Raw genomic sequence first — 270,804 nt, 5'->3', positions numbered from 1 at the left:
GCCATGATGTAGAATTACGTCGTGGAGGAGAAAGTAAGCGACGTCTATGGAACAGCTTCTTGGGGATACCCGGGTCATTGCGAAGCGCGTGGCGGAATCTATCGTGACCGGAACCCATGTATTCCCCCAGATGGACGTAGGGAAAGGGCCTAGAAGGTAAAGGCCTATGCGGAAGAATGGCTACGCTCGGACATCGATCGGTTGTACCTGGTCTGCAGGCAGCGCTGAAGGACGCTTGCGGCGTTGGCAGCGCTAACAAGCGGCGACTTAGCGGCGCACAGAAAGGTACATGCCAGGCCAGAATAACCGACGCCAGATGCGGGCGTCTGTGCTCGAGACATCTAGGTGACTGGCAGTTTGTACGTCGGGAGGCTGTTGAAGAACGCTGTAGCGTAGATGACGAGGTAGGACAAGCAGAAGCGTTGGGCCATGTGAGCTGAGATTACGGCGATACAGAACGTTGTCGTGTAGCTCAAACAGGCGAACAGAATGATCAGGTGACGAAGCAGTTAGACGGGCGATGATGAGCCGTAAAGGCGTCTCATCGCTCTTCGGTGGGGATATCATCCAAAGCAAGGATGGACAGTACGCAGTCGTCGTAGTCAGGCTCAGTGAGTTCGTGAGCATCGACAGGGTGGCGGGACAAGCTATCTGCGTCTTGGTGCAATCATCCAGATTTGTGGTGCGCAGCAAACGAGTATTCTTGGAGCTGTAGTGCCCAGCGGTCGAGACCTCCAGACGGATCCTTGATCCACGAGAGCCAGCAGAGGGCATCATTATCTGTAAGCACAGAAAAACTTCGGCCAGACAAGTACGGTCTAAATTTGGTGACAGCCCACACTAAAGCCAGGCGCTCGCGTTGAGTGATGAAAAACTTCCATTCAGACGATGAAAGAAAGTGACTGTCGTAGGCAATGGCACGTTCCTTGCCCTGCTGTTATTGGCCAAGGAGAGCCCCAATTCCATGACGACTGGCATTGCTGCGAAGTTCTGTAGGCGATGAGGGGTCGAAATAGGCCAGTATTTGTGGTGCAGTGAGCAGACGGCTGAGGGCAGAAAACGAAGCTGCATGTGAAGGTCCCCACACGAAAGGGACGTCCTTCTTCAAGAATTGTTCTTGTTTGTTGGCTGCCTAAACGTGAGTAGTTTTCGTTGGACGACAAGAAATATTTTGAGCAGGAGTTAAAGCCTGCTAAATACCTTCGCAACGGGTGCGTCTGTGTATCACCCGCGACAGACACCAACAAAACTCTTCAAAATAGTCACCGCTTGTGTCTGTCTTTCTCCATGTGGGCTGTGCAAGAATGTTATGTCTTATAATGGAACAGAAACAAATATTTCGATTATCTTCCCAAATTTCGAACGTTCGCGCAACCGTATAGTTAACACACATCGAAGTGTCTTCTGCACAAACCCCACGTACAGACGTCGCGCACTGCTAATACAGGCGCAAGAAGGTCGCCCTTGATCCGTGATAGAAAGCAATACCCATCAATGGCCGGTTACTTGTCGCTTTCGCGTCGCAGCTAGCGTTGCCAATCGGACAAGCGGCAGGAAACTGCGCTGTTTGCCACCCGGCCTCTCCGAGTTTCTCGTTTTTATTTATTGATCATTCTCTTTTATGTCTTCATGAAGGAAAGCAAAAAAAAAAAATGTTCTTTACGAAAGACGGAACGCCTGCTTCTGGGATATAAGAAAAGTTTTTGATAGCAGAAAGCCTTTCGACTTTTGCCACTAACTCGGCCTGCCTTTCATCCTTAGCTCCTAAATTTCTCGAGGAAACACATACCTTAAATATAGGAAAGGTGACGAGGCCGGTTTGAGCTAGTCGGCCCCGGTCTGCTACTCTGTACAGGGGATGTTGGAAAGTGCACAAAGTGCTCAAGAAAGTGTTATAAAGAGAAAGATATAAGAGGGGATGGAGGGATACGTATATACAGTTACTACGTCATACAGTGGTTTCCTGAATTTCTTTATTTGATTCGATTCTTTCCATATAGACCGCACCAGCCACTTTCGTAAATACTCATGGCAGTCGCCAAACACATATTACAGAGCCTCAGGCACTTGGTGGTATTCACCGTTCGCGATGTCTGTTCGACCGATGAGATTCACTTATAGCCTTGAGTGACTGAGGCGGGGTCCAGGTGAATTCGATGCGGCATGCTTGCTTATATTTTCTTGGCTTTAATTCGGTGGCAGATCTAGCGATGATCTGGTTGAGCCCAGTGAACTACTGATCGCTACTACATTGCCTGTGCACATGTCATTATGGGTTAGATGAGCGGAGAATACGATAGCATACATAGCGTGTGTCTGTTAATGGCGCATATGAAATGGAGACTATATAGTTTGCTAAGAAACTATGGGACGACAGCAAACCAATTTGCTTGGATTCGTGTTTGTAGATTACGTTGCGAGCTCTGCTTACATAAGTGCTTGCTGAAACATTAAATAGACCAAATGACTACGCGCGCATCTGTCCATGTGCTTGCGCGTGTACTCGTGCGTACGTGCGTGCGTGGTTGTACCACCATTCTTTGCTGCACTTTCTGAAGCAATTTTGTGTGTTTAAAAAGGCCTTTTTCGCACTATACAGGTCCATCTATTTCTAACTGACTTGAGGGTGAAACCTCAACGTCCTGGCAAACTTTACGGGCAATCCTGATGCCAGTGCTCAACCCAAGGTAACGTTTCAGGTTGAAACAACCGACCTTTCCTTTTCAATTAACCTAGCGCTTACATTAGCTGAGCAAAGTCATTAGGTTGTGGGTGAACTCCAGCTTGCTCAACTCTCTTTGAGAGGTGAGAGGCCTGTGCACGGCCTCCTTGCAGGTGGAGGCTCTACTGAATTAGGTTGTACTGGATATTGAGGTTAGACTGTGCTGTAGGAAGAAGCAAAACAACAGCAACTAGTATATACGGTGAACACATTAAAATTGTGTTTATGCTAAGTTTTCTACATAAAGGAGCAGGCATCGTTGCAGTATATTACAACTGAGCCACAGACACGGCATCCTCTAGGTGCATGTGCCTCTAAAATAAGCCAAACGTAGAGTAAATTGTCATAGATGTAACTTTGAATTTGCCTAATCCGTTGCCTTCTTTAGAATTCCAGTTGTCTCCTAACAATGGTTCTCTAATATTTGTCACTCGAAGCATATTCTAAGCGATCGCATTATGACAGCTGCTGTTCCTTAGGCTCTGCACCCAAGCAGTGATGCAGCTAACTGTTCTCTATCCCAAACTAGTTAAGCAACGCCGCAGCTATCAGGGAGGCGCCGCACAACCCCGCGCTCCGAAAATACGTTCGTCCAGCCGCGAGGCGGCGCGCCCTTTGAAAGGCGTGCTTAATGTCCTCGGCCAGCATTTAATCATAGTAATTAACCGCAAGTGTCGAGGCGGTAGAATGCCCTTGAAGGAGTCCGCTCTCGCCTCATCGGGCAGCGCGACCAAGGCCACGGAATGTGACGCTTCCACCAAACGTTTGTGCGCTCCAAACTGATCGAGTACTGCGAAAACTAGCTCGAACCAAGCAGCAATTGCGAAAATACTAACTGATAAAATAGGGAAAACATCTGCGAGAAGTGCTTAGCTTCTTGCATGAGCAGATCGCTTCACTGCATCGCAAACAAACGGTGTAGTGAAAAAGCGGCGACACTGAATCACTGTCGTTCGCAGAAGGAGTCAGCGAAGCTATGCTCGAGCCGGAAATTACTCAAGCAACTTGGCGGCACGTGGGCGCCGCCGTAGTTAAAAGTGTTTCGCGGCTCTGCTCGGCCTGTTTGCGTCTTCGTGTGATGTACTATACGCGGAGATCTGGATAATTGAGGTTCCGAAAGTAGAAGCGCGAACCTAAATAACCGCATTGAGGGAGCCTCTGCGGAAGTGCGCTACATACCGGCTAGCCGACACGTCGTCGTCCACGAGAGAAAACAAAATTTGGTTGACTGGTGGGGTCGGTCTAAGCGTCGTGCGCTTCTAATTTTGTAAAAGGGGTTACTCAGTGCCTAGCGCCGGTACTTTGCGTTAGGTAGAGCTCAATTTTTCTCTTGTAAGTGGCGTCCGTATGGAGGGGCGAAACGTGTTGAAAGAATATGCAATTTAAATTTGCGACAAACTTCATATTCTTATCATTGAGAAGCGATATCAACGTGGAACAAAACAAAACAATGGCCGCTGGTTCGAGCCGAACCCGTAGGGTCCTCGTGGCGTGGCCTTATAGTTAAACGGCTCACATAGATAATCGTGCATTTGGAATGCGCTAAAAGCCGGAGCCATCTCCCGGACAACTTCAACAACCTCTTTTCTCCGTCCGCCAAAGCCCACCTGTCCTTCTCTGTAATTGTTTTTTCTCACTCTTTGTAGGACACTGCTGCGTTCAGTTTTGCATCTTCACAGAGCCGTGATTACTTATTTTACACATTAACGATGCCACCCCACCTAGTGCTTACATTTGTTGCAAGCTACAATGCAACCAAGGACACTTCGATATCTACTTCAAGCGTACTGTTGCATTCCCATACATTTTCGTATAACGCTGGGATTATTCTTCTGTTTCCATGTTAATCTCCATGTTGCTATACCACATGCAGAGGCTAGGTTCTTCCTTTGATACCTTTTAGTAAGCTGCGGTTCATGGCTTTGGGTTTTTGCCAAATATGGCCAAGCTTATTTTTATCATTTATCTATTTCTATCATGAATATGGGCGTATTATTTCACTCGTACTCTCTTTTCTAAGGGTGTAAGGGGGGCGAGCTATAGACTTCCCCCTCCCCCACCGAAAAATATAAATAGCTTTGAGGGTATATGTTCTTAGCGTGCTAAGGCATAACAACAATGATTACACCGTTAGTCAACTTTACCATGCGTATTCGAAGAAGTATTCACTGTACCTGTTGAATTATAGCTCCGCGTTTCCAAAAAAAACTAATGTTTATATCCACGGCTCCTGAAGTAAATGCTGGGCCTATATCTCACGCTCCGCTCCTAATTTCCTCGAACTCCAGACCACCGCAGTCCATCATCATCCAACAAGTTATCACGAAGGTTTAGCTGATCAGTGTTTCCATAAGTAGACCAGGAGGTTGTCCACGAACGTTTCGGTTCGTTAATTCGGCTTTTCGCGGAATTTCCTCTATGTCGCGAGCAGCTTCGCATACTGTGGGCATCGTGAATGACGAAATTTGAAATATCACCTTTACTTTTGTGATTAAATTACAGGCTTAGCGCACATTATTTTTTTCGGGCTTGCCCTACAGGAGCATTTAACTGAACTGGCGAAAGGCAGCTTGAAGACAGGAAAAATCGAACGCACTCCTATATCACCGTATCGCTGCACCAGTGTATATTGTCATGAGCGTCCAGCGAAAACTGGAATAATCATGACATAATATGTACAGCTGGTCCAGTTGGCTCGGGATAACAAGGTTGCAAGAAAGCGTGGCAAAGAGAGGCAAAAATGTACTGCCGCGTGCAAAAATTACAGAGTATCTCCCATTAATGATTGTTCATGGTGAAGTCCTATGACTTAAGTACTCCCCCAATTAAACACAACAACGGCATTCATAGCTGATGCAAAACATGTAGATCAAAACCGAACTTTTGCATGCGATAATACATAGAGCGCTGAATGCTCCCCCCTCAGCGAAAGTACACTAATCAGGATTCCTCGATCAAGGCGTTTTTCATCAGCACCTGCGAATGTAAATTGAAAATAAGGCCTGCAGTCCAAAACTTGGCATGGAGAGCTTTTCAGTGCACGCATCCATTTCAGTTCGTGCCTCTGAATCATGCCGACAGTATGTTCTTTTTTTTTTTTTTTCAACGACCCTATGGTCCCGATTTTCTCGCTTTTGGGTGTTTGTCTGTGTTTCTGTATTGTCTTGGCGCACCGAAAGTACGTGGAATTATGTACCCGACATCTCCTCGTCACCTCCCTGCCGTTCTCCTCGGTTTCGGACCCGCCTTTGCGTCGCGCCACAACTTCCCCGTCTCATAACGAGGGTGCAGGAAGATGCCCCCTGCCTCGCCCTTCTTCCCTGTTTACAAGACGAGTACGAGCCGTCTGCCGGAGTGTATAGCTCGCGCGCTGCGATGCGCGACGCATCCAGAAGCGTCTCGACCCAGCTTGGCCGTCGTGCCGACGGCCGCCAGTGTAAACACGAAACTGCCGAGGATCGAGGGAGGAGAGTCCACGGAAGACGTCTTAAGATGCTCCCCCCCCCCCCCCCCCCCCATAAGGGCACAAAGCAAAGCGTGTAATACTACATGGCAGTGCGGGGACTGTCTGAGCTGGGCAAGGCACGCGTAACATCTCTCGCCGCGGCGCATTCGAGCGTTCTTCCTTCCGGCGCCGCGAGAGGAAAATGGCCCCGTCTGTGGCGCGCATATGTGGGCGTGCTTACAGGCGCCTGCTCTGCGTGCGAGAAGAACCAGCGGCCAGATGAGGCCACGCGTTGGCGCGTCCCTCCGGCGTACATCTTGCTACTCTTTGCTTTGTCGGCGCTTTCCTGCGGCGCGCGTCTCTTTTGAGCCCTCCACTCCATGCGGCGTTCGTACCGTTCGCGTCCTCCTCCTTTCCGTGCTGCCTTCGCTGTCTACTCCCCTCCGTTGTTCACGCTGGAGCTCCACCCTCCGTTTACGTGACCGCTTCCGAGCATCCTTCAACACCATTCCGCCTTTGTTCATCTGCACCTTTGCTCTTCGAAGCCAAGCCGCTACTCGTCTCGAGAAGAGCTCGTCCTTTTTTTTTTCTGATTCGCGTCTGTGGTGAAAGTGTGGCCCCATAGTAAAAGTCTTTCCGCAGCTCAGCGCAGCGGGGCTGTCCCTTCAATGGCGTCGAGTTCCCAGTGCACATAAGCGCTTTTCTTACGTCCCATCAGATAACACTTTGGAGCGAAAATTTAAGTGAGTAGAAGATGCCACAATGATCGACAAGAGCTCGATATTGCTGTGCACGAAGGAACATGCGAATGATTCACCCACAACGTGGAGTTTTTTTTTTTTTTTTTTTTTTTTTGTAAGCATAAACTTTTTCAGCTCCCGTTGTCGGTGACATTCAAGTGGCCTTGAGCCAAAAGCCAGAGCCGTTATCCGGGCAAGTGGCGTGGTTTAGAAAAAGTTTTCAGCAAGAGACGATACGAGCACCGAGCCATAATCACGGCACAACAAAGCGAGATCGTCCCAGCAACCAGTCAAAACTTAAGAAAATATGGTCTCTGGCCCCCAACCCTTTGTAAAGGACTGCGTTACATACGCTAGTTACTGACCAAGCAAGTTACAAAAAAAGACCGCTTCCGAGTTCTTCCTAAAGTTTATTCACAATATCACTCAAGCTGTAAATTCTAGTACGCTGAACATTTATTTGTCACTTCCAACAGCGACGTTCAAAACGCATATGCACGGCACCTTACGGGAAGGTATGCCGGCTTCACTGTAATCTTTTGGGGCTGAGACAGGGTTGTCTGTACGGTCCGTGAGCTCTGCAGCGCGGGTTGCGCGTCGCCCCGAGAGGTGGCACCACGCTGTGTGGCGCCTCATTCAGCAGCTTGTCTGCCTCTGTGCGTTCTGCCTTCCTGGCGACTTTCGCTGCATGTCGTGCCTCTTTCAGCCGGTTTTCTTCTTCTAGCTGGGCGGCATCCATGTAGACAAGTGCACAGTATAGCGTGGTGCGGTGTTGTGCGGTGTGGTGGGTTGCACCATTGCGAACATGCACTACATCCTTTTTAAAACTGTGGCTAATATCATCTCAAAGCAATCAGCTTTCAGAATGCTACAAACAGACACATACCCCACTCAAAACAGATTACACCATTACATGCCTGAGCTCCACGACAAGTCTTATTGCACCAATTGCAATACATCCCTTAACGTTTATCATTTACTCTGGCCGTGCTCGCAAGCTCACGTAAACTACGAACAGGACAAGCGCAAGTTTGAAGAGGCAATCCGGAGCGAAGAACTCGCTCCCCAACTCTGGGCCGTCCAGCAGGTCCGCGACGCCGCCAGGAAACTCAACCTCCCGGTTCCGTCGTGGGAGACGCCCACTCCATGAGAGCCCAAAGCTCTCGTGGCCTGCAGGACCTGAATAAAGTTGATTTCCTTCCTTCCTTCCCGGCTGCCATTTAATGCTTACATCTACTCTCAATTACGGGAGCGCCAGCAATTTTTTTGTGTGTGTTTTGCAACATCTCCTCGTTTTTCCGTGTCTCTTATTTTGCGTCGATGCTCTATTGGATAGTTACAAAGCTATTTTCATACGCCGGCGACTTACTATGGTCACTGTAGACTGAGCACAGGTCTTATCACTGCTATAAGGGGACATTGCGAAGAGAACGGCATAGTAAGTGTACTTTAGGAGCGGACAGTTTAGAGAAGTATAAACTTTTGCACAGCGAAGCGTTTGAATGTGTTTTGCGAAATCTATCGCGCAGGTATATAGGGCCATGGTCCAGTACTTGCAATAGAGCAGTTTGTCGCTTGCAACTGCAAACACTGGCGCGTCATCATTTACCTGCACGTCTTTGTTCGCACAAAAAGACAGTATCTTGTATTCAGGTAGTGCGCCCTTGAAGACTCATGATCCAAAATCGTATCCGAGTTTGGTGATCAACTGGGCTGAATATGCGATGCCTTCCATGAGGTGACTTCTTCACAGGCCGTTTCTTCGACCCCTGCCACTCAATACTTCACACTAGGGATATTAAACAAAATACCAATTTTGATGTGCATAATAAAAGGTTTTAGAATTTCGTAATCGATGTTCATGACTTCTCAATTCTTACTCACTTACGGTGTACATATTAAAATTATTACCAATTTCTCGATATCTTTAGTCAAGGTCGCGTCGAAGTGTATCTGCCTCCATACATGCTCCGTTGAAAAATGAAGCTTGAATTGGGAAATGTTGCGGTTGAACGGCGCTCTTATGACGCCGAAGGACACCGTTGTGTTCCCGTCAAGCTAATATCCTAGACACCTTTCATGGTTGTTGCACAGTTGACAACAGTTGAGGAAGGGAGGGAGGGGCACCCATTTTTATACAAGTCATGGCCGCAACCGGAGGCAGTTCGCTTGGTACGTGCTTTTAACGTTATCTCTAAATTATTATTTACTATTGAGAATAGCTGTTGAGAATTTACTCTCCTGAACAAGTCACATTTTACGCGGACCGCATCGCCCCGAATGCTTGAGCACAGGGGCCTGGCTAGGCCACTAAACGAGTCTCAAGTCCCGTCGCCAGTTATGCTGTTTTTGCAGTTGACCTGCCCGGATTTCCGGCCTCAATCTTGCCTTGGAGAACTGGCCGCATTTAATTGGCCATACAGAAACTTACACTGGGTACGCTACATCGTTTACCGAGACGCTACGACTAGTTTTCGACGTCACCGTTGTTTATTAACAACGCGATGCATCTAGTTAGTTATGTTCAATGTTAACAGACTTCTACACGATTATTGGCCGCTATGTTCGTCGATTCACTAAAAGCAGCGTAGGGCAATGTGTTTGGTAATGTGCACGATAACACCGTACTTGAGGCGCTTCAAATGGCTGGCCTTGGTGGTCGAGTGCAACGTGAGACTCGCAAGTACTTAGGTCGGCGATCTTCGCGAACACAGACGATGCCACATTGATTCAACAATACGCGCTTGGTGGTACACACTCTTCAGTCTTGTACTTATCAGTGTCGCAGAATGCTTACTAAGTGCAACAAAGTTGTCAATACACGACTGTGATATCTATGTCTCCGTTTGTACAGCTTGAGCAAGACCTCAATGTAATTCTACCTAAGCAAACAAGCAATCAAAACCTTGCCGGGAAAATGCGCACCCCGTGGTCACAATTGAGAGTACATTTCCTGATGGACAAACAACTCATGTCTGAATGCAGAGATTTCTAGGCGTAATCATTAATCGTGACATTTGTTGCAGTGCTTTATGGTACACATGAAATAAAAGATGCAAGACCCGATGATGCATTTCTACAGCATGATTTTTCTAGGGTATCTATGCAGAGCTTGCCTTTAATGAACAATACCTGCAGAACTAACATCCGTTCCATCGAACGCCCTCCAGCCCCAATATTAAGGGTTTTTCTTGGCTTGCCAAGGTGTGCGATCACCAGGAGAAACCATTGCAATTGCGCCCATGACCAGCTATTCAGGATTCACATAGTTACGTAAGGGCGCGCTCAGAGACACACAGGCACCTTTCCCGCGCCATTTCTCACCATCTCGCCTCCAGGCCAAAAGACCATGTGCCTCACTTCGTTAGCTGATATTGCTTTATTGCTACGACCTTCAAACAGACTACGCAGCTACAGCGAGAGTTCCGGTTCTCCCTTGATGATTGGCTCATCCACAAATCCGACTGACAGTACACCAGATATTTGGAAGAAAGCACAACACTCATTACCATCTCTCGAGCAGCTCTCTCTCCTCTTGCTGTAAGAGGTAGACAACGGCCGGGCACATTAACCTGTACACTGTCATCGCAATCATCGGGGGCGAGCCCACAAAATCAGTTCCTTTTGTTTTCTTGCAAAAGCCACCCCTTTAACTTTCAGGCCTCTCCACCGAACAACATCGGCAGCTGCGGCCGATAAAGGGTTCAGGGCACCAATGAACTTCAGACATGTTGGCGTTTTGAGCCAACATGAGGGGTTGTAGACAAACTGTGAACCAATCACAGCTGACAAGACGGTGAATTCGACAATACGGCGCTGTTTTGCAGCGTCTGGAACTAGTAGCCCCCATGGCGTAATACGGGTTCGCGCATTCAGTCGCAACGATGTCGCGACTAATTAGGCAATTCCGTCCCAACTCTGTTACGGGGAGCACTACTTTGTACGGCCGCAGTACAAACCGCGGTTTATTCTTTTTTTTAATTTTTACTGGTTGCGTTTGTACCTTGCATTACCTTCGGTATTGACACACGAAAGCGCCTAGATAGGCGCCAGAAAACTGGGTTGACTCCAAAAAAAATATTTCGCATTAAAATAGATGGTTAGCTTGGATACGAATGAGATTGACAATTTTACGAGCTAGAGTGAGCTGGGAATAATAAAGTATTGAACATTTTTGATGTCCCCGGACTGTCGTACTCTTTAACGAAGATTGCACGCCCGGTAATCCGCATTTTGTTAAGAGGAGAAGACGACTAGCCAAGGCTCGCATGTATGCGCTTAGCTGCTGCTGACTACGCATGCACTCAAGATTGTAAACATATCTTGATATATGTTGTGGCAAGCACACATGTTAAAAAAGGTGTAGCTTCGCTGAATATGTCGTTCTCAGTACGTAAAGCATAACAAAATATTCTTAACAAGCTTCAGATTTGTTGAAGTGAAAAGCACGTAGGCGCATCGGGCGCGAAATTTTAATTTTGTCTATTCTTTGTGGACCGAATTCCAAATTTAGTGACCAATAAACTAATAAAATAATAGCGTTGGAAAGTGGGCATAGATGTATATACCGCTCTGACTGTTCTCGCTGCTTATGCATCCCCGGGGACTGTCAGCCTCGAAAAACGGATGGTCACGAGAGGCAACAGAGGAATTTCGATGGCACCGAAACAATATTATCCACAGATTGCTCGCGCGCAAACACTGTCGCGATGGGTTACATAGTACTGAGGCGAGATAGAGCTATCTGCCGGTTATGAGAAAAAAAAAGAAGAAAGAGAAATACTCGCCGTCGTGTAGCGCTTCCACTGAGGACGCTCACGTGGCGAATTGGAGTCCATGTTAGCATCCCGCCATCAGGCTAAAATAAGGACGCGTGTAAATTATCCCCAGCATTACCGTTCTGTGTATGCTTGCGGTTGTAAGCATTACATCCCTGTCAAATAACAGTTCACCCGTAAGGTGTCCAATGAGCTTTTTCTGCATTTATTCAGCACGTCACCCGCCAAAGGAAGGGGAAGCCAGGGCCGCTAACTTGTAGCGATGCCTTATGCCTTATTCTATGCTATTCTTATCATCCACCACACACGGTCGCCTGATCCCATTGATAATGTGGGCAGACCGTCATTCTGACCACTGGCCAAGCGCGAAAAGCCTGAAAACGCATAGAATCGGAAAAGGCATCGCTACAAAATACCGGCCCAGAAGGCGCTCAACGGCGGCGTGGTCACGAGTTCAAAGATGGCAGCGCCGGACTTTAAAGCGGGCCTGCCTGCTCTCTATTAATAAACTTAGTTGCGAGTGGTGCTCCTTTCTGTCCTCTTATTGCATCCTGTTCTTTTGCGTCCTATTGCACCAATAATAAGTGTCGACCAGCTAACCCAGCTACACGTACTGAAATGTTCACACATTGGTTGATTGATTGGTTGATTGATTGATTGATTGATTGATTGATTGATTTGTCTCTTCATAGTACAGCGTAAAAGGTGGAGGAGGGAAAAACCGATCAAACGACGGCTTCAGGTATCCTTCGCTCTCTTTGTCAACACTGACAGAAGCTGAAAGACAGCACAATATCACAGCAACGTTCTTTAAACTGACACATTGTTTTAAAAAGATCAAGCCATAAAAGGAAACTGAAAAGACAGCTTATAGATAGCTTAAACAACAAAGAAATTAATTTTTCTGCATTGTTAAATACATTGTTTCTCGTATCCGAAAACTTGACTTAACCGGATTCGTCTAACGGGAGTCTACTCTAGACCAGCCGCCTTCGACATGGCGCTGCATGCAATAAAAGGGCACATTGAGTGTGAAGAAAGTGTGCTACGCTCTTTTCAGCCAAGTTCCTGGCGGTGACTGACGGAAGAATACAATAGGCGCAATGAAAAGTTCCTTGCGGCAGCAGGCTAATGCAATATTCGATAACACAAAGTGGGAATAATACGAATAAACTGCCATTTAAGCGATCAGTCACCTGCACATAGCTCCTGGTGATTATCGCGCTCTCCTTTGTGATCTTTGGCCCCTTCATTTACGTGCCACAGATCTTCGGAGGTGAAACTACCATGTAATTCTGCAACGATTTACTTTACCGGCTTTTTTAAATCTGCAGTCACGTGAGTCTGAGAAAAAATAGTTCCCCGGCCAGCTTTCTTTTCTTGCTCACGCCTCTCTCCGAATGTGAATACATTGTTGACGGGCGGTCCGGATCCACGCGCGTGACACAGGCTTTTGACGGATTTTGGGAAACCGTACGGGCGACCAAAATACCCTCGCAGTTGTCCCTACACGAATGCACTAATGGCCCCGGCGCTGTACCAGCCCCACCCCTCGCAACCCCCCTACCCGCTGTGAACCACACAACGCGCACACTGGCACACGCAAAACACCCCCGCAGCGGCGAGGAGCCCCCCTCCTCTACCCCGTCGCGGTTCCCTCCTTCTCGGCGGCCAGCTGTAGCAAAAAAAAGCATAGAGAGGGATGACACCGCAGGCCTCGAGACCTGCGCGGGGACCCCCCCGCCTAAGTACCCCCTCCAGTTACGCCCTCTCTCCAGCCAGTCCCCACAAACGAATAGGCGAGAATGAGGAGGAGGTGAAGGAGGAGGGCGATCGACGTCTTCCAGGCGACGACAATCCCGCGACCACACACCCGCCGACTTGGCCGCGAGGCGCAGACGTCGAGAAGCCGGAGCCAGGAAACGCACACAAGCGGTAGCGCCGACCGGGCCACAGCGAAAGCAGGATGACACGCGTATCGAGTTGGCTCGGGCCGGCCCTCGGCTTCTGGCTGCTGCTGCTTTGCGTCCAGGCTGTGCGGGCTGCCCCGGAGCGCAGGCACCACGGCGACGGCTCGTGCCGGGCGGCGGGCCTGTGCTGTCCCGGACGCGACGCGTCGTGCGTGGTGCGCAAGATGATGTCGCACTCGTCCATCGGCGCCACCGGCGGACCCAACGCCCTGGTCGAGGAGCGAGACGAGCAGTCCTGCTACTGCGACCACGCCTGCATGCAGCTCGGAGACTGCTGCCACGACTTCAAGGAGTCCTGCGGAGGTGAGAGCACCTCCTCTGCAACCACGCATAAAATTCCATCACTGCTCGGTTTGGCGCCCCGACGCTTATATTAACCGTCGCAGAGCACCGAACGACATCGTTTTAGGAGGGTTACGATTTCTTAGCTCTCGTTAGTGCGTATAAAACACGCGAGTTGCCATGTCGCTTGGCTACCGGAGGTAGCCTTCTTCATTGGAACCAAAGGCTTTAATATTGCTCAATAAAATAAATGTAGAAACAGTGGTGCACTGCAAGGAAACAGACATACTTCTAAGAAGAGCGAAGCTATAATATGGATGTCAGATGTGCCGCCGTTGGTATACGCAGTGATTCAGTCATTTTTCATGTGTACCATTCTTCCACCAATATTCTTTCTCCACTTGAAATACACCCTTTGAGGCACGCACTTTCTTATTGCAGTACACGCCTTCAGGCAAAAAGCACAATCCGCTCTCTAGGGCGAAAATATGGAAATAATTAGAATGGCAACACCCCGAAGAAATAGTCTAGATGTACAACTGCGACTGTCTTTTCCTTTATAACGCACTTTCAGGGCATTCTCTGTCACGCTGAAAATGGGCAAGCAGGTTCGGTGCCCCGAAATGTGCAGCGCAGTTCTTGCTTGCGCGCTAGTGTGCGAGCGTTTTTAGAGCCCCCGTCACATTTCGGTACCGAAATATGTTTCGGTGCTGGCTACTCGTCAGTGAAATTATCAATTTATTTATGAAGGGAACGAGTGCCCGTCAATGCAAAATAAGGGAAGAAGGTCAATTAAATAAAGGTGCCACTGTAAAGCACGCTTGTTTGCGTTAGTGCAAGTAATACATTTCGAGAAACGCATGCTGTGGCTTCTATAATTCTAGCGTAAGTGTTTTATCCTGAATACGGGCCTAGTCCCGCATGGGAACTACAATGCACCGCCACAGTTGAGTCTGGCGGTGCGCCGGTGAGGGCAACATAAAAGCAATGTTCGGGACTGCGATTTATTCACTTCCGCCGTCCTTCTTGCTCCTTCGTCAGTTTGTAGCCCCCTGCAAGTTGTTCGTTTCCAGCTCGCCACCTAATTGAAGGTACGAGAATGAGAGCTCGGAGGTGTGTGACAATGCAAGGGTTGAAGTGAGTGAAGGAGCACTATTTAATTGCCCTAACAGATGGTTTTCTTTAGTATAGCTAACTTATTCTGTAAGATTTTTAAAAGGCAGAAAGGGGAGATGACAGTAGGGAACCGTCCTTCTGAGCCACGAATTGCGACGAATGTTGATAAAGAGTTATGAAGCTACGCAATTCCATGGTTACACGGTGGAGGCTGTGTATAAAAAGAATATTTAAACACATACAACGAACGTTTAGGAAATTTCTCTTACGTACTTAAATTAAGAAACAGCATGTTTTTGGACCTATGTACTACCAGATATCCCCCTTTCTACTGGAGACAAACCAAATCTTCATTAAATGTAAGCATGATGTAGTTGATCAGCACTGGGCTCTCTCGCAACCCAAAGCAACCCATTATAACAACATTCATCACGAGCAAGACGTCGAACGAGCAGCCAAACATCGTACGGTCTCGCTATAGACATGATAGCACAATCTATCTTTTGTGCACACTGACATCGCGTACCTAATTTCACAAATTTTCTCACTTACGCTAGGACACAGGTGCATCTGTAATTTCCGCTATGTCCCACTTTCTTATTTCGCACCCATTAATTAAGAAACAAAAACAAGCTGCGTGTCTATATGCGTGCATAATGACTTAATGGAAAGCAAAGTAAAGAATTCCGGGCCCGTGTTCACACACACACAACACACACACACACACACACACACACACACACACACACACACACACACACACACACACACACACACACACACACGCACGCACGCACGCACGCACGCACACCGCAAAACTCTATTGTTATAATTATTCGAAAGGAAAAATTTCAGTCCATCCTGATGCTGACCATATGAGCGAACGCGACAGGCCAACGGCAAGGGGCGCCACGAAAGAAAAGTTTGGTAATTCAGCACCTGTATGGTCACCTTGCCCAGGCACTGCATCAGTGCTGATCGCCTCTGTCAACCGAAGACGGCTACGCGCACCGACGCCAATCGTCGCCCACCTGCAGCTGCCAGCCTCGCTGGCATCCATGCAGCGAATTTTACTTTCAAGTTGAACCAAGCAGGCGGTATTACCATTGTCTTACGCAAATAATGGTATATTTTCCTTTCCTCTGTCGCCCGACTCGGTGACTGAGCGCCTATGTAATTCTTCTGCCGTGAACGAGGTCCGAGGTTCAAATCCCCGCTCCGGCGGCCTCATTTTCACGGGGCGAAATGCTACAAGCCTCGCGTATGCTTACACTGTGCCGCACTTCAGGGAAACTCTGGCGACTAAACTTATTCCCGAGCCGCCGCCTGCAACACCCATTCTATACCTCTATGCAATTGCGAGAAGTTAAAGCACACAAACTCATTCCTTTCTTTACCAAAACCACAATTATAATTAAAAAAAACAGTCACGTAATTCAAGCGTACACTCGCGCACTCGCTAATACACTTAACATATAAGCTTAGGGTCTTTAAAGAGCTGTTTTGTGCCGTGCAATATAAGTGAAGTGACAGTGGCTGTTAGGTAAGGAAATATAGCGTTGGGTGCTATACTCTGACGTTCGTCATTATGACAAACTGAAGTTATTAGTCAAGTGGCGTCCAAGTTTCGGCATCGAAATGCATAAAACTAACGAGACGCGGTGAAACCAGGCAAAGAGGCAACCAGGCAAACTCATTGTTCCAACTTCTTTTTCAGTGCCCGCCTGCCCTGTTTATTCGTCTTTGTCTACAACATATATATATATATATATATATAAAACGTATCACTTAATGTCAGTTTACAGTGCTTCCCATGTGCCAAGACTGTCAAAAAAGACTAAGTATTCGTGAGCATGAAGCCAGCTAACAATGTTTCGCCTAGACTAATTATCTACCATATATGCTATATACGCCGTCGCTGGAACTACACATGATTTTGTTAAGCCTGTAATGTTCAAGCATGGGTACATATCAAGCAAGATTATCACAACTTGTTGATATTTGCGTCTGACCACGAAGAGTAGGTAGATTTGGTGAAAAAACCTAAATGAGCCAAAGCTTAATTATTATAACAATTAAGGACTTACGAATTGACACGCTGAACAATTCACTGCGTAGCCACGAGTTAGCTCTTCCCAGCGTAAATAAGAATTTTGAGCTACCGAACCGAGCGCGATAACCTACGCTTCAGAATGAAACGATACGGTGGGCATTGCAGGGTTAAAGCCCTCTGCTCGATGCACCGGGCCTTTCAACTTTCGTGCGCGCTTCGCAGAATTCAGTGCACAACACCGAACACGTGGGCACGTTTTTAATAACGGGATGTTGACAGCGAAGGCAAAGACCTGCTTTAATTTCTGTCCGAGCAGCTTCGTTCGCAACCTGCCGTTTACGTAAGACAAGGTCTTTCGGTCTCAAGGGCACAGCCGGAGAGAGATCGCGAAGGAAGCTCGCCCTCGCAGAGAGTGAGCCCCGCTCAGCCGAGCTCACATGCCCCGGGAGCACAAAGAACTTGCAGCACGCCGTCATTAGAAGAGCCGCGGTGGGGCTGAAGTCTTCGGCGCGACGCGGGGCAGAGTTCACTGACTGGCGACGCGAGCTCGCTTCAAGGCCAGATGCTTCGGCGCGCACAGGGCGGAGGCATTTCTCTTCGGCACCACGGTTCGTTCGCATAACGGGCGCCATTTGTGGGGGGTGCGGCGACCCAGTACACTCCCGCTTGCGTCGGATCGCGAGATATTCGCGTGTCGCGTGTCTGGCATGGCTCCAACTTAGTGTACTATGCACGACGGAGAAAGAGGGGAGCGCGGGGTGCCAGAAGGGTTCAACGACTGATGACCCCGGATGGTCTGTAGCCGCAGCGTCAGCAGAAGCAGGGAGAGACTGTGACGGCAGGGGTGTCAGGGAGCACGTGCTCAATCGCGGTGGGCGAGGGCAGTCTTCGGCTTCCCTAGCACGAAGATCGGCAGAGTCGCTTCTGGCTTCGTGAAGTTGGGGTCAACGTACAAGGCGCAGTAGTAGAAATAGCAGTAGTAGCAGCAGTAGTAGTAGCAGCAGTAGTAATTGGTTGGTCGTCTTATAAGTGAATCAGTAAATAAATAATAAACAAATGGGCCTCACACATTCGTGCACAGTTCTTGTTCGACATCTGCTGTTCAGCATCAGTTTATGCAGACCGGATAGTAACAAGAAATATCTCATTATTATTGTTAGCTAGCTTGCGTTCAACATTTGAGCAGGGGAAGAATGAGTGTTGGTTTAGGTAAACAAAAGGTGAGGGAAAACCGATCGCTTCACGCTCGTTAAAATTCAACATTGAAGCTTGTGCTGGAGTAAATACATAGGGTCCCGCAAGCAACAACGTCTGCGTTAATGCTTCTGGTAACTACACACCGAAAAATTCTGCATGGTAACTATTATACAATGGGTAGGTGTTAACGAAAGAAGAGACAGACCACGCACTCAGCGCTATCATGTGCCTGACCGTACCAATTAAAACACGGCGCTATATCTTAACTGGCACCAAGGTAAAGCACAGTCTAAGCTGTGTCTCACTGGCAGATAAGCGCAATACGATAGTCACGTGGTGTAGCAATGATTTGGTCATTCAGTTTGAATAGGAAACAGCCTGTTTGATCCGGTGCATAATCGGGCACGTTCCTGTGAACGCAGCGGTGTTTCTAACAGTGCAATCAGTGAACACAACTTCAATTCTCATAAAATGGGAAAATTCAGCAAGTGTAACGTAATGTGCTCACTATTCTAGTGCTTAACTTCGTGTGATAGAATCCAAGTGGCTGCCGTTCGGCCAATAAATTTCGAAGCAGCCCGTCACAACTCGGAGACGAAAAACGCTTGGTTGGAGCGAGCTAAGCCTTTGGGCAAAAAACGCCCGCACAGCACAACATAAAAAATGAACGACGGCACTGGTCAGAGCGCTGTCAGCACTTCCCGGCCATATGCAATGCCTCCAGAACAAGCAGACACCACGCTGCTTTCGCTGGGACCCTCGCGTTCTTTCTTCCTTGCAGTGTAAGCCACCTTGCGATCAGGATCAGTACGACGTAAGAGTGAAGGACACGCACAAAGTAGCAGGGCAGCACCAGAAAAACAGAACCAGAATATGTTTTCAAAGTATGCTCCAATTCGTTCCCTCACCATTCCAAATGAGGTTGTGCTAATTTATTTCCGAACCAGACCGGAGAAAGTGTTCCTGTCTCGTTTGGATAGCCCTCCGGCTGACGCTTGCTCTGGCGGTGCTACTTGGACCATTGAACTACTCAGCGTTAATGCTGCGTTTTATCACGACGCATCCAAGGCGGAGTCTTTAGAAACGCCACTAAATAATGTTACTGCGGTGCGGCTTAGAAAAAAGAAATCGAGACTTCATGTTTTTTTGTAATCCGCATGTGATGATAGCCAATCGCCAGGAAGTGCTTAGGAGTCAAGAAAGATGTACAAAATCTCTTTGGTGCGTTCGTGCGTTACGTGAACGAGCGCTTTAAATCGTTTCGAGAATCAACCTTCCGCGAGTAGGCGCAACCTGAAAGAGTCAGAATTCCTCATGCGTTCTATGTCGGCGTAATTAAACGTTTCGGTACAAAGCACTGAGGCTTCGGCTAGTTAGTACATGCATACAGCGCGTAGAACGAGGAATATGTTTCACAAACACACTCTACGTGTCTTGAGAGGCCAGTCACGCGGGAATTCTGCGTGCATTTGAGGGCTTCTTTCCCGCTCTGAAAAACACTTTTTGTAGCACGCATTTAGCAACAGAAAGCTCTTGCCGAGGTTTTTCATGTCGCTGCACAATTTTATCCTTGTACACTCTTCATCTACTTATAATATTAAGAAGTTGATTAATTAATTGAGGCTAATTAACGAAATAGGACGAATGAAAAGAATAGTTTGAGTATCTCCAAGCCAAGGCAAATTAAATTACCACCGTTCTGTCCAGCTACGTGGCATCTGCACATTTTAAAACTCTGGCTTAAGTTAGCTTGGACACCCTGTATAGTCATGCTTCGAGCGGCATCACGAGCTCTGATTGCAAGTGTATCGCGTTCAGATGCCACGAGCGATCAGCTGGCCCATAGGAGATCTATTTGCCTATAGTGGCATGCTTGGTGAAGTTGCACACAAATTTTAATTGAAGATAGCAAAGAGACGAACGAATCTTATTTAGCTCCTAGAATTCAAGACAATTTTTTCACTTTACAGAATGGGGACCAATTCCGGTTAAACAAAAAAAATATGCGTTTAACTACAAAAAAAAAAAATTCTTTAAATGAAATAATGTTCCTTTAACAGAAAGTAAATATTTGTAGTAAACATGTAAGTTTTCCGGTGTATCTTTGTTTTTTCTTTACATTAATTTTTTTATAGTGGGCGACAGCGGTACACCCGACTTGAAGCATGTGTTCTGCTTTCCCACAACCTTAAAACGAGTCCGATACAATTACAGCGCAGAACAGCCGGATTCTTGGACGTACAGTTCCGCCAAGGAGGACCTTACTGCTCTCGAGCTTCTCGTCAGGATGGCGAACATAGTTTTCTTCCTTGAATTCATGCCAGCCCCCTCCTCTTAGCCAAGAAAAGAAATAGCAGAACCAACCCTACGCAGGCCACGAGCCACCGCTCTCTTTAATAAAGGTTCATTCAATAATTTCGCCATATCGCGTCTACTGAAATGAAGCGTTTTGACGCGTTCGTGCATGTCAACGAGTGCTTCGACCGTTTCAAGGTGCCAATATTTTTCAAAATTCTGATCTTCAAGCTTTCCAAAAAGGCATTTTTGAACTCTCCGATCACCTAGTCACATAATTACACTTCGATGCTAGCGGCCTTTTGTGCCTGATGTAGTAGGTGTCTATGTATCCTCTGTATCTCCCTCTTCGTCTACCGGAAACCTTCAGGTCCACCCAATGACGAAGGTCGTAGTATGCTACCTGAAATCGCACTAACCCAGAGTCAAAGCCACGGTGGGCTGCCAGTGCGCCTTCGTGAGCTGAACGCCACAAGGAAAACTAAATGGGGCTCATGGAAAATTTTCCACAAGTAGGACTTGAACCCATGGATTCCCAATCGGGACGTGCGATGCTCTACGGCCGAGGCTACCCTTTCGCGCATTTTCCTGGGCATTTGCATAAGTCCGCTTATACTCGCCCTGGCTGTGTTAGCCAGTGCCGCTAACGACGATCGCTGCGGATGTGGCGTCTCCTACCAATTGTGTGTTCCGCTTTTTTTCTCATAGTGGCGGACTGCCGGATGTCCGAGTGGGGCCCGTGGTCCGAGTGTGACACCGAGTGCGGATCCGGAGGCATGGGTCGCGAGCGCACCGTGCTGGAGCAGCCGCGGAATGGGGGCCAGTCCTGCGGCGAGCTTCGCCAAAGGCGCGGTTGCTACGGCCACCGATGCAACAGCAAGCCACAGGACAAGATCCACAGAGGTAGGTTACGTTGCAAGCGGCTGGCCAGGAGCAGCCGTTATAGCTAAACTCTTTCTCGAGACACACATTAGATCTGCTTAGAGATGCTGGGCCATTGAAATGCAAGAAACTGACTACTGGGGTTTCTGCCGCATTGCCAACGCGCTCTTAGAAACTTCTCGCGACGCACATGCGCGTAAGGGAACTTACAAAACGTACACTTACAAACTTGCACGTATACAACGGGCCATTTTTGCAAGCGTTTCTTTTTTTTTTTTTGGTAGGAACGATGGATTTAATATCCCGGAAGTGAAATGTTAGGAAAACTCGTGTGATAATAGTGGCAGAGTCTGTACTTGTATTCGTTAGTCGTTAGCGTATGTGGCATCTCGTGGAGCGACAGGCCGTACCTATAACCGTTCCTTACGCGACTCATCCCGTCGCTCCTCGGATATGACACAGGCGTATTTATTTATAGACTGCGTTCAGCAGCGCGCCTCTTCCGGCCCTAATAACGAAGTACGGGAGAAAGCTTTTGCGTGCCTCCCGTTGCAAGGCCCGACGCGATGCCCGTCAGCGCGGTTGCTTCCCTCACGCTCGATCACGCGCACGCGGAAGGGAGCGAGGGCGTACTGCCGCGATGTGACGCCGCGGCGCGCAATGTGTGGCGTTCTGTATGACGCAGCTGCCCTGTCAGGGCGCGCAAGTGCTCGGGCGTTGCCGGAGGCGCAAGAGCGTCGTCCTCTTGGAAGCGGGCGTCTCGACATAGGTGCCTGGTTCGCGTCTCGCGGGAACAGCGGTTTGCGGCGCCTGACAGCATCGGGGGGTCACACGAGTAGTATGGCCAATGGTGTCTGGGGAGAGCAACGCCCTCCGCCCCTGCCTCCTTAGGGCAAATATTGTCGCTCGATATTACGCATGCGCGCGGACGCACGTGCAGTCGATCCGCGAATTCACAAGGAAGCGCCATTTCTGACCTTATTTCTTTCCCCCCCTTTTTTTTTTTGCGGCAACCGTGCTACTTTTGCAGACGTAGCGCGAGGTGCATTCCATAAGGCTAATGTGCGCGCAGTCTGGTCGAGTATTGCGACCCCATCACATAGAAGTAGGCAAAGACGTCCGCAGAAGTCAGTCAACTTCCGTTAATGCTAACGGCGCATAAATAGAGGCAAGGCCGGGATAACTTAAAACTATTCCAGTATGTTTTTATTCCAAATCTGGAACCACAGGTGGTCAAAATTTCCGGAGTCCCCCTCAACGGTGTGCCTCACATTCAGCTCGTCGTTTTGTCACGTAAAACCCCATAATTATTTTTTTATACTGCCATCAGCCCTCCGAGATAGGTAAAATTGCTCGGGTCCAGCCCATATGGACGGGCGTCGGGCTGATATGGGTGGAGCCTGAGCCATTTAGGTTGAACTTGAAAAACGCTAAAACAATATATGTACAGCCATCCTCAGTGCTATGTGAGGACGTCTAAGTTCCAAAGTAGTATGTTCGTGAAGCAGCAAGTCATCTCTAGCTGGGTTAGCCAAAGCCATACCAAGTGCAGGACAATACTACAGCTATAATATGCCAGTTTGATATGTGAAACTAACGGCATGCATGCCTCCTGTACCGTCAACATCAAAATGAAATTCTATCATATTACGTGACAAAACCACCATATAATTATGAGGCATCATGACGCATTGTCAGCTCTACAAGTTATTAAGATGCGCAGCACGTTCTCCCATTACCAGTGGCTTGATAGCAAGAGAAGCTAGATTATACGTTTCGATTATAATTTCACGATGCGTTATACTGCTTTGGCGTTCACTTGATGTTACACGTGCATTTCGTTTCCTCACTGGGCGCGGCCTCTGGAAACAGGGATTTCCTTGAAGGATACGCCTGCGCGTGTTGTAGCCTAACTGCCGTTCTTTTCTATCTTTCTGTTTCAGAAACGGCACTGCTGCTTCCAGTGACGTTCTCTCCATTGCGTTCTATGAACGACTCGTACGACATCCGACAGAACCTAAAGTACTTGCCCAAGAGTGAGCTGAGCAAGGAGAACAACACCACCGCGAAACCGTAAGCGATCGCCTGAACCCGTGTACTGGGCCCGTATTCATAAACACGTCTTGTGCTAGAATTGCTCGTAAGAGAAATTTTCAGCTGATTCTGATGCTGTGCATATTATTAGCCAAAGCGACCGCCCAATGCCAAACATCACTTAAGAACGAAGCGGTTTGTGAATCGGCATGGTTTCTATTTTTTTTTTATGTCTAGCAACAACTACGGCAGTTTATATATATGTTAAGCGCGAGTGATTCTTATACGCTCGTGATTCGAAGGTTGGCACGAAGACTGAATATGAAAATGGCTATGAAAAAAAAAATTGTTCCCCAACAGGTGCGTCGACTTCTGAGAATCCGAGAAGCATCCTTGTTACTATATGTATAGACCGAAAAAGCTGGGAACAGGAATCACAAGAACAGAAAGGAACCGGAAGGACCGCTTCTATGCGATATGGCCCAAAAGAGAAGCCTTCTACAGTTTTGAAAAATCTGTTTACCTCAAGAATTGTGCGCGCTTAACAATTTCAGCGCATCCTCTTGACAAATGTTTGTGATCATGAGTTTCATTGATTCGGTGACACCGGCATGGTAGTGTGTCGCCGTACTAATGATTGCAACGTAATTGCTCGCATATAGTGGTCAGCGTCTCTGTTCTGGTAAGAACTTTCAGTTTCATTGCTTTAGCGGCAGTGAAGCTGATTGCTCGCGGCACGCTGCCCGCGTGGTGAAGCTGAACTATGTTTTGAAAAGTTCTCCCGACATGAAACTGTCCTAAATTGTGCGCTGCTTTAGGTTTGTTCGCTACAGCTGTTGTTTGAATCAAAATGCTTGTGTTTATCCCCGCTACACATAACTCTGTCGAATGAGAATTGCGAGCTTTGCTCCGCTGACTCGCAAATAAAATTTTGTGGTATGACCTCTCTGCGCGACGAGCAACACGAAGCATGTATAAGTAGATAATTTCGCATATCGGTCGCTTTTTATACAGACGAACCATTGGCAGCGATACTCGCATTACTACACCTCTTAGATGCTGGTGGCTATAGCAGCTGCTATCGCGCAGTGAGGTTACCAGACGCTAACATCATCATTCTCGCACAACATGAGTATCTTCTCGCCGCGATCATGCAGCATTTCATCTTTCCTTATGGCAGACATCATGTTTACAATGGTTCACGTGGCTCAATAAACTCTAGCATGCATGCTGGCTGAAAAACGCAGAGCGTAGTGCAGTGTTTCAATCGGCAACACACCCGCTGACTGCGCGGGCGGTCTCCTAGAAACTAGCCGCTAAGTTCTTTGACACAAAATGAAGGACGCTACATGACGTCAGCGCTTCTTTTTGCATTCACCTTGTCTAATTTCTGAAGAGCCTTTTCTGCCTTGCCCAATTAGCCACGCCTCATTGTCGAGACCCGATCTTCTCTATTTCTGTACTGGCTGGTAACTCCGAAGAAGCCGACCTCATTTACAGCTAAGATTTCTTTGCCTCTTCCTTCGACTTTCCTACTGCTGCTGCAGCTGCTGCCGCTGCTGTCTGGCACAGTGCGTCGGGGGGTGTTTCAAAGGGTGTGTATATGACACAGAGTTTGGGTACGGGCTAGTTGGTAATCCATTGCAAAGATGACTTACAGCGCATGCATACACAGAGGGACAACAAGAACGACGATGACAAGCGCTACCTGACGAAGTCAGCACTTCGTCGTTCTTGTTGTCCCTCTGTGTATTCACGCGCTGTCAGTCATGTTTGTATATGACAGGAGTGAGACAGAGAGTAAAGGCGAAAGGAGAAACTTGTTAGACCCTACCGCGTCGAATGTGCACAGTGCCCTCTGGAGCTCCCCAGACGTCGCCAATTAGCCTCTTGACAGCTGCAATTATCTGTGAACCCCTCAGAATCATTGCAGAAACTGCAGCGCTTCCCTTTCTACTAACGTGCGAGTCCAGAGGGGACGTAGATAAAAGTGTAGAGAGGAGGGAGTGAAAGAGGTACTTCCCATACAAGAGGTGGGGGGGGGGGGAGGTGACGTGAGAAGCCAAGGAAACGCTGCTGCTATACGACAGTGGTTGCGCAGAAACTGGATACGCTGAAGTTCAAGGGTACAGTACAGTACATTCCTGCTAATTCTGAAAAATAAACACCATGCAAATATGTCAAGCGGACAAATTACACAGGGCGTGCAGAAGCAGAACCACATTAACTTAAAGTGCACCGCAGGGTCAAGGCGACATTACGGAAGTGGTCGACCGTCAAATCAACACCTCTGTGCACCCCGCGGTAGCTTTGTAGCGATGGGATTGATAGAGGTCGCGGATTTGATCCCGAACGCGGCAGCCGTATTTCAGCGGTGGTGAAATAGAAAACGCAAGTGCACCTAGAATTTGGGACACGTTAAAGAGCATCACGGTGTCAAATTTAATCCGGAGACCTCCACTACGGCGTGCCTCATAATCCGATTATGGCTTTTACACGTACAGCCCTATAATCCAATTCAAGTTCAAGACTGCTGCCACGACGCGATGTGCTGAGTGAGACAATGACAACGCTCAACCCTCTCAGAGGTTATGAAATATGGCGCAGCACAACGCCTCAAGCAAACATCTATCCCTGTATGTTCTGTATACGACGCAGAAAAACAGCAGTGGTACACGCAAGGTAACGTTTAACATCAGCTCACAACTCTCGTGTTAGACTAAACGTTGAAAAAAATCAAACTTATGCCGTCAACATTACCGCTAATTATCTCCGATCAAAGCAACCAGCGCAGAAAGCTTCGACTGCACATATTACCGCAGTTCGCGGAATCTGCATAATTTTTTAATGGAAATAACATGCCACAGGTCGAGATTGAGAGTTATGGCGCAGTTGCAATGATTACATGTATAACATTAAGGTTTTGCGAATATTTGGTGCTGTAATTATTGTTCTGCGTTGTAGAGGTTTTGATGGCAGTGGGAGAAACTTGGCAGAATAGCTGCAAGACTATGTTCAAGACGTATTTGATCACGCCACCTGCGCCAAATTGGAGGATATTGTGGCAAAATTTACTGCGTGACAGAAACATGATGCTATGCTGAAGACGCGGCTGTCTATTTGAGGTCACTGCTGGACATTGAAGTTCCTCGTGACAGCGCCTGGCAAATAGTAGCCGAATAGCTCTGGATTGATATTACAACCTGTTCCCTGTAATATATATATAAATATATATATATATATGAAAAAAGGAGGGGGCGGATGGTTTCCCAGCGCTTTGATTATCAGCGGCCACCCGTTGTTGGCATCACTGTACATCTCTTCAAACCACAATAGAGGCTTTGTCGGCTTCAAGTAGCTAGACCAGCAAAGTATGCGTAATCTCGATGCCTTTAGGAACATTCGCTTTTTTTTCAGTTCCTGTGTAAAGAGAACAAGTCAGAAAAATTTGTCTTTAGGCTGTTCTTCTTGTAATGTTGTTTGCTAATTGATAGAATCCTGGCCGAATATGGCCAGCTGTACAACTCGTCAAAAATGAACTCCAGCCGCTCAGAAATTTAAAATAAAGAGAAAGGTAGGAATAAAAAAAATAGCGAAGGAAAAACCCGCAGAACAGTCACCAATACCATACAACGCAAGGCAATTTCCCTCTCATCAACATGCTACACAATACGCGCAGTCAGAGCCTGACGTTATCGGCAACACGTGAACGTCCACTCACAGCTCACGTTACCAGGATATATAGTTGCTATCAGTACAGTCAACTAACAAAAAACGCTTGCATCTTCTTGAGAAACGAAGGGTCGAGAGACGGCGTGAGTGCGTTACAAGAGTCTCTTTTTCCCATCACCCACGCAGATACGTGGTGCTGTTCGAGGTGACCAAGTCCCGGAAGGCCTGCGAGACCCTGGAATCGTTCAGCGCGCTGCGCGAAGGCCAGCGCTTGTGCGTATCCTGCGAGGTGACAGCCATGCGTAAGCACCTGGGCCACCGCTGCACGGGACACGGCCTGGATGACCGCACGTCGCGGTTCGCGGCCCTCGGCCACTTGCACTGCCACGGCCGCTGGCAGCGCATCGAGCGCACCGACCGCTGTGCGGTAGGACGGCAGCCGGACTTCATCTTCGTCTAGTCAGCTCCCCCCGCTTTCTCACTCCGAGGCAGAGCGGCACACAAAAGGCCGGCACATGGGTAGCCTTTGAGCAACGCAGTGTTTTAGTGTTGTGTATGTCTTTATTGTGACATTGCGCCGCCGCCAACAAGATTTGACTCGTTGCCCAGTTGAAAAAGATGACAGAGTGCGTCGCAAAAGCCATCAGAAAAGTGCCCTTTCCCGAAGTTCATTAATGCCAAGAACATGGCGAATAGCGTCCGTTAAAAGAGCAATTACTTGTCCGAAGTTTGGTCCGTTGCTTTTGCTTTGCGCAATTAGCTATGATGGGAAAGAATATACGTACAGATACAAGAAACCAAAATGTACTACCAGCCCATCATCCAGGATTTCGGCAGCGCGTGGGGCGGAATAAGTTGGACAATGTGAAATGCGGGAAAGCCTGCTTGGCATTCTTATAAAGTTTCGGTTTCTTTCCCACCTCGATCGTCTTTTGAGGACGACCAAATTCTTTGTCACGTTATGCCTCTTCGCAACAAAACTACAGTGTTCGACAGGGTGTACACTGTGGCGATGACAGGAAGAGACCACACTGCATAAATTTCTCTATTAAGAACAGTTGCACGTCGAAAATTATGGCAGAATCTTTTTTCAGTATAGAAAAAAAAATGTGGACGGCATTTCTAGCAGACGAGGAGAAATGAAGTCTCGGTGTGCGATAGAGGCGTCGCTAACTTGAAAGTCTCCGAATGCGAATTGCTGCCTGAAAGCAATGCGCTTTGCGTTGTTCTCACATCATTTATGCAAGTGATTTGTTCGCTCGTTACAAACAGATTCAAGGACATGCTATTGCTGACGCTGCTTTCGTGCGGTCGTGTATTTGCTCCGGTGGCCAGTAGTGACAGACGACGACGGAGTGGCAACCTACGGAATTTGTAGTCCTTCGGTATTACGTATGTGCTTGCAAAGTCTAAAGAGTGGGGTAGCGCATTTCTTTTTTAGTCGGCTTTTTTGTGAGGGTTAAAAGTTGTGGGGCTACTGCCGACGTGCACTAATACAGCGGGCTCACGAAGGTTGCCTATAAGACTAAATTTTAATGATACACGCAGATCCGCTGTGCTCTATAATGGTTTTCAGCCTATTTATGCACCTGTCCTCAATAGGCTGAGTTCTGCGTCTGTGTATGCGTTATTACAATGAGTAGGATTGCACGACGAATATCATGGCACGAAGGATGACCGCGATGTTATGATGGCACAACATAACTGTTGAAAAAGATGTTAGGATGAAAATCGGTAATGCCAGCTTTTTACAGGATGCCGCGATTTGGCGTAATTTATCGGGATACATTAGGAACAATGTGAAGATTTCTAACTTGCACAAGGTGCCAATGCCACCGCGAACGACATAGTTCTAACTCTAACAACATTACCTCGCACTACCATTACAACGCCCACGTTTTTGGATATGGGAGAAGCACATAAATGTCTTTTTTTTTCTTTTAGGATAAGTCGTGTTTTCTCTTTGTACTGTTTGCAACTGTTTGTGCACACGCTAGTGCTTCTTTGGCAACACTTTAAGGAACACACCGTCATGGATTTTTATTGCCACAGAGCATCTGCATGAGCGCAGCATTTCATTTGACCGCCCTCGTTAATCACTAGACGACTGCCACTGATTCGCATTTATGCGTACTTCATTTTGTTTCTTCTTATATGACATCGCATTTTGGGCAAATTTAGCTGACTCTTTTGGTGTAAGCGGGCAGCTGCTGTATGCCGTTCGCAACATAAGATCGTGTCGACGTCGTATTCTACAACGAATATTTTTCAACGTTCACCAAGCGTGCACCACGAGCTATCAAGCCTACATCAGAAAAACCAAAGCTGCATTTATGTGAGAGTATTCATCATACGTTTTCCGCGTAGAGGCATGTTTCTGGAAAATAATACTTTGCTGCCACATGATATAAAGCATTCGCTAATGCGCATCGCATCTCCAAGTACTCAGACTCAAGCGTTCGTCTTAAGACAGTGCGGTTAGCTGCTTTGTTCCACACTTACGTAGGCGGCTGCGCAGGACAATGCCAGGCATTTCTCACCGCAGCATTCATATCTTCCATTTCTACTCACAATGCAATCTCGAAGGAAGTGTAAATTCCTTCCATCTATTTTTTTTCACCTAAGCATCTACGTAAAGGGTCATTGAAACGATCTGACTGCACCAGCATCACACATTTATTATGGATAAATTATGCTTGGCTAATAACTTTTGCAACCTAAGGTGTTTCGGAAGATATGTAGAAACGTATTATTCAATCTCTGATCTCGATTTGTGTAGTCCGCGTGAAACTAGTTATGGTGACGTTACTAAAGAAGAAATCTACTGCCATTGACGTTTCTCAGAAATGCTTTCTAGTGCAACATGAGCAGAACTTTGCTGCTTAGCGGTATAATTAGATGCGTTAAACATAATCGACGACAATTTCAGCTTCTAGTTTGCCTGGACCGGAAAGTGATGGCACTGTCTGTCAGAATCTTGAATCTGCGATAGTTTTACACAACATGTTCTCATGTTCCATTCAACATGCCACTTATAGCATCTTTTTACATTTGTTGATAGAAGGTAGGTCCTTAGGCTAGCGAGTGCGAATAAATATTTTTTACCATTTCGGTGAGTTGACTTTCTCGTGTGCGCTTTCTTATGTGAAAGAAGCGACTCCTTCCTCCAGGAAGTAAAGGTAAGTGCTGCCATAAGTATTTAATAGGTCCTGAGATTCCCTGCGGCCGTTAACGCGGGAGGAAAATACACAAATTTTTTAGACGTTGTGTAAATCAAAAGCATAGCACTTGACAAGAGCCAGAAAAATAACAGAAAGAAAAGCCAAGCCTTTTCATCCACATCATCATACACACAGCCCAAATACATGAAGTCGTAGTAAAAGGAACATCACAAAGTTCAAGAACAGGCGAATAACATGAATCACTGAGTCGAGCTTATCAACGATAATTCATCAAACACAACTAGTAGAAACACTACTGCGACGTTTCCAGCAAAACAATGTAGAAAAGGCTGCGAAGCGAGCGCTCTACCACTGAGCTACGCCCTCGGGATGATAAACGGAGTCATGTGTGGACGATTTATTGTTCTGCATAGCCAGCAGCCACTAGAAAGTGAAAAAAGCTTCCTTTCGATCAGGCTTGTTGCAACACACCTGATGTGCCTGGGGTCATCCTAGCGTTGTCGTTAAAGAAACGGCGCTTGTGGCGACGTGGAGTTGTGGAAACCAGCGCGAGAAATGCGAGTATTACTTGTTTATGTGGAATTGACGTAGTATCGTTTTTTCGAAATAATTGAATTGGTTACTATGTGTTGCGAAATAAAGTGATAAAAAATTAATTATACACCCCACTGGAGGTGCCGGGGTTTGAACCCGGGACTTCTCACATGCGAAGCGAGCGCTCTACCACTGAGCTACACCCTTTTTTTTTCTTTATTACCGGTTTTGCAACGACAATACACTTACAACACATGAAAAGGCAAGACGGGGTTACAATACAATTTGTCAACACATTGAGCGAAAAGCCATCAGTCGTCTTCTGACTGACGTTGTCACTTAAAACCACTGAGCTACACCCCCGGAATATTTTTTTTCCTTATTTCCTGTTTTGAGAAATGTACATATACTGTTATGCAAGGTACGAATTCAATCTCTGAATTCAACAAATGCTGTCATGTCAAAAAAAGAAACCGCTGAACATTCAAATGTAGAGCTTGGTTAAAAATGCTTGATCGTTGCTAGCTGATCAAGGATAGGCAGCCAGTGTGGTCGCTCTGTTTAGGTTTTTATCACTTCGCGCACATAAATAATATTTTCAATGAAATTGTCCCTGGCTGGTCTTGAATTCACCTCCTCATTTCTTGCAGCCATCCTAGTCTTCCACACGCTGTGCATACAGAGGAGCATCACCATATCACACGGCGCGCCCTCTAGGTCAGTCGACGGCAAGGACTTAATACCAAAAGTGGTGAACGGTAAATTCTTCTTAATTGTTCGCTGGAGAATGTCCCACAGAAATACTGAATCCCAGCAGTCTAGGCATATGTGCTCTATGGTTGCAGGCTTTTGGCAAATGTTGCAGTTAACGCCCCAAAGGAAGGAAGAATCGTTCCTCTTGGAGATGCGGCTTGACAGGGAGCGTACCTGTGTGCAAACAAAAAAAAAATTATTTAGTGGTCGCCTTCACAGGCACCTTTTTCACCCGGTTCAATACGTCCTTCTCGCGTCCTAACTTATACAGAGCTCGGTACACAGGCACTGGGCACATAATATCTAATAAGTCTTTATACAATCGTTTTCATTTTGCAGCATACAAGTAATCTGCGGGAAAATGTGCACTGAGAAGACGATAAGCATTCACCACCTCCGACCAGAAGCCTTTAATCGCTTCCTTGGGTCCAGCATGTGACGTCACAATGTAATCGGGCCACGCATCACACTATCGCCATTGAATTACGGACCACGAAAAACCATCTCTTTGGTCTCGTAAAAAAAACAAATCTTGAAACTACCTGCTTTAGGAATAAATGAGATAGGCCCAAGCCTCCTTTGCGCAAGGGAAGGAACAAATATAAACGAGTTCTGCGCTCCCATGACGATTCCCATATATAAACAGCAAAAATTCGGTGCAACTTCTGCACGCTGTTACGTTTCGCCTACGACGCGCGGTATAGCCGGCGCGGATGCAACGGACGCCGGGGCATCATTCAAAGCGGCGGACATTTTGGCCCGTTCAGCGCTGCCGTAACGCTTCCTGCCAAGCGCGTTCAGGCATGTTTCAATGCCACGTGTCTTCGTGTGTGTGTGTGAGTGTGTGTGCATGTTGGTGATAGTTGGTGGTCAAAGCGCGGCAGCCGGGGAGAGGAGCTCCCCAACTGTGAAGCGAGGAGGTCTGACCGGCACCGGCCCGGCGGATGCGTCACTTCTTGTCTCAACGTGTCTCTCAGCGTGTCCGTGCCCCGCCGTCACGGGCGCCTCTCGCAAGCCATTCCTTCTTGCCCTCGACTCCGAGAGTATAAAAGCAGCTGCCCCGGACGCCGAGGGAGGCTCCGATTTCTTCCGTCGAGTAACGTGCTCTCCCGTCTCTCCACTTCGGTCGACCTGACCGGCCGCTCTTTTGCAATGCTAGAATAAACAAGTTGTTCTGTTAGCAGTCGACTCATCCTTTGCCAGCACCTTCGGATGCTTCCAGTTGTGCCCCAGGCCGCCAGGCCAACGCTACCCATGGGGCTTGCGACCCATTTGCAACAACTGGTGGCAGCGGTGGGATCGCGACAACGGAGGCCAGCAGCGAAGATATGCGGTCGACTGTATGCTGAGCAGCACAACGACCATCCGGGAGCAGTGCAACGAGCCCTGTGTGATGACTGGTTGCCTGCAGCGGAACGACTGCGCTGAATTCTAGGCTGCGAGGTTTGGTGAGTGCGGGACTTTCTTCTTCTGAGTTTTGCCAGGCTTTTGTTAGTGTCAGAAACAGGACTGGTAATTGTGGTTGTCGTTGCTACCGGGTTAGTTTGCGGCAAGACAATAGTAGGCAGTAGAGAAAGCAGCATTCAGAGCAGCCATGGATTGGAAGTCGTTGCGCAAACCGAAATTGCTGGAGCTTGCAAGAGAGTTGGGTCTGGATGTCTCAGACAAACTCAGAAAACCAGAACTGCTAAGGGCTATTCTTGAGTTAGAAGCTGAGGATGACGAGCTGTTGGAATGCCTTGAGACCATTGAGGAGAGGGAGACGGCAAAAAGACAGGAGCGCGAACGAAAAGAGCAAAAAAAGAAAGAAAAAGAAGAGCGCGACCGTCAACACGCTTTGGAAATGAAGCGTCTCGAGGTAGAGATGGAACGCGCTCATAATGGAAGTCAGGCACACGGTGCAGGAGAACGAGTATCGTTCAATATGACTGACCTGATGCGGCCGTTTAAGCTTGGAGTTCCTGGTTGTTCCTGGTTTGTTCCTGGTTAACTTTGAGCGAACGTGCGAGAAGCAGGGGTTCTCTCGGGAAACGTGGCCACAGCGCTTGCTCACTTTGTTACCCGGCGAGGCGGCCGACGTAGTCGCTCGCTTGAATAGAGAGGAGGCAGAGGATTTCGACAAAGTGAAATCGAGTCTGCTAAAAAAGTACAGGCTGTCAGCGGAGGCGTTCCGTCGGAAGATTCGGGAAAATGAGAAAGGCAGAAGTGAGTCATATACAGAGCTTGCCTACAGGCTTATGTCAAACATGCAGGAGTGGCTCAAAGAAGAGAAAGCGTTTGGTGACCACGAGAAAGTTCTGCAGTGTTTCGAACTGGAACAGTTTTATAGTCGGTTACCTGAAAACGTGCGGTACTGGGTCTTGGATAGGCCAGACGTTAGTACAGTGGCTAAAGCCGCCAAGCTAGCCGACGAGTTTGTGACGCGTCGGGCTTGCGGAGCTAAGGACGGTCAAAAGGGTGAATTTGGCTCGAAGTTTGAGAGGCCGAAGTTCACACCCATGAGAGCAAGAGGGGACACACGTAGTGCGGATGCGAGTGAAAGCAGTCGGACCGAACCTAAGGAGACGGCGGCAGCCGAAGCCGAACGCAGAAAGCGGTTCGAGACGAGGCAAGCGCGCGTGTGTTATACGTGTCAGAAGCCTGGTCACTTTTCGGCGCAGTGTCCAGAAACAAAAACAAAAGTCGTGTTTTTGTCATTATGCAGCACTGACGAGAACATGAAGCTTCTCGAGCCTTACATGCGAGACCTCCTCGTGAACGGGAAAGAGTGCCGAGTGCTTCGCGATTCCGCAGCTACAATGAATGTAGTTCACCCCTCTTACGTAGAACCCGATATGTTCACGGGCGAGTGCGCATGGATCAAGCAAGCCGTGGAAACTCATAGCGTGTGTCTGCCCGTAGCAAAAGTGCTTATTGAAGGACCTTTCGGAGCACTTGAGACGGAGGCCGCAGTGTCATCTATGCTGCCCCCCCCAGTACCCGTACCTATTTTCGAACAGGTCCGACCACCTCCTGCGCGAGAAGGGGCTTTTGTTTGGTGAGGCTAGCGTTCAGGCCTTAACCAGATCGAGAGTTCGGGAGCTCGCTGCAAAGGCGGTAGTTGCGGGGCCGACGTTGTAGAACAATGAGAAAGGGTCGGAGGCGCAGCAAGCTGATATTCAGAGCACGTCCGAACTGAATAAAATTGAGCCTGTAGCGTTGAAGGCACCAGATACTGGAGAGGACATGCCCGACACGAGAAAGTTAGAAGAGCTATCTGCAGATTTGCTCATCGCGCCTACGTCAGATGGACTCAATAGGTTGCTAAAAGTCAGCCGGTCGGCTTTGATAGCCGAGCAAAAAAAAGGATGGCAGCCTAGAAAACATGCGCTGCAATATCAAAGAAAGTATCGCCAAGAAAAATGCTCGTTTTGTAAAAAGAGGTGGGGTCCTGTACCGGAGGTATCTAGACCGCAGGGGAGTGGAGTTCGATCAGCTGATCGTGCCTCAGTGCTACCGTCAGGATCTGTTCCGCTTGTCGCATGGAGGTTCGTGGTCCGGACACCTAGGAGTTAAGAAGACTAAGGACCGTCTCTCGCAAGAGTACTATTGGCCAGGGTGTTTCCGTGACGCAGAACACTTTGTGAGGACATGTGACACCTGTCAGCGGGTGGGCAAACCAGGGGACAAATCGAGGGTGCCGTTGAAGTTGGTACCTATCATTACGGAGCCCTTCAGACGGCTCGTTATTGATACAGTGGGACCTCTGCCGGTAACAGCCACGGGGTACAGACACATTTTGACTGTGATCTGCCCAGCGACAAAGTTCCCTGAAGCAGTGCCGCTTAAAGAACTCAGCTCAGTTGAGATAGTCAATGCACTACTGTCCATATTTGCGCGAGTTGGTTTTCCTGCGGAAATCCAGTCAGATCAGGGCACAGTGTTTACTAGCGCTTTGACGACAGCCTTTCTCGAAAGGTGTGGGGTAAAGCTGTTACACAGCTCAGTGTACCACCCACAGTCGAATTCCGTTGAGAAGCTCCACTCCGTCATGAAGCGCGTGTTGAGAGCGTTGTGGTTTGAACAACAAACTGACTGGGAGCTGTGTCTGCCCGGGGTGATGTTTGCATTGAGGACCGCGCCGCATGCGGCTACGCGGTTTTCGCCAGCTGAGCTAGTGTACGGTCGCTCGCTGCGGTCTCCGCTTCGCATGCTTCGAGACGGATCACTGCCCTCTCCAATGGCTGCAGACCATCTCTTCCAAAAATGGCCGCCTCCTGCGCTGCAGCCTCGCTTTGCAACAATATTCCTTTGAGGTGCGTTACCAAAAGGGGAGTCTAAACGGTAACGCCGATGGCTTAAGTCGAGGCCCCTAACGTAGGAATCAGCCTCAAAGTTATTTGTTACTGATGTTTTTCTTCCTGAGGCAGGATATTTAACATTTTGCTTTTGTTTAGTGTTTCAAAGTCATGACGTGCTTTCTAGTGCAATTTTCCAATTTGTGGACGCGTTCTGAGTGCTGCTAGACTACTGTAAGGAACTAGGCATTAGTATAGAAGGGGTACGAGCCTGGCAGGGCTTAGTGAGGGTTGTGTCGTGCTTGCTGACTGAGCGGTTGAGTTTCGGCGTAGTTCTAACGCTTGCTGGGAACGAGAACAAAAATGGCAACTCTCTCGAAGTCACTTTGCAGTGTCCTGTGTGAACCTGAACGTGAGAACGAGGCCTTCTCTATGCGCTGCGCTCAAGAAACGCCGAAGGACGACCGACTTCGGTTATGAGCATCATCGAGCGACATCCCTCCGGACAGCGGATGCAGTCCCCTGACCATCGGGATCTCCTTCTCCCGGCGGGGCGGTCTGTTAAGTTTCGCCTAGGACGCGCGGTATAGCCGGCGCGGATGCAACGAACGCCGGGGCTGCATTCAAAGCGGCGGACATTTTGGCCCGTTCAGCGCTGCCGTAATGCTTCCTGCCAAGCGCGTCCAGGCATGCTTCAATGCCACGTGTCTTCGTGTGTGTGTGTGAGTGTGTGTGCATGTTGGTGCCCACGCTTGTCGAAGCGCGGCAGCCGGGGAGAGGAGCTCCCCAACTGTGAAGCGAGGAGGTCTGACCGGCGCCGGCCCGGCGGATGCGTCACTTCTTGTCTCAACGTGTCTCTCAGCGTGTCCGTGCCCCGCCGTCACGGGCGCCTCTCGCAAGCCGTTCCTACTTGCCCTCGACTCCGAGAGTATAAAAGCAGCTGCCCCGGACGCCGAGGGAGGCTCCGATTTCTTCCGTCGAGTAACGGGCTCTCCCGCCTCTCCACTTCGGTCGACCTGACCGGCCGCTCTTTTGCAATGCTAGAATAAACAAGTTTTTCTGTTAGCAGTCGACTCATCCTTTGCCAGCACCTTCGGATGCTTCCAGTTGTGCCTCAGGCCGCCAGGCCAACGCTACCCTTAGGGCTTGCGACCCATTTGCAACAACGCATACTCTGGACATACATAAAACTTGCAGTAGGTAGAGCACCTTTGCTACCAGAAACAAATAACATACTGTTGCATGTCCGAACATAGGTTGTGACCACCCCACTTCACCTTCTGTGCTTTAAGCCGTTCTATTTCACCTACCCAATGCGTTTTTGCATCGCGGTAGTGTTCCAATGGGACTCCTATATAGATATCGAGAGGGCTTCTGGATAAATTTGATGTATTCTACATAAGCAGGCGCACTTTCCCATTCTCTGTGCCAAAAACCGATGCTTTTCTGCCAGCTTATGGCACTACCAGTAAGATTAGAAAATATTTTTGCATCTTTCACTGCCTCAACAATGCTGTCTTGATCGCCACAAAAAATTTCTATGTCATCAGCATATGACAGGATTTTAACTTCGTGCACATGCAGTCGGAACAGTGGCGTAGCTAGTGCGTCTGGCACCCGGGGCCCTTTGCTCTTCTGTCACCCCCCCCCCCCCCGTGTGTAGTCGAGGAAGGCGAGGATATCGACAATTTTCGGGTGTCTTCAGACCTTTATGACACCCCCCCCCCCTACTGGCCCCGTGCACCCGGGGCCCACGGCCCCCCGGCCCCCCCTGTTGCTACGCCACTGAGTCGGAATCCATTGATCTTCTCGTTGCGCAACACCTTTAAACAGAATGGCTCTAGAAATATGGGGAAAAGCAAGGGCGAGGCCGGGCATCCCTGACGCACACTCGACCGAACCGGTATGCTAGCACTCAGCTTGTTGTTAATTATGAGCCTTGCACTGCAGTCTGCGTATACCTTCTTGAATAACTTTTCCGATGTTGATGTGTTCGAGCAGAGCGAACAATATACTGTGGGCAACCTTATCGAAGGCTTTCTCGAGGTCTAACTGTACCATTGCCACGTGGCCGAGGGTTACGTCACAGTACTCGAGAACGCTTCTCGCTGTGTGGATGTTGGTTAATATCGTTCTCCCCTTAACACCACATGTCTGATGTGGGCCAACCGCTGAAGTAATAACTGACTGATGCCTTTTGGCGAGAGCCTTCATGTACCCCTTATAATCAACGTTCGTGAGACTAATTGGTCGATATGCTTCCACCGACTGCAACTTGGCAGGCTCATCAGTCTTTGGTATCAGGACGCTATGGCTGGAACTGAAAGATCTAGGCAGGCGTTTAACTTCGTACGCTTCAGTTATGATGGTGTAGAGTATTTCCACCATTTCACGCTCGAAAAAATTGTAGAAGCTAGGCCCTAATCCGTCGGGCCCCGGAGCCTTTGTCTTATCAAGCTGATCGATTGCTCGTTCTAACTCTTCAATACTTATAGGTCTCTCGAGTTCCGTCTATACTTCGTCTTGCAGTACTGGCACGAGTGGAAAAAGACGTGTCTTAAACTCCTCAGTTATTTCTACTTCACTGTTAAAAAAATTAGAATATCTTTCTTCGAAAGCGCTTTGAACGGTTTCTTGATCACGTGAAAGAACGCCGCGATAGCAAATTTCTTTAATTTCTTTCTTTGTCGCATACCTCTTTTCGTCTCCAAGTGCCCGTTTCGTCGGGGCTTCATCTAACCAGATGCGCTCAGCGCGTGGTCTTATCACCGCTGCCTCGTATCTTTCAGTCTGAATGGCTTCCAGCTGCACTTTTGTTTGTTTGATTTCAGTTGTAAAATGCCCAGGGACTGCGCTTTCAACATCTACAAGATACTTCAGCGTACTGTTTAGTTCTTTTTCTCGCTGTTTAGCCTGACAGCTTAATACACATGCCCTTTGAATTGCTAAATTTTTAACCTCGCTTTTAAATTGATCCCACGCATAGAACTAATGTTTAGGTTCTTTCGCGCGCAAGTCTTTAATTTTTTCCGTTACTTTGTCCACGAATCTTTCGTCCCGTAACAACTTTTCATTGAGCTTCCACAGCTGACAATTAAAGCGGTACTCCTTCACTATTGAACCGATTTTGAACATCACTAAACTGTGGTCACTAAAGCTGACATGTTTAACCGTGTATTGATTACAAGTCGGTACCAGTTCCGCGGACACATACGCCCTATCAAGCCTTGCATGACTCCGCCCTTGAAAATGAGTGAACATTACTTGGTTTTCACGTAGTACATCACCAACATCAACAAGGTCATACTCTTCAACGGTGGATCGGAGCATTTCTGCACGCTTGTCGTTCATGAACACATCTTTAGAGGTGTCCTCAGGCAAATACTCACAATTAAAATCACCTAATAAAAGAATTCTTCTATCACAATTTATGAAGGTGGCCATATATTCAATATACACTTTTCGCTCGCTTGCTTTGTTCGGGGCGTAAATACAGATAATTCTCCAGTCTACTTCATTGCAAGATAGGTCACACATAACTAATCGGCCATTATCAAGCGCTGCTACAGACTCCTCAATAATAACGACAGTGTTACGCAGAAAGATAACACACCCACCAGACTTCCCATTTGCACGACCAACACAAACATTGTAATTTGATTTAAACATTTGAACCATACTGTCCGTCTGTTCCTCACCTTCAATTTGCGCTTCCTGAACTGCAAGAATATCAATGTCATGGTCAATTAAAAGCCTTTTAACCTGAGCCTGTCGCTTTCTCGTTGCCAGGCCACGCACATTGAGCGTCCCTATTTTGAAGCCATGTTTAGAAAGCTGGGGGACAGACGGACTACTTGGCGCCTGATGCAAGTTTACTGCTAACGGACTTACAGCCCTGGACTGGACGACATCGTTAAATCGCTCCGCCACACTGGTCGAAGCTCTCGCGTCTTCCTTGTCGGCACACATCATGGAAACTACAACCTACACGTCCACCCTCAGTTCATTCGTTCTTTACTACCAACCAGCGGGCCCCGTAACGGAGGGGCACTGCTGGCGGTGTCCTCTTGTCCGGTGGCACGTTCGGTTTGGGCTTCAGCGAAAGCCGCCGAGATGTGGTAGTCTTGGCAGGCGGTCCTTCAGCTGCACTCCGGTCTTCTCCTCTTCCAGCATTTCCAACGCTTTCTTCTCGTGGTCTTTTTGAGACAGCGGTTGAGTGGCCGCTATTCACCGCCTCTGCGCTGCCCCCGACGATTCCAGGGCTGTCGTCCATGTTCTCCTCGGTGGTTCCGGGCACAGCTTCGCCTTCTTTGCAGCTTTCTGTCGCCTGCTTCTGTGCCATCTTGTCTTCTTTGCTGGCTTCCTCCTGCTGCTCTTTGTCATGGCTCGTAGCGGCTGGCGCCTCGTCAGAGTTAGGCTGGACCCCGCCCTCCACAGCTTTGTCCTCTGCGTCGGCTTGGTCCATTAGGTGTTCGTTCATCACGTCGCTCTTGCCAAACCCTGTCACATTCGCGTAACTTCGCACGCACTGGGTATCTTCGTGGCCGAAGCGACGACAGATTCCGCAACGTGGAACGCAGCACTCTCGCCGTATATGACCGGTGCCGTGACACCGGAGGCAGAGCGGTGCTCTGCCAAGCACCAACACGAGTGCGTGGTCCTCGCCGACACGTAGCTGATGCGGAAGGTCTTCTGTGGTGAGGCCAGGTTTCAAACATAAAGACACGAGTCTTGTGTGCGACCCTTTGTCACTGCATCCGGCTACACGCCACTTTTCCTTTGACATCTCGGTCACTGTTCCGAACGGTGCCAGCGCCGCTCGCACGTCCTCATCTGGTGTGGTGCGCCGCAGCCAGTAGAGCTTCATGCATACGTCTTGGTTGCGTGGGTCAATCACCAAACATAGCTCCCCCTTCACACCTAACGCTTCCGTAGACAGCAACTTCTGCTTTCCTATTTCATCTTTGAAGGTGATAGCCCATACTTGATTCATTTGATAGGCTCCTAAAGCCAACACTTCCGGCATCAGCTGCAGACGAGCTAGCGCGTCTCGAAACTATTCTTCGCGATAGGGTCTCGCCTTGACATCCCCGTGCAAAAAGACGGTATTAGAGACGGTCGTACCTTTCGGCAATTGCGGCAAAATAGTCTGGTAATCCTGTGTAGCAGCATCCATAAACCTGATACCGCGGCCCTTTTGGGCCGCAAAAACCGCCCTTGCGGGAGCCGACATTCCGCGTCCACACGATGTGGTGGCCGGAAGTGGAATGGAGCTACACCCCTTTTTCTTTTCTTTATTGCCTGACTTTGACAAAGAAAGAACAACAATAGAAATACACAAAAGACAATATACAGGGTATAATGATCACGTTGTATTGATATAATCAGCCTGGTAGGGGGCTGGCTTTGCCACATTAAAATTCATTTGGAGCCATCAGTGGCTCCACCCTTGACAGCCGCTCGGGAATATCGCCACCGGAATTCAAAATCTCAACAAACCGATGCAAAATTTCACGGAAATAAATTCGCGTAGGTCGTGCGTCGGGATCGCAGTAGTATCCTGCCATTCGAGAGCGCCAAATACTGTGGAGGCCAATTAACATTATTAAATCAAGCGGAAACCCTTCCTCGTTAGTAATGGGTAGATACCGTATTCCATAAGGGTCGAGGGGAAATTATTTCTTTAACGTTCTTTGTAGTACGTCGCCCCCCCAAATACCCCCTCCCCCCCAAAATACCCCTCCCCAACAACGAAGAAAAACGTGATCTATCGTTTCTGGTTGTTTGCAGATAAGGCAGTGAGATCCCCATGGAAGAAATAAGCCCTTTTCCTGTAAAAACATTTTTACTGGCAAGGTTCCAGTGTGCAATTTAAAAAAAAAGGGTTAGTCCAGCAAACCCGTGAGGCGGCGTTGAGGCAAGGCCTTGACGTTCCCCCGTGGGAGATCAGAGCCCGGGTCGCGTTAAACCTTGCCGGACGTACAATAAAGTTGTATCCATCCATCCATCCATCCATCCATCCATCCATCCATCCATCCATCCATCCATCCATCCATCCATCCATCCATCCATTAACCCCTGCCGCAACTTGCATTTTCTTTACTCTCTCTAACACGTCCCTACCAGGGCCTGCACTGTACAAGGCGCTGTACATGGACTCCGGCAGAACAACGTCACACCAATCATTGTACAATCTTTTCTTTTTGACAGATTCCTTGCAACGAAGTTTTCAAATGAATATTTATCTATGGACTAAGCTACACCCCCGGAATGATAAACGCAGTCATGTGTGGACGATTTATTGTTCTTCATAGCCAGCAGCCACAAGAAAGTGGAAAAGGCTTCCTTTCGATCAGGCTTTTTGCGACACACCTGATGTGCCTGCAGTCATCCTAAGCATTGTCGTTAAAGAAACGGCGCTTTTGGCGAGGTGGACGCGTGGAAGCCAGCGCGAGTAATGCCAGTATTGCTTGCTTATATGGAATTGACGTGGTATTGCATTTTCTAAATAATTGAATTGTTTACTATGTGATGCAAAAAGTAATGATTAAAAAAATTTAATATACAGAACACTGGAGGTACCGGGGTTCGAACCCGCGACTTCTCACATGCGAAGCAAGCGCTCTACCACTGAGCTACTGAGTTACTTTTTTTCTTTATTGCCATTCTTTGACAACTGAAACAGACATACAGATGGCGTAAGGATGATATGTACAGTGCTCTGGTGATATAACCGCCTGCCGTCATTTGGCAGGCGTGCATTGTTAGAACCGCTTTAGACAGACGAGTTCATCTAACAAGGTAGCCCATTCAGGCTTATCTAGTCGTGCATTGCAAGCCTCGCGCAAGAACAAAATACTTTCAGTAAAGTGCTCTCTAGCTGGGCGAATAACCAGTCTTTCATGCCTGACGTCCATGCGTGTTTTCCACAGGCTGTGTAGAATCAGCGCCATAAGCATATCATAAGGAACACCATCTTCACTGGCAATTGGAAGGAAACGGATGTCGTACGGTGTGATAGGCAACTCCTTTTTTAGTGTACGTTGCAGAATGTCCCACAAGAAAAGTGCGTCCGAGCAATCCAAAAATATGTGTTCGATCATCTCTGGTTTTCTACACCTGCTGCAGTTGACCGACCATGCGACAAAGAGGCCTTTTTCTTGTAGCCAAGGTTTGACACGAAGAGTTCCAGTATGCAATTGGAAGAAAAACGTTTTAACCCCAGATCGCACTGGCATCCGTTTCACTCCCTTCAATACATCTGCTCCTGTGCTCGGTGAATACATAGATCGGTACAAAGGAACAGGCATACAACCGTCAACTAGGCCCTTATACAATTTTTTTCTTGCAACAATAGCAAGATAATCAAATGAAAAGCGGGCATGCAAGAATTCTACGGACCAAGCTACCTCCCGTAAAAATCCGCGGAGACTTGCGTCATTTGCCGTTCTTGAGGTTACGATAAATTGAGGTAACGCATTTCGTAAACGTAGTTGGCACACTGTTCGCAAGAAGGGATCTTTCTGATCTCGCAAAAAAAGAAATCTTGACACAACTTTGGCTTGCCGGACGCCAAAGTTGTGTCAAGATTTCTTTTTTTGCGAGATCAGAAAGATGCCGCTCGAGTCCAAGAACTTCGAGCCGTCACCTGAGGCCACCACATCAAGAACTGCCGGACTATTCTTTACTAAAGTTTCTTCTTCTTCTTCTTCTTCTTGACACAACTTGCCTCAAAAACAAATGCGCCAAACCAAGGCCTCCCGACTTCACCGTCCGAAATAAATTAGTGCGGCTCGTTCTCTCCCATGTGAATCCCCATATAAAAACAGCGCATGCTCTGTGTATCTTTTGGATGGTCATTCTTGACATGCACAGTGCTTGCAGTACATACCAGATTTTTGCAAAAAGGAAAACATTGCATACGGTTGATCGCGCGACAATCGATAAATTTCTACCTCCGAACATTGTTGTTTTAACTTTAACTTGCTCTAGTTCTTCTTGCCAATAGTCTTTTGTATCATGATAATATTGCAGAGGTACCCCAAGGTACCGCGCAGGGGTCGTGGTCCACTGCATATTTTCAAAAAATTCTGTTTTATCATTCCAATTACCATGCCAGATGCCCAATGACTTACTCCAGTTTATCGCACTTCCGGTGACCTTGCAGAATCTGTTCGCCACTTCTACTGCATTAGAGATGCTTTGCTTGTCTCGACAGAATATGGCGATATCGTCTGCGTACGCTAAGATTTTAACTTCTCTGGAGTCCATTGCAAATCCCCTTATGTTATTACTACTAATAACCTTTAAGCAAAATGGTTCAACGTACAATGCAAAAAGTAGAGATGATAAGGCGCATCCTTGGCGGAGTGCTGACTTAACTTCTATCATAGCTGTAGGCTGTTTGTTAACTATTAGTTTCGTAGATATGCCAGCGCAGCACATTTTAACACCTTGCAAAAGAACAGAACTTATCTTGGCATGTTTTAAAACAAGAAAAAGGATTTCATGTGACACTCTGTCAAACGCTTTTTCAAGATCAAGTTGCAACAGTGCTACCTTTTCTGAGAAGGCGTCACAACTTTCCAATATTGTTCTCGCTACATGTATATTGGTGACAATGGATCGTCCTTTTATGCCACATGTCTGGTGTGACCCTACTAATTGTTGTATCACATTTTGGAGTCTCCGTGCAAGAACCTTCGTGTATATTTTATAATCTGTGTTTGTGAGACTTATCGGGCGGTACGCCCCTGTCGACAGTAGTACATGAGGGTCTTCGGACTTCGGTATCAACACCGTGTGACTCTGACGAAAAGAAGGGGGCAGCACGCAGTTCTCATACGCTTCCGCAATTACTTTATGAAGGGCAGTGGCTATGTCTTGCTTAAAAGCTTGGTAGAAAGCGGCGCTGAGACCGTCTGGCCCTGGCGTTTTTCCGGAACTTAGTGAGTCGATCGCACATTTTATTTCTTCTAGAGTAATCGGTTCTTCGAGCCTTTCCGTTACTTCCCTTTCAAGGCTTGGCAATAGCGGCAGGAATTCAGTATCGAATCCTTCATCGCGAATGCGTTCTTGCCCTAGTAGTTCGCAGTAATGCTCATAAAAAGCCTGTCTTATTGTTTCTTTATCTCGTACAACCTAACTGCCGTATGTTACGGCTGTTATCTCGTTCCGCGAGGAATAAGCTCGTTCGTCCCCGATTGAACGCTTCGTCGACTGTTCACCGCACCATAACTTTTCAGCGCGTGCGCGTACGACGGCCCCTTTGTATCTTTCAGCTTCGACTAGTTCGAACTGGGATTTAATTTCTTTTATTTCCTTCGTATACTTTCCGGGACTGGACATTCTCAACACTTAAATAAAAATTTAAATTATTTTGCATTTCTAATTCTTTTTTCTTTTCCTCTCGGCGCAAGGCACCAGACCTCTCTATGGCTAACATTTTAACGTCTTGTTTGAAATTCTCCCACGCTTCTGCATAACTTTTGCGTTCTGTCTCGAACCATCCGTGAAGGCTATCATTTATCATCATCATCATCATCAGCCTAGTTACGCCCACTGCAGGGCAAAGGCCTCTCCCATACTTCTCCAACTACCCCGGTCATGTACTAATTGTGGCCATGTTGTCGCTGCAAACGTCTTAATGTCATCCGCCCACCTAACTTTCTGCCGCCCCCTACTACGCTTCACTTCCCTTGGAATCCAGTCCGTTAACACCCATCAAAAATAATTCATCTTCTAAGAGCTTAAAGTTAAATTTCCACAACTCCCAATTAAAACTGGTCGGCTTTTTCGGACCAACTACAAAGTTGACTAAGCTGTGATCGGTAAAGGAAACATGATTTACTTCATATAGAAAACACAATGGTATTATATCCGCTGAAACGTAGGCGCGATCCAACCTGGCATGACTATTTCGCTGATAGTGGGTGAATGGTGGCGTCTCTGCATTGGACAACACATCCCCAACATCCTCTAAATTGTATTTTTCTATCGCTACGTTCAAAGACTGCACACTTGCATCATGAATAGGTGGGCTTCCCACTCTGTCTTTTACATTACAGACGCAATTGAAATCACCCATCATCACAACAATTCGATCACACTGCAAATGGTTTTCAACACTTTCAAAGAAATTCTTTCGGTCGTTCACCTTGTTAGGCGCATACAAGCAAATGACGCGCCACTTAATATCACAGAGACATAAATTGCAAACAATAAGCCGGCCACTATCGTCTGTGAACACAGTTTCTACTGAGAAGCCTATAGCGCTTCTCAGAAAAAGCGCACAACCACCTGAAGTACCGCATGCGTGCGAAACACACACGTAAAAACGTGACCTAAATGAATGCAACATTTGATCTGTCCCTTCTTCACTATCGACTTTTGTTTCTTGTACACCGATTACGTCAAGATTCTTTTTCATGAGCAGGCGACAAAGCTGGTATTGCTTGCGCCTTCCTGCAAGGCCTCGGACATTAATTGTACCAAATCCTAAGGCTGTGTCTAGACGTATTTTCATTGTAATGTGAGGAGGCGCGTGAGACTAAAGTCCTCCTTAAACAGACTACTGACACCCACTCTGTTCGAATGCGACGTCAGTCTTTACATCCTCCCCTCCCCCACCTCAGTACTCACACATACTGCGAACACTTGCTGGGGGCTCACGTCGGTCCCGACGCTGGCCCTTTCCTGCCAGGTGAGATATTAGGCGTCGGCTTGAAGCTCGACCGACGGCCACTCGGTGTTTTCGCAAGCGGTTCCTCGTGGCTTGATCCACTTGATCCTCCGTCCTTTTTCTCGTTAGCTTCGAGTGGACGTTTTACCGGGCCCGCTCCTTTAAGGGGCTCCGTCGTGTCCATTGGACTCGGAGAGTGTCCGAGCGATTCCGCAGGCTCGTTGCTTGTCTCGTTCTTGTCATTATTTTCCGCGTGCTGCTCTTTTTCTTTAGCTCGAGCGGGCTTCTCCTCTAATTCTTTGGTGTCCGCTTTCTTCGCTGGTTCACGGGTGCCTTCCTTTGGATCAGGATGTTGCACCACGCCACCTTTTCCAGCCGTCTCTTCAGCATCGAATGCGTCCATTGTGTGCTCCTGGATGACTTCATCACTTTTGGATGGTCCGGCCACATTCGCGTACGTTCGCACGTACGAGCTTTCGTCGTGCCCGAAGCGTCGACACAAAGCACAGCGCGGTACGCGACACTCTCGCCTAATATGACCTGTGCGATTACACCTCAGGCAGAGCGGGGCACGCCCAGGCGCAACCAGCAGTGTCATGATGCCGGCGACCCGAAGTTGATGCGGGAGGTCGTCTATGGTAACTCCGGGTTTCAGCTTCATCGATACGATGCGGGTTGACGAACCTTTATCGGTGATGCCTTGCACACGCCAGCGTTCCTTGAAGACCTCCGTAACCTTCCCAAAAGGCGTGAGCGCGGCGCGGACGTCCTCATCTAGCACGTTGTGAAGGAGCCGGTAGAGCTAGCCGCACATCCTGGCTGGCTGGGTTAACCACCAGGCAGCGACGCTCCTTAACCGTAATGTCTCCAAGGGCCAGCATTTTCTTCATAGCATCTGGGCTTCTGAAAGTAACCGCCCACACGTGGTTCATCTGGAAAGCCCCCAAGGCGTCAACCCCGGGAAGCAGACCCAGACGAACCAGCGTGTCTCGAAAATCTTCGACTCGGTAGGGCCTTGCCTTTACGTCTCCGTGAAGAAAGAGCGTGTTGGCCACGCATGGTCCTGTAGGCAGAGGTGGCAAAATAACTTGGTAGTCCTGGCTATTCATAGCAGCATTCCTGTTACCGCGGCTCGTCTGAGCCGCAAACACCGCCCCAACACAATCTCTCCAATCACGACGAAGAAGACGACGAGCGATAGGCTCGCTTCCGAACGCCCGTCTGTAATTTTAAGTCTTTTTTAGCAAGTGTAGAGCGCCTTTTTACTCTTTGTGCCTCTCTTTCACCGAACGCCGGCCTGGGGGTCACCGTCCTGCGAGAGAAGCACGGCAAGCGGCTCCCGAAGCGCACCGGACCGAAGCAGCGCGGCGAGCCTCCGCCGTCGGCCGCCCTTCGTGATGCTCTGATGGCATCCGTGGCAAGCAATCAGCAATCAGGTCAGCACGTTGCTTCTGTAGACCACAGAGAAGATGAGCAAGCAAGGAAAAGGCTACGTGAAGATGACATCGACACAAGGGAATCTGCAGGAGACAACGAAGAGATGGACCAGACAGCCTTCACTGTTGTCTCTTACAAAAAGAAAAGAGCCGCAGGTGTTCCTGTTATATTCAAGCCAACTCAGCCTGACAGCAGCTTATGGAAAGTAAAACCAAATCTTCTGGCTTCTGCGGTCGTGCCAACAGCCCAAGAAAAGATACTCAGCCACCGTCTCAACAAGGATGGCAGCCTCATGGTGACAGTGTCTACACTTCCTGCAGCCAATCGTCTCCTCACAGTGACAGATCTATCGGGTATTCCTGTAGAAGCTCGAGTTCCATACTCCTACTATGCCACGTACGGGAGGATACAGGACGTTCCTGTTGAGTACTCAGATGCCGACCTCAATGAGTATTTGAGCGAACAAGGAGTCATATCTGCTAAAAGGCAAGTTTTCAAAGTCCCTAACGAAGATGGCGTAGTAACGGAAACCCGAAGACGCTCGGTCATCCTAGAATTCTCTAAGGACGCCCCTTTACCAACCGAGTGTCGCTTGGATTCTGCAGTTATCCTGTGACGGAATACATGGGGTCTGCTACTCAATGTTTCAGATGTCAAAGACATGGACATATAGCGAAATATTGTAAAGGCCCCATCCGCTGCAAGATATGCGCTGGTCCACATACGCATAAGGAGTGTACGTCACGTTCCCAGCCTCGGTGTGCAAACTGTGGAGCTGAGCATGCTGCGTCATACGGAGGGTGTCCTAAGAAGAAATCAGCCACTCTTGCACGGACGATGGAGCAAATCCAAGGAAAAGTGCGGAAACGACGAGAACCACCACCAAATCCGGATGTGATGTATACATCTACAAACCAAAAGCAACACGACACGGTGCAGCGCAGCGACACGGCTTTGAAAAAGTCCTACGCCTCAGTCGTGAAAGAAAACCAGCAAAGGCCTTCAACTGCAACGAATCCATCAAAGCCCTCAAGTGATATAACCTCAAGCCCAGGACAGCAACAAGTGTCCTCAAGGTCGCAGCAGAAGAACAGGAAGAACCAAGAAAAGTTGTTAGATGGTAGCGCTGCAAATGAGATATCAAGTATGCTGATTCCCATGATGTTCGCCGCAATCAAGGCTATTCTCCGTGCCAGCCCATCGTTTAAGAGCATCCCTGAAATAGAGGCCGTCCTGTCTTTGGAACCGCTAGTGTCGTCTTCTTTCACGGCGCAAAGCCGTGATTCTTCGCAGTAGCAACGATGGCTTCGCCAACAATTGTCTCACAAGCGGTGTCCACCAACAAACACTTCCGCACATGTACTATATTCCAGTGGAACGCTCGCGGCTTGCGCTCGAAGTTAGCAGACTTTAAGCATCTTACGCGAGTGTACCGATTCCCTTTTTTAGTCATTTCCGAGTCTCGCGTCGACGAGCACTTTAGGATAAAGGGGTATTATTTTCATCATTCAAGGCGACAAAATGGAATTAGCCGACTGCTCGTTGGATTTCGCAACGACATACCTGCCTCTGCGATTGACGTAGCACCACATGACAAGAGCGAATATATTTGCGCAGCCACAGTGATTGCATCCAAAGTGTTTACCCTGATCGGCGTCTACTTGGACCAGGATCACCTTTCGACGTGACAAGATTGGAAAACTTGTTGACAAACACTCAGTCTCCCCATATTATTTGTGGCGATTTCAACGCACATAACGAGATCTGGGGCAGTTCACATACATGTGCTCGGGGTGCCAAGCTGGCGAAGCTTTTCGCAAAATACAATATAGAGCCCTTGAACGATGGCAGCATAACATACCTGAAAAATCCGACGACTGTTAGCTGCATTGACGTCACATTCGTATCAAGTCAAGTGGCCCCTATGTTCGGATGGTGTACAGATTTAGAGACTCGAGGTAGTGATCGCTACACGATCCTAATCTCTGCCCTTCATTTTCGGACGTCGCCCAGAAAAGTGAAACTGAAGTCGGTAGACTGGGAAGCTTACACAGCAGCCGTAGACAAAGGAATCACAGCCTCGACTACGAATACAGAAATAATACCGTCACTAGCTCATTGCCTCAAACAAAGTACCCGCTCTGCCACTAAGCATTGTAATGTACCAACAAACGACGAGGAATTTGAAAGGTTATGTGCCATTCGAAGGCGTGCCGAAAGGAAGGCTCTACGTACGAAGAATATCGAAGACCTCAGAACTTGTCGACGGGAACAAAGACATATACGACGTTACCTCACCAAACTGGACTGAAAAAGGTGGAGGGACTTTTGTGGGACACTGGACATACGACAACCGCTGAGCAAAATCTGGCGAGTCGTCAGAGGCATTCGCAAACAGCCGCAACAGCTGTATCCTTTTATCGCCCTCTCATTACATGAGCGCGCATCCCTGAAAGAGGTGGCAGAGCAGTACTGCAGGCTCCTTTCCTACGGGGCACAACCTTTGCGGCAAATTGCAAGTCGTCAGCCTAGTCCACCTCGAGCTACCCTTCCTGACTTAGAATTACCATTCACCATCGAAGAGCTCACGGCAGCAATCGGCGACGTAAACAAGGGATCATCACCTGGCCATGACGGCGTGAGTTATGAAGCGCTCACAAATCTATGCCACACATCTCGCCTACGCCTTCTGGAGTACTACAACGCCTCATGGATAACTGGGGAGGTTCCTACGGAATGGAAGCTTGCGAAAGTCATTCCTATATTGAAACCAGCGAAGCAGCCAACAAATTACGCCTCCTTCAGACCCATATCTCTGCTTAGCTGCGTAGGGAAGCTACTCGAAAAAATGATCTACAAACGACTAAATTGGTTCCTGGAAACTGCAAAAGTTTACCCGGAGGAAATGAATGGCTTCCGGCAAAATAGATCCGCAATTGATAATGTCATTGCCTTGGTCTCATCAATTGAAGATGAATTGGTCTCTGGAAACATACCTACTGCATTATTTTTAGACATTAAGGCAGCATATGATTCAGTCTATCATAAAGCAATACTTGACGCTTTGGCGCTTTGGAAACCCTTGGTCTTGGAGGACGGCTCTACGCATGGATTGAAGACTATCTTCAAGGACGCCAACTTTTCATGTGTACCCCGGTTGGCCCCACGGCGCTTTATGCCGTCGAGAAGGGAGTGCCACAAGGAGCTGTGTTAAGCCCGGTATTATTTAATTTAGTCCTCATCCATCTGAAAAGAAGCCTGCCCCCTGGCGTCAAAATCACACTGTATGCGGACGACATCTGCATTTGGAGTGCGGCGCGTTCCCGCAGCACCACCCAACAACGCCTCCAGAGAGCGCTAGCAAATATATCGGCCTACCTAAATCCAAGGGGTCTGAAATTGTCCCCCGACAAAAGCGTTGTCATGGCTTTCACGCGAAGGTGTATGGAAAAATACCCACTAGTGTTGGGTGGTCGTGCCCTTCCATACGTCAAGACGCAAAGGTTTCTTGGAGTGACGATCGATAGGAACCTCACATGGTCGCCCCAAGTGACAAAACTGAGTGAGAAGATTTCCTCGGCGTCGCACGTATTCCGATTTTTAGCCGGATCACAGTGGGGCAGCAACTGTAGATCAACGGTGCTCCTCCATAAGGCCTATGTCGACGGAACACTACGATATTACCTCCCGATCCTGCACGAAATATCTCCCACAAGCAAGAGAAAACTCGAGGCAGCACGAAACAACTGCCTTCGCGTATGTCTTGGCCTTCCGAAGGGGTCGTCCCGCTCAGGGACTGTAGCAGAAGCTGGATGCCTGCCTCTGGAAGTACTATGTTCGCAGGAGACACTTCGGATACACCTCCGCCACGTCATTCATACGAAGACTCACTTTTTAAAGGATATTTCCAGAACCCGTGCTACATCTAGCTTTGGGCAGGCCGTCGGAAGCATATCTATTTCGATTCCTGCTCAGGCGTCACAAATTATGCCGCGAAACATTTCACCACGGACACTGTCCCCCCTGGAAATCGTGCCATATGTACCTGGAATCAGTGCGAAAAAGAAAATGCCTCAAGCAGCGACTTATCAGATAGGTTTAGAATATATGCACAAAGAATACGCAGCCGCAACGCACATTTTCACAGATGGCTCTACATGTCCACATCGTTCATCATGCGGACTTTTTGTAACCTCTACAGGGCAACGATTCTCGTTTCGTCTTGAGCGAGCGACATCATCTACTTCAGCGGAGCTATATGGCATTAAGGAGGCCCTTGTGTATGTACTTCGAGAGCAGCCGCCAAAGACATGGGTGATTTTCACAGACTCAAAAGCAGCCCTACAAAATATCTGGAACAGGCACAAGCGTTGCAATAATCAACCAGCAGCATTTGACATTGCTTATCTTCACCACAGGGCTAAGATTGCTGGGCATTGCATAAAGTTCCAGTGGATACCTGGCCATGCCGGCATTTCGGGAAATGAAAGAGCGGACGAAGCCGCCAGAAATGGACTCCAATACTGCAAGTTCAAAAGAACATATTTTACAAAAGCCGACGCTTCAAACATGGCAAAAAAATATGCCTATCAAGAAAAAGACCGCATCTTGAATCTGCCGCTTCACCAAGATAACTTCCTACGTTACATTGACCCAGAAATGAGACCGAAAATTCCACGACCACTTCCTCGACACTTAGAGACATTGTACCATCGTCTTCGACTGAACGTGGCATACACGAACACGAGCATACACGATCTGTACCGCATAGGGCTTACCAATAACCCATACTGTGATAACTGTCGCAACTTAGAGACAATTGAGCACATATTACTAGAATGCCCCGCGTACCGCGACGAGAGACAATTTTTTGAGCACCAAATGGACATGATTTGCCACGAACCGTTAACGTTACCGAGCATCTTAGGTCCAATGCCCGGCCCTTCAAAACAGCGACGGGTTTTGGATTTATTGTTCAAGTACCTGACAGAAATTGGTCAAATAGGAAAGCTTTAAAAATTGCATCCTTCCTATACAAAAGCTTAAATTTACCCGCCATGTCACCTGTAAATATTAGTATCAGGTCCACTCGGACATTTCATATTTACTTTTATCCTTTTTTTTCTCCAACTCTTTTCTGGAATTTTTCAACCCCATTCCCCATCCCTATACAGAGTAGCATGGCAGCGGTTATATGCGCGCCGGCAAAATTCTCGGTTTTTCTAATAAAGAGCCCTCTCTCTCTCTCTCTCCCAGCGGAGCAAGGCATTCTGCGTCCGCACCGAACGGTAGCCGGAAGTAGAATTGAGCTACTGAGTTATTCTCTCTTCAGTGCGCTCGTGCAAACACACCATCAGTGCCTCAGAAAGAAGGAACTGGGGTTCCAGACCCTTAGCTTGTCCTCGCCCACTTTAGCATTGTAGCGTCGGAACCAGGAGGCAGACCCGGGCTTCACTGAACCAGGGGTCTACGTGTCCCTCGGAATATGGCGGTCCAGTGGTACGTTCGGCTTTGGCTTGAAGCTCGTGCGGTGCCCTTGGGCCGCCTTAGGGGGTGGCTTGCCGGCAGTGGGCTCGTTTGACGCCGCGTTCGCTGCTGCTGTTTCCTCGCGTGTTCTCTTCCCTGCAACGGTCTTCGAATCCTTCATGTCGACATCTTCGGATTTCTCCAGAGGCGTTGACTGACTCTTGATGGGTTTTTCTCCTGAACTGTTGGACGCACTGATATTCGTCGCAGGAGGCAGCGCAGGTTGTACAACTTGCTCACCGTTATCCTCTGTCTCTTTGTTTACGTTGGGCGAATGCGACGAAGGGGGCGTTTCCTCTTGTTCGGGTTCTCTGATCTTGCTGGTAGACACATCCTCAGCTTCCGATTCATGCATTTGTAGCTCTGCGTTGTCGTCCCGCGCAGATCCGCCTGTAACCTTCGCATAAGTCTTCATGCACTCTTCCTCAGCGTGGCCAAAACGTCTGCACAGCGCGCACCGAGGAACAGGACATTCGCGTCGTATGTGGCCAGTCCCTTTACGCCGTAGGCAGAGTGTAGCTCTTCCAGCCACTACGACTAATGTCAGATCACCTTCGTGTAGCCTGTCTTGAGCTGAAGACTGATAATGCGCGTAGTAGAGCCTTTGTCCGATAACCCTTCCGTTCGCCATCACTCTCTTGCGACCTCGGTGACTTTTCCGTAGGGTGCAAACACGGTCCCTATGTCTTCGTCGTACACATAATGAAGGACCCAACGCAGCTTTAATCGAACATCTTGGTTGTTTGGATCTACGACGAGACAACGGCGCTCCTTCACGGTCATTTCAGTTGCAGAAAGTAACCTATTCTTAGCCTCCGTAGTCTTCAGCGTGACCGCCCACACATGGTTCATTTGGTATGCCCCTAACGCTTCAACGTTAGGGAGCATTGCCAAAGCATCTAGTGCATCACGAATATCTTCGACACGGTAGGGCCTTCCACGAACATCCGCATCAAAAAATACAGTGTTTAAAACAATATGACCGGTTGGTAGAGCAGGCAAAATAATCTCATAATCCTGGTTGGCACTGGCTGCATTCCGGTTTCCACGGCCAGACATAGCCGCTGACACCGCCCCAGAGAAGCGAAACATTCCTGGACCGTTCATGGCGGTGACCGGAAGTGGAATCTAAAGCTACACCCCCGCAATAATAAAGGGAGCCATGTGTGGACGATTTATTGTTCTTCAAAGCCAGCAGCCGCTAGAAAGCGGAAAAAGCTTCCTTTCGATCAATCTTGTTGCTGCACACTTGATGTGCCCGCAGTCATCTTAGCATTGTCGTTAAAGAAACGGCGCTTGTGAGGACGTGGAGTTGTGAAAGCCAGCGTGAGAAATGCGAGTATTACTTATTTATATGGAAGTGACGTAGCATCGTTTCTTTTTAAATAATTGGATTGCTTACTTTGTGTTGCGAAATAAAGTGATAAAAAGCTTCATCTTACACCACACTGGAGGTGCCGGGGTTTGAACCCGGGACTTCTCACATGCGAAGCGAGCGCTCTACCACTGAGCTACACCCCCTTTTTTTTATTACCTTTCTCAGGATTGAAACAAAGCGATACAATCACAAATTCACACTACATAAAGTAATTAAAAACGCTTGCCCGATTTGGGCAAGCGTGGGTATTTAAAACCGCTTCAGGTTGACAAGAGCATCTAATACAGGCATCCATGCTGCTGGATCAATCTGTGCTTTATATATCTCACGAATAAACGCGATACTTTCTTTGAAGTACTCTCTGGCTGGCTGGGCGTTCATATCTGCATGATACACTGCCATTCTTGTTTTCCAGATGCTGTGAAGACATAAAGCCATAAACATGTCATACGGCACCCCTTCGTCATTATCGGTTGGGAGGAAGCGGATGCCATATGGGGTAATCGGTAACTCTTTCTTTAAAGTACGTTGCAGTATGTCCCATAAGAAGGTGGCATCTACGCAATCAAGAAAAATATGGTCGATAGTTTCTGGTTGCTTGCACAATAAGCAGTTTATCGTCCAAGGCACGAAGATACCCTTCTGCTCTAACCACGGTTTAACGGGCAGAGTTCCGGTGTGCAAGTAAAAGAAGAACGTTTTCACCGTGGACCGTACTGGCATCCGCTTCACCCTTTTCAGTACGTCTTTGCCTGCTCCTGTTGACAACATGGTGCGATACAGTGGTTCTGGCATACATACATCAACAACATCTTTGTGCAGTTTCTTTCGTGTGACATTGCTTAGATACTGTAATGAGAACCGTGCTGCGAGGAACTCGTAAGACCAGACGACTTCTCGCAGGAAACCTCGTACTTTCGGCCCATCAACCCGATCAGACGACACAATAAACGCTGGCATAACGTCACACAATCGCATTTGAAACACAGTACGTAGGAAAGCATTGCTTTGCTCTCGCATAAAGAGAAATCTGGACACTACCTGTTTTAGAAACAAATGCGCCAAGCCCAGTCCGCCACTTTTCACTGACCGGAATAAATTTGTACGGCTTGTACGTTCCCAAGTTGATCCCCATATATACACTGCTAGCACCCTGTGGAGTCTTTGAATGCTTGCTCTCGTCGCACACAGTACTTGCAGAACGTACCAAACCTTGGCTACAAGAAAAAGGTTACATACTGTTGACCTTGCAAATATAGATGTCTCTCCCTCCAAATTTTGTCGATTTTTCTTTTATTTGTTCCGCTTCATTTCTCCAATAATCACTAGTGTCTTTGTAGTGATTTAAAGGCACCCCGAGGTATTTCGTTAGCGAAACCGTCCACTGCATGCTTTCAAAGACGTCCGGGGTGTCGTCCCAATCCCCATGCCAAAAGCCCAAAGATTTGCTCCAGTTGATAACGCTTCCGGTCGCTTTACAAAAACTCTTCGCCACACTGATGGCATTCCTGACACTTTCTTGGTCAGAACAGAAAACTGCAATATCGTCAGCGTACGTAAGTAGCTTAACCTCGCTTGTGCTCAACCTAAAACCTTTTATTGCACTCGATGACATGATTTTCAAACAGAAAGGTTCCAGGTACAGCGCGAACAGTAAACGAGACAAAGGGCATCCCTGCCTAACAGAGGACTTTATCTGGAAACTGGCAGTTAATGATTTATTAATTTTAATCCTGCTAGAAATGTCTGCGTAACACATTTCTATACCTTCTGATAGGACCTTCCCGACATTGATGTGTTCTAGAATGTTGAAAAGGACTTTATGCACAACTCTGTGGAATGCCTTCTCTAAATCCAGTTGTACCATGGCGACCTTACCACAGTACGCATCACAGCACTCCAGGACGGTTCTAGCCACGTGTATGTTTGTTACAATGGACCTTCCTTTTATGCCGGAAGTCTGATGCGGCCCCACAAGCCTGGTTATAACACTTTGCAGTCTCCTACCCAAAACTTTAGCGAAGATCTTGTAGTCCGTGTTCGATAGAGTTATCGGTCGATACGCTCGTACAGAGAGCAAGGCAGCTGGATCCTCTGTTTTTGGAAAAAGTACAACATGGCTCTGCCTGAAAGAAGGAGGCAACTTCTTTGTTCTGTATGCCTCCTTTATTACGTTATGCAGGACAACTGCTATCTCAGTTTTAAAAGCCTTGTAGAATTCTGAGCCAAAACCATCAGGGCCTGGCGATTTCCCTGCACTCAATTCATCAATTGCCCCCTCAATTTCTGCAACGCTGATTGGTGCTTCGAGATTCGTTTTAACTTCTGCTTCAAGTTTTGGCATGTGTCTCAAGAAATCGCTTTGAAAACCTTCCACAATCTGTGGTTCGTGGCCAACTAAATCCCGATAATAATCAACAAATGCGCGACGTATCAGTTCCTCGTCTTGCACAACTTCATCTCTGTACGTTATCGCTTTTATTTCGTTGCGCGACGCATAGCTTTTTTCATCTGATAGAGCGCGTTTGGTCGGGGTTTCACCCATATACATTTTTTCCGCACGCGCTCGTACAACTGCGCCCCTGTACTTTTCTGTATTAATAATTTCTACTTTGCTTTTAATTTCTTTTATTTCTCTGGCAAAGTTACCCGGGGCTCTAGCTTCTGCATTCAAATAAAAATCAAGCTGGCTTTGGAGCTCAGTTTCTTCTTTGTTTTGCTTCCTCCGCAATGCCCCGGCTCTTTCGATGGCTGAGATTTTTGCGTTTTCCTTAAAATGTTCCCATGCCTCCGCATAACACTCCGGTTCATTTGCCAGTAGCTCTCCAATTTTTTCTTTTGTTTCCTTCATATATACCTCATCATTGAGGAGTTTAACATTGCATTTCCACAGCTGCCAGTTAAATTTCGCCGGTTTCCTCGGACCTAGTGCGCACACAACCAAACTATGGTCGCTAAAGAAAACGTTTTTAATGTCATACTTATTGCAGACGGGTGCCAAATCTGCCGAAACATAAATACGATCTAATCTAGCGTGGCTGTCCCCCTGGTAGTGGGTAAACCGAGGCAATGTGCCATTTGACAGGAAGCACCCTACATCTTCTAACAGGTGACCTTCAGTCAGCGCATTTAGTACCGACACACTCGCATCTCGTATCGGTGCATCTCTTGTCCTGTCTTCTACTCTGGATACGCAATTAAAGTCCCCCATCATTATAATTGCCCTGTCACAATTCAGATAATGTTCAACACTTTCAAAAAACAATCTGCGCTCACTTGGTGCATTTGGGGCACGTAAACAAACTATTCGGAACTTCTGGGCTTGCAACGTTATGTCACCTACAATAAGTCGTCCAGTGTCACACGCGTACACACTATCAACAGATATACCTGTGGAGTGCTTCAAGAACAGCGCACAACCACCGGCTGTACCTACTGCATGCGCAACGCATACATTGTTGTACGCCGTAAAAGGTTCAACCATGCGGTTTGTTCCTTCCTGACTTTCGATCTTCGTTTCCTGTATGGCAATTACGTCCAATTCATTTTCCATAAAAAGTCGACTCAGCTGGTATTGTTTTCTCCGTGTCGACAGGCCCCGCACGTTAAGAGTGCCTACATAAAGAGGCGTTTGGAGAGTAACAGCCATTTTTTTTTATAAGCACAAACCGCATAGTATCCCTTGCTTATCACAAGACGGCAAAACACTCACATTTTTATAGAAAATCCCAGTCGTTCCAGCCCTTTTGATTAGAATTTAGACTTCGCCGTGACGACGTCAACGCACTGTCTTTCCGGTCCCTTCCGCTGATAGTGTCCGGTTGGAAAAAAAGAAGGCTCCACACCTTGTCACGTCGCCGGCGGGGCCGGCGGTTTCCGCTCGGGCCGTGGCTCGAGCGGTATTTTCGGTGCGGGTTTAAATGTAGTCCTTCGATGGGGTGTCGTTTTCACAGGCGGCTCATCCGTTGCATTCTGGTCGGTCCTGTGCCCTTCTTTGCCGTCCTCATGGAGTCGTTTTGGTGCAGGGCTGCTGGTACTTGCCATAATGACGTCTGTAGTCTCAGGGCTTTGCTCGACACTCGCGCCAGGTGCAATGTGTTGGCTCGTTGGAGCGCCCATCGCCTGTGTCTCTACAGCCTCTGTTGAAGCGATGGCTGTGTCTTCCGCAATAATGACTGCAGCCTTTTGCTTCACATGTGACACGTTTGCTGCACCAATAGTTCGCGAGCTGTCTGCCTCGGGGGTAGTTTCGGCCGCGTCTGCCTCGTCCATTAGATGTTCTGTCGACAGTTCATCACTTGCTTTGACTCCGGCCACGTTTGCGTAGGTTCGCACGCAGACGCTTTCATCGTGGCCATATCGCCGACATTTGGCACAACGCGGTACCCGGCAGTCGCGCCTGATATGGCCTGTGGCATGGCACCTCAAGCATAGCGGTGGGCGTCCCGGCGCCACGAGTAGAGCCATGATTCCTGCAACGCGCAACTGATGGGGTAAATCTTCTAGAGTTACACCAGGCTTGAGCTTCAGACCAACCGTGCGCGTAGACGAGCCTTTGTCAGCTATTCCGTGCACTCGCCAGCGCTCCTTGTAGATATCGCTTGCTTTCCCGTACGGTGCTAGAGCAGAGCGCACTTCTTCGTCCGGAACATTATGTAGCACCCAGTAAAGCTTGATGCGCACTTCTTGATTTTCGGGGTCAACCACAAGGCACCGTTTCTCCTTGACCAGAACTTCCCCAATTTCTACCATCTTCTTCGTAGCTTCTGCACTTTTAAAAGTGACGGCCCAAACATGGTTCATCTGGAACGCCCCCAAAGCTATCACTTCAGGAAGCACTCCGAGATGAACCAACGTGTCCCGAAAGTCTTCTACACGGTAAGGCCTGGCTTTCAAATCCCCGTGAAGAAAAACAGTATTCGCTACAGACGCACCTGTTGGCAGCGACGGCAGAATAACTTGATAGTCCAGGGCTTCATCAGCAAAAAACCTGTTTCCGCGGCCCGATTGGGCCGCTGATACCGCTCCGGCGGAGCACATTCCACACGCGTCCGTTTGCTATCACGGCCGGAAGTAGAATCCCACTGAGCTGCACCCCCGGAATGATAAAGGGTGTCATGTGTGGACGATTTATTGCTCTTCAAAGCCAGCAGCCGCTAGAAAGTGGAAAAACCTTGCTTTCGATTAATCTTGTTGCTGCACACCTGTTGTGCCTGCAGTCATCCTAGCGTTATCGTTAAAAAAACGGCGCTTGTGAGGACGCGGAGTTGTGAAAGCCAGCGTGAGAAATGCGAGTATTACTTATTTATATGGAAGTGACGTAGCATCGTTTCCTTTTAAATAATTGGATTGCTTACTTTGTGTTGCGAAATAAGGTGATAAAAAGCGTAATATTACACCACACTGGAGGTTTCAGGGTTTGAACCCGCGACTTCTCACACGCGAAGCGAGTGCTCTACCACTGAGCTACACCCCCGGAATAATAAGGGGTGTCATGTGTGGACGATTTATTGCTCTTCAAAGCCAGCAGCCGCTAGAAAGTGGAAAAACCTTCCTTTCGATTAATCTTGTTGCTGCACACCTGTTGTGCCTGCAGTCATCCTAGCGTTGTCGTTAAAGAAACGGCGCTTGTGGGGACGTGGAGTTGTGAAAGCCAGCGTGAGAAATGCGAGTATTACTTATTTATAAGGAAGTGATGTAGCATCGTTTCTTTCTAAATAATTGGATTGCTTACTTCGTGTTGCGAAATAAAGTGATAAAATGTTTCATATTACACCACACTGGAGGTGCCGGGGTTTGAACCCGGGACTCCTCACATGCGAAGCGAGCTACACCCACCCTTTTCTTCTTTTTTTTTCTTTATTGCCAGTCCTCGACATATCACAACACAAATTCCTAAATGATATAAACAAAGACCAAAGAAGCAAAAAGGGATGAATACACAAACGGAACAAAGAACAGTAATGCTTACATTCGCTGCCGTCGGCTGCTGTGGCACGACGTTGTCGGATTAAAATTCCTTTAGTGCTGTAAGGGGTTCACCCCTCGACAGCCACTCAGGAACAGGCTGTTGCAACTTGATCACTTCCACATACCGTTGCATGGATTCACAAAAGTACAGACGCGCCGGTCGGGCATCCGGGTCACACTGGTAACCCGCTATTCTTGCGCGCCATAAACAGTGGAGGCCCGTAAGCATGATCAGGTCGTACGGGAAACCTTCGTCGTCATATACTGGCAGAAACCTGATTCCGTGGGGATCTATAGGTAGCTCCTTTTTTAGAGTCCTTTGTAACACGTCCCAGAAAAAGACCCCTTCCCAACAGTGGATGAAGACGTGATCTATGCTTTCTGTTTTTTTTACATATAAGGCAGTGGGTTCCCCATGGCATGTAGAACCCACGTTGTTCAAGGAAGATTTTAACAGGTAGAGTACCGGTGTGTAATTTAAAAAAGAACGATTTAGCGGCTGGTTGAACTGGCATCTTCACCCTTTTCAATACATCTAGGCCTGGGCCTCCGCTGTACGGGGCTCTGTACATAGGTACCAGCAAAACGCAGTCACATAAATCACGATATAAATTTTTCCGTTTTACACTCCACAAATATGCACTTGAAAAACGAACACGCAAAAAAGAAACACTCTGAACTATTTCCCGAAAGAAACCACGGACTGGTCCTGGCATTATTTCCGTACCTACAACGAATTCGGGAAGTGATCTTGACAGCCTCATTTGGATCACCGTGCGCAGAAATGGGTCGTTTGAATCTCGAAAGAAGGAGAATCTATTCAGCAGTTGACGCAAGAAAAGGTGCGCCAACCCCAGACCACCATCCTTCACACGTCGGAAGAGATTATCTCGGCTGCATCGCTCCCAGCTCGATGCCCACACGAATACAGCGAACACGCGGTGCAGTTTCTGCACAATAATACGAGAGCACTGTAGGACCTGCATTACGTACCAGATCTTTGACACGAGAAACATGTTGCACGCTGTAGCTCTCGCGAACATTGACAAGTGACAGGCGTTCCATCGGTCGGCTTTTTCTTTTAGTTCTTTTGTCCGCTCCTTCCAGTACTCGCTACTGTCCTTGTAGGCATCAAGGGGTGCTCCAAGGTACTTAACTGGCGTTGTGACCCAGTTTACGTTCGAAAAGTGGTCTGGTGTAGACGCCCATCTTCCATGCCAAAACCCCAAACATTTCTGCCAGTTAACGTAGCTGTTAGTGACGTTACCAAACTTTTTGACGATATTAACAGTATTCAATACACTTTGTTTGTCTTTACAGCACACAGCCACATCGTCAGCGTATGCCAGTAGCTTCACTTCTGCTGATTGAAGACTAAACCCCTTAATACATTCATTTTCGATGATGGCCAGACATAGCGTTTCTATGTAGACACAAAACAGGAGTGGACTGAGTGGACAACCCTGGCGAACGGAGTGCTTCACGTTAATGGGGGCCCCCAACATCTGATTAATTATAAGTCTGGTATAGCAGCTCCAGTACGCCATGGTCACCCCTTCAGCGATTATGCGGCCAAAATTAACGTGTTCAAGGATGGTAAGCAATATGTCGTGAGAAACACAATCAAACGCCTTCTCCAAGTCTAGCTGGAGGATGGCTACTGCATCGCACATGGCGTCACAACACTCCAGCACACACTTCATCTTATGGATGTTAGTGAAAATGGTTCTTCCACGAATACCACACGTCTGGTGTGGGCCGACTACTTCCTGAATAACTGACTGGACCCGTCGTGCCAACACCTTCATCAATATTTTGTAGTCGCAGTTAGTAAGCGCTATGGGTCTGTAGGAGGAAAGTTGCTTGAGCTTTTCGGTCTCTTCTGTTTTCGGTATTAGTACTGTATGGGACTGGCCAAAGGATGGTGGAAGTATTTTCACTTCATATGCTTCATTGAAAACTGCTGTTAAGATAGGAGCTAGGTGGCTTTTGAACGATTTGTACCAAGCGGCACAAAGACCGTCTGGACCTGGCGACTTCCCAGGATTCAGGTCTTCGATGGCTTTCATCACTTCATGTTCTGTTAATGGTCGTTCTAAGGTTTCTTTAATCTCACTCGACAGCTGTGGGATTCGTTGCAAAAATAATTTCTTGAAATCGTGCATGTTGACAGGCCTAAATGCAAAACGTTCTTTGTAATGCTCAAAGAAAGCACGCCCTATATTATTGTTATCCGTTAATACCACCCCTTCATATTCGATAGCCTCAATCTGCTTACGTCTCGAGTGCTTTTTTTCTAGCCCCAGTGCTCTTTTCGTTGGCGTTTCCCCGCATGATAGCCTTTCTGCTCTGGCGCGCACTAGCGCACCTCGGAAGCGATCTTCGTCGAATACCTCGAGCTTCTTCTTAACGGCGCGCATATCTTGTTGATAGGCGCCAGGTTGCATGCATTCAAGCTTCGCAAATTTTTCTAGCAATGTTGTTAAATCCTTTTCTCTGGCCTTTTGTTCATATCGCAGTACGCTACTCCTTTCGATTGCCTTCAATTTAATGCTTTGCTTCAGCAACTCCCATTCCTCACCAAATTTCATAGAACTGTCTGCTCCAAAAGAATTCAGAGCAGCCACTACATTTTCGTTAAAAGTTTCATCCCGTAACAGCTTTGCATTCAATTTCCACAGTTCCCAGACGAACTTGTTTCATTCTTTCTTGCTGCCCACCGTGCTTTTTACCAGGCAGTGGTCAGAATATGATATGGCCGTAACTGTGTAGCACTGGCATTTTTCAACTAAATCATATGAAAGATAGATACGGTCTAAGCGTGCGTGACTTGTGCCCTGAAAGTGAGTGTAGCTTACGTCTCCGTGACCGCGAAAACATTCTGCGATATCTTCTAATTCGAATTCGTGTGTAATCTGCGCCAGGATATGACTACTTTTGTCACAAACCACGCGACGCGTAGACCTATCCTCAGCTTTCAATACGCAGTTGAAGTCGCCTACACAGGCTATCATTTTTTGCACATGTAAATGATGCTTTAAACTCAAAAAGAAATTTGCCCTCTCTTGCACAGTATTAGGCGCATAAATGCAAAACACGCGCCATTGGACATTACAATAGCTGAAGTCACAAAAGACAAGTCGACCAGAAGTACAGGAGAAGTAACCATCTATAACAAGACCAGGGAGCTTCCTCACGAATAGCACACACCCTGCCGAAGTCCCTAAGGCGTGGCTCACTACCGTATAGTAGTTATACGTGAACCTTTGCACCATGCTCCCTGTCTCCTCCTCGCCGTCTACCTTGGCTTCTTGCACGGCTAAAACGTCGAGGTCATGGTCCACTAGTAGTCTGTAAACCTGACTCTGTTTCCTTTTGGCGGCCAGACCTCGAACGTTTAGCGTGCCGAGGCTAAGCGACGGGTTGGTAGCCATTATTCGTGAAAACCGGAGGGGAGAAGGCCCGGAGCATGGTGCTCACCTTAACGTCTAGCTGACCGCTAGACGCCTCCGTGGCCATCCGGTGGCGGTCGCCCGGGTTCCTCTTTGGTCGGCTTCGGGGTAAGCCTACGGTAAGTCTCCAGGTTCGGCTTAGGCTTGAGGGTGGAGCGCCTTCCAGGTAGCGTCTTAGCGGGTGGTGCCTCGGACTCACCGCCGGCCTTTCCGTCGACTTTCTCCTCGTGCTGCAGGGATCTCTTGACCGGTGCCGAGACGGATTCGACGCGGGCGCTAGCAGGGGTCGCGTTGTCGTCCGCCTCTGCCTGCGTTGCATCCGTAGCTGGCAGGTGGCTCTCATTTTCTTGCGGGGCCGTCTTCACGCTCTCGACTGTAGCTGCTGGTTCTTTGGGGGGAAAGATATTCTTTCCTCCTTCGGCTTGCTTGGTCGTCGCGCCGGTTTCTGCCGCCACTTTGCCGTTTCCAGCTCCCGTGGCCGCTTCCTCCGCCTCGGTCACGTCCATTACATGGTCTAACGTCGACGGCTCGCTCTCCGCCGAACCCGCGGCTACTGCGTATGAACGCACACAGTCCGCGTCGTTGTGTCCAAAAAGCCTGCACCGCGAGCAACGGGGAACCGTGCATTCACGACGAACGTGGCCAGAGCCCCGGCAGCGCAGTCACTGCATGGGACGTCCTGGGGCTACCACCAGCGCAAGCTCGCCGGCGACGCGGATCTGGTGGGGCAGGTCGTCGACTTTCATTCCTGCCTTCAGCTGCAGCAGCACTGCTCGGATCGTCGAGTCCTTGTCGGAAACGCCATCCACTCGCCAGCGCTCCCGAGTCACTTCGGTTACTTTGCCAAAAGGGGCCAGCGCGGTCTTTACATCTTCGTCATCCACCCCATGCAAAAGCCAGTGGATACGAAGCCACCCCTGTTGTTCCTTGGGGTCAATGAGCAGGCAGCGACGCCCCTTCACCTGCAGCTCCTTCAGGGCCGCCAGCTTTTCGGCAGCCTCGGCTGTCTTCATCGTCACCGCCCATACATGGTTGATTTGGTATGCTCCAAGGGCGACGACGCCAGAGAGCATACCAACAGCTTGAAGCGCGTCTCGAAAATCTTCTACGCGAAACGGGCGAAGACGAGCGTCGCCGTGCAAAAAAACTGTGTTTAAAACAATACGTCCTGTAGGTAGCCGAGGCAAATTTATCTGGTAATCCTTATCTTCTTCCGTCGAAAGCCTGTTGCCGCGGCTAACAGCCGCATATGCCGCTCCATTGGCGCCCATGATCCCGCGATCCGTTCAGCTCGGGAGCCGGAAGCAGAAACTGAGCTACACCCCCGGAATGATAAAGGGTGTCATGAGTGGACGATTTATTGTTCTTCAAAGCCAGTAGCCGCTAGAAAGTGGAAAAAGCTTCCTTTCGATTAATCTTGTTGCTGCACACCTGATGCGCCTGCAGTCATCCTAGCCTTGTCGTTAAAGAAACGGCGCTTGTGAGGACGTGGAGTTGTGAAAGCCAGCGTGAGAAATGCGAGTATTACTTATTTATATGGAAGTGACGTAGCATCGTTTCTTTTTAAATAATTGGATTGCTTTCTTTGTGTTGCGAAATAAAGTGATAAAAAGTTTAATATTACACCACACTGGAGGTGCCGGGGTTTGAACCCGGGACTTCTCACATGCGAAGCGAGCGCTCTACCACTGAGCTACACCCCCGGAATGATAAAGGGTGTCATGTGTGGACGATTTATTGTTCTTCAAAGCCAGTAGCCGCTAGAAAGTAGAAAAAGCTTCCTTTCGATTAATCTTGTTGCTGCACACCTGATGTGCCTGCAGTCATCCTAGCGTTGTCGTTAATGAAACAGCGCTTGTGAGGACGTGGAGTTGTGAAAGCCAGCGCGAGAAATGCGAGTATTACTTATTTATATGGAAGTGACGTAGCATCGCTTTTTTAAATAATTGGATTGCTTACTTTGTGTTGCGAAATAAAGTGATAAAAAGTTTAATTTTGCACCACACTGGAGGTGCTGGGGTTTGAACCCGGGACTTCTCACATCCGAAGCGAGCACTCTACCACTGAGCTACACCCCCGGAATGATAAAGGGTGTCATGTGTGGACAATTTATTGTTCTTCAAAGCCAGTAGCCGCTAGAAAGTGGAAAAAGCTTCCTTTCGATTAACCTTGTTGCTGCACACCTGTTGTGCCTGCAGTCATCCTAGCGTTGTCGTTAAAGAAACGGCGCTTGTGGGGACGTGGAGTTGTCAAAGCCAGCGAGAGAAATGCGAGTATTACTTATTTAAATGGAAGTGACGTAGCATCGCTTTTTTAACTAATTGGATTGCTTACTTTGTGTTGCGAAATAAAGTGATAAAAAGTTTAATTTTGCACCACACTGGAGGTGCCGGGGTTTGAACCCGGGACTTCTCACATGCGAAGCGAGCACTCTACCACTGAGCTACACCCCCGGAATATTAAAGGGTGTCATGTGTGGACGATTTATTGTTCTTCAAAGCCAGTAGCCGCTAGAAAGTGGAAAAAGCTTCCTTTCGATTAATCTTGTTACTGCACACCTGATGCGCCTGCAGTCATCCTAGCGTTGTCGTTAAAGAAACAGCGCTTGTGAGGACGTGGAGTTGTGAAAGCCAGCGCGAGAAATGCGAGTATTACTTATTTATATGGAAGTGACGTAGCATCGCTTTTTTAAATAATTGGATTGCTTACTTTGTGTTGCGAAATAAAGTGATAAAAAGTTTAATTTTGCACCACACTGGAGGTGCCGGGGTTTGAACCCGGGACTTCTCACATGCGAAGCGAGCGCTCTACCACTGAGCTACACCCCGGAATGATAAAGGGTGTCATGTGTGGACAATTTATTGTTCTTCAAAGCCAGTAGCCGCTAGAGAGTGGAAAAAGCTTCGTTTCGATTAATCTTGTTGCTGCACACCTGATGCGCCTGCAGTCATCCTAGCCTTGTCGTTAAAGAAACGGCGCTTGTGAGGACGTGGAGTTGTGAAAGCCAGCGTGAGAAATGCGAGTATTACTTATTTATATGGAAGTGACGTAGCATCGCTTTTTTAAATAATTGGATTGCTTACTTTGTGTTGCGAAATAAAGTGATAAAAAGTTTAATTTTGCACCACACTGGAGGTGCTGGGGTTTGAACCCGGGACTTCTCACATGCGAAGCGAGCGCTCTACCACTGAGCTACACCCCCGGAATGATAAAGGGTGTCATGTGTGGACGATTTATTGTTCTTCAAAGCCAGTAGCCGCTAGAAAGTGGAAAAAGCTTCCTTTCGATTAATCTTGTTGCTGCACACCTGATGTGCCTGCAGTCATCCTAGCGTTGTCGTTAATGAAACAGCGCTTCTGGGGACGTGGAGTTGTGAAAGCCAGCGAGAGAAATGCGAGTATTACTTATTTATATGGAAGTGACGTAGCATCGCTTTTTTAAATAATTGGATTGCTTACTTTGTGTTGCGAAATAAAGTGATAAAAAGTTTAATTTTGCACCACACTGGAGGTGCCGGGGTTTGAACCCGGGACTTCTCACATGCGAAGCGAGCGCTCTACCACTGAGCTACACCCCCGGAATGATAAAGGGTGTCATGTGTGGACAATTTATTGTTCTTCAAAGCCACTGGCCGCTAGAAAGTGGAAAAAGCTTCCTTTCGATTAATCTTGTTGCTGCACACCTGATGCGCCTGCAGTCATCCTAGCCTTGTCGTTAAAGAAACGGCGCTTGTGGGGACGTGGAGTTGTGAAAGCCAGCGAGAGAAATGCGAGTATTACTTATTTATATGGAAGTGACGTAGCATCGCTTTTTTAAATAATTGGATTGCTTACTTTGTGTTGCGAAATAAAGTGATAAAAAGTTTAATTTTGCACCACACTGGAGGTGCCGGGGTTTGAACCCGGGACTTCTCACATGCGAAGCGAGCGCTCTACCACTGATCTACACCCCCGGAATGATAAAGGGTGTCATGTGTGGACAATTTATTGTTCTTCAAAGCCAGTAGCCGCTAGAAAGTGGAAAAAGCTTCCTTTCAATCAATCTTGTTGCTGGGATTCTGCTTCCGGCCACCGAGCGTGACGGACGCATGATGACGGGCTCCGTTGGAGCGGCTTCAGCGGCCTTTTCTGGCCGCGGAAACAGGACGATGGAACAGGAGGGCACCTACCAAGTTGTTCTGCCAGGTCTGCCAACAGGTCGTTATGTTTTAAATACAGTTTTTTTGCACGCTGATATCACGGCGCGACCGTACCGGATTGAAGATTTCCGTGACGCATTGGCACCGCATTCGCTTCTTCCGGATGTTATCGCCCTGGGGGCGTATCGCATGAGCCATGTCTGGGCTATCACTTTCAAGGACGCGGACGCGGTGAAGAAGATCTCGAGCATCGGGGAGCTGCGTGTAAAAAACCGGCGCTGCCTGGTGATTGACCCGGCGAACCAGGACGTTCGACTGAAGCTCCACTGGCTTCTACACAATGTGCCTGATGAGGACGTGCGTGTCGCCTTTGCGCCGTATGGAAAAGTTACCGAAGTAGCCCGGGAGCGCTGGCGTGTACAAGGTATGACAGAGAAGGGATCAACCACCCGGCTTGTCACCCTCAAGTTGAAAGCGGGCGTGAAGTTGGATGACTTGCCACACCAGCTGAGCGTTGGCGGTGAGTTGGCGCTTGTCGTGGTACCAGGCAGACCCCCGCTGTGCCTTCGGTGTCGCGGTACGGGCCACATCCGCAAGGAATGTCGAGTCCCGCGTTGCGGAATCTGCCGACGCTTCGGGCACGAAGAAGACCAGTGTACTCGCACTTACGCGAGCATTACAGGCCCGGGAACCAGCGAGGACGCGTCCGAGATGCTGATGGACGAGACGGATGCTGAGGAAGCAGCCCGTGTGGGTGGACAACCACAGCGCCATACTCAGCCATCGTTCACGACTCTGGTGAAGCAGAAGGCGGGGCCCTCCGGCGCAACAGATGGTAGTGTACAGGCGCAGCATAAGCCTGAACAGGACGACGATGACAAGGCAAAGGAGGCGGCGAAAGCCGCGGACGCTAAAGAAAGCAGCGTGGAGACCCCCGGCATTGATACCATGGAGACGAACCAGGAAGCGGCGAGCACCATTGCTGGAAAACGTCCGCATGAAGAAAGCGGGGACGTCAAGCTGCAGCCAGGCGGTAGCGGCGATGAGCTTCCGCTGAAGGCAGGGGGAGTGAGACGCTCGTCTTTAAAACCGCGGCCGAACCTTCCGGCCGACCCGCGGAAGGCGGGGAAACAGCCTCCGTAGTAACACAGTGTCCTGGTCGGTGTCAGCGCCGGTTGTGTTGGTCGACCGGTGTCAAGAGGTCCTGGCAGTCGTGAGGAAGGCTACGTCAACCATGAAGGTAGGCACCATGCGGATAGAGGCGTTTCTTCTTCTAAGACATGGCTTTTAATCTTATTGCTCCACTTCGAGTTGCGACTTTGAACGTCAGAGGTCTGGGAGCAAGAAGGCGACAATACCAGCTTAATCGCCTTCTTCTGGATAACGATATTGACATAATTGCTTTACAAGAGTCGAAAATAGAGAGCCAAGAGCACACTGACCGCATGGTGTCTTCCTTTCAAGCAAACTTTCATGTGTGCGTTTGTCATTCTGTTGGGACGTCGGGTGGGTGCCTTGTATTCATACGTAAGACGTTAAGAGTGAACGTAGAGTCTGTATTTGCATGCCCAAGTGGTCGCCTTTTCATTGCTGATTTCACATTTTCGAATTTTTGGTGGCGAATTGTTTGTGTATATGCTCCTAATGTAGAAAGCGAGCGTAAAATTTTCTTTGAATCACTTGAGCCATGGTTGAATGGCGACAAGCTTTTGCTTGTACTAGGAGACTTCAACTGTGTGTGCGCCGCAGCTGACAGAGTGAAGTTTAGGCCACTGAGAGACAAGAGCTCTGAAGTTTTGAATACTTTTGTGCATGAGTATGGTCTCGAGGATGTTGGCAATGTGTTTTCCACTGGGACCCACCCACAATACACGCACTTTCAGCGGGAGAGCCATGCGAGACTAGACAGAATGTATGTATCTGTCGATCTTATGCCGCTATGCTCAAGTTATGACGTTAAACCTGTGCCTTTCAGTGATCATTGCCTCGTGAGCATGACTTTAGGAATGAAGGGCAGGAAATTGCGCTTTAACTGGCACTTATGGAAATTGAACACAAAGCTTTTGGAGGATGAAGGGTTCATTATACAAATAAAGACCAAGCTAGACAAACTGCTAGACGCGCAGCCAGCTAGTTTTGCAACTGAATGGGAGGGGTTCAAAGAGTGGGTAAAAATGAAAGCAATAGAAAAGAGCAGCGTGGCTCGCTATAAAGAGAAAGAAAAAGAAAAAGAAATGAACGGGCAACTTGAATGGATGCTGAGCATGGAAAATAGCGCGCCGGGAACTTTCACGAAAGAAATACGGGAAGTGAAATGCCAGCTCGAAAGAATCGACGCGGACAGGTATAGGGCCGCCGTCATACGTGCAAGGTCTGAAAAATTGTGGGCTGGCGAAACGCCGACAAAACGAGCGCTATCAGACGAGAAAAGATACGCTTGCCAGAAAGAAATTAGGAGCATCCGATTTGACGGCCGGACTTCGGAAGATGCGAGAGACATTCAGTGTGCTATAGCCGAACATTTCACAGAACTTCTTAGCAATAAGCTCGAGACCATAGAAGGCTTCCATGTAGACTTCTTGAGGCTGGTGCCAAGACTAGATGATGAAATTAAGGAACGTCTTGAACTGCCTATAACTTTACAGGAGATAGAAAAAGCAATAGACGACCTACCATCTGGGAAAGCTCCTGGACCAGATGGGCTAAGTGCGGCCTTTTATAAAACCTTTAAGCTTCCTGTTGCACAGTGCATGCTCCATGTGATAACTGAGGCTTATGAACGCAAACAGGTTCCATTGTCTTTCAACACGTCTCACATCGTTCTCATTCCCAAGACTGATGATCCGGAAGAACGACTGTTGGTGGGCTCATATCGACCGATTAGTCTCACCAACGTCGACTACAAAGTATTTATGAAGGTTCTAGCAAAAAGACTGCAGTCTGTGATCACGAAATTGGTAGGGTCTCACCAGACGTGTGGAATTAAAGGCCGTAGCATCGCTACAAATATACATGTCGCACGCAACGTATTAGAGTGTGTCGATGCAGTTGGCGGTCAGATAGCAATGATGCAGCTCGATTTGGCGAAAGCCTTTGACCGCGTCTCCCACGAAATCCTTTTTTCCATCCTGCAACACTCCAAACTAGGCGACATTATAGTAGAGGGCGTAAAAATGGCCTACAAGAACTGTACGACCCGCATTATAGTTAATGGCGATCTCACTGACAGACTTGCTGTACGTTCTTCAGTAAGACAGGGATGCCCGCTTTCCCCCTTGCTTTTTGCAGTGTATTTAGAGCCGCTATGCCTGGCAATTATCAACTCTGACCGAATTTCAGGTTGCAGACTGCAGTCATCACACGTGAAAGTACTCGCGTATGCTGACGATATAGCGGTTTTTTGCGCTGATAGACAGAGCATCTGTGAAGCGACAATTGTGATTGAAAAATTCTGCGCTCAGACTGGAAGTCAGATCAATTGGGGAAAAAGTTCCGGTTTTTGGCATGGCGAATGGGACGTAACACCGGGTTGTTTTTCTCGGCTTCGATGGTCCACCTTGCCAACGCGGTATCTAGGAGTACCTCTGGATTGTTATCGGGATCCCAGCTCGTACTGGAAAGAAGAAACTTCGAGAATGAAAGAGAAAGCGGTCGCGTGGCAAGGAAGACAGCTATCAATGTTTTCCCGTGCCTCTATCTGTAATGTCTTTTTGATTTCGAAGCTCTGGTATGTCATGAATGTGCTGTGTGCGACCCGAACAGCTATTCAAAAAATGCATCGTGTTTTTGCTGTTTTTATTTGGGCGTCCACCTGGGAAAGAACTAGCCGAACTAACCTGTTTGTTTCCGTTAAAAGCGGAGGCCTTGGCCTGGCGCATCTTTTTTTGCGTCAAGTGGTCTCGCGATTTATGTTTTTGCGTGATCAAAGTGATCCCTTTCTAAGATCTGTTATGCAAGTGCGCCTACAGAGACTGCTCCCTGGAAGGGTAGTCTCCTGTGATAACATGTGTGGTGCTGTGACAGGATACTTGCGCGAGGTTGTTCTTTCGTGCAAGATGTTGGAAGTACGTTTCAGCCCTGAATACCTATGTAATGTCAATAAGAAAAAGCTGTACAAAGCGTTGGTTGACGTGATGTTGCCGGTACCCATTTATCGGACACCACACTTTGGAGGCCCAGGGCAAGATATTTTAAAAAGAGTTAAGAACATGCCCGTTAGACCTGTGGTCAAAACCTGTTTTTTTAAGCTGCATTCCGGTACGCTGCCTGTTAAAACCTGGCTGCATGATAAAGGTTTTTTCGTGCCATGGACAACAAACTGCTTGTTATGCAGGAAGCCCGAGACAGTGGAACATGTTTTCCTAGAATGTTGGGATCCAATATTTTATTGGGATGTCCTTCAGAGGACGATTAAAAAGGAACTCCCTTTAAGTCCTTACGGCATCCGGTACTTATCAGTTGAAAGTGAAGAAGTGCCCTACGATTTAATTATGCTTCTTGGCCTCCACAGTTTGTGGAAAACGCGAATGCAGGGGCGACATGCAGACATAAATACAAGATCCACACGTGAAAACTTCATCGAAAGTGTAGTTTATCTTCGCGAATGTTTCAGGGCTCAGACTGATCCACCAGAGTGGATATCACTGTTTGATGATTTGTCACAAATGAAAAGTTTTTAGCACCACTCGCCTCAGCCCAAGTGTGGCTGAAGTGTTTTACCATATGTTACTTTGTATTACACGTCCAAGACGGCAATAAAGAAAAAAAAAAAATCAATCTTGTTGCTGCACACCTGATGCGCCTGCAGTCATCCTAGCGTTGTCGTTAAAGAAACAGCGCTTGTGAGGACGTGGAGTTGTGAAAGCCAGCGCGAGAAATGCGAGTATTACTTATTTATATGGAAGTGACGTAGCATCGTTTCTTTTTAAATAATTGGATTGCTTTCTTTGTGTTGCGAAATAAAGTGATAAAAAGTTTAATATTACACCACACTGGAGGTGCCGGGGTTTGAACCCGGGACTTCTCACATGCGAAGCGAGCGCTCTACCACTGAGCTACACCCCGGAATGATAAAGGGTGTCATGTGTGGACGATTTATTGTTCTTCAAAGCCAGTAGCCGCTAGAAAGTGGAAAAAGCTTCCTTTCGATTAATCTTGTTGCTGCACACCTGATGCGCCTGCAGTCATCCTAGCCTTGTCGTTAAAGAAACGGCGCTTGTGAGGACGTGGAGTTGTGAAAGCCAGCGTGAGAAATGCGAGTATTACTTATCTATATGGAAGTGACGTAGCATCGCTTTTTTAAATAATTGGATTGCTTACTTTGTGTTGCGAAATAAAGTGATAAAAAGTTTAATTTTGCACCACACTGGAGGTGCTGGGGTTTGAACCCGGGACTTCTCACATGCGAAGCGAGCGCTCTACCACTGAGCTACACCCCTGGAATGATAAAGGGTGTCATGTGTGGACGATTTATTGTTCTTCAAAGCCAGTAGCCGCTAGAAAGTGGAAAAAGCTTCCTTTCGATTAATCTTGTTGCTGCACACCTGATGTGCCTGCAGTCATCCTAGCGTTGTCGTTAATGAAACAGCGCTTGTGGGGACGTGGAGTTGTGAAAGCCAGCGAGAGAAATGCGAGTATTACTTATTTATATGGAAGTGACGTAGCATCGCTTTTTTAAATAATTGGATTGCTTACTTTGTGTTGCGAAATAAAGTGATAAAAAGTTTAATTTTGCACCACACTGGAGGTGCCGGGGTTTGAACCCGGGACTTCTCACATGCGAAGCGAGCGCTCTACCACTGAGCTACACCCCGGAATGATAAAGGGTGTCATGTGTGGACGATTTATTGTTCTTCAAAGCCAGTAGCCGCTAGAAAGTGGAAAAAGCTTCCTTTCGATTAATCTTGTTGCTGCACACCTGATGCGCCTGCAGTCATCCTAGCCTTGTCGTTAAAGAAACGGCGCTTGTGGGGACGTGGAGTTGTGAAAGCCAGCGAGAGAAATGCGAGTATTACTTATTTATATGGAAGTGACGTAGCATCGCTTTTTTAAATAATTGGATTGCTTACTTTGTGTTGCGAAATAAAGTGATAAAAAGTTTAATTTTGCACCACACTGGAGGTGCCGGGGTTTGAACCCGGTACTTCTCACATGCGAAGCGAGCGCTCTACCACTGAGCTACACCCCCGGAATGATAAAGGGTGTCATGTGTGGACAATTTATTGTTCTTCAAAGCCAGTAGCCGCTAGAAAGTGGAAAAAGCTTCCTTTCAATCAATCTTGTTGCTGGGATTCTGCTTCCGGCCACCGAGCGTGACGGACGCATGATGACGGGCTCCGTTGGAGCGGCTTCAGCGGCCTTTTCTGGACGCGGAAACAGGACGATGGAACAGGAGGGCACCTACCAAGTTGTTCTGCCAGGTCTGCCAACAGGTCGTTATGTTTTAAATACAGTTTTTTTGCACGCTGATATCACGGCGCGACCGTACCGGATTGAAGATTTCCGTGACGCATTGGCACCGCATTCGCATCTTCCGGATGTTATCGCCCTGGGGGCGTATCGCATGAGCCATGTCTGGGCTATCACTTTCAAGGACGCGGACGCGGTGAAGAAGATCTCGAGCATCGGGGAGCTGCGTGTAAAAAACCGGCGCTGCCTGGTGATTGACCCGGCGAACCAGGACGTTCGACTGAAGCTCCACTGGCTTCTGCACAATGTGCCTGATGAGGACGTGCGTGTCGCATTTGCGCCGTATGGAAAAGTTACCGAAGTAGCCCGGGAGCGCTGGCGTGTACAAGGTATGACAGAGAAGGGATCAACCACCCGGCTTGTCACCCTCAAGTTGAAAGCGGGCGTGAAGTTGGATGACTTGCCACACCAGCTGAGCGTTGGCGGTGAGTTGGCGCTTGTCGTGGTACCAGGCAGACCCCCGCTGTGCCTTCGGTGTCGCGGTACGGGCCACATCCGCAAGGAATGTCGAGTCCCGCGTTGCGGAATCTGCCGACGCTTCGGGCACGAAGAAGACCAGTGTACTCGCACTTACGCGAGCATTACAGGCCCGGGAACCAGCGAGGACGCGTCCGAGATGCTGATGGACGAGACGGATGCTGAGGAAGCAGCCCGTGTGGGTGGACAACCACAGCGCCATACTCAGCCATCGTTCACGACTCTGGTGAAGCAGAAGGCGGGGCCCTCCGGCGCAACAGATGGTAGTGTACAGGCGCAGCATAAGCCTGAACAGGACGACGATGACAAGGCAAAGGAGGCGGCGAAAGCCGCGGACGCTAAAGAAAGCAGCGTGGAGACCCCCGGCATTGATACCATGGAGACGAACCAGGAAGCGGCGAGCACCATTGCTGGAAAACGTCCGCATGAAGAAAGCGGGGACGTCAAGCTGCAGCCAGGCGGTAGCGGCGATGAGCCTCCGCCGAAGGCAGGGGGAGTGAGACGCTCGTCTTTAAAACCGCGGCCGAACCTTCCGGCCGACCCGCGGAAGGCGGGGAAACAGCCTCCGTAGTAACACAGTGTCCTGGTCGGTGTCAGCGCCGGTTGTGTTGGTCGACCGGTGTCAAGAGGTCCTGGCAGTCGTGAGGAAGGCTACGTCAACCATGAAGGTAGGCACCATGCGGATAGAGGCGTTTCTTCTTCTAAGACATGGCTTTTAATCTTATTGCTCCACTTCGAGTTGCGACTTTGAACGTCAGAGGTCTGGGAGCAAGAAGGCGACAATACCAGCTTAATCGCCTTCTTCTGGATAACGATATTGACATAATTGCTTTACAAGAGTCGAAAATAGAGAGCCAAGAGCACACTGACCGCATGGTGTCTTCCTTTCAAGCAAACTTTCATGTGTGCGTTTGTCATTCTGTTGGGACGTCGGGTGGGTGCCTTGTATTCATACGTAAGACGTTAAGAGTGAACGTAGAGTCTGTATTTGCATGCCCAAGTGGTCGCCTTTTCATTGCTGATTTCACATTTTCGAATTTTTGGTGGCGAATTGTTTGTGTATATGCTCCTAATGTAGAAAGCGAGCGTAAAATTTTCTTTGAATCACTTGAGCCATGGTTGAATGGCGACAAGCTTTTGCTTGTACTAGGAGACTTCAACTGTGTGTGCGCCGCAGCTGACAGAGTGAAGTTTAGGCCACTGAGAGACAAGAGCTCTGAAGTTTTGAATACTTTTGTGCATGAGTATGGTCTCGAGGATGTTGGCAATGTGTTTTCCACTGGGACCCACCCACAATACACGCACTTTCAGCGGGAGAGCCATGCGAGACTAGACAGAATGTATGTATCTGTCGATCTTATGCCGCTATGCTCAAGTTATGACGTTAAACCTGTGCCTTTCAGTGATCATTGCCTCGTGAGCATGACTTTAGGAATGAAGGGCAGGAAATTGCGCTTTAACTGGCACTTATGAAAATTGAACACAAAGCTTTTGGAGGATGAAGGGTTCATTATACAAATAAAGACCAAGCTAGACAAACTGCTAGACGCGCAGCCAGCTAGTTTTGCAACTGAATGGGAGGGGTTCAAAGAGTGGGTAAAAATGAAAGCAATAGAAAAGAGCAGCGTGGCTCGCTATAAAGAGAAAGAAAAAGAAAAAGAAATGAACGGGCAACTTGAATGGATGCTGAGCATGGAAAATAGCGCGCCGGGAACTTTCACGAAAGAAATACGGGAAGTGAAATGCCAGCTCGAAAGAATCGACGCGGACAGGTATAGGGCCGCCGTCATACGTGCAAGGTCTGAAAAATTGTGGGCTGGCGAAACGCCGACAAAACGAGCGCTATCAGACGAGAAAAGATACGCTTGCCAGAAAGAAATTAGGAGCATCCGATTTGACGGCCGGACTTCGGAAGATGCGAGAGACATTCAGTGTGCTATAGCCGAACATTTCACAGAACTTCTTAGCAATAAGCTCGAGACCATAGAAGGCTTCCATGTAGACTTCTTGAGGCTGGTGCCAAGACTAGATGATGAAATTAAGGAACGTCTTGAACTGCCTATAACTTTACAGGAGATAGAAAAAGCAATAGACGACCTACCATCTGGGAAAGCTCCTGGACCAGATGGGCTAAGTGCGGCCTTTTATAAAACCTTTAAGCTTCCTGTTGCACAGTGCATGCTCCATGTGATAACTGAGGCTTATGAACGCAAACAGGTTCCATTGTCTTTCAACACGTCTCACATCGTTCTCATTCCCAAGACTGATGATCCGGAAGAACGACTGTTGGTGGGGTCATATCGACCGATTAGTCTCACCAACGTCGACTACAAAGTATTTATGAAGGTTCTAGCAAAAAGACTGCAGTCTGTGATCACGAAATTGGTAGGGTCTCACCAGACGTGTGGAATTAAAGGCCGTAGCATCGCTACAAATATACATGTCGCACGCAACGTATTAGAGTGTGTCGATGCAGTTGGCGGTCAGATAGCAATGATGCAGCTCGACTTGGCGAAAGCCTTTGACCGCGTCTCCCACGAAATCCTTTTTTCCATCCTGCAACACTCCAAACTAGGCGACATTATAGTAGAGGGCGTAAAAATGGCCTACAAGAACTGTACGACCCGCATTATAGTTAATGGCGATCTCACTGACAGACTTGCTGTACGTTCTTCAGTAAGACAGGGATGCCCGCTTTCCCCCTTGCTTTTTGCAGTGTATTTAGAGCCGCTATGCCTGGCAATTATCAACTCTGACCGAATTTCAGGTTACAGACTGCAGTCATCACACGTGAAAGTACTCGCGTATGCTGACGATATAGCGGTTTTTTGCGCTGATAGACAGAGCATCTGTGAAGCGACAATTGTGATTGAAAAATTCTGCGCTCAGACTGGAAGTCAGATCAATTGGGGAAAAAGTTCCGGTTTTTGGCATGGCGAATGGGACGTAACACCGGGTTGTTTTTCTCGGCTTCGATGGTCCACCTTGCCAACGCGGTATCTAGGAGTACCTCTGGATTGTTATCGGGATCCCAGCTCGTACTGGAAAGAAGAAACTTCGAGAATGAAAGAGAAAGCGGTCGCGTGGCAAGGAAGACAGCTATCAATGTTTTCCCGTGCCTCTATCTGTAATGTCTTTTTGATTTCGAAGCTCTGGTATGTCATGAATGTGCTGTGTGCGACCCGAACAGCTATTCAAAAAATGCATCGTGTTTTTGCTGTTTTTATTTGGGCGTCCACCTGGGAAAGAACTAGCCGAACTAACCTGTTTGTTTCCGTTAAAAGCGGAGGCCTTGGCCTGGCGCATCTTTTTTTGCGTCAAGTGGTCTCGCGATTTATGTTTTTGCGTGATCAAAGTGATCCCTTTCTAAGATCTGTTATGCAAGTGCGCCTACAGAGACTGCTCCCTGGAAGGGTAGTCTCCTGTGATAACATGTGTGGTGCTGTGACAGGATACTTGCGCGAGGTTGTTCTTTCGTGCAAGATGCTGGAAGTACGTTTCAGCCCTGAATACCTATGTAATGTCAATAAGAAAAAGCTGTACAAAGCGTTGGTTGACATGATGTTGCCGGTACCCATTTATCGGACACCACACTTTGGAGGCCCAGGGCAAGATATTTTAAAAAGAGTTAAGAACATGCCCGTTAGACCTGTGGTCAAAACCTGTTTTTTTAAGCTGCATTCCGGTACGCTGCCTGTTAAAACCTGGCTGCATGATAAAGGTTTTTTCGTGCCATGGACAACAAACTGCTTGTTATGCAGGAAGCCCGAGACAGTGGAACATGTTTTCCTAGAATGTTGGGATCCAATATTTTATTGGGATGTCCTTCAGAGGACGATTAAAAAGGAACTCCCTTTAAGTCCTTACGGCATCCGGTACTTATCAGTTGAAAGTGAAGAAGTGCCCTACGATTTAATTATGCTTCTTGGCCTCCACAGTTTGTGGAAAACGCGAATGCAGGTGCGACATGCAGACATAAATACAAGATCCACACGTGAAAACTTCATCGAAAGTGTAGTTTATCTTCGCGAATGTTTCAGGGCTCAGACTGATCCACCAGAGTGGATATCACTGTTTGATGATTTGTCACAAATGAAAAGTTTTTAGCACCACTCGCCTCAGCCCAAGTGTGGCTGAAGTGTTTTACCATATGTTACTTTGTATTACACGTCCAAGACGGCAATAAAGAAAAAAAAAATCAATCTTGTTGCTGCACACCTGATGCGCCTGCAGTCATCCTAGCGTTGTCGTTAAAGAAACAGCGCTTGTGAGGACGTGGAGTTGTGAAAGCCAGCGCGAGAAATGCGAGTATTACTTATTTATATGGAAGTGACGTAGCATCGTTTCTTTTTAAATAATTGGATTGCTTTCTTTGTGTTGCGAAAAAAAGTGATAAAAAGTTTAATATTACACCACACTGGAGGTGCCGGGGTTTGAACCCGGGACTTCTCACATGCGAAGCGAGCGCTCTACCACTGAGCTACACCCCCGGAATGATAAAGGGTGTCATGTGTGGACGATTTATTGTTCTTCAAAGCCAGTAGCCGCTAGAAAGTGGAAAAAGCTTCCTTTCAATCAATCTTGTTGCTGCACACCTGATGCGCCTGCAGTCATCCTAGCGTTGTCGTTAAAGAAACAGCGCTTGTGAGGACGTGGAGTTGTGAAAGCCAGCGCGAGAAATGCGAGTATTACTTATTTATATGGAAGTGACGTAGCATCGTTTCTTTTTAAATAATTAGATTGCTTTCTTTGTGTTGCGAAATAAAGTGATAAAAAGTTTAATATTACACCACACTGGAGGTGCCGGGGTTTGAACCCGGGACTTCTCACATGCGAAGCGAGCGCTCTACCACTGAGCTACACCCCCGGAATGATAAAGGGTGTCATGTGTGGACGATTTATTGTTCTTCAAAGCCAGTAGCCGCTAGAAAGTGGAAAAAGCTTCCTTTCGATTAATCTTGTTGCTGCACACCTGATGCGCCTGCAGTCATCCTAGCCTTGTCGTTAAAGAAACGGCGCTTGTGAGGACGTGGAGTTGTGAAAGCCAGCGTGAGAAATGTGAGTATTACTTATTTATATGGAAGTGACGTAGCATCGTTTCTTTTTAAATAATTGGATTGCTTTCTTTGTGTTGCGAAATAAAGTGATAAAAAGTTTAATATTACACCACACTGGAGGTGCCGGGGTTTGAACCCGGGACTTCTCACATGCGAAGCGAGCGCTTTACCACTGACCTACACCCCCGGAATGATAAAGGGTGTCATGTGTGGACAATTTATTGTTCTTCAAAGCCAGTAGCCGCTAGAAAGTGGAAAAAGCTTCCTTTCAATCAATCTTGTTGCTGCACACCTGATGCGCCTGCAGTCATCCTAGCGTTGTCGTTAATGAAACAGCGCTTGTGAGGACGTGGAGTTGTGAAAGCCAGCGCGAGAAATGCGAGTATTACTTATTTATATGGAAGTGACGTAGCATCGCTTTTTTAAATAATTGGATTGCTTACTATGTGTTGCGAAATAAAGTGATAAAAAGTTTAATTTTGCACCACACTGGAGGTGCCGGGGTTTGAACCCGGGACTTCTCACATGCGAAGCGAGCGCTCTACCACTGAGCTACACCCCCGGAATGATAAAGGGTGTCATGTGTGGACAATTTATTGTTCTTCAAAGCCAGTAGCCGCTAGAAAGTGGAAAAAGCTTCCTTTCAATCAATCTTGTTGCTGCACACCTGATGCGCCTGCAGTCATCCTAGCGTTGTCGTTAAAGAAACGGCGCTTGTGAGGACGTGGAGTTGTGAAAGCCAGCGCGAGAAATGCGAGTATTACTTATTTATATGGAAGTGACGTCGCATCGCTTTTTTAAATAATTGGATTGCTTACTTTGTGTTGCGAAATAAAGTGATAAAAAGTTTAATTTTGCACCACACTGGAGGTGGCGGGGTTTGAACCCGGGACTTCTCACATGCGAAGCGAGCACTCTACCACTGAGCTACACCCCCGGAATGATAAAGGGTGTCATGTGTGGACAATTTATTGTTCTTCAAAGCCAGTAGCCGCTAAAAAGTGGAAAAAGCTTCCTGTCAATCAATCTTGTTGCTGCACACCTGATGCGCCTGCAGTCATCCTAGCGTTGTCGTTAAAGAAACAGCGCTTGTGAGGACGTGGAGTTGTGAAAGCCAGCGCGAGAAATGCGAGTATTACTTATTTATATGGAAGTGACGTAGCATCGCTTTTTTAAATAATTGGATTGCTTACTTTGTGTTGCGGAATAAAGTGATAAAAAGTTTAATTTTGCACCACACTGGAGGTGCTGGGGTTTGAACCCGGGACTTCTCACATGCGAAGCGAGCGCTCTACCACTGAGCTACACCCCGGAATGATAAAGGGTGTCATGTGTGGACAATTTATTGTTCTTCAAAGCCAGTAGCCGCTAGAAAGTGGAAAAAGCTTCGTTTCGATTAATCTTGTTGCTGCACACCTGATGCGCCTGCAGTCATCCTAGCCTTGTCGTTAAAGAAACGGCGCTTGTGAGGACGTGGAGTTGTGAAAGCCAGCGTGAGAAATGCGAGTATTACTTATTTATATGGAAGTGACGTAGCATCGCTTTTTTAAATAATTGGATTGCTTACTTTGTGTTGCGAAATAAAGTGATAAAAAGTTTAATATTGCACCACACTGGAGGTGCTGGGGTTTGAACCCGGGACTTCTCACATGCGAAGCGAGCGCTCTACCACTGAGCTACACCCCGGAATGATAAAGGGTGTCATGTGTGGACAATTTATTGTTCTTCAAAGCCAGTAGCCGCTAGAAAGTGCAAAAAGCTTCCTTTCGATTAATCTTGTTGCTGCACACCTGATGCGCCTGCAGTCATCATAGCCTTGTCGTTAAAGAAACGGCGCTTGTGAGGACGTGGAGTTGTGAAAGCCAGCGTGAGAAATGCGAGTATTACTTATTTATATGGAAGTGACGTAGCATCGCTTTTTTAAATAATTGGATTGCTTACTTTGTGTTGCGAAATAAAGTGATAAAAAGTTTAATTTTGCACCACACTGGAGGTGCCGGGGTTTGAACCCGGGACTTCTCACATGCGAAGCGAGCGCTCTACCACTGAGCTACACCCCGGAATGTTGAAGGGTGTCATGTGTGGACAATTTATTGTTCTTCAAAGCCAGTAGCCGCTAGAAAGTGCAAAAAGCTTCCTTTCAATCAATCTTGTTGCTGGGATTCTGCTTCCGGCCACCGAGCGTGACGGACGCATGATGACGGGCTCCGTTGGAGCGGCTACAGCGGCCTATTCTGGCCGCGGAAACAGGACGATGGAACAGGAGGGCACCTACCAAGTTGTTCTGCCAGGTCTGCCAACAGGTCGTTATGTTTTAAATACAGTTTTTTTGCACGCTGATATCACGGCGCGACCGTACCGGATTGAAGATTTCCGTGACGCATTGGCACCGCATTCGCTTCTTCCGGATGTTATCGCCCTGGGGGCGTATCGCATGAGCCATGTCTGGGCTATCACCTTCAAGGACGCGGACGCGGTGAAGAAGATCTCGAGCATCGGGGAGCTGCGTGTAAAAAACCGGCGCTGTCTGGTGATTGACCCGGCGAACCAGGACGTTCGACTGAAGCTCCAATGGCTTCTACACAATGTGCCTGATGAGGACGTGCGTGTCGCCTTTGCGCCCTATGGAAAAGTTACCGAAGTAGCCCGAGAGCGCTGGCGTGTGCAAGGTATGACAGAGAAGGGATCAACCACCCGGCTTGTCACCCTCAAGTTGAAAGCGGGCGTGAAGTTGGATGACTTGCCACACCAGCTGAGCGTTGGCGGTGAGTTGGCGCTTGTCGTGGTACCAGGCAGACCCCCGCTGTGCCTTCGGTGTCGCGGTACGGGCCACATCCGCAAGGACTGTCGAGTCCCGCGTTGCGGAATCTGCCGACGCTTCGGGCACGAAGAAGACCAGTGTACTCGCACTTACGCGAGCATTACAGGCCCGGGAACCAGCGAGGACTCGTCCGAGATGCTGATGGACGAGACGGATGCTGAGGAAGCAGCCCGTGTGGGTGGACAACCACAGCGGCATACTCAGCCATCGTTCACGACTCTGGTGAAGCAGAAGGCGGGGCCCTCCGGCGCAACAGATGGTAGTGTACAGGCGCAGCATAAGCCTGAACAGGACGACGATGACAAGGCAAAGGAGGCGGCGAAAGCCGCGGACGCTAAAGAAAGCAGCGTGGAGACCCCCGGCATTGATACCATGGAGACGAACCAGGAAGCGGCGAGCACCATTGCTGGAAAACGTCCGCATGAAGAAAGCGGAGACGTCAAGCTGCAGCCAGGCGGTAGCGGCGATGAGCCTCCGCCGAAGGCAGGGGGAGTGAGACGCTCGTCTTTAAAACCGCGGCCGAACCTTCCGGCCGACCCGCGGAAGGCGGGGAAACAGCCTCCGTAGTAACACAGTGTCCTGGTCGGTGTCAGCGCCGGTTGTGTTGGTCGACCGGTGTCAAGAGGTCCTGGCAGTCGTGAGGAAGGCTACGTCAACCATGAAGGTAGGCACCATGCGGATAGAGGCGTTTCTTCTTCTAAGACATGGCTTTTAATCTTATTGCTCCACTTCGAGTTGCGACTTTGAACGTCAGAGGTCTGGGAGCAAGAAGGCGACAATACCAGCTTAATCGCCTTCTTCTGGATAACGATATTGACATAATTGCTTTACAAGAGTCGAAAATAGAGAGCCAAGAGCACACTGACCGCATGGTGTCTTCCTTTCAAGCAAACTTTCATGTGTGCGTTTGTCATTCTGTTGGGACGTCGGGTGGGTGCCTTGTATTCATACGTAAGACGTTAAGAGTGAACGTAGAGTCTGTATTTGCATGCCCAAGTGGTCGCCTTTTGATTGCTGATTTCACATTTTCGAATTTTTGGTGGCGAATTGTTTGTGTATATGCTCCTAATGTAGAAAGCGAGCGTAAAATTTTCTTTGAATCACTTGAGCCATGGTTGAATGGCGACAAGTTTTTACTTGTACTGGGAGACTTCAACTGTGTGTGCGCCGCAGCTGACAGAGTGAAGTTTAGGCCACTGAGAGACAAGAGCTCTGAAGTTTTGAATACTTTTGTGCATGAGTATGGTCTCGAGGATGTTGGCAATGTGTTTTCCACTGGGACCCACCCAGAATACACGCACTTTCAGCGGGAGAGCCATGCGAGACTAGACAGAATGTATGTATCTGTCGATCTTATGCCGCTATGCTCAAGTTATGACGTTAAACCTGTGCCTTTCAGTGATCATTGCCTCGTGAGCATGACTTTAGGAATGAAGGGCAGGAAATTGCGCTTTAACTGGCACTTATGGAAATTGAACATAAAGCTTTTGGAAGATGAAGGGTTCATTATGCAAGTAAAGACCAAGCTAGACAAACTGCTAGACGCGCAGCCAGCTAGTTTTGCAACTGAATGGGAGGGGTTCAAAGAGTGGGTAAAAATGAAAGCAATAGAAAAGAGCAGCGTGGCTCGCTATAAAGAGAAAGAAAAAGAAAAAGAAATGAACGGGCAACTTGAATGGATGCTGAGCATGGAAAATAGCGCGCCGGGAACTTTCACGAAAGAAATACGGGAAGTGAAATGCCAGCTCGAAAGAATCGACGCCGACAGGTATAGTGCCGCCGTCATACGCGCAAGGTCTGAAAAATTGTGGGCTGGCGAAACGCCGACAAAACGAGCGCTATCATACGACTGAGCTACACCCCCGGATTTTTTTTTTTCTTTATTGCCTGTTTTATAACAAATACACGATTCACAGCTATTCTCCGCTGCGATTACAAAACAAAAAAAAAGACAGTTCAATGTGCGGGTGTACCTTGTCGTTTAATTTTGTGAGCTACACCCCCGGAATGATAAAGGGTGTCATGTGTGGACAATTTATTGCTCTTCAAAGCCAGCAGCCGCTAGAAAGTGGAAAAACCTTCCTTTCGATTAATCTTGTTGCTGCACACCTGATGTGCCTGCAGTCATCCTAGCGTTGTCGTTAAAGAAATGGCGCTTGTGGGGACGTGGAGTTGTGAAAGCCAGCGTGAGAAATGCGAGTATTACTTATTTATATGGAAGTGACGTAGCATCGTTTCTTTTTAAATAATTGGATTGCTTTCTTTGTGTTGCGAAATAAAGTGATAAAAAGTTTAATATTACACCACACTGGAGGTGCCGGGGTTTGAACCCGGGACTTCTCACATGCGAAGCGAGCGCTCTACCACTGAGCTACACCCCCGGAATGATAAAGGGTGTCATGTGTGGACGATTTATTGCTCTTCAAAGCCAGCAGCCGCTAGAAAGTGGAAAAACCTTCCTTTCGATTAATCTTGTTGCTGCACACCTGATGTGCCTGCAGTCATCCTAGCGCTGTCGTTAAAGAAACGGCGCTTGTGGGGAAATGGAGTTGTGAAAGCCAGCGTGAGAAATGCGAGTATTACTTATTTATATGGAAGTGACGTAGCATCGTTTCTTTTTAAATAATTGGATTGCTTTCTTTGTGTTGCGAAATAAAGTGATAAAAAGTTTAATATTACACCACACTGGAGGTGCCGGGGTTTGAACCCGGGACTTCTCACATGCGAAGCGAGCGCTCTACCACTGAGCTACACCCCCGGAATGATAAAGGGTGTCATGTGTGGACGATTTATTGTTCTTCAAAGCCAGTAGCCGCTAGAAAGTGGAAAAAGCTTCCTTTCGATTAATCTTGTTGCTGCACACCTGATGTGCCTGCAGTCATCCTAGCGTTGTCGTTAAAGAAACGGCGCTTCTGGGGACGTGGAGTTGTGAAAGCCAGCGTGAGAAATGCGAGTATTACTTATTTATATGGAAGTGACGTAGCATCGTTTCTTTTTAAATAATTGGATTGCTTTCTTTGTGTTGCGAAATAAAGTGATAAAAAGTTTAATATTACACCACACTGGAGGTGCCGGGGTTTGATCCCGGGACTTCTCACATGCGAAGCGAGCGCTCTACCACTGAGCTACACCCCCGGAATGATAAAGGGTGTCATGTGTGGACAATTTATTGTTCTTCAAAGCCAGTAGCCGCTAGAAAGTGGAAAAAGCTTCCTTTCAATTAATCTTGTTGCTGCACACCTGATGTGCCTGCAGTCATCCTAGCGTTGTCGTTAAAGAAACGGCGCTTCTGAGGACGTGGAGTTGTGAAAGCCAGCGCTAGAAATGCGAGTATTACTTATTTATATGGAAGTGACGTAGCATCGTTTCTTTTTAAATAATTGGATTGCTTTCTTTGTGTTGCGAAATAAAGTGATAAAAAGTTTAATATTACACCACACTGGAGGTGCCGGGGTTTGAACCCGGGACTTCTCACATGCGAAGCGAGCGCTCTACCACTGAGCTACACTTTCTTTTTTTTTTTTTTTTTTTTATTTATTGCCGTTTTGGACGCATAACACAAAGTAACATGATAAAACACTTCAGCCACACTTCGGCTGACGCGAGTGGTGCTAAAATCTTTTCAATTGGACTAATTCATCAAGTAGTGGTATCCACTCTGGTGGATCAGTCCGTGCCCTGAAACATTCTCGAAGATAAAGAACACTTTCGATGAAGTTTTCACGTGTGGTACTGGTATTTATGTCTGCATGTCGCACCTGCATTCGCGTTTTCCACAGACTGTGGAGGCCAAGGAGCATAATTAAATCGTAGGGCACTTCTTCACTTTCAACTGATAAGTACCGGATGCCGTAAGGACTTAAAGGGAGTTCCTTTTTAATCGTCCTCTGAAGGACATCCCAATAAAAAATTGGATCCCAACATTCTAGGAAAACATGTTCCACTGTCTCGGGCTTCCTGCATAACAAGCAGTTTGTTGTCCATGGCACGAAAAAACCTTTATCATGCAGCCAGGTTTTAACAGGCAGCGTACCGGAATGCAGCTTAAAAAAACAGGTTTTGACCACAGGTCTAACGGGCATGTTCTTAACTCTATTTAAAATATCTTGCCCTGGGCCTCCAAAGTGTGGTGTCCGATAAATGGGTACCGGCAACATCACGTCAACCAACGCTTTGTACAGCTTTTTCTTATTGACATTACATAGGTATTCAGGGCTGAAACGTACTTCCAACATCTTGCACGAAAGAACAACCTCGCGCAAGTATCCTGTCACAGCACCACACATGTTATCACAGGAGACTATCCTTCCAGGGAGCAGTCTCTGTAGGCGCACTTGCATAACAGATCTTAGAAAGGGATCACTTTGATCACGCAAAAACATAAATCGCGAGACCACTTGACGCAAAAAAAGATGCGCCAGGCCAAGGCCTCCGCTTTTAACGGAAACAAAGAGGTTAGTTCGGCTGGTTCTTTCCCAGGTGGACGCCCAAATAAAAACAGCAAAAACACGATGCATTTTTTGAATAGCTGTTCGGGTCGCACACAGCACATTCATGACATACCAGAGCTTCGAAATCAAAAAGACATTACAGATAGAGGCACGGGAAAACATTGATAGCTGTCTTCCTTGCCACGCGACCGCTTTCTCTTTCATTCTCGAAGTTTCTTCTTTCCAGTACGAGCTGGGATCCCGATAACAATCCAGAGGTACTCCTAGATACCGCGTTGGCAAGGTGGACCATCGAAGCCGAGAAAAACAACCCGGTGTTACGTCCCATTCACCATGCCAAAAACCGGAACTTTTTCCCCAATTGATCTGACTTCCAGTCTGAGCGCAGAATTTTTCAATCACAATTGTCGCTTCACAGATGCTCTGTCTATCAGCGCAAAACACCGCTATATCGTCAGCATACGCGAGTACTTTCACGTGTGATGACTGCAGTCTGTAACCTGAAATTCGGTCAGAGTTGATAATTGCCAGGCATAGTGGCTCTAAATACACTGCGAAAACCAAGGGGGAAAGCGGGCATCCCTGTCTTACTGAAGAACGTACAGCAAGTTTGTCAGTGAGATCGCCATTAACTATAATGCGGGTCGTACAGTTCTTGTAGGCCATTTTTACGCCCTCCACTATAATGTCACCTAGTTTAGAGTGTTCCAGGATGGAAAAAAGGATTTCGTGGGAGACGCGGTCAAAGGCTTTCGCCAAATCGAGCTGCATCATTGCTATCTGACCGCCAACTGCATCGACACACTCTAATACGTTGCGTGCGACATGTATATTTGTAGCGATGCTACGGCCTTTAATTCCACACGTCTGGTGAGACCCTACCGATTTCGTGATCACAGACTGCAGTCTTTTTGCTAGAACCTTCATAAATACTTTGTAGTCGACATTGGTGAGACTAATCGGTCGATATGACCCCACCAACAGTCGTTCTTCCGGATCATCAGTCTTGGGAATTAGAACGATGTGGGACGTATTGAAAGACAATGGATCCTGTTTGCGTTCATAAGCCTCAGTTATCACATGGAGCATGCACTTTGCAACAGGAAGCTCAAAGGTTTTATAAAAGGCCGCACTTAGCCCATCTGGTCCAGGAGCTTTCCCAGATGGTAGGTCGTCTATTGCTTTTTCTATCTCCTGTAAAGTTAGAGGCAGTTCAAGACGTTCCTTAATTTCATCATCTAGTCTTGGCACCAGCCTCAAGAAGTCTACATGGAAGCCTTCTATGGTCTCGAGCTTATTGCTAAGAAGTTCTGTGAAATGTTCGGCTATAGCACACTGAATGTCTCTCGCATCTTCCGAAGTCCGGCCGTCAAATCGGATGCTCCTAATTTCTTTCTGGCAAGCGTATCTTTTCTCGTCTGATAGCCCTCGTTTTGTCGGCGTTTCGCCAGCCCACAATTTTTCAGACCTTGCGCGTATGACGGCGGCCCTATACCTGTCGGCGTCGATTCTTTCGAGCTGGCATTTCACTTCCCGTATTTCTTTCGTGAAAGTTCCCGGCGCGCTATTTTCCATGCTCAGCATCCATTCAAGTTGCCCGTTCATTTCTTTTTCTTTTTCTTTCTCTTTATAGCGAGCCACGCTGCTCTTTTCTATTGCTTTCATTTTTACCCACTCTTTGAACCCCTCCCATTCAGTTGCAAAACTAGCTGGCTGCGCGTCTAGCAGTTTGTCTAGCTTGGTCTTTACTTGCATACTGAACCCCTCATCCTCCAAAAGCTTTGTGTTCAATTTCCATAAGTGCCAGTTAAAGCGCAATTTCCTGCCCTTCATTCCTAAAGTCATGCTCACGAGGCAATGATCACTGAAAGGCACAGGTTTAACGTCATAACTTGAGCATAGCGGCATAAGATCGACAGATACATACATTCTGTCTAGTCTCGCATGGCTCTCCCGCTGAAAGTGCGTGTATTCTGGGTCGGTCCCAGTGGAAAACACATTGCCAACATCCTGGAGACCATACTCATGCACAAAAGTATTCAAAACTTCAGAGCTCTTGTCTCTCAGTGGCCTAAACTTCACTCTGTCAGCTGCGGCGCACACACAGTTGAAGTCTCCCAGTACAAGCAAAAACTTGTCGCCATTCAACCATGGCTCAAGGGATTCAAAGAAAATTTTACGCTCGCTTTCTACATTAGGAGCATATACACAAACAATTCGCCACCAAAAATTCGAAAATGCGAAATCAGCAATCAAAAGGCGACCACTTGGGCATGCAAATACAGACTCTACGTTCACTCTTAACGTCTTACGTATGAATACAAGGCACCCACCCGACGTCCCAACAGAATGACAAACGCACACATGAAAGTTTGCCTGAAAGGAAGACACCATGCGGTCAATGTGGTCTTGGCTCTCTATTTTCGACTCTTGTAAAGCAATTATATCAATATCGTTATCCAGAAGAAGGCGATTAAGCTGGTATTGTCGCCTTCTTGCTCCCAGACCTCTGACGTTCAAGGTCGCAACTCGAAGTGGCGCAATAAGATTAAAAGCCATGTCTTAGAAGAAGAAACGCCTCTATCCGCATGGTGCCTACCTTCATGGTTGACGTAGCCTTCCTCACGACTGCCAGGACCTCTTGACACCGGTCGACCAACACAACCGGTGCTGACACCGACCAGGACACTGTGTTACTACGGAGGCAGTTTCCCCGCCTTCCGCGTGTCGGCCGGAAGGTTCGGCCGCGGTTTTAAAGACGAGCGTCTCACTCCCCCTGCCTTCGGCGGAGGCTCATCGCCGCTACCGCCAGGCTGCAGCTTGACGTCTCCGCTTTCTTCATGCGGACGTTTTCCAGCAATGGTGCTCGCCGCTTCCTGGTTCGTCTCCATGGTATCAATGCCGGAGGTCTCCACGCTGCTTTCTTTAGCGTCCGCGGCTTTCGCCGCCTCCTTTGCCTTGTCATCGTCGTCCTGTTCAGGCTTATGCTGCGCCTGTACACTACCATCTGTTGCGCCGGAGGGCCCCGCCTTCTGCTTCACCAGAGTCGTGAACGATGGCTGAGTATGGCGCTGTGGTTGTCCACCCACACGGGCTGCTTCCTCAGCATCCGTCTCGTCCATCAGCATCTCGGACGAGTCCTCGCTGGTTCCCGGGCCTGTAATGCTCGCGTAAGTGCGAGTACACTGGTCTTCTTCGTGCCCGAAGCGTCGGCAGATTCCGCAACGCGGGACTCGACATTCCTTGCGGATGTGGCCCGTACCGCGACACCGAAGGCACAGCGGGGGTCTGCCTGGTACCACGACAAGCGCCAACTCACCGTCAACGCTCAGCTGGTGTGGCAAGTCATCCAACTTCACGCCCGCTTTCAACTTGAGGGTGACAAGCCGGGTGGTTGATCCCTTCTCTGTCATACCTTGCACACGCCAGCGCTCCCGGCCTACTTCGGTAACTTTTCCATAGGGCGCAAAGGCGACACGCACGTCCTCATCAGGCACATTGTGTAGAAGCCAGTGGAGCTTCAGTCGAACGTCCTGGTTCGCCGGGTCAATCACCAGGCAGTGCCGGTTTTTTACACGCAGCTCCCCGATGCTCGAGATCTTCTTCACCGCGTCCGCGTCCTTGAAAGTGATAGCCCAGACATGGCTCATGTGATACGCCCCCAGGGCGATAACATCCGGAAGAAGCGAATGCGGTGCCAATGCGTCACGGAAATCTTCAATCCGGTACGGTCTCGCCGTAATATCAGCGTGCAAAAAAACTGTATTTAAAACATAACGACCTGTTGGCAGACCTGGCAGAACAACTTGGTAGGTGCCCTCCTGTTCCATCGCCCTGTTTCCGCGGCCAGAAAAGGCCGCTGAAGCCGCTCCAACGGAGCCCGTCATCATGCGTCCGTCACGCTCGGTGGCCGGAAGCAGAATCCACTGATCTACACCCCCGGAATGATAAAGGGTGTCATGTGTGGACGATTTATTGTTCTTCAAAGCCAGCAGCCGCTAGAAAGCGGAAAAAGCTTCCTTTCGATCAATTGTTGCTGCACACTTGATGTGCCCGCAGTCATCCTAACATTGTCGTTAAAGAAACGGCGCTTGTGAGGACGTGGAGTTGTGAAAGCCAGCGTGAGAAATGCGAGTATTACTTATTTATATGGAAGTGACGTAGTATCGTTTCTTCTTAAATAATTGGATTGGTTACTTTGTGTTGCGAAATAAAGTGATAAAAAGTTTAATATTACACCACATTGGAGGTGCCGGGGTTTGAACCCGTGACTTCTCACATGCGAAGCGAGCGCTCTACCACTGAGCTACACCCCCGGAATGATAAAGGGTGTCATGTGTGGACGATTTATTGTTCTTCAAAGCCAGTAGCCGCTAGAAAGTGGAAAAAGCTTCCTTTCGATTAATCTTGTTGCTGCACACCTGATGTGCCTGCAGTCATCCTAGCGTTGTCGTTAAAGAAACGGCGCTTGTGGGGACGTGGAGTTGTGAAAGCCAGCGCGAGAAATGCGAGTATTACTTATTTATATGGAAGTGACGTAGCATCGCTTTTTTAAATAATTGGATTGCTTACTTTATGTTGCGAAATAAAGTGATAAAAAGTTTAATTTTACACCACACTGGAGGTGCCGGGGTTTGAACCCGGGACTTCTCACATGCGAAGCGAGCGCTCTACCACTAAGCTACACCCCCTTTTTTTTTTTTCTTTATTGCCGGTAATCAGCAGTACATCGGAAGGACAACATAAGGAACATATATACACAGACAGATGAACTTCTCATCCGTTAACAAAAATTAATAAGTAAGAGCCGCCTGTTATATGTGAGCTGGCGTTGTTTAAAATTCTTTAAGATTGGCCAGGGGTTCTATCCTGGCCATCCAAGGCGGTGGGCACTCATGTGTAGCAAGCACATCAAGAAAACGTGTTATTTGTTCTCGAAAGAAAACACGGGCTGGTCTCGCATCGGGATCGCAATAGAAGCCAGCCATGCGGGCTCGCCATATACAGTAGAGGCCAGTTAACATTATCTGATCGAAAGGTGTTCCGTCCTCGTCATCTATCGGTAGATACCTTATGCCATGTGGATCAAGAGGAAATTCTTTCTTTATTGTTCGCTGTAGAACATCCCAAAAGAAAACCCCCGCCCAACAGTGTAAAAAAACATGGTCTATTGTTTCTGGTTGTTTGCATATGAAGCAATCTGAGCCCCATGGCATGTAAAAGCCCCTTTCTTCTAAAAACGTTGCAACTGATAGTGTTCCTGTGTGTAGCTTGAAAAAGAAAGTTTTCATACCAGGCGGTACCTGCATTTTTTTAACACGTTTGAAAACATTCTGGCCTGGGCCTCGACTGTACATAGTTCGGTACCGAGGTGGGGGAAAAAGGCTGTCCAATAGATCATTGCGCAGCCTTTTTCTTGTGACCGTAAACAAATATTCTTTGGAAAACCGTACAGCAAGGAAACGAACACTCAGCACAATTTCCTTATAGAATCCGAACACTGCCACCGGTACACTTTCAGAGCTTATAATAAACTCGGGTAACAAATGCGCAAGTCTAACTTTGCAAACCGATTGAAGAAATGAATTATCATTGTTCCTGAAGAAAAAGAACCGTCCGACTAATTGCCTCACAAACAGGTGGGCCAGCCCTAGCCCTCCATCTTTCACCCGTCTGAAAAGATTGTTGCGGCTGCATCTCTCCCATCCAGAACCCCACACAAACACGGCAAAAACTCTGTGCAATTTCTGTACATTGGCTCTGTTACAAAAAATGAATTGCATAACGTACCATAGCTTAGCTACGAAAAACAAGTTGCACACTGTAGCCCTGGCAAATACTGAAAGGTGTTTGGGTCTCCACGCCTCAGCCTTCTCTTTAACCCTTTTAAGCTCGCACTGCCAGTATTCGTCGCTCTGTTTATAAGCTTCAAGTGGTACACCCAGGTATTTTACTGGCGTTGTCGACCACGTGACATTCGCAAAGATAGCGGGGGTCTTAGGCCACTCCCCATGCCAAATACCGTGGCACTTGCTCCAGTTTACTCTACTTCCAGTGATTTCGCCAAATTTTTTAACAACATTTATCGTTTGCAAAACGCTCTCCTTGTCATTGCAACACACGGCTACGTCATCAGCATAGGCCAGAAGTTTAACTTCTGATGCTTGCATTGTAAACCCATGAATACATTTGTTCTCAATCACTACCAAACACAGAGTCTCTAGATAAATACAGAACAGGAGTGGGCTGGCTGGGCAGCCCTGACGCACGGAACGTTGAATGCTGATGGGGGCCCCCAGTGACTTGTTAATTATAAGCTTAGTACTTCCGTTCCGGTACGCCATGGCCACCCCGTCAGTAATTATGGACCCGACATTTGTATGTTTTAGAATGGCAATTAAATAACATGAGCAACACAGTCAAAAGCTTTCTCCAAATCAAGTTGGAGAATAGCAACTCGCGACCTTAAGGCGTCACAACATTCCAGAATTGATCTCATTATGTGTATGTTTGTGCTAATAGTACGTCCCTTGATGCCGCATGTTTGGTGACTACCTACTATGTTTTCCATTACTGATTGTAACCTGCAAGCGATGATCTTCATGAATACTTTGTAATCATTGTTGGTAAGTGATATTGGTCTGTACGACGTTACATATTTTAGTTTCGTAGGCTCGTCGGTCTTAGGGATGAGCACGGTGTGTGCTTCCCCGAAAGAATATGGCAATGCGTTTACTTCATACGCTTCGTTAAAGACGTCAGCGAGAACAGGCGCCAAGTCTGATTTAAACTTTATAAAAAGCGGCGCAAAGGCCATCCGGACCCGGCGATTTTCCAGTTTTTAAATCATCAATTGCCTTTTCCACTTCACGTGCTGATATCGGTGCCTCTAGTCTGTTCTTTGTGTCGTCGTTGAGTTGCGACATGCGTCCCAAAAACGTGGCTCTAAAGGCATCTACGTCAACAGGACTCGATGCAAAAAGCTGTTGAAAGTGCTGGAAAAACACTTGCGCTATGTCCTCACAGTCGGTTATTTCGTAATCATCTACTTCAAGTACATCTACGTGGTTACGCCGTGCGTGCCTCTTTTCAAGACCGAGCGCACGTTTAGTTGGAGCCTCATCTGCTGTCAAAGCCTCTGCCCTTGCTCATATAATCGCTCCCCGATATCGCTCTTCATCGCATATCTCCAATTTCGATTTGATGCTACGCAAATCGTCCTTGTATGCGCCCGGTTGGCTGCATTCTTAGGCCGTTAACTTTTCCAACACCACCCTTAGTTCTTTCTCTTTAACTCTTTCTTCGTACTTTATTTTGCAGGAGCGATCGATGGCGGCTAGTTTAATTCGTTGTTTAAAATTTTCCCACTTTTCGGTGACTCGCAACACGTTATTTCCCGCTTCTTTCAAATATTCCTGTACTTTGCTTAGAAAAAGCTCGTCAGTTAACAATTTGGAATTCATTTTCCACAACTCCCACGTGAAAGTGTGGTGTTTTGCTTTGCGTCCAACATACATCTTGACCAAACAGTGATCAGTGAATGAAAGAGGCGTGACACCGTAGCTGTTACACAGGGGTATTACGTCTAGTGACACGTACATTCTGTCTAGACGCGCGTGACTATTGCCCTGGAAGTGTGTGTAATGAACCTCGCGTGTTCCAACCAGACAGTCAGCCACGTCGTCTAGGTCGAAATCGGTTAATAATTCAGCGAGGACATGGCAGCTTTTGTCATTTGTTCTTCGGCCTGTTCTGTCCCGATCTCGGAGTACACAATTAAAATCTCCCAGAATTATCACTTTTTTGTTCATGCAAATGTGCGTCCTTAAGGATGAAAAAAACAGAGTGCGCTCTTCACAAACATTGGGTGCATAAACACACACAACACGCCACGAATCATTACCAACATTAAAGTCAACGTACACTAACCTGCCTGAAGGGCATGAAAAATAATTTTCGATAGATAAGCCGGGAAGTTTCCTAATAAATAAAATAACACCCGCCGACGCACCTTTAGCATGGCTCACATCCGCGTAGTACAAAGACGTAAACCTTAGCACCATGCCCCGGGTCTCCTCCTCCCCTTCAACCTTTGTCTCTTGCACGGCCAGAACGTCGAGGTCTTGGTCCACCATCATCCGGTACACTTGGCTTTGTTTACGCTTGGCGGCCAGACCTCTTACGTTTAGCGTGCCTAAGCTAAGCGTTGGGTTGGTTGCCATTGCTAATACGAGAAAGTTAGAGAGGCCCGGAGCACTGTGCTCACCACAACGTCTAGCCAGCGGCTAGACGCCTCCGGGACCGTCCGGTGGTCTGTTGTGGTCCGCGGACGGCTGTGGCTTGTCGCCGGCTTTCCTATCCCGATGAATGTTTGGAGAGGGCTTGAAGCTGCTCCTTCTCGTCAAAGTTGTCTTTGCAGGTGGCCCGTCGGCATGGTTCTTTGCAGCTGTTTTCCCATCGGTAGCGTCTAGCGGCCTCTTAAAGGTAGCGTTGCCGCTCGTATCCATAGGGTCGCTGGTTGGGGGCGGATCCCCACCTTCTGTCTCGCATGCGGCTTCATCAACTACAAGGCAGTTTTCCTTGCTTTTTGCCCGCTCTTCTGCAGGACCCGTTGTCGTCCCATCTTTCTTTTCGAGGGTAACAAATACATCTGTATCTTTCGCTGCCTTCGATGTCGCCTCTGCATTGCTGGCGCTCTCCTTGTCACCAGCCCCCTTGGCAGCGTCCTCGGCTTCAGCAGCATCCATCCTCATCTGCGCGACGACCTCGTTCGCTGGTGGCCCCACAGCTGCAGCGTACGTGCGCACACACTGATCTTCAGAGTGTCCAAAGCTGCGACACCGAGCGCAACGCGGTACCTTGCACTCGCGACGGACGTGTCCGACACCCTTGCATCGTAGGCACTGCATCGGACGTCCAGGCGCTACGACAAGGGCCAGTTCACCGGCAACTCGGATTTGGTGCGGGAGGTCATCGACTTTCATCCCGCTCTTCAACTTCAACAGAACGGTCCACGACATTGAGTCCTTCTCGCCTACGCCTATGACACGCCATCGTTCTCTCGTCACTTCCACGACCTTGCCAAAGGCCGCTAGCGCTGCCTTTATATCTTCGTCCGCCACCCAATAAAGCAGCCAATGAAGGCGGAGGCGTACCTGTTGGTCTTGAGGGTCGACGATAACACAACGACGCCCCTTCACGTTGAGCTCTTTCAACGCCAGCATCCTTTTCGTTGCCTCGTCACTCGAGAAGGTGACTGCCCATACGTGTTTGATCTGGTAGGCTCCAAGGGCCATGACCTCCTGCAGCAATCCAGTCGGGATGAGTGCATCTCGGAAGTCTTCGACCCTATAGGGCCTCGCTCGCACGTCGCCATGCAAAAACACGGTGTTTTTCACGACAGGTCCCTTGGCCAGTGGTGGCAAAATAAACTGGTAGCTCGCTTCCTCGTCATCGTCCATAAGCCTGTTACCGCGGCCGGTGGCCGCAAAAGCCGCTCCTTCGGAGCCCATGATCCACACGTCCGTACAGCTCGGCTGCCGGAAGTAGAATCCACTGAGCTACACCCCCGGAATAATAAAGGGTGTCATGTATGGACGATTTGTTGCTCTTCAAAGCCAGCAGCCGCTAGAAAGTAGAAAAAGCTTCCTTTCGATTAATCTTGTTGCTGCACACCTGATGTGCCTGCAGTCATCCTAGCGTTGTCGTTAAAGAAACGGCGCTTGTGAGGACATGCAGTTGTGAAAGCCAGCGCGAGAAAGGCGTGTATTACTTACTTATATGGAAGTGACGTAGCATCGCTTTTTTTTAATAATTGCATTGCTTACTTTGTGTTGCGAAATAAAGTGATAAAAAGTTTAATTTTACACCACACTGGAGGTGCCGGGGTTTGAACCCGGGACTTCTCACATGCGAAGCGAGCGCTCTACCACTGAGCTACACCCCCGGAATGATAAAGGGTGTCATGTGTGGACGATTTATTGCTCTTCAAAGCCAGTAGCCGCTAGAAAGTGGAAAAAGCTTCGTTTCGATTAATCTTGTTGCTGCACACCTGATGCGCCTGCAGTCATCCTAGCCTTGTCGTTAAAGAAACGGCGCTTGTGAGGACGTGGAGTTGTGAAAGCCAGCGTGAGAAATGCGAGTATTACTTATTTATATGGAAGTGACGTAGCATCGCTTTTTTAAATAATTGGATTGCTTACTTTGTGTTGCGAAATAAAGTGATAAAAAGTTTAATTTTGCACCACACTGGAGGTGCTGGGGTTTGAACCCGGGACTTCTCACATGCGAAGCGAGCGCTCTACCACTGAGCTACACCCCGGAATGATAAAGGGTGTCATGTGTGGACAATTTATTGTTCTTCAAAGCCAGTAGCCGCTAGAAAGTGCAAAAAGCTTCCTTTCGATTAATCTTGTTGCTGCACACCTGATGCGCCTGCAGTCATCCTAGCCTTGTCGTTAAAGAAACGGCGCTTGTGAGGACGTGGAGTTGTGAAAGCCAGCGTGAGAAATGCGAGTATTACTTATTTATATGGAAGTGACGTAGCATCGCTTTTTTAAATAATTGGATTGCTTACTTTGTGTTGCGAAATAAAGTGATAAAAAGTTTAATTTTGCACCACACTGGAGGTGCCGGGGTTTGAACCCGGGACTTCTCACATGCGAAGCGAGCGCTCTACCACTGAGCTACACCCCGGATGATAAAGGGTGTCATGTGTGGACAATTTATTGTTCTTCAAAGCCAGTAGCCGCTAGAAAGTGGAAAAAGCTTCCTTTCGATTAATCTTGTTGCTGCACACCTGATGCGCCTGCAGTCATCCTAGCCTTGTCGTTAAAGAAACGGCGCTTGTGAGGACGTGGAGTTGTGAAAGCCAGCGTGAGAAATGCGAGTATTACTTATTTATATGGAAGTGACGTAGCATCGTTTCTTTTTAAATAATTGGATTGCTTTCTTTGTGTTGCGAAATAAAGTGATAAAAAGTTTAATATTACACCACACTGGAGGTGCCGGGGTTTGAACCCGGGACTTCTCACATGCGAAGCGAGCGCTCTACCACTGAGCGACACCCCCGGAATGATAAAGGGTGTCATGTGTGGACGATTTATTGTTCTTCAAAGCCAGTAGCCGCTAGAAAGTGGAAAAAGCTTCCTTTCGATTAATCTTGTTGCTGCACACCTGATGCGCCTGCAGTCATCCTAGCCTTGTCGTTAAAGAAACTGCGCTTGTGAGGACGTGGAGTTGTGAAAGCCAGCGTGAGAAATGAGAGTATTACTTATTTATATGGAAGTGACGTAGCATCGTTTCTTTTTAAATAATTGGATTGCTTTCTTTGTGTTGCGGAATAAAGTGATAAAAAGTTTAATATTACACCACACTGGAGGTGCCGGGGTTTGAACCCGGGACTTCTCACATGCGAAGCGAGCACTCTACCACTGAGCTACACCCCCGGAATGATAAAGGGTGTCATGTGTGGACAATTTATTGTTCTTCAAAGCCAGTAGCCGCTAGAAAGTGGAAAAAGCTTCCTTTCGATTAATCTTGTTGCTGCACACCTGTTGTGCCTGCAGTCATCCTAGCGTTGTCGTTAAAGAAACGGCGCTTGTGAGGACGTGGAGTTGTGAAAGCCAGCGTGAGAAATGCGAGTATTACTTATTTATATGGAAGTGACGTAGCATCGTTTCTTTTTAAATAATTGGATTGCTTTCTTTGTGTTGCGAAATAAAGTGATAAAAAGTTTAATATTACACCACACTGGAGGTGCCGGGGTTTGAACCCGGGACTTCTCACATGCGAAGCGAGCGCTGTACGACTGAGCTACACCCCCGGATTTTTTTTTTTCTTTATTTCCTGTTTTATAACAAATACACGATTCACAGCTATTCTCCGCTGCGATTACAAAACAAAAAAAAGACAGTTCAATGTGCGGGTGTACCTTGTCGTTTAATTTTGTGAGCTACACCCCCGGAATGATAAAGGGTGTCATGTGTGGACAATTTATTGCTCTTCAAAGCCAGCAGCCGCTAGAAAGTGGAAAAACCTTCCTTTCGATTAATCTTGTTGCTGCACACCTGATGTGCCTGCAGTCATCCTAGCGTTGTCGTTAAAGAAACGGCGCTTGTGGGGACGTGGAGTTGTGAATGCCAGCGTGAGAAATGCGAGTATTACTTATTTATATGGAAGTGACGTAGCATCGTTTCTTTTTAAATAATTGGATTGCTTTCTTTGTGTTGCGAAATAAAGTGATAAAAAGTTTAATATTACACCACACTGGAGGTGCCGGGGTTTGAACCCGGGACTTCTCACATGCGAAGCGAGCGCTCTACCACTGAGCTACACCCCCGGAATGATAAAGGGTGTCATGTGTGGACGATTTATTGCTCTTCAAAGCCAGCAGCCGCTAGAAAGTGGAAAAACCTTCCTTTCGATTAATCTTGTTGCTGCACACCTGATGTGCCTGCAGTCATCCTAGCGCTGTCGTTAAAGAAACGGCGCTTGTGGGGACGTGGAGTTGTGAAAGCCAGCGTGAGAAATGCGAGTATTACTTATTTATATGGAAGTGACGTAGCATCGTTTCTTTTTAAATAATTGGATTGCTTTCTTTGTGTTGCGAAATAAAGTGATAAAAAGTTTAATATTACACCACACTGGAGGTGCCGGGGTTTGATCCCGGGACTTCTCACATGCGAAGCGAGCGCTCTACCACTGAGCTACACCCCCGGAATGATAAAGGGTGTCATGTGTGGACAATTTATTGTTCTTCAAAGCCAGTAGCCGCTAGAAAGTGGAAAAAGCTTCCTTTCAATTAATCTTGTTGCTGCACACCTGATGTGCCTGCAGTCATCCTAGCGTTGTCGTTAAAGAAACGGCGCTTCTGAGGACGTGGAGTTGTGAAAGCCAGCGCTAGAAATGCGAGTATTACTTATTTATATGGAAGTGACGTAGCATCGTTTCTTTTTAAATAATTGGATTGCTTTGTTTGTGTTGCGAAATAAAGTGATAAAAAGTTTAATATTACACCACACTGGAGGTGCCGGGGTTTGAACCCGGGACTTCTCACATGCGAAGCGAGCGCTCTACCACTGAGCTACACTTTCTTTTTTTTTTTTTTTTTTTTTATTTATTGCCGTTTTGGACGCATAACACAAAGTAACATGATAAAACACTTCAGCCACACTTCGGCTGACGCGAGTGGTGCTAAAATCTTTTCAATTGGACTAATTCATCAAGTAGTGGTATCCACTCTGGTGGATCAGTCCGTGCCCTGAAACATTCTCGAAGATAAAGAACACTTTCGATGAAGTTTTCACGTGTGGTACTGGTATTTATGTCTGCATGTCGCACCTGCATTCGCGTTTTCCACAGACTGTGGAGGCCAAGGAGCATAATTAAATCGTAGGGCACTTCTTCACTTTCAACTGATAAGTACCGGATGCCGTAAGGACTTAAAGGGAGTTCCTTTTTAATCGTCCTCTGAAGGACATCCCAATAAAAAATTGGATCCCAACATTCTAGGAAAACATGTTCCACTGTCTCGGGCTTCCTGCATAACAAGCAGTTTGTTGTCCATGGCACGAAAAAACCTTTATCATGCAGCCAGGTTTTAACAGGCAGCGTACCGGAATGCAGTTTAAAAAAAAAGTTTTGACCACAGGTCTAACGGGCATGTTCTTAACTCTATTTAAAATATCTTGCCCTGGGCCTCCAAAGTGTGGTGTCCGATAAATGGGTACCGGCAACATCACGTCAACCAACGCTTTGTACAGCTTTTTCTTATTGACATTACATAGGTATTCAGGGCTGAAACGTACTTCCAACATCTTGCACGAAAGAACAACCTCGCGCAAGTATCCTGTCACAGCACCACACATGTTATCACAGGAGACTATCCTTCCAGGGAGCAGTCTCTGTAGGCGCACTTGCATAACAGATCTTAGAAAGGGATCACTTTGATCACGCAAAAACATAAATCGCGAGACCACTTGACGCAAAAAAAGATGCGCCAGGCCAAGGCCTCCGCTTTTAACGGAAACAAAGAGGTTAGTTCGGCTGGTTCTTTCCCAGGTGGACGCCCAAATAAAAACAGCAAAAACACGATGCATTTTTTGAATAGCTGTTCGGGTCGCACACAGCACATTCACGACATACCAGAGCTTCGAAATCAAAAAGACATTACAGATAGAGGCACGGGAAAACATTGATAGCTGTCTTCCTTGCCACGCGACCGCTTTCTCTTTCATTCTCGAAGTTTCTTCTTTCCAGTACGAGCTGGGATCCCGATAACAATCCAGAGGTACTCCTAGATACCGCGTTGGCAAGGTGGACCATCGAAGCCGAGAAAAACAACCCGGTGTTACGTCCCATTCACCATGCCAAAAACCGGAACTTTTTCCCCAATTGATCTGACTTCCAGTCTGAGCGCAGAATTTTTCAATCACAATTGTCGCTTCACAGATGCTCTGTCTATCAGCGCAAAACACCGCTATATCGTCAGCATACGCGAGTACTTTCACGTGTGATGACTGCAGTCTGTAACCTGAAATTCGGTCAGAGTTGATAATTGCCAGGCATAGTGGCTCTAAATACACTGCGAAAAGCAAGGGGGAAAGCGGGCATCCCTGTCTTACTGAAGAACGTACAGCAAGTTTGTCAGTGAGATCGCCATTAACTATAATGCGGGTCGTACAGTTCTTGTAGGCCATTTTTACGCCCTCTACTATAATGTCACCTAGTTTAGAGTGTTCCAGGATGGAAAAAAGGATTTCGTGGGAGACGCGGTCAAAGGCTTTCGCCAAATCGAGCTGCATCATTGCTATCTGACCGCCAACTGCATCGACACACTCTAATACGTTGCGTGCGACATGTATATTTGTAGCGATGCTACGGCCTTTAATTCCACACGTCTGGTGAGACCCTACCAATTTCGTGATCACAGACTGCAGTCTTTTTGCTAGAACCTTCATAAATACTTTGTAGTCGACATTGGTGAGACTAATCGGTCGATATGACCCCACCAACAGTCGTTCTTCCGGATCATCAGTCTTGGGAATTAGAACGATGTGGGACGTATTGAAAGACAATGGATCCTGTTTGCGTTCATAAGCCTCAGTTATCACATGGAGCATGCACTTTGCAACAGGAAGCTCAAAGGTTTTATAAAAGGCCGCACTTAGCCCATCTGGTCCAGGAGCTTTCCCAGATGGTAGGTCGTCTATTGCTTTTTCTATCTCCTGTAAAGTTAGAGGCAGTTCAAGACGTTCCTTAATTTCATCATCTAGTCTTGGCACCAGCCTCAAGAAGTCTACATGGAAGCCTTCTATGGTCTCGAGCTTATTGCTAAGAAGTTCTGTGAAATGTTCGGCTATAGCACACTGAATGTCTCTCGCATCTTCCGAAGTCCGGCCGTCAAATCGGATGCTCCTAATTTCTTTCTGGCAAGCGTATCTTTTCTCGTCTGATAGCCCTCGTTTTGTCGGCGTTTCGCCAGCCCACAATTTTTCAGACCTTGCGCGTATGACGGCGGCCCTATACCTGTCGGCGTCGATTCTTTCGAGCTGGCATTTCACTTCCCGTATTTCTTTCGTGAAAGTTCCCGGCGCGCTATTTTCCATGCTCAGCATCCATTCAAGTTGCCCGTTCATTTCTTTTTCTTTTTCTTTCTCTTTATAGCGAGCCACGCTGCTCTTTTCTATTGCTTTCATTTTTACCCACTCTTTGAACCCCTCCCATTCAGTTGCAAAACTAGCTGGCTGCGCGTCTAGCAGTTTGTCTAGCTTGGTCTTTACTTGCATACTGAACCCCTCATCCTCCAAAAGCTTTGTGTTCAATTTCCATAAGTGCCAGTTAAAGCGCAATTTCCTGCCCTTCATTCCTAAAGTCATGCTCACGAGGCAATGATCACTGAAAGGCACAGGTTTAACGTCATAACTTGAGCATAGCGGCATAAGATCGACAGATACATACATTCTGTCTAGTCTCGCATGGCTCTCCCGCTGAAAGTGCGTGTATTCTGGGTCGGTCCCAGTGGAAAACACATTGCCAACATCATGGAGACCATACTCATGCACAAAAGTATTCAAAACTTCAGAGCTCTTGTCTCTCAGTGGTCTAAACTTCACTCTGTCAGCTGCGGCGCACACACAGTTGAAGTCTCCCAGTACAAGCAAAAACTTGTCGCCATTCAACCATGGCTCAAGGGATTCAAAGAAAATTTTACGCTCGCTTTCTACATTAGGAGCATATACACAAACAATTCGCCACCAAAAATTCGAAAATGCGAAATCAGCAATCAAAAGGCGACCACTTGGGCATGCAAATACAGACTCTACGTTCACTCTTAACGTCTTACGTATGAATACAAGGCACCCACCCGACGTCCCAACAGAATGACAAACGCACACATGAAAGTTTGCCTGAAAGGAAGACACCATGCGGTCAATGTGGTCTTGGCTCTCTATTTTCGACTCTTGTAAAGCAATTATATCAATATCGTTATCCAGAAGAAGGCGATTAAGCTGGTATTGTCGCCTTCTTGCTCCCAGACCTCTGACGTTCAAGGTCGCAACTCGAAGTGGCGCAATAAGATTAAAAGCCATGTCTTAGAAGAAGAAACGCCTCTATCCGCATGGTGCCTACCTTCATGGTTGACGTAGCCTTCCTCACGACTGCCAGGACCTCTTGACACCGGTCGACCAACACAACCGGTGCTGACACCGACCAGGACACTGTGTTACTACGGAGGCAGTTTCCCCGCCTTCCGCGTGTCGGCCGGAAGGTTCGGCCGCGGTTTTAAAGACGAGCGTCTCACTCCCCCTGCCTTCGGCGGAGGCTCATCGCCGCTACCGCCAGGCTGCAGCTTGACGTCTCCGCTTTCTTCATGCGGACGTTTTCCAGCAATGGTGCTCGCCGCTTCCTGGTTCGTCTCCATGGTATCAATGCCGGAGGTCTCCACGCTGCTTTCTTTAGCGTCCGCGGCTTTCGCCGCCTCCTTTGCCTTGTCATCGTCGTCCTGTTCAGGCTTATTCTGCGCCTGTACACTACCATCTGTTGCGCCGGAGGGCCCCGCCTTCTGCTTCACCAGAGTCGTGAACGATGGCTGAGTATGGCGCTGTGGTTGTCCACCCACACGGGCTGCTTCCTCAGCATCCGTCTCGTCCATCAGCATCTCGGACGAGTCCTCGCTGGTTCCCGGGCCTGTAATGCTCGCGTAAGTGCGAGTACACTGGTCTTCTTCGTGCCCGAAGCGTCGGCAGATTCCGCAACGCGGGACTCGACATTCCTTGCGGATGTGGCCCGTACCGCGACACCGAAGGCACAGCGGGGGTCTGCCTGGTACCACGACAAGCGCCAACTCACCGCCAACGCTCAGCTGGTGTGGCAAGTCATCCAACTTCACGCCCGCTTTCAACTTGAGGGTGACAAGCCGGGTGGTTGATCCCTTCTCTGTCATACCTTGCACACGCCAGCGCTCCCGGCCTACTTCGGTAACTTTTCCATAGGGCGCAAAGGCGACACGCACGTCCTCATCAGGCACATTGTGTAGAAGCCAGTGGAGCTTCAGTCGAACGTCCTGGTTCGCCGGGTCAATCACCAGGCAGTGCCGGTTTTTTACACGCAGCTCCCCGATGCTCGAGATCTTCTTCACCGCGTCCGCGTCCTTGAAAGTGATAGCCCAGACATGGCTCATGTGATACGCCCCCAGGGCGATAACATCCGGAAGAAGCGAATGCGGTGCCAATGCGTCACGGAAATCTTCAATCCGGTACGGTCTCGCCGTAATATCAGCGTGCAAAAAAACTGTATTTAAAACATAACGACCTGTTGGCAGACCTGGCAGAACAACTTGGTAGGTGCCCTCCTGTTCCATCGCCCTGTTTCCGCGGCCAGAAAAGGCCGCTGAAGCCGCTCCAACGGAGCCCGTCATCATGCGTCCGTCACGCTCGGTGGCCGGAAGCAGAATCCACTGATCTACACCCCCGGAATGATAAAGGGTGTCATGTGTGGACGATTTATTGTTCTTCAAAGCCAGCAGCCGCTAGAAAGCGGAAAAAGCTTCCTTTCGATCAATTGTTGCTGCACACTTGATGTGCCCGCAGTCATCCTAACATTGTCGTTAAAGAAACGGCGCTTGTGAGGACGTGGAGTTGTGAAAGCCAGCGTGAGAAATGCGAGTATTACTTATTTATATGGAAGTGACGTAGTATCGTTTCTTCTTAAATAATTGGATTGGTTACTTTGTGTTGCGAAATAAAGTGATAAAAAGTTTAATATTACACCACATTGGAGGTGCCGGGGTTTGAACCCGTGACTTCTCACATGCGAAGCGAGCGCTCTACCACTGAGCTACACCCCCGGAATGATAAAGGGTGTCATGTGTGGACGATTTATTGTTCTTCAAAGCCAGTAGCCGCTGGAAAGTGGAAAAAGCTTCCTTTCGATTAATCTTGTTGCTGCACACCTGATGTGCCTGCAGTCATCCTAGCGTTGTCGTTAAAGAAACGGCGCTTGTGGCGACGTGGAGTTGTGAAAGCCAGCGCGAGAAATGCGAGTATTACTTATTTATATGGAAGTGACGTAGCATCGCTTTTTTAAATAATTGGATTGCTTACTTTATGTTGCGAAATAAAGTGATAAAAAGTTTAATTTTACACCACACTGGAGGTGCCGGGGTTTGAACCCGGGACTTCTCACATGCGAAGCGAGCGCTCTACCACTAAGCTACACCCCCTTTTTTTTTTTTCTTTATTGCCGGTAATCAGCAGTACATCGGAAGGACAACATAAGGAACATATATACACAGACAGATGAACTTCTCATCCGTTAACAAAAATTAATAAGTAAGAGCCGCCTGTTATATGTGAGCTGGCGTTGTTTAAAATTCTTTAAGATTGGCCAGGGGTTCTATCCTGGCCATCCAAGGCGGTGGGCACTCATGTGTAGCAAGCACATCAAGAAAACGTGTTATTTGTTCTCGAAAGAAAACACGGGCTGGTCTCGCATCGGGATCGCAATAGAAGCCAGCCATGCGGGCTCGCCATATACAGTAGAGGCCAGTTAACATTATCTGATCGAAAGGTGTTCCGTCCTCGTCATCTATCGGTAGATACCTTATGCCATGTGGATCAAGAGGAAATTCTTTCTTTATTGTTCGCTGTAGAACATCCCAAAAGAAAACCCCCGCCCAACAGTGTAAAAAAACATGGTCTATTGTTTCTGGTTGTTTGCATATGAAGCAATCTGAGCCCCATGGCATGTAAAAGCCCCTTTCTTCTAAAAACGTTGCAACTGATAGTGTTCCTGTGTGTAGCTTGAAAAAGAAAGTTTTCATACCAGGCGGTACCTGCATTTTTTTAACACGTTTGAAAACATTCTGGCCTGGGCCTCGACTGTACATAGTTCGGTACCGAGGTGGGGGAAAAAGGCTGTCCAATAGATCATTGCGCAGCCTTTTTCTTGTGACCGTAAACAAATATTCTTTGGAAAACCGTACAGCAAGGAAACGAACACTCAGCACAATTTCCTTATAGAATCCGAACACTGCCACCGGTACACTTTCAGAGCTTATAATAAACTCGGGTAACAAATGCGCAAGTCTAACTTTGCAAACCGATTGAAGAAATGAATTATCATTGTTCCTGAAGAAAAAGAACCGTCCGACTAATTGCCTCACAAACAGGTGGGCCAGCCCTAGCCCTCCATCTTTCACCCGTCTGAAAAGATTGTTGCGGCTGCATCTCTCCCATCCAGAACCCCACACAAACACGGCAAAAACTCTGTGCAATTTCTGTACATTGGCTCTGTTACAAAAAATGAATTGCATAACGTACCATAGCTTAGCTACGAAAAACAAGTTGCACACTGTAGCCCTGGCAAATACTGAAAGGTGTTTGGGTCTCCACGCCTCAGCCTTCTCTTTAACCCTTTTAAGCTCGCACTGCCAGTATTCGTCGCTCTGTTTATAAGCTTCAAGTGGTACACCCAGGTATTTTACTGGCGTTGTCGACCACGTGACATTCGCAAAGATAGCGGGGGTCTTAGGCCACTCCCCATGCCAAATGCCGTGGCACTTGCTCCAGTTTACTCTACTTCCAGTGATTTCGCCAAATTTTTTAACAACATTTATCGTTTGCAAAACGCTCTCCTTGTCATTGCAACACACGGCTACGTCATCAGCATAGGCCAGAAGTTTAACTTCTGATGCTTGCATTGTAAACCCATGAATACATTTGTTCTCAATCACTACCAAACACAGAGTCTCTAGATAAATACAGAACAGGAGTGGGCTGGCTGGGCAGCCCTGACGCACGGAACGTTGAATGCTGATGGGGGCCCCCAGTGACTTGTTAATTATAAGCTTAGTACTTCCGTTCCGGTACGCCATGGCCACCCCGTCAGTAATTATGGACCCGACATTTGTATGTTTTAGAATGGCAATTAAATAACATGAGCAACACAGTCAAAAGCTTTCTCCAAATCAAGTTGGAGAATAGCAACTCGCGACCTTAAGGCGTCACAACATTCCAGAATTGATCTCATTATGTGTATGTTTGTGCTAATAGTACGTCCCTTGATGCCGCATGTTTGGTGACTACCTACTATGTTTTCCATTACTGATTGTAACCTGCAAGCGATGATCTTCATGAATACTTTGTAATCATTGTTGGTAAGTGATATTGGTCTGTACGACGTTACATATTTTAGTTTCGTAGGCTCGTCGGTCTTAGGGATGAGCACGGTGTGTGCTTCCCCGAAAGAATATGGCAATGCGTTTACTTCATACGCTTCGTTAAAGACGTCAGCGAGAAGAGGCGCCAAGTCTGATTTAAACTTTATAAAAAGCGGCGCAAAGGCCATCCGGACCCGGCGATTTTCCAGTTTTTAAATCATCAATTGCCTTTTCCACTTCACGTGCTGATATCGGTGCCTCTAGTCTGTTCTTTGTGTCGTCGTTGAGTTGCGACATGCGTCCCAAAAACGTGGCTCTAAAGGCATCTACGTCAACAGGACTCGATGCAAAAAGCTGTTGAAAGTGCTGGAAAAACACTTGCGCTATGTCCTCACAGTCGGTTATTTCGTAATCATCTACTTCAAGTACATCTACGTGGTTACGCCGCGCGTGCCTCTTTTCAAGACCGAGCGCACGTTTAGTTGGAGCCTCATCTGCTGTCAAAGCCTCTGCCCTTGCTCATATAATCGCTCCCCGATATCGCTCTTCATCGCATATCTCCAATTTCGATTTGATGCTACGCAAATCGTCCTTGTATGCGCCCGGTTGGCTGCATTCTTAGGCCGTTAACTTTTCCAACACCACCCTTAGTTCTTTCTCTTTAACTCTTTCTTCGTACTTTATTTTGCAGGAGCGATCGATGGCGGCTAGTTTAATTCGTTGTTTAAAATTTTCCCACTTTTCGGTGACTCGCAACACGTTATTTCCCGCTTCTTTCAAATATTCCTGTACTTTGCTTAGAAAAAGCTCGTCAGTTAACAATTTGGAATTCATTTTCCACAACTCCCACGTGAAAGTGTGGTGTTTTGCTTTGCGTCCAACATACATCTTGACCAAACAGTGATCAGTGAATGAAAGAGGCGTGACACCGTAGCTGTTACACAGGGGTATTACGTCTAGTGACACGTACATTCTGTCTAGACGCGCGTGACTATTGCCCTGTAAGTGTGTGTAATGAACCTCGCGTGTTCCAACCAGACAGTCAGCCACGTCGTCTAGGTCGAAATCGGTTAATAATTCAGCGAGGACATGGCAGCTTTTGTCATTTGTTCTTCGGCCTGTTCTGTCCCGATCTCGGAGTACACAATTAAAATCTCCCAGAATTATCACTTTTTTGTTCTTGCAAATGTGCGTCCTTAAGGATGAAAAAAACAGAGTGCGCTCTTCACAAACATTGGGTGCATAAACACACACAACACGCCACGAATCATTACCAACATTGAAGTCAACGTACACTAACCTGCCTGAAGGGCATGAAAAATAATTTTCGATAGATAAGCCGGGAAGTTTCCTAATAAATAAAATAACACCCGCCGACGCACCTTTAGCATGGCTCACATCCGCGTAGTACAAAGACGTAAACCTTAGCACCATGCCCCGGGTCTCCTCCTCCCCTTCAACCTTTGTCTCTTGCACGGCCAGAACGTCGAGGTCTTGGTCCACCATCATCCGGTACACTTGGCTTTGTTTACGCTTGGCGGCCAGACCTCTTACGTTTAGCGTGCCTAAGCTAAGCGTTGGGTTGGTTGCCATTGCTAATACGAGAAAGTTAGAGAGGCCCGGAGCACTGTGCTCACCACAACGTCTAGCCAGCGGCTAGACGCCTCCGGGACCGTCCGGTGGTCTGTTGTGGTCCGCGGACGGCTGTGGCTTGTCGCCGGCTTTCCTATCCCGATGAATGTTTGGAGAGGGCTTGAAGCTGCTCCTTCTCGTCAAAGTTGTCTTTGCAGGTGGCCCGTCGGCATGGTTCTTTGCAGCTGTTTTCCCATCGGTAGCGTCTAGCGGCCTCTTAAAGGTAGCGTTGCCGCTCGTATCCATAGGGTCGCTGGTTGGGGGCGGATCCCCACCTTCTGTCTCGCATGCGGCTTCATCAACTACAAGGGAGTTTTCCTTGCTTTTTGCCCGCTCTTCTGCAGGACCCGTTGTCGTCCCATCTTTCTTTTCGAGGGTAACAAATACATCTGTATCTTTCGCTGCCTTCGATGTCGCCTCTGCATTGCTGGCGCTCTCCTTGTCACCAGCCCCCTTGGCAGCGTCCTCGGCTTCAGCAGCATCCATCCTCATCTGCGCGACGACCTCGTTCGCTGGTGGCCCCACAGCTGCAGCGTACGTGCGCACACACTGATCTTCAGAGTGTCCAAAGCTGCGACACCGAGCGCAACGCGGTACCTTGCACTCGCGACGGACGTGTCCGACACCCTTGCATCGTAGGCACTGCATCGGCCGTCCAGGCGCTACGACAAGGGCCAGTTCACCGGCAACTCGGATTTGGTGCGGGAGGTCATCGACTTTCATCCCGCTCTTCAACTTCAACAGAACGGTCCACGACATTGAGTCCTTCTCGCCTACGCCTATGACACGCCATCGTTCTCTCGTCACTTCCACGACCTTGCCAAAGGCCGCTAGCGCTGCCTTTATATCTTCGTCCGCCACCCAATAAAGCAGCCAATGAAGGCGGAGGCGTACCTGTTGGTCTTGAGGGTCGACGATAACACAACGACGCCCCTTCACGTTGAGCTCTTTCAACGCCAGCATCCTTTTCGTTGCCTCGTCACTCGAGAAGGTGACTGCCCATACGTGTTTGATCTGGTAGGCTCCAAGGGCCATGACCTCCTGCAGCAATCCAGTCGGGATGAGTGCATCTCGGAAGTCTTCGACCCTATAGGGCCTCGCTCGCACGTCGCCATGCAAAAACACGGTGTTTTTCACGACAGGTCCCTTGGCCAGTGGTGGCAAAATAAACTGGTAGCTCGCTTCCTCGTCATCGTCCATAAGCCTGTTACCGCGGCCGGTGGCCGCAAAAGCCGCTCCTTCGGAGCCCATGATCCACACGTCCGTACAGCTCGGCTGCCGGAAGTAGAATCCACTGAGCTACACCCCCGGAATAATAAAGGGTGTCATGTGTGGACGATTTGTTGCTCTTCGAAGCCAGCAGCCGCTAGAAAGTAGAAAAAGCTTCCTTTCGATTAATCTTGTTGCTGCACACCTGATGTGCCTGCAGTCATCCTAGCGTTGTCGTTAAAGAAACGGCGCTTGTGAGGACATGCAGTTGTGAAAGCCAGCGCGAGAAAGGCGTGTATTACTTACTTATATGGAAGTGACGTAGCATCGCTTTTTTTTAATAATTGCATTGCTTACTTTGTGTTGCGAAATAAAGTGATAAAAAGTTTAATTTTACACCACACTGGAGGTGCCGGGGTTTGAACCCGGGACTTCTCACATGCGAAGCGAGCGCTCTACCACTGAGCTACACCCCCGGAATGATAAAGGGTGTCATGTGTGGACGATTTATTGCTCTTCAAAGCCAGCAGCCGCTAGAAAGTGGAAAAAGCAGAAAGAAATACAACGAGAATTGGATTTTATGTACCGAGTGGAAGCCGGTAAGCCTGGTACATTCACAAAGCAGATCAATGAACTTAAAAGCCAACTGGAGCTTATCGACGAAGATAAGTACAGAGGAGCGGTTATCCGAGCAAGAGCCGAAAAGCTATGGCTCGGTGAAACGCCCACAAAGCGAGCCTTTGCAGATGAAAAGGCTTACGCTAGGCAAAACGTAATACGGAAAATAAGTTATAAGAATGAAGTCACTGATGAACAAGCAAAAATAGAGAGAGCGTTTTTAGAGCACTATAGCGAATTATTTCGAAGAAGTTGCGATGTCCCGGAAGAGTTCGAACGAGAGTTCCTTGCTAGCATGACTAAACTAGATGATGTTGACCGCGAATATCTGGAAGAACCGATCAGCCAGGAAGAAGTTGAAGAGGCCATTGACGATTTAGCTCGAGGGAAGTCTCCTGGACCTGACGGGTTGGGAGCGGCCTTCTATAAGGCCTTCAAAAAAGATGCGAGTCTTATTTTGCATTAGGTAATTGCTGAAGCATGTGAACGAAAATATGCACCCCCGTCCTTTGGCCGGTCGCATATAGTGCTCATTTCCAAAACGGAAGACCCAGTGAAATTGCTGTCAGTAGGGTCTTACCGCCCAATAGCATTGACTAACGTTGATTATAAAATATTTACTAAAATCTTGGCAAGAAGGTTACAGCGAGTTATAACACGAATTGTAGGACCACATCAGACATGCGGAATCAAAGGTAGATCAATCTACACAAATATTCATGTTGCACGAACCATTCTAGAATGTTGCGATGCGTGGGGCGAGCATGTAGCAATGCTGCAGCTTGACCTACAAAAAGGGTTTGATCGTGTATCCCACAATATCCTTTTCGCAGTTCTTGATTATGTAAATGTTGGTTTGCTGTTTTTAGATGGAGTTAGGATGTGTTATGCTAACTGTACCGCTAATCTTATAATAAATAAGGAGGTAGGTGAGAGCTTTCACGTACGCTCAAGTGTGCGCCAGGGGTGCCCCTTAAGTCCTTTATTATTTGCGTTATACCTTGAGCCATTCTGCAGAAAAATTATTCATAACAACAGTATTATAGGTTTTCGTTTGCAGTCAGCGGAAGTAAAACTGCTAACATATGCGGATGATATTGCTTTGTTCTGTAGCGATAAGGAAAGTGTCGCGACCGCGGTAACGGACGTCTTATCGTTTTGTAAAATGACGGGTAGCGTCATAAACTTTGATAAGTGCCTGGGAATATGGCATGGAACATGGGAAAACACCCCACCTATTTTGGTGAATGTGAAGTGGACCGTTGCGCCGACAAAGTATCTTGGGGTGCCGCTTGAGCACTACAAGGAGACTGCGGGACTCTGGGAAGACAAAACAAAGAAAGTGCAAGAAAAAACAGTTAAATGGGGTGGCCGTAGTCTTTCAATGTTTGCCCGCGTGACGGTCTGTAATTTATTCGCCGTTGCAAAAGTTTGCTATGTATTGCATGCATTGTCTATGACTAGATTGCACGTGCAACGTGTGCATAGGGTACTGGCAGTGTTCGTATGGGGGTCAAAGTGGGAGCGAACCAGTCGAACAAATTTATTTCGATCCATCAAAACAGGAGGGCTTGGACTGGCACATCTGTTCTTGAAACAGATAGTATTTCGTTTTGCGTTTCTTAGAGACCAAAAAGACCCTTTCCTCATTAATGTGATGCAACTGAGACTAGGTACGGCTCTTCCTGAATTCATTCTATCTAGTTGTGTAGCTAACAGTGGCCCTATGAGCGGATTTCTCAAAGAAGTGATATGGGCATTTCGGTTTCTCAAGGTACGCTTTTCAATGGAATACCTCAGTCACGTTCCTAAAAAACTTCTGTATAAAGATTTAATTGATGTAGTACTGCCAGTACCGCTGTACAGATCGATGCTCAGTTTAGGTACTGAAAGAAATGTGCTGAAAAGGGTAAAACGTATGCCTGTCAGGCCATCGGCAAAGTCTATCTTTTTTCAACTACATTCCAATACACTACCAGTAAAACCGTGGCTTCAAGAAAGAGGTATTTTTATTCCCTGGTCTTTAGACTGTTTACTATGCCATAAGCAAGAAACAATTGAACACATATTCATAGACTGCTGGGACGCCTTATTTCACTGGGACGTCCTGCAGCGAACTTTAGTGAAAGACTTGCCGATAACACCCTATAGCATCCGTTTTCTCCCAACGGAAAACGAAGGAGGAGTGCCTTACGACATGTTTACGTTATTAGGGTTGCACAGCCTGTGGCGCACGCGCATGGCCGTTAGACATGCGGATATACATGCTCGAAGTACTCGTGAATATTTTATTGAAAGTGTCTGTTACATAAAAGAAGTCTACGATGCTCAAGATGAAAAACCAGAATGGATTAGATTATTGAACGAGCTTGCTAAACTTGGGCGTTTTTAAAGCCACGTGCACACGAAAGACTGGTGGCACTTTTACCATTTGTAAAGTGTGTATATTTTGTATGTACTATGAAAACGGTAATAAAAAAAAAGCTTCTTTTCGATTAATCTTGTTGCTGCAAACCTGATGTGCCTGCAGTCATCCTAGCGTTGTCGTTAAAGAAACGGCGCTTGTGAGGACGTGGAGTTGTGAAAGCCAGCGCGAGAAATGCCAGTATTACTAATTTATGTGGAAGTGACGTAGCATCGTTTTTTCTAAATAATTAGACTGCTTACTTTGTGTTGCGAAATAAAGTGATAAAAAGTTTAATTTTACACCAAGCTGGAGGTGCCGGGGTTTGAACCCGGGACTTCTCACATGCGAAGCGAGCGCTCTACCACTGAGCTACACCCCCGGAATATTAATGGGTGTCATGTGTGGACGATTTATTGCTCTTCAAAGCCAGCAGCCGCTAGAAAGTGGAAAAAGCTTCCTTTCGATTAATCTTGTTGCTGCACACCTGATGTGCCTGCTGTCATCCTAGCGTTGTCGTTAAAGAAACGGCGCTTGTGAGGACGTGCAGTTGTGAAAGCCAGCGCGAGAAAGGCGAGTATTACTTACTTATATGGAAGTGACGTAACATCGCTTTTTTAATAATTGCATTGCTTACGTTGTATTGCGAAATATGGTGATAAAAAGTTTAATTTCACACCACACTGGAGGTGCCGGGGTTTGAACCCGGGACTTCTCACATGCGAAGCGAGCGCTCTACCACTTCTTTTTTTTATTTAATGCCGGTCTTTGACATAACACAGATAATACACGCATCTCACAAATGCAAAACAGCGAAAAGAAAAATTACAATAATGCCATCCGTCCGTATAGGACCGGCGTTGTCAAATTAAAATTCCTTCATGGCTGTGAGAGCTTCTAGCCTCGACAGCCAATCCGGTGCACATTCTTGCATTTTCTGTACATCTACAAACCGCGACATACTTTCTCTGAAATATATATGAACCGGCCGTGCGTCGGGATCGCAGTGGTACCCAGCTATTCGAGACCGCCATGTACAGTGGAGAGCATTCAACATAATGAAGTCATATGGGATGCCATCTTCATCCTTAATAGGCAGATACCTGATCCCTTGGGGGTTTACAGGTAATTCTTTCTTCAGGGTTCGCTTCAAGACGTCCCAGAAGAACACAGCAGCCCAGCAGTGCAAGAACACATGATCTATGGTTTCGGGCTCCTTGCAGATCAAGCAGTGAGAACCCCACGGTACGAGACAGCCTCGTTCTTCCATAAAAGTCTTCACGGACAGGGTTCCAGTGTGGAGCCTAAAAAAGAAGGATTTTACCCCTGGTGGCACCTGCATGCGTTTAACCCGTTTAAGGACGTCCTGTCCTGGCCCTCCACTGTACATGGCTCTGTATAACGGCACTGGGAAAACAATGTCGCACACATCTTTATACAGCGTTTTCCTTTTCACTTGACACAGGTAATCACTTGAAAAACGAACAGTAAGAAAAAGCACACTGTCTACCACTTCCTTAAAATAGCCACGAAGTCTTCCGGTCATGCCGGCCGTACTGACAACATGTGCCGGCAATGCGTCGGTCAATCTGTGCTGACATACGGTGCGCAGAAAAGGATCGCGCACATCGCGGAAAAACAAAAATCGGTTTACTAGTTGTCGAACAAAAAGATGCGCCAAACCCAAACCCCCGTCCTTCACTCTTCTGAACAAATTTGTTCGACTGCACCTTTCCCAGGTTGAACCCCAGATGAACACCGCAAACACTCTGTGCAGCCTTTGCACATTTACTCTAGAACAATATAACGCTTGTATAACGTAGTATAACTTGGCGACTAAAAAGATGTTACAAACTGTCGCTCTTGCAAAAACAGACAGGTTAGTAGCTTTCCATTTGTCTACTTTTTCTTTAATTTCACTTGTTTGCTTCCTCCAATATTCATCACTGCTAGTGTAACTATCTAGGGGAACACCTAGATACCTCATCGGAGTTCTCACCCAGCTCACACTTGCGAAATAGTCCGGTGCGGAAAGCCAGTCCCCGTGCCACAGCCCGAGGGATTTTCTCCACTTTACTCTGCTACCAGACACTTCACAGAAATGATTTACTACAGATATTGCTTCGGTTACGCTTGGTTTATCTATGCAACACACTGCAATGTCGTCTGCATACGCCAATAGCTTCACTTTTGTCGCTGCCAATCTAAAACCACGTATTTTGTCATTTTCATTGATTGCCACACACATGGCCTCTATATAAATAGCAAACAAAAGTGGGCTGAGGGGACAGCCTTGGCGCACTGAACGCATAATGTTAATGGGGGCCCCCAATGACGTATTAACAATTAATCTGGTTGTGCAATTCTTGTACGCCAAGGCCACGCCCTCAGTGATGATGGAACCGACATTAACGTGATCCAAGATGGTAAACAAAATAACATGTGCGACACAATCGAAAGCTTTCTCTAGATCGAGCTGAAGAACCGCAACGCCACCTCCGGTGACGTCACAGCACTCGAGAACACATCGCATCTTATGAATGTTAGAAAAAATAGTTCGCCCTCTGATGCCACAAGTTTGATGGTCTCCGACTATTTCTTTGATGACGCCTTGGAGTCTGGTAGCTAAAATCTTCATAAATATCTTGTAATCAACATTTGTTAGTGATATTGGCCTATAGAACGACACTAATTTTAGTTTATCTATTTGATCGCTCTTAGGTATTAGTATGGTGTGCGCTTTTCCAAAGGAAGGGGGCAAACGTTTCTGCTGATACGCGTCATTTAATACCTCTGCCAACAATGGAGCCAATTCTCGCTTAAATGCCTTATACCACCCAGCGCAGAGGCCATCAGGTCCAGGCGACTTTCCAAGGTTCAAATCGTCGATTGCCTTTTCTACTTCCCCCTCAGTTATTTTGGCTTCTAATCGTTCTTTGGTATCATCACTTATTCGCGGCATGAGATTAAGAAAATCCGCTTTAGAACCCCCTACATTCGCTGCCTGAAATGCAAAGAGTGACTGGTAGTACTCGAAGAAGGCGCTCCCAATGCTCTCACTGTCTTCAACAACAGTCCCGTTCATTAGAATTTTATCGATGTGGTTTCGCCGTCCGTGCGCCTTCTCAAGACCCAGCGCCCTTTTCGTGGGCGTCTCCCCTGCCACTAGTGCATCTGCTCGCGCACGCACGATAGCGCCTTGATAACGCTCTTTGTCGAACTGTTCAAGTTTTTCCTTGATGTTTCGCACGTCGTCTTTGTACGTACCAGGCTCTCTACACTCAAGCGTTATCAGCTGCTCAAGCAGTCTTCTTAAGCCCTTTTCTTTTATTTCCCTCTCGAATTTTATGCAACTCGATCTTTCTATGGCTTTAATTTTAACCTTCTGTTTAAAACATTCCCACTTCTCCGCTATTGTTTCCGTTGCATCATAGAATACTTCGTTAACCGCATCCCTTACTGCTTTTACAAACCACTGATCATTTAGTAACAAGGCATTCATTTTCCATAGATCCCAATTAAAAGCATGTTTCGTTTTCACTACACCTATGTGACATTTTACGAGGCAGTGGTCCGAAAACGACACGGGCACTACACAATAACTGTGGCATCTTGGAATCATGTCCAACGACATGTACATTCGATCCAGTCGTGCATGACTACTAACTACCCTGAAAACGAGTAAATGTCACTTCACGCCCCCCTTCCAGACACTCGAAAACATCGTCAAGTTCATTTTCCCCTATTAGATTTGATAATACGCTACTGCTTTTGTCGCGCACACCTGCATTATTCACTCGGTCTCTGGCATTCAACACACAATTAAAGTCCCCTAACAAGATAACGCGCTTATCACAGCGGACATGCTTAGAAAGGTTAGAAAAAAAGGAGACACGCTCCTCGACTGAATTCGGAGCGTAGACGCATATGACACAGAATTCAACATTACATATCACGACATCGCAAAAAACAATCCTTCCAGATTCACAGGAATATACACTTTGAATCTGCAGTCCAGGCAGCTTCTTGACGAACAGAATGCACCCCCCGGACGTGCCTACCGCATGACTAACAACCGCAAAATATCTGTGCGTGAATCGTCGCACCATGCTCCCGGTCTGCTCCTCTCCATCAACCTTATTCTCTTGGACGGCTAGTACGTCTAAGTTGTGGTCAGTGACCAACCGTAGGACCTGACTTTGCCTACGACTAGCCGCCAAGCCTCGCACGTTCAATGTGGCAATAATAAGGGACGGTATTTCAGCCATTTTCAGCTAGCGAGAAAAGCAGGCCCGGAGCATGGTGCTTACCGTTCACGACTAGCCCTCGGCTAGCCGCCTCCGGGACCTCCCGGCTTGTTTGTGTCGTCAACCGTGGCCGTTTTGCCCACAGGCTTCTTTCCAGGTGGTACATTGGGTTTTGGCTTGTAGCCCATCCGCCTTCCTTGAGGCGCCTACGTCGGCGGCCCCTCGCTGGTGCTGGTGGCACCGCCGTCCTTGTCCTTGGTCTCGTCGTGGGGGCGCTTGACTGGGGCACCAATAATCGCGGCCCGCTCGCCGTCATTGACTTCCTTGTCCTGCAGCATTGCTGTCGTGTCGTTGTCGGGTGCGTCTTCGTTAACGCCCCCCGTAGCAAGGCTCACTGCACGCGGGACCTGTACCGGTTTGCCCGTCTTCTCGGCAGCCTCAGCCACCGTGCCTTCAGCGCCAGCGGTAGATGACCCTCCAAGTGTGGCTGTCGAAACCAAGTCTCCAATTCCTTTGGCGGCGTCCTCCGTCTCAACCACGTCCATGACGTGCTCCTCAGCAACGTCAGTCGCTGCTGGTCCTGTCACGGCGGCGTAGGATTTGACGCAGTCAGCGTCAACGTGGCCGAAACGTCTGCACCTGGAACAGCGTGGGACTTTACACTCTCGTCGGACGTGCCCCGTGCCTTGGCAGCGCAGGCACTGCATGGGTCGACCGGGCACAACCACCAAGGCCAACTCTCCCCCGACGCGGACCTGATGAGGAAGGTCCTCAACTTTGACGCCGTTCTTTAGCTTGAGGAGCACCGTCCTGGTGGTCGACGTCTTGCTTCCCATGCCTTCGACTCGCCACCGTTCCCGGCTCACCTCTTCCACCTTGCCGAAAGCCGCGAACGCTGTCCGGACGTCCTCGTCAGCCACTCCGTACAACAGCCAGTGAAGCCTAAGCTTCACCTGCTGGTCCTGCGGGTCCACGATGACGCATCGTCGTCCCTTCACTTGCAGGTCCTTTAGGGAAACCAGTCTTTTCGTCGCAGTCGCATCATTCAGGGTCACCGCCCAGACGTGGTTTATCTCGTACGCCCCTATGCATACCACGTCCGGTAGGAGGCCTGTCGGCAGTAGGGCGTCCCTGAAATCTTCGACCTTGTATGGTCTCGCACGCACATCACCGTGCAAAAACACGGTGTTAATCGCAACTCGTCCTTTTGGCAGTTGAGGCAAAATCAACGGATATTCCTTATCATCCTTTGTAATCCTGTTTCCGCGACCAAAAGTGGCCGCTGTCGCTGCCCCGGAAGAGGCCATGACCCTACGATCCGAACAGCTCGGCTGCCGGATGCAGAATGCGAGCGCTCTACCACTGAGCTACACCCCCGGAATAATAAAGGGTGTCATGTGTGGACGATTTATTGTTCTTCAAAGCCAGCAGCCGCTAGAAAGTGCAAAAAGCTTCTTTTCGATTAATCTTGTTGCTGCACACCTGATGTGCCTGCAGTCATCCTAGCGTTGTCGTTAAAGAAACGGCGCTTGTCAGGACGTGGAGTTGTGAAAGCCAGCGCGAGAAAGGCGAGTATTACTTACTTATATGAAAGTGACGTAACATCGCTTTTTTTTAACAATTAGATTGCTTACTTTGTGCTGAGAAATATGGTGATAAAAAGTTTAATTTTACACCACACTGGAGGTGCCGGGGTTTGAACCCGGGATTTCTCACATGCGAAGCGAGCGCTCTACCACTGAGCTACACCCCCTGTTTCTTTTTTTTTTTTTTCTTTATTGCCAGTCCTCGACATATCACAACACAAATTCCTAAATGATATAAACAAAGACCAAAGAGGCAAAAAGGGATGAATACACAAACGGAACAAAGAACAGTAATATTTACACTCGCTGCCGTCCGCTACTGTGGCACGACGTTGTCGGATTAAAATTCCTTTAGTGCTGTAAGGGGTTCAACCCTCGACAGCCACTCAGGAACAGGCTGTTGCAACTTGATCACTTCCACATACCGTTGCATGGATTCACAAAAGTACAGACGCGCCGGTCGGGCATCCGGGTCACAATGGTAACCCGCCGTTCTTGCGCGCCATAAACAGTGGAGGCCCGTAAGCATGATCAGGTCGTACGGGAAACCTTCGTCGTCATATACTGGCAGAAACCTGATTCCGTGGGGATCTATAGGTAGCTCCTTTTTTTGAGTCCTTTGTAACACGTCCCAGAAAAAGACCCCTTCCCAACAGTGGATGAAGACGTGATCTATGCTTTCTGTTTTTTTACATATAAGGCAGTGGGTTCCCCATGGCATGTAGAACCCACGTTGTTCAAGGAAGATTTTAACAGGTAGAGTACCGGTGTGTAATTTAAAAAAGAACGATTTAGTGGCTGGTTGAACTGGCATCTTCTTCACCCTTTTCAATACATCTAGGCCTGGGCCTCCACTGTACGGGGCTCTGTACATAGGTACCAGCAAAACACCGTCACATAAATCACGATATAACTTTTTCCGTTTTACACTCCACAAATATGCACTTGAAAAACGAACACGCAAAAAAGAAACACTCTGAACTATTTCCCGAAAGAAACCACGGACTGGTCCTGGCATTATTTCCGTACCTACAACGAATTCGGGAAGTGATCTTGACAGCCTCATTTGGATCACCGTGCGCAGAAATGGGTCGTTTGTATCTCGAAAGAAGGAGAATCTATTCACCAGTTGACGCAAGAAAACGTGCGCCAACCCCAGACCACCATCCTTCACACGTCGGAAGAGATTATCTCGGCTGCATCGCTCCCAGCTCGATGCCCACACGAATACAGCGAACACGCGGTGCAGTTTCTGCACATTAATACGAGAGCACTGTAGGACCTGCATTACGTACCAGATCTTTGACACGAGAAACATGTTGCACGCTGTAGCTCTCGCGAACATTGACAAGTGATAGGCGTTCCATCGGTCGGCTTTTTCTTTTAGTTCTTTTGTCCGCTCCTTCCAGTACTCGCTACTGTCCTTGTAGGCATCAAGGGGTGCTCCAAGGTACTTAACTGGCGTCGTGACCCAGTTTACGTTCGAAAAGTGGTCTGGTGTAGACGCCCATCTTCCATGCCAAAACCCCAAACATTTCTGCCAGTTAACGTAGCTGTTAGTGACGTTACCAAACTTTTTGACGATATTAACAGTATTCAATACACTTTGTTTGTCTTTACAGCACACAGCCACATCGTCAGCGTATGCCAGTAGCTTCACTTCTGCTGATTGAAGACTAAACCCCTTAATACATTCATTTTCGATGATGGCCAGACATAGCGTTTCTATGTAGACACAAAACAGGAGTGGACTGAGTGGACAACCCTGGCGAACGGAGCGCTTCACGTTAATGGGGGCCCCCAACATCTGATTAATTATAAGTCTGGTATAGCAGCTCCAGTACGCCATGGTCACCCCTTCAGCGATTATGCGGCCAAAATTAACGTGTTCAAGGATGGTAAGCAATATGTCGTGAGAAACACAATCAAACGCCTTCTCCAAGTCTAGCTGGAGGATGGCTACTGCATCGCACATGGCGTCACAACACTCCAGCGCACACTTCATTTTATGGATGTTAGTGAAAATGGTTCTTCCACGAACACCACACGTCTGGTGTGGGCCGACTACTTCCTGAATAACTGACTGGACCCGTCGTGCCAACACCTTCATCAATATTTTGTAGTCGCAGTTAGTAAGCGCTATGGGTCTGTAGGAGGAAAGTTGCTTGAGCTTTTCGGTCTCTTCTGTTTTCGGTATTAGTACTGTATGGGACTGGCCAAAGGATGGTGGAAGTATTTTCAGTTCATATGCTTCATTGAAAACTGCTGTTAAGATAGGAGCTAGGTGGCTTTTGAACGATTTGTACCAAGCGGCACAAAGACCGTCTGGACCTGGCGACTTCCCAGGATTCAGGTCTTCGATGGCTTTCATCACTTCATGATCTGTTAATGGTCGTTCTAAGGTTTCTTTAACCTCACTCGACAGCTGTGGGATTCGTTGCAAAAATAATTTCTTGAAATCGTGCATGTTGACAGGCCTGAATGCAAAAAGTTCTTTGTAATGCTCAAAGAAAGCACGCCTTATATTATTGTTATACGTTAATACCACCCCTTCATATTCGATAGCCTCAATCTGCTTACGTCTCGAGTGCTTTTTTTCTAGCCCCAGTGCTCTTTTCGTTGGCGTTTCCCCGCATGATAGCCTTTCTGCTCTGGCGCGCACTAGCGCACCTCGGAAGCGATCTTCGTCGAATACCTCGAGCTTCTTCTTAACGGCGCGCATATCTTGTTGATAGGCGCCAGGTTGCATGCATTCAAGCTTCGCAAATGTTTCTAGCAATGTTGTTAAACCCTTTTCTCTGGCCTTTTGTTCATATCGCAGTACGCTACTTCTTTCGATTGCCTTCAATTTAATGCTTTGCTTCAGCAACTCCCATTCCTCACCAAATTTCGTAGAACTGTCTGTTCCAAAAGAATTCAGAGCAGCCACTACATTTTCGTTAAAAGTTTCATCCCGTAACAGCTCTGCATTCAATTTCCACAGTTCCCAGACGAACTTGTTTCGTTCTTTCTTGCTGCCCACCGTGCTTTTTACCAGGCAGTGGTCAGAATATGATATGGCCGTAACTGTGTAGCACTGGCATTTTTCAACTAAATCATATGAAAGATAGATACGGTCTAAGCGTGCGTGACTTGTGCCCTGAAAGTGAGTGTAGCTTACGTCTCCGTGACCGCGAAAACATTCTGCGATATCTTCTAATTCGAATTCGTGTGTAATCTGCGCCAGGATATCACTACTTTTGTCACAAACCACGCGACGCGTAGACCTATCCTCAGCTTTCAATACGCAGTTGAAGTCGCCTACACAGGCTATCATTTTTTGCACGTGTAAATGATGCTTTAAACTCAAAAAGAAATTTGCCCTCTCTTGCACAGTATTAGGCGCATAAATGCAAAACACGCGCCATTGGACATTACAATAGCTGAAGTCACAAAAGACAAGTCGACCAGAAGTACAGGAGAAGTAACCATCTATAACAAGACCAGGGAGCTTCCTCACGAACAGCACACACCCTGCCGAAGTCCCTAAGGCGTGGCTCACTACCGTATAGTAGTTATACGTGAACCTTTGCACCATGCTCCCGGTCTCCTCCTCGCCGTCTACCTTGGTTTCTTGCACGGCTAAAACGTCGAGGTCGTGGTCCACTAGTAGTCTGTAAACCTGACTCTGTTTCCTTTTGGCGGCCAGACCTCGAACGTTTAGCGTGCCGAGGCTAAGCGACGGGTTGGTAGCCATTATTGGTGAAAACCGGAGGGGAGAAGGCCCGGAGCATGGTGCTCACCTTAACGTCTAGCTGACCGCTAGACGCCTCCGTGGCCATCCGGTGGCCGTCGCCCGGGTTCCTCTTTGGTCGGCTTCGGGGTAAGCCTACGGTCAGTCTCCAGGTTCGGCTTAGGCTTGAGGGCGGAGCGCCTTCCAGGTAGCGTCTTAGCGGGTGGTGCCTCGGAGTCACCGCCGGCCTTTCCGTCGACTTTCTCCTCGTGCTGCAGGGATCTCTTGACCGGTGCCGAGACGGATTCGACGCGGGCGCTAGCAGGGGTCGCGTTGTCGTCCGCCTCTGCCTGCGTTGCATCCGTAGCTGGCTGGTGGCTCTCATTTTCTTGCGGGGCCGTCTTCACGCTTTCGACTGTAGCTGCTGGTTCTTTGGGGGGAGGGATATTCCTTCCTCCTTCGGCTTGCTTGGTCGTCGCGCCGGTTTCTGCCGCCACTTTGCCGTTTGCAGCTCCCGTGGCCGCTTCCTCCGCCTCGGTCACGTCCATTACATGGTCTAACGTCGACGGCTCGCTCTCCGCCGAACCCGCGGCCACTGCGTATGAACGCACACAGTCCGCGCCGTTGTGTCCAAAAAGCCTGCACCGCGAGCAACGGGGAACCTTGCATTCACGACGAACGTGGCCAGAGCCCCGGCAGCGCAGGCACTGCATGGGACGTCCTGGGGCTACCACCAGCGCAAGCTCGCCGGCGACGCGGATCTGGTGGGGCAGGTCGTCGACTTTCATTCCTGCCTTCAGCTGCAGCAGCACTGCTCGGGTCGTCGAGCCCTTGTCGGAAACGCCATCCACTCGCCAGCGCTCCCGGGTCACTTCCGTCACTTTGCCGAAGGAGGCGAGCGCGGTCTTGACGTCTTCGTCGTCCACCCCATGCAGAAGCCAGTGGATACGAAGCTTCACCTGTTGTTCCTTGGGGTCGATGACCAGGCAGCGACGCCCCTTCACCTGCAGCTCCTTCAGGGCCGCCAGCTTTTCGGCAGCCTCGGCTGTCTTCATCGTCACCGCCCATACATGGTTGATTTGGTATGCTCCAAGGGCGACGACGCCAGAGAGCATACCAACAGCTTGAAGCGACTCTCGAAAATCTTCTACACGAAACGGGCGAACACGAGCGTCACCGTGCAAAAAAAACTGTGTTTAAAACAACACGTCCTGTAGGTAGCCGAGGCAAAATTATCTGGTAATCCTTATCTTCTTCCGTCGAAAACCTGTTGCCGCGGCTAACAGCCGCATATGCCGCTCCATTGGAGCCCATGATCCCGCGATCCGTTCAGCTCGGGAGCCGGAAGCAGAATGATGAGCTACACCCCCGGAATATTAAAGGGTGTCATGTGTGGACGATTTATTGTTCTTCAAAGCCAGCAGCCACTAGAAATTGGAAAAAGCTTCCTTTCGATTAATCTTGTTGCTGCACACCTGATGTACCTGCAGTCATCCTAGCGTTGTCGTTAAAGAAACGGCGCTTGTGAGGACGTGGAGTTGCGAAAGCCAGCGCGAGAAATGCCAGTATTACTTACTTATATGGAAGTGACATAACATCGCTTTTTTTTTAATAATTAGATTGCTTACTTTGTGTTGCGAAATATGGTGATAAAAAGTTTTATTTTACACCACAAGGGTGTCATGTGTGGTCGATTTATTGCTCTTCAAAGCCAGCAGCCGCTAGAAAGTAGAAAAAGCTTCCTTTCGTTTAAACTTAATGCTGCACACCTGATGTGCCTGCAGTCATCCTAGCGTTGTCGTTAAAGAAACGGCGCTTGTGAGGACGTGCAGTTGTGAAAGCCAGCGCGAGAAATGCCAGTATTACTTACTTATATGGAAGTGACATAACATCGCTTTTTTTAATAATTAGATTGCTTACTTTGTGTTCCGAAATATGGTGATAAAAAGTTTAATTTTACACCACAAGGGTGTCATGTGTGGACGATTTATTGTTCTTCAAAGCCAGCAGCCGCTAGAAAGTAGAAAAAGCTTCCTTTCGATTAATCTTGTTGCTGCACACCTGATGTGCCTGCAGTCATCCTAGCGTTGTCGTTAAAGAAACGGCGCTTGTGAGGACGTGGAGTTGCGAAAGCCAGCGCGAGAAAGGCGAGTATTACTTGCTTATACGAAAGTGACGTAACATCGCTTTTTTTTAATAATTGCATTGCTTACTTTGTGTTCCGAAATATGGTGATAAAAAGTTTAATTTTACACCACAAGGGTGTCATGTGTGGACGATTTATTGCTCTTCAAAGCCAGCAGCCGCTAAAAAGTAGAAAAAGCTTCCTTTCGATTAATCTTGCTGCTGCACACCTGATGTGCCTGCAGTCATCCTAGCGTTGTCGTTAAAGAAACGGCGCTTGTGAGGACGTGCAGTTGTGAAAGCCAGCGCGAGAAATGCCAGTATTACTTACTTATATGGAAGTGACATAACATCGCTTTCTTTTTAAAAATTAGATTACTTACTTTGTGTTGCGAAATATGGTGATAAAAAGTTTTATTTTACACCACATGGGTGTCATGTGTGGACGATTTATAGCTCTTCAAAGCCAGCAGCTGCTAGAAAGTGGAAAAAGCTTCCTTTCGATTAACGTTGTTGCTGCACACCTGATGTGCCTGCAGTCATCCTAGCGTTGTCGTTAAAGAAACGGCGCTTGTGAGGACGTGGAGTTGTGAAAGCCAGCGCGAGAAATGCCAGTATAACTTACTTATATGGAAGTGACATAACATCGCTTTTTTTTAATAATTGCATTGCTTACTTTGTCTTGCGAAATAAAGTGACAAAAAGTTTAATTTCACACCACACTGGAGGTGCCGGGGTTTGAACCCGGGACTTCTCACATGCGAAGCGAGCGCTCTACCACTGAGCTACACCCCCGGAATATTAAAGGGTGTCATGTGTGGACGATTTATAGCTCTTCAAAGCCAGCAGCTGCTAGAAAGTGGAAAAAGCTTCCTTTCGATTAACGTTGTTGCTGCACACCTGATGTGCCTGCAGTCATCCTAGCGTTGGCGTTAAAGAAACGGCGCTTGTGAGGACGTGGAGTTGTGAAAGCCAGCGCGAGAAATGCCAGTATTACTTACTTATATGGAAGTGACATAACATCGCTTTTTTTTTAATAATTGCATTGCTTACTTTGTCTTGCGAAATAAAGTGACAAAAAGTTTAATTTCACACCACACTGGAGGTGCCGGGGTTTGAACCCGGGACTTCTCACATGCGAAGCGAGCGCTCTACCACTGAGCTACACCCCCGGAATAATAAAGGGTGTCATGTGTGGACGATTTATTGTTCTTCAAAGCCAGCAGCCGCTAGAAAGTGGAAAAAGCTTCTTTTCGATTAATCTTGTTGCTGCACACCTGATGTGCCTGCAGTCATCCTAGCGTTGTCGTTAAAGAAACGGCGCTTGTGAGGACGTGGAGTTGTGAAATGATGATTTGATTAGTAGAGTTTATTGGCGCAAGGGCCAGATGTGGCCAAAGAGCGCCAAGTCGATGATCCGTGCTTGTCAATGTTATGTGAGTGTTGATTGTGGGGAGTATATGATACACGGCTGCATCCTGGCCTAAAATATTCGCTAAAAGATGGAAAATATACGTATGGTGCAATGTGGCTGTAAAAGGGCCTAAAATGTATTCGCTCTGGAGTGCGTAAAATACAAGTATAAAAAAGATGACAGTGACTGATGGTGTCTGCGATGAAAATAGATGTTTCGCGAGATATGGATGATCAGTAAAATATGTGATGGCTGTAGCACTAGTGCCTCAGCAAGGCCTTGAAAGCAAGGGCTGGGAGGCACGTGCTCTAGAAAATGATTTCATTGCAGCTACGACCTCCAGGTGGAGGCCGTGCTACAAATAGCCTGGCCAAATTACACTTAAGGTGTCAGTTTCAGTTAAAACGTTTAATACTGATTGAAAAGTAAAAAGGGGTTCATTGCTGAGAAAGAATGCTGGGTGTAATGGTATGTGTGACGACCTGAAAAATGAAATCAAAAATGACTTGAAGCTTTTTCGAGAGTCCTTTGAACGTGATATTCGCAGTGAACTAAGGGAGATTAAGGCGAGCCTGTCTTCTTCAGACCAAAAGTTTAATGAAATGACCGTGGACCTCAAGAAGGTGTTGGATGAAAACAAACGCTTACGGGTAGAAAATGAAAGTTTAAAACAACAATGTAATCTCTTGAATGTTCAACTTCACAAAGCAGACGTAAGGATCACGGAGTGCGAACAGTACTCTCGAAACCGCAACCTGGAAATAAAAGGAATTCCCATGAACCGCGCAGAAAACCTGCTTGAGTTAATCGGCAAAATCGGCGATAAAATTGGAGAGCCTATCCTACCCACTGATGTAGAACTCTGTCACAGAGTGTCAGTTCCTGGCGGTTAAATGAACATGAACGCTATTGTGCAATTCGCTCGCCGCCAGAAACGCGATGCTGTCCTTGTGAAAGCCAGAAAGAAAAGGATGACATGTAAGGACCTCGGTTTCACTGCGTCTACCCCTATCTACATCAACGAGCACTTGTGCCCTGAACGGAAGCGTCTACTTGGGCAGACAATCAATAAGAAACGGGATGTCAACTGGAAATTCGTGTGGGTGCGCGGTGGCCAAATATTCGCACGCAAAGAAGAAAAAAGCAGACTGCTGAAGGTGATCAGCAGTGCGGACCTCGTTAAAATGATCTAGTATATCTTATCGCTCTGATGAATTGTCACGAACTTTTAGCTCCTTCGGTTCTCAAGAAGTATGCAAATGACAATACACTAGGAATTTTTCATCTTAATTGTCGCTCAATTAACAATAAGTTCGAAGATTTACAGTTACTTTTTGAATCTCTGGGTTTCTCCTTTAGTGTACTAATCTTGCTCTAGATGGTTATAAGCACTTTTTCCTTAACAGATCCGGTCACAAAGGTGGGGGCGTGTCGATGCATATTCATAATGCAATAACTGTTGCTCAAAGCGAGCAATTTACGTTGGCAACGGAAGATCTTGAGCTATTGACTGTAGAAAGCCATAGTAGCATTTTCAGTGTGGTGTATCGTCCCCCTAATGCAAGACTAGACACGTTTTTCGAAACGCTAGAAGCTCTTTTTGATTACGCGTCTTCTAATGAAAGATTGCTTTTTCTGTCGGGTGATGTGAACTTAGATATGAAATGTGTATCGAAACCAGGAAAGGAACTTGTGGCCTTAATTGATGCATATGGGTTTTGCAACGTTATCGAAACCCCGACGCGCATAACGTGCTCCACGGCAACGTGTATCGACGTTATCATCACAAATGCAGATAAGTCTAACATAGATGCAGGGACCGTCGCCTGTGACATCAGTGATCACCTCCCAATCTTTGCTTTTGTTAACAATGCTAGACCAGAAAGCGCTTCTAAACCGCATGATTTCAAGTATCGCCGCATTGATCCGAACACCTTGAGTAACTTTCGGAACGCGATTTCCGCCACTGACTGGGAATACGTCCTATCCATAAATGACCCTGACATGGCTTACGATGCTTTTCTATCCAAACTGAAAGCTATTTACAACACTTCTTTTCCTCTGAGGCATGCAAGAAAATGCAAAAATAGAAAACCATGGATAACGGCAGAACTAATTCGTGAAATAAAATTGAAAGACAAGTTATTTACGCAGTTCATTAAATCTCGAGACCCTGAAGAATTAGGCGCATATAAAAAATACCGTAATCAGTTAAACCGAAAACTGAAGAGGGCGAAATTGGAATATTTTAGCCATCTTTTTGACCCCGCTTCGAGAAACAGTGCCCGAGACCAATGGGACCAACTAAATCGCTTGCTTAACTTCCGGTCACGCCGTCCTATTGCTTCCATTGAAAAAGAAGGCGAAGTTCTGTGCGGAAAGGAACTTTCCAACCAGTTCAATAGGTTTTTCATTAATATTACAAAATCACTTTGTGTCGCACCAGATGTCCCTGTCGGTTATGCCTGTGTGGCACCGAGCGTTCACGAAACCTTATTTATGTTTCCAACTACTGAATCTGAAATAATATTCGTGTTTTCGAACCTCCGGTCGAGTAAATCCAAGGATAAAGATGGTTTTCAAATCCAACCATTTAAATTTGTAATAGACTTATTAGCCCCGACACTAGTATATATTTATAACCTTTGTTTAAGTAGCGGCGTCTTCCCAAAACAAATGCAGATCGCAAAGGTTGTTGCCACACATAAAAGTGGATCTGTTTCTGACTTTTCCAACTACAGACCAATATCGATTCTTCCAGTACTGTCTAAAGCATTAGAAAAAATTATTCATTGCCGGTTGACGAACTTTCTAAGTAAGCATTCTGTTCTTTCTGACTACCAGTTTGGATTTAGAAAACAGAGGTCGACTGAGATGGCATTGACTAAACAAAAAGAAATTATAATTTCCGCCTTTGAAGAAAAGCTTCTTGTTCTCGGGATATATATAGACTTATCCAAAGCATTTGATCTAATTGACCACTTTCTATTATCTCAGAAACTCAGTCACTATGGCATTAGGGGCATCAGTCTTGCTTTAATACAGTCTTACCTAAAGTACCGTAAACAAATGGTGTGTTTAAATGAAACCTCATCAGATGTTGAGCCAATCTTATCCGGTGTACCACAGGGAAGCATTTTAGGGCCTCTGTTGTTTTTAGTTTATATAAATGACATTTTTCATACCCCCTTTCCGGTTCATCTCGTAGCTTACGCTGATGATATTACAATGCTCGCCACAGGAAACACACTAGCTGAGTTACCCATCCGTGGCAACCAATTTTTGGAACATTTGCGTCACTGGTGTAATAAAAATTGTCTTAAAGTTAATACAAATAAAACAAAAGCTGTGATATATAGAACAAAAAATAAAGTAGTAAGTGGTGATATCGAACTATTATTAGGTAATGACAAGATTGATATTGTATCCAGTATAAAATCTCTTGGTGTTATATTCTCTGAGACACTCAATTGGGACCTACAAGTTGAAAATATTCGTGCTAAAATGAACAGGTTAAATGGGGTGTTATGCAAACATAGGTTAACCCTTCCCACACAGGTTAAACTCCTCATTTATAATTCATACATAGCGCCAGTGATTACTTATTGCCACACAGTTTGGGGTACAACGACACAACACAATAAACAGCGCCTTTTAATTGCACAAAAGCGTGCGGTAAGGCTGATAGCTAATATACCGTGGAATGCTTACACCAGGGAATATTTTAGGCAGTTCAATATTTTAAGTGTAACTACCTTGTATGTGTTCAAACTTCTTTACATTTACAAAACTGCTGTAGCAACTAACAACAACCTTATGCTAACAATGTTTCAGCTTGTACGTCATGAACCTACATATGATGTACGTCATTCTATGTCATGGTCCCTACCGTTAAGTCGCACCAAATACCGCACACAATCTTTATCGTACAATCTGCCTAGGTATCTAAATGTTCTCGAAGATAATCGTTTTTCCCTTAGGTTGCTTTCTATACAAACTTTCATAGAATTGATCAATCTTTTCGGGCTTTCGAGCGAATAGCTCACCTGTGTAACTGTATTGTAGTGGACTTGAATGAATTATATTTATCTGTATTTTTTGGCGTTAGAATTGTGTAATGGGAATTGACGAAGAAATTGTGTAATTGCGTTAATTGTGTAAAATCATAACAATGTAATAGATTCCGCGTAAAAATTGCAGTTATGCAATAGATTACGAGTATTGTGATTTTGCATTCTGTTTGTGTATACTTTGCAACCTGTCGTATTGCCTTTGTTTCTCACCTCACTGCTGCTCTGTAGGGCGTAGGGGGTCCTCAAGCTGCATTCGGCAGCTTTTTCCCTTCCGTCCTCTCTAATTTCTGTACTTTGTTTTGAGAGAAATAAATATCTATCTAAAAAGGGGTTCATTGCTGAGAAAGAATGCTGGGTGTAATGGTATGTGTTGCAGATAAGCGGAGGGGAAGTACTTTTTCCTTTCTGCCTCTATTTCAGTGCATTGGATAAGAACATGAATAACTGTAAGCCTGTTGCCACATTTGGTACATGTCGGAGGTTCGCTTCCCGTCAAAAGGTAGGAGTGAGTGGCGTACGTATGTCCTATTCTTAATCTACGCAGAAGTACTTCCTTATGTCTTGCTATTCTTTCAGTTATCCAGTTCCCTAATTTTGGTTTGATAACGTGTAGCTTATTCAATATTGCATTATCCCATTGATCTTGCCAGTACTTCCTCAGTTTATGGCGTAAGAAGGGCTTAAGTTCTGTTGCTGCTATGGGTCTATTCACATCCGTTTCATTAAAGACGACTGACGTTGCACTTTCGTCAGCAGCTACATTGCCTTTTATGCCCCTATGGCCAGGTACCCAACATAGGACGATGTTTTGGTTGTACATTAATGCTAGGCATAGTTGTGTGTACAGTTCATTAAAAACAGGGTTCTTATGTTTTCGAAAACTCATTAAGGCCCTTATTACGCTTAACGAATCTGTGAAAATGATGGCCTTATTCAGATTTGCTTGTCTGATGTGCTTTACAGCTGAGAGTATTGCGTACGCTTCAGCCGTAAAAATACTTGTGTTAGGATTTAGAGTACCGGAGGTGGAAAAAACTGGCCCAAGAGCTGCATATGCGACACCAGCAGATGACTTGGAAGCATCTGTGTAAAACTCGGCGCAGCAGTACTTCGCTTGGAGTTCGAGGAAGTGTGATAGTATGTGTGCCTCAGGTGCATGTTTCGTTATTGCAACAAAAGAGATATCGCACTCCATGGTCTGCCATTCCCAAGGCGGTGGAAGGCGAGTGGGAGGCATTAGAATATTTTCTGGGAAGTGTATGTATGTTTTTTCTGCCATTGCTTCCAAGCGCAGGCTCAAAGGAGTTCTAATAAGTGGGCGGTTACGGTAAAGTCTGGCAGCGGAGAGGTCGCTAACGATGGAATGGCATGGATGTTCGGTGTCTGATTTTACCTTAGTGTAGTATGATAAACTTAGGAATGTTCTGCGTAGATGTAAGGACCATTCGTTGGACTCAACATAAAGACTTTCAACAGGGCTCGTTCTAAAGGCGCCTGTTGCCAGTCGTATACCGAGGTTGTGGACTGGGTCAAGAATCTTTAGCGCAGTCTCTGTTGCGGAGTGGTACACCACGGCTCCGTAGTCGAGGCGTGATTGTACGAGACTCTTATACAGGCTAAGCAGACACTTCCTGTCACTGCCCCAAGTTGTTCGAGAGAGCAGCTTGAGGAGGTTCATGGTCTTCAGGCACTTTTCTTTAAGATATTTTAGGTGTGGAATGAAGTTGAGTTTTCTGTCGAGGATAACACCTAAGAATTTGTATTCAAGGCTGACAGTTAGTCTTTCTCCCTTAATGTTAATATCTGGTTCTGGAAGTACACCTCTCTTGTTTGAGAACAGGACACATGTGCTTTTTTGAGGGTTCAATCTAAAACCATTCTCATCCGCCCACATTGAGAATCTATTCAAGCCAAGCTGTAGCTGTCTCTCGCAAATGCTAAGGTTACACGACCTGAACCCTATCTGAACATCGTCCACATAGACTGAGTAGAAGAGCGTGCGAGGTAATATGGTGTGTAGGGAGTTCATTTTAACAATAAATAGCGTACAGCTCAGTACTCCACCCTGCGGTACACCTGTCTCCTGTACGAATGGTCGAGATTGCACGTTGCCAACTCTAACACGAAATGTCCTGTCAGAGAGATAGCTTTCAGTTATTCTCAGCAAGTTGCCGCGAATACCCATTGCAGAAAGATCACGAAGGATCCCGAAGCGCCACGTAGTATCATACGCCTTCTCCAAGTCAAGAAATGCTGATAATACAAGCTGTTTGTGGACAAATGCATCCCTGATGTACATTTCCATGCGCACAAGCTGATCTGTCGTCGATCTGCCTTCTCTGAAACCACATTGATATGGGTCTAATTTCTTGTTTATTTCGAGATAGTGGACCAGGCGACTGTTTACCATCTTTTCAAAAACTTTGCATAAGCAGCTCGTCAATGCTATAGGCCTATAACTATTTGCCACAGAAGGGTCCTTACCCTGTTTCAAAATAGGAATTATGATGACCTCTTTCCAAGCAGAGGGAATGTGGCCGGAAGACCATATAGAATTGTAGAGACAAAGAAGGGTTTTTTGTGATTCAGACGGCAGGTGTTTTAGCATTTCGTATAGGATGCGGTCAGAACCTGGGGCAGATTTGTTGCAGCTATTTAGTGCTGCCTGAAGTTCCACCATGGAAAAAGGTCTATTGTATGCCTCGCATTTTGTGCTTTTCCATTCTAATGGTTGTCTTTCTATTTGCCTTTTGTATCTTTGGAATGTTTCAGAGTAGTGCGACGAGCTGGAAATCTGTTCGAAATGTGCGCCAAGAAAGTTCGCCTGATCTTCCATGCTGTCGCCTTGAGTATTTACCAGAGGCAGCGAGTAAGGCTGTCGACCGTTTGTTCTCTTCACTCTATTCCAAACCTTTGTTTCATCAGTGTATGAGTTAATGCCCGATATATACTTTCTCCAACTTTCTCTTCTAGCTTGTCGCCGCGTTCTCCGACCCTGGGATTTGACCTGTTTGAAATTGACAAGATTTTCTGCCGTCGGAGAATCCCGAAGTAAAGCCCATGCCTTGTTCTGTTTCTTACGCGCTATTCGACAGTCATCGTTCCACCACGGAAGACGGCGTTTTGTGGACAATCCACTTGTTACAGGGATACATTTGGAGGAGGCGTCAAGGAGAAAAACCGTAAAACATTTAACCGCAGCTTCTATGCTTAGAGCACACATGTCGTCCCAGGATAAAGAAGCAAGCTTTTTGAATTATTCCCAGTCAGCTGAGTCAGTTCTCCAGCGAGGTAATTGTGGAAGGCATTCATTAGCCATTGGTGTGCTTAGAACTATAGGGAAATGATCACTCCCGTATGGGTTTTTAATAACTTTCCATTTAAAGTAAGGTAGAAGGGTAGGAGATGCAATGCTAAGATCTATTGAGGAGTATGTTTTGTTTGCTATGTTATAATACGTGGGCTCCTTCTCATTCAAAAGACATGCACCTGAAGAAAAAAGGAACTGTTCAATCAAGCGACCTCTCGCGTCACAGCGCGAGTCGCCCCATAGGTTGCTGTGCGCATTTAAATCTCCAAGCACAAGATATGGCTCAGGCAGCTGATCTATTAATGTTTGGAATTCTTGTTTGTGAAGCATAAAATGCGGTGGTATATACAGGGAACAGATGGTTATCAGTTTACTTAAAAGTACAGCTCGAATGGCCACTGCCTCAAGGGGCGTTTGTAGCTGTAAGTGTTGACAGGCTATAGATTTGTCTGCTATGATGGCTACACCGCCTGATGATGCGAGAGCATCATCGCGATCCTTCCGAAAAATAACATAGTGACGAAGGAAGTGTTTATGTTTAGATTTCAAGTGAGTCTCTTGGACACACAGCACTTTTGGAGTTAGGTCATTAAGGATTTATTGGATATCATCGAGGTTGTAAAGCAGGCCTCTGATATTCCACTGAATAATTAGTGTATCCATATTAAAATAAATGTTGTGCTATGTGTCGAAGAGAATGTACATCGTTTAGGTTACAGAGCCCTTTTGGGGTCCTGTAATTGGAATTTTGTCTTTCCTGGAGCGGTCGAGAAACTCGCGCCGCTCCTTAGGCGTCAGCTGCGCCTTCTGACTGGGTGTTGTGTCTCGTGCCTCTTGAGAGGCACTGGACACGTGCTCTTGCGAGCGGTGTGTTTTCCGTGGAGGCCTTGTCTCGGAAGACAAGGCCTTGGAGCCCACCGTGCTGGTGGTTGATGGGCTTGTGTTGACCTCTGAGCTGTGCTGACTGGTGCCAGCACTAGCAGGGGCCTCCGCTGGGGTCAAATTTGGGAGAGGTAGGGCAGCCTTCGCTGCTCCCACCGTGGGGGCGGGTGGCGTTGCCACACGCTCGCTATGCGTAGCGCTGGCGTCCGCCAAGTGCCGTTGTGGTACTGCCCCCCGACGTGCCACTTCGGCGAAAGATGTGCTCTGTGCAAATGTTGGTGATATGCGTTGTCGTGCTTCTCTGAAAGTTATGTTTTCTTTTACCTTTATCGTAATTATTTCTTTTTCTTTTTTCCAGACCGCGCATGATCGAGAATATGCAGGGTGGCCACCGTTACAATTGCTACAATGGGGCTCAGCCTTACAGTCATCTGCGGAGTGATCATTGATGCCGCATTTTGCACATGTTAGCCGCCCTCGGCAGCTCTGGGAAGCGTGGCCAAACCTCTGGCATTTAAAACAGCGTCGCGGGTTGGGGATATACGGTCGTACTCTGATTTGGATGTATCCAGTTTCTATTGCCTCTGGTAACGTGCTAGAGCCAAAGGTAACTATGAGGTGTTTAGTTGGCAGCTCCTTATTGTCCCGTCTGATCTTTATTCTTTGTACGTTTATTACATTTTCATCCTTCCAGGAGTTCTTCTTCGGTCAAATCCATCAAGTCAATGTCAGAAATTACGCCTTTGGCCGTATTCATGGTTCGGTGTGCTGTTACACTGACGGGGATGTCTCCAAGTTGTACAAGGTTCGTTAGCTTGTCGTGTTGTGCTTTGTCTTTCAATTCGAGCAACAAGTCGCCACTGGCCAGCTTGGTGATTTTATAGCCGCCTCCAATGGTCTCTGTGAGATACTTCGCCACAATGAATGGTGAAATCGTTCTTGCCTTTTTGTCAGGTTTTTCACTGTGTACAACGTGAAATTTCGGGAAAGTCTGAGTGGGTTTCAGAGAAAACTGAAATGTAGCATCGGTGCGCCCCCTTTTAGAGGGACGATCGGTTGAAAAAGGGTTGGAAGTTCCCATGAAATATGTTTAGTATTCAGCGACGATGTCAGTCACCCACCACCGAGCCCAACAAGGGGACAAGGCTGGGTATGTGGTGAAACAAGCCCTGCCATGCCAACTGTACGTCGTCGCCATAACCACATATGTTATAACCAAGGTAGGTCATACCACACCAGGTTAACCCTCGCCGCCAGGAATGTTGGAAGTTATCAGAAGAACAAGAAGACAGGAAAGACTAAAAGGGAGAGGGAAAGACGAAGATGTGCGAAGAGAGAGACAGGAAAAGGCGACTGCCGATTTCCCCCAGGTGGGTCAGCCTGGAGGTGCCGTCTATGTGAAGCCGAGGCCGAAGAGGTGTGTTGCCTCCGCCGGGGGGCCTTAATGGTCCAAACACCCAGCATCGGCTCAACCGCCAGGATCCCCTTTTCCCCAGACACGGCTAAGCCGCGCACGGCTACACGCGGGAGGGTCCAACCCTCGTGTGCTCGGGTCCGTGGTGTCGCAACACACCAAACGCCTGCTTGCGCAGACGCCCCTGCGGGGGTGGAGTTGTGAAAGCCAGCGCGAGAAAGGCGAGTATTACTTACTTATATGGAAGTGACGTAACATCGCTTTTTTTTAATAATTGCATTGCTTACTTTGTGTTGCGAAATAAAGTGATAAAAATTTTAATTTTACACCACAAGGGTGTCATGTGTGTACTATTTATTGATCTTCAAAGCCAGCAGCCGCTAGAAAGTGGAAAAAGATTCCTTTCCATTAATCTTGTTGCTGCACACCTGATGTGCCTGCAGTCATCCTAGCGTTGTCGTTAAAGAAACGGCGCTTGTGAGGACGTGGAGTTGTGAAAGCCAGCGCGAGAAAGGCGAGTATTACTTACTTATATGGAAGTGACGTAACATCGCTTTTTTTTAATAATTGCATTGCTTACTTTGTGTTGCGAAATAAAGTGATAAAAAGTTTAATTTTACACCACACTGGAGGTGCCGGGGTTTGAACCCGGGACTTCTCACATGCGAAGCGAGCGCTCTACCACCTAGCTACACCCCCTTTTTTTTTTTTTATTACCTTTCTCAGGATTGAAACGAAACGATACAATCACAAATTCAGACTACATGAAGTAATTAAAAAACGCTTGCCCGCTATGGGCAAGCGTGGGTATTTAAAACCGCTTCAGGTTGACAAGAGCATCTAATACAGGCATCCATGCTGGTGGATCAATCTGTGCTTTATATATCTCACGAATAAACGCGATACTTTCTTTGAAGTACTCTCTGGCTGGCTGGGCGTTCATATCTGCATGATACACTGCCATTCTTGTTTTCCAGATGCTGTGAAGACATAAAGCCATAAACATGTCATACGGCACCCCTTCATCATTATCGGTTGGGTGGAAGCGGATGCCATATGGGGTAATCGGTAACTCTTTTTTTAAAGTACGTTGCAGTATGTCCCATAAGAAGGTGGCATCTACGCAATCAAGAAAAATATGGTCGATAGTTTCTGGTTGCTTGCATAATAAGCAGTCCAAGGCACGAAGATACCCTTCTGCTCTAACCACGGTTTAACGGGCAGAGTTCCGGTGTGCAAGTAAAAGAAGAACGTTTTCACCGTGGACCGTACTGGCATCCGCTTCACCCTTATCAGTACGTCTTTGCCTGCTCCTGTTGACAACATCGTGCGATACAGTGGTTCTGGCATACATACATCAACAACATCTTTGTACAGTTTCTTTCGTGTGACATTGCTTAGATACTGTAAAGAGAACCGTGCTGCGAGGAACTCGTAAGACCAGACGACTTCTCGCAGGAAGCCTCGTACTTTCGGCCCATCAACCCAATCAGACGACACGATAAACGCTGGCATAACGTCACACAATCGCATTTGAAACACAGTACGTAGGAAAGCATTGCTTTGCTCTCGCATAAAGAGAAATCTGGACACTACCTGTTTTAGAAACAAATGCGCCAAGCCCAGTCCGCCACTTTTCACTGACCGGAATAAATTTGTACGGCTTGTACGTTCCCAAGTTGATCCCCATATATACACTGCTAGCACCCTGTGGAGTCTTTGAATGCTTGCTCTCGTCGCACACAGTACTTGCAGAACGTACCAAATCTTGGCTACAAGAAAAAGGTTACATACTGTTGACCTTGCAAATATAGATAAGTCTCTCCCTCCAAATTTTGTCGATTTTTCTTTTATTCGTTCCGCTTCATTTCTCTAATAATCACTAGTGTCTTTGTAGTGATTCAAAGGCACCACAAGGTATTTCGTTGGCGAAACCGTCCACTGCATGCTTTCAAAGACGTCCGGGGTGTCGTCCCAATCCCCATGCCAAAAGCCCAAAGATTTGCTCCAGTTGATAACGCTTCCGGTCGCTTTACAAAAACTCTTCGCCACACTGATGGCATTCCTGACACTTTCTTGGTCAGAACAGAAAACTGCAATATCGTCTGCGTACGCAAGTAGCTTAACCTCGCTTGTGCTCAACCTAAAACCTTTTATTGCACTCGATGACATGATTTTCAAACAGAAAGGTTCCAGGTACAGCGCGAACAGTAAAGGAGACAAAGGGCATCCCTGCCTAACAGAGGACTTTATCTGGAAACTGGCAGTTAATGATTTATTAATTTTAATCCTGCTAGAAATGTCTGCGTAACACATTTCTATACCTTCTGATAGGACCTTCCCGACATTGATGTGTTCTAGAATGTTGAAAAGGACTTTATGCACAACTCTGTCGAATGCCTTCTCTAAATCCAGTTGTACCATGGCGACCTTGCCACAGTACGCATCATAGCACTCCAGGACGGTTCTAGCCACGTGTATGTTTGTTACAATGGACCTTCCTTTTATGCCGCAAGTCTGATGCGGCCCCACAAGCCTGGTTATAACACTTTGCAGTCTCCTACCCAAAACTTTAGCGAAGATCTTGTAGTCCGTGTTCGTTAGAGTATTCGGTCGATACGCTCGTACAGAGAGCAAGGCAGCTGGATCCTCTGTTTTTGGAAAAAATACAACATGGCTCTGCCTGAAAGAAGGAGGAAACTTCTTTGTTCTGTATGCCTCCTTTATTACGTTATGCAGGTCAACTGCTATCTCAGTTTTAAAAGCCCTGTAGAATTCTGAGCCAAAACCATCAGGGCCTGGCGATTTCCCTGCACTCAATTAATCAATTGCCCCCTCAATTTCTGCAACGCTGATTGGTGCTTCGAGATTCGTTTTAACTTCTGCTTCAAGTTTTGGCATGTGTCTCAAGAAATCGCTTTGAAAACCTTCCACAATCTGTGGTTCGTGGCCAACTAAATCCCGATAATAATCAACAAATGCGCGACGTATCAGTTCCTCGTCTTGCACAACTTCATCTCTGTACATTATCGCTTTTATTTCGTTGCGCGACGCATAGCTTTTTTCATCTGATAGAGCGCGTTTGGTCGGGGTTTCACCCATATACATTTTTTCCGCACGCGCTCGTACAACTGCGCCCCTGTACTTTTCTGTATTAATAATTTCTAGTTTGCTTTTAATTTCTTTTATTTCTCTGGCAAAGTTACCCGGGGCTCTAGCTTCTGCATTCAAATAAAAATCAAGCTGGCTTTGGGCTCAGTTTCTTCTTTGTTTTGCTTCCTCCGCAATGCCCCGGCTCTTTCGATGGCTGAGATTTTTGCGTTTTCCTTAAAATGTTCCCATGCCTCCGCATAACACTACGGTTCATTTGCCAGTAGGTCTCCAATTTTTTCTTTTGTTTCCTTCATATATGCCTCATCATTGAGGAGTTTAACATTGCATTTCCACAGCTGCCAGTTAAATTTCGCCGGTTTCCTCGGACCTAGTGCGCACACAACCAAACTATGGTCGCTAAAGAAAACGTTTTTAATGTCATACTTATTGCAGACGGGTGCCAAATCTGCCGAAACATAAATACTATCTAATCTAGCGTGGCTGTCCCCCTGGTAGTGGGTAAACCGAGGCAATGTGCCATTTGACAGGAAGCACCCTACATCTTCTAACAGGTGACCTTCAGTCAGCGCATTTAGTACCGACACACTCGCATCTCGTATCGGTGCATCTCTTGTCCTGTCTTCTACTCTGGATACGCAATTAAAGTCCCCCATCATTATAATTGCCCTGTCACAATTCAGATAATGTTCAACACTTTCAAAAAACAATCTGCGCTCACTTGGTGCATTTGGGGCACGTAAACAAACTATTCGGAACTTCTGGGCTTGCAACGTTATGTCACCTACAATAAGTCGTCCAGTGTCACACGCGTACACACTATCAACAGATATACCTGTGGAGTGCTTCAAGAACAGCGCACAACCACCGGCTGTACCTACTGCATGCGCAACGCATACATTGTAGTACGCCCTAAAAGGTTCAACCATGCGGTTTGTTCCTTCCTGACTTTCGATCTTCGTTTCCTGTATGGCAATTACGTCCAATTCATTTTCCATAAAAAGTCGACTCAGCTGGTATTGTTTTCTCCGTGTCGACAGGCCCCGCACGTTAAGAGTGCCTACATAAAGAGGCGTTTGGAGAGTAACAGCCATTTTTTTTTATATAAACACAAACCGCATAGTATCCCTTGCTTATCACAAGACGGCAAAACACTCACATTTTTTATAGAAAATCCCAGTCGTTCCAGCCATTTTGATTAGAATTTAGACTTCGCCATGACGACGTCAACGCACTGTCTTTCCAGTCCCTTCCACTGATAGTGTCCGGTTGGAAAAAAAGAAGGCTCGACACCTTGTCACGTCGCCGGCGGGGCCGGCGGTTTCCGCTCGGGCCGTGGCTCGAGCGGTATTTTCGGTGCGGGTTTAAATGTAGTCCTTCGATGGGGTGTCGTTTTCACAGGCGGCTCATCCGTTGCATTCTGGTCGGTCTTGTGCCCTTCTTTGCCGTCCTCATGGAGTCGTTTTGGTGCAGGGCTGCTGGTACTTGCCATAATGACGTCTGTAGTCTCAGGGCTTTGCTCGACACTCGCGCCAGGTGCAATGTGTTGGCTCGTTGGAGCGCCCATCGCCTGTGTCTCTACAGCCTCTGTTGAAGCGATGGCTGTGTCTTCCGCAATAATGACTGCAGCCTTTTGCTTCACATGTGACACGTTTGCTGCACCAATAGTTCGCGAGCTGTCTGCCTCGGGGGTAGTTTCGGCCGCGTCTGCCTCGTCCATTAGATGTTCTGTCGACAGTTCATCACTTGCTTTGACTCCGGCCACGTTTGCGTAGGTTCGCACGCAGACGCTTTCATCGTGGCCATATCGCCGACATTTGGCACAACGCGGTACCCGGCAGTCGCGCCTGATATGGCCTGTGGCATGGCACCTCAAGCATAACGGTGGGCGTCCCGGCGCCACGAGTAGAGCCATGATTCCTGCAACGCGCAACTGATGGGGTAAATCTTCTAGAGTTACACCAGGCTTGAGCTTCAGACCAACCGTGCGCGTAGACGAGCCTTTGTCAGCTATTCCGTGCACTCGCCAGCGCTCCTTGTAGATATCGCTTGCTTTCCCGTACGGTGCTAGAGCAGAGCGCACTTCTTCGTCCGGAACATTATGTAGCACCCAGTAAAGCTTGATGCGCACTTCTTGATTTTCGGGGTAAACCACAAGGCACCGTTTCTCCTTGACCAGAACTTCCCCAATTTCTACCATCTTCTTCGTAGCTTCTGCACTTTTAAAAGTGACGGCCCAAACATGGTTCATCTGGAACGCCCCCAAATCTATCACTTGAGGAAGCACTCCGAGATGAACCAACGTGTCCCGAAAGTCTTCTACACGGTAAGGCCTGGCTTTCAAATCCCCGTGAAGAAAAACAGTATTCGCTACAGACGCACCTGTTGGCAGCGACGGCAGAATAACTTGATAGTCCAGGGCTTCATCAGCAAAAAACCTGTTTCCGCGGCCCGACTGGGCCGCTGATACCGCTCCGGCGGAGCACATTCCACACGCGTCCGTTTGCTATCACGGCCGGAAGTAGAATCCCACTGAGCTACACCCCCGGAATGATAAACGGTGTCATGTGTGGACGATTTATTGCTCTTCAAAGCCAGCAGCCGCTAGAAAGTGGAAAAACCTTGTTTTCGATTAATCTTGTTGCTGCACACCTGTTGTGCCTGCAGTCATCCTAGCGTTGTCGTTAAAAAAACGGCGCTTGTGAGGACGCGGAGTTGTGAAAGCCAGCGTGAGAAATGCGAGTATTACTTATTTATATGGAAGTGACGTAGCATCGTTTCCTTTTAAATAATTGGATTGCTTACTTTGTGTAGCGAAATAAGGTGATAAAAAGCTTAATATTACACCACACTGGAGGTTTCGGGGTTTGAACCCGCGACTTCTCACACGCGAAGCGAGCGCTCTACCACTGAGCTAGACCCCCGGAATAATAAGGGGTGTCATGTGTGGACGATTTATTGCTCTTCAAAGCCAGCAGCCGCTAGAAAGTGGAAAAACCTTCCTTTCGATTAATCTTGTTGCTGCACACCTGTTGTGCCTGCAGTCATCCTAGCGTTGTGGTTAAAGAAACGGTGCTTGTGGGGACGTGGAGTTGTGAAAGCCAGCGTGAGAAATGCGAGTATTACTTATTTATAAGGAAGTGATGTAGCATCGTTTCTTTCTAAATAATTGGATTGCTTACTTCGTGTTGCGAAATAAAGTGATAAAAAGTTTCATATTACACCACACTGGAGGTGCCGGGGTTTGAACCCGGGACTCCTCACATGCGAAGCGAGCTACACCCACCCTTTTTTTCTTTTTTTTTCTTTATTGCCAGTCCTCGACATATCACAACACAAATTCCTAAATGATATAAACAAAGACCAAAGAAGCAAAAAGGGATGAATACACAAACGGAACAAAGAACAGTAATGCTTACATTCGCTGCCGTCGGCTACTGTGGCACGACGTTGTCGGATTAAAATTCCTTTAGTGCTGTAAGGGGTTCACCCCTCGACAGCCACTCAGGAACAGGCTGTTGCAACTTGATCACTTCCACATACCGTTGCATGGATTCACAAAAGTACAGACGCGCCGGTCGGGCATCCCGGTCACAATGGTAACCCGCTATTCTTGCGCGCCATAAACAGTGGAGGCCCGTAAGCATGATCAGGTCGTACGGGAAACCTTCGTCGTCATATACTGGCAGAAACCTGATTCCGTGGGGATCTATAGGTAGCTCCTTTTTTAGAGTCCTTTGTAACACGTCCCAGAAAAAGACCCCTTCCCAACAGTGGATGAAGACGTGATCTATGCTTTCTGTTTTTTTACATATAAGGCAGTGGGTTCCCCATGGCATGTAGAACTCACGTTGTTCAAGGAAGATTTTAACAGGTAGAGTACCGGTGTGTAATTTAAAAAAGAACGATTTAGTGGCTGGTTGAACTGGCATCTTCACCCTTTTCAATACATCTAGGCCTGGGCCTCCGCTGTACGGGGCTCTGTACATAGGTACCAGCAAAACACAGTCACACAAATCACGATATAAATTTTTTCCGTTTTACACTCCACAAATATGCACTTGAAAAACGAACACGCAAAAAAGAAACACTCTGAACTATTTCCCGAAGGAAACCACGGACTGGTCCTGGCATTATTTCCGTACCTACAACGAATTCGGGAAGTGATCTTGACAGCCTCATTTGGATCACCGTGCGCAGAAATGGGTCGTTTGTATCTCGAAAGAAGGAGAATCTATTCACCAGTTGACGCAAGAAAAGGTGCGCCAACCCCAGACCACCATTCTTCACACGTCGGAAGAGATTATCTCGGCTGCATCGCTCCCAGCTCGATGCCCACACGAATACAGCGAACACGCGGTGCAGTTTCTGCACATTAATACGAGAGCACTGTAGGACCTGCATTACGTACCAGATCTTTGACACGAGAAACATGTTGCACGCTGTAGCTCTCGCGAACATTGACAAGTGACAGGCGTTCCATCGGTCGGCTTTTTCTTTTAGTTCTTTTGTCCGCTCCTTCCAGTACTCGCTACTGTCCTTGTAGGCATCAAGGGGTGCTCCAAGGTACTTAACTGGCGTTGTGACCCAGTTTACGTTCGAAAAGTGGTCTGGTGTAGACGCCCATCTTCCATGCCAAAACCCCAAACATTTCTGCCAGTTAACGTAGCTGTTAGTGACGTTACCAAACTTTTTGACGATATTAACAGTATTCAATACACTTTGTTTGTCTTTACAGCACACAGCCACATCGTCAGCGTATGCCAGTAGCTTCACTTCTGCTGATTGAAGACTAAACCCCTTAATACATTCATTTTTGATGATGGCCAGACATAGCGTTTCTATGTAGACACAAAACAGGAGTGGACTGAGTGGACAACCCTGGCGAACGGAGCGCTTCACGTTAATGGGGGCCCCCAACATCTGATTAATTATAAGTCTGGTATAGCAGCTCCGGTACGCCATGGTCACCCCTTCAGCGATTATGTGGCCAAAATTAACGTGTTCAAGGATGGTAAGCAATATGTCGTGAGAAACACAATCAAACGCCTTCTCCAAGTCTAGCTGGAGGATGGCTACTGCATCGCACATGGCGTCACAACACTCCAGCACACACTTCATCTTATGGATGTTAGTGAAAATGGTTCTTCCACGAATACCACACGTCTGGTGTGGGCCGACTACTTCCTGAATAACTGACTGGACCCGTCGTGCCAACACCTTCATCAATATTTTGTAGTCGCAGCTAGTAAGCGCTATGGGTCTGTAGGAGGAAAGTTGCTTGAGCTTTTCGGTCTCTTCTGTTTTCGGTATTAGTACTGTATGGGTCTGGCCAAAGGATGGTGGAAGTATTTTCAGTTCATATGCTTCATTGAAAACTGCTGTTAAGATAGGAGCTAGGTGGCTTTTGAACGATTTGTACCAAGCGGCACAAAGACCGTCTGGACCTGGCGACTTCCCAGGATTCAGGTCTTCGATGGCTTTCATCACTTCATGTTCTGTTAATGGTCGTTCTAAGGTTTCTTTAACCTCACTCGACAGCTGTGGGATTCGTTGCAAAAATAATTTCTTGAAATCGTGCATGTTGACAGGCCTGAATGCAAAACGTTCTTTGTAATGCTCAAAGAAAGCACGCCCTATATTATTGTTATCCGTTAATACCACCCCTTCATATTCGATAGCCTCAATCTGCTTACGTCTCGAGTGCTTTTTTTCTAGCCCCAGTGCTCTTTTCGTTGGCGTTTCCCCGCATGATAGCCTTTCTGCTCTGGCGCGCACTAGCGCACCTCGGAAGCGATCTTCGTCGAATACCTCGAGCTTCTTCTTAACGGCGCGCATATCTTGTTGATAGGCGCCAGGTTGCATGCATTCAAGCTTCGCAAATTTTTCTAGCAATGTTGTTAAATCCTTTTCTCTGGCCTTTTGTTCATATCGCAGTACGCTACTCCTTTCGATTGCCTTCAATTTAATGCTTTGCTTCAGCAACTCCCATTCCTCACCAAATTTCATAGAACTGTCTGCTCCAAAAGAATTCAGAGCAGCCACTACATTTTCGTTAAAAGTTTCATCCCGTAACAGCTTTGCATTCAATTTCCACAGTTCCCAGACGAACTTGTTTCGTTCTTTCTTCCTGCCCACCGTGCATTTTACCAGGCAGTGGTCAGAATATGATATGGCCGTAACTGTGTAGCACTGGCATTTTTCAACTAAATCATATGAAAGATAGATACGGTCTAAGCGTGCGTGACTTGTGCCCTGAAAGTGAGTGTAGCTTACGTCTCCGTGACCGCGAAAACATTCTGCGATATCTTCTAATTCGAATTCGTGTGTAATCTGCGCCAGGATATGACTACTTTTGTCACAAACCACGCGACGCGTAGACCTATCCTCAGCTTTCAATACGCAGTTGAAGTCGCCTACACAGGCTATCATTTTTTGCACGTGTAAATGATGCTTTAAACTCAAAAAGAAATTTGCCCTCTCTTGCACAGTATTAGGCGCATAAATGCAAAACACGCGCCATTGGACATTACAATAGCTGAAGTCACAAAAGACAAGTCGACCAGAAGTACAGGAGAAGTAACCATCTATAACAAGACCAGGGAGCTTCCTCACGAACAGCACACACCCTGCCGAAGTCCCTAAGGCGTGGCTCACTACCGTATAGTAGTTATACGTGAACCTTTGCACCATGCTCCCGGTCTCCTCCTCGCCGTCTACCTTGGTTTCTTGCACGGCTAAAACGTCGAGGTCGTGGTCCACTAGTAGTCTGTAAACCTGACTCTGTTTCCTTTTGGCGGCCAGACCTCGAACGTTTAGCGTGCCGAGGCTAAGCGACGGGTTGGTAGCCATTATTGGTGAAAACCGGAGGGGAGAAGGCCCGGAGCATGGTGCTCACCTTAACGTCTAGCTGACCGCTAGACGCCTCCGTGGCCATCCGGTGGCCGTCGCCCGGGTTCCTCTTTGGTCGGCTTCGGGTTAAGCCTACGGTCAGTCTCCAGGTTCGGCTTAGGCTTGAGGGTGGAGCGCCTTCCAGGTAGCGTCTTAGCGGGTGGTGCCTCGGAGTCACCGCCGGCCTTTCCGTCGACTTTCTCCTCGTGCTGCAGGGATCTCTTGACCGGTGCCGAGACGGATTCGACGCGGGCGCTAGCAGGGGTCGCGTTGTCGTCCGCCTCTGCCTGCGTTGCATCCGTAGCTGGCTGGTGGCTCTCATTTTCTTGCGGGGCCGTCTTCACGCTCTCGACTGTAGCTGCTGGTTCTTTGGGGGGAGGGATATTCCTTCCTCCTTCGGCTTGCTTGGTCGTCGCGCCGGTTTCTGCCGCCACTTTGCCGTTTCCAGCTCCCGTGGCCGCTTCCTCCGCCTCGGTCACGTCCATTACATGGTCTAACGTCGACGGCTCGCTCTCCGCCGAACCCGCGGCTACTGCGTATGGACGCACACAGTCCGCGTCGTTGTGTCCAAAAAGCCTGCACCGCGAGCAACGGGGAACCGTGCATTCACGACGAACGTGGCCAGAGCCCCGGCAGCGCAGGCACTGCATGGGACGTCCTGGGGCTACCACCAGCGCAAGCTCGCCGGCGACGCGGATCTGGTGAAGCAGGTCGTCGACTTTCATTCCTGCCTTCAGCTGCAGCAGCACTGCTCGGATCGTCGAGCGCTTGTCGGAAACGCCATCCACTCGCCAGCGCTCCCGAGTCACTTCGGTTACTTTGCCAAAAGGGGCCAGCGCGGTCTTTACATCTTCGTCATCCACCCCATGCAAAAGCCAGTGGATACGAAGCCACCCCTGTTGTTCCTTGGGGTCAATGACCAGGCAGCGACGCCCCTTCACCTGCAGCTCCTTCAGGGCCGCCAGCTTTTCGGCAGCCTCGGCTGTCTTCATCGTCACCGCCCATACATGGTTGATTTGGTATGCTCCAAGGGCGACGACGCCAGAGAGCATACCAACAGCTTGAAGCGCGTCTCGAAAATCTTCTACGCGAAACGGGCGAAGACGAGCGCCGCCGTGCAAAAAAACTTTGTTTAAAACAATACGTCCTGTAGGTAGCCGAGGCAAAATTATTTGGTAATCCTTATCTTCTTCCGTCGAAAGCCTGTTGCCGCGGCTAACAGCCGCATATGCCGCTCCATTGGCGCCCATGATCCCGCGATCCGTTCAGCTCGGGAGCCGGAAGCAGAAACTGAGCTACACCCCCGAAATGATAAAGGGTGTCATGAGTGGACGATTTATTGTTCTTCAAAGCCAGTAGCCGCTAGAAAGTGGAAAAAGCTTCTTTCGATTAATCTTGTTGCTGCACACCTGATGCGCCTGCAGTCATCCTAGCGTTGTCGTTAATGAAACAGCGCTTGTGAGGACGTGGAGTTGTGAAAGCCAGCGCGAGAAATGCGAGTATTACTTATTTATATGGAAGTGACGTAGCATCGCTTTTTTAAATAATTGGATTGCTTACTTTGTGTTGCGAAATGAAGTGATAAAAAGTTTAATTTTACACCACACTGGAGGTGCCGGGGTTTGAACCCGGGACTTCTCACATGCGAAGCGAGCGCTCTACCACTGAGCTACACCCCGGAATATTAAAGGGTGTCATGTGTGGACGATTTATTGTTCTTCAAAGCCAGTAGCCGGTAGAAAGTGGAAAAAGCTTCCTTTCGATTAATCTTGTTGCTGCACACCTGATGCGCCTGCAGTCATCCTAGCGTTGTCGTTAAAGAAACGGCGCTTGTGAGGACGCGGAGTTGTGAAAGCCAGCGTGAGAAATGCGAGTATTACTTATTTATATGGAAGTGACGTAGCATCGTTTCTTTTTAAATAATTGGATTGCTTTCTTTGTGTTGCGAAATAAAGTGATAAAAAGTTTAATATTACACCACACTGGAGGTGCCGGGGTTTGAACCCGGGACTTCTCACATGCGAAGCGAGCGCTCTACCACTGAGCTACACCCCCGGAATATTAAAGGGTGTCATGTGTGGACGATTTATTGTTCTTCAAAGCCAGTAGCCGCTAGAAAGTGGAAAAAGCTTCCTTTCAATCAATCTTGTTGCTGCACACCTGATGTGCCTGCAGTCATCCTAGCGTTGTCGTTAAAGAAACGGCGCTTGTGAGGACGTGGAGTTGTGAAAGCCAGCGTGAGAAATGCGAGTATTACTTATTTATATGGAAGTGACGTAGCATCGTTTCTTTTTAAATAATTGGATTGCTTTCTTTGTGTTGCGAAATAAAGTGATAAAAAGTTTAATATTACACCACACTGGAGGTGCCGGGGTTTGAACCCGGGACTTCTCACATGCGAAGCGAGCGCTCTACCACTGAGCTACACCCCCGGATTTTTTTTTTTTCTTTATTGCCTGTTTTATAACAAATACACGCTTCACAGCTATTCTCCGCTGCGATTACAAAACAAAAAAGACAGTTCAATGTGCGGGTGTACCTTGTCGTTTAATTTTGGTTTAAAAAGGCTGAATGTTTGCAAGCTGTTCAAATGCTGTTAACCACTCAGGTGGTTCGCTGAGCGCTTTAAACGCTTCGCGAATGTACAATACATTTTCAGCAAAATATTCTTTGGCCGGTTTTGCGTCAACATCCTCATTACGCACCGCCATTTGTGTTTTCCACACGCTGTGCATGCAGAGTAACATCACCATATCACATGGCACGCCTTCTGTCTCTTCAAACGGTAAAAAACGGATTCCAAAAGGTGTTAAAGGAAATTCTTTTTTTAGTGTCCTTTGTAGAATGTCCCATAGGAAGACTGAGTCCCTGCACTCCAGAAAAATATGCTCCATTGTCTCCGGTTTCTGACATATCTGGCAATTCACACTCCAGGGTACAAAGATCCCCTTCTCCTGCAGCCATGGCTTGACAGGAAGCGTGCCAGTGTGTAGCATGAAAAAAAAAGTTTTTGTTGTTGCTCTTACAGGCATTTTCTTAACTCTTTTTAAGACATTCTGCTCACGCCCCAGTGCATATACTGCACGGTATATTGGTACTGGACACATGATATTAACTAAATCTCGGTATAATCGCTTTCTTGCGACTGTGTTCAGGTATTCCAAAGAAAAGTATACTTTTAGAAAACGGAAAGAGCTTATCACTTCAAACAAAAAACCTCGGACAACCACTTGACGTATGCCATACGACGTCACAACATATTCTGGCAGTGCGTCACCTAATCGCGTCTGGATAACGCACCGCAAAAAACAATCGCTTTCGTCGCGCAAGAACATGAAACGCGACACTACTTGTTTCAAAAATAAATGGGACAAACCCAACCCTCCTTTCTGCACAGCGTGAAACAGATTCAGACGACTCGTGCGCTCCCATCCTGATCCCCACACGAACATAGCAAAAACCCTGTGCAACTTTTGTACACACACTCGGGATATACATAAAACTTGCAACATATAAAACACTTTAGCGACAAGAAATAAATTGCAGACAGTGGCTCTCGTGAATATTGACAGATTCTTGCCTCCCCACTTCGTTGTTTGTGCTTTAGCCCGCTCAGTTTGTTCAGTCCATTGCGTCGTGGTGTCGCGATAGTATTCCAAAGGAACACCAAGATAACTGGTTGGCGTATCTGTGAACGGTACTGTTTCTAACACTGCAGGCCGGCTGTCCCATTCACCGTGCCAGAAGCCTAAGCTTTTTGGCCAGCTTATGGCACTCCCCGTTAGACTGCAAAACTTTCTTGCATCCTTGACTGCCTCCCGAATGCTCTCTTGGTCAATGCAAAAAAGTGCGATGTCATCTGCGTAAGCTAGTATTTTTACTTCCTGAGTTAAAAGACGGTAGCCGCGAATGTTTTCGTTTTCTCGTACCTTCAAACAGAAAGGTTCAAGAAAAATCGCAAAAAGTAAGGGCCACAAAGGGCACCCCTGGCGCACACTGGATAATACTGGTATATTTTCGCTGAGTCTTTTATTGATTATAAGGTGAGCGGAACAGTTCTCATAAGCCATGGCTACTCCGTCCTGAATCACTTCGCCTACATTAATGTGTTTTAGCAGGGCAAGAAGTATGCTGTGAGCAACCCTGTCAAAAGCTTTTTCTAGGTCTAACTGAACCATTGCTACACATTCGAGGTTCGCATCACAGCATTCCAATATACTCCTAGCGATGTGAATATTCGACAATATTGTTCTATTCCTAATCCCGCATGTTTGGTGTGGGCCTACTATGGATTTAATAACTGACTGCATCCTTTTTCCGAGCACCTTCATGTAGATTTTATAATCCGAATTCGTAAGACTTATGGGCCTGTATCCAGCGACAGATTTCAGCTTTACCGTATCGGTGGTTTTCGGTATAAGCACAACATGACTTTTTCTGAATGATGGCGGCAAGTGCTTAGTTTCATGAGCTTCTGATATTACACAGTGCAGTATCTCGCTTATTTCGGCCTTGAAAGTTTTATAGAAAGCTGCTCCTAGGCCGTCTGGTCCAGGCGCCTTTCCTTTACCCAAATCTTCTATGGCTTCTGTAATTTCTTTCGCAGAGATCGGTCTCTCGAGTCCCTCTTTTATTTCGTCTTGTAATTTTGGCAGAAGTGTTAGAAAGGTGTTCACAAACTCTTCTGTTACGGGCACCTGCCTACCGAGCAACGCTCGGTAGTGTTCAACAAAAGCTTTTTCAATTACTTCTGGGTCTTTTGACACTGTGTTGTTAAAACAAATTTCTTTTATTATGTTTTTGGATGCGTAACCCTTTTCGTCACTGAGCGCGCGCTTAGTTGGCGCCTCTCCCAGCCACAGCCTCTCGGATCGTGCTCTTATCGCGGCTCCTTGGTAAATTTGAGCGTCCACCCTTTCAAGTTCGCGTTTAATTTCTCTAATCTGTTTCGAAAACAATCCCGGTATTGTGCACTCCGCGTTTAGAAAATAATCGAGCATGCTTTGCAGTTCTTTCTCTCTTTGTTTAGCTTTATGACGCATCACACAAGCCCTCTCGATCGCACTCATTTTCACTTCAATTTTAAACTGCTCCCACAGCTCAGCCCAATTTGTTGTAGCATCTATTTGCATTACGTCAATTTTTCCTTTTACCATTTTGACAAACCATTCATCACTTAAGATCGTTTCGTTCATTTTCCACAGTTCCCAGTTAAAGTGAGACCCTCTATGTTTCGTGCCCAATGTACACGTTACTAGGCTGTGATCACTGAAGCTCACGTGCTTTACTGCGTAGCTACTGACCGTTCGCGCAAGGTTTGCTGATACGTATAAACGATCTAGTCGAGCGTGACTCTGCCCTTGGAAATGAGTAAAAACAACACTGTTACCGCTTAATATGCTTCCAACGTCTACTAAATCATAGTCTGCCACGATTGCGCAGAGTTGATGCGCACTTGTATCCCGTATTATTTTACTGGGCACCCTATCTTCGGACATGCAAACACAATTGAAGTCACCAAGAAGAACAACATTTCTTTCACACGTCAGGTGTGACTCAACAAAGTTAAAAAAAAATTTCCTATCACTAATTTTGTTTGGAGCGTACACACAGACAATTCGCCAATCAATATTATTGAAAGGGAAATCACATAGGACCAATCGCCCATCTTGGGCCGACATTACACTCTGCGCAACAATACCTATTGAATTACGCAAAAATAAAAGACAGCCACCGGCCTTACCAACTCCATGACAAACACAAGTGTTGTAACGGGATTTAAAAACCTGAACCATTTTGTCCGTTTGCTCTTCGCTTTCAATTTTAGTTTCTTGAACAGCAAGAATATCTATGTCGTTTTCCAGCATCAGGCGACTTAATTGTGCTTGTCGCCGTCTAGCCGTTAGCCCTCGTACGTTAAGCGTGCCAATACGTATTGCTATTCCATGATTATTTGCCATTGAAAGAGAAGAGCAAGCACAAACTACAATACATTTCGGAGATCAAAGACCGCCAAACTTACAAAAAACAAAACCCTACACCATCATAAGCTCCGTCTCATACGGCGAAGGCATGACGTTACCAAATGCGCTACTCATCATTCACTTAAAGGTTCCGCAGCACCCCGCTACCGCGGGGGAACTGTCGGCGTTGTCCGCTTATCTGGTGGGACAGTCGGCGTCTGTCGCCCGTCTGGTGGGACGGTCGGTGTCTGCCGACCACCTGGCGGATTGGTCGGCGTCTGGCGCCCCTCAGGTGGATGTTCTCGCGTCGGCCTCCTCTCAAGCGGAACGTTCGGCTCGGGCTTGAGTGTAGACCGCCGGAAAGAGGAAGCCTTCGTGGGTGGCCCTTCGCTGCTGTCACCGTCGTCTTGCTCAAGCCTGACATCTTGATCGGGTATTTCGCGAGGTCTCTTTGAGACGGCGCTGGCCTGGTCCATTTTCTCGCCGGATTCTTCGATGAAGGCAGCGCCAGAGTTGCCCTGTCGCAGAGCGCCCTCGGCAGCCTCCGCGTCTCCCTCACATTCACGCACCGTAGAATTTTCTGCAGACGGTTCACTTTGCACTTCATTCTTGGCCACTGCCTCGCTACTGCCCTTTCTGGGTTGGCACTTGACGCTTGCAATGACCACTGGCTTCTCTTCCGTGCCTCGTGGGTCTCCGCCCGCTCCAGCAGTCTCTTCCGCGTCCGCTTGATCCATCAAGTGCTCGTCTAACGCGTCGCTCCGGCCAGACCCGGTCACGTTAGCGTAGCTTCTCACGCACTGGGTCTCGTCGTGGCCGAAACGACGACAGAGTCCAAAGCTTGGCACATGGCACTCGCGCCGTATATGGCCGGTGCCGCGGCATCGGAGGCAGAGCGGAGCTCTGCCTGGAACAATCACGAGCGCATGGTCCTCTGATACTCGTAGCTGATGCGGGATGTCTTCCATGGTCATACCAGCCTTCAGCCGTAACGATACCAGACGCGTGTGAGAACCTTTGTCGCCGCACCCTGGTACTCGCCACCGCTCCCTGGAAATTTCGGTCACCGTTCCGAACGGCGCCAAGGCTGCTCTGACGTCCTCGTCGGGAGTCGTGTGAAGCAGCCAGAACAGCTTCATTCTAATATCCTGGTTGCAAGGGTCAATGGCGACGCAGCGGTGTTCTTTGACACTAAAGGCCTTCGCTGACAGCAGCTTCTTTTTTCCGACTTCGTCCTTGAATGTTATAGCCCAGACATGGTTCATCTGGTAGGCCCCGAGGGCCACCACCTCCGGCAACAGCTTATGACGGTCAAGCGCATCGCGAAAATGTTCGACTCGATAGGGCCTGGCCTTCAAATCACCGTGCAAAAACACGGTATTACACACGGTCATACCTGATGGCAGATGCGGCAAAACAAGCTGGTAATCCTGTGAAGACGTTTCCGTAAGCCTGATACCGCGGCCCGGCTGGGCCGCATGAACCGCCCCTACGGAGCACAACATTCCGTGACCGTCCGCTGTGGTGGCCGGAAGTGAAATCCGCTGAGCTACACCCCCGGAATGATAAAGGGTGTCATGTGTGGACAATTTATTGTTCTTCAAAGCCAGTAGCCGCTAGAAAGTGGAAAAAGCTTCGTTTCGATTAATCTTGTTGCTGCACACCTGATGTGCCTGCAGTCATCCTAGCGTTGTCGTTAAAGAAACGGCGCTTGTGAGGACGTGGAGTTGTGAAAGCCAGCGTGAGAAATGCGAGTATTACTTATTTATATGGAAGTGACGTAGCATCGTTTCTTTTTAAATAATTGGATTGCTTTCTTTGTGTTGCGAAATAAAGTGATAAAAAGTTTATTATTACACCACACTGGAGGTGCCGGGGTTTGAACCCGGGACTTCTCACATGCGAAGCGAGCGCTCTACCACTGAGCTACACCCCCGGAATGATAAAGGGTGTCATGTGTGGACGATTTATTGCTCTTCAAAGCCAGTAGCCGCTAGAAAGTGGAAAAAGCTTCGTTTCGATTAATCTTGTTGCTGCACACCTGATGTGCCTGCAGTCATCCTAGCGTTGTCGTTAAAGAAACGGCGCTTGTGAGGACGTGGAGTTGTGAAAGCCAGCGTGAGAAATGCGAGTATTACTTATTTATATGGAAGTGACGTAGCATCGTTTCTTTTTAAATAATTGGATTGCCTTCTTTGTGTTGCGAAATAAAGTGATAAAAAGTTTAATATTACACCACACTGGAGGTGCCGGGGTTTGAACCCGGGACTTCTCACATGCGAAGCGAGCGCTCTACCACTGAGCTACACCCCCGGAATGATAAAAGGTGTCATGTGTGGACGATTTATTGCTCTTCAAAGCCAGTAGCCGCTAGAAAGTGGAAAAAGCTTCGTTTCGATTAATCTTGTTGCTGCACACCTGATGTGCCTGCAGTCATCCTAGCGTTGTCGTTAAAGAAACGGCGCTTGTGAGGACGTGGAGTTGTGAAAGCCAGCGTGAGAAATGCGAGTATTACTTATTTATATGGAAGTGACGTAGCATCGTTTCTTTTTAAATAATTGGATTGCCTTCTTTGTGTTGCGAAATAAAGTGATAAAAAGTTTAATATTACACCACACTGGAGGTGCCGGGGTTTGAACCCGGGACTTCTCACATGCGAAGCGAGCGCTCTACCACTGAGCTACACCCCCGGAATAATGAAGGGTGTCATGTGTGGACAATTTATTGTTCTTCAAAGCCAGTAGCCCCTAGAAAGTGGAAAAAGCTTCCTTTCGATTAATCTTGTTGCTGCACACCTGATGTGCCTGCAGTCATCCTAGCGTTGTCGTTAAAGAAACGGCGCTTGTGGGGACGTGCAGTTGTGAAAGCCAGCGCGAGAAATGCGAGTATTACTTATGTATATAGAAGTGACGTAGCATCGCTTTTTTAGATAATTGGATTGCTTACTTTGCGTTGTGAAATAAAGTGGTAAAAAGTTTAATATTACACCCCACTGGAGGTGCCGGGGTTTGAACCCGGGACTTCTCACATGCGAAGCGAGCGCTCTACCACTGAGCTACACCCCCGGAATGATAAAAGGTGTCATGTGTGGACAATTTATTGTTCTTCAAAGCCAGCAGCCGTTAGAAAGTGGAAAAACCTTCCTTTCGATTAATCTTGTTGCTGCACACCTGTTGTGCCTGCAGTCATCCTAGCGTTGTCGTTAAAGAAACGGCGCTTGTGGGGACGTGCAGTTGTGAAAGCCAGCGCGAGAAATGCGAGTATTACTTATGTATATAGAAGTGACGTAGCATCGCTTTTTTAGATAATTGGATTGCTTACTTTGCGTTGTGAAATAAAGTGGTAAAAAGTTTAATATTACACCCCACTGGAGGTGCCGGGGTTTGAACCCGGGACTTCTCACATGCGATGCGAGCGCTCTACCACTGAGCTACACCCCCGGAATGATAAAAGGTGTCATGTGTGGACGATTTATTGTTCTTCAAAGCCAGTAGCCGCTAGAAAGTGGAAAAAGCTTCCTTTCGATTAATCTTGTTGCTGCACACCTGATGCGCCTGCAGTCATCCTAGCGTTGTCGTTAATGAAACAGCGCTTGTGAGGACGTGGAGTTGTGAAAGCCAGCGCGAGAAATGCGAGTATTACTTATTTATATGGAAGTGACGTAGCATCGCTTTTTTAAATAATTGGATTGCTTACTTTGTGTTGCGAAATAAAGTGATAAAAAGTTTAATTTTACACCACACTGGAGGTGCCGGGGTTTGAACCCGGGACTTCTCACATGCGAAGCGAGCGCTCTACCACTGAGCTACACCCCGGAATATTAAAGGGTGTCATGTGTGGACGATTTATTGTTCTTCAAAGCCAGTAGCCGCTAGAAAGTGGAAAAAGCTTCCTTTCGATTAATCTTGTTGCTGCACACCTGATGCGCCTGCAGTCATCCTAGCGTTGTCGTTAAAGAAACGGCGCTTGTGAGGACGCGGAGTTGTGAAAGCCAGCGTGAGAAATGCGAATATTACTTATTTATATGGAAGTGACGTAGCATCGTTTCTTTTTAAATAATTGGATTGCTTTCTTTGTGTTGCGAAATAAAGTGATAAAAAGTTTAATATTACACCACACTGGAGGTGCCGGGGTTTGAACCCGGGACTTCTCACATGCGAAGCGAGCGCTCTACCACTGAGCTACACCCCCGGAATATTAAAGGGTGTCATGTGTGGACGATTTATTGTTCTTCAAAGCCAGTAGCCGCTAGAAAGTGGAAAAAGCTTCCTTTCAATCAATCTTGTTGCTGCACACCTGATGTGCCTGCAGTCATCCTAGCGTTGTCGTTAATGAAACAGCGCTTGTGAGGACGTGGAGTTGTGAAAGCCAGCGTGAGAAATGCGAGTATTACTTATTTATATGGAAGTGACGTAGCATCGCTTTTTTAAATAATTGGATTGCTTACTTTGTGTTGCGAAATAAAGTGATAAAAAGTTTAATTTTGCACCACACTGGAGGTGCCGGGGTTTGAACCCGGGACTTCTCACATGCGAAGCGAGCGCTCTACCACTGAGCTACACCGCCGGAATATTGAAGGGTGTCATGTGTGGACGATTTATTGTTCTTCAAAGCCAGTAGCCGCTAGAAAGTGGAAAAAGCTTCCTTTCGATTAATCTTGTTGCTGCACACCTGATGCGCCTGCAGTCATCCTAGCGTTGTCGTTAAAGAAACGGCGCTTGTGAGGACGCGGAGTTGTGAAAGCCAGCGTGAGAAATGCGAGTATTACTTATTTATATGGAAGTGACGTAGCATCGTTTCTTTTTAAATAATTGGATTGCTTTCTTTGTGTTGCGAAATAAAGTGATAAAAAGTTTAATATTACACCACACTGGAGGTGCCGGGGTTTGAACCCGGGACTTCTCACATGCGAAGCGAGCGCTCTACCACTGAGCTACACCCCCGGAATATTAAAGGGTGTCATGTGTGGACGATTTATTGTTCTTCAAAGCCAGTAGCCGCTAGAAAGTGGAAAAAGCTTCCTTTCAATCAATCTTGTTGCTGCACACCTGATGTGCCTGCAGTCATCCTAGCGTTGTCGTTAATGAAACAGCGCTTGTGAGGACGTGTAGTTGTGAAAGCCAGCGTGAGAAATGCGAGTATTACTTATTTATATGGAAGTGACGTAGCATCGCTTTTTTAAATAATTGGATTGCTTACTTTGTGTTGCGAAATAAAGTGATAAAAAGTTTAATTTTGCACCACACTGGAGGTGCCGGGGTTTGAACCCGGGACTTCTCACATGCGAAGCGAGCGCTCTACCACTGAGCTACACCGCCGGAATATTAAAGGGTGTCATGTGTGGACGATTTATTGTTCTTCAAAGCCAGTAGCCGCTAGAAAGTGGAAAAAGCTTCCTTTCAATCAATCTTGTTGCTGCACACCTGATGTGCCTGCAGTCATCCTAGCGTTGTCGTTAAAGAAACGGCGCTTGTGAGGACGTGGAGTTGTGAAAGCCAGCGTGAGAAATGCGAGTATTACTTATTTATATGGAAGTGACGTAGCATCGTTTCTTTTTAAATAATTGGATTGCTTTCTTTGTGTTGCGAAATAAAGTGATAAAAAGTTTAATATTACACCACACTGGAGGTGCCGGGGTTTGAACCCGGGACTTCTCACATGCGAAGCGAGCGCTCTACCACTGAGCTACACCCCCGGAATGACAAAGGGTGTCATGTGTGGACAATTTATTGTTCTTCAAAGCCAGTAGCCGCTAGAAAGTGGAAAAAGCTTCCTTTCAATCAATCTTGTTGCTGCACACCTGATGTGCCTGCAGTCATCCTAGCGTTGTCGTTAAAGAAACGGCGCTTGTGAGGACGTGGAGTTGTGAAAGCCAGCGTGAGAAATGCGAGTATTACTTATTTATATGGAAGTGACGTAGCATCGTTTCTTTTTAAATAATTGGATTGCTTTCTTTGTGTTGCGAAATAAAGTGATAAAAAGTTTAATATTACACCACACTGGAGGTGCCGGGGTTTGGACCCGGGACTTCTCACATGCGAAGCGAGCGCTCTACCACTGAGCTACACCCCCGGAATGATAAAAGGTGTCATGTGTGGACAATTTATTGTTCTTCAAAGCCAGCAGCCGTTAGAAAGTGGAAAAACCTTCCTTTCGATTAATCTTGTTGCTGCACACCTGTTGTGCCTGCAGTCATCCTAGCGTTGTCGTTAAAGAAACGGCGCTTGTGGGGACGTGGAGTTGTGAAAGCCAGCGAGAGAAATGCGAGTATTACTTATTTAAATGGAAGTGACGTAGCATCGTTTCTTTTTAAATAATTGGATTGCTTTCTTTGTGTTGCGAAATAAAGTGATAAGAAGTTTAATATTACACCACACTGGAGGTGCCGGGGTTTGAACCCGGGACTTCTCACATGCGAAGCGAGCGCTCTACCACTGAGCTACACCCCCGAAATGATAAAGGGTGTCATGAGTGGACGATTTATTGTTCTTCAAAGCCAGTAGCCGCTAGAAAGTGGAAAAAGCTTCCTTTCGATTAATCTTGTTGCTGCACACCTGATGCGCCTGCAGTCATCCTAGCGTTGTCGCTAATGAAACAGCGCTTGTGAGGACGTGGAGTTGTGAAAGCCAGCGCGAGAAATGCGAGTATTACTTATTTATATGGAAGTGACGTAGCATCGCTTTTTTAAATAATTGGATTGCTTACTTTGTGTTGCGAAATAAAGTGATAAAAAGTTTAATTTTACACCACACTGGAGGTGCCGGGGTTTGAACCCGGGACTTCTCACATGCGAAGCGAGCGCTCTACCACTGAGCTACACCCCGGAATATTAAAGGGTGTCATGTGTGGACGATTTATTGTTCTTCAAAGCCAGTAGCCGCTAGAAAGTGGAAAAAGCTTCCTTTAGATTAATCTTGTTGCTGCACACCTGATGCGCCTGCAGTCATCCTAGCGTTGTCGTTAAAGAAACGGCGCTTGTGAGGACGCGGAGTTGTGAAAGCCAGCGTGAGAAATGCGAGTATTACTTATTTATATGGAAGTGACGTAGCATCGTTTCTTTTTAAATAATTGGATTGCTTTCTTTGTGTTGCGAAATAAAGTGATAAAAAGTTTAATATTACACCACACTGGAGGTGCCGGGGTTTGAACCCGGGACTTCTCACATGCGAAGCGAGCGCTCTACCACTGAGCTACACCCCCGGAATATTAAAGGGTGTCATGTGTGGACGATTTATTGTTCTTCAAAGCCAGTAGCCGCTAGAAAGTGGAAAAAGCTTCCTTTCAATCAATCTTGTTGCTGCACACCTGATGTGCCTGCAGTCATCCTAGCGTTGTCGTTAATGAAACAGCGCTTGTGAGGACGTGGAGTTGTGAAAGCCAGCGTGAGAAATGCGAGTATTACTTATTTATATGGAAGTGACGTAGCATCGCTTTTTTAAATAATTGGATTGCTTACTTTGTGTTGCGAAATAAAGTGATAAAAAGTTTAATTTTGCACCACACTGGAGGTGCCGGGGTTTGAACCCGGGACTTCTCACATGCGAAGCGAGCGCTCTACCACTGAGCTACACCGCCGGAATATTGAAGGGTGTCATGTGTGGACGATTTATTGTTCTTCAAAGCCAGTAGCCGATAGAAAGTGGAAAAAGCTTCCTTTCAATCAATCTTGTTGCTGCACACCTGATGTGCCTGCAGTCATCCTAGCGTTGTCGTTAAAGAAACGGCGCTTGTGAGGACGTGGAGTTGTGAAAGCCAGCGTGAGAAATGCGAGTATTACTTATTTATATGGAAGTGACGTAGCATCGTTTCTTTTTAAATAATTGGATTGCTTTCTTTGTGTTGCGAAATAAAGTGATAAAAAGTTTAATATTACACCACACTGGAGGTGCCGGGGTTTGAACCCGGGACTTCTCACATGCGAAGCGAGCGCTCTACCACTGAGCTACACCCCCGGAATGACAAAGGGTGTCATGTGTGGACAATTTATTGTTCTTCAAAGCCAGTAGCCGCTAGAAAGTGGAAAAAGCTTCCTTTAAATCAATCTTGTTGCTGCACACCTGATGTGCCTGCAGTCATCCTAGCGTTGTCGTTAAAGAAACGGCGCTTGTGAGGACGTGGAGTTGTGAAAGCCAGCGTGAGAAATGCGAGTATTACTTATTTATATGGAAGTGACGTAGCATCGTTTCTTTTTAAATAATTGGATTGCTTTCTTTGTGTTGCGAAATAAAGTGATAAAAAGTTTAATATTACACCACACTGGAGGTGCCGGGGTTTGAACCCGGGACTTCTCACATGCGAAGCGAGCGCTCTACCACTGAGCTACACCCCCTTTTTTTTTTTTTCTCTTTATTGCCAATCCTCGACATGTCACCACAACACACATTCCTTAAATGATATACACAGAAACGAAAGAAAAAGACAAAAAGGAAATAATGAATACAAAAACGGAACAAGAAACAGTAATATACACATTCGTTGCCGTCCGCTACTGTGGCATGACATTGTCGTATTAAAATTCCTTGAGCGCTGTCAGGGGTTCAACCCTCGGCAGCCACTCAGGAACAGGCTGTTGCAACTTCTGCACTTCTACATATTTTTGCATACATTCTCGAAAGTATAAACGCGCCGGTCGGGCATCCGGGTCACAATGGTAGCCCGCCATTCTTGCGCGCCATAAACAGTGGAGGCCCGTAAGCATGATGACGTCGTACGGGAAACCTTCGTCGTCATATACTGGCAGAAACCTGATTCCGTGGGGATCTATAGGTAGCTCTTTTTTTAGAGTCCTTTGTAACACGTCCCAGAAAAAGACCCCTTCCCAACAGTGGATGAAGACATGATCTATGCTTTCTGCTTTTTTACATATAAGGCAGTGGGTTCCCCATGGCATGTAGAACCCACGTTGTTCAAGAAAGATTTTAACAGGTAGAGTACCGGTGTGTAATTTAAAGAAGAACGATTTAGTGGCTGGTTGAACTGGCATCTTCTTCACCCTTTTCAATACATCTAGGCCTGGGCCTCCACTGTACAGGGCTCTGTACATGGGTACCAGCAATACACTGTCACATAAATCACGATATAACGTTTTCCGTTTTACACTCCACAAATATGCACTAGAAAAACGAACACGCAAAAAGGAAACACTCTGAATTATTTCCCTAAAGAAACCACGAACTGGTCCTGGCATTATTTCGGTGCCTACAACGAATTCGGGAAGTGATCTTGACAACCTCATTTGGATAGCGGTGCGTAGAAATGGGTCATTTGTGTCTCGAAAAAAGAAGAACCTGTTTACTAGTTGACGCAAGAAGAGGTGCGCCAACCCCAGACCACCATCCTTCACGCGCCGAAAGAGATTATCTCGGCTACATCGCTCCCAGCTCGATGCCCACACGAAAACAGCGAACACGCGGTGCAGTTTCTGCACATTAATCCGAGAGCACTGTAGGACCTGCATTACGTACCAGATCTTTGTTACGAGAAACATGTTGCACGCTGTTGCTTTCGCGAACATTGACAGGTGACCGGCGTTCCATCGGTCGGCTTTTTCTTTTATTTCTTTTGTCCGCTCCTTCCAGTACTCGCTACTGTCCTTGTAGGCATCAAGGGGTGCGCCAAGGTACTTAACTGGCGTCGTGACCCAGGTGACGTTCGAAAAGTGGTCTGGGGTGGACGCCCATCCCCCGTGCCAAAACCCCAAACATTTCTGCCAGTTCACGAAGCTATTAGTGGCATTACCAAACAGTCTGACGATACTCACAGCGTTCAATACACTTTGCGTATCTTTACAACATACGGCCACATCGTCAGCATATGCCAATAACTTCACCTCTGCTGCTTGGAGGCAAAATCCCTTAATGTATTCATTTTCAATGATGGCCTGACATAGCGTTTCTATGTAAACACAAAACAGGAGTGGGCTGAGTGGACAACCCTGGCGAACGGAGCGCTTCACGTTAATGGGGGCCCCCAGCCTTTGATTAATTATAAGTCTCGTATAGCAACTCCGGTACGCCATGGTCACCCCCTCAGTGATTATGTGGCCAAAATTAACATGTTCAAGGATGGTGAGCAATATCTCGTGAGAAACGCAATCAAACGCTTTCTCCAAGTCAAGCTGGAGGATCGCTACTGCATCACACATGGCATCACAACACTCCAGCACACACTTCAACTTGTGAATGTTAGTGAAGATTGTTCTTCCGCGAATGCCACACGTTTGGTGTGGGCCGACTACTTCCTTAATGACTGACTGCATACGCCGTGCCAGCACCTTCATCAGTATTTTGTAGTCACAGTTAGTAAGCGCTATGGGTCTATAGGAGGAAAGTTGCTTGAGCTTCTCGGTCTCTTCTGTTTTAGGTATTAGTACTGTATGGGACTGGCCGAAAGATGGTGGAAATATTTTCATTTGGTATGCTTCATTGAAAATTGCGGTCAAGATAGGAGCTAGGTGGCTTTTGAACGATTTGTACCAAGCGGCACAAAGACCGTCTGGACCTGGTGACTTGCCAGGGTTCAGGTCTTCGATGGCCTTTATCACTTCCTGTTCAGTTATTTGTCCTTCCAACGTTTCTTTAACGTCACTCGACAGCTGTGGCATTCGCTGCAAAAATAAGTCCTTGAAACTTTGCATGTTGACGGGCCTGAATGCGAAAAGCTTTTGGAAATGTTCAAAGAAGGCACGCCCTATATTCTTCGTATCAGTTACTACCAGCCCGTTATATTCGATGGCCTCAATCTGTTTGCGTCTGGAGTGCTTTTTTTTCTAATCCCAGTGCTCTTTTCGAAGGCATTTCCCCGCATGCTAGTCTTTCTGCTCTCGCGCGCACGAGCGCACCTCGATAACGCTCTTCATCGAAAACCTCGAGCTTTTTCTTAATAGCACGCATATCTTCTTGATAAGCTCCGGGTTGCATGCATTCGAGCGTCACGAATTTTTCCAGTAATGTTTTTAAATCCCTTTCTCTTGCCTTCTCTTCATATCGTAGTACGCTACTTCTTTCAATTGCCTTGATTTTAATAGTTTGTTTCGACAGCTCCCATTCCTCGCCCAATTTCATAGAACTGTCTTTTCCAAAAGAATTCAGAGCATTCACTACCGTCTCGTTAAAAGTATCGTCCCGTAGAAGCTCAGCATTCATTTTCCACAGTTCCCAGACGAATTCGTTTCGTTCTTTTTTGCGGCCCACCCTGCATTTTACCAGGCAGTGGTCAGAAAAGGATACGGCAGTAACTGCATAGCACTGGCATTTTTCTACTAAATGATATGACAGGTAGATACGGTCTAATCGTGCATGACTTGTTCCCTGGAAGTGGGTGTACTTCACTTCTCGGTCAGCCCCGAAACACTGAGCGATATCCTCTAATTCAAATTCATGTATGATCTGCGCCATGATATCGCTGCTTTTGTCGTAAATTACGCGTCGCGTAGACCTGTCTTCGATGTTCAATACACAATTGAAGTCCCCAACACAGGCTATCGTTTTGTGCACAGACAAGTGGTGCCTCAAGTTCAAAAAGAAATTTACCCTTTCTTGCACCGTATTAGGCGCATAAATGCACAGCACGCGCCATTGGACATCGCAATAGCTGAAATCACAAACGACAAGTCGACCGGAAGAGCACGAGAAGTAACCGTCTATAACCAGGCCTGGAAGCTTCCTCACGAACAAGACACACCCCGCCGAAGTCCCTAAGGCGTGGCTCACTACCGTATAGTAGTTGTACGTGAACCTTTGCACCATGCTCCCGGTCTCCTCCTCGCCGTCTACCTTGGTTTCTTGCACTGCTAAAACGTCGAGGTCGTGGTCCACTAGCAGTCGATACACCTGACTCTGTTTCCTTTTGGCGGCCAGACCTCGAACGTTTAGCGTGCCGAGGCTAAGCGACGGGTTGGTAGCCATTACTGATTTAAACGGGAGGGGAGAAGGCCCGGAGCATGGTGCTCACCTTAACGTCTAGCTGACCGCTAGACGCCTCCGTGGCCATCCGGTGGCCGTCGTCCGAGTTCGTCTTTGGTCGGCTTCGGGGTGAGCCTACGGTCAGCCTCCAGGTTAGGCTTAGGCTTGAGGGTGGAGCGCCTGCCGGGTAGCGTCTTAGCTGGCGGCGCCTCGGAGTCACCGCTGGCCTTTCCGTCCACTTTCTCCTCCTGCTGCAGGGACCTCTTCACCGGTGCCGAGACGCTTTCGACGCGGGCGCTAGCAGGGGTCGCGTTGTCGTTTTCCGCTGCCTCCGTAGTATCTGTAGCCGGCTGGCGGCTCTCATTTTCTGTCTGGGTCACCCTGACGCTGATTAGTGCGGTTTCTGGCTCGTCGGGAGGAGGGACATTATTCGGTCCTCCTTTAGTCGGCGTCGTCGTCCCGCTCGCTTCTGCCACCGCATTGCCGCTTCCAGCTCCCTTGGCCGCATCCTCGGCCTCGGTCACGTCCATCATGTGGTCTGATGTCAACGGCTCGCTCTCCGCCGACCCCGCGGCTGCTGCGTATGAACGTACACAGTCCGTGTCGTTGTGTCCGAAAAGCCTGCACCGGGAGCAACGGGGAACCTTACATTCTCGACGAACGTGACCAGAGACCCGGCAGCGCAGGCACTGCATGGGGCGACCTGGGGCTACGACCAGCGCAAGCTCGCCGGCGACGCGGATCTGGTGGGGCAGGTCGTCGACTTTCAGTCCAGCCTTCAGCTGCAGCAGCACAGCTCGGGTCGTCGAGCCCTTGTCGGAAACGCCATCCACCCGCCAGCGCTCCCGGGTTACTTCCGTGACTTTGCCAAAGGAAGCCAGCGCAGTCTTTACGTCTTCATCATCCACACCATGAAGAAGCCAGTGAAGACGAAGCTTCACCTGCTGTTCTTTAGGGTCGATGACCAGGCAGCGACGCCCCTTGACCTGAAGCTCCTTCAGTGCAGCCAGCTTTTGGGCCATCTCGGCTGTCTTCATCGTCACAGCCCATACGTGGTTGATTTGGTACGCTCCAAGGGCGACGACGCCAGAGAGCATACCAAGAGCTTGAAGCGCGTCCCGAAAATCCTCTACGCGAAACGGGCGAACACGAGTGTCGCCGTGCAAAAAAACTGTGTTTAACACGATGCGTCCTGTAGGTAGACGAGGCAAAATAATCTGGTAGTCCTTATCTTCCGATGTCGAAAGCCTGTTGCCGCGGCTAACAGCCGCATAAGCCGCTCCACTGGAGCTCATGATCCCGCGATCCGTTCAGCTCGGGAGCCGGAAGCAGAATGACTGAGCTACACCCCCGGATTTTTTTTTTTTCTTTATTGCCTGTTTTATAACAAATACACGTTTCACAGCTATTCTCCGCTGCGATTACAAAACAAAAAAGACAGTTCAATGTGCGGGTGTACCTTGTCATTTAATTTTGGTTTAAAAAGGCTGAATGTTTGCAAGCTGTTCAAATGCTGTTAACCACTTAGGTGGTTCGCTGAGCGCTTTAAACGCTTCGCGAATGTACAATACATTTTCAGCAAAATATTCTTTGGCCGGTTTTGCGTCAACATCCTCATTACGCACCGCCATTCGTGTTTTCCACACGCTGTGCATGCAGAGTAACATCACCATATCACATGGCACGCCTTCTGTCTCTTCAAACGGTAAAAAACGGATTCCAAAAGGTGTTAAAGGAAATTCTTTTTTTAGTGTCCTTTGTAGAATGTCCCATAGGAAGACTGAGTCCCTGCACTCCAGAAAAATATGCTCCATTGTCTCCGGTTTCTGACATATCTGGCAATTCACACTCCAGGGTAGAAAGATCCCCTTCTCCTGCAGCCATGGCTTGACAGGAAGCGTGCCAGTGTGTAGCATGAAAAAAAAAGTTTTTGTTGTTGCTCTTACAGGCATTTTCTTAACTCTTTTTAAGACATTCTGCTCACGCCCCAGTGCATATACTGCACGGTATATTGGTACTGGACACATGATATTAACTAAATCTCGGTATAATCGCTTTCTTGCGACTGTGTTCAGGTATTCCAAAGAAAAGTGTACTTTTAGAAAACGGAAAGAGCTTATCACTTCAAACAAAAAACCTCGGACAACCACTTGACGTATGCCATACGACGTCACAACATATTCTGGCAGTGCGTCACCTAATCGCGTCTGGATAACGCACCGCAAAAAACAATCGCTTTCGTCGCGCAAGAACATGAAACGCGACACTACTTGTTTCAAAAATAAATGCGACAAACCCAACCCTCCCTTCTGCACAGCGTGAAACAGATTCAGACGACTCGTGCGCTCCCATCCTGATCCCCACACGAACATAGCAAAAACCCTGTGCAACTTTTGTACACACACTCGGGATATACATAAAACTTGCAACATATAAAACACTTTAGCGACAAGAAATAAATTGCAGACAGTGGCTCTCGTGAATATTGACAGATTCTTGCCTCCCCACTTCGTTGTTTGTGCTTTAGCCCGCTCAGTTTGTTCAGTCCATTGCGTCGTGGTATCGCGATAGTATTCCAAAGGAACACCAAGATAACTGGTTGGCGTATCTGTGAACGGTACTGTTTCTAACACTGCAGGCCGGCTGTCCCATTCACCGTGCCAGAAGCCTAAGCTTTTTGGCCAGCTTATGGCACTCCCCGTTAGACTGCAAAACTTTCTTGCATCCTTGACTGCCTCCCGAATGCTCTCTTGGTCAATGCAAAAAAGTGCGATGTCATCTGCGTAAGCTAGTATTTTTACTTCCTGAGTTAAAAGACGGTAGCCGCGAATGTTTTCGTTTTCTCGTACCTTCAAACAGAAAGGTTCAAGAAAAATCGCAAAAAGTAAGGGCGACAAAGGGCACCCCTGGCGCACACTGGATAATACTGCTATATTTTCGCTGAGTCTTTTATTGATTATAAGGTGAGCGGAACAGTTCTCATAAGCCATGGCTACTCCGTCCTGAATCACTTCGCCTACATTAATGTGTTTTAGCAGGGCAAAAAGTATGCTGTGAGCAACCCTGTCAAAAGCTTTTTCTAGGTCTAACTGAACCATTGCTACACATTCGAGGTTCGCATCACAGCATTCCAATATACTCCTAGCGATGTGAATATTCGACAATATTGTTCTATTCCTAATACCGCATGTTTGGTGTGGGCCTACTATGGATTTAATAACTGACTGCATCCTTTTTCCGAGCACCTTCATATAGATATTATAATCCGAATTCGTAAGACTTATGGGCCTGTATCCAGCGACAGATTTCAGCTTTACCGTATCGGTGGTTTTCGGTATAAGCACAACATGACTTTTTCTGAGTGATGGCGGCAAGTTCTTAGTTTCATGAGCTTCTGATATTACACAGTGCAGTATCTCGCTTATTTCGGCCTTGAAAGTTTTATAGAAAGCTGCTCCTAGGCCGTCTGGTCCAGACGCCTTTCCTTTACCCAAGTCTTCTATGGCTTCTGTAATTTCTTTCGCAGAGATCGGTCTCTCGAGTCCCTCTTTTATTTCGTCTTGTAATTCTGGCAGAAGTGTTAGAAAGGTGTTCACAAACTCTTCTGTTACGGGCACCTGCCTACCGAGCAACGCTCGGTAGTGTTCAACGAAAGCTTTTTCAATTACTTCTGGGTCTTTTGACATTGTGTTGTTAAAACAAATTTCTTTTATTGTGTTTTTGGATGCGTAACCCTTTTCGTCACTGAGCGCGCGCTTAGTTGGCGCCTCTCCCAGCCACAGCCTCTCGGATCGTGCTCTTATCGCGGCTCCTTGGTAAATTTGAGCGTCCACCCTTTCAAGTTCGCGTTTAATTTCTCTAATCTGTTTCGTAAACAATCCCGGTATTGTGCACTCCGCGTTTAGAAAATAATCGAGCATGCTGTGCAGTTCTTTCTCTCTTTGTTTAGCTTTATGACGCATCACACAAGCCCTCTCGATCGCACTCATTTTCACTTCAATTTTAAACTGCTCCCACAGCTCAGCCCAATTTGTTGTAGCATCTATTTGCATTACGTCCATTTTTCCTTTTACCGTTTTGACAAACCATTCATCACTTAAGATCGTTTCGTTCATTTTCCACAGTTCCCAGTTAAAGTGAGACCCTCTATGTTTCGTGCCCAATGTACACGTTACTAGGCTGTGATCACTGAAGCTCACGTGCTTTACTGCGTAGCTATTGACCGTTCGCGCAAGGTTTGCTGATACGTACAAACGATCTAGTCGAGCGTGACTCTGCCCTTGGAAATGAGTAAAAACAACACTGTTACCGCTTAATATGCTTCCAACGTCTACTAAATCATAGTCTGCCACGATTGCGCAGAGTTGATGCGCACTTGTATCCCGTATTATTTTACTGGGCACCCTATCTTCGGACATGCAAACACAATTGAAGTCACCAAGAAGAACAACATTTCTTTCACACGTCAGGTGTGACTCAACAAAGTTAAAAAAAGATTTTCTATCACTAATTTTGTTTGGAGCGTACACACAGACAACTCGCCAATCAATATTATTGAAAGAGAAATCACATAGGACCAATCGCCCATCTTGGGCCGACATTACACTCTGCGCAACAATACCTATTGAATTACGCAAAAATAAAAGACAGCCACCGGCCTTACCTACTCCATGACAAACACAAGTGTTGTAACGGGATTTAAAAACCTGAACCATTTTGTCCGTTTGCTCTTCGCCTTCAATTTTAGTTTCTTGAACAGCAAGAATATCTATGTCGTTTTCCAGCATCAGGCGACTTAATTGTGCTTGTCGCCGTCTAGCCGTTAGCCCTCGTACGTTAAGCGTGCCAATACGTATTGCTATTCCATGATTATTTGCCATTGAAAGAGAAGAGCAAGCACAAACTACAATACATTTCGGAGATCAAAGACCGCCAAACTTACAAAAAACAAAACCCTACACCATCATAAGCTCCGTCTCATACGGCGAAGGCATGACGTTACCAAATGCGCTACTCATCATTCACTTAAAGGTTCCGCAGCACCTAGTCCTTACTGAGCCTTCTACCGAACAGCACCCCGCTGCCGCGGGGGAACTGTCGGCGTTGTCCGCTTATCTGGTGGGACAGTCGGCGTCTGTCGCCCGTCTGGTGGGACGGTCGGCGTCTGCCGACCACCTGGCGGATTGGTCGGCGTCTGGCGCCCCTCAGGTGGATGTTCTCGCGTCGGCCTCCTCTCGAGCGGAACGTTCGGCTTGGGCTTGAGTGTAGACTGCCGGAATGAGGAAGCCTTCGTGGGTGGCCCTTCGCTGCTGTCACCGTCGTCTTGCTCAAGCCTGACATCTTGATCGGGTATTTCGCGAGGTCTCTTTGAGACGGCGCTGGCCTGGTCCATTTTCTCGCCGGATTCTTCGATGAAGGCAGCGCCAGAGTTGCCCTGTCGCAGAACGCCCTCGGCAGCCTCCGCGTCCCCCTCACTTTCACGCACCGTAGAATTTTCTGCAGACGGTTCACTTTGCACTTCATTCTTGGCCACTGCCTCGCTACTGCCCTTTCTGGGTTGGCACTTGACGCTTGCCATGATCACTGGCTTCTCTTCCGTGCCTCGTGGGTCTCCGCCCGCTCCAGCAGTCTCTTCCGCGTCCGCTTGATCCATCAAGTGCTCGTCTAACGCGTCGCTCCGGCCAGACCCGGTCACGTTAGCGTAGCTTTTCACGCAATGGGTCTCGTCGTGGCCGAAACGACGACAGAGTCCACAGCGTGGCACACGGCACTCGCGCCGTATATGGCCGGTGCCGCGGCATCGGAGGCAGAGCGGAGCTCTGCCTGGAACAATCACGAGCGCATGGTCCTCTGATACTCGTAGCTGATGCGGGATGTCTTCCATGGTCATACCAGCCTTCAGCCGTAACGATACCAGACGCGTGTGAGAACCTTTGTCGCCGCACCCTGGTACTCGCCACCGCTCCCTGGAAATTTCGGTCACCGTTCCGAACGGCGCCAAGGCTGCTCTGACGTCCTCGCCGGGTGTCGTGTGAAGCAGCCAGAAAAGCTTCATTCTAATATCCTGGTTGCAAGGGTCAATGGCGACGCAGCGGTGTTCTTTGACACTAAAGGCCTTCGCTGACAGCAGCTTCTTTTTTCCGACTTCGTCCTTGAATGTTATAGCCCAGACATGGTTCATCTGGTAGGCCCCGAGGGCCACCACCTCCGGCAACAGCTTATGACGGTCAAGCGCATCGCGAAAATGTTCGACTCGATAGGGCCTGGCCTTCAAATCACCGTGCAAAAACACGGTATTACACACGGTCATACCTGATGGCAGATGCGGCAAAACAAGCTGGTAATCCTGTGAAGACGTTTCCGTAAGCCTGATACCGCGGCCCGGCTGGGCCGCATGAACCATCCCTACGGAGCACAACATTCCGTGACCGTCCGCTGTGGTGGCCGGAAGTGGAATGCTGAGCTACACCCCCGGAATAATAAAGGGTGTCATGTGTGGACGATTTATTGTTCTTCAAAGCCAGCAGCCGCTAGGAAGTGGAAAAAGCTTCTTTTCGATTAATCTTATTGCTGCACACCTGATGTGCCTGCAGTCATCCTAGCGCTGTCGTTAAAGAAACGGCGCTTGTGAGGACGTGGAGTTGTGAAAGCCAGCGCGAGAAATGCGAGTATTACATATTTATATGGAAGTGACGTAGCATCGTTTTTTTTTTAATAATAGGATTGCTTACTTTTGTTGCGAAATAAAGTGATAAAAAGTTTAATTTCACACCACACTGGAGGTGCCGGGGTTTGAACCCGGGACTTCTCACATGCGAAGCGAGCGCTCTACCACTGAGCTACACCCCCGGAATAATAAAGGGTGTCATGTGTGGATGATTTATTGTTCTTCAAAGCCAGCAGCCGCTAGGAAGTGGAAAAAGCTTCCTTTCGATTAATCTTATTGCTGCACACCTGATGTGCCTGCAGTCATCCTAGCGTTGTCGTTAAAGAAACGGCGCTTGTGAGGACGTGGATTTGTGAAAGGCAGCGCGAGAAATTCGAGTATTGCTTACTTATGTGGAAGTGACGTGGCATCGTTTTTTTTTAATAATTGGATTGCTTACTTTGTGTTGCGAAATAAAGTGATAAAAAGTTTAATTTTACACCACACTGGAGGTGCCGGGGTTTGAACCCGGGACTTCTCACATGCGAAGCGAGCGCTCTACCACTGAGCTACACCCCCGGAATAATAAAGGGTGTCATGTGTGGACGATTTATTGTTCTTCAAAGCCAGCAGCCGCTAGGAAGTGGAAAAAGCTTCTTTTCGATTAATCTTGTTGCTGCACACCTGATGTGCCTGCAGTCATACTAGCGTTGTCGTTAAAGAAACGGCGCTTGTGAGGACGTGGATTTGTGAAAGGCAGCGCGAGAAATTCGAGTATTGCTTACTTATGTGGAAGTGACGTGGCATCGTTTTTTTTAATAATTGGATTGCTTACTTTGTGTTGCGAAATAAAGTGATAAAAAGTTTAATTTCACACCGCACTGGAGGTGCCGGGGTTTGAACCCGGGACTTCTCACATGCGAAGCAAGCGCTCTTCCACTGAGCTACACCCCCGGAATAATAAAGGGTGTCATGTGTCGATGATTTATTGTTCTTCAAAGCCAGCAGCCGCTAGGAAGTGGAAAAAGCTTCTTTTCGATTAATCTTGTTGCTGCACACCTGATGTGCCTGCAGTCATACTAGCGTTGTCGTTAAAGAAACGGCGCTTGTGAGGACGTGGAGTTGTGAAAACAGCGCGAGAAATGCGAGTATTACATATTTATATGGAAGTGACGTGGCATCGCTCTTTTTTAAATAATTGGATTGCTTACTTTGTGTTGCGAAATAAAGTGATAAAAAGTTTAATTTTACACCACACTGGAGGTGCCGGGGTTTGAACCCGGGACTTCTCACATGCGAAGCGAGCGCTCTTCCACTGAGCTACACCCCCGGAATAATAAAGGGTGTCATGTGCGGACGATTTATTGTTCTTCAAAGCCAGCAGCCGCTAGGAAGTGGAAAAAGCTTCTTTTCGATTAATCTTGTTGCTGCACACCTGATGTGCCTGCAGTCATACTAGTGTTGTCGTTAAAGAAACGGCGCTTCTGAGGACGTGGAGTTGTGAAAGCCAGCGCGAGAAATGCGAGTATTACATATTTATATGGAAGTGACGTAGCATCGTTTTTTTTTAATAATTGGATTGCTTACTTTGTGTTGCGAAATAAAGTGATAAAAAGTTTAATTTCACACCACACTGGAGGTGCCGGGGTTTGAACCCGGGACTTCTCACATGCGAAGCGAGCGCTCTACCACTGAGCTACACCCCCGGAATAATAAAGGGTGTCATGTGTGGACGATTTATTGTTCTTCAAAGCCAGCAGCCGCTAGGAAGTGGAAAAAGCTTCTTTTCGATTAATCTTATTGCTGGTCACCTGGTGTGCCTGCAGTCATCCTAGTGTTGTCGTTAAAGAAACGGCGCTTGTCAGGACGTTGAGTTGTGAAAACAGCGCGAGAAATGCGCGTATTACATATTTATATGGAAGTGACGTAGCATCGTTTTTTTTTAATAATTGGATTGCTTACTTTGTGTTGCGAAATAAAGTGATAGAAAGTTTAATTTCACACCACACTGGAGGTGCCGGGGTTTGAACCCGGGACTTCTCACATGCGAAGCGAGCGCTCTACCACTGAGCTACACCCCCGGAATAATAAAGGGTGTCATGTGTGGACGATTTATCGTTCTTCAAAGCCAGCAGCCGCTAGGAAGTGGAAAAAGCTTCTTTTCGATTAATCTTATTGCTGGTCACCTGATGTGCCTGCAGTCATCCTAGTGTTGTCGTTAAAGAAACGGCGCTTGTCAGGACGTTGAGTTGTGAAAACAGCGCGAGAAATGCGCGTATTACATATTTATATGGAAGTGACGTAGCATCGTTTTTTTTAATAATTGGATTGCTTACTTTGTGTTGCGAAATAAAGTGATAGAAAGTTTAATTTCACACCACACTAGAGGTGCCGGGGTTTGAACCCGGGACTTCTCACATGCGAAGCGAGCGCTCTACCACTGAGCTACACCCCCGGAATAATAAAGGGTGTCATGTGTGGACGATTTATTGTTCTTCAAAGCCAGCAGCCGCTAGGAAGTGGAAAAAGCTTCTTTTCGATTAATCTTATTGCTGCACACCTGATGTGCCTGCAGTCATACTAGCGTTGTCGTTAAAGAAACGGCGCTTGTGAGGACTTGCATTTGTGAAAGGCAGCGCGAGAAATTCGAGTATTACTTACTCATGTGGAAGTGACGTAGCATCGTTTTTTTTTAAATAATTGGATTGCTTACTTTGTGTTGCGAAATAAAGTGATAAGAAGTTTAATTTCACACCACACTGGAGGTGCCGGGGTTTGAACCCGGGACTTCTCACATGCGAAGCGAGCGCTCTACCACTGAGCTACACCCCCGGAATAATAAAGGGTGTCATGTGTGGACGATTTATTGTTCTTCAAAGCCAGCAGCCGCTAGGAAGTGGAAAAAGCTTCTTTTCGATTAATCTTGTTGCTGCACACCTGATGTGCCTGCAGTCATACTAGCGTTGTCGTTAAAGAAACGGCGCTTGTGAGGACTTGCATTTGTGAAAGGCAGCGCGAGAAATTCGAGTATTACTTACTCATGTGGAAGTGACGTAGCATCGTTTTTTTTTAAATAATTGGATTGCTTACTTTGTGTTGCGAAATAAAGTGATAAGAAGTTTAATTTCACACCACACTGGAGGTGCCGGGGTTTGAACCCGGGACTTCTCACATGCGAAGCGAGCGCTCTACCACTGAGCTACACCCCCGGAATAATAAAGGGTGTCATGTGTGGACGATTTATTGTTCTTCAAAGCCAGCAGCCGCTAGGAAGTGGAAAAAGCTTCTTTTCGATTAATCTTATTGCTGGTCACCTGATGTGCCTGCAGCCATCCTAGTGTTGTCGTTAAAGAAACGGCGCTTGTGAGGACGTGGAGTTGTGCACGCCAGCGCGAGAAATGCGAGTATTACATATTTATATGGAAGTGACGTAGCATCGTTTTTTTTTAATAATTGGATTGCTTACTTTGTGTTGCGAAATAAAGTGATAAAAAGTTTAATTTCACACCACACTGGAGGTGCCGGGGTTTGAACACGGGACTTCTCACATGCGAAGCGAGCGCTCTACCACTGAGCTACACCCCCGGAATAATAAAGGGTGTCATGTGTGGACGATTTATTGTTCTTCAAAGCCAGCAGCCGCTAGGAAGTGGAAAAAGCTTCTTTTCGATTAATCTTATTGCTGGTCACCTGATGTGCCTGCAGTCATCCTAGTGCTGTCGTTAAAGAAACGGCGCTTGTGAGGACGTGGAGTTGTGAAAGCCAGCGCGAGAAATGCGAGTATTACATATATATATGGAAGTGACGTAGCATCGTTTTTTTTTAATAATTGGATTGCTTACTTTGTGTTGCGAAATAAAGTGATAGAAAGTTTAATTTCACACCACACTGGAGGTGCCGGGGTTTGAACCCGGGACTTCTCACATGCGAAGCGAGCGCTCTACCACTGAGCTACACCCCCGGAATAATAAAGGGTGTCATGTGTGGACGATTTATTGTTCTTCAAAGCCAGCAGCCGCTAGAAAGTGGAAAAAGCTTCTTTTCGATTAATCTTGTTGCTGCACACCTGATGTGCCTGCAGTCATCCTAGCGTTGTCGTTAAAGAAACGGCGCTTGTGAGGACGTGGAGTTGTTAAAGCCAGCGCGAGAAATGCGAGTATTGCTTACTTATGTGGAAGTGACGTGGCATCGTGCTTTTTTAAATAATTGGATTGCTTACTTTGTGTTGCGAAATAAAGTGATAAAAAGTTTAATTTCACACCACACTGGAGGTGCCGGGGTTTGAACCCGGGACTTCTCACATGCGAAGCGAGCGCTCTACCACTGAGCTACACCCCCGGAATAATAAAGGGTGTCATGTGTGGACGATTTATTGTTCTTCAAAGCCAGCAGCCGCTAGGAAGTGGAAAAAGCTTCTTTTCGATTAATCTTGTTGCTGCACACCTGATGTGCTTGCAGTCATCCTAGCGTTGTCGTTAAAGAAACGGCGCTTGTCAGGACGTTGAGTTGTGAAAAGAGCGCGAGAAATGCGCGTATTACATATTTATATGGAAGTGACGTAGCATCGTTTTTTTTTAATAATTGGATTGCTTACTTTGTGTTGCGAAATAAAGTGATAGAAGGTTTAATTTCACACCACACTGGAGGTGCCGGGGTTTGAACCCGGGACTTCTCACATGCGAAGCGAGCGCTCTACCACTGAGCTACACCCCCGGAATAATAAAGGGTGTCATGTGTGGACGATTTATTGTTCTTCAAAGCCAGCAGCCGCTAGGAAGTGGAAAAAGCTTCTTTTCGATTAATCTTGTTGCTGCACACCTGATGTGCCTGCAGTCATCCTAGTGTTGTCGTTAAAGAAACGGCGCTTGTCAGGACGTTGAGTTGTGAAAACAGCGCGAGAAATGCGCGTATTACATATTTATATGGAAGTGACGTAGCATCGTTTTTTTTTAATAATTGGATTGCTTACTTTGTGTTGCGAAATAAAGTGATAGAAAGTTTAATTTCACACCACACTAGAGGTGCCGGGGTTTGAACCCGGGACTTCTCACATGCGAAGCGAGCGCTCTACCACTGAGCTACACCCCCGGAATAATAAAGGGTGTCAGGTGTGGACGATTTATTGTTCTTCAAAGCCAGCAGCCGCTAGGAAGTGGAAAAAGCTTCCTTTCGATTAATCTTATTGCTGGTCACCTGATGTGCCTGCAGCCATCCTAGTGTTGTCGTTAAAGAAACGGCGCTTGTGAGGACGTGGAGTTGTGAAAGCCAGCGCGAGAAATGCGAGTATTGCATATTTATATGGAAGTGACGTAGCATCGTTTTTTTTAATAATTGGATTGCTTACTTTGTGTTGCGAAATAAAGTGATAAAAAGTTTAATTTCACACCACACTGGAGGTGCCGGGGTTTGAACCCGGGACTTCTCACATGCGAAGCGAGCGCTCTACCACTGTGCTACACCCCCGGAATAATAAAGGGTGTCATGTGTGGACGATTTATTGTTCTTCAAAGCCAGCAGCCGCTAGGAAGTGGAAAAAGCTTCTTTTCGATTAATCTTATTGCTGCACACCTGATGTGCCTGCAGTCATCCTAGCGCTGTCGTTAAAGAAACGGCGCTTGTGAGGACGTGGAGTTGTGAAAGCCAGCGCGAGAAATGCGAGTATTGCTTACTTATGTGGAAGTGACGTGGCATCGTTCTTTTTTAAATAATTGGATTGCTTACTTTGTGTTGCGAAATAAAGTGATAAAAAGTTTAATTTCACACCACACTGGAGGTGCCGGGGTTTGAACCCGGGACTTCTCACATGCGAAGCGAGCGCTCTACCACTGAGCTACACCCCCGGAATAATAAAGGGTGTCATGTGTGGACGATTTATTGTTCTTCAAAGCCAGCAGCCGCTAGGAAGTGGAAAAAGCTTCTTTTCGATTAATCTTATTGCTGGTCACCTGATGTGCCTGCAGCCATCCTAGTGTTGTCGTTAAAGAAACGGCGCTTGTGAGGACGTGGAGTTGTGAAAGCCAGCGCGAGAAATGCGAGTATTACATATTTATATGGAAGTGACGTAGCATCGTATTTTTTTAATAATTGGATTGCTTACTTTGTGTTGCGAAATAAAGTGATAAAAAGTTTAATTTCACACCACACTGGAGGTGCCGGGGTTTGAACCCGGGACTTCTCACATGCGAAGCGAGCGCTCTACCACTGAGCTACACCCCCGGAATAATAAAGGGTGTCATGTGTGGACGATTTATTGTTCTTCAAAGCCAGCAGCCGCTAGAAAGTGGAAAAAGCTTCTTTTCGATTAATCTTGTTGCTGCACACCTGATGTGCCTGCAGTCATCCTAGCGTTGTCGTTAAAGAAACGGCGCTTGTGAGGACGTGGAGTTGTGAAAGCCAGCGCGAGAAATGCGAGTATTACATATTTATATGGAAGTGACGTAGCATCGTTTTTTTTTAATAATTGGATTGCTTACTTTGTGTTGCGAAATAAAGTGATAAAAAGTTTAATTTCACACCACACTGGAGGTGCCGGGGTTTGAACCCGGGACTTCTCACATGCGAAGCGAGCGCTCTACCACTGAGCTACACCCCCGGAATAATAAAGGGTGTCATGTGTGGACGATTTATTGTTCTTCAAAGCCAGCAGCCGCTAGAAAGTGGAAAAAGCTTCTTTTCGATTAATCTTATTGCTGGTCACCTGATGTTCCTGCAGCCATCCTAGTGTTGTCGTTAAAGAAACGGCGCTTGTGAGGACGTGGAGTTGTGAAAGCCAGCGCGAGAAATGCGAGTATTACATATTTATATGGAAGTGACGTAGCATCGTTTTTTTTTAATAATTGGATTGCTTACTTTGTGTTGCGAAATAAAGTGATAGAAGGTTTAATTTCACACCACACTGGAGGTGCCGGGGTTTGAACCCGGGACTTCTCACATGCGAAGCGAGCGCTCTACCACTGAGCTACACCCCCGGAATAAGAAAGGGTGTCATGTGTGGACGATTTATTGTTCTTCAAAGCCAGCAGCCGCTAGGAAGTGGAAAAAGCTTCTTTTCGATTAATCTTGTTGCTGCACACCTGATGTGCCTGCAGTCATCCTAGTGTTGTCGTTAAAGAAACGGCGCTTGTCAGGACGTTGAGTTGTGAAAACAGCGCGAGAAATGCGCGTATTACATATTTATATGGAAGTGACGTAGCATCGTTTTTTTTAATAATTGGATTGCTTACTTTGTGTTGCGAAATAAAGTGATAGAAAGTTTAATTTCACACCACACTAGAGGTGCCGGGGTTTGAACCCGGGACTTCTCACATGCGAAGCGAGCGCTCTACCACTGAGCTACACCCCCGGAATAATAAAGGGTGTCATGTGTGGACGATTTATTGTTCTTCAAAGCCAGCAGCCGCTAGGAAGTGGAAAAAGCTTCTTTTCGATTAATCTTATTGCTGGTCACCTGATGTGCCTGCAGTCATCCTAGTGTTGTCGTTAAAGAAACGGCGCTTGTGAGGACGTGGAGTTGTGAAAGCCAGCGCGAGAAATGCGAGTATTACATATATATATGGAAGTGACGTAGCATCGTTTTTTTTTAATAATTGGATTGCTTACTTTGTGTTGCGAAATAAAGTGATAAAAAGTTTAATTTCACACCACACTGGAGGTGCCGGGGTTTGAACCCGGGACTTCTCACATGCGAAGCGAGCGCTCTACCACTGAGCTACACCCCCGGAATAATAAAGGGTGTCCTGTGTGGACGATTTATTGTTCTTCAAAGCCAGCAGCCGCTAGGAAGTGGAAAAAGCTTCCTTTCGATTAATCTTGTTGCTGCACACCTGATGTGCCTGCAGTCATCCTAGTGTTGTCGTTAAAGAAACGGCGCTTGTCAGGACGTTGAGTTGTGAAAAGAGCGCGAGAAATGCGCGTATTACATATTTATATGGAAGTGACGTAGCATCGTTTTTTTTTAATAATTGGATTGCTTACTTTGTGTTGCGAAATAAAGTGATAAAAAGTTTAATTTCACACCACACTGGAGGTGCCGGGGTTTGAACCCGGGACTTCTCACATGCGAAGCGAGCGCTCTACCACTGAGCTACACCCCCGGAATAATAAAGGGTGTCATGTGTGGACGATTTATTGTTCTTCAAAGCCAGCAGCCGCTAGGAAGTGGAAAAAGCTTCTTTTCGATTAATCTTGTTGCTGCACACCTGATGTGCCTGCAGTCATCCTAGTGTTGTCGTTAAAGAAACGGCGCTTGTCAGGACGTTGAGTTGTGAAAAGAGCGCGAGAAATGCGCGTAATACATATTTATATGGAAGTGACGTAGCATCGTTTTTTTTTAATAATTGGATTGCTTACTTTGTGTTGCGAAATAAAGTGATAGAAAGTTTAATTTCACACCACACTGGAGGTGCCGGGGTTTGAACCCGGGACTTCTCACATGCGAAGCGAGCGCTCTACCACTGAGCTACACCCCCGGAATAATAAAGGGTGTCATGTGTGGACGATTTATTGTTCTTCAAAGCCAGCAGCCGCTAGGAAGTGGAAAAAGCTTCCTTTCGATTAATCTTGTTGCTGCACACCTGATGTGCCTGCAGTCATCCTAGTGTTGTCGTTAAAGAAACGGCGCTTGTCAGGACGTTGAGTTGTGAAAAGAGCGCGAGAAATGCGCGTATTACATATTTATATGGAAGTGACGTAGCATCGTTTTTTTTAATAATTGGATTGCTTACTTTGTGTTGCGAAATAAAGTGATAGAAAGTTTAATTTTACACCACACTGGAGGTGCCGGGGTTTGAACCCGCGACTTCTCACATGCGAAGCGAGCGCTCTACCACTGAGCTACACCCCCGGAATAATAAAGGGTGTCATGTGTGGACGATTTATTGTTCTTCAAAGCCAGCAGCCGCTAGGAAGTGGAAAAAGCTTCTTTTCGATTAATCTTGTTGCTGCACACCTGATGTGCCTGCAGTCATCCTAGTGTTGTCGTTAAAGAAACGGCGCTTGTCAGGACGTTGAGTTGTGAAAAGAGCGCGAGAAATGCGCGTATTACATATTTATATGGAAGTGACGTAGCATCGTTTTTTTTTAATAATTGGATTGCTTACTTTGTGTTGCGAAATAAAGTGATAGAAAGTTTAATTTTACACCACACTGGAGGTGCCGGGGTTTGAACCCGCGACTTCTCACATGCGAAGCGAGCGCTCTACCACTGAGCTACACCCCCGGAATAATAAAGGGTGTCATGTGTGGACGATTTATTGTTCTTCAAAGCCAGCAGCCGCTAGGAAGTGGAAAAAGCTTCTTTTCGATTAATCTTGTTGCTGCACACCTGATGTGCCTGCAGTCATCCTAGTGTTGTCGTTAAAGAAACGGCGCTTGTCAGGACGTGGAGTTGTGAAAGCCAGCGCGAGAAATGCGAGTATTGCTTACTTATGTGGAAGTGACGTGGCATCGTGCTTTTTTAAATAATTGGATTGCTTACTTTGTGTTGCGAAATAAAGTGATAAAAAGTTTAATTTCACACCACACTGGAGGTGCCGGGGTTTGAACCCGGGACTTCTCACATGCGAAGCGAGCGCTCTACCACTGAGCTACACCCCCGGAATAATAAAGGGTGTCATGTGTGGACGATTTATTGTTCTTCAAAGCCAGCAGCCGCTAGGAAGTGGAAAAAGCTTCTTTTCGATTAATCTTGTTGCTGCACACCTGATGTGCCTGCAGTCATCCTAGTGTTGTCGTTAAAGAAACGGCGCTTGTCAGGACGTTGAGTTGTGAAAAGAGCGCGAGAAATGCGCGTAATACATATTTATATGGAAGTGACGTAGCATCGTTTTTTTTTAATAATTGGATTGCTTACTTTGTGTTGCGAAATAAAGTGATAAAAAGTTTAATTTCACACCACACTGGAGGTGCCGGGGTTTGAACCCGGGACTTCTCACATGCGAAGCGAGCGCTCTACCACTGAGCTACACCCCCGGAATAATAAAGGGTGTCATGTGTGGACGATTTATTGTTCTTCAAAGCCAGCAGCCGCTAGGAAGTGGAAAAAGCTTCTTTTCGATTAATCTTGTTGCTGCACACCTGATGTGCCTGCAGTCATCCTAGTGTTGTCGTTAAAGAAACGGCGCTTGTCAGGACGTTGAGTTGTGAAAAGAGCGCGAGAAATGCGCGTAATACATATTTATATGGAAGTGACGTAGCATCGTTTTTTTTTAATAATTGGATTGCTTACTTTGTGTTGCGAAATAAAGTGATAGAAAGTTTAATTTCACACCACACTGGAGGTGCCGGGGTTTGAACCCGGGACTTCTCACATGCGAAGCGAGCGCTCTACCACTGAGCTACACCCCCGGAATAATAAAGGGTGTCATGTGTGGACGATTTATTGTTCTTCAAAGCCAGCAGCCGCTAGGAAGTGGAAAAAGCTTCCTTTCGATTAATCTTGTTGCTGCACACCTGATGTGCCTGCAGTCATCCTAGTGTTGTCGTTAAAGAAACGGCGCTTGTCAGGACGTTGAGTTGTGAAAAGAGCGCGAGAAATGCGCGTATTACATATTTATATGGAAGTGACGTAGCATCGTTTTTTTTAATAATTGGATTGCTTACTTTGTGTTGCGAAATAAAGTGATAGAAAGTTTAATTTTACACCACACTGGAGGTGCCGGGGTTTGAACCCGCGACTTCTCACATGCGAAGCGAGCGCTCTACCACTGAGCTACACCCCCGGAATAATAAAGGGTGTCATGTGTGGACGATTTATTGTTCTTCAAAGCCAGCAGCCGCTAGGAAGTGGAAAAAGCTTCTTTTCGATTAATCTTGTTGCTGCACACCTGATGTGCCTGCAGTCATCCTAGTGTTGTCGTTAAAGAAACGGCGCTTGTCAGGACGTTGAGTTGTGAAAAGAGCGCGAGAAATGCGCGTATTACATATTTATATGGAAGTGACGTAGCATCGTTTTTTTTTAATAATTGGATTGCTTACTTTGTGTTGCGAAATAAAGTGATAGAAAGTTTAATTTTACACCACACTGGAGGTGCCGGGGTTTGAACCCGCGACTTCTCACATGCGAAGCGAGCGCTCTACCACTGAGCTACACCCCCGGAATAATAAAGGGTGTCATGTGTGGACGATTTATTGTTCTTCAAAGCCAGCAGCCGCTAGGAAGTGGAAAAAGCTTCTTTTCGATTAATCTTGTTGCTGCACACCTGATGTGCCTGCAGTCATCCTAGTGTTGTCGTTAAAGAAACGGCGCTTGTCAGGACGTGGAGTTGTGAAAGCCAGCGCGAGAAATGCGAGTATTGCTTACTTATGTGGAAGTGACGTGGCATCGTGCTTTTTTAAATAATTGGATTGCTTACTTTGTGTTGCGAAATAAAGTGATAAAAAGTTTAATTTCACACCACACTGGAGGTGCCGGGGTTTGAACCCGGGACTTCTCACATGCGAAGCGAGCGCTCTACCACTGAGCTACACCCCCGGAATAATAAAGGGTGTCATGTGTGGACGATTTATTGTTCTTCAAAGCCAGCAGCCGCTAGGAAGTGGAAAAAGCTTCTTTTCGATTAATCTTGTTGCTGCACACCTGATGTGCCTGCAGTCATCCTAGTGTTGTCCTTAAAGAAACGGCGCTTGTCAGGACGCTGAGTTGTGAAAAGAGCGCGAGAAATGCGCGTATTACATATTTATATGGAAGTGACGTAGCATCGTTTTTTTTTAATAATTGGATTGCTTACTTTGTGTTGCGAAATAAAGTGATAGAAAGTATAATTTCACACCACACTGGAGGTGCCGGGGTTTGAACCCGGGACTTCTCACATGCGAAGCGAGCGCTCTACCACTGAGCTACACCCCCGGAATAATAAAGGGTGTCATGTGTGGACGATTTATTGTTCTTCAAAGCCAGCAGCCGCTAGGAAGTGGAAAAAGCTTCCTTTCGATTAATCTTGTTGCTGCACACCTGATGTGCCTGCAGTCATCCTAGTGTTGTCGTTAAAGAAACGGCGCTTGTCAGGACGTTGAGTTGTGAAAAGAGCGCGAGAAATGCGCGTATTACATATTTATATGGAAGTGACGTAGCATCGTTTTTTTTTAATAATTGGATTGCTTACTTTGTGTTGCGAAATAAAGTGATAAAAAGTTTAATTTTACACCACACTGGAGGTGCAGGGGTTTGAACCCGCGACTTCTCACATGCGAAGCGAGCGCTCTACCACTGATTACACCCCCGGAATAATAAAGGGTGTCATGTGTGGACGATTTATTGTTCTTCAAAACCAGCAGCCGCTAGAAAGTGGAAAAAGCTTCTTTTCGATTAATCTTGCTGCTGCACACCTGATGTGCCTGCAGTCATACTAGCGTTGTCGTTAAAGAAACGGCGCTTGTGAGGACTTGCATTTGTGAAAGGCAGCGCGAGAAATTCGAGTATTACTTACTCATGTGGAAGTGACGTAGCATCGTTTTTTTTTAAATAATTGGATTGCTTACTTTGCGTTGCGAAATAAAGTGATAAAAAGTTTAATTTCACACCACACTGGAGGTGCCGGGGTTTGAACCCGGGACTTCTCACATGCGAAGCGAGCGCTCTACCACTGAGCTACACCCCCGGAATAATAAAGGGTGTCATGTGTGGACGATTTATTGTTCTTCAAAGCCAGCAGCCGCTAGGAAGTGGAAAAAGCTTCTTTTCGATTAATCTTGTTGCTGGTCACCTGATGTGCCTGCAGTCATCCTAGTGTTGTCGTTAAACAAACGGCGCTTGTGAGGACGTTGAGTTGTGAAAGCCAGCGCGAGAAATGCGAGTATTACATATTTATATGGAAGTGACGTAGCATCGTTTTTTTTAAATAATTGGATTGCTTACTTTGTGTTGCGAAATAAAGTGATAAAAAGTTTAATTTCACACCACACTGGAGGTGCCGGGGTTTGAACCCGGGACTTCTCACATGCGAAGCGAGCGCTCTACCACTGAGCTACACCCCCGGAATAATAAAGGGTGTCATGTGTGGACGATTTATTGTTCTTCAAAGCCAGCAGCCGCTAGGAAGTGGAAAAAGCTTCTTTTCGTATAATCTTATTGCTGGTCACCTGATGTGCCTGCAGTCATCCTAGTGTTGTCGTTAAAGAAACGGCGCTTGTGAGGACGTGGAGTTGTGAAAGCCAGCGCGAGAAATGCGAGTATTACATATTTATATGGAAGTGACGTAGCATCGTTTTTTTTTAATAATTGGATTGCTTACTTTGTGTTGCGAAATAAAGTGATAGAAAGTTTAATTTCACACCACACTGGAGGTGCCGGGGTTTGAACCCGGGACTTCTCACATGCGAAGCGAGCGCTCTACCACTGAGCTACACCCCCTTTTTTTTTTTTTTATTTAATGCCGGTCTTTGACATAACACAGAAAATACAAATATTACACACACTTCAGAAATGCAAAATAGCGAAAAAAAAATTACGATAATGCCATCCGTCCGTATAGGAACGGCGTTGTCAAATTAAAATTCCTTCATGGCTGTGAGAGCTTCAAGTCTCGACAGCCAATCCGGTGCACATTCTTGCATTTTTTGTACATCAACAAACCGCGACATACATTCTCTGAAATATATATGAACCGGCCGTGCGTCGGGATCGCAGTGGTACCCAGCCATTCGAGACCGCCATATACAGTGGAGAGCATTCAACATAATGAAGTCATATGGGACGCCGTCTTCATCCTTAATAGGCAGATACCTGATCCCTTGGGGGTTTACAGGTAATTCTTTCTTCAGGGTTCGCTTCAAGACGTCCCAAAAGAACACAGCAGCCCAGCAGTGCAAGAAGACATGATCTATGGTTCCGGGTTTCTTGCAGATCAAGCAGTGAGAACCCCACGGTACGAGACAGCCCCGTTCTTCCATAAACGTCTTCACGGACAGGGTTCCCGTGTGGAGCTTAAAGAAAAAGGATTTTACCCCTGGTGGCACCTGCATGCGTTTCACCCGTTTAAGAACGTCCTGTCCTTGCTCTCCACTGTATATGGCTCTGTATAGCGGCACTGGGAATACAATATCACACACGTCTTTATACAGCGTTTTCCTTTTCACTTGACATAGGTAATCATTTGAAAACCGAACCGTAAGGAAACGGACACTGTCGGCCACTTCCTTAAGATAGCCACGAAGTGTTCCATTCATGCTTGCCGTTGTGACAACATGTGCCGGCAATGTGTTGCTTAATCTGAGCTGACATACGGTGCGAAGAAAAGGATCGCGCACATCCCGGAAAAAGAAAAATCGGTTGACCAGTTGTCGAACAAAAAGATGGGCTAATCCCACACCCCCGTCTTTCACTCTTCTGAACAAATTTGTTCGGCTGCACCTTTCCCATGTTGAACCCCATATGAAAACCGCAAACACTCTGTGCAGCCTTTGCACGTTCAGTCTAGAACAATACAACGCTTGCATAACATAGTATAACTTGGCAATTAAAAAGATGTTGCAAACTGTCGCTCTTGCAAAAACAGACAGGTTAGTACCCTTCCATTTGTCTGCTTTTTCTTTCATGTCACTTGTCTGGTTCCTCCAATATTCATCACTGTTATTGTAACTGTCTAGGGGAACACCGAGATACCTCATCGGAGTTTTCACCCAGGTCACATTCGCGAAATAGTCCGGTGCGGAAAGCCAGTTCCCGTGCCACAGCCCTAGGGATTTCCTCCAATTTACTCTGCTACTCGTGACTTCACAGAAATGATTTACTACAGATATTGCTTCGGTTACACTTGGTTTATCTATGCAACACACTGCAATATCGTCTGCATACGCCAGTAGCTTCACTTCTGTCGCTGCCAATCTAAAACCACGTATTTTGTCATTTTCATTTATTGCCACACACATGGCCTCTATATAAATAGCAAGCAGAAGTGGACTGAGGGGACAGCCTTGGCGCACTGAACGCATAATGTTAATGGGGGCCCCCAGTGACTTATTAACAATTAATCTAGTTGTGCAATTCTTGTACGCCAAGGCCACGCCCTCAGTGATGATGGAACCGACATTAACGTGATCCAAGATGGCAAACAAAATAACATGCGCGACACAATCGAAAGCTTTCTCGAGATCGAGCTGAAGAACTGCAACGCCACCTCCGGTGACGTCACAGCACTCGAGAACAGATCGCATCTTATGAATGTTAGAAAAAATAGTTCGCCCTCTGATGCCACAAGTTTGATGGTCTCCAACTATTTCTTTGATGACGCCTTGGAGTCTGGTAGCTAAAATCTTCATAAATATCTTGTAATCAACATTTGTTAGTGATATTGGCCTATAGAATGTCACTAATTTTAGTTTATCTGTTTGATCGCTCTTAGGTATTAGTATGGTGTGCGCTTTTCCAAATGAAGGGGGCAAACATTTCTGCTGATACGCGTCATTTAATACCTCTGCCAACAATGGAGCCAATTCTCTCTTAAACGCCTTATACCACCCAGCGCAGAGGCCATCAGGTCCAGGCGACTTTCCAAGGTTCAAATCGTCGATTGCCTTTTCTACTTCCCCCTCAGTTATTTTGGCTTCTAATCGTTCTTTGGTATCATCACTTATTCGCGGCATCAGATTAAGAAAATCCGCTTTAAAACCCCCTACATTCGCTGCCTGAAAGGCAAAGAGTGACTGGTAGTACTCGAAGAAGGCGCTCCCAATGCTCTCACTGTCTTCAACGACAGTCCCGTTCATTAGAATTTTATCGATGTGGTTTCGCCGTCCGTGCGCCTTCTCAAGACCCAGCGCCCTTTTCGTGGGCGTCTCCCCTGCCACTAGTGCATCTGCTCGCGCACGCACGATAGCGCCTTGATAACGCTCTTTGTCGAACTGTTCAAGTTCTTCCGTGATGTTTCGCACGTCGTCTTTGTACGTACCAGGCTCTCTACACTCAAGCGTTATCAGCTGCTCAAGCAGTCTTCTTAAGCCCTTTTCTTTCATTTCCCTCTCGAATTTTATGCAACTCGATCTTTCTATGGCTTTAATTTTAACCTTCTGTTTAAAACATTCCCACTTCTCCGCTATTGTTTCCGTTGCATCATCGAATACTTCGTTAACCGCATCCCTTACTGCTTTTACAAACCACTGATCATTTAGTAACAAGGCATTCATTTTCCATAGATCCCAATTAAAAGCATGTTTCGTTTTCACTACACCTATGTGACATTTTACGAGGCAGTGGTCCGAAAACGACACGGGCACTACACAATAACTGTGGCATCTTGGAATCATGTCCAACGACATGTACATTCGATCCAGTCGTGCATGACTACTACCCTGAAAACGAGTAAAAGTCACTTCACGCCCCCCTTCCAGACACTCGAAAACATCGTCAAGTTCATTTTCCCCTATTAGATTTGATAATACGCTACTGCTTTTGTCGCGCACACCTGCATTATTCACTCGGTCTCTGGCATTTAACACACAATTAAAGTCCCCTAACAAAATAACGCGCTTATCACTGCGGACATGCTTAGAAAGGTTAGAAAAAAAGGAGACACGCTCCTCGACTGAATTCGGAGCGTAGACGCATATGACACGGAATTCAACATTACATATCACGACATCGCAAAAAACAATCCTTCCGGATTCACAGGAACATACACTTTGAATCTGCAGTCCAGGCAGCTTCTTGACGAACAGAATGCACCCCCCGGACGTGCCTACCGCATGACTAACCACCGCAAAATATCTGTGCGTGAATCGTCGCACCATGCTCCCGGTCTGCTCCTCTCCATCAACCTTAGTCTCTTGGACGGCTAGTACGTCTAAGTTGTGGTCAGTGACCAACCGTAGGACCTGACTTTGCCTACGACTAGCCGCCAAGCCTCGCACGTTCAATGTGGCAATAATAAGGGACGGTATTTCAGCCATTTTCAGCTAGCGAGAAAAGCAGGCCCGGAGCATGGTGCTTACCGTTCACGACTAGCCCTCGGCTAGCCGTCTCCGGGACCTCCCGGCTTGTTTGTGTCGTCAAGCGTGGCCGTTTTGCCCGCAGGCTTCTTTCCAGGTGGTACATTGGGTTTTGGCTTGTAGCCCATCCGCCTTCCTTGAGGCGCCTTCGTCGGCGGCCCCTCGCTGGTGCTGGTGGCACCGCCGTCCTTGTCCTTGGCCTCGTCGTGGGGGCGCTTGACTGGGGCACCAATAATCGCAGTCCGCTCACCGTCATTGACTTCCTTGTCCTGCAGCATTGCTATCGTGTCGTTGTCGGGTGCGTCTTCGTTAACGCCCCCCGTAGCAAGGCTCACTGCAGGCAGGACCTGTACCGGTTTGCCCGTCTTCTCGGCAGCCTCAGCCACCGTGCCTTCAGCGCCAGCGGTAGATGACCCTCCAAGTGTGGCTGTCGAGACCAAGTCTCCAGTTCCTTTGGCGGCGGCCTCCGTCTCAACCACGTCCATGACGTGCTCCTCAGCAACGTCAGTCGCTGCTGGTCCTGTCACGGCGGCGTAGGATTTGACGCAGTCAGCGTCAACGTGGCCGAAACGTCTGCACCTGGAACAGCGTGGGACTTTACACTCTCGGCGGACGTGCCCCGTGCCTTGGCAGCGCAGGCACTGCATGGGTCGACCGGGCACAACCACCAAGGCCAACTCTCCGCCGACGCGGACCTGATGCGGAAGGTCCTCAACTTTGACGCCGTTCTTTAGCTTCAGGAGCACCGTCCTGGTGGTCGACGTCTTGCTTCCCATGCCTTCGACTCGCCACCGCTCCCGGCTCACCTCTTCCACCTTGCCGAAAGCCGCGAACGCTGTCCGGACGTCCTCGTCAGCCACTCCGTACAACAGCCAGTGAAGCCTAAGCTTCACCTGCTGGTCCTGCGGGTCCACGATGACGCATCGTCGTCCCTTCACTTGCAGGTCCTTTAGGGAAACCAGTCTTTTCGTCGCAGTCGCATCATTCAGGGTCACCGCCCAGACGTGATTTATCTGGTACGCCCCTATGCATACCACGTCCGGCAGAAGGCCCGTCGGCAGTAGGGCATCCCTGAAATCTTCGACTTTGTATGGTCTCGCACGCACATCACCGTGCAAAAACACGGTGTTAATCGCAACTCGTCCTTTTGGCAGTTGAGGCAAAATGAACGGATATTCCTTATCATCTTCTGTAATCCTGTTTCCGCGACCAAAGGAGGCCGCTGTCGCTGCCCCGGAAGAGGCCATGACCCTACGATCCGAACAGCTCGGCTGCCGGATGCAGAATGCATGACTGAGCTACACCCCCGGAATAATAAAGGGTGTCATGTGTGGACGATTTATTGTTCTTCAAAGCCAGCAGCCGCTAGAAAGTGGAAAAAGCTTCTTTTCGATTAATCTTGTTGCTGCACAGCTGATGTGCCTGCAGTCATCCTAGCGTTGTCGTTAAAGAAACGGCGCTTGTGAGGACGTGGAGTTGTGAAAGCCAGCGCGAGAAATGCGAGTATTGCTTACTTATGTGGAAGTGACGTGGCATCGTGCTTTTTTAAATAATTGGATTGCTTACTTTGTGTTGCGAAATAAAGTGATAAAAAGTTTAATTTCACACCACACTGGAGGTGCCGGGGTTTGAACCCGGGACTTCTCACACGCGAAGCGAGCGCTCTACCACTGAGCTACACCCCCGGAATAATAAAGGGTGTCATGTGTGGACGATTTATTGTTCTTCAAAGCCAGCAGCCGCTAGGAAGTGGAAAAAGCTTCTTTTCGATTAATCTTGTTGCTGCACACACCTGATGTGCCTGCAGTCATACTAGCGTTGTCGTTAAAGAAACGGCGCTTGTGAGGACGTGGATTTGTGAAAACAGCGCGAGAAATGCGAGTATTACATATTTATATGGAAGTGACGTAGCATCGTTTTTTTTTAATAATTGGATTGCTTACTTTGTGTTGCGAAATAAAGTGATAGAAAGTTTAATTTCACACCACACTGGAGGTGCCGGGGTTTGAACCCGGGACTTCTCACATGCGAAGCAAGCGCTCTACCACTGAGCTACACCCCCGGAATAATAAAGGGTGTCAGGTGTGGACGATTTATTGTTCTTCAAAGCCAGCAGCCGCTAGGAAGTGGAAAAAGCTTCCTTTCGATTAATCTTATTGCTGGTCACCTGATGTGCCTGCAGCCATCCTAGTGTTGTCGTTAAAGAAACGGCGCTTGTGAGGACGTTGAGTTGTGAAAACAGCGCGAGAAATGCGCGTATTACATATTTATATGGAAGTGACGTAGCATCGTTTTTTTTTAATAATTGGATTGCTTACTTTGTGTTGCGAAATAAAGTGATAAAAAGTTTAATTTCACACCACACTGGAGGTGCCGGGGTTTGAACCCGGGACTTCTCACATGCGAAGCAAGCGCTCTACCACTGAGCTACACCCCCGGAATAATAAAGGGTGTCATGTGTGGACGATTTATTGTTCTTCAAAGCCAGCAGCCGCTAGGAAGTGGAAAAAGCTTCTTTTCGATTAATCTTGTTGCTGGTCACCTGATGTGCCTGCAGTCATCCTAGTGTTGTCGTTAAAGAAACGGCGCTTGTGAGGACGTGGATTTGTGAAAGGCAGCGCGAGAAATTCGAGTATTACTTACTTATGTGGAAGTGACGTAGCATCGTTTTTTTTTTTAATAATTGGATTGCTTACTTTGTGTTGCGAAATAAAGTGATAAAAAGTTTAATTTTACACCACACTGGAGGTGCCGGGGTTTGAACCCGGGACTTCTCACATGCGAAGCGAGCGCTCTACCACTGAGCTACACCCCCGGAATAATGAAGGGTGTCATGTGTGGACGATTTATTGTTCTTCAAAGCCAGCAGCCGCTAGGAAGTGGAAAAAGCTTCCTTTCGATTAATCTTATTGCTGGTCACCTGATGTGCCTGCAGCCATCCTAGTGTTGTCGTTAAAGAAACGGCGCTTGTGAGGACTTGCATTTGTGAAAGGCAGCGCGAGAAATTCGAGTATTACTTACTTATGTGGAAGTGACGTACATCGTTTTTTTTAAAATAATTGGATTGCTTACTTTGTGTTGCGAAATAAAGTGATAAAAAGTTTAATTTTACACCACACTGGAGGTGCCGGGGTTTGAACCCGGGACTTCTCACATGCGAAGCAAGCGCTCTACCACTGAGCTACACCCCCTTTTTTTTTTTTTTTCTTTATTGCCGGATAATCAAAGATGCAGTACATTCACCATACTATGGTAAGAACAAAACAAAGTGTTACATAGTCATTACATATACTTCTCGAAATGCACATGTTAAAAACGCTTTAAGGTCACCAGTGTATCCAGTACAGGTAACCATTCTGGTGGTTCAGCCTGAGATTTATACACGTCTCTTATTTGAGAAACACTTTCAATAAAAAATTGTCTGGCTGGTTTGCCATCCACATCAGCATTTCGTACGGCCATTCGTGTTTTCCATATGCTGTGTAGGCTCAGCGTCATGATCATGTCATAGGGCACGTCGTTTTCTTTTTCAACTGGGAGAAAGCGGATACCGTAGGGTGATATAGGGAGCTCTTTTTTCAGCGTTCTTTGCAAGACATCCCAGTGGAATATTGCATCCCTGCAGTCTAAGAAAATGTGTTCTATTGTCTCAGGCTTTGAACAAATGAGACAATTAACTGACCACGGTACGAACAGTCCTCTCTCTTGCAACCATGGTTTAACTGGCAAGGTATTGGTATGGAGCTGAAAGAAGAACGTCTTAACTGAGGAGCGGACTGTCATTTTTTTAACACGTTTCAACACGTCACCTTCCGAACCTACACAATACATGGCACGATATATGGGCACTGGCAACATAATATCAATCAGATCCTTGTATAAACGCTTTTTAGGTACATTACTTAGGTACTCCATTGAGAATCTCACCTTTAGCATCCGAAAAGACATAACGACCTCACGAAGAAAGCCGCGAACACTCCCTTTTTTTGTGACATTTGATACAACGTATTCAGGAATTACATCACTCATTCGTAATTGTAAAATTGTTCGCAGAAATCCGTTATTTTGGTCGCGCAAAAAAATAAATCTTGACACAACTTGTTTGAGAAATAAATGACATAAACTTAGTCCGCCGCTACGGACTGATCGAAATAAATTAGTTCTGCTGCATCTTTCCCATGTTGAACGCCACACGAACACTGCAAAGACTCTGTGCAACTTCTGCACGTTGGTACGAGACATACAAAGCACTTGAAGAACATACCACACTTTCGCGACTAAAAACACGTTGCAAACTGTGGCACGCGCGAAAACGGAGAAATCCCGCCCACCCCATTTATCTGTTTGTTCCCTAACACGTTTCGTTTCCTCGTTCCAGTATTGCGTTGTATCGCGATAATGTTCTAAGGGCACTCCGAGATATTTGACAGGTGTCACAGTCCATTTCATGTTAGCAAAATAATCAGAGGTGTTTTCCCACGGCCCATGCCAGAAGCCTAAACATTTGTTCCAATTTATCATACTGCCCGTGTGCGAGCAAAAAATTTCTGCTTCTTTAACGGTCTCCTTAACGCTTTCCTTATCGCCACAGAAGACTGCTATGTCGTCAGCATAACACAGTATTTTAACTTCACTTGTGAGTAATTTGAAGCCATGCATAGTGTCATTATTAAGAATCTTTAAGCAGAAAGGTTCGAGAAAAATTGCAAACAATAATGAAGATAATGGACACCCTTGCCTAATACTATACTGAACTTTGAAACTTTCGCTGACACTTTTGTTTACAATTATGCTTGCTGAACTGTGAGTGTAACACATTTTCACACCAGTCGCAATCACAAACCCAACATTAATATACTCCAAAAGACTAAAAAGAATTTGATGTGATACACGATCGAAAGCTTTTTCTAGATCAAGCTGTAGCATTGCTACCCGTTCTGAAAAGTCATCGCAGTATTCAAGTACACTTCTGGTAACATGAATGTTAGTAAATATCGAGCGTCCCCTGATCCCACATGTCTGGTGGGGTCCTACCAAAACTGTGATCACGGTTTGTAATCTTTTGGCCAGTACTTTCATATATATTTTGTAATCTACATTGCTTAAGCTTATCGGTCGATAGGACGAAACCGATAGAAGTTTAACTGGGTCATCTGTCTTGGGTATTAATACAACGTGAGAACAGTTGAAAGATAGGGGCACTGCATTTTCATTATATGCTTCGGTTATTACATGATGCAGGGCTTTTGCCAGATCCACTTTAAAAGCTTTGTAGAAACAACTGCTTAAGCCATCCGGGCCTGGAGATTTGCCTACGGATAACTCATCAATTGCGTCTTCAATTTCGCGTACGGTAATGTCTGCTTCAAGGCGGGTCTTCACGTCATCGTCTAACCTTGGCATTAAGTGAAGGTAATCATTTTCAAAGCCGGTTTCAATATCAATTTTATGACCTAACAGATTTTTAAAGTACTCTACAAAAGCAAGTTCAATTATCCGTTTGTCTTTTGTTATAACGCCCTCGTACTGTATTTCTTTTATTTCATTTTTGACGGCATAACTTTTCTCATCCGCTAGTGAGCGCTTAGTAGGCGTTTCTCCCAACCACAGTCTTTCGCCACGAGCGCGAACAATGGCTCCTTTATATCTTTCGACATCTATTGCTTCCAGTTTATTTTTGACATCCTTAATTATATTATTTAATGCCCCTGGTTGTGTGCTTTCTGCGTTCAGCAAATAGTCTAATTGACTACGGAGCACAGTTTCTTCGTTTCTTTCACTGCGGCGTAGTGCGCATGCCCTCTCGATTGCAATGATCTTAATCTCTTGTTTGAACAGCTCCCATTCAGCGATGAAACTATCCGTTTTAGACAGTAGTCTTTCTATGCATTCTTTTGCTTTGCTCACAAAGTTATCATTGTTCATAAGCTTATCATTAAATTTCCAAAGTGTCCAACTGAATGATGACCCTTTGTGCTTTGCTCCTAAGGAAAACATAACCAAACTGTGATCACTGAACGAAACATGTTTTACGTTGTAATCTTGGCACAGCGGCACTATATTTGCAGATACGTATAACCTGTCCAAGCGTGCATGGCTTGCGCGTTGGAAGTGAGTGAAATGTGGCCGTTTTCCGCCAGCTGCAATATGACCAATGTCTTCTAGGCAGTGATCCTGAACTATCGCGCTTAATTTCATGGCACTATTATCACGTAACGGTTCATTCTTTATTCTATCGGCAGAAAAACAAACACAGTTAAAATCACCAAGCATTAGAATCATTCTTTCAGAATTTAAATAAGATTCAAGACTTTCAAAAAAAGCTGAGCGATCGGTTTCTCTGTTAGGCGCGTACAAACATATTGCCCGCCACTTCAAAGCAGAGAAAATAAAATCACACACAACTAACCGCCCAGTTTTACACACAGTCACGGTCTCTACTACGATTCCCAGGGAGCTGCGCAGTAACAAGGCACACCCACCGGACGAGCCTACTGCGTGACACACACATACATAGTACCGTCGAGTAAAAGGTTCTACCATGCGATCTGTTTGATCTTGGCTTTCGACTTTGGTTTCTTGAATTGCTACGATATCAAGGTCATTTTCCATTAAAAGACGGCTTACTTGGTACTGTCGACGCCTTGTAGAAAGGCCCCGCACGTTTAACGTGCCTATGCTAAGTGGCGCGTCAAGTTTTACTGCCATTTCTGAGAATGATCAAACAGGTCGCATGGCACTCACCTTGTTCTGTGAGAGGCTGAAAATTTTGACTGGAAGCTTTTCTATCTTCAGTTGCCATGGGCAAACACACCATGAATGTCTTAGAAAGAAGGAACTGGGGTTCCAGCCCCTTAGCTTGTCCTCGCCCACTTTTAGCATGTGTAGCTTCGGGACCAGGAGGCTGACCCGGGCTTCACTGATCCAGGGGGCTACGTGCCCCCCGGAATATGACGGTCCAGTGGTACGTTGGGCTTTGGCTTGAAGCTCGTGCGGCGCCCTTGGGCCGCTTTAGGGGGTGGCTCGCCGGCAGTGGGCTCGTTTGAGGCCGCGTTCGCTGCTGGTGTTTCCTCGCGTGTTCTCTTCCCTGCACCGTTCTTCAAATCCTTCATGTCGACATCTTCGGATTTCTCCAAAGGCGTTGACTGGCTCTTGATGGGTTTTTTTCCTGAACTGTTGGTCGCACTGGTTTTCGTCGCAGGAGGCACCAAAGGTTGTACAACTTGCTCACCGTTATCCTTTTTCTCTTTGTTTACGTTGGGCGAATGCGACGAAGGGGGCGTTTCCACGTGTTCGGGTTCTCTGGTCTTGCTGGTGGAAACATCCTCAGCTTCCGATTCATCCATTTGTAGCTCTGCGTTGTCGTCCCACGCAGATCGGCCTGTAACCTTCGCATAAGTCTTCACGCACTCTTCCTCAGCGTGAACAAAACGTCTGCACAGCGCGCACCGAGGAACACGACATTCGCGTCGTATGTGGCCAGTCCCTTTACACCGTAGGCAGAGTGGAGCTCTTCCAGCCACTACGACTAGCGTGAGATCACCTGCTACTCGTAGTTGATGTGGGATGTCTTCCTTCGTGTAGCCTGCCTTGAGCTGAAGACTGATAATACGCGTTGTAGAGCCTTTGTCCGATAACCCTTCCGTTCGCCATCCCTCTCGTGCGACTTCGGTGACTTTTCCGTAGGGTGCAAAAGCGGTCCGTATGTCTTCGTCGTCCACATAATGCAGGACCCAATGCAGCTTTAGTCGAACATCCTGGTTGTTTGGATCTACGATGAGACAACGGCGCTCCTTCACGGTCACTTCAGTTGCAGAAAGCAGCCTATTCTTAGCCTCCGTAGTCTTCAGCGTCACCGCCCACACGTGGTTCATTTGGTATGCCCCTAACGCTTCAACGTCAGGGAGCATTGCCAAAGCACCAAGTGCATCACGAATATCTTCTACACGGTAGGGTCTTCCACGAACATCCGCATGAAAAAATACAGTGTTCAAAACAATACGACCGATTGGTAGAGTAGGTAAAATGATTTCATAATCCTGGTTGGCACTGGCTGCATTCCGGTTTCCACGGCTAGACATAGCCGCTGACACCGCCCCAGAGGAGCGAAACATTCCCCGACCGTTCACGGCGGTGGCCGGAAGTGGAATCCACTGAGCTACACCCCCGGAATAATAAAGGGTGTCATGTGTGGATGATTTATTGTTCTTCAAAGCCAGCGGCCGCTAGGAAGTGGAAAAAGCTTCTTTTCGATTAATCTTGTTGCTGCACACCTGATGTGCCTGCAGTCATCCTAGTGTTGTCGTTAAAGAAACGGCGCTTGTGAGGACGTGGAGTTGTGAAAGCCAGCGCGAGAAATACGAGTATTACATATTTATATGGAAGTGACGTAACATCGTTTTTTTTTAATAATTGGATTGCTTACTTTGTGTTGCGAAATAAAGTGACAAAAAGTTTAATTTTACACCACACTGGAGGAGCCGGGGTTTGAACCCGGGACTTCTCACATGCGAAGCGAGCGCTCTACCACTGAGCTACACCCCCGGAATAATAAAGGGTGTCATGTGTGGATGATTTATTGTTCTTCAAAGCCAGCAGCCGCTAGGAAGTGGAAAAAGCTTCTTTTCGATTAATCTCGTTGCTGCACACCTGATGTGCCTGCAGTCATCCTAGTGTTGTCGTTAAAGAAACGGCGCTTGTGAGGACGTGGAGTTGTGAAAGCCAGCGCGAGAAATGCGAGTATTGCTTACTTATGTGGAAGTGACGTGGCACCGTTCTTTTTTAAATAATTGGATTGTTTACTTTGTGTTGCGAAATAAAGTGATAAAAAGTTTAATTTTACACCACACTGGAGGTGCCGGGGTTTGAACCCAGGACTTCTCACATGCGAAGCAAGCGCTCTACCACTGAGCTACACCCCCGGAATAATAAAGGGTGTCATGTGTGGATGATTTATTGTTCTTCAAAGCCAGCAGCCGCTAGGAAGTGGAAAAAGCTTCCTTTCGATTAATCTTATTGCTGGTCACCTGATGTGCCTGCAGTCATCCTAGTGTTGTCGTTAAAGAAACGGCGCTTGTGAGGACGTGGAGTTGTGAAAGCCAGCGCGAGAAATGCGAGTATTACATATTTATATGGAAGTGACGTAGCATCGTTTTTTTTTTAATAATTGGATTGCTCACTTTGTGTTGCGAAATAAAGTGATAAAAAGTTTAATTTCACACCACACTGGAGGTGCCGGGGTTTGAACCCGGGACTTCTCACATGCGAAGCGAGCGCTCTACCACTGACCTATACCCCCGGAATGACAAAGGGTGTCATGTGTGGATGATTTATTGTTCTTCAAAGCCAGCAGCCGCTAGAAAGTGGAAAAAGCTTCTTTTCGATTAATCTTATTGCTGCACACCTGATGTGCCTGCAGTCATCCTAGCGTTGTCGTTAAAGAAACGGCGCTTGCGAGGACGTGGTTTTATGAAAGGCAGCGCGAGAAATTCGAGTATTACTTACTTATGTGGAAGTGACGTAGCATCGTTTTTTTTAAATAATTGGATTGCTTACTTTGTGTTGCGAAATAAAGTGATAGAAAGTTTAATTTTACACCACACTGGAGGTGCCGGGGTTTGAACCCAGGACTTCTCACATGCGAAGCAAGCGCTCTACCACTGAGCTACACCCCCGGAATGACAAAGGGTGTCATGTGTGGATGATTTATTGTTCTTCAAAGCCAGCAGCCGCTAGGAAGTGGAAAAAGCTTCTTTTCGATTAATCTTGTTGCTGCACACCTGATGTGCCTGCAGTCATCCTAGTGTTGTCGTTAAAGAAACGGCGCTTGTGAGGACGTGGAGTTGTGAAAGCCAGCGCGAGAAATACGAGTATTACATATTTATATGGAAGTGACGTAACATCGTTTTTTTTTAATAATTGGATTGCTTACTTTGTGTTGCGAAATAAAGTGACAAAAAGTTTAATTTTACACCACACTGGAGGAGCCGGGGTTTGAACCCGGGACTTCTCACATGCGAAGCGAGCGCTCTACCACTGAGCTACACCCCCGGAATAATAAAGGGTGTCATGTGTGGATGATTTATTGTTCTTCAAAGCCAGCAGCCGCTAGGAAGTGGAAAAAGCTTCTTTTCGATTAATCTCGTTGCTGCACACCTGATGTGCCTGCAGTCATCCTAGTGTTGTCGTTAAAGAAACGGCGCTTGTGAGGACGTGGAGTTGTGAAAGCCAGCGCGAGAAATGCGAGTATTGCTTACTTATGTGGAAGTGACGTGGCACCGTTCTTTTTTAAATAATTGGATTGTTTACTTTGTGTTGCGAAATAAAGTGATAAAAAGTTTAATTTTACACCACACTGGAGGTGCCGGGGTTTGAACCCAGGACTTCTCACATGCGAAGCAAGCGCTCTACCACTGAGCTACACCCCCGGAATAATAAAGGGTGTCATGTGTGGATGATTTATTGTTCTTCAAAGCCAGCAGCCGCTAGGAAGTGGAAAAAGCTTCCTTTCGATTAATCTTATTGCTGGTCACCTGATGTGCCTGCAGTCATCCTAGTGTTGTCGTTAAAGAAACGGCGCTTGTGAGGACGTGGAGTTGTGAAAGCCAGCGCGAGAAATGCGAGTATTACATATTTATATGGAAGTGACGTAGCATCGTTTTTTTTTTAATAATTGGATTGCTCACTTTGTGTTGCGAAATAAAGTGATAAAAAGTTTAATTTCACACCACACTGGAGGTGCCGGGGTTTGAACCCGGGACTTCTCACATGCGAAGCGAGCGCTCTACCACTGACCTATACCCCCGGAATGACAAAGGGTGTCATGTGTGGATGATTTATTGTTCTTCAAAGCCAGCAGCCGCTAGAAAGTGGAAAAAGCTTCTTTTCGATTAATCTTATTGCTGCACACCTGATGTGCCTGCAGTCATCCTAGCGTTGTCGTTAAAGAAACGGCGCTTGCGAGGACGTGGTTTTATGAAAGGCAGCGCGAGAAATTCGAGTATTACTTACTTATGTGGAAGTGACGTAGCATCGTTTTTTTTAAATAATTGGATTGCTTACTTTGTGTTGCGAAATAAAGTGATAGAAAGTTTAATTTTACACCACACTGGAGGTGCCGGGGTTTGAACCCAGGACTTCTCACATGCGAAGCAAGCGCTCTACCACTGAGCTACACCCCCGGAATGACAAAGGGTGTCATGTGTGGACCATTTATTGTTCTTCAAAGCCAGCAGCCGCTAGGAAGTGGAAAAAGCTTCCTTTCGATAAATCTTATTGCTGCACACCTGATGTGCCTGCAGTCATCCTAGCGTTGTCGTTAAAGAAACGGCGCTTGTGAGGACGTGGATCTGTGAAAGCCAGCGCGAGAAATGCGAGTATTACATATCTATATGGAAGTGACGTAACATCGCTTTTTTTAAATAATTGGATTGCTTACTTCGTGTTGCGAAATAAAGTGATAAAAAGTTTAATTTTACTCCACACTGGAGGTGCCGGGGTTTGAACCCGGGACTTCTCACATGCGAAGCGAGCGCTCTACCACTGAGCTACACCCCCGGAATAATAAAGGGTGTCATGTGTGGACGATTTATTGTTCTTCAAAGCCAGCAGCCGCTAGGAAGTGGAAAAAGCTTCCTTTCGATTAATCTTGTTGCTGCACACCTGATGTGCCTGCAGTCATCCTAGTGTTGTCGTTAAAGAAACGGCGCTTGTCAGGACGTTGAGTTGTGAAAAGAGCGCGAGAAATGCGTGTATTACATATTTATATGGAAGTGACGTAGCATCGTTTTTTTTTAATAATTGGATTGCTTACTTTGTGTTGCGAAATAAAGTGATAAAAAGTTTAATTTCACACCACACTGGAGGTGCCGGGGTTTGAACCCGGGACTTCTCACATGCGAAGCGAGCGCTCTACCACTGAGCTACACCCCCGGAATAATAAAGGGTGTCATGTGTGGACGATTTATTGTTCTTCAAAGCCAGCAGCCGCTAGGAAGTGGAAAAAGCTTCCTTTCGATTAATCTTGTTGCTGCACACCTGATGTGCCTGCAGTCATCCTAGTGTTGTCGTTAAAGAAACGGCGCTTGTCAGGACGTTGAGTTGTGAAAAGAGCGCGAGAAATGCGCGTATTACATATTTATATGGAAGTGACGTAGCATCGTTTTTTTTTAATAATTGGATTGCTTACTTTGTGTTGCGAAATAAAGTGATAGAAAGTTTAATTTCACACCACACTGGAGGTGCCGGGGTTTGAACCCGGGACTTCTCACATGCGAAGCGAGCGCTCTACCACTGAGCTACACCCCCGGAATAATAAAGGGTGTCATGTGTGGACGATTTATTGTTCTTCAAAGCCAGCAGCCGCTAGGAAGTGGAAAAAGCTTCCTTTCGATTAATCTTGTTGCTGCACACCTGATGTGCCTGCAGTCATCCTAGTGTTGTCGTTAAAGAAACGGCGCTTGTCAGGACGTTGAGTTGTGAAAAGAGCGCGAGAAATGCGCGTATTACATATTTATATGGAAGTGACGTAGCATCGTTTTTTTTTAATAATTGGATTGCTTACTTTGTGTTGCGAAATAAAGTGATAGAAAGTTTAATTTTACACCACACTGGAGGTGCCGGGGTTTGAACCCGCGACTTCTCACATGCGAAGCGAGCGCTCTACCACTGAGCTACACCCCCGGAATAATAAAGGGTGTCATGTGTGGACGATTTATTGTTCTTCAAAGCCAGCAGCCGCTAGGAAGTGGAAAAAGCTTCTTTTCGATTAATCTTGTTGCTGCACACCTGATGTGCCTGCAGTCATCCTAGTGTTGTCGTTAAAGAAACGGCGCTTGTCAGGACGTTGAGTTGTGAAAAGAGCGCGAGAAATGCGCGTATTACATATTTATATGGAAGTGACGTAGCATCGTTTTTTTTTAATAATTGGATTGCTTACTTTGTGTTGCGAAATAAAGTGATAGAAAGTTTAATTTTACACCACACTGGAGGTGCCGGGGTTTGAACCCGCGACTTCTCACATGCGAAGCGAGCGCTCTACCACTGAGCTACACCCCCGGAATAATAAAGGGTGTCATGTGTGGACGATTTATTGTTCTTCAAAGCCAGCAGCCGCTAGGAAGTGGAAAAAGCTTCTTTTCGATTAATCTTGTTGCTGCACACCTGATGTGCCTGCAGTCATCCTAGTGTTGTCGTTAAAGAAACGGCCCTTGTCAGGACGTGGAGTTGTGAAAGCCAGCGCGAGAAATGCGAGTATTGCTTACTTATGTGGAAGTGACGTGGCATCGTGCTTTTTTAAATAATTGGATTGCTTACTTTGTGTTGCGAAATAAAGTGATAAAAAGTTTAATTTCACACCACACTGGAGGTGCCGGGGTTTGAACCCGGGACTTCTCACATGCGAAGCGAGCGCTCTACCACTGAGCTACACCCCCGGAATAATAAAGGGTGTCATGTGTGGACGATTTATTGTTCTTCAAAGCCAGCAGCCGCTAGGAAGTGGAAAAAGCTTCTTTTCGATTAATCTTGTTGCTGCACACCTGATGTGCCTGCAGTCATCCTAGTGTTGTCGTTAAAGAAACGGCGCTTGTCAGGACGCTGAGTTGTGAAAAGAGCGCGAGAAATGCGCGTATTACATATTTATATGGAAGTGACGTAGCATCGTTTTTTTTTAATAATTGGATTGCTTACTTTGTGTTGCGAAATAAAGTGATAGAAAGTTTAATTTCACACCACACTGGAGGTGCCGGGGTTTGAACCCGGGACTTCTCACATGCGAAGCGAGCGCTCTACCACTGAGCTACACCCCCGGAATAATAAAGGGTGTCATGTGTGGACGATTTATTGTTCTTCAAAGCCAGCAGCCGCTAGGAAGTGGAAAAAGCTTCCTTTCGATTAATCTTGTTGCTGCACACCTGATGTGCCTGCAGTCATCCTAGTGTTGTCGTTAAAGAAACGGCGCTTGTCAGGACGTTGAGTTGTGAAAAGAGCGCGAGAAATGCGCGTATTACATATTTATATGGAAGTGACGTAGCATCGTTTTTTTTTAATAATTGGATTGCTTACTTTGTGTTGCGAAATAAAGTGATAAAAAGTTTAATTTTACACCACACTGGAGGTGCCGGGGTTTGAACCCGCGACTTCTCACATGCGAAGCGAGCGCTCTACCACTGATTACACCCCCGGAATAATAAAGGGTGTCATGTGTGGACGATTTATTGTTCTTCAAAACCAGCAGCCGCTAGAAAGTGGAAAAAGCTTCTTTTCGATTAATCTTGCTGCTGCACACCTGATGTGCCTGCAGTCATACTAGCGTTGTCGTTAAAGAAACGGCGCTTGTGAGGACTTGCATTTGTGAAAGGCAGCGCGAGAAATTCGAGTATTACTTACTCATGTGGAAGTGACGTAGCATCGTTTTTTTTTAAATAATTGGATTGCTTACTTTGTGTTGCGAAATAAAGTGATAAAAAGTTTAATTTCACACCACACTGGAGGTGCCGGGGTTTGAACCCGGGACTTCTCACATGCGAAGCGAGCGCTCTACCACTGAGCTACACCCCCGGAATAATAAAGGGTGTCATGTGTGGACGATTTATTGTTCTTCAAAGCCAGCAGCCGCTAGGAAGTGGAAAAAGCTTCTTTTCGATTAATCTTGTTGCTGGTCACCTGATGTGCCTGCAGTCATCCTAGTGTTGTCGTTAAAGAAACGGCGCTTGTGAGGACGTTGAGTTGTGAAAGCCAGCGCGAGAAATGCGAGTATTACATATTTATATGGAAGTGACGTAGCATCGTTTTTTTTAAATAATTGGATTGCTTACTTTGTGTTGCGAAATAAAGTGATAAAAAGTTTAATTTCACACCACACTGGAGGTGCCGGGGTTTGAACCCGGGACTTCTCACATGCGAAGCGAGCGCTCTACCACTGAGCTACACCCCCGGAATAATAAAGGGTGTCATGTGTGGACGATTTATTGTTCTTCAAAGCCAGCAGCCGCTAGGAAGTGGAAAAAGCTTCTTTTCGTATAATCTTATTGCTGGTCACCTGATGTGCCTGCAGTCATCCTAGTGTTGTCGTTAAAGAAACGGCGCTTGTGAGGACGTGGAGTTGTGAAAGCCAGCGCGAGAAATGCGAGTATTACATATTTATATGGAAGTGACGTAGCATCGTTTTTTTTTAATAATTGGATTGCTTACTTTGTGTTGCGAAATAAAGTGATAGAAAGTTTAATTTCACACCACACTGGAGGTGCCGGGGTTTGAACCCGGGACTTCTCACATGCGAAGCGAGCGCTCTACCACTGAGCTACACCCCCTTTTTTTTTTTATTTAATGCCGGTCTTTGACATAACACAGAAAATACAAATATTACACACACTTCAGAAATGCAAAATAGCGAAAAAAAAATTACGATAATGCCATCCGTCCGTATAGGAACGGCGTTGTCAAATTAAAATTCCTTCATGGCTGTGAGAGCTTCAAGTCTCGACAGCCAATCCGGTGCACATTCTTGCATTTTTTGTACATCAACAAACCGCGACATACATTCTCTGAAATATATATGAACCGGCCGTGCGTCGGGATCGCAGTGGTACCCAGCCATTCGAGACCGCCATATACAGTGGAGAGCATTCAACATAATGAAGTCATATGGGACGCCGTCTTCATCCTTAATAGGCAGATACCTGATCCCTTGGGGGTTTACAGGTAATTCTTTCTTCAGGGTTCGCTTCAAGACGTCCCAAAAGAACACAGCAGCCCAGCAGTGCAAGAAGACATGATCTATGGTTTCGGGTTTCTTGCAGATCAAGCAGTGAGAACCCCACGGTACGAGACAGCCCCGTTCTTCCATAAACGTCTTCACGGACAGGGTTCCCGTGTGGAGCTTAAAGAAAAAGGATTTTACCCCTGGTGGCACCTGCATGCGTTTCACCCGTTTAAGAACGTCCTGTCCTTGCTCTCCACTGTATATGGCTCTGTATAGCGGCACTGGGAATACAATATCACACACGTCTTTATACAGCGTTTTCCTTTTCACTTGACATAGGTAATCATTTGAAAACCGAACCGTAAGGAAACGGACACTGTCGGCCACTTCCTTAAGATAGCCACGAAGTGTTCCATTCATGCTTGCCGTTGTGACAACATGTGCCGGCAATGTGTTGCTTAATCTGAGCTGACATACGGTGCGAAGAAAAGGATCGCGCACATCCCGGAAAAAGAAAAATCGGTTGACCAGTTGTCGAACAAAAAGATGGGCTAATCCCACACCCCCGTCTTTCACTCTTCTGAACAAATTTGTTCGGCTGCACCTTTCCCATGTTGAACCCCATATGAAAACCGCAAACACTCTGTGCAGCCTTTGCACGTTCAGTCTAGAACAATACAACGCTTGCATAACATAGTATAACTTGGCAATTAAAAAGATGTTGCAAACTGTCGCTCTTGCAAAAACAGACAGGTTAGTACCCTTCCATTTGTCTGCTTTTTCTTTCATGTCACTTGTCTGGTTCCTCCAATATTCATCACTGTTATTGTAACTGTCTAGGGGAACACCGAGATACCTCATCGGAGTTTTCACCCAGGTCACATTCGCGAAATAGTCCGGTGCGGAAAGCCAGTTCCCGTGCCACAGCCCTAGGGATTTCCTCCAATTTACTCTGCTACTCGTGACTTCACAGAAATGATTTACTACAGATATTGCTTCGGTTACACTTGGTTTATCTATGCAACACACTGCAATATCGTCTGCATACGCCAGTAGCTTCACTTCTGTCGCTGCCAATCTAAAACCACGTATTTTGTCATTTTCATTTATTGCCACACACATGGCCTCTATATAAATAGCAAGCAGAAGTGGACTGAGGGGACAGCCTTGGCGCACTGAACGCATAATGTTAATGGGGGCCCCCAGTGACTTATTAACAATTAATCTAGTTGTGCAATTCTTGTACGCCAAGGCCACGCCCTCAGTGATGATGGAACCGACATTAACGTGATCCAAGATGGCAAACAAAATAACATGCGCGACACAATCGAAAGCTTTCTCGAGATCGAGCTGAAGAACTGCAACGCCACCTCCGGTGACGTCACAGCACTCGAGAACAGATCGCATCTTATGAATGTTAGAAAAAATAGTTCGCCCTCTGATGCCACAAGTTTGATGGTCTCCAACTATTTCTTTGATGACGCCTTGGAGTCTGGTAGCTAAAATCTTCATAAATATCTTGTAATCAACATTTGTTAGTGATATTGGCCTATAGAATGTCACTAATTTTAGTTTATCTGTTTGATCGCTCTTAGGTATTAGTATGGTGTGCGCTTTTCCAAATGAAGGGGGCAAACATTTCTGCTGATACGCGTCATTTAATACCTCTGCCAACAATGGAGCCAATTCTCTCTTAAACGCCTTATACCACCCAGCGCAGAGGCCATCAGGTCCAGGCGACTTTCCAAGGTTCAAATCGTCGATTGCCTTTTCTACTTCCCCCTCAGTTATTTTGGCTTCTAATCGTTCTTTGGTATCATCACTTATTCGCGGCATCAGATTAAGAAAATCCGCTTTAAAACCCCCTACATTCGCTGCCTGAAAGGCAAAGAGTGACTGGTAGTACTCGAAGAAGGCGCTCCCAATGCTCTCACTGTCTTCAACGACAGTCCCGTTCATTAGAATTTTATCGATGTGGTTTCGCCGTCCGTGCGCCTTCTCAAGACCCAGCGCCCTTTTCGTGGGCGTCTCCCCTGCCACTAGTGCATCTGCTCGCGCACGCACGATAGCGCCTTGATAACGCTCTTTGTCGAACTGTTCAAGTTCTTCCGTGATGTTTCGCACGTCGTCTTTGTACGTACCAGGCTCTCTACACTCAAGCGTTATCAGCTGCTCAAGCAGTCTTCTTAAGCCCTTTTCTTTCATTTCCCTCTCGAATTTTATGCAACTCGATCTTTCTATGGCTTTAATTTTAACCTTCTGTTTAAAACATTCCCACTTCTCCGCTATTGTTTCCGTTGCATCATCGAATACTTCGTTAACCGCATCCCTTACTGCTTTTACAAACCACTGATCATTTAGTAACAAGGCATTCATTTTCCATAGATCCCAATTAAAAGCATGTTTCGTTTTCACTACACCTATGTGACATTTTACGAGGCAGTGGTCCGAAAACGACACGGGCACTACACAATAACTGTGGCATCTTGGAATCATGTCCAACGACATGTACATTCGATCCAGTCGTGCATGACTACTACCCTGAAAACGAGTAAAAGTCACTTCACGCCCCCCTTCCAGACACTCGAAAACATCGTCAAGTTCATTTTCCCCTATTAGATTTGATAATACGCTACTGCTTTTGTCGCGCACACCTGCATTATTCACTCGGTCTCTGGCATTTAACACACAATTAAAGTCCCCTAACAAAATAACGCGCTTATCACTGCGGACATGCTTAGAAAGGTTAGAAAAAAAGGAGACACGCTCCTCGACTGAATTCGGAGCGTAGACGCATATGACACGGAATTCAACATTACATATCACGACATCGCAAAAAACAATCCTTCCGGATTCACAGGAACATACACTTTGAATCTGCAGTCCAGGCAGCTTCTTGACGAACAGAATGCACCCCCCGGACGTGCCTACCGCATGACTAACCACCGCAAAATATCTGTGCGTGAATCGTCGCACCATGCTCCCGGTCTGCTCCTCTCCATCAACCTTAGTCTCTTGGACGGCTAGTACGTCTAAGTTGTGGTCAGTGACCAACCGTAGGACCTGACTTTGCCTACGACTAGCCGCCAAGCCTCGCACGTTCAATGTGGCAATAATAAGGGACGGTATTTCAGCCATTTTCAGCTAGCGAGAAAAGCAGGCCCGGAGCATGGTGCTTACCGTTCACGACTAGCCCTCGGCTAGCCGTCTCCGGGACCTCCCGGCTTGTTTGTGTCGTCAAGCGTGGCCGTTTTGCCCGCAGGCTTCTTTCCAGGTGGTACATTGGGTTTTGGCTTGTAGCCCATCCGCCTTCCTTGAGGCGCCTTCGTCGGCGGCCCCTCGCTGGTGCTGGTGGCACCGCCGTCCTTGTCCTTGGCCTCGTCGTGGGGGCGCTTGACTGGGGCACCAATAATCGCAGTCCGCTCACCGTCATTGACTTCCTTGTCCTGCAGCATTGCTATCGTGTCGTTGTCGGGTGCGTCTTCGTTAACGCCCCCCGTAGCAAGGCTCACTGCAGGCAGGACCTGTACCGGTTTGCCCGTCTTCTCGGCAGCCTCAGCCACCGTGCCTTCAGCGCCAGCGGTAGATGACCCTCCAAGTGTGGCTGTCGAGACCAAGTCTCCAGTTCCTTTGGCGGCGGCCTCCGTCTCAACCACGTCCATGACGTGCTCCTCAGCAACGTCAGTCGCTGCTGGTCCTGTCACGGCGGCGTAGGATTTGACGCAGTCAGCGTCAACGTGGCCGAAACGTCTGCACCTGGAACAGCGTGGGACTTTACACTCTCGGCGGACGTGCCCCGTGCCTTGGCAGCGCAGGCACTGCATGGGTCGACCGGGCACAACCACCAAGGCCAACTCTCCGCCGACGCGGACCTGATGCGGAAGGTCCTCAACTTTGACGCCGTTCTTTAGCTTCAGGAGCACCGTCCTGGTGGTCGACGTCTTGCTTCCCATGCCTTCGACTCGCCACCGCTCCCGGCTCACCTCTTCCACCTTGCCGAAAGCCGCGAACGCTGTCCGGACGTCCTCGTCAGCCACTCCGTACAACAGCCAGTGAAGCCTAAGCTTCACCTGCTGGTCCTGCGGGTCCACGATGACGCATCGTCGTCCCTTCACTTGCAGGTCCTTTAGGGAAACCAGTCTTTTCGTCGCAGTCGCATCATTCAGGGTCACCGCCCAGACGTGATTTATCTGGTACGCCCCTATGCATACCACGTCCGGCAGAAGGCCCGTCGGCAGTAGGGCATCCCTGAAATCTTCGACTTTGTATGGTCTCGCACGCACATCACCGTGCAAAAACACGGTGTTAATCGCAACTCGTCCTTTTGGCAGTTGAGGCAAAATGAACGGATATTCCTTATCATCTTCTGTAATCCTGTTTCCGCGACCAAAGGAGGCCGCTGTCGCTGCCCCGGAAGAGGCCATGACCCTACGATCCGAACAGCTCGGCTGCCGGATGCAGAATGCATGACTGAGCTACACCCCCGGAATAATAAAGGGTGTCATGTGTGGACGATTTATTGTTCTTCAAAGCCAGCAGCCGCTAGAAAGTGGAAAAAGCTTCTTTTCGATTAATCTTGTTGCTGCACAGCTGATGTGCCTGCAGTCATCCTAGCGTTGTCGTTAAAGAAACGGCGCTTGTGAGGACGTGGAGTTGTGAAAGCCAGCGCGAGAAATGCGAGTATTGCTTACTTATGTGGAAGTGACGTGGCATCGTGCTTTTTTAAATAATTGGATTGCTTACTTTGTGTTGCGAAATAAAGTGATAAAAAGTTTAATTTCACACCACACTGGAGGTGCCGGGGTTTGAACCCGGGACTTCTCACACGCGAAGCGAGCGCTCTACCACTGAGCTACACCCCCGGAATAATAAAGGGTGTCATGTGTGGACGATTTATTGTTCTTCAAAGCCAGCAGCCGCTAGGAAGTGGAAAAAGCTTCTTTTCGATTAATCTTGTTGCTGCACACCTGATGTGCCTGCAGTCATACTAGCGTTGTCGTTAAAGAAACGGCGCTTGTGAGGACGTGGATTTGTGAAAACAGCGCGAGAAATGCGCGTATTACATATTTATATGGAAGTGACGTAGCATCGTTTTTTTTTAATAATTGGATTGCTTACTTTGTGTTGCGAAATAAAGTGATAAAAAGTTTAATTTCACACCACACTGGAGGTGCCGGGGTTTGAACCCGGGACTTCTCACATGCGAAGCAAGCGCTCTACCACTGAGCTACACCCCCGGAATAATAAAGGGTGTCATGTGTGGACGATTTATTGTTCTTCAAAGCCAGCAGCCGCTAGGAAGTGGAAAAAGCTTCTTTTCGATTAATCTTGTTGCTGGTCACCTGATGTGCCTGCAGTCATCCTAGAGTTGTCGTTAAAGAAACGGCGCTTGTGAGGACGTGGATTTGTGAAAGGCAGCGCGAGAAATTCGAGTATTACTTACTTATGTGGAAGTGACGTAGCATCGTTTTTTTTTTAAATAATTGGATTGCTTACTTTGTGTTGCGAAATAAAGTGATAAAAAGTTTAATTTTACACCACACTGGAGGTGCCGGGGTTTGAACCCGGGACTTCTCACATGCGAAGCGAGCGCTCTACCACTGAGCTACACCCCCGGAATAATGAAGGGTGTCATGTGTGGACGATTTATTGTTCTTCAAAGCCAGCAGCCGCTAGGAAGTGGAAAAAGCTTCCTTTCGATTAATCTTATTGCTGGTCACCTGATGTGCCTGCAGCCATCCTAGTGTTGTCGTTAAAGAAACGGCGCTTGTGAGGACTTGCATTTGTGAAAGGCAGCGCGAGAAATTCGAGTATTACTTACTTATGTGGAAGTGACGTAGCATCGTTTTTTTTAAAATAATTGGATTGCTTACTTTGTGTTGCGAAATAAAGTGATAAAAAGTTTAATTTTACACCACACTGGAGGTGCCGGGGTTTGAACCCGGGACTTCTCACATGCGAAGCAAGCGCTGTACCACTGAGCTACACCCCTTTTTTTTTTTTTTTTTTTTTTCTTTATTGCCGGATAATCAAAGATGCAGTACATTCACCATACTAAGGTAAGAACAAAACAAAGTGTTACATAGTCATTACATATACTTCTCGAAATGCACATGTTAAAAACGCTTTAAGGTCACCAGTGTATCCAGTACAGGTAACCATTCTGGTGGTTCAGCCTGAGATTTATACACGTCTCTTATTTGAGAAACACTTTCAATAAAAAATTGTCTGGCTGGTTTGCCATCCACATCAGCATTTCGTACGGCCATTCGTGTTTTCCATATGCTGTGTAGGCTCAGCGTCATGATCATGTCATAGGGCACGTCGTTTTCTTTTTCAACTGGGAGAAAGCGGATACCGTAGGGTGATATAGGGAGCTCTTTTTTCAGCGTTCTTTGCAAGACATCCCAGTGGAATATTGCATCCCTGCAGTCTAAGAAAATGTGTTCTATTGTCTCAGGCTTTGAACAAATGAGACAATTAACTGACCACGGTACGAACAGTCCTCTCTCTTGCAACCATGGTTTAACTGGCAAGGTATTGGTATGGAGCTGAAAGAAGAACGTCTTAACTGAGGAGCGGACTGTCATTTTTTTAACACGTTTCAACACGTCACCTTCCGAACCTACACAATACATGGCACGATATATGGGCACTGGCAACATAATATCAATCAGATCCTTGTATAAACGCTTTTTAGGTACATTACTTAGGTACTCCATTGAGAATCTCACCTTTAGCATCCGAAAAGACATAACGACCTCACGAAGAAAGCCGCGAACACTCCCTTTTTTTGTGACATTTGATACAACGTATTCAGGAATTACATCACTCATTCGTAATTGTAAAATTGTTCGCAGAAATCCGTTATTTTGGTCGCGCAAAAAAATAAATCTTGACACAACTTGTTTGAGAAATAAATGACATAAACTTAGTCCGCCGCTACGGACTGATCGAAATAAATTAGTTCTGCTGCATCTTTCCCATGTTGAACGCCACACGAACACTGCAAAGACTCTGTGCAACTTCTGCACGTTGGTACGAGACATACAAAGCACTTGAAGAACATACCACACTTTCGCGACTAAAAACACGTTGCAAACTGTGGCACGCGCGAAAACGGAGAAATCCCGCCCACCCCATTTATCTGTTTGTTCCCTAACACGTTTCGTTTCCTCGTTCCAGTATTGCGTTGTATCGCGATAATGTTCTAAGGGCACTCCGAGATATTTGACAGGTGTCACAGTCCATTTCATGTTAGCGAAATAATCAGAGGTGTTTTCCCACGGCCCATGCCAGAAGCCTAAACATTTGTTCCAATTTATCATACTGCCCGTGTGCGAGCAAAAAATTTCTGCTTCTTTAACGGTCTCCTTAACGCTTTCCTTATCGCCACAGAAGACTGCTATGTCGTCAGCATAACACAGTATTTTAACTTCACTTGTGAGTAATTTGAAGCCATGCATAGTGTCATTATTAAGAACCTTTAAGCAGAAAGGTTCGAGAAAAATTGCAAACAATAATGAAGATAATGGACACCCTTGCCTAATACTACACTGAACTTTGAAACTTTCGCTGACACTTTTGTTTACAATTATGCTTGCTGAACTGTGAGTGTAACACATTTTCACACCAGTCGCAATCACAAACCCAACATTAATATACTCCAAAAGACTAAAAAGAATTTGATGTGATACACGATCGAAAGCTTTTTCTAGATCAAGCTGTAGCATTGCTACCCGTTCTGAAAAGTCATCGCAGTATTCAAGTACACTTCTGGTAACATGAATGTTAGTAAATATCGAGCGTCCCCTGATCCCACATGTCTGGTGGGGTCCTACCAAAACTGTGATCACGGTTTGTAATCTTTTGGCCAGTACTTTCATATATATTTTGTAATCTACATTGCTTAAGCTTATCGGTCGATAGGACGAAACCGATAGAAGTTTAACTGGGTCATCTGTCTTGGGTATTAATACAACGTGAGAACAGTTGAAAGATAGGGGCACTGCATTTTCATTATATGCTTCGGTTATTACATGATGCAGGGCTTTTGCCAGATCCACTTTAAAAGCTTTGTAGAAACAACTGCTTAAGCCATCCGGGCCTGGAGATTTGCCTACGGATAACTCATCAATTGCGTCTTCAATTTCGCGTACGGTAATGTCTGCTTCAAGGCGGGTCTTCACGTCATCGTCTAACCTTGGCATTAAGTGAAGGTAATCATTTTCAAAGCCGGTTTCAATATCAATTTTATGACCTAACAGATTTTTAAAGTACTCTACAAAAGCAAGTTCAATTATCCGTTTGTCTTTTGTTATAACGCCCTCGTACTGTATTTCTTTTATTTCATTTTTGACGGCATAACTTTTCTCATCCGCTAGTGAGCGCTTAGTAGGCGTTTCTCCCAACCACAGTCTTTCGCCACGAGCGCGAACAATGGCTCCTTTATATCTTTCGACATCTATTGCTTCCAGTTTATTTTTGACATCCTTAATTATATTATTTAATGCCCCTGGTTGTGTGCTTTCTGCGTTCAGCAAATAGTCTAATTGACTACGGAGCACAGTTTCTTCGTTTCTTTCACTGCGGCGTAGTGCGCATGCCCTCTCGATTGCAATGATCTTAATCTCTTGTTTGAACAGCTCCCATTCAGCGATGAAACTATCCGTTTTAGACAGTAGTCTTTCTATGCATTCTTTTGCTTTGCTCACAAAGTTATCATTGTTCATAAGCTTATCATTAAATTTCCAAAGTGTCCAACTGAATGATGACCCTTTGTGCTTTGCTCCTAAGGAAAACATAACCAAACTGTGATCACTGAACGAAACATGTTTTACGTTGTAATCTTGGCACAGCGGCACTATATTTGCAGATACGTATAACCTGTCCAAGCGTGCATGGCTTGCGCGTTGGAAGTGAGTGAAATGTGGCCGTTTTCCGCCAGCTGCAATATGACCAATGTCTTCTAGGCAGTGATCCTGAACTATCGCGCTTAATTTCATGGCACTATTATCACGTAACGGTTCATTCTTTATTCTATCGGCAGAAAAACAAACACAGTTAAAATCACCAAGCATTAGAATCATTCTTTCAGAATTTAAATAAGATTCAAGACTTTCAAAAAAAGCTGAGCGATCGGTTTCTCTGTTAGGCGCGTACAAACATATTGCCCGCCACTTCAAAGCAGAGAAAATAAAATCACACACAACTAACCGCCCAGTTTTACACACAGTCACGGTCTCTACTACGATTCCCAGGGAGCTGCGCAGTAACAAGGCACACCCACCGGACGAGCCTACTGCGTGACACACACATACATAGTACCGTCGAGTAAAAGGTTCTACCATGCGATCTGTTTGATCTTGGCTTTCGACTTTGGTTTCTTGAATTGCTACGATATCAAGGTCATTTTCCATTAAAAGACGGCTTACTTGGTACTGTCGACGCCTTGTAGAAAGGCCCCGCACGTTTAACGTGCCTATGCTAAGTGGCGCGTCAAGTTTTACTGCCATTTCTGAGAATGATCAAACAGGTCGCATGGCACTCACCTTGTTCTGTGAGAGGCTGAAAATTTTGACTGGAAGCTTTTCTATCTTCAGTTGCCATGGGCAAACACACCATGAATGTCTTAGAAAGAAGGAACTGGGGTTCCAGCCCCTTAGCTTGTCCTCGCCCACTTTTAGCATGTGTAGCTTCGGGACCAGGAGGCTGACCCGGGCTTCACTGATCCAGGGGGCTACGTGCCCCCCGGAATATGACGGTCCAGTGGTACGTTGGGCTTTGGCTTGAAGCTCGTGCGGCGCCCTTGGGCCGCTTTAGGGGGTGGCTCGCCGGCAGTGGGCTCGTTTGAGGCCGCGTTCGCTGCTGGTGTTTCCTCGCGTGTTCTCTTCCCTGCACCGTTCTTCAAATCCTTCATGTCGACATCTTCGGATTTCTCCAAAGGCGTTGACTGGCTCTTGATGGGTTTTTTTCCTGAACTGTTGGTCGCACTGGTTTTCGTCGCAGGAGGCACCAAAGGTTGTACAACTTGCTCACCGTTATCCTTTTTCTCTTTGTTTACGTTGGGCGAATGCGACGAAGGGGGCGTTTCCACGTGTTCGGGTTCTCTGGTCTTGCTGGTGGAAACATCCTCAGCTTCCGATTCATCCATTTGTAGCTCTGCGTTGTCGTCCCACGCAGATCGGCCTGTAACCTTCGCATAAGTCTTCACGCACTCTTCCTCAGCGTGAACAAAACGTCTGCACAGCGCGCACCGAGGAACACGACATTCGCGTCGTATGTGGCCAGTCCCTTTACACCGTAGGCAGAGTGGAGCTCTTCCAGCCACTACGACTAGCGTGAGATCACCTGCTACTCGTAGTTGATGTGGGATGTCTTCCTTCGTGTAGCCTGCCTTGAGCTGAAGACTGATAATACGCGTTGTAGAGCCTTTGTCCGATAACCCTTCCGTTCGCCATCCCTCTCGTGCGACTTCGGTGACTTTTCCGTAGGGTGCAAAAGCGGTCCGTATGTCTTCGTCGTCCACATAATGCAGGACCCAATGCAGCTTTAGTCGAACATCCTGGTTGTTTGGATCTACGATGAGACAACGGCGCTCCTTCACGGTCACTTCAGTTGCAGAAAGCAGCCTATTCTTAGCCTCCGTAGTCTTCAGCGTCACCGCCCACACGTGGTTCATTTGGTATGCCCCTAACGCTTCAACGTCAGGGAGCATTGCCAAAGCACCAAGTGCATCACGAATATCTTCTACACGGTAGGGTCTTCCACGAACATCCGCATGAAAAAATACAGTGTTCAAAACAATACGACCGATTGGTAGAGTAGGTAAAATGATTTCATAATCCTGGTTGGCACTGGCTGCATTCCGGTTTCCACGGCTAGACATAGCCGCTGACACCGCCCCAGAGGAGCGAAACATTCCCCGACCGTTCACGGCGGTGGCCGGAAGTGGAATCCACTGAGCTACACCCCCGGAATAATAAAGGGTGTCATGTGTGGATGATTTATTGTTCTTCAAAGCCAGCAGCCGCTAGAAAGTGGAAAAAGCTTCTTTTCGATTAATCTTATTGCTGCACACCTGATGTGCCTGCAGTCATCCTAGCGTTGTCGTTAAAGAAACGGCGCTTGCGAGGACGTGGTTTTATGAAAGGCAGCGCGAGAAATTCGAGTATTACTTACTTATGTGGAAGTGACGTAGCATCGTTTTTTTTAAATAATTGGATTGCTTACTTTGTGTTGCGAAATAAAGTGATAGAAAGTTTAATTTTACACCACACTGGAGGTGCCGGGGTTTGAACCCAGGACTTCTCACATGCGAAGCAAGCGCTCTACCACTGAGCTACACCCCCGGAATGACAAAGGGTGTCATGTGTGGACCATTTATTGTTCTTCAAAGCCAGCAGCCGCTAGGAAGTGGAAAAAGCTTCCTTTCGATAAATCTTATTGCTGCACACCTGATGTGCCTGCAGTCATCCTAGCGTTGTTGTTAAAGAAACGGCGCTTGTGAGGACGTGGATCTGTGAAAGCCAGCGCGAGAAATGCGAGTATTACATATCTATATGGAAGTGACGTAACATCGCTTTTTTTAAATAATTGGATTGCTTACTTCGTGTTGCGAAATAAAGTGATAAAAAGTTTAATTTTACTCCACACTGGAGGTGCCGGGGTTTGAACCCGGGACTTCTCACATGCGAAGCGAGCGCTTTACCACTGAGCTACACCCCCGGAATAATAAAGGGTGTCAGGTGTGGACGATTTATTGTTCTTCAAAACCAGCAGCCGCTAGAAAGTGGAAAAAGCTTCTTTTCGATTAATCTTGTTGCTGCACACCTGATGTGCCTGCAGTCATCCTAGTGTTGTCGTTAAAGAAACGGCGCTTGTGAGGACGTGGATTTGTGAAAGCCAGCGCGAGAAATGCGAGTATTGCTTACTTATGTGGAAGTGACGTGGCACCGTTCTTTTTTAAATAATTGGATTGCTTACTTTGTGTTGCGAAATAAAGTGATAAAAAGTTTAATTTTACACCACACTGGAGGTGCCGGGGTTTGAACCCAGGACTTCTCACATGCGAAGCAAGCGCTCTACCACTGAGCTACACCCCCGGAATAATAAAGGGTGTCATGTGTGGATGATTTATTGTTCTTCAAAGCCAGCAGCCGCTAGGAAGTGGAAAAAGCTTCCTTTCGATTAATCTTATTGCTGGTCACCTGATGTGCCTGCAGTCATCCTAGTGTTGTCGTTAAAGAAACGGCGCTTGTGAGGACGTGGAGTTGTGAAAGCCAGCGCGAGAAATGCGAGTATTACATATTTATATGGAAGTGACGTAGCATCGTTTTTTTTTTAATAATTGGATTGCTCACTTTGTGGTGCGAAATAAAGTGATAAAAAGTTTAATTTCACACCACACTGGAGGTGCCGGGGTTTGAACCCGGGACTTCTCACATGCGAAGCGAGCGCTCTACCACTGAGCTACACCCCCGGAATGACAAAGGGTGTCATGTGTGGATGATTTATTGTTCTTCAAAGCCAGCAGCCGCTAGAAAGTGGAAAAAGCTTCTTTTCGATTAATCTTATTCCTGCACACCTGATGTGCCTGCAGTCATCCTAGCGTTGTCGTTAAACAAACGGCGCTTGCGAGGACGTGGTTTTATGAAAGGCAGCGCGAGAAATTCGAGTATTACTTACTTATGTGGAAGTGACGTAGCATCGCTTTTTAAATAATTGGATTGCTCACTTTGTGTTGCGAAATAAAGTGATAAAAACTTTAATTTCACACCACACTGGAGGTGCCGGGGTTTGAACCCGGGACTTCTCACATGCGAAGCGAGCGCTCTACCACTGACCTACACCCCCGGAATGACAAAGGGTGTCATGTGTGGATGATTTATTGTTCTTCAAAGCCAGCAGCCGCTAGAAAGTGGAAAAAGCTTCTTTTCGATTAATCTTATTGCTGCACACCTGATGTGCCTGCAGTCATCCTAGCGTTGTCGTTAAAGAAACGGCGCTTGCGAGGACGTGGTTTTATGAAAGGCAGCGCGAGAAATTCGAGTATTACTTACTTATGTGGAAGTGACGTAGCATCGTTTTTTTTAAATAATTGGATTGCTTACTTTGTGTTGCGAAATAAAGTGATAGAAAGTTTAATTTTACACCACACTGGAGGTGCCGGGGTTTGAACCCAGGACTTCTCACATGCGAAGCAAGCGCTCTACCACTGAGCTACACCCCCGGAATGACAAAGGGTGTCATGTGTGGACCATTTATTGTTCTTCAAAGCCAGCAGCCGCTAGGAAGTGGAAAAAGCTTCCTTTCGATAAATCTTATTGCTGCACACCTGATGTGCCTGCAGTCATCCTAGCGTTGTCGTTAAAGAAACGGCGCTTGTGAGGACGTGGATCTGTGAAAGCCAGCGCGAGAAATGCGAGTATTACCTATCTATATGGAAGTGACGTAACATCGCTTTTTTTAAATAATTGGATTGCTTACTTCGTGTTGCGAAATAAAGTGATAAAAAGTTTAATTTTACTCCACACTGGAGGTGCCGGGGTTTGAACCCGGGACTTCTCACATGCGAAGCGAGCGCTTTACCACTGAGCTACACCCCCGGAATAATAAAGGGTGTCAGGTGTGGACGATTTATTGTTCTTCAAAACCAGCAGCCGCTAGAAAGTGGAAAAAGCTTCTTTTCGATTAATCTTGTTGCTGCACACCTGATGTGCCTGCAGTCATACTAGCGTTGTCGTTAAAGAAACGGCGCTTGTGAGGACGTGGATTTGTGAAAGCCAGCGCGAGAAATGCGAGTATTGCTTACTTATGTGGAAGCGACGTGGCATCGTTCTTTTTTAAGTAATTGGATTGCTTACTTTGTGTTGCGAAATAAAGTGATAAAAAGTTTAATTTTACACCACACTGGAGGTGCCGGGGTTTGAACCCGGGACTTCTCACATGCGAAGCGAGCGCTCTACCACTGAGCTACACCCCCAGAATAATAAAGGGTGTCATGTGTGGACGATTTATTCTTCAAAACTAGCAGCCGCTAGAAAGTGGAAAAAGCTTCTTTTCGATTAATCTTGTTGCTGCACACCTGATGTGCCTGCAGTCATACTAGCGTTGTCGTTAAAGAAACGCCGCTTGTGAGGACGTGGATTTGTGAAAGGCGGCGCGAGAAATTCGAGTATTACTTACTTATGTGGAAGTGACGTAGCATCGTTTCTTTTTAAATAATTGGATTGCTTACTTCGTGTTGCGAAATAAAGTGATAAAAAGTTTAATTTTACACCACACTGGAGGTGCCGGGGTTTGAACCCGGGACTTCTCAGATGCGAAGCAAGCGCTTTACCACTGAGCTACACCCCCGGAATAACAAAGGGTGTCATGTGTGGATGATTTATTGTTCTTCAAAGCCAGCAGCCGCTAGGAAGTGGAAAAAGCTTCCTTTCGATTAATCTTATTGCTGGTCACCTGATGTGCCTGCAGTCATCCTAGTGTTGTCGTTAAAGAAACGGCGCTTGTGAGGACGTGGAGTTGTGAAAGCCAGCGCGAGAAATGCGAGTATTACATATTTATATGGAAGTGACGTAGCATCGTTTTTTTTTTAATAATTGGATTGCTCACTTTGTGTTGCGAAATAAAGTGATAAAAAGTTTAATTTCACACCACACTGGAGGTGCCGGGGTTTGAACCCGGGACTTCTCACATGCGAAGCGAGCGCTCTACCACTGAGCTACACCCCCGGAATGACAAAGGGTGTCATGTGTGGATGATTTATTGTTCTTCAAAGCCAGCAGCCGCTAGAAAGTGGAAAAAGCTTCTTTTCGATTAATCTTATTGCTGCACACCTGATGTGCCTGCAGTCATCCTAGCGTTGTCGTTAAAGAAACGGCGCTTGCGAGGACGTGGTTTTATGAAAGGCAGCGCGAGAAATTCGAGTATTACTTACTTATGTGGAAGTGACGTAGCATCGTTTTTTTTAAATAATTGGATTGCTTACTTTGTGTTGCGAAATAAAGTGATAGAAAGTTTAATTTTACACCACACTGGAGGTGCCGGGGTTTGAACCCAGGACTTCTCACATGCGAAGCAAGCGCTCTACCACTGAGCTACACCCCCTTTTTTTTTTTTTTTTTTCCTTCTTTATTGCCGACTTCGACGTACTCAATCAAGGTTTACAAAGATAAAACGTGTGGACCACACTTTGGCCAACACGGTATTAAAATCTTTTTAACAACGCTAATTCATCAAATAAGGAGATCCATTGTGGTGGATCAGGCAGCGCTTTGAACGCATCTCTTACACACACAACACTCTCAATGAAGTTTTCCCGAGCCGATCGACCAACAATGTCTCCGTTTTGAAATTGCAATCTAGTTTTCCACATAGCGTGGAGGCTCAGGATCATAATAAGGTCATACGGGACATCCTCGGCGTTATCAAACGGTAAGAAGCGTATTCCATATGGGTCCAGGGGTAACTGTTTTTTCAATGTTCTCTGCAGAACATCCCAGTGAAAGATGGCGTCCCAGCAATCTAAGAATGCATGTTCTATTGTTTCCGGTTTTTTTCATAATAAGCAGTCGGTGCTCCAGGGGATGAAAATACCCTTCTCATGAAGCCAGGTCTTAACGGGAAGTGTGTTTGTGTGCAATTTGAAGAAAAAAGATTTAGCTGACGGCCGTATTGGCATTTTTTTCACCCTCTTTAAAACGTCTTGTCCTGGGCCTCCACGTTGCGGAGAACGGTACAAAGGTGGAGGGAACATCGCGTCCACGAGATCTCTGTATAGTTTTTTCTTGGTAACGGTAGACAGGTATTGCTGTGAAAAACGTACGTTCAACATCTTATATGAACATACCACTTCACGTAGGTAACCAGTCACTGCTCCTGGCATATTATGAACAGTCGAAACAATGAATCCTGGAAGTTGTCTACACAGCCGTACCTGTATCACTGTCCGGAGAAAAGGATCGTTTTGATCCCGTAAAAACACAAAGCGTGAGACGACTTGTCGCAGAAACAAATGAGCTAAACCAAGCCCACCTTTCTTGACCGGGAGGAACAAGTTCATTCGACTCATCCTCTCCCAGGTGGAGGCCCAAATGAAAATGGCGAAAACACGGTGAACTTTTTGTACGCTTACCCTCGCAGCACACAACACATTCATAACGTACCATATCTTAGAAACTAAAAAAAGGTTGCAAACAGTGGCTCTAGAAAACATTGACAATTGTTTTCCTCTCCACCCGTCAGCCTTTTCCTTTGCTTTCGACACTTCATCTAGCCAGTACGATTCAGGTTCACGGTAATTTCCGAGAGGCACACCCAAGTATTGCGTTGGTAACGTCGACCACTTCAGTCGATAAAAGGTCTCCGGCGTGTCTTCCCAACTACCATGCCAGAAGCCGTAACTCTTATCCCAGTTTATCTGGGCTGCAGTTGAGTCACAAAATTTTTCAACCACAGTCGTTGCCTCCTTAATGCTCGCTTTGGTTGTGCAGAAAATCGCGATATCGTCGGCATATGCCAAAATTTTAACGTGTGCTGCCTGCAGCCGATAGCCTGCTATGCGCTCGTTATTTCTGATCGCCAAACAGAGTGGTTCGAGATAAGCAGCAAATAGAAGGGGCGACAGCGGGCATCCTTGCCGCACCGACGAGAGCACGGGAAAGCTATCGGTGAGCTCCCCATTAACAATGATGCGCGTTAAGCATTCTCTGTACGCCATCATGACGCCTTCCGTTATGACTTTGCCAACGTTCGCATGTTCCAGCATGGAGAACAAAGCCTTGTGCGAGACGAGGTCGAAAGCCTTTGCCAAATCGATCTGCATCATCGCGACGTGATCGCCAATCACATCGCAGCACTCAAGCACACTTCGAGCCGTGTGTACATTCGTTGCAATGCTGCGGCCTTTAATGCCACAAGTCTGGTGCGGCCCTACCAATGTCTTAATTACACTTTGCAGTCGTTTGGCCAAAGCTTTCGTGAATATTTTATAGTCGACATTGGCTAGAGTTATCGGACGATATGACCCTGGCAACAAAAGTTTTTCCTCGTCATCACTCTTCGGAATTAGCACGATATGCGAGGTTGTGAATGACAAGGGCAATCTTTTTCGCTCATACGCTTCGCTGATAACTTCGTGAAGAACAGGGGCCAATGCAGACTTGAAGGTTTTATAGAAAGTGGCCCCCTAGCCATCTGGCCCAGGTGCTTTACCGATGGTTAACTCGTCTATTGCGCACTCTATCTCACTCAGGCTAATTGGCAGTTCTAGCCGTGTCCCGACTTCTTCATCGAGCTTTGGCATCAGCGAGAGAAATTCATTCTGGTAGTTGCATTTAGGATTCCGCGGATGAGCTAAAATATTTTTTAAGTGATCGGCGATCCCTTGCTTGATGTCATTTTTGTCGGATGTAATGTGATTGCCTTTAGCTAGCTGGCGGATTTCTTTCCGACAAGCGTACTTTTTCTCGTCTGATAAAGCTCGTTTCGTTGGAGTTTCTCCCGCCCACAACTTCTCAGACCTTGATCTCACAAGTGCTGCTCTGTATTTTTCTGTATCTATCTTTTCTAGTTCAGTTCTCACTTCCTTTAATTCGTTAACATACACACCAGACTCGACACTTTCCATGCTAATAAAAAATTGCAATTGCTGGCGAAGCTTTGTTTCTGCTTGTTTCAGGTTGTGTCGAATGACACTGCTTCTTTCAATGGCCATTGTTTTTACTTTCTGTTTAAATTCTTCCCATTGAATGGCAAAGCTTAATGGCTTGGCTGAAGTCAGGTTTTCTAGTTCCTTCGCTACAGCATCGACAAAAGGATCGTCATTCAACAACTGCGCATTCATTTTCCAGAGATCCCAGTTAAAGGGCCGTTTGCTCTGTCCTTTCCCGAACGTGGCAGTTACCAAGCAGTGATCACTGTATGCTACAGCTTGCACATCATATTCGCAACATAAGGGCACTAGTTCGGCTGACACGTATAATCTATCTAATCGAGCGTGGCTGTCACGTTGGAAGTGGGTAAAACGCGGCCGAGTACCGCCTGCAAAAACACTACCCACATCTTCCAGGTCATAATCATGCACCACTGCGTTAAGAAATTCGGCACTCTTATCACGAACGCGTGAACATTTTGCTCGGTCTTCAGCATAGCAAACACAGTTAAAATCACCCAGCAGTATTACGACCTTGGAACAGTTTACGTACGCTTCAAGACGCTCAAAGAAAGATCGACGGTCCGTTTCAATATTCGGCGCATAGATACAAATAGCACGGTAATCCACATACTCAAAACAGAAATCAGCCACTAAGAGGCGCCCAGTTTCACACGAAAACACTGACTGCATACAAATGCCAAAATTATTTCTTAGGAATATAGCGCAGCCGCCTGATCCACCAACCGCATGACAAACGCACACGTCAAAGTGCGCTCTAAAATTGGACACCATTCTGTCGGTTAGCTCTTGGCTCTCAATTTTCGTTTCTTGGATTCCTACTATATGTAAGTCATTATCCAAGAGGAGACGACTTAGCTGACATTGCCGTCTTCTTGCACTGAGCCCTCGTACATTTAACGTTGCTACACGTAGCATTCCTTCGAAATTAACCGCCATGACTACACGGTAGAATGGTGCCCATCACAAGTACACAAGTATGAGCGCTCATGAAGGTGCGCCGGCAACCACGTGGAATGCCTCTAAAGGAGACGCCGCTCGACCTTCCGGAAAGGGCACTCAAGTGCAACTTGAGCCCCCCTTCCTGGCAAGGTTCTGAAAAACTAGCGCTCAGGATGACGGCCATTGCACTCACCAACCCCCCAACCCCACTCGAACTAGACAGCACGGAATTACGGAGGCGGTTTACCCGCCTGCCGTGGATCGACCGTAACGTTCGGCCGAAGCTTCAAGGTCGACCTCCTTATACCTGTCGCTTTGGGCGGTGGCTCGTCGCCGCCGCTGCCGTCCTGTTTCGCCGTCCGGCTAACGGTCTGGTTGTGGGGCCGTTTTCCCGTCGGTTGGGTAGTTGGGCCGGTAAGGGTGTCCATGCCTTCAGGTTCAACGAGGGAGGAGGTCACCTCCGCATCAGGTGGGGTTTTCTCTTCAGCATTCGGCATGGCCGCGGTGCCCTCTGCAGTCGCTTGTTGGTGTCCTGTGAAGACAGCCTGAGCGACTTGTTTCTCCTCCTGTTCAAGCCGCACCGCCGGCTTTGCCACGACGTCAGCTGCTTCACCCGCCGCGGTCGACGTGTCCTCCATGTCCGCCTCGTCCATGAGTAGGGCGGAGTTGTCCTCATTGCCCACGGGTCCGGTGACGCTAGCGTACGTGCGCTCGCACTGGCTATCCTCATGACCGAAGCGTCGGCAGGCACCACACCGTGGAATGCGGCACTCGCGACGAATGTGGCCCGTGCCGCGGCAGCGTAGGCAGAGAGGAGCTCTGCCCGGCACAACCACGAGAGCCACTTCCCCGGCGACGCTCACCTGATGCGGAAGGTCGTCGAGCTTTACGCCCGGCTTCAACTTCAGCGTAACCAGCCTTGTTGAGTTCTTATCAGTCACGCCGTGAACCCGCCAGCGCTCGCGGACTACGTCGGTGACCTTTCCAAACGGCGCGAAGGCAAAACGTACGTCCTCGTCAGGAACGCTGGGCAGCAGCCAATGCACTTTCAGGCGTACGTCCTGGTTGGCGGGGTCGATGACGAGACACCGGCCCTTCTTGACCTGCAGCTCTCCAACGCTGACGATCTTTTTCACCGCGTCGCTGTCCTTGAAGGTCACGGCCCACACATGGCTCATACGGTAGGCCCCGAGAGCAGCCACTTCCGGCAGGAGCGATAACTGGGCGAGCGCGTCGCGGAAATCTTCCACCCGGTATGGGCGGGCCCTGATATCACAGTGTAGAAAAACGGTATTCAAAACAAAACGCCCTGTTGGCAGACTAGGCAAAACAACTTGATACTCCTCGTCCGAGGCAGAAATCCTGGTACCGCGGCCCGTCTGGGCCGCTGAAGCCGCTCCTACGGAGCCCATGATTTACGCGTCCGTCACGCTCGGTGGCCGGAAGTGGAATCACTGAGCTACACCCCCGGAATAATAAAGGGTGTCATGTGTGGATGATTTATTGTTCTTCAAAGACAGCAGCCGCTAGGAAGTGGAAAAAGCTTCCTTTCGATTAATCTTATTGCTGGTCACCTGATGTGCCTGCAGTCATCCTAGCGTTGTCGTTAAAGAAACGGCGCTTGTGAGGACGTGGAGTTGTGAAAGCCAGCGCGAGAAATGCGAGTATACATATCTATATGGAAGTGACGTAGCATCGTTTTTTTTTTAATAATTGGATTGCTTACTTTGTGTTGCGAAATAAAGTGATAAAAAGTTTAATTTCACACCACACTGGAGGTGCCGGGGTTTGAACCCGGGACTTCTCACATGCGAAGCGAGCGCTCTACCACTGAGCTACACCCCCCCCCTTTTTTTTTTTTTTCTTTATTGCCGTTTTGGACGCATAACACAAAGTAACATTATAAAACACTTCAGCCACACTTGGGCTGACGCGAGTGGTGCTAAAATCTTTTCAATTGGACTAATTCATCAAGTAGTGGTATCCACTCTGGTGGATCAGTCCGTGCCCTGAAACATTCTCGAAGATAAAGAACACTTTCGATGAAGTTTTCACGTGTGGTACTGGTATTTATGTCTGCATGTCGCACCTGCATTCGCGTTTTCCACAGACTGTGGAGGCCAAGGAGCATGATTAAGTCGTAGGGCACTTCTTCACTATCAACTGGTAAGTACCGGATGCCGTAAGGATTTAAAGGGAGTTCCTTTTTAATCGTCCTCTGAAGGACATCCCAGTAAAAAATGGGATCCCAACATTCTAGGAAGACATGTTCCACTGTCTCGGGCTTCCTGCATAACAAGCAGTTTGTTGTCCATGGCACGAATAGCCCTTTATCATGCAGCCAGGTTTTAACAGGCAGCGTACCGGAATGCAGTTTAAAAAAAAAGGTTTTGACAACTGGTCTAACGGGCATGTTCTTAATTCTTTTTAAAATATCTTGCCCTGGGCCTCCAAAGTGTGGTGTCCGATAAATGGGCACCGGCAACATCACGTCAACCAACGCTTTGTACAGCTTTTTCTTATTGACATTGCATAGGTACTCAGGGCTGAAACGTACTTCCAACATCTTGTACGACAGAACAACCTCGCGCAAGTATCCTGTCACGGCAAAACACATGTTATCACAGGAGACCAGCCTTCCAGGGAGCAGTCTCTGTAGGCGTACTTGCATAACAGTTCTTAGAAAGGGATCACTTTGATCACGCAAAAACATAAATCGCGAGACCACTTGACGCAAAAAAAGATGCGCCAGGCCAAGGCCTCCGCTTTTAACGGAAACAAACAGGTTAGTTCGCCTGGTTCTTTCCCAGGTGGACGCCCAAACAAAAACAGCAAAAACACGATGCATTTTTTGAATAGCTGTTCGGGTCGCACACAGCACATTCATGACATACCAGAGCTTCGAAATCAAAAAGGCATTACAGATAGAGGCACGGGAAAACATTGATAGCTGTCTTCCTTGCCACGCGACCGCTTTCTCTTTCATTCTCGAAGTTTCTTCTTTCCAGTACGAGCTGGGATCCCGATAACAATCCAGAGGTACTCCTAGATACCGCGTTGGCAAGGTGGACCATCGAAGCCGAGAAAAACAACCCGGTGTTACGTCCCATTCGCCATGCCAAAAACCGGAACTTTTTCCCCAATTGATCTGACTTCCAGTCTGAGCGCAGAATTTTTCAATCACAATTGTCGCTTCACAGATGCTCTGTCTATCAGCGCAAAAAACCGCTATATCGTCAGCATACGCGAGTACTTTCACGTGTGATGACTGCAGTCTGTAACCTGAAATTCGGTCAGAGTTGATAATTGCCAGGCATAGTGGCTCTAAATACACTGCGAAAAGCAAGGGGGAAAGCGGGCATCCCTGTCTTACTGAAGAACGTACAGCAAGTTTGTCAGTGAGATCGCCATTAACTATAATGCGGGTCGTACAGTTCTTGTAGGCTATTTTTACGCCCTCTACTATAATGTCACCTAGTTTGGAGTGTTCCAGGATGGAAAAAAGGATTTCGTGGGAGACGCGGTCAAAGGCTTTCGCCAAGTCGAGCTGCATCATTGCTATCTGACCGCCAACTGCATCGACACATTCTAATACGTTGCGTGCGACATGTATATTTGTAGCGATGCTACGGCCTTTAATTCCACACGTCTGATGAGACCCTACCAATTTCGTGATCACAGACTGCAGTCTTTTTGCTAGAACCTTCATAAATACTTTGTAGTCGACGTTGGTGAGACTAATCGGTCGATATGACCCCACCAACAGTCGTTCTTCCGGATCATCAGTCTTGGGAATTAGAACTATGTGGGACGTATTGAAAGACAATGGAACCTGTTTGCGCTCATAAGCCTCAGTTATCACATGGAGCATGCACTGTGCAACAGGAAGCTTAAAGGTTTTATAAAAGGCCGCACTTAGCCCATCTGGTCCAGGAGCTTTCCCAGATGGTAGGTCGTCTATTGCTTTTTCTATCTCCTGTAAAGTTATAGGCAGTTCAAGACGTTCCTTAATTTCATCATCTAGTCTTGGCACCAGCCTCAAGAAGTCTACATGGAAGCCTTCTATGGTCTCGAGCTTATTGCTAAGAAGTTCTGTGAAATGTTCGGCTATAGCACACTGAATGTCTCTCGCATCTTCCGAAGTCCGGCCGTCAATTTGGATGCTCCTAATTTCTTTCTGGCAAGCGTATCTTTTCTCGTCTGATAGCGCTCGTTTTGTCGGCGTTTCGCCAGCCCACAATTTTTCAGACCTTGCGCGTATGACGGCGGCCCTATACCTGTCGGCGTCGATTCTTTCGAGCTGGCATTTCACTTCCCGTATTTCTTTCGTGAAAGTTCCCGGCGCGCTATTTTCCATGCTCAGCATCCATTCAAGTTGCCCGTTCATTTCTTTTTCTTTTTCTTTCTCTTTATAGCGAGCCACGCTGCTCTTTTCTATTGCTTTCATTTTCACCCACTCTTTGAACCCCTCCCATTCAGTTGCAAAACTAGCTGGCTGCGCGTCTAGCAGTTTGTCTAGCTTGGTCTTTACTTGCATAATGAACCCTTCATCCTCCAAAAGCTTTGTGTTCAATTTCCATAAGTGCCAGTTAAAGCGCAATTTCCTGCCCTTCATTCCTAAAGTCATGCTCACGAGGCAATGATCACTGAAAGGCACAGGTTTAACGTCATAACTTGAGCATAGCGGCATAAGATCGACAGATACATACATTCTGTCTAGTCTCGCATGGCTCTCCCGCTGAAAGTGCGTGTATTCTGGGTGGGTCCCAGTGGAAAACACATTGCCAACATCCTCGAGACCATACTCATGCACAAAAGTATTCAAAACTTCAGAGCTCTTGTCTCTCAGTGGCCTAAACTTCACTCTGTCAGCTGCGGCGCACACACAGTTGAAGTCTCCCAGTACAAGCAAAAACTTGTCGCCATTCAACCATGGCTCAAGTGATTCAAAGAAAATTTTACGCTCGCTTTCTACATTAGGAGCATATACACAAACAATTCGCCACCAAAAATTCGAAAATGTGAAATCAGCAATCAAAAGGCGACCACTTGGGCATGCAAATACAGACTCTACGTTCACTCTTAACGTCTTGCGTATGAGTACAAGGCACCCACCCGACGTCCCAACAGAATGACAAACGCACACATGAAAGTTTGCTTGAAAGGAAGACACCATGCGGTCAGTGTGCTCTTGGCTCTCTATTTTCGACTCTTGTAAAGCAATTATGTCAATATCGTTATCCAGAAGAAGGCGATTAAGCTGGTATTGTCGCCTTCTTGCTCCCAGACCTCTGACGTTCAAAGTCGCAACTCGAAGTGGCGCAATAAGATTAAAAGCCATGTCTTAGAAGAAGAAACGCCTCTATCCGCATGGTGCCTACCTTCATGGTTGACGTAGCCTTCCTCACGACTGCCAGGACCTCTTGACACCGGTCGACCAACACAACCGGCGCTGACACCGACCAGGACACTGTGTTACTACGGAGGCTGTTTCCCCGCCTTCCGCGGGTCGGCCGGAAGGTTCGGCCGCGGTTTTAAAGACGAGCGTCTCACTCCCCCTGCCTTCGGCGGAGGCTCATCGCCGCTACCGCCTGGCTGCAGCTTGACGTCTCCGCTTTCTTCATGCGGACGTTTTCCAGCAATGGTGCTCGCCGCTTCCTGGTTCGTCTCCATGGTATCAATGCCGGGGGTCTCCACGCTGCTTTCTTTAGCGTCCGCGGCTTTCGCCGCCTCCTTTGCCTTGTCATCGTCGTCCTGTCCAGGCTTATGCTGCGCCTGTACACTACCATCTGTTGCGCCGGAGGGCCCCGCCTTCTGCTTCACCAGAGTCGTGAACGATGGCTGAGTATGCCGCTGTGGTTGTCCACCCACACGGGCTGCTTCCTCAGCATCCGTCTCGTCCATCAGCATCTCGGACGAGTCCTCGCTGGTTCCCGGGCCTGTAATGCTCGCGTAAGTGCGAGTACACTGGTCTTCTTCGTGCCCGAAGCGTCGGCAGATTCCGCAACGCGGGACTCGACATTCCTTGCGGATGTGGCCCGTACCGCGACACCGAAGGCACAGCGGGGGTCTGCCTGGTACCACGACAAGCGCCAACTCACCGCCAACGCTCAGCTGGTGTGGCAAGTCATCCAACTTCACGCCCGCTTTCAACTTGAGGGTGACAAGCCGGGTGGTTGATCCCTTCTCTGTCATACCTTGCACACGCCAGCGCTCCCGGGCTACTTCGGTAACTTTTCCATAGGGCGCAAAGGCGACACGCACGTCCTCATCAGGCACATTGTGTAGAAGCCAGTGGAGCTTCAGTCGAACGTCCTGGTTCGCCGGGTCAATCACCAGACAGCGCCGGTTTTTTACACGCAGCTCCCCGATGCTCGAGATCTTCTTCACCGCGTCCGCGTCCTTGAAGGTGATAGCCCAGACATGGCTCATGCGATACGCCCCCAGGGCGATAACATCCGGAAGAAGCGAATGCGGTGCCAATGCGTCACGGAAATCTTCAATCCGGTACGGTCGCGCCGTGATATCAGCGTGCAAAAAAACTGTATTTAAAACATAACGACCTGTTGGCAGACCTGGCAGAACAACTTGGTAGGTGCCCTCCTGTTCCATCGTCCTGTTTCCGCGGCCAGAATAGGCCGCTGTAGCCGCTCCAACGGAGCCCGTCATCATGCGTCCGTCACGCTCGGTGGCCGGAAGCAGAATCACTGAGCTACACCCCCGGAATAATAAAGGGTGTCATGTGTGGATGATTTATTGTTCTTCAAAGACAGCAGCCGCTAGGAAGTGGAAAAAGCTTCCTTTCGATTAATCTTATTGCTGGTCACCTGATGTGCCTGCAGTCATCCTAGCGTTGTCGTTAAAGAAACGGCGCTTGTGAGGACGTGGAGTTGTGAAAGCCAGCGCGAGAAATGCGAGTATACATATCTATATGGAAGTGACGTAGCATCGTTTTTTCTTAATAATTGGATTGCTTACTTTGTGTTGCGAAATAAAGTGATAAAAAGTGTAATTTTACACCACACTGGAAGTGCCGGGGTTTGAACCCGGGACTTCTCACATGCGAAGCGAGCGCTCTACCACTGAGCTACACCCCCGGAATAATAAAGGGTGTCATGTGTGGATGATTTATTGTTCTTCAAAGACAGCAGCCGCTAGGAAGTGGAAAAAGCTTCCTTTCGATTAATCTTATTGCTGGTCACCTGATGTGCCTGCAGTCATCCTAGCGTTGTCGTTAAAGAAACGGCGCTTGTGAGGACGTGGAGTTGTGAAAGCCAGCGCGAGAAATGCGAGTATACATATCTATATGGAAGTGACGTAGCATCGTTTTTTCTTAATAATTGGATTGCTTACTTTGTGTTGCGAAATAAAGTGATAAAAAGTTCAATTTCACACCACACTGGAGGTGCCGGGGTTTGAACCCGGGACTTCTCACATGCGAATCGAGCGCTCTTCCACTGAGCTACACCCCCGGAATAATAAAGGGTGTCATGTGTGGATGATTTATTGTTCTTCAAAGACAGCAGCCGCTAGGAAGTGGAAAAAGCTTCCTTTCGATTAATCTTATTGCTGGTCACCTGATGTGCCTGCAGTCATCCTAGCGTTGTCGTTAAAGAAACGGCGCTTGTGAGGACGTGGAGTTGTGAAAGCCAGCGCGAGAAATGCGAGTATACATATCTATATAGAAGTGACGTAGCATCGTTTTTTCTTAATAATTGGATTGCTTACTTTGTGTTGCGAAATAAAGTGATAAAAAGTTTAATTTCACACCACACTGGAGGTGCCGGGGTTTGAACCCGGGACTTCTCACATGCGAATCGAGCGCTCTTCCACTGAGCTACACCCCCGGAATAATAAAGGGTGTCATGTGTGGATGATTTATTGTTCTTCAAAGACAGCAGCCGCTAGGAAGTGGAAAAAGCTTCCTTTCGATTAATCTTATTGCTGGTCACCTGATGTGCCTGCAGTCATCCTAGCGTTGTCGTTAAAGAAACGGCGCTTGTGAGGACGTGGAGTTGTGAAAGCCAGCGCGAGAAATGCGAGTATACATATCTATATGGAAGTGACGTAGCATCGTTTTTTCTTAATAATTGGATTGCTTACTTTGTGTTGCGAAATAAAGTGATAAAAAGTTCAATTTCACACCACACTGGAGGTGCCGGGGTTTGAACCCGGGACTTCTCACATGCGAATCGAGCGCTCTTCCACTGAGCTACACCCCCGGAATAATAAAGGGTGTCATGTGTGGATGATTTATTGTTCTTCAAAGACAGCAGCCGCTAGGAAGTGGAAAAAGCTTCCTTTCGATTAATCTTATTGCTGGTCACCTGATGTGCCTGCAGTCATCCTAGCGTTGTCGTTAAAGAAACGGCGCTTGTGAGGACGTGGAGTTGTGAAAGCCAGCGCGAGAAATGCGAGTATACATATCTATATAGAAGTGACGTAGCATCGTTTTTTCTTAATAATTGGATTGCTTACTTTGTGTTGCGAAATAAAGTGATAAAAAGTTTAATTTCACACCACACTGGAGGTGCCGGGGTTTGAACCCGGGACTTCTCACATGCGAAGCGAGCGCTCTACCACTGAGCTACACCCCCGGAATAATAAAGGGTGTCATGTGTGGATGATTTATTGTTCTTCAAAGACAGCAGCCGCTAGGAAGTGGAAAAAGCTTCCTTTCGATTAATCTTATTGCTGGTCACCTGATGTGCCTGCAGTCATCCTAGCGTTGTCGTTAAAGAAACGGCGCTTGTGAGGACGTGGAGTTGTGAAAACAGCGCGAGAAATGCGAGTAATACATATTTATATGGAAGTGACGTAGCATCGTTTTTTTTAATAATTGGATTGCTTACTTTGTGTTGCGAATTAAAGTGATAAAAAGTTTAATTTCACACCACACTGGAGGTGCCGGGGTTTGAACCCGGGACTTCTCACATGCGAAGCGAGCGCTCTACCACTGAGCTACACCCCCGGAATAATAAAGGGTGTCATGTGTGGATGGTTTATTGTTCTTCAAGGACAGCAGCCGCTAGGAAGTGGAAAAAGCTTCCTTTCGATTAATCTGATTGCTGCACACCTGATGTGCCTGCAGTCATCCTAGCGCTGTCGTTAAAGAAACGGCGCTTCTGAGGACGTGGAGTTGTGAAAGCCAGCGCGAGAAATGCGAGTATTACATATTTATATGGAAGTGACGTAGCATCGTTTTTTTTTAATAATTGGATTGCTTACTTTGTGTTGCGAAATAAAGTGATAAAAAGTTTAATTTCACACCACACTGGAGGTGCCGGGGTTTGAACCCGGGACTTCTCACATGCGAAGCGAGCGCTCTACCACTGAGCTACACCCCCGGAATTTTTTTTTCTTTCTTTCTTTCATGGTATTTATTACAGTAGCAACAACCCGATATTCACCAGTTGTGCATAGTCAGAGAATGGAGAGCACACTGACAGTCACTCAGAGAAAAGGCATCGTGCATACTGTGGGTAGAAATGTGGTTCCACTTTAGAAGGGTGGTAAGGATAGGCACCTCACCAAAATGGGGTACCAGTCCGGCTGGGTATCAAGTTCATCATAAACCTGCTTTAGGTGTAGGGTCATTTGGAAGAAATTCACCCTTGTAGGTACAACCGTTTCGGCGCTTCGGTCCATCATTCGCGTTTTCCACAAACTGTGCATTCCGATGAGAAAAAACATATCAAAAGGGGCACTATTATCAGCGGTCGGCAGCAGGTATCGCACAGTATGAGCGTTGATGTCAAAGTCTTTTTGTAAAGTCCGTTGGAGGACATCCCAAAATAGTATGGCGTCAGTGCAGCTAATAAAACAATGTTCAATTGTCTCTGGCACGTCACAAAGGCGACAGTTAACAGAAGAGACAAAGATACCCTTTTTCTGTAGCCATGTTTTAACCGGTATGGTTTCACTATGAAGTTTATAAAAGAACGTTTTGCAGCAAGGGGATACATACATTTTACGAACTCGCTTTAGAACATCGTGACCTGGCCATTGAATGTATAGTGATCGGTAAAATGGAGGCGGAAATAGCATGCACAAGAGATCTTTGTATAACGTTTTACGCGACGCAGAGTACAAGTATTCAGTGGAAAACCGAACTGTCAGGAAACGAATCGCCAAGTAAACTTCTTGCATGAATCCCCACAAGCATAAACGCGAAGAAAAATTCGAAGAAACAATTAAGTCGGGTAACGCATTAACAAGTGTGACTTGCATGAATGACCGAAGTATAGGATGCGATGTATCGCGAAAAAAGAAGAAACGAGACACTATTTGCCGCACATAAAGATGCACTAAACCCAGCCCACCTTCACTAACGGGCCTGAAAATATTGTCTCGCCTCATGGGCTCAAAAGTTGAAGACCATACGAAGGTTGCAAAGATTCGGTGAAAGCGTTGGATGTAGAGCCTGGCACAATGTATAACTTGCAATACATAGTAAATTTTTGTTGCCAAGAACATATTGCAGGCCTCGGCTTTCCCAAAAATAGAAAGTCGGTGTGGAACGAATGTCTGGGCGTAACTTTGCAGGGCCGAAACTTGTTCTTTCCAATAGTGTGCGCTTAATTTATATGCGTCTAGCGGCACGCCGAGATACTTTGGCGGGACACTGGTCCAATTAACGCCTGCAAACTGTTCTGGTGTATAGCACCATGAGCCAAACCATATGCCTAAGCTTTTTGCGGAGTTCATTCGTGCTCCTGATACGCTGCCAAATTCCTCTATTGTTGATACTACCTTTTCAACACTCGACTTATCCGTGCAGAAGAACGCTAAATCATCTGCATAAGCTAAGACTTTTACTTCATGACCCAGTATATTGAAGCCATGGATGTAACTCGACTGAATAACGCTTAAGCATAGCGGTTCCAGATAAAGAGCGAATAGTAATGGGGACATAGGGCATCCTTGTTTTACCGAAGAGCAAAGGGAAACGGGTTTAGAGAGTTGGCCATTAATAACTAAACGAGTAGTACAACATGTATAACAAAGCTTAACGCCTTTAAGCACAACGGAGCCAACATTGGCATGCTCCAGAAGAGTAAATAAATAGGAGTGACTGACACGATCAAAAGCTTTAGCAAGGTCTACCTGGAGCATTGCAAGCTGCTCAGTGGAACCGTGACAGTATTGAAGGAGTGTACGGGCGATATGTATGTTGGTTTGAATGGATCGGCCCCTAATTCCACACGTCTGATGGGAACCAATGAGAATTGACATCGCAAATTGCAATCTATTCGATAAAGCTTTTGCAAAAATTTTATAATCCACGTTTGACAATGTGATTGGTCGGTAGCTTTCAACAGAACGCAGTTTCTCCTTATCTGCACTTTTTGGAATTAAAACTGTGTGGGTTTTGCAAAAAGATTGCGGAAGGGCGTCTACCTCTAAACTTGTAATAAAAATGTCCAATAATATGGGGCTGATAATTGGTTTGAAAGCTTTGTAAACTTCACAGGAAAGTCCATCAGGGCCGGGTGTTTTCGACATAGGCAGCTGATCAATAGCTAGTTCAATTTCTTGGATCGTAAGGCTACCACTCATAACTGCACATTCATCATCCCCGGAATAATAAAGGGTGTCATGTGTGGACGATTTATTGTTCTTCAAAGCCACCAGCCGCTAGGAAGTGGAAAAAGCTTCCTTTCGATTAGTCTTATTGCTGGTCACCTGATGTGCCTGCAGTCATCCTAGCGTTGTCGTTAAAGAAACGGCGCTTGTGAGGACGTGGAGTTGTGAAAGCCAGCGCGAGAAATGCGAGTATTACATATTTATATGGAAGTGACGTAACATCGCTTTTTTTTAGTAATTGGATTGCTTACTTTGTGTTGCGAAATAAAGTGATAAAAAGTTTAATTTCACACCACACTGGAGGTGCCGGGGTTTGAACACGGGACTTCTCACATGCGAAGCGAGCGCTCTACCACTGAGCTACACCCCCGGAATAATAAATGTGTCATGTGTGGATGATTTATTGTTCTTCAAAGACAGCAGCCGCTAGGAAGTGGAAAAAGCTTCCTTTCGATTAATCTTATTGCTGGTCACCTGATGTGCCTGCAGTCATCCTAGCGCTGTCGTTAAAGAAACGGCGCTTGTGAGGACGTGGAGTTGTGAAAGCCAGCGCGAGAAATACGAGTATTACATATTTATATGGAAGTGACGTAACATCGCTTTTTTTTAGTAATTGGATTGCTTACTTTGTGTTGCGAAATAAAGTGATAAAAAGTTTAATTTCACACCACACTGGAGGTGCCGGGGTTTGAACCCGGGACTTCTCACATGCGAAGCGAGCGCTCTTCCACTGAGCTACACCCCCGGAATAATAAAGGGTGTCATGTGTGGACGATTTATTGTTCTTCAAAACCAGCAGCCGCTAGAAAGTGGAAAAAGCTTCTTTTCGATTAATCTTGCTGCTGCACACGTGATGTGCCTGCAGTCATACTAGCGTTGTCGTTAAAGAAACGGCGCTTGTGAGGACGTGGATTTGTGAAAGCCAGCGCGAGAAATGCGAGTATTACATATCTATATGGAAGTGACGTAACATCGCTTTTTTAAATAATTGGATTGCTTACTTTGTGTTGCGAAATAAAGTGATAAAAAGTTTAATTTCACACCACACTGGAGGTGCCGGGGTTTGAACCCGGGACTTCTCACATGCGAAGCAAGCGCTCTACCACTGAGCTACACCCCCGGAATAATAAAGGGTGTCATGTGTGGACGATTTATTGTTCTTCAAAGCCAGCAGCCGCTAGAAAGTGGAAAAAGCTTCGTTTCGATTAATCTTGTTGCTGCACACCTGATGTGCCTGCAGTCATCCTAGCGTTGTCGTTAAAGAAACGGCGCTTGTGAGGACGTGGAGCGGTGAAAGCCAGCGCGAGAAATGCGAGTATTACATATCTATATGGAAGTGACGTAACATCGCCTTTTTAAATAATTGGATTGCTTACTTTGTGTTGCGAAATAAAGTGATAAAAAGTTTAATTTCACACCACACTGGAGGTGCCGGGGTTTGAACCCGGAACTTCTCACATGCGAAGCGAGCGCTCTACCACTGAGCTACACCCCCTTTTTTTCTTTTTTTTTCTTTATTGCCAGTCCTCGACGTATCACAACACAAATTCCTAAATGATATAAACAAAGACCAAAGAAGCAAAAAGGGATGAATACACAAACGGAACAAAGAACAGTAATATTTACATTCGCTGCCGTCCGCCACTGTGGCACGACGTTGTCGGATTAAAATTCCTTTAGTGCTGTAAGGGGTTCAACCCTCGACAGCCACTCAGGAACAGGCTGCTGCAACTTGATCACTTCCACATACCGTTGCATGGATTCACAAAAGTACAGACGCGCCGGTCGGGCATCCGGGTCACAATGGTAACCCGCCATTCTTGCGCGCCATAAACAGTGGAGGCCAGTAAGCATGATCAGGTCGTACGGGAAACCTTCGTCGTCATGTACTGGCAGAAACCTGATTCCGTGGGGATCTATAGCTAGCTCCTTTTTTAGAGTCCTTTGTAACACGTCCCTGAAAAAGACCCCTTCCCAACAGTGGATGAAGACGTGATCTATGCTTTCTGTTTTTTTACATATAAGGCAGTGGGTTCCCCATGGCATGTAGAACCCACGTTGTTCAAGGAAGATTTTAACAGGTAGAGTACCGGTGTGTAATTTAAAAAAGAACGATTTAGTGGGTGGTTGAACTGGCATCTTCTTCACCCTTTTCAATACATCTAGGCCCGGCCCTCCACTGTACGGGGCTCTGTACATAGGTACCAGCAAAACACTGTCACATAAATCACGATATAACTTTTTCCGTTTTACACTCCACAAATATGCACTTGAAAAACGAACACACAAAAAAGAAACACTCTGAACTATTTCCCGAAAGAAACCACGGACTGGTCCTGGCATTATTTCCGTACCTACAACGAATTCGGGAAGTGATCTTGACAGCCTCAATGGGTCGTTTGTATCTCGAAAGAAGGAGAATCTATTCACCAGTTGACGCAAGAAAAGGTGCGCCAACCCCAGACCACCATCCTTCACACGTCGGAAGAGATTATCTCGGCTGCATCGCTCCCAGCTCGATGCCCACACGAATACAGCGAACACGCGGTGCAGTTTCTGCACATTAATACGAGAGCACTGTAGGACCTGCATTACGTACCAGATCTTTGACACGAGAAACATGTTGCACGCTGTAGCTCTCGCGAACATTGACAAGTGACAGGCGTTCCATCGGTCGGCTTTTTCTTTTAGTTCTTTTGTACGCTCCTTCCAGTACTCGCTACTGTCCTTGTAGGCATCAAGGGGTGCTCCAAGGTACTTAACTGGCGTCGTGACCCAGTTTACGTTCGAAAAGTGGTCTGGTGTAGACGCCCATCTTCCATGCCAAAACCCCAAACATTTCTGCCTGTTAACGTAGCTGTTAGTGGCGTTACCAAACGTTTTGACGATATTAACAGTATTCAATACACTTTGTTTGTCTTTACAGCACACAGCCAAATCGTCAGCGTATGCCAGTAGCTTCACTTCTGCTGATTGAAGACTAAACCCCTTAATACATTCATTTTCGATGATGGCCAGACATAGCGTTTCTATGTAGACACAAAACAGGAGTGGACTGAGTGGACAACCCTGGCGAACGGAGCGCTTCACGTTAATGGGGGCCCCCAACATCTGATTAATTATAAGTCTCGTATAGCAGCTCCGGTACGCCATGGTCACCCCTTCAGCGATTATGTGGCCAAAATTAACGTGTTCAAGGATGGTAAGCAATATGTCGTGAGAAACACAATCAAACGCCTTCTCCAAGTCTAGCTGGAGGATGGCTACTGCATCGCACATGGCGTCACAACACTCCAGCACACACTTCATTTTATGGATGTTAGTGAAAATGGTTCTTCCACGAATACCACACGTCTGGTGTGGGCCGACTACTTCCTGAATAACTGACTGGACCCGTCGTGCCAACACCTTCACCAATATTTTGTAGTCGCAGTTAGTAAGCGCTATGGGTCTGTAGGAGGAAAGTTGCTTGAGCTTTTCGGTCTCTTCTGTTTTCGGTATTAGTACTGTATGGGACTGGCCAAAGGATGGTGGAAGTATTTTCAGTTCATATGCTTCATTGAAAACTGCTGTTAAGATAGGAGCTAGGTGGCTTTTGAACGATTTGTACCAAGCGGCACAAAGACCGTCTGGACCTGGCGACTTCCCAAGATTCAGGTCTTGGATGGCTTTCATCACTTCATGTTCTGTTAATGGTCGTTCTAAGGTTTCTTTAACCTCACTCGACAGCTGTGGGATTCGTTGCAAAAATAATTTCTTGAAATCGTGCATGTTGACAGGCCTGAATGCAAAACGTTCTTTGTAATGCTCAAAGAAAGCACGCCCTATATCATTGTTATCCGTTAATACCACCCCTTCATATTCGATAGCCTCAATCTGCTTACGTCTCGAGTGCTTTTTTTCTAGCCCCAGTGCTCTTTTCGTTGGCGTTTCCCCGCATGATAGCCTTTCTGCTCTGGCTCGCACTAGCGCACCTCGGAAGCGATCTTCGTCGAATACCTCGAGCTTCTTCTTAACGGCGCGCATATCTTGTTGATAGGCGCCAGGTTGCATGCATTCAAGCTTCGCAAATTTTTCTAGCAATGTTGTTAAATCCTTTTTTTCTGGCCTTTTGTTCATATCGCAGTACGATACTTCTTTCGATTGCCTTCAATTTAATGCTTTGCTTCAGCAACTCCCATTCCTCTCCAAATTTCGTAGAACTGTCTGCTCCAAAAGAATTCACAGCAGCCACTACATTTTCGTTAAAAGTTTCATCGTGTAACAGCTCTGCATTCAATTTCCACAGTTCCCAGACGAACTTGTTTCGTTCTTTCTTCCTGCCCGCCATGCATTTTACCAGGCAGTGGTCAGAATATGATATGGCCGTAACTGTGTAGCACTGGCATTTTTCAACTAAATCATATGAAAGATAGATACGGTCTAAGCGTGCGTGACTAGTGCCCTGAAAGTGAGTGTAGCTTACGTCTCCGTGACCGCGAAAACATTCTGCGATATCTTCTAATTCGAATTCGTGTGTAATCTGCACCAGGATATCACTACTTTTGTCACAAACCACGCGACGCGTAGACCTATCCTCAGCTTTCAATACGCAGTTGAAGTCGCCTACACAGGCTGTCATTTTTTTCACATGTAAATTATGCTTTAAACTCAAAAAGAAATTTGCCCTCTCTTGCACAGTATTAGGCGCATAAATGCAAAACACGCGCCATTGGACATTACAATAGCTGAAGTCACAAAAGACAAGCCGACCAGAAGTACAGGAAAAGTAACCATCTATAACAAGACCAGGGAGCTTCCTCACGAACAGCGCACACCCTGCCGAAGTCCCTAAGGCGTGGCTCACTACCGTATAGTAGTTATACGTGAACCTCTGCACCATGCTCCCGGTCTCCTCCTCGCCGTCTACTTTGGTTTCTTGCACGGCTAAAACGTCGAGGTCGTGGTCCACTAGTAGTCTGTAAACCTGACTCTGTTTCCTTTTGGCGGCCAGACCTCGAACGTTTAGGCTGCCGAGGCTAAGCGACGGGTTGGTAGCCATTATTGGTGAAAACCGGAGGGGAGAAGGCCCGGAGCATGGTGCTCACCTTAACGTCTAGCTGACCGCTAGACGCCTCCGTGGCCATCCGGTGGCCGTCACCCGGGTTCCTCTTTGGTCGGCTTCGGGGTAAGCCTACGGTCAGTCTCCAGGTTCGGCTTAGGCTTGAGGGTGGAGCGCCTTCCAGGTAGCGTCTTAGCGGGTGGTGCCTCGGAGTCACCGCCGGCCTTTCCGTCGACTTTCTCCTCGTGCTGCAGGGATCTCTTGACCGGTGCCGAGACGGATTCGACGCGGGCGCTAGCAGGGGTCGCGTTGTCGTCCGCCTCTGCCTGCGTTGCATCCGTAACTGGCTGGTGGCTCTCATTTTCTTGCGGGGCCGTCTTCACGCTCTCGACTGTAGCTGCTGGTTCTTTGGGGGGAGGGATATTCCTTCCTCCTTCGGCTTGCTTGGTCGTCGCGCCGGTTTCTGCCGTCACTTTGCCGTTTCCAGCTCCCGTGGCCGCTTCCTCCGCCTCGGTCACGTCCATTACATGGTCTAACGTCGACGGCTCGCTCTCCGCCGAACCCGCGGCTACTGCGTATGAACGCACACAGTCCGCGTCGTTGTGTCCAAAAAGCCTGCACCGCGAGCAACGGGGAACCTTGCATTCACGACGAACGTGGCCAGAGCCCCGGCAGCGCAGGCACTGCATGGGACGTCCTGGGGCTACCACCAGCGCAAGCTCACCGGCGACGCGGATCTGGTGGGGCAGGTCGTCGACTTTCATTCCTGCCTTCAGCTGCAGCAGCACTGCTCGGGTCGTCGAGCCCTTGTCGGAAACGCCATCCACTTGCCAGCGCTCCCGGGTCACTTCCGTCACTTTGCCGAAGGAGGCCAGCGCGGTCTTGACGTCTTCGTCGTCCACCCCATGCAGAAGCCAGTGGATACGAAGCTTCACCTGTTGTTCCTTGGGGTCGATGACCAGGCAGCGACGCCCCTTCACCTGCAGCTCCTTCAGGGCCGCCAGCTTTTCGGCAGCCTCGGCTGTCTTCATCGTCACCGCCCATACATGATTGATTTGGTATGCTCCAAGGGCGACGACGCCAGAGAGCATACCAACAGCTTGAAGCGCGTCCCGGAAATCTTCCACACGGAACGGGCGAACACGAGCGTCGCCGTGCAAAAAAACTGTGTTTAAAACAATACGTCCTGTAGGTAGCCGAGGCAAAATTATCTGGTAATCCTTATCTTCTTCCGTCGAAAGCCTGTTGCCGCGGCTAACAGCCGCATATGCCGCTCCATTGGAGCCCATGATCCCGCGATCTGTTCAGCTCGGGAGCCGGAAGCAGAATGACTGAGCTACACCCCCGGAATAATAAAGGGTGTCATGTGTGGATGATTTATTGTTCTTCAAAGCCAGCAGCCGCTAGGAAGTGGAAAAAGCTTCCTTTCGATTAATCTGATTGCTGCACACCTGATGTGCCTGCAGTCATCCTAGCGCTGTCGTTAAAGAAACGGCGCTTGTGAGGACGTGGGGTTGTGAAAGCCAGCGCGAGAAATGCGAGTATTACTTATTTATGTGGAAGTGACGTTGCATCGTTTTTTTTAATAATTGGATTGCTTACTTTGTGTTGCGAAATAAAGTGATAAAAAGTTTAATTTTACTCCACACTGGAGGTGCCGGGGTTTGAACCCGGGACTTCTCACATGCGAAGCGAGCGCTCTACCACTGAGCTACACCCCCTATTTTTTCTTTATTGCCTGTTTACATAATACAGAAAACAACAGAAGGATTTCAAAATCTTTTGAAATTAATCAACTCATCAAACAGTGTAACCCAATCAGATGTTTCTGGCTGGGCTCGGTAAAGCTCTCGCATATACGCTACATGTTCAATGAAATTTTCCTTTATAGGCCGAGCGTTAGTGTCGGCATGTCTTACCGACATTCGGGTTTTCCATACACTATGGAGCCTGAGTACCATTATGATGTCGTAGGGAATGTCGCCGTGATTCTCAACTGGAAAATATCGGATTCCATGTGGTGTAATAGGTAAGTCCTTTTTGATAGTTCGCTGAAGGATGTCCCAGTGAAAAGTGGGATCCCAGCATTCAATAAATACATGTTCTATTGTCTCTGGTTTTTGGCATAGTAAGCAGTTGACTGTACCGCACCCCGTGACAAGCTACAAAGAAATCACGCAAATGTACAGAAGCGGCAGATGTAGGCTTCCCCGTCCGCATCCGCAACTCAGCCGAATGCAGCAAACACTCGTGCGACGCACGCAAGCGGGGTCACTAGCGCATCCCGTGCTCTTGCACAAGATGTTTCCAACAGAGCATGACACTTCATGCCCTTTTTGCAGACGGTCAAAAGGCACTCTAGCACACATCCTTGCAGAGTGCACTAAACTCAAGAACCCCCCACTATCCCTACCCCCCACCCTCCCCACCCCAACCCCCCCGAGCGATGGGAGACCTTGTTGTCCAGCCCCGACCTACCGACCCAGCTCGCGCTGACGGCTAGGGGCCAGGAACTGCTGGACACATATGGGACCTGAGAAGAAGGTTCCACCCCATCTGGTGCCAGCACGCACCAACCGTCACTAAGGGCTCACTACAAAAGTTGTTTCTCTCTCTCTCTCTCTCCATGGTACAATCATTCCTTTATCTTGTAGCCACGTTTTTACAGGTAGAGTGTTTGTATGGAGCTTGAAGAAAAAAGATTTTACATGCGGTCATATCGGCATTCATTTAACCCGTTTTAAAACGTCTTGTCCACAGCCTCCAGTATATATGCTTCTGTACAATGGCACAGGTAACATAACATCCAGTAAATCCTTGTAGAGCTTTTCCTTTTTCGCCGTACTCAAGTATCCTATGGAAAACCTTACTTTAACCATGCGAAAGGCTACAACAACCTCGCGCCAATAACCTCTTATACGGTACATCGCAGCCTTATTTGTAGAGACGATGAATTCAGGTAGTGCATTGTGTAAACAAACTTGCATAACTGTACGCAGAAATATAAAATATAAAACGCGACACAATCTGTTTGATAAACAGGTGCGACAGACCAAGAAGAGCTTTTCCGACGGACAAAAACAGATTGGTTCGACTCGTATCTTCCCAACTTCCTGCCCAAATAAACACTGCAAGGACTCTATCAAATTTTTGTAGGTTAGTAGGCGACATGAACAATACTTCCATAACATACCATAACTTGGTAACTAAGAATAGATTGCAAGTAGTTGCACGGGCAAACATTGACACATTTCGACCTTGCCAACCCTGCGTCTTCAATTTCAAGCGTTCTGTTTCCTTGTTCCAATACAGTTCAGTGTCTTCATAACATTGTAATGGGACACCTAAGTACGTTGTTGGCATTGCTGTCCATTCGATGCCAGCAAATTATTCAGGCTTCTCGCTCCAATCTCCATGCCAGAAACCTACGGTCTTCTCCCAATTGATTTTGCAGCCACATTCCTTGCAACACTCGCCAGTCAACCTAACCACCTCTTTCAGGCTTTCGGCATCTTTGCAAAAGACAGCAATGTCATCAGCGTACGCGAGGACCTTGACTTCCGTCGTTTCAAGCATAAAACCGCGTACACTTTGACTATTAATTAAACTCAAGAAGAAAGGTTCTAAGTAAATGTCAAAAATTAATGATGAAATTGCACATCCCTGCCTCACACTGGAGAGAAGCTGGATTGGTTCACTTCACTTCTTGTTTATAATCATGCGTGTGCTGCACTCTGAGTAGGCCATTTTTACTCCTCCTAATAACAGTCCGCCGACATTAACATATTCTAATATGGAAAATAGTACTTCATGAGACACATTGTCAAACGCTTTCTCCAAATCTAGTTGCACCACTGCCCCCCGACATGAGAGAGCATCACAGCCCTCAAGAACACAGCAAGCTACATGTGTATTGGAGGAAATTGTTCTGCCCTTGATTCTACATGTTCGATGCGGTCACACTAGTCGCGTTACAACACTTTGAAGTGTCTTTGCTAACACTTTCGTGAATATTTTGTAATCACAGTTCGTGAGGCTTATTGGTCGATAAGAATTTACTGACAACAGTTTAACCGGATCCTCGCACTTAGGGATTAGCACTGTATGAGCGGTTAGGAACGATGGCGGCATTCGCTGTGTTGCATACATTTCCTTGAAGATACTATAAAATAATTGGCTGAGCTGACATTTGAAAGCCTTGTAAAAGGGCGCACCTAAACCATCAGGCCCGGCAGCTTTTCCTGCACCAAGTCCATCTATGGCGTCTTCAATGTCTCGCAATGTGATTGGAAATTCCAGGCTTGCCTTAATTTCACCTTCTAGACGTGGTATAAGATGAAGAAAATCGCGCTCAAACCCTTCTATCATTTTTTTCTTGTTCCCAAGCAGTTCACGATAATAATCTACGAATGCTCGCTCTATTATTGTGGGTTCGGACGTTTCCTCGATTTGATATATTATTGCTTGTATTTCATTTTTTGTCGCGTATCTCTTTTCGTCACTTAGCGCCCGTTTAGTAGGCGTTTCCCCATTCCACAATCGTTCCGCTCGCGCTCGTACCATGGCTCCCTTGTATCGTTCTTGGTCGATAAGTTCGAGCTTACTTTTTGTTTCCTTTATCTGCTTCATGCAAGATCCAGCGTTCTGACATTCTGTAGACATGAGAAATTCTAGTTCGCTAGATAATTCTTTTCCTTCTTGTTTTTCCTTGCAGCGCAGCGCAGTTGCTTTTTCTATCGCTTTTCTCTTAAGATCAGTTTTGAGAGTTTCCCATGTTTCAATACAGTGCTTAGTTTGCGCTGTGATAGAGGAATTATTCATTTCACTTATATCTCTGATAAAGCTTTCATCAACGAGCAGTTTGGTATTAAACTTCCAAAGATCCCAATTAAATTTCGTTTCTTTTCGTTTTTGCCCTAAATCAAATGTCACTAGACTATGATCAGAAAAGGATACATGTTTAATCTCGTAACTTTGACACAATGGCACGAGCTGCATTACAATATAAGCTCGGTCTAATCGCGCATGAGTTTCACCTTGATAGTGCGTATAAACGGAAGCTTTGCCTGTCGATAACAGAATACCGACATCTTCCAATTCATAATCATTCACAAGTATGTTTAAAAACTGTGCGCGCGTATCCCTTCGTTTCATTTGTTTAGCTCGGTTTTGTGCTCTGCACACACAGTTGAAATCACCCATCAATATAAGGTATCGCTTGCACTTCAGGTTTTCTTCTAACTGTTGAAAAATATTCTACGTGCACAATCATCGTTTGGAGCATACACGCACAAAATGCGGCACCAAAAGCCAGAAAAAGTACAATCAAGTATGACAAATCAGCCAGTTCCACATATAATAACTTGTTCCTATACAATACCAGCACTGTTACGAATAAAGAGTGCGCAGCCTCCAGAAGTTCGCACCGCATGACACATGCAGACGTTATACATTGCTCTGAATGGTTGCACCATGCGGTCCGTAGGTTCCTGGCCTTCCACCTTTGTCTCTTGCACGGCGACAATGTCTAAATCATTTTCTTGAAAAAGCTGGCTTAATTGGTACTGGCGTCTTCTGCTCGCCAAACCGTGAACGTTTAAGGTGCCTAGACGAAGAGGCCTCTTAAGGTTAAGTGTCATGGTTAATACTAAACAGGTGGACCGCATGGAGCTTACCTCGACCTTTTATGTTGCCACACGGTCGATTCTTTCCGGCGACGGGCAACATCGAGTCCAGCCAGCAGTTCTCGGGTGGATGCTGCTGTGGCTCCGTTGCTAGGTGGTTTGACGCCATGGTGGGTCCTCGGTGATCGTAAGTGGTGGAATCGCTGCTCTATGCGTTGACCCTCATTGTTACGAGGGCTTATTTCCCTCCGTTTTCCGGTCATTAGGGAGGCTGGGTTTCGGGTTGAAGCTGGGTCGTCCGCCCAATTGAAGGCCGGTCTTCACGACTGTCTTGGTGGGCGGTTCTTCTCCTTTACTCGCACTGGGCTTGCCCATTTCGCTGCCTGCATCGTCGCGCGGTCTCTTGGTAGAAGCACCAGCCTCAAGTTCCATGGGCTGTGCGTCGGCTTCTGCTTCCTCACCCAACGCTCCTTCAACGGGTTTGACTTTATCCGCCTCTTCTGTTTCCCCCGTCACAGGGACTCCGTTTGTCTGGGGTGTGGTGTCATCAGCAAAAACACCTCTCCACGCGTCGGTAGGGGCAACATTTTGATTAGCGCTCTTTGTGTCGGCCTGCTTTCGCTCACCAGCGGCTTCTTCGGCGTCTGCTTCATTCATTATAAGCTCTGCATCCGCGTCCTTCGTTGCTTTTCCGGTAATGCTTGCATATGTGGTCACGAAGTCTAGGTCCATGTGGCCGAAGCACCTACACTGGGAACAGCGAGGCACACGGCAGTCACGTCGAATGTGGCCGGTGGTGTTGCAACGGAGGCATAATGGTGCTCGGTTCGGCACAACAACTAGGGCGAGTTCGCTTCCCACACGCAAATGGCGCGGTAGGTCGTCGATAGTGACTCCGGCTCCCAGTTTCATGGCCACTAGGCGGGTTGTCGATGCTGTTTCTGTGATACCACGTACGCGGCATTTTTCCTTCGTTACTTCCGTATCCTTTCCATACGGAGCCAAGACGGCACGCACTTCATCATCGTTGACCCCGCAAAGAAGCCAGTGCAGCTTCATTCATAAGCCTTGGTCGTTGGGGTTAACTACCAGGCACCAGCGACTCTTCCCTCGGAATTCCCCTTTTGACAACATTTTCTTCGTTGCTTCAGCGCTCTTGAATGTCACGGCCCAAACGTGATTCATCCTGTGCACCCCAGAGCGATAACGTCGGGAAGCGCTCCAAGATTTTCCAAGGCATCGCGAAAATCTTCCACTCGGTATGGCCGCGCACGTAAATCCGCATGAAGAAAAATGGTATCCGTAACAACCTGACCTGTTGGCAGTTGAGGCAATACAACTTGGTAGTCCTGGTCGACCGAAGCAAGACCTGTTTCCGTGGTTTGAAAGGGCCGCTGAATCCGCTCCTTGGGAGCCCATGTTACCCACGTCTGAACACAATGGTGGCCGGAAGTGGAATCACTGAGCTACACCCCCGGATTAACAAACGGAGTCTTGTGTGGACGATTTATTGTTCTTCACATCCAGCAGCCACTAGAAAGTGGAAAAAGCTTCCTTTCGATCAGGCTTGTTGCTACACACCTGATGTGCCTGCAGTCATCCTAAGCAATGTCGTTAAAGCAACGGCGCTTGTGGCGACGTGGAAGCCAGCGCGACAAATGCGAGTATTGCTTGTTTATGTGTAATTGACGTAGTATCGTTTTTTTTAATAGTTTCGTTGCTTACTAAGCTTTGCGAAGTGAACTGATAAGAAATTTAATTATAGACCACACTGGAGGTGGCGGGGTTTGAACCCGGGCCTTCTCACATGCAAAGCGAGCGCTGTACCACTGAGCTACACCCCCTTTTTTTTCTTTATTGCCAGTCCTCGGCATGTCACAACACAAATTCCTTAAATAATATACACAAAGGCCAAACAAGTAAAAACGAATAAATACAAAATCCGAAGAAAGTACAGTTATATTTACATTGGTTGCCGTCCGCTACTTTGGCGCGGCGTTGTCGCAATAAAATTCCTTGAGTGCTGTCAGGGGTTCAACCCTCGATAGCCACTAAGGAACAGGCTGTTTCAACTTCTTTACTTCTACGTACCGCTGCATACATTCACGGAAGTACACACGAGCCGGTCGGGCATCCGGGTCACAATGGTAGCCCGCCATTCTTGCGCGCCATAAACAGGGGTGGCCCGTAAGCATGATCAGGTCGTACGGGAAACCGTCGTCGTCCTTGTATACTGGCAGAAACCTGATTCCGTGTGGATCTATAGGTAGCTCCTTTTTTAGGGTCCTTTGCAACACGTCCCAGAAAAAGACCGCTTCCCAACAGTGGATGAAGACATGATCTATGCTTTCTGTTTTTTCACATATAATACATATAGTACCGGTATGCAATATAAAGAAGAAAGATTTTGTGGCTGGCTGAACTGGCATCTTCTTGACTCTTGAAACGGCTCTGTACATGGTACAAGCAAAACACTGTCACACAAATCCCGATGTAACTTTTCCCGTTTTACACTCCACAAATATGCATTTGAAAAACAAACTGGTAGAAAATAAACGCTCTGAACTATTTCTCGAAAGAAACCATGGAGTGGTCCTGGCATTATTTCTGTACCTACAACAAAATCAGGAAGTGGTCTTGCCAGCCTCATTTGGATCGCGGTGAGCAGAAATGGGTCATTTGCATCTCAAAAAAAGAAGAACCTGTTCACTAGTTGACGCAAGAAAAGGTGCGCCAAACCCAGACCACCATCCTTCACACGCCGGAAGAGATTACCTCGGCTGCATCGCTCCCAGCTTGATGCCCACACAAAAACAGCAAACACGCGGTGTAGTTTCTGAACATTAATACGAGAGCGCTGTAGGACCTGCATTACGTACCAGGTCTTTGTCACGAGAAACATGTTGCACGCTGTAGCACTCGCGAATATTGATAAGTGGCTGGAGTTCCATCGGTCCGCTTTTTCTTTTATTTCTTTTGTCCGCTCCTTCCAGTACTCGTTACTGTCCCTGTAGGCATCAAGAGGTGCGCCAAGGTACATAACTGGCGTCGTGACCCAGCTTATGTTTGAAAAGTGGTCTGGTGTAGACGCCCACGTTCCATGCCAAAACCCCAAACATTTTTGCCAGTTAACAAAGCTATTAGTGAAGTTACCAAACTTTCTCACGATAATCACAGTGTTCAATACACTTTGCGTATCTTTACAGCATACAGCCACATCGACAGCACATGCCAATAACTTCAACTCCGCTGCTTGAAGACGAAACCCCTTAGTGCCACCATTTCCGATGATGGCTTGGCACAAAGTTTCTATGTAAACACAGAACAGGAGTGGACTGAGTGGACAACCCTGGTGAACGGAGCGCTTCACATTAATGGGGCCCCCAACGTCTGATTAATTATAAGCCTGGTATAGCAACTCCGGTACGCCATGGTCACCCCCTCATTGATTATATGGCCAAAATTAACATGTTCAAGGATGATGGACAATATCTCGTGAGAAACGCAATCAAACGCTTTCTCCAAGTCAAGTTGGAGGATCGCTACTGCATCACGCAAGGCGTCACAACACTCCAACACACACTTCATCTTATGGATGTTAGTGAAAATGGTTCTACCGCGAATGCCACACGTCTGGTGTAGGCCGACTACATCCTTAATAACTGACCGCACCCGCCGTGCCAGCACCTTCATCAATATTTTGTAGTCGCAGTTAGTACGCGCTATGGGTCTGTAGGAAAGTTGCTTAAGCTTTTCGGTCTCTTGTGTTTCAGGTATTAGTACTGCATGGGACTGGCCAAAGGATGGTGGAAATATTTTCAGTTCATATGCTTCATTGAAAACTGCGGTTAAGATAGAAGCTAGCAGGCCTTTAAACGATTTGTACCAAGTGGCACAAAGACCGTCTGGACCTGGTGACTTGCCAGGGTTCAGGTCTTCGATGGCCTTCATCACTTCATGGTCTGTAATTGGCCCTTGTAACGTTTCTTTAACTTCCTTCGAAAGCTGTGGCATTCGCTGCAAGAATAGATGCTAGAAATGTGCATTTTGACATGCCTGAATGCAAAAAGCTTTTGGTAATGTTCAAAGAACGCACGCCTTATGTTATCGTTATTGGTTAATACCACCCCTTCATATTCCATGGCCACAATCTGCTTATGTCGGGAATATTTTTTTTTTCTAGTCCCAGTGCTCTTTTTGTTGGTGTTTCCCCGCATGTTAGTCTTCCTGCTCGAGCACGCACGGGCGCGCCTCGATAGCGCTCTTCGTCGAACACTTCGAGCTTTTTCTTAACAGCGCACGTATCGTTTTGATAAGCGCCCGGTTGCATGCACTCCAGCGTCGCCAATTTCTCAAGCAATGTTTTTAAATACTGTTCTCTGGCCTTCTCTTCATATCGCAGTACGGTGCTTCTTCAGCAACTCCCATTCCTCGCCAAATTTCATAACACTGTCTTTTCCGACAGAATTAATAGCAGTCACTACCTTTTCGTTAAAAGTTTCATCCAGTAGCAGCTCAGTATTCATTTTCCACAGTTCCCAGACGAATTCCTTTTGTTCTTTTTTTTGCGGCCCACCCTGCATTTTACCAGGCAGTGGTAACAAAAGGATACGGCAGTAACTGCATAGCACTGGCATTTTTCAAATAAATCATATGATAGATAAATACGGTCCAATCGTGCATGACTTGTGCCCTGGAAATGAGTGTACCTCAAGACTCGGTTAGCCCGAAAACAATCAGCGATATCTTCTAATTCGAATTCATGTATAGCGCGAGCCAGGATATCGCTGCTTTTGTCATACACTACACGTCGCGTAGACCTATCCTCAGCGTTCAATAAGCAGTTAAAATCCCCTACACAGGCTATCATTTTGTGCACACGGAAATGATGCTTTAAACTCAAAAAGAAATTTGCCCTCTCTTGCACAGTATTAGGCGCCTAAATACAAAACACGCGCCATGGGACATTGCAATAGCTGAAGTCACAAAAGACAAGTCGACCAGAAATGCACGAGAAGTAACCCTCTATGACAAGACCACGGAGCTTCCTCACAAACAACACACAGCCCACCGAAGTCCCTAAGGCGTGGCTCACTACCGTATACTAGTTATACGTGAACCTTCGCACCATGCTCCCGGTCTCCTCCTCGCCGTCTACCTTGGTTTCTTGCACGGCTAAAACGTCGAGGTCGTGGTCCAGTAGTAGTCTGTAAACCTGATTCTGTTTCCTTTTGGCGGCCAGACCTCGAACGTTTAGCGTCCCGAGGCTAAGCGGCGGGTTGGTAGCCATTACTTATGAAACCCGGAGGGGGGAAGGCCCGGAGCATTGTGCTCACCTTAACGTCTAGCTGACCGCTAGACGCCTCCGTGGCCATCCGGTGGCCGTAGCACGAGTTCGTCTTTGGTCGGCTTCACGGTGGGCCTAAGGTCAGCCTCCAGGTTCGGCTTAAGCTTGAGGGTGGTGCGCCTTCCGGAATGCGTCTTGGCGGGCGGTGGCTCCGAGTCACCACCGGCTTTTTTGTCGACTTTCTCCTCGTGCTGCAGGGATCTCTTGACCGGTGCCGAGACGCCTTCGACGCGGGCGCTAGCAGGGGTCGCGTTCTCGTCCGCCTCTGCCTGCGTTGCATCCGTAGCTGGCTGGTGGCTCTCATTTTCTTGCGAGGCCGTCCTCACGCTCTCGACTGTAGCTGCTGGTTCCTTGGGGGCAGGGATATTATTCCGTCCTCCTTCGGCCTGCTTTGCCGTCCCGCTGGTTTCTGCCGCCACTTTGCCGTTTCCAGCTCCCGTGGCCTATCCTCCGCCTCGGTCACGTCCATCACATGGTCTAACGTCGAAGACTCGCTCTCCGCCGAGCCCGCGGCTACTGCGTATGAACGCACACAGTCCGCGTCGTTTTGTCCAAAAAGCCTGCACCGCGAGCAACGGGGAACCTTGCATTCACGACGAACGTGGCCAGAGCCCCGACAGCGCAGGCACTGCATGGGAAGTCCTGGGGCTACCACCAGCGCAATCTCGCCGGCGACGCGGATCTGGTGGGGCAGGTCGTCGACTTTCATTCCAGCCCTCAGCTGCAGCAGCACTGCTAGGGTCGTCGAGCCCTTGTCGGAAACGCCATCCACTCGCCAGCGCTCGCGGGTCACTTCGGTTACTTTGCCAAAAGGGGCCAGCGCCGTCTTTACATCTTCGTCATCCACCCCATGCAGTAGCCAGTGGATACGAAGCTTCCCCTGTTGTTCCTTGGGGTCGATGACCAGGCACCGACGCCCCTTCACCGGCAGCTCCTTTAGTACCGCCAGCTTTTGTGCAGCCTCGGGTGTCTTCATCGTTACTGCCCATACATGGTTGATCTAGTACGCTCCAAGGGCGACGACGCCAGAGAGCATACCAACAGCTTGAAGCGCGTCTCGAAAATCTTCTACACGGAACGGGCGAACACGAGCGTCGCCGTGAAAGAAAACTGTGTATAAAACGATGCGTCCTGTAGGTAGCCGAGGCAAAATAATCTGGTAATCCTTATCATCCTCCGTCGGAAGCCTGTTGCCGTGGTAACAGCCACATATGCCGCTCCATTGGAGCCCATGATCCTACGATCCGTTCAGCTCGGGAGCCGGAAGCAGAATGACAACTGAGCTACACTCCCTTTTTTTATTATCGGCTTGCAAAGTACATACAAATATGGTCAAATAAAAACGAGTGTTAAATCGTCTAGTCGTTAGAAAGACTGACGTGTCATGGTAAAATGCCTTCATCGAAGCCAAACGGTCCAACACTGAAAGCCAATTTGGTGGATCACTTAGCAGTTCCAACACTTCGCTTGTATAATTAACACTCTCAATAAAATAATACACTGCTGACCTTGCATGAACATCAGCATTGCGTACAGCCATACGAGTTCGCCACACGCTTTGCATACACAATAGCATCAACATGTCCACCGGCACACGGTTAGGTTCAGCACATGGCAAAAACCTTATTCCCAACGCAGTGATACGAAGTTCCTTTTTCAATGTTCTTCGCAGGATGTCCCAAAGAAAGCGGGCATCGTGGCAGTCAAGAAAAACATGTTCGACAGTTTCTTCCTGGTTACATATAAGACAGTTGTCTGACCATGGGACAAACAAGCCCTTGCTTCTTAGCCATGGCTTAACAGGCAGTCTGCCGGTATGCAGTTTGAAAAAGAATGATTTTGCGTTAGCTCGTACAGGCATATTATTGACTCGCTTGAAAACATCTCGTTCCGGCCCTAAGTAATACATACAACGATACACTGGTGCGGGTACAAACACTTCGACAAGATCCTTATACAATTGTTTTCGTGGCACTGCAACCAAGCAGTCCTTCGAAAATCGAGCGTTTAGAGGACGTATCGCCATGGAAACTTCACGCAGATAACTCTTTAGTGCCATCGGTTTGATTGCGTGCGACAATAAAACAAAATCGGGCAAAGCATCGCGCAATCTCACTTGGATTACCATCTGCAGAAACCCATCGGTTTGGTCGTGGAAGAAAACAAATCTCGACACAAGTTGCTTGAAAAACAAATGCGTTAAACCAAGTCCCCCATTGCGCAATGTGTGAAACAAATTACTTCTGCTCGTGCTTTCCCACACCGAACCCCAAATAAACTATGCAAACAATATTTGTATTTTTTGAATTGAAGATCGGCTCATGCATGGCGCCTGCAGGACGTAGAACACTTAAGCTACTAAAAAGATATCACGTACTTCGGCCCAAGCAAACATCAAGAAGTTGTGGCCTCCCCATTTGTTAGTTTGCTCTTTCATTCTGTCTCTCTCGCTCGTCCAGTATTCGATTGGCTCACGGTAGGCACTGAGCGGAACCCCAAGATAAGTGCCGGGTAATACACTCCACTGCATTTTGCAAAAGACTTCTGGTGAATCTGGCCAATTCCCCTGCCAAAACCCTAAACATTTTTACCAACTTATGGCACTACTGGAAGCATTGCAAAAAGCTTGGGCTTCTCTCAAAGCTTCTGCAATGCTCTGTTTATCGCGACAGAACACTGATATGTCGTCGGGATAAGCTAAAGCTTTTATTTCTCTATCAAGGAATGTCTACCTGCGAATATTATGGCTATGTAGTAACTTTAAACAGAAAGGTTCTAAATAATGTGCAAAGAGCAAGGCCGAGGTCGGACAGCCTTGCTTTATGCTAGACATTACTGCAATCCGCCTGCTCAGTTTGTTGTTATTAATGAAGTTTGTGGTACAACCATCATACATCATTTTCACCCCGTCCAAAATGACTGATCCGAAATTAATTAACATAATCAAGAAGCATAAACATGATTTCGTTTGACACCCTGTCAAAAGCGTTGGCCAAGTCTAGTTGTAGCATAGCTACATGATCTCCCATCGCATCGCAACATTCAAATATGCTTCGCGCTATATGTATATTTGTAAATATAGTCCTGCCTTTTATACCGCATGTCTGATGCGTACCTATTAGGGATTTCACTACACTCTGAAGGCGATGGGCGAGCACCATCATAAATACTTTATAATCAATAATCGCTAAGATTATTGGCCGACAGGCCTCTACGGATTGAAGTTTGATGTGGTCTGTTGATTTAGGTATCAGTACTACATGTGTCTGTCGGAAAGAAGGAGGCGTCTATTTTTGTTCGTAACACTTGCTTATGACGCGGTGCAGAGCCTCAGCCATTTCAACCATGAAAATTTTATATATCGCTTTCCCAAGTCCGTCCGGTCCAGGCGATTTCCTTGGGTTAAGGTCATCTATAGCCTTTTCAATTTCTGTTACAGAAATCGGCCTCTCAAGGGCGTCTTTAAGTTCGCCATCAATTTTCGGCATCAGAGGTAAATATTCACTCTTAAACGCAGAGATATCGCTTGTCCTCTTGCTTAGCAGCGTGCTATAGTAGTCAACGAAAGCGCGTTCTATCATTTCCCCGCCATTTGTAAGCTGTCCTTGATAAACGATTTCTTTTACTTCCTTGGTCATAGCGTACCTCTTCTCTTCAATTAAAGCTCGCTTGGTGGGCGTTTCACCCAGCCATACACGTTCAGCGCGTGCTCCTAAAACCGCGCCACGATATCTCTCTTCATCAATCACTTCAAGTTTCGCTTTAAGTTCTTTGATATCATGTGCAAATACACCAGCCGCGCCGCTTTCCATGTTCAACAGGTATGCTAACGTGCATTGCAGTTGCTTTTCTTCTTGCTTTTGTTTCTGCCGCAACACGCATGCTCTCTCTGAAGGAATTGTTTTCGCTTCGGTTTTGAACATCTCCGAAGCTTCTACAACATTTTTTGCATCCTCAAGGAGAACAGCGTCTAATTTCTCTTTTATTCTTTTAAGAAATACTTCATCTTGCAAAAGGTTGTCGTTAAGTTTCCATAGGTGCCAATTAAATTTCTGTTCTTTCTTTTTCATACCTATCGTAACCATTACCAAACAATGATAACTGAAACTGATACATTCTACACCATATTGAGAAAGTATCGGAACTAAGTGAACAGGAACATAGATGCGGTCTAACCATGAGTGGCTGTCTCCTTGAAAATGCGTATATTGCACATGACTGTAAGAACCAAGAACACTCCCAACATCGTCTAGATCAACATCACACAAAATTTCATGCAGAAGTGCGGCACATTTATCTTGGCTAAGTTGCTTTTTCGATCGATCTATCGACCGGCACACACAATTTAAGTCGCCAAACATTAGAACGTGTCTTTCACACCGCAAGAAAGACCTCAGATAAACAAAAAAATGTTCACGTTCTCGAGCATTATTAGGGGCGCATACACAAACCGCCCGCCACAGCAATCCAGAAAACGAAAAATCACAAATAAGCAAACGCCCCCCCTCACATGAAGTAACTTGTTGCTCTGTTATCCCAATGCTATTTCTAATAAAGAAAAGGCAGCCCCCAGAAGTACCACTCGCGTGGCAAGCGCATACATTGTACTTATTTCTGAAAATTTCAAACAATCGAGCCGTTTTTTCTTCAGATTCAATTTTTGTTTCTTGGACAGCCATCAATTCATTGTCTTTTTCTAGTAACATGCGACTTATCTGACACTGTCTTCGCCTCTGCGACAACCCTCTGACGTTTAATGTCGACAAGCGAAGCGGACTGGTGAGGTTAATAGTGTCTGCCATTGTTTTAGTTATATTTAGGCTACGCCCCTACACAATTTTTCTTAGGAAACATACGGACTCTGGTATGCAGTGATGCTCGTTGAACATGGCCCTCCCTTTCGAGCCGACGACTGGCAACCCACGTAGTCGCAGGCCCATTCCCCATCAAAGAACGGGTTTTGGAAGTTCTTTCCGGGAAATACCTCGGCTAAGGCGTAGGTGGCGCGCGTGGCAGCCGTCTGTCTGGCGGCACGTTGGGTTTGACCTTCAACGTCGATCGTCGGCCTGTCTGGGTTTTTTGTGCCGGTCTTTCGGTACAGAAACGAGGGAGCCTTTCGGCGACGTGGAAGCAAGCCCGAGAAATGCGAGTATTACTTGTTTATGTCGAATTGACGTATTATCGATCTTTTTCGAAATAATTGTATTGCTTACGATGTGTTGCGAAACAAAGTGATAAAAAATTTAATTATACCCCACACTAGAGGTGCCGGAGTTTGAACCCGGGCCTTCTCACATGGGAAGCGAGCGCTCCACCACTGAGCTACATCCCCAGAATAATAGACGCGGTCATGTGTGGACGTTTTATTGTTGTTCATAGCCAGCAGCCACCAGAAATTGCAAAAGCTGCCTTTCGATCACGCTTGTTGCTACACACCTCATGTGCCTGCAGTCGTCCTAAGCGTTGTCGTTAAAGAAACGTCGCTTCTGGCGACGTGGCGGCGTGGAAGCCAGCGCGAGAAGTGCGAGTATCACTTGTTTATCTTGAATTGAGGTATCATCGTTTTTTTCGAAATAATTGTATTGCTTACGATGTGTTGCGAAACAAAGTGAAAAAAAATTTCATTATACCCCACACTGGAGGTGCCGGGGTTTGAACCCGGGACTTCTCACATGCGAATCGAGCGCTCTACCACGGAGCTACACCACCTTTTTTTTCTTGATTGCTTGTTTACCTAATACAGAAAACAACAGAAGGATCTCAAAAACATTTGAAAAAAATCAACTCATCAAACAGTGTAACCCAAACAGGTGTTTTGGCTGGGCTCGTAAAGCTCTCGCATATACGCTACATGTTCAATGAAATTTTCCCTTACAGGCCGAGCGTTAGTGTCGGCATGTCTTAGCGACATTCGCGTTTTCCATATACTATGGAGGCTGAGTAGCATTATTATGTCGTAGGGAATGTCGCCGTGATTCTCAACTGGTAAATATCGGATTCCATGTGGTGTAATAGGTAAGTCCTTTTTGATAGTTCGCAGAAGGATGTCCCAGTGAAAATGGTATCCCAGCATTCAATAAATACATGTTCTATTGTGTGTGGTTTTTGGCATAGTATGCAGTTGACCGTCCACGGTACAATCATTCCTTTATCTTGTAGCCACGTTTTTACAGGTAGAGTGTTTGTATGGAGCTTGAAGAAAAAGGATTTTACATGCAGTCGTATTGGCATTCCTTTAACCCGTTTTAAGACGTCTTGTGTACAGCCTCCAGTGTATATGCTTCTGCACACTGGCAGAGGTAACATAACATCCAGTAAATCCTTGTAGAGCTTTTTCTTTTTTACTGTACTCAAGTATTCTATGGAAAACCTTACATTAAGCATGCGAAAGGCTACAACAACCTTGGGCCAATAACCTTTTCTACGGTGCATCGCAGTCTTATTTGTAGAGACGATGAATTCAGGTAGTGCATTGTGTAAACAAACTTGCGTAACTGTACGCAGAAATGGGTCACACTGGTCTCTTAAAAATATAAAACGCGACACAATCTGTCTGATAAACAGGTGAGACAGACCAAGACCACCTTTTCCGACGTACAAAAACAGATTGGTTCGACTCGTATGTTCCCAACTTCCTCCCTAAATAAACACTGCAAAGACTCTATTAATTTTTTGTAATTTAATACGCGACTTGGACAATACTTGCATAACATACCATAACTTCGCAACTAAGAATAGATTGCAAGTAGTTGCATGGGCAAATATTGACAAATTTTGACCTTGCCATCCCTGCGTCTTCTCTTTCAAGCGTTCTGTTTCCTCCTTCCAATACAGTTCGGTGTCTTCATAACATTGTAATGGGACACCTAAGTACGTTGTTGGCATTGCTGTCCATTGGATGCCAACAGACAATTCAGGCTTCTCGCTCCACTCTCCATGCCAGAAACCTACGGTCTTCTCCCAATTGATCTTGCAGCCAGATTCCTTGCAAAACTCATCAGTCAACCTAACGACGTCTTTGATGCTTTCGGCATCTTTGCAAAAGACAGCAATGTCATCAGCGTATGCGAGGACCTTCCGTCGTTTCAAGCATAAAACCGCGTACACTTTGACTATTAATTAAACTCAAGCAGAAAGGTTCTAAGTAAATATCAAAAAGTAATGATGAAATTGCACATCCCTGCCTCACACTGGAGAGAAGCTGGATTGGTTAACTTAACTTCTTTTTTGTAATGATGCGTGTGATGCACTCTGAGTAGGCCATTTTTACTCCTTCTAATATCAGTCCGCCAACATTAACATATTCTAATATTGAAAATAGTACTTCATGTGACAAATTGCCAAACGCTTTCTCCAAATCTAGTTGCAACACTGCAACCCGGCATGAGAGAGCATCACAGCACTCAAGAACACAGCGAGCTACATGTGTATTGGTGGAAATTGTTCTGCCCTTGATTCCACATGTTTGATGCGGTCCCACTAGTCGCGTTACAACATTTTGAAGTCTCTTTGCTAACACTTTCGTGAATATTTTGTAATCACAGTTCATGAGGCTTATTGGTCGATAAGACTTTACTGACAACAGTTTAATCGGATCCTCGCACTTAGGGATTAGCACTGTATGAGCGGTTCGGAACGATGGCGGCATTCGCTGTGTTGCATACATTTCCTTGAAGACATTATGCAATAATTGGCTGAGCTGACATTTGAAAACCTTGTAAAAGGGCACACCGAAACCATCAGGCCCGGGAGCCTTTCCTGCGCCAAGTCCATCTATGGCGTCTTATTTCTCGCAATGTGATTGGAAATTCCAGGCTTGCTTTAATGTCATCTTCTAGGCGTCGCATAAGATGAAGAAAATCTCGCTCAAACCCTTCTATTATTTTTTTCTTATTCCCAAGCAGTTCACGATAATAATCTACGAGTGCTCGCTCTATCATTGTGTGTTCGGATGTTTCCTCGATTTGATATATTATTGCTATTATTTCATTTTTTGTCGCGTATCTCTTTTCGTCACTTAACGCCCGTTTGGTAGGCGTTTCCCCATTCCACAATCGTTCCGCTCGCACTCGTACCATGGCTCCCTTGTATCGTTCTTGGTCGATAAGTTCGAGCTTACTTTCTGTTTACTTTATCTGCTTCATGCAAAATCCAGCGTTCTGACATTCTGTATACATGAGAAATTATAGTTCGCTAGGTAATTCTTTTTCTTCTCGTTTTTCCTTGCGGCGCAGCGCAGTTGCTTTTGCAATCGCTTTTATCTTAAAATCAGTTATGAGAGTTTCCCATGTTTCCATACAGTGATTAGTTTGCGCTGTCATAGAGGAATTAATCATTTCACTTATATCTCTGATAAAGCTTTCATCATCGAGCAGTTTAGTATTAAACTTCCAAAGGTACCAATTAAATTTCGTTTCTTTTCGTTTTTGCCCTAAATCAAACGTCACTACACTATGATCAGAAAAGGATGCATGTTTAATCTCGTAACTTTGACACAATGACACGAGCTCCATTGCAATATAAGCTCGGTCTAATCGCGCATGACTTTCACCTTGATAGTGCGTATAAACGGAAGCTTTGCCTGTCGATAACAGAATACCTACATCTTCCAATTCATAATCATTCACAAGTATGTTTAAAAACTGTGCGCTCGTATCCCTTCGTTTCATTTGTTTAGCTCGGTCTTGTGCTCTGCACACACAGTTGAAATCGCCCATCAATATAAGGTATCGCTCGCACTTCAGGTATTCTTCCAGCTGTTGAAAAAAAATTCTACGTGCACATTCATCATTTGGAGCATACACGCACAAAATGCGCCACTTAAAGCCAGAAAAAGAACAATCAAGTATGGCAAATCGGCCAGTTCCACATAAAATAACTTGTTCCTCTACGCTACCAGCACTGTTACAAATAAAGAGTGCGAGCCTCCAGAAGTTCCACCCGCATGGCACACGCAGACGTTATACATTGCTCTAAATGGTTGCGCCATGCGGTCCGTCTGTTCCTGGCCTTCCACCTTTGTCCCTTGCACGGCGACAATATTTAAATCATTTTCTTGAAAAAGCCGGCTTAATTGGTACTGGCGCCTCCCGCTCGCCAAACCGCGAACGTTTAAAGTGCCTAGACGAAGGGGCTTCTTAAGGTTAAGTGTCATGGTTAATCCTAAACAGGTGGACCGCATGGAGTTTACCTCGACCTTTTATGTTGCCACACGGTCGATTCTTTCCGGCGACGGGCAACATCGCGTCCAGCCAGCAGTTTTCGGGTCGATGAGGCTGTGGCTCCGTTTCTAGGTGATTTGACGCCATGGTAGGTGCTCGGTGTTCATAAGTGGTGGAATCGCTGCTCTGTGCGTTGACCCTCGTTGTTACGAGGACTTATTTCCCTCACTTTTCCGGTCAGGAGGGAGGCTGGATTTCGTTTTGAAGCTGGGTCGTCTTCCCAATTGAAGGCCCGTCTTCACGACTGTCTTGGTGGGCGGTTCTTCTCCGCTACTTGCACTGGGCTTGCCCATTTCGTTGCCTGCATCGTCGCGCGGTCTCTTGGTAGAAGCACCAGCCTCAAGTTCCATGGGGTGCGCGTCGGCTTCTGCTTCCACACCCAACGCTGCTTCTACGGGTTTGACTTTGTCCGCCTCTTGTGTTTCCCCCGTGACAGGGACTCCGTTTGTCTGGGGTGTGGTGTTATCAGCAAAAACACCTTTCCACGCGTCGGTAGGCGCAACTTTTTGATTTGTGCTCTTTGTGTCGGCCTGCTTTCGCCCACCAGCGGCTTCATCGGCGTCTGCTTCATCCATTATGAGCTCTGCATCCGCGTCCTTCGTTGCTTTTCCGGTGATGCTCGTATATGTGGTCACGCAGTCTAGGTCCGTGTGGCCAAAGCGCCTACACTGGGAACGGCGAGGCACACGGAAGTCACGTCGAATGTGGCCAGTGGTGTTGCAACCGAGGCATAATGGTGCTCTGTTCGGCACAACAACTAGGGCGAGTTCGCTTCCTACACGCAACTGGAGGGGTAGGTCGTCGATAGTGACTCCGGCTCCCAGTTCCATGGCCACTAGGCGGGTTGTCGTTGCCCTTTCTGTGATACCACGTACGCGCCATTTTTCCTTCGTAACTTCCGTAACCTTTCCATACAGAGCCAAGACCGCACGCACTTCATCATCGGTGACCCCGTAAAGAAGCCAATGCAGTTTCATTCGTAAGCCTTGGTCGTTGGGGTTAACTACCAGGTACCGGCGACACTTCACTCGGAATTCTCCTTTTGACAACATTTTCTTCGTTGCTTCAGCACTCTTGAATGTCACGGCCCAAACGTGATTCATCCTGTACGCCCCCAGAGCGATAACGTCGGGAAGCGCTCCAAGATTTTCCAAGGCATCGCGAAAATCTTCCACTCGGTATGGCCGCGCACGTAAATCGGCATGAAGAAAAATGGTATCCGTAACAACCTGACCTGTTGGCAGCTGAGGCAATACAACTTAGTAGTCCTGGTCGACCGAAGCAAAAGACCTGTTTCCGCGGCTTGAAAGGGCCGCTGAATCCGCTCCTTGGGAGCCCATGTTACCCACGTCCGAACACAACGGTGGCCGGAAGTGGAAGGCCACTGAGCTATACCCCCGGAATGATAAATGGAATCATGTGTGGACGAATTATTGTTCTTCATAGCCAGCCGTCACTAGAAAGTGGAAAAAGCTTCCTTTCGATCAGGCGTGTTGCTACACACCTGATGTGCCTGCAGTCGTCCTAAGCATTGTCGTTAAAGAAACGGCGCTTTTGGCGACGTGGACGCGTGGAAGCCAGCGCGAGTAATGCCAGTATTCTTGTTCATGTGGAATCGACGTAGTATCCTTTTTTTTCAAAATAATTGAATTGTTTACTATGCGTTGAGAAATGAAGTGATTAAAAAATTAAATATACACAACACTGGAGGTGGCGGGGTTTAAACCCGAGACTTCTCACATGCGAAGCGAGCGCTCTACCACTGAGCTACATCCCCTTTTTTTTTCTTTATTGCCAGTCCTCGACATGTCACAACACAAATTCCTAAATGGTATACACGAAGACCAAAAAAGCAAAAAGGGATGAATTCACAAACCGAACAAAGAACAGTAATATTTACATTCGTTGCCGTCCGCTACTGTGGCACGACGTTGTGGGATTAAAATTCCTTTAGTGCTGTCAAGGGTTCAACTCTCGACAGCCACTCAGGAACAGGCTGTTGCAACTTCTGCACTTCCACACACCGTTGCATGCATTTACAAAAGTACAGACGCGCCGGTCGGGCATCCGGGTCACAATGGTAACCCGCTTTTCTTGCGCGCTAGAAACAGTGAAGGCACGTAAGCATGATCAGGTCGTACGGGAAACCTTCGTCGTCATATCCTGGCAGAAACCTGATTCCGTGGGGATCTATAGGTAGCTCTTTTTTTTTTGGAGTCCTTTGCAACACGTCCCAGAAAAAGACCCCTTCCCAACAGTGGAAGACACCATCTATGCTTTGTTTTGTTTTTGTTTTTTAGATTTAAGGCAGTGGGTTGCCCATGACATGTAGAACCCATGTTGTTCAAGGAAGATTTTAACAGGTAGAGTACCGGTGTGCAATTTAAAGAAGAACGATTTACTAGCTGGCTGAACTGGCATCTTGATGATGATGATGATGTGTGGTGTTTTGTGGCGCAAGGGCCAGGTTTGGCCAAATAGCGCCATGACAAGTGGTAATGTTGACGATGTATTATGGAAGATGTGACTTGGCTGTAAAGTGGCCTAAAGATAGTCGCTGTAAAGTGCGTAAAATCAACTTGCTATAAAATTATGGCGATGAAAAATGACGAATACTATGAACATTAAAATCCATCGTAAAAGAATGACGCAGAATAGAAAATATATGAGATGGTAAAAATACCTGGAGCACTGTTGCCTCGCCGGAGCCCTTGAAACACAAGGGCCTAGGGGCACGTGCTATACGAAAGAACTATCACAGCGCCATGCTCTGAAGAGAGGAGACGCTACGAACATGTGGGGCTAACAACATGCAACACAACATCTTTCAGATAACTTAGGACTGCGTTGGTGTCAAATAGCGGTTCCGGGCCGAGTAAAATTACTGGATGAAGGGGAATGTGCTGCCGGTAAGCTAAGGGAAAATGTTTCTTTCTTTCAGATTCGGCTTTCCGGAACTCTAGGAGGACGTGGAGGACGGTAAGCCTCTCCTCGCATCTACCGCAGGTTGAAGGATCATTTCCGTTGAGTAGAAAATTATGGGTGCCGAATGTGTGTCCTATTCTGAGACGACAGAATAGGACATCTGTTCGACGTGATTTTGTTAGAGGGCCAGAATCCTAACTGTGGCTTTATCACGTGGAGCCTATTTGTTTCCGTGTCCCATAGGCGTTGCCAGTGGTTCCGTAGTTTCCTCCGTAAGAAGGGCTTCAGATCTGTGACAGCAACTGCCGCGGTGGGATTAGCAGAATGCGATGCAACTGATGTGGCCATCTGGTCCGCCAGAACATTACCTTCGATGCCCCTATGACCTGGCACCCAGCATATGATGACATGCTGGTTACCTATATCCGCTTTAGACAGAACGGAATAGAGTTCATTAATTACCGGATTTTTGTGGTTAGAGAATGACATCAAGGCCTTCACAACACTAAGGGAGTCCGTATATATGACTGATTTCTGGAGTTTTGATTTCCTCATATGCTTCACAGCCGACAATAGTGCGTAGGCCTCACCCGTAAAGATACTAGTTTCCGGATGCAGTACATCGGTTTCCGAGAAGGATGGACCGACGGCTGCGTAGGACACCCCGTCGTGTGACTTCGATGCGTCTGTGTAGAACTCCGTGCAGGAGTGTTTGTGCTGGAGTTCCCGGAAATACATGTGGATTTCAATCTCTGGAGCGTGTTTTGTAACTTGCATGAAAGATATATCGCATTGTATCAGCTGCCACTCCCAAGGAGGTGGCAGCTTGGCTGAATGCATTAGGCGAAGCTCAAGGAGTGAAACATGCATTTCATGACTAAGCTCCCTCGCACGCAGTGAGAAAGGCTGTCTTACGGAGGGACGATTATGAAAGAGCGTAGCACATGTTACCTCGTTAACGGTATTATAACACGGATGTTCAGGATTAGAGAGGACTTTCAGAAAATATGTTTGGCTGATGTATGTTCTGTGGAGATGAAGTGACCACTCATTCGATTCTGCATAAAAACTTTCAACGGGACTTGTCCTGAAAGCGCCCGTGGCTAAGCGGATACCTAGATGGTGAACAGGGTCAAGCATCTTTAGCGCACTCGGGGCGGCAGAATGATAGATCACGGTGCCATAATCTAATCGTGACCGAATCAAGCTCTTATAAAGATACATTAAGCATTTGCTGTCACTACCCCACGTAGTCTGGGATAGAAGTTTCATGAGGTTCATTGTTTTCAGACATTTTTCTTTAAGATGTTTAATGTGGGGGAGGAAAGTGAGTCTATAGTCAATTATAATACCTAGAAATTTGTGTTCTTTGTTTATAGGTATCTGTTGTCCACATAGTTCTAAGCAAGGATCTGGGATCAGGCCTCTTTTTCTTGTAAGAAGTACACAAGAACTTTTGTTAGGATTGATCTTAAATCCATTTTTGTCTGCCCACATTGACACTTTGTTCAGGCCATGCTGTACCTGTCTCTCGCAGACTGCGGGGTTACAAGATTTGAAAGCTATTTGAATGTCGTCCACGTAGTCAGAGTAAAACACGGCCGGTGGTAATGAAGCGCGAAGCGTGTTCATCTTCACGATAAAGAGCGTGCAGCTGAGCACGCCTCCTTGGGGTACACCAGTTTCTTGTGTAAAAGGACGTGAGAGGACATTGCCGACTTTTACCCGGAAGGCACGACTGGACAAATAGTTCTCTATTAGGATTAGCATATTACCATGGATGCCCATTTCTGACAGGTCTCTCAAGATTCCGTAGCGCCACGTTGTGTCGTATGCCTTCTCCATATCGAGGAATATGGATAGGAAAAACTTTTTTGTGTTCAAATGCGTCATGGATGTTTGCTTCAATACGTACAAGGTGATCAGTTGTGGAGCGCCCTTCCCTGAAGCCACACTGATAGGGATCAAGGATTTTTCTCTGTTCAAGGAAATGGATGAGTCGCCGATTAATCATTTTTTTCAAGTACGTTACAAAGGCAACTTGTGAGGGCTATCGGGCGGTAACTTGCCACGGAGGAAGGATCTTTGCCTTGTTTCAAAACAGGAACCACAATGGCTTCTTTCCATGCAGTTGGAAGGTATCCTGCAGCCCAAATGGTGTTGAAAATTGTGAGTAGTGTAACTTGGGTGTCATTGTGTAGGTTTTTGATCATTTCATACATGATTCTGTTAGATTCCGGTGCAGAGCTTTTGCATGAGCTCAAGGCAGCTCTCAACTTGGCAATACTGAAAGGGCAGTTGTACGATTCCTTCTGCAGACATTTTCTTTTGAGTGGCTTACAATCTTCTATTTGCTTATATTTCAGAAAGGATTTCGAATAATGTTTTGAACTTGACACGCTCTCAAAGTGCTCCCCAAGTGAGTCTGCCTGGTCTTGCAGCGTATCACCCTGTGTGTTTACCAGAGGGAGTGAATATGTTTGTCGCCTTCTAATTCTATTTACGCGGTTCCAGACTTTCGTCTCATCTGTAAACGAGCTGATGCCGGATAAAAACTTTTGCCAACTCTCTCTTCTGGCCTATCGGCGGGTTCTCCTGCCTTGAGACTTAACTTTCTTAAGGTTAACAAGATTCTCTGCAGTGGGCGAAGCGCGTAGCGACCCCCCCCCCCCCGCTTTGTTCTGATTCCTACGTGCGATTCTACATTCATCGTTCCACCACGGGACATGTCGTTTGCATGCCGAGCCGCTTACTTCACGTATGCATTTAGATGCGGCGTCTATAATGAAGGCTGTAAAGTACTCCACAGCAGCATCAATTTCTAACGAGGACATGTCATGCCATGATATGCTAGTTAAGGTTCGGAATTTCTCCCAATCTGCTGTGTCAATCTTCCACCTAGGAGCCTGTGGTGGATATTCGTTTTCTTTAAGTGTTCTTAATAGTATGGGGAAGTGGTCGCTTCCGTAAGGATTGTTCGTAACTTCCCATTCGAGTTCAGGCAGTATGGACGGGGAAACTATGCAAGACAGTAATATGTGGGTTTCTTCTTATTCAGAAGGCACGCACCAGAAGAAAAAAGAAACTGTGGTACGCACGCAAAGCCACCACGTCAGGGAGCGTACCGGTCTTGGTCAGTGCGTCTCAGAAATGTTTGACTGTAAACGGTCGCACTCGCTGGTCTCCGTGAAAAAAAAACCGTGTTCAAAACAACACGTCCGGTGGGCAGAGTTGGCAAAATAATCTGATACTCGCTGTCGTCAACTTCGCCAGGCCTGTTTCCGCGGCCGCCAAAGGCCGCAATCGCCGCTCCGCTGGAGCTCATGATTCGCCGTCCGTCACGCTCGGTGGCCGGAAGTAGAATGACTGGGTTACACCCTCGGAATAATAGACGCACTCATGTGTGGACGATTTATTGCTCTTCATAGCCAGCAGCCACTAGAAAGTGGACAAATCCTCCTTTCAGCCAGGCTTGTTGCTACACACCTGTTGTGCTTGCAGTCATCCTAAGCGTTGTCGTTAAAGAAGGGGTCTTTGTGGCGACGTGGATGCGTGAAGGCAGCTCTAGAAATGCAAGTTTTACTTGTTTATGCGGAATTCACGTAGCATCGTTTTTTTTTTCGAAATAATTGAATTGCTTACTGTGTGATGCAAAATAAAATGATGAAAACTAAGTATACACCACATTGGAGGTGCCGGGGTTTGAGCCCGGGACTTCTCACATGCGAAACGAGCGCTCTACCACTGAGCTACACCTTTCTTATTTCTTTATTGCGTTTTCAGAAACGCAAACAAAAAGATCAAATACACGACATGTACACATGCTAAAAACGCTAGCCACAGCTCGGCCAGTGTAAGGCGTTTGAAAGGGCTTCACAGAAGCCAATTGGTCTAGTACAGTTAGCCATTCCGGGGGTTCACATTGTGCTCTGAACAATTCGCGTGTGTATATAATACTCTCAACAAAATAGTGCCTTGCTGAGTGAGCCTATATATGACCATGCCCGATATCCATTCTCCTCTTCCATACGCTGTGCATGCAAAGCAGCATTTGCATATCACTCGGCACTTCCCCTGCTTCTGCACGTGGAAGAAACCGGATTCCAAGAGGGCTTATCGGCAATTCTTTTTTAAGTGTTCTTTGTAGGCAGTACCACAGAAACAGGGCGTCATGCTCTGTTGTTTCCTGCTTATTACAGATTAAGCAGTTTACCGACCAAGGTGCAAAAGGACCTTCACTTTGTAAACATGGCTTTACAGGAAGAGTGTCGGTATGTATTTGAAAAAAGAACGTTTTAAATGAGGGTCTCACCGGCATTCTTTAACACGCTTTAGCACATCGCGCTCAAGACCTAGCCAGTAGGCAGCTCGGTAAACCGGTAATGGTAAAAATACATCAAGAATATCAGAATATAAACGCTTTTTCGTGACATCACACAAGTATTCATATGAAAACTTTGCGTTGAGCAGGCGTACAGAAGTAACCACTTCATGCAAATAAAGACTGAGCGGTCGACCTCCCAAAGAAAAAGATGATACTACAAAGTCCGGTAGATAATCCCGCAATCGTGCTTGGATCACAGTTCTCAAAAAAACATCAGTTTGATCCTGCACAAAGAAGAATCTGTTCACCAACTGCTTGAAAAACAGGTGTGAGAGCCCTAGCCCACCATTTTTCACCTTCTGAAACAAATTGCACCGGCTTGTGCACTCCCAATCCGATCCCCAAATAAAGGTCGCAAACACTCGGTGCATTTTTTGAACCGAAGTGCTTGCCATGGCCCTCACTTGCAACACGTAGATCACTTTTGCAGTCAAAAGCATAATACGAACGGAAGCTTTTGCAAACATTGAAAAGTTACGGCCACCCCATTTATCGGTAGCACCTCTGACGTTTTTTATTTTTTCTCAGACCAATATTCCTCAGCATTACGGTAGTTATTTAGCGGGACACCGAGGTACTTTCCGGGGGAGACGGTCCAATTGATATTACAGTACACTTCGGGTGTGCTCTGCCAGTTGCCATGCCAAATCCAAGGCATTTCGGCCAACTGATCGCACTACCAGTTCCTGTGCAGAACGCCTTAGCTACACTGACAACTTCCTGCACGCTTTTTGCATCAGTGCAAAACACGGCTATGTCGTCCGCGTACGCTAAAACCTTAATTTCACTGCTCGAGAACGTGTAGCCTCGTATGCATGGGGTTGCAAACAAACGTAAACAAAAAGGCTCCAAGTATATCGCAAAAAGTAGAGGGGACAACGCACATCCTTGTTTCACGCTCAACCGCACAGGAATTGACATACTTAATTCTTTGTTAATCACTATTTTGGCAGTATAATCGGGATACACCATTTTAACACCTTCAGTAATTACAGATCCAACATTTACGGGCTCCCGCAATAAAAACAGAACTTCATGTACAACTTTGTCGAACGCTTTATGTAAATCTAGCTGAATCATAGCTACGCGAACATACACTGCGTCACAACATTCCAGAATGCTTCTAGCTATGTGTATGTTTGTAAAAATTATTCTACCTTTAATGCCACAGGTTTGATGCGGGCCAACAAGGGACTTAATAAAGTTTTGGAGGCTTCTAGCTAACACTTTCGTGTATATTTTATGATCTGTGTTGGTGAAACTAATGGGACGGTAGGACTCAACTGAAAATAATTTTGCGGTATCGTCAGTTCTGGGGATCATTACTACGTGCGCTTTCCTGAACGAGACAGGCGCTTGCTTTTTTTCATAGCATCCAGCGATCACTCGGTATAAAGCTACTGCCATTTCTGTCTTTAAAAAATTGTATATGGCTGCACCCAGTCCATCTGGCCCAGGTGACTTGCCATTACCCAAGTCATCGATTGCCGCTTCAATTTCGGCCGCGGTAATTTCAGATTCCATTGATTCTCTAACTGTGCCCTCTAATCTTGGCATAAGGATTAGAAAGTGGGCTTTGAAGTGCTCGGGGTAATAAATTCTTCTTCCATGAAGTTCGGTATAAAATTCAACAAATGCACGTTTTATCTCTTCGCTTTGTGGTGTAATTTTGTTGCGATATCGAATTTCATTTATCTCCTTATTTGCAGCAGGCTTCTTTTCTTCACTAAGCTCACGCTTAGTGGGCGCTTCGCCCAGCCACAATTTTTCAGTGCCCGCCCTTATCATTGCGCCGCGGTACTTATCTTCGTCGATCAACTGGAGTTTTTCTTTCACCTCTCGTATTTCTTTTTTAAACGCTCCAGGCACTTCATGTTCTACCCCTAACATGTACACCAGCTCACTGTGTAACTGTTGCTCTTGTTGCCTTTCCTTGTGACGCAATACACATGCTCTATCCATGGCAGCAATTATAATGTCGCATTTAAACTGCTCCCACACTGACATGAAACTGTTGGTTTCGCTATGCAGGGCATTTGAAAGATACACCTTGGCTCTCGTGATAAGCATTTCATCTTGCAGCAATTTTTCATTGAACTTCCACAGGAACCAATTAAACCTAACAGTCTTTCGTTTTTCGCCAATGGTAATCGAGACCAAACTATGATCACTAAAACAGAAATATTGTGCTTCATAAGAGGAACATAGTGGTACAAACTTTGCCGGTATGTATATTCTATCATGCCTGGCATGAGAATCACCATGAAAGTGCTTATACCTTGCTTGGCCATCTCGCGTCATTGCATAACCAATGTCCTCAAGTTCTCTCCCAATTACTATCGCGTACTTTGAGGCTCGTTGTTTTATCTTCAACTGTACAGACGCAATTGAAGTCCCCAAGAAACACATGTCGTTCTGTTATGTCGTTCTGTTTTCAAAAACCCTTCAGCATACCTAAAGAAACTTTCACGTTCATGCATTTTGTTCGATGCGTAGATGCACACAGCGCGCCACAGTAGTCCAGCAAAAATAAAATCAGATGCGACAAGGCTCCCACTTTCGCAGACGGACATTTTTTCAACAACCGAAATGCTATTGCGAATAAAAATGACGCAGCCTCCTGACCGTCCAACAGCATGGCACACAAATACACTGTATCTAGAGCGACAAATTTGAACCATTTGTTCTGGTTGCTCTTCACTCTCAATTTTTGTTTCTTGTACAGCCAGAAGGTCAACGTCATTCTCTAAAAGCATGCCACTAATCTGGCATTGCCGCCTGCGCGAACACATTCCTCGCACATTCAATGTCGCAACGCGTAGGCTAGATTTGAAGTTAGCCGCCATCTCATGGGGTTGCTTGGCCGAGCGTCCTACTCATGTCGCAACTGTGGGGTTCTTGTGGTCCTCGTTGAAGGCCGCTGGAACGAGTTGGAACAAGTGGAGGCGTTGCAGGGGCCACTCTACTGCCAGGCGGCACGTTCGGCTTCGGTTTAAGCAAAGACCGCCGTGCAGTCGATGCCTTCGTTGGAGGTTCGCCGGTGCCTGACGCAGTAGCTGTTCCTATATTGCCAGTGTCTTCGCGAGCACGCTTTGCGGCGGCGCTTCCGGCCATTAGCATCTCGACGTCCGTTGCTTCCTGGCCGACTTCTTGCGGCAGTGATGATAATGCGCTGGCTGCCGTCACGCCTGCGTCACATGTTGCAGTCTCTGGCTTCGTTTCCGAGGCGGCAGCCAAGGGCTCACCCCCCAGCTCGCTTCCTGGAAAACTCCTGAGGAGGTTTCAAGGGGCTTTGAAGGAGTCTTCGGCATGTCGTTGTCCTCCCTGCTAGCTTCTTCGGCATCTGCGGCGTCCATCAGGTGTTCAGATAATACGTCCCTTCGGAGTGGGCTTGTAACGCTGGCATAAGAGCGCACACATTGGGAATCATCGTGGCCGAAGCGACGGCAGACCCCACATCGTGGAACTCGGCACTCTCGGCGGATGGGTCCGATGCCACGGCATCGTAGGCTGAGCGGCGCTCTGCCAGGAACAAAGACGAGCGCCATATCCTCAGCAAGACGCAGTTGGTGTGGTAGGTCGTCCTCAGTGAGGCCCACATTTAATTTCAGCGTCACCGAGCAGGTGGTTGATCCTTTATCGATGCAGCCCTTGACCTTCCACTTGTCTCTGCCGATTTCCGTCACTTATTCCAAACGGCGCCAAAGCCACTCCCACGTCTTCGTCCGGCACGCCATGAAGCTGCCAGTATAGCTTCAGTAGGACACCTTGGTCGCGCGGGTCGATGACCATGCAACGGTGGTCTTTAACGTTGAACGCTTCAGCTCCTAATATCTTCCTCTTGC

General features: G+C 47.0%; 6 protein-coding genes and 142 non-coding genes across 148 annotated transcripts; 1 reads left to right on the top strand and 147 right to left on the bottom strand.

Annotated features, from left to right (window-relative positions):
• Window positions 1-13,541: 13,541 nt before the first annotated feature.
• LOC126524616 (somatomedin-B and thrombospondin type-1 domain-containing protein-like) lies at window positions 13,542-30,297 on the top strand. The gene is made up of 4 exons (XM_050172915.3): window positions 13,542-13,958; window positions 21,307-21,501; window positions 23,424-23,553; window positions 27,373-30,297. Exons 1-4 carry the CDS (start codon window positions 13,652-13,654, stop codon window positions 27,644-27,646), a joined length of 906 nt encoding a protein of 301 aa, XP_050028872.1. The 5' UTR covers window positions 13,542-13,651; the 3' UTR covers window positions 27,647-30,297.
• Window positions 30,298-55,025: 24,728 nt separating this feature from the next.
• On the bottom strand, window positions 55,026-55,097 carry TRNAA-CGC (transfer RNA alanine (anticodon CGC)). The gene has a single exon. It is a non-coding gene; the product is annotated as a tRNA-Ala (tRNA).
• A 3,706-nt stretch (window positions 55,098-58,803) lies between these two features.
• On the bottom strand, window positions 58,804-59,994 carry LOC126524257 (uncharacterized). Its single transcript, XM_050172586.2, has one exon. It carries the CDS (start codon window positions 59,992-59,994, stop codon window positions 58,804-58,806), a length of 1,191 nt encoding a protein of 396 aa, XP_050028543.1.
• Window positions 59,995-66,007: 6,013 nt separating this feature from the next.
• Window positions 66,008-66,079, bottom strand: TRNAA-CGC (transfer RNA alanine (anticodon CGC)). Its single transcript has one exon. It is a non-coding gene; the product is annotated as a tRNA-Ala (tRNA).
• A 303-nt stretch (window positions 66,080-66,382) lies between these two features.
• TRNAP-CGG (transfer RNA proline (anticodon CGG)) lies at window positions 66,383-66,454 on the bottom strand. The gene has a single exon. It is a non-coding gene; the product is annotated as a tRNA-Pro (tRNA).
• Window positions 66,455-66,757: 303 nt separating this feature from the next.
• On the bottom strand, window positions 66,758-66,829 carry TRNAA-CGC (transfer RNA alanine (anticodon CGC)). Its single transcript has one exon. It is a non-coding gene; the product is annotated as a tRNA-Ala (tRNA).
• A 677-nt stretch (window positions 66,830-67,506) lies between these two features.
• On the bottom strand, window positions 67,507-67,578 carry TRNAA-CGC (transfer RNA alanine (anticodon CGC)). The gene has a single exon. It is a non-coding gene; the product is annotated as a tRNA-Ala (tRNA).
• Window positions 67,579-67,881: 303 nt separating this feature from the next.
• On the bottom strand, window positions 67,882-67,953 carry TRNAA-CGC (transfer RNA alanine (anticodon CGC)). The gene has a single exon. It is a non-coding gene; the product is annotated as a tRNA-Ala (tRNA).
• Window positions 67,954-68,256: 303 nt separating this feature from the next.
• Window positions 68,257-68,328, bottom strand: TRNAA-CGC (transfer RNA alanine (anticodon CGC)). The gene has a single exon. It is a non-coding gene; the product is annotated as a tRNA-Ala (tRNA).
• A 5,552-nt stretch (window positions 68,329-73,880) lies between these two features.
• TRNAA-CGC (transfer RNA alanine (anticodon CGC)) lies at window positions 73,881-73,952 on the bottom strand. The gene has a single exon. It is a non-coding gene; the product is annotated as a tRNA-Ala (tRNA).
• Window positions 73,953-74,629: 677 nt separating this feature from the next.
• On the bottom strand, window positions 74,630-74,701 carry TRNAA-CGC (transfer RNA alanine (anticodon CGC)). The gene has a single exon. It is a non-coding gene; the product is annotated as a tRNA-Ala (tRNA).
• Window positions 74,702-79,877: 5,176 nt separating this feature from the next.
• TRNAA-CGC (transfer RNA alanine (anticodon CGC)) lies at window positions 79,878-79,949 on the bottom strand. Its single transcript has one exon. It is a non-coding gene; the product is annotated as a tRNA-Ala (tRNA).
• A 305-nt stretch (window positions 79,950-80,254) lies between these two features.
• Window positions 80,255-80,326, bottom strand: TRNAA-CGC (transfer RNA alanine (anticodon CGC)). Its single transcript has one exon. It is a non-coding gene; the product is annotated as a tRNA-Ala (tRNA).
• A 305-nt stretch (window positions 80,327-80,631) lies between these two features.
• Window positions 80,632-80,703, bottom strand: TRNAA-CGC (transfer RNA alanine (anticodon CGC)). The gene has a single exon. It is a non-coding gene; the product is annotated as a tRNA-Ala (tRNA).
• A 303-nt stretch (window positions 80,704-81,006) lies between these two features.
• TRNAA-CGC (transfer RNA alanine (anticodon CGC)) lies at window positions 81,007-81,078 on the bottom strand. Its single transcript has one exon. It is a non-coding gene; the product is annotated as a tRNA-Ala (tRNA).
• A 303-nt stretch (window positions 81,079-81,381) lies between these two features.
• On the bottom strand, window positions 81,382-81,453 carry TRNAA-CGC (transfer RNA alanine (anticodon CGC)). The gene has a single exon. It is a non-coding gene; the product is annotated as a tRNA-Ala (tRNA).
• Window positions 81,454-85,646: 4,193 nt separating this feature from the next.
• Window positions 85,647-85,718, bottom strand: TRNAA-CGC (transfer RNA alanine (anticodon CGC)). The gene has a single exon. It is a non-coding gene; the product is annotated as a tRNA-Ala (tRNA).
• Window positions 85,719-86,023: 305 nt separating this feature from the next.
• TRNAA-CGC (transfer RNA alanine (anticodon CGC)) lies at window positions 86,024-86,095 on the bottom strand. Its single transcript has one exon. It is a non-coding gene; the product is annotated as a tRNA-Ala (tRNA).
• Window positions 86,096-86,400: 305 nt separating this feature from the next.
• On the bottom strand, window positions 86,401-86,472 carry TRNAA-CGC (transfer RNA alanine (anticodon CGC)). The gene has a single exon. It is a non-coding gene; the product is annotated as a tRNA-Ala (tRNA).
• A 305-nt stretch (window positions 86,473-86,777) lies between these two features.
• On the bottom strand, window positions 86,778-86,849 carry TRNAA-CGC (transfer RNA alanine (anticodon CGC)). Its single transcript has one exon. It is a non-coding gene; the product is annotated as a tRNA-Ala (tRNA).
• A 5,183-nt stretch (window positions 86,850-92,032) lies between these two features.
• TRNAA-CGC (transfer RNA alanine (anticodon CGC)) lies at window positions 92,033-92,104 on the bottom strand. Its single transcript has one exon. It is a non-coding gene; the product is annotated as a tRNA-Ala (tRNA).
• A 303-nt stretch (window positions 92,105-92,407) lies between these two features.
• On the bottom strand, window positions 92,408-92,479 carry TRNAA-CGC (transfer RNA alanine (anticodon CGC)). Its single transcript has one exon. It is a non-coding gene; the product is annotated as a tRNA-Ala (tRNA).
• Window positions 92,480-97,662: 5,183 nt separating this feature from the next.
• TRNAA-CGC (transfer RNA alanine (anticodon CGC)) lies at window positions 97,663-97,734 on the bottom strand. The gene has a single exon. It is a non-coding gene; the product is annotated as a tRNA-Ala (tRNA).
• Window positions 97,735-98,786: 1,052 nt separating this feature from the next.
• TRNAA-CGC (transfer RNA alanine (anticodon CGC)) lies at window positions 98,787-98,858 on the bottom strand. The gene has a single exon. It is a non-coding gene; the product is annotated as a tRNA-Ala (tRNA).
• A 305-nt stretch (window positions 98,859-99,163) lies between these two features.
• TRNAA-CGC (transfer RNA alanine (anticodon CGC)) lies at window positions 99,164-99,235 on the bottom strand. The gene has a single exon. It is a non-coding gene; the product is annotated as a tRNA-Ala (tRNA).
• A 305-nt stretch (window positions 99,236-99,540) lies between these two features.
• On the bottom strand, window positions 99,541-99,612 carry TRNAA-CGC (transfer RNA alanine (anticodon CGC)). Its single transcript has one exon. It is a non-coding gene; the product is annotated as a tRNA-Ala (tRNA).
• A 444-nt stretch (window positions 99,613-100,056) lies between these two features.
• On the bottom strand, window positions 100,057-100,128 carry TRNAA-CGC (transfer RNA alanine (anticodon CGC)). The gene has a single exon. It is a non-coding gene; the product is annotated as a tRNA-Ala (tRNA).
• Window positions 100,129-100,433: 305 nt separating this feature from the next.
• On the bottom strand, window positions 100,434-100,505 carry TRNAA-CGC (transfer RNA alanine (anticodon CGC)). Its single transcript has one exon. It is a non-coding gene; the product is annotated as a tRNA-Ala (tRNA).
• Window positions 100,506-100,810: 305 nt separating this feature from the next.
• On the bottom strand, window positions 100,811-100,882 carry TRNAA-CGC (transfer RNA alanine (anticodon CGC)). Its single transcript has one exon. It is a non-coding gene; the product is annotated as a tRNA-Ala (tRNA).
• A 5,183-nt stretch (window positions 100,883-106,065) lies between these two features.
• On the bottom strand, window positions 106,066-106,137 carry TRNAA-CGC (transfer RNA alanine (anticodon CGC)). The gene has a single exon. It is a non-coding gene; the product is annotated as a tRNA-Ala (tRNA).
• A 303-nt stretch (window positions 106,138-106,440) lies between these two features.
• On the bottom strand, window positions 106,441-106,512 carry TRNAA-CGC (transfer RNA alanine (anticodon CGC)). The gene has a single exon. It is a non-coding gene; the product is annotated as a tRNA-Ala (tRNA).
• A 5,183-nt stretch (window positions 106,513-111,695) lies between these two features.
• TRNAA-CGC (transfer RNA alanine (anticodon CGC)) lies at window positions 111,696-111,767 on the bottom strand. The gene has a single exon. It is a non-coding gene; the product is annotated as a tRNA-Ala (tRNA).
• A 2,856-nt stretch (window positions 111,768-114,623) lies between these two features.
• Window positions 114,624-114,695, bottom strand: TRNAA-CGC (transfer RNA alanine (anticodon CGC)). Its single transcript has one exon. It is a non-coding gene; the product is annotated as a tRNA-Ala (tRNA).
• Window positions 114,696-120,241: 5,546 nt separating this feature from the next.
• On the bottom strand, window positions 120,242-120,313 carry TRNAA-CGC (transfer RNA alanine (anticodon CGC)). The gene has a single exon. It is a non-coding gene; the product is annotated as a tRNA-Ala (tRNA).
• A 6,392-nt stretch (window positions 120,314-126,705) lies between these two features.
• TRNAA-CGC (transfer RNA alanine (anticodon CGC)) lies at window positions 126,706-126,777 on the bottom strand. The gene has a single exon. It is a non-coding gene; the product is annotated as a tRNA-Ala (tRNA).
• A 305-nt stretch (window positions 126,778-127,082) lies between these two features.
• Window positions 127,083-127,154, bottom strand: TRNAA-CGC (transfer RNA alanine (anticodon CGC)). The gene has a single exon. It is a non-coding gene; the product is annotated as a tRNA-Ala (tRNA).
• Window positions 127,155-137,702: 10,548 nt separating this feature from the next.
• Window positions 137,703-137,774, bottom strand: TRNAA-CGC (transfer RNA alanine (anticodon CGC)). The gene has a single exon. It is a non-coding gene; the product is annotated as a tRNA-Ala (tRNA).
• Window positions 137,775-143,038: 5,264 nt separating this feature from the next.
• On the bottom strand, window positions 143,039-143,110 carry TRNAA-CGC (transfer RNA alanine (anticodon CGC)). The gene has a single exon. It is a non-coding gene; the product is annotated as a tRNA-Ala (tRNA).
• A 5,950-nt stretch (window positions 143,111-149,060) lies between these two features.
• TRNAA-CGC (transfer RNA alanine (anticodon CGC)) lies at window positions 149,061-149,132 on the bottom strand. Its single transcript has one exon. It is a non-coding gene; the product is annotated as a tRNA-Ala (tRNA).
• Window positions 149,133-149,437: 305 nt separating this feature from the next.
• Window positions 149,438-149,509, bottom strand: TRNAA-CGC (transfer RNA alanine (anticodon CGC)). Its single transcript has one exon. It is a non-coding gene; the product is annotated as a tRNA-Ala (tRNA).
• Window positions 149,510-154,904: 5,395 nt separating this feature from the next.
• On the bottom strand, window positions 154,905-154,976 carry TRNAA-CGC (transfer RNA alanine (anticodon CGC)). The gene has a single exon. It is a non-coding gene; the product is annotated as a tRNA-Ala (tRNA).
• Window positions 154,977-155,281: 305 nt separating this feature from the next.
• On the bottom strand, window positions 155,282-155,353 carry TRNAA-CGC (transfer RNA alanine (anticodon CGC)). The gene has a single exon. It is a non-coding gene; the product is annotated as a tRNA-Ala (tRNA).
• A 305-nt stretch (window positions 155,354-155,658) lies between these two features.
• On the bottom strand, window positions 155,659-155,730 carry TRNAA-CGC (transfer RNA alanine (anticodon CGC)). The gene has a single exon. It is a non-coding gene; the product is annotated as a tRNA-Ala (tRNA).
• Window positions 155,731-156,033: 303 nt separating this feature from the next.
• Window positions 156,034-156,105, bottom strand: TRNAA-CGC (transfer RNA alanine (anticodon CGC)). Its single transcript has one exon. It is a non-coding gene; the product is annotated as a tRNA-Ala (tRNA).
• A 303-nt stretch (window positions 156,106-156,408) lies between these two features.
• TRNAA-CGC (transfer RNA alanine (anticodon CGC)) lies at window positions 156,409-156,480 on the bottom strand. Its single transcript has one exon. It is a non-coding gene; the product is annotated as a tRNA-Ala (tRNA).
• A 679-nt stretch (window positions 156,481-157,159) lies between these two features.
• On the bottom strand, window positions 157,160-157,231 carry TRNAA-CGC (transfer RNA alanine (anticodon CGC)). The gene has a single exon. It is a non-coding gene; the product is annotated as a tRNA-Ala (tRNA).
• Window positions 157,232-157,534: 303 nt separating this feature from the next.
• On the bottom strand, window positions 157,535-157,606 carry TRNAA-CGC (transfer RNA alanine (anticodon CGC)). The gene has a single exon. It is a non-coding gene; the product is annotated as a tRNA-Ala (tRNA).
• Window positions 157,607-157,911: 305 nt separating this feature from the next.
• Window positions 157,912-157,983, bottom strand: TRNAA-CGC (transfer RNA alanine (anticodon CGC)). Its single transcript has one exon. It is a non-coding gene; the product is annotated as a tRNA-Ala (tRNA).
• A 303-nt stretch (window positions 157,984-158,286) lies between these two features.
• Window positions 158,287-158,358, bottom strand: TRNAA-CGC (transfer RNA alanine (anticodon CGC)). The gene has a single exon. It is a non-coding gene; the product is annotated as a tRNA-Ala (tRNA).
• Window positions 158,359-158,663: 305 nt separating this feature from the next.
• TRNAA-CGC (transfer RNA alanine (anticodon CGC)) lies at window positions 158,664-158,735 on the bottom strand. The gene has a single exon. It is a non-coding gene; the product is annotated as a tRNA-Ala (tRNA).
• Window positions 158,736-159,040: 305 nt separating this feature from the next.
• On the bottom strand, window positions 159,041-159,112 carry TRNAA-CGC (transfer RNA alanine (anticodon CGC)). The gene has a single exon. It is a non-coding gene; the product is annotated as a tRNA-Ala (tRNA).
• A 305-nt stretch (window positions 159,113-159,417) lies between these two features.
• On the bottom strand, window positions 159,418-159,489 carry TRNAA-CGC (transfer RNA alanine (anticodon CGC)). The gene has a single exon. It is a non-coding gene; the product is annotated as a tRNA-Ala (tRNA).
• A 679-nt stretch (window positions 159,490-160,168) lies between these two features.
• Window positions 160,169-160,240, bottom strand: TRNAA-CGC (transfer RNA alanine (anticodon CGC)). The gene has a single exon. It is a non-coding gene; the product is annotated as a tRNA-Ala (tRNA).
• Window positions 160,241-160,543: 303 nt separating this feature from the next.
• Window positions 160,544-160,615, bottom strand: TRNAA-CGC (transfer RNA alanine (anticodon CGC)). The gene has a single exon. It is a non-coding gene; the product is annotated as a tRNA-Ala (tRNA).
• Window positions 160,616-160,920: 305 nt separating this feature from the next.
• Window positions 160,921-160,992, bottom strand: TRNAA-CGC (transfer RNA alanine (anticodon CGC)). Its single transcript has one exon. It is a non-coding gene; the product is annotated as a tRNA-Ala (tRNA).
• Window positions 160,993-161,297: 305 nt separating this feature from the next.
• TRNAA-CGC (transfer RNA alanine (anticodon CGC)) lies at window positions 161,298-161,369 on the bottom strand. Its single transcript has one exon. It is a non-coding gene; the product is annotated as a tRNA-Ala (tRNA).
• A 10,351-nt stretch (window positions 161,370-171,720) lies between these two features.
• On the bottom strand, window positions 171,721-171,792 carry TRNAA-CGC (transfer RNA alanine (anticodon CGC)). The gene has a single exon. It is a non-coding gene; the product is annotated as a tRNA-Ala (tRNA).
• Window positions 171,793-172,096: 304 nt separating this feature from the next.
• Window positions 172,097-172,168, bottom strand: TRNAA-CGC (transfer RNA alanine (anticodon CGC)). The gene has a single exon. It is a non-coding gene; the product is annotated as a tRNA-Ala (tRNA).
• A 303-nt stretch (window positions 172,169-172,471) lies between these two features.
• On the bottom strand, window positions 172,472-172,543 carry TRNAA-CGC (transfer RNA alanine (anticodon CGC)). Its single transcript has one exon. It is a non-coding gene; the product is annotated as a tRNA-Ala (tRNA).
• A 304-nt stretch (window positions 172,544-172,847) lies between these two features.
• On the bottom strand, window positions 172,848-172,919 carry TRNAA-CGC (transfer RNA alanine (anticodon CGC)). The gene has a single exon. It is a non-coding gene; the product is annotated as a tRNA-Ala (tRNA).
• A 304-nt stretch (window positions 172,920-173,223) lies between these two features.
• On the bottom strand, window positions 173,224-173,295 carry TRNAA-CGC (transfer RNA alanine (anticodon CGC)). The gene has a single exon. It is a non-coding gene; the product is annotated as a tRNA-Ala (tRNA).
• A 303-nt stretch (window positions 173,296-173,598) lies between these two features.
• On the bottom strand, window positions 173,599-173,670 carry TRNAA-CGC (transfer RNA alanine (anticodon CGC)). Its single transcript has one exon. It is a non-coding gene; the product is annotated as a tRNA-Ala (tRNA).
• A 302-nt stretch (window positions 173,671-173,972) lies between these two features.
• On the bottom strand, window positions 173,973-174,044 carry TRNAA-CGC (transfer RNA alanine (anticodon CGC)). Its single transcript has one exon. It is a non-coding gene; the product is annotated as a tRNA-Ala (tRNA).
• Window positions 174,045-174,349: 305 nt separating this feature from the next.
• TRNAA-CGC (transfer RNA alanine (anticodon CGC)) lies at window positions 174,350-174,421 on the bottom strand. The gene has a single exon. It is a non-coding gene; the product is annotated as a tRNA-Ala (tRNA).
• Window positions 174,422-174,726: 305 nt separating this feature from the next.
• On the bottom strand, window positions 174,727-174,798 carry TRNAA-CGC (transfer RNA alanine (anticodon CGC)). Its single transcript has one exon. It is a non-coding gene; the product is annotated as a tRNA-Ala (tRNA).
• Window positions 174,799-175,102: 304 nt separating this feature from the next.
• TRNAA-CGC (transfer RNA alanine (anticodon CGC)) lies at window positions 175,103-175,174 on the bottom strand. Its single transcript has one exon. It is a non-coding gene; the product is annotated as a tRNA-Ala (tRNA).
• Window positions 175,175-175,478: 304 nt separating this feature from the next.
• On the bottom strand, window positions 175,479-175,550 carry TRNAA-CGC (transfer RNA alanine (anticodon CGC)). The gene has a single exon. It is a non-coding gene; the product is annotated as a tRNA-Ala (tRNA).
• A 305-nt stretch (window positions 175,551-175,855) lies between these two features.
• On the bottom strand, window positions 175,856-175,927 carry TRNAA-CGC (transfer RNA alanine (anticodon CGC)). The gene has a single exon. It is a non-coding gene; the product is annotated as a tRNA-Ala (tRNA).
• Window positions 175,928-176,230: 303 nt separating this feature from the next.
• On the bottom strand, window positions 176,231-176,302 carry TRNAA-CGC (transfer RNA alanine (anticodon CGC)). The gene has a single exon. It is a non-coding gene; the product is annotated as a tRNA-Ala (tRNA).
• Window positions 176,303-176,605: 303 nt separating this feature from the next.
• TRNAA-CGC (transfer RNA alanine (anticodon CGC)) lies at window positions 176,606-176,677 on the bottom strand. Its single transcript has one exon. It is a non-coding gene; the product is annotated as a tRNA-Ala (tRNA).
• Window positions 176,678-176,980: 303 nt separating this feature from the next.
• On the bottom strand, window positions 176,981-177,052 carry TRNAA-CGC (transfer RNA alanine (anticodon CGC)). Its single transcript has one exon. It is a non-coding gene; the product is annotated as a tRNA-Ala (tRNA).
• Window positions 177,053-177,357: 305 nt separating this feature from the next.
• Window positions 177,358-177,429, bottom strand: TRNAA-CGC (transfer RNA alanine (anticodon CGC)). Its single transcript has one exon. It is a non-coding gene; the product is annotated as a tRNA-Ala (tRNA).
• Window positions 177,430-177,733: 304 nt separating this feature from the next.
• Window positions 177,734-177,805, bottom strand: TRNAA-CGC (transfer RNA alanine (anticodon CGC)). Its single transcript has one exon. It is a non-coding gene; the product is annotated as a tRNA-Ala (tRNA).
• A 304-nt stretch (window positions 177,806-178,109) lies between these two features.
• On the bottom strand, window positions 178,110-178,181 carry TRNAA-CGC (transfer RNA alanine (anticodon CGC)). Its single transcript has one exon. It is a non-coding gene; the product is annotated as a tRNA-Ala (tRNA).
• Window positions 178,182-178,485: 304 nt separating this feature from the next.
• On the bottom strand, window positions 178,486-178,557 carry TRNAA-CGC (transfer RNA alanine (anticodon CGC)). Its single transcript has one exon. It is a non-coding gene; the product is annotated as a tRNA-Ala (tRNA).
• A 302-nt stretch (window positions 178,558-178,859) lies between these two features.
• Window positions 178,860-178,931, bottom strand: TRNAA-CGC (transfer RNA alanine (anticodon CGC)). The gene has a single exon. It is a non-coding gene; the product is annotated as a tRNA-Ala (tRNA).
• A 304-nt stretch (window positions 178,932-179,235) lies between these two features.
• On the bottom strand, window positions 179,236-179,307 carry TRNAA-CGC (transfer RNA alanine (anticodon CGC)). The gene has a single exon. It is a non-coding gene; the product is annotated as a tRNA-Ala (tRNA).
• Window positions 179,308-179,610: 303 nt separating this feature from the next.
• On the bottom strand, window positions 179,611-179,682 carry TRNAA-CGC (transfer RNA alanine (anticodon CGC)). Its single transcript has one exon. It is a non-coding gene; the product is annotated as a tRNA-Ala (tRNA).
• A 303-nt stretch (window positions 179,683-179,985) lies between these two features.
• On the bottom strand, window positions 179,986-180,057 carry TRNAA-CGC (transfer RNA alanine (anticodon CGC)). The gene has a single exon. It is a non-coding gene; the product is annotated as a tRNA-Ala (tRNA).
• Window positions 180,058-180,359: 302 nt separating this feature from the next.
• TRNAA-CGC (transfer RNA alanine (anticodon CGC)) lies at window positions 180,360-180,431 on the bottom strand. Its single transcript has one exon. It is a non-coding gene; the product is annotated as a tRNA-Ala (tRNA).
• Window positions 180,432-180,734: 303 nt separating this feature from the next.
• TRNAA-CGC (transfer RNA alanine (anticodon CGC)) lies at window positions 180,735-180,806 on the bottom strand. The gene has a single exon. It is a non-coding gene; the product is annotated as a tRNA-Ala (tRNA).
• A 305-nt stretch (window positions 180,807-181,111) lies between these two features.
• On the bottom strand, window positions 181,112-181,183 carry TRNAA-CGC (transfer RNA alanine (anticodon CGC)). Its single transcript has one exon. It is a non-coding gene; the product is annotated as a tRNA-Ala (tRNA).
• Window positions 181,184-181,486: 303 nt separating this feature from the next.
• TRNAA-CGC (transfer RNA alanine (anticodon CGC)) lies at window positions 181,487-181,558 on the bottom strand. The gene has a single exon. It is a non-coding gene; the product is annotated as a tRNA-Ala (tRNA).
• Window positions 181,559-181,861: 303 nt separating this feature from the next.
• TRNAA-CGC (transfer RNA alanine (anticodon CGC)) lies at window positions 181,862-181,933 on the bottom strand. The gene has a single exon. It is a non-coding gene; the product is annotated as a tRNA-Ala (tRNA).
• Window positions 181,934-182,235: 302 nt separating this feature from the next.
• On the bottom strand, window positions 182,236-182,307 carry TRNAA-CGC (transfer RNA alanine (anticodon CGC)). Its single transcript has one exon. It is a non-coding gene; the product is annotated as a tRNA-Ala (tRNA).
• Window positions 182,308-182,610: 303 nt separating this feature from the next.
• Window positions 182,611-182,682, bottom strand: TRNAA-CGC (transfer RNA alanine (anticodon CGC)). The gene has a single exon. It is a non-coding gene; the product is annotated as a tRNA-Ala (tRNA).
• Window positions 182,683-182,987: 305 nt separating this feature from the next.
• TRNAA-CGC (transfer RNA alanine (anticodon CGC)) lies at window positions 182,988-183,059 on the bottom strand. The gene has a single exon. It is a non-coding gene; the product is annotated as a tRNA-Ala (tRNA).
• A 303-nt stretch (window positions 183,060-183,362) lies between these two features.
• TRNAA-CGC (transfer RNA alanine (anticodon CGC)) lies at window positions 183,363-183,434 on the bottom strand. The gene has a single exon. It is a non-coding gene; the product is annotated as a tRNA-Ala (tRNA).
• A 679-nt stretch (window positions 183,435-184,113) lies between these two features.
• On the bottom strand, window positions 184,114-184,185 carry TRNAA-CGC (transfer RNA alanine (anticodon CGC)). Its single transcript has one exon. It is a non-coding gene; the product is annotated as a tRNA-Ala (tRNA).
• A 304-nt stretch (window positions 184,186-184,489) lies between these two features.
• TRNAA-CGC (transfer RNA alanine (anticodon CGC)) lies at window positions 184,490-184,561 on the bottom strand. The gene has a single exon. It is a non-coding gene; the product is annotated as a tRNA-Ala (tRNA).
• Window positions 184,562-184,865: 304 nt separating this feature from the next.
• TRNAA-CGC (transfer RNA alanine (anticodon CGC)) lies at window positions 184,866-184,937 on the bottom strand. Its single transcript has one exon. It is a non-coding gene; the product is annotated as a tRNA-Ala (tRNA).
• Window positions 184,938-190,122: 5,185 nt separating this feature from the next.
• Window positions 190,123-190,194, bottom strand: TRNAA-CGC (transfer RNA alanine (anticodon CGC)). The gene has a single exon. It is a non-coding gene; the product is annotated as a tRNA-Ala (tRNA).
• Window positions 190,195-190,499: 305 nt separating this feature from the next.
• TRNAA-CGC (transfer RNA alanine (anticodon CGC)) lies at window positions 190,500-190,571 on the bottom strand. The gene has a single exon. It is a non-coding gene; the product is annotated as a tRNA-Ala (tRNA).
• A 303-nt stretch (window positions 190,572-190,874) lies between these two features.
• On the bottom strand, window positions 190,875-190,946 carry TRNAA-CGC (transfer RNA alanine (anticodon CGC)). Its single transcript has one exon. It is a non-coding gene; the product is annotated as a tRNA-Ala (tRNA).
• Window positions 190,947-191,252: 306 nt separating this feature from the next.
• TRNAA-CGC (transfer RNA alanine (anticodon CGC)) lies at window positions 191,253-191,324 on the bottom strand. Its single transcript has one exon. It is a non-coding gene; the product is annotated as a tRNA-Ala (tRNA).
• A 287-nt stretch (window positions 191,325-191,611) lies between these two features.
• LOC126528464 (uncharacterized) lies at window positions 191,612-193,037 on the bottom strand. Its single transcript, XM_050176350.3, has one exon. The coding sequence runs from the start codon at window positions 193,028-193,030 to the stop codon at window positions 191,819-191,821; it is 1,212 nt and encodes a 403-aa protein (XP_050032307.2). The 5' UTR covers window positions 193,031-193,037; the 3' UTR covers window positions 191,612-191,818.
• TRNAA-CGC (transfer RNA alanine (anticodon CGC)) lies at window positions 191,629-191,700 on the bottom strand. Its single transcript has one exon. It is a non-coding gene; the product is annotated as a tRNA-Ala (tRNA).
• A 2,404-nt stretch (window positions 193,038-195,441) lies between the features above and the next one.
• Window positions 195,442-196,633, bottom strand: LOC126528455 (uncharacterized). Its single transcript, XM_050176340.3, has one exon. The coding sequence runs from the start codon at window positions 196,621-196,623 to the stop codon at window positions 195,442-195,444; it is 1,182 nt and encodes a 393-aa protein (XP_050032297.2). The 5' UTR covers window positions 196,624-196,633.
• Window positions 196,634-196,981: 348 nt separating this feature from the next.
• Window positions 196,982-197,053, bottom strand: TRNAA-CGC (transfer RNA alanine (anticodon CGC)). Its single transcript has one exon. It is a non-coding gene; the product is annotated as a tRNA-Ala (tRNA).
• A 305-nt stretch (window positions 197,054-197,358) lies between these two features.
• Window positions 197,359-197,430, bottom strand: TRNAA-CGC (transfer RNA alanine (anticodon CGC)). Its single transcript has one exon. It is a non-coding gene; the product is annotated as a tRNA-Ala (tRNA).
• Window positions 197,431-197,735: 305 nt separating this feature from the next.
• On the bottom strand, window positions 197,736-197,807 carry TRNAA-CGC (transfer RNA alanine (anticodon CGC)). Its single transcript has one exon. It is a non-coding gene; the product is annotated as a tRNA-Ala (tRNA).
• Window positions 197,808-198,111: 304 nt separating this feature from the next.
• On the bottom strand, window positions 198,112-198,183 carry TRNAA-CGC (transfer RNA alanine (anticodon CGC)). Its single transcript has one exon. It is a non-coding gene; the product is annotated as a tRNA-Ala (tRNA).
• Window positions 198,184-198,487: 304 nt separating this feature from the next.
• On the bottom strand, window positions 198,488-198,559 carry TRNAA-CGC (transfer RNA alanine (anticodon CGC)). Its single transcript has one exon. It is a non-coding gene; the product is annotated as a tRNA-Ala (tRNA).
• A 305-nt stretch (window positions 198,560-198,864) lies between these two features.
• TRNAA-CGC (transfer RNA alanine (anticodon CGC)) lies at window positions 198,865-198,936 on the bottom strand. Its single transcript has one exon. It is a non-coding gene; the product is annotated as a tRNA-Ala (tRNA).
• Window positions 198,937-199,241: 305 nt separating this feature from the next.
• On the bottom strand, window positions 199,242-199,313 carry TRNAA-CGC (transfer RNA alanine (anticodon CGC)). Its single transcript has one exon. It is a non-coding gene; the product is annotated as a tRNA-Ala (tRNA).
• Window positions 199,314-199,617: 304 nt separating this feature from the next.
• TRNAA-CGC (transfer RNA alanine (anticodon CGC)) lies at window positions 199,618-199,689 on the bottom strand. Its single transcript has one exon. It is a non-coding gene; the product is annotated as a tRNA-Ala (tRNA).
• Window positions 199,690-199,993: 304 nt separating this feature from the next.
• TRNAA-CGC (transfer RNA alanine (anticodon CGC)) lies at window positions 199,994-200,065 on the bottom strand. Its single transcript has one exon. It is a non-coding gene; the product is annotated as a tRNA-Ala (tRNA).
• A 303-nt stretch (window positions 200,066-200,368) lies between these two features.
• On the bottom strand, window positions 200,369-200,440 carry TRNAA-CGC (transfer RNA alanine (anticodon CGC)). The gene has a single exon. It is a non-coding gene; the product is annotated as a tRNA-Ala (tRNA).
• A 303-nt stretch (window positions 200,441-200,743) lies between these two features.
• Window positions 200,744-200,815, bottom strand: TRNAA-CGC (transfer RNA alanine (anticodon CGC)). Its single transcript has one exon. It is a non-coding gene; the product is annotated as a tRNA-Ala (tRNA).
• A 303-nt stretch (window positions 200,816-201,118) lies between these two features.
• TRNAA-CGC (transfer RNA alanine (anticodon CGC)) lies at window positions 201,119-201,190 on the bottom strand. Its single transcript has one exon. It is a non-coding gene; the product is annotated as a tRNA-Ala (tRNA).
• Window positions 201,191-201,493: 303 nt separating this feature from the next.
• TRNAA-CGC (transfer RNA alanine (anticodon CGC)) lies at window positions 201,494-201,565 on the bottom strand. The gene has a single exon. It is a non-coding gene; the product is annotated as a tRNA-Ala (tRNA).
• Window positions 201,566-201,870: 305 nt separating this feature from the next.
• On the bottom strand, window positions 201,871-201,942 carry TRNAA-CGC (transfer RNA alanine (anticodon CGC)). Its single transcript has one exon. It is a non-coding gene; the product is annotated as a tRNA-Ala (tRNA).
• Window positions 201,943-202,245: 303 nt separating this feature from the next.
• Window positions 202,246-202,317, bottom strand: TRNAA-CGC (transfer RNA alanine (anticodon CGC)). The gene has a single exon. It is a non-coding gene; the product is annotated as a tRNA-Ala (tRNA).
• Window positions 202,318-202,996: 679 nt separating this feature from the next.
• On the bottom strand, window positions 202,997-203,068 carry TRNAA-CGC (transfer RNA alanine (anticodon CGC)). The gene has a single exon. It is a non-coding gene; the product is annotated as a tRNA-Ala (tRNA).
• Window positions 203,069-203,372: 304 nt separating this feature from the next.
• Window positions 203,373-203,444, bottom strand: TRNAA-CGC (transfer RNA alanine (anticodon CGC)). Its single transcript has one exon. It is a non-coding gene; the product is annotated as a tRNA-Ala (tRNA).
• Window positions 203,445-203,748: 304 nt separating this feature from the next.
• Window positions 203,749-203,820, bottom strand: TRNAA-CGC (transfer RNA alanine (anticodon CGC)). The gene has a single exon. It is a non-coding gene; the product is annotated as a tRNA-Ala (tRNA).
• Window positions 203,821-209,002: 5,182 nt separating this feature from the next.
• Window positions 209,003-209,074, bottom strand: TRNAA-CGC (transfer RNA alanine (anticodon CGC)). Its single transcript has one exon. It is a non-coding gene; the product is annotated as a tRNA-Ala (tRNA).
• Window positions 209,075-209,377: 303 nt separating this feature from the next.
• Window positions 209,378-209,449, bottom strand: TRNAA-CGC (transfer RNA alanine (anticodon CGC)). Its single transcript has one exon. It is a non-coding gene; the product is annotated as a tRNA-Ala (tRNA).
• A 306-nt stretch (window positions 209,450-209,755) lies between these two features.
• On the bottom strand, window positions 209,756-209,827 carry TRNAA-CGC (transfer RNA alanine (anticodon CGC)). The gene has a single exon. It is a non-coding gene; the product is annotated as a tRNA-Ala (tRNA).
• Window positions 209,828-210,017: 190 nt separating this feature from the next.
• LOC129384715 (uncharacterized) lies at window positions 210,018-211,640 on the bottom strand. Its single transcript, XM_072286790.1, has one exon. It carries the CDS (start codon window positions 211,538-211,540, stop codon window positions 210,329-210,331), a length of 1,212 nt encoding a protein of 403 aa, XP_072142891.1. The 5' UTR covers window positions 211,541-211,640; the 3' UTR covers window positions 210,018-210,328.
• TRNAA-CGC (transfer RNA alanine (anticodon CGC)) lies at window positions 210,133-210,204 on the bottom strand. Its single transcript has one exon. It is a non-coding gene; the product is annotated as a tRNA-Ala (tRNA).
• A 2,311-nt stretch (window positions 211,641-213,951) lies between the features above and the next one.
• LOC126530407 (uncharacterized) lies at window positions 213,952-215,143 on the bottom strand. The gene has a single exon (XM_050177695.3). The coding sequence runs from the start codon at window positions 215,131-215,133 to the stop codon at window positions 213,952-213,954; it is 1,182 nt and encodes a 393-aa protein (XP_050033652.2). The 5' UTR covers window positions 215,134-215,143.
• Window positions 215,144-215,491: 348 nt separating this feature from the next.
• Window positions 215,492-215,563, bottom strand: TRNAA-CGC (transfer RNA alanine (anticodon CGC)). Its single transcript has one exon. It is a non-coding gene; the product is annotated as a tRNA-Ala (tRNA).
• A 304-nt stretch (window positions 215,564-215,867) lies between these two features.
• Window positions 215,868-215,939, bottom strand: TRNAA-CGC (transfer RNA alanine (anticodon CGC)). The gene has a single exon. It is a non-coding gene; the product is annotated as a tRNA-Ala (tRNA).
• Window positions 215,940-216,244: 305 nt separating this feature from the next.
• Window positions 216,245-216,316, bottom strand: TRNAA-CGC (transfer RNA alanine (anticodon CGC)). The gene has a single exon. It is a non-coding gene; the product is annotated as a tRNA-Ala (tRNA).
• A 305-nt stretch (window positions 216,317-216,621) lies between these two features.
• TRNAA-CGC (transfer RNA alanine (anticodon CGC)) lies at window positions 216,622-216,693 on the bottom strand. The gene has a single exon. It is a non-coding gene; the product is annotated as a tRNA-Ala (tRNA).
• Window positions 216,694-216,995: 302 nt separating this feature from the next.
• TRNAA-CGC (transfer RNA alanine (anticodon CGC)) lies at window positions 216,996-217,067 on the bottom strand. Its single transcript has one exon. It is a non-coding gene; the product is annotated as a tRNA-Ala (tRNA).
• A 304-nt stretch (window positions 217,068-217,371) lies between these two features.
• TRNAA-CGC (transfer RNA alanine (anticodon CGC)) lies at window positions 217,372-217,443 on the bottom strand. Its single transcript has one exon. It is a non-coding gene; the product is annotated as a tRNA-Ala (tRNA).
• A 304-nt stretch (window positions 217,444-217,747) lies between these two features.
• Window positions 217,748-217,819, bottom strand: TRNAA-CGC (transfer RNA alanine (anticodon CGC)). Its single transcript has one exon. It is a non-coding gene; the product is annotated as a tRNA-Ala (tRNA).
• A 305-nt stretch (window positions 217,820-218,124) lies between these two features.
• On the bottom strand, window positions 218,125-218,196 carry TRNAA-CGC (transfer RNA alanine (anticodon CGC)). The gene has a single exon. It is a non-coding gene; the product is annotated as a tRNA-Ala (tRNA).
• Window positions 218,197-218,498: 302 nt separating this feature from the next.
• Window positions 218,499-218,570, bottom strand: TRNAA-CGC (transfer RNA alanine (anticodon CGC)). Its single transcript has one exon. It is a non-coding gene; the product is annotated as a tRNA-Ala (tRNA).
• A 305-nt stretch (window positions 218,571-218,875) lies between these two features.
• Window positions 218,876-218,947, bottom strand: TRNAA-CGC (transfer RNA alanine (anticodon CGC)). Its single transcript has one exon. It is a non-coding gene; the product is annotated as a tRNA-Ala (tRNA).
• Window positions 218,948-219,251: 304 nt separating this feature from the next.
• Window positions 219,252-219,323, bottom strand: TRNAA-CGC (transfer RNA alanine (anticodon AGC)). Its single transcript has one exon. It is a non-coding gene; the product is annotated as a tRNA-Ala (tRNA).
• A 5,281-nt stretch (window positions 219,324-224,604) lies between these two features.
• Window positions 224,605-224,676, bottom strand: TRNAA-CGC (transfer RNA alanine (anticodon CGC)). The gene has a single exon. It is a non-coding gene; the product is annotated as a tRNA-Ala (tRNA).
• Window positions 224,677-229,856: 5,180 nt separating this feature from the next.
• Window positions 229,857-229,928, bottom strand: TRNAA-CGC (transfer RNA alanine (anticodon CGC)). Its single transcript has one exon. It is a non-coding gene; the product is annotated as a tRNA-Ala (tRNA).
• Window positions 229,929-230,231: 303 nt separating this feature from the next.
• On the bottom strand, window positions 230,232-230,303 carry TRNAA-CGC (transfer RNA alanine (anticodon CGC)). Its single transcript has one exon. It is a non-coding gene; the product is annotated as a tRNA-Ala (tRNA).
• Window positions 230,304-230,606: 303 nt separating this feature from the next.
• On the bottom strand, window positions 230,607-230,678 carry TRNAA-CGC (transfer RNA alanine (anticodon CGC)). Its single transcript has one exon. It is a non-coding gene; the product is annotated as a tRNA-Ala (tRNA).
• Window positions 230,679-230,981: 303 nt separating this feature from the next.
• Window positions 230,982-231,053, bottom strand: TRNAA-CGC (transfer RNA alanine (anticodon CGC)). Its single transcript has one exon. It is a non-coding gene; the product is annotated as a tRNA-Ala (tRNA).
• A 303-nt stretch (window positions 231,054-231,356) lies between these two features.
• TRNAA-CGC (transfer RNA alanine (anticodon CGC)) lies at window positions 231,357-231,428 on the bottom strand. The gene has a single exon. It is a non-coding gene; the product is annotated as a tRNA-Ala (tRNA).
• Window positions 231,429-231,730: 302 nt separating this feature from the next.
• On the bottom strand, window positions 231,731-231,802 carry TRNAA-CGC (transfer RNA alanine (anticodon CGC)). The gene has a single exon. It is a non-coding gene; the product is annotated as a tRNA-Ala (tRNA).
• A 304-nt stretch (window positions 231,803-232,106) lies between these two features.
• TRNAA-CGC (transfer RNA alanine (anticodon CGC)) lies at window positions 232,107-232,178 on the bottom strand. Its single transcript has one exon. It is a non-coding gene; the product is annotated as a tRNA-Ala (tRNA).
• Window positions 232,179-234,715: 2,537 nt separating this feature from the next.
• On the bottom strand, window positions 234,716-234,787 carry TRNAA-CGC (transfer RNA alanine (anticodon CGC)). Its single transcript has one exon. It is a non-coding gene; the product is annotated as a tRNA-Ala (tRNA).
• A 303-nt stretch (window positions 234,788-235,090) lies between these two features.
• On the bottom strand, window positions 235,091-235,162 carry TRNAA-CGC (transfer RNA alanine (anticodon CGC)). The gene has a single exon. It is a non-coding gene; the product is annotated as a tRNA-Ala (tRNA).
• Window positions 235,163-235,465: 303 nt separating this feature from the next.
• On the bottom strand, window positions 235,466-235,537 carry TRNAA-CGC (transfer RNA alanine (anticodon CGC)). Its single transcript has one exon. It is a non-coding gene; the product is annotated as a tRNA-Ala (tRNA).
• A 303-nt stretch (window positions 235,538-235,840) lies between these two features.
• Window positions 235,841-235,912, bottom strand: TRNAA-CGC (transfer RNA alanine (anticodon CGC)). The gene has a single exon. It is a non-coding gene; the product is annotated as a tRNA-Ala (tRNA).
• A 5,195-nt stretch (window positions 235,913-241,107) lies between these two features.
• On the bottom strand, window positions 241,108-241,179 carry TRNAA-CGC (transfer RNA alanine (anticodon CGC)). The gene has a single exon. It is a non-coding gene; the product is annotated as a tRNA-Ala (tRNA).
• A 5,675-nt stretch (window positions 241,180-246,854) lies between these two features.
• TRNAA-UGC (transfer RNA alanine (anticodon UGC)) lies at window positions 246,855-246,926 on the bottom strand. The gene has a single exon. It is a non-coding gene; the product is annotated as a tRNA-Ala (tRNA).
• A 14,429-nt stretch (window positions 246,927-261,355) lies between these two features.
• On the bottom strand, window positions 261,356-261,427 carry TRNAA-CGC (transfer RNA alanine (anticodon CGC)). Its single transcript has one exon. It is a non-coding gene; the product is annotated as a tRNA-Ala (tRNA).
• Between the last annotated feature and the right edge of the window lie 9,377 nt (window positions 261,428-270,804).

This window comes from Dermacentor andersoni, chromosome 3 (genome assembly GCF_023375885.2).
Source record: "Dermacentor andersoni chromosome 3, qqDerAnde1_hic_scaffold, whole genome shotgun sequence".
In the NCBI taxonomy this organism is placed as follows: domain Eukaryota; kingdom Metazoa; phylum Arthropoda; class Arachnida; order Ixodida; family Ixodidae; genus Dermacentor; species Dermacentor andersoni.
Note: the sequence above shows the minus strand (reverse complement) of the source record. Positions and strands in the feature narration are given on the sequence as shown.

Excerpts from the sequence above, each read along its gene's own strand:
- LOC129384715 (XM_072286790.1), bottom strand. The coding sequence starts at position 211,540 with ATGATAAATTGGAACAAATGTTTAGGCTTCTGGCATGGGCCGTGGGAA.
- LOC126528455 (XM_050176340.3), bottom strand. The coding sequence starts at position 196,623 with ATGTTTCGCTCCTCTGGGGCGGTGTCAGCGGCTATGTCTAGCCGTGGA.
- LOC126524616 (XM_050172915.3), top strand. The coding sequence starts at position 13,652 with ATGACACGCGTATCGAGTTGGCTCGGGCCGGCCCTCGGCTTCTGGCTG. Across the intron at positions 13,959-21,306 it reads CTTCAAGGAGTCCTGCGGAG|TGGCGGACTGCCGGATGTCC; the intron begins GTGAGAGCACCT and ends TTTTTCTCATAG. Across the intron at positions 21,502-23,423 it reads ACAGGACAAGATCCACAGAG|AAACGGCACTGCTGCTTCCA; the intron begins GTAGGTTACGTT and ends TTTCTGTTTCAG.
- LOC126524257 (XM_050172586.2), bottom strand. The coding sequence starts at position 59,994 with ATGTGCTCCGCCGGAGCGGTATCAGCGGCCCAATCGGGCCGCGGAAAC.
- LOC126530407 (XM_050177695.3), bottom strand. The coding sequence starts at position 215,133 with ATGTTTCGCTCCTCTGGGGCGGTGTCAGCGGCTATGTCTAGCCGTGGA.
- LOC126528464 (XM_050176350.3), bottom strand. The coding sequence starts at position 193,030 with ATGATAAATTGGAACAAATGTTTAGGCTTCTGGCATGGGCCGTGGGAA.